Source organism: Artibeus jamaicensis, unplaced genomic scaffold, assembly GCF_021234435.1.
Source record: "Artibeus jamaicensis isolate MK-2021 breed Jamaican fruit bat unplaced genomic scaffold, CSHL_Jam_final contig_519, whole genome shotgun sequence".
NCBI classification, from domain to species: Eukaryota; Metazoa; Chordata; class Mammalia; order Chiroptera; family Phyllostomidae; genus Artibeus; species Artibeus jamaicensis.
In genome coordinates this window covers 31,297,030-31,585,387 of record NW_026521871.1, presented here as the reverse complement: position 1 = coordinate 31,585,387, position 288,358 = coordinate 31,297,030, and the positions used below count along the sequence as shown (strand labels likewise).

The 288,358-nt window shown below is 43.2% G+C and overlaps 4 protein-coding genes across 6 annotated transcripts in view; 3 read left to right on the top strand and 1 right to left on the bottom strand.

Moving 5' to 3' along the window:
- SH3BP5 (SH3 domain binding protein 5) overlaps positions 1 to 61,839 on the top strand; it is a 62,570-nt gene extending 731 nt beyond the window's left edge. The window contains exons 2-9 of the mRNA XM_037143933.2: positions 1,270 to 1,332; positions 25,852 to 25,980; positions 53,784 to 53,948; positions 56,416 to 56,546; positions 56,961 to 57,003; positions 57,712 to 57,931; positions 59,638 to 59,898; positions 60,367 to 61,839. Of these exons, the coding sequence (XP_036999828.1) occupies positions 1,270 to 1,332; positions 25,852 to 25,980; positions 53,784 to 53,948; positions 56,416 to 56,546; positions 56,961 to 57,003; positions 57,712 to 57,931; positions 59,638 to 59,898; positions 60,367 to 60,581 (1,227 nt within the window). The 3' untranslated portion in view covers positions 60,582 to 61,839. The remainder of the gene's footprint in view (positions 1 to 1,269; positions 1,333 to 25,851; positions 25,981 to 53,783; positions 53,949 to 56,415; positions 56,547 to 56,960; positions 57,004 to 57,711; positions 57,932 to 59,637; positions 59,899 to 60,366) is intronic.
- A 1,295-nt stretch (positions 61,840 to 63,134) lies between these two features.
- CAPN7 (calpain 7) lies at positions 63,135 to 99,729 on the bottom strand. Of its 3 annotated transcripts, XM_037143930.2 has the most exons (21): positions 99,267 to 99,726; positions 96,751 to 96,859; positions 93,076 to 93,233; positions 92,192 to 92,259; positions 89,887 to 90,087; positions 87,878 to 87,964; positions 84,911 to 85,037; positions 84,069 to 84,154; positions 82,794 to 82,887; positions 81,838 to 81,984; positions 80,396 to 80,502; positions 79,415 to 79,535; positions 73,664 to 73,808; positions 73,426 to 73,525; positions 71,586 to 71,721; positions 70,932 to 71,007; positions 67,006 to 67,151; positions 66,192 to 66,254; positions 65,526 to 65,656; positions 63,950 to 64,042; positions 63,135 to 63,856 (listed from the first exon to the last, which is right to left on the bottom strand). In XM_037143930.2, exons 1-21 carry the CDS (start codon positions 99,366 to 99,368, stop codon positions 63,712 to 63,714), a joined length of 2,442 nt encoding a protein of 813 aa, XP_036999825.1. In that variant the 5' UTR covers positions 99,369 to 99,726; the 3' UTR covers positions 63,135 to 63,711. The 3 variants fall into 3 exon arrangements, with proteins under 3 accessions (XP_036999825.1, XP_036999826.1, XP_036999827.2); XM_037143931.2 differs by lacking the exon at positions 81,838 to 81,984 and having other exon boundaries at positions 99,267 to 99,728; XM_037143932.2 differs by lacking the exons at positions 67,006 to 67,151; positions 71,586 to 71,721 and having other exon boundaries at positions 99,267 to 99,729.
- A 27,931-nt stretch (positions 99,730 to 127,660) lies between these two features.
- Positions 127,661 to 239,689, top strand: LOC119048301 (collagen alpha-4(VI) chain-like). The gene is made up of 38 exons (XM_053669551.1): positions 127,661 to 127,823; positions 130,114 to 130,177; positions 146,291 to 146,379; positions 152,859 to 153,470; positions 155,871 to 156,458; positions 157,113 to 157,724; positions 160,726 to 161,355; positions 164,582 to 165,127; positions 165,509 to 166,063; positions 172,185 to 172,519; positions 173,538 to 173,616; positions 175,533 to 175,678; positions 175,812 to 175,904; positions 177,479 to 177,532; positions 187,425 to 187,496; positions 188,560 to 188,586; positions 188,830 to 188,874; positions 191,309 to 191,362; positions 196,534 to 196,596; positions 196,942 to 197,007; positions 202,969 to 203,022; positions 203,141 to 203,176; positions 207,692 to 207,754; positions 209,547 to 209,609; positions 210,671 to 210,733; positions 211,528 to 211,590; positions 213,924 to 213,974; positions 216,357 to 216,392; positions 216,497 to 216,559; positions 217,862 to 217,924; positions 219,045 to 219,080; positions 220,059 to 220,095; positions 222,251 to 222,262; positions 222,346 to 222,839; positions 234,920 to 235,010; positions 236,553 to 237,236; positions 238,904 to 239,000; positions 239,488 to 239,689. The coding sequence occupies exons 2-38, from the start codon at positions 130,170 to 130,172 to the stop codon at positions 239,687 to 239,689; spliced, it is 6,882 nt and encodes a 2,293-aa protein (XP_053525526.1). The 5' UTR covers positions 127,661 to 127,823; positions 130,114 to 130,169.
- Positions 239,690 to 276,738: 37,049 nt separating this feature from the next.
- Positions 276,739 to 288,358, top strand: part of COL6A5 (collagen type VI alpha 5 chain) — a 117,033-nt gene continuing 105,413 nt past the window's right edge. The window contains exon 1 of the mRNA XM_037143925.2: positions 276,739 to 277,101. The gene's annotated coding sequence lies outside the window, so the exon portion shown is untranslated. The remainder of the gene's footprint in view (positions 277,102 to 288,358) is intronic.

Here is a 288,358-nt window from a genome sequence, read left to right as displayed (position 1 = left end):
CTGCAGCGCGGGCTGGCACCGGTGCCTGGGTTCCGAGTATTCACCTGGCGCAGGTGCCCGGCCTGAGCCATCTTCCTCCTCTGATTCATTGTTACCAAACTGAAGGGTTTATTGTCACTACTGGCTCAACCCTGCACTTGGCCTCAAATGGTTTAAAACTCAGTGTTTCCTTGTTATGAGGTTGGGTATGAACAGAAATCGGGAATAACCGATGACCAAAGCTGAACGGGGAGAAGGCGAGGGGATTGGCCTGGCCCTCCGTGCCTCCATTTCTAAGGGAGGTGATTAAAAAACAATTTCCAAGCTGAGATCTAGTAGTGACCGTTTAACCTCTTCACCCTCCAAGCAAAAAGCACAGCAAATTCCTTTTCTAAGACCCATTTTCCTACCCTTTCCATAAATCGTTTCATATATATATAATACATATTACATATGATATATCATATATAATATATTGCTTTTAAGTATGTTTTGCCATTCCTGGAGTGCAAATTGGTTTTTCAGTGAGCAGATCAATTAAAAGCTGATTTAACTTAGTTGTTTCGATTTAAATGAATTGTTTTGGCAGATTAGCAAGCTAAAGATCCGGTGGGAAATGTTTGCATTAGAAATTTTATTAAAATCATCAGTTTCAGTGGTAAGGAATTCTGTTAACAAGATCCTTTGTTTGCAGAGTGAAATGAGTTAACTTCATGTTGGGTACTTTTCACAGGATTTCATTTTGTAAATATTTATTTAAAGGTGGGTTTTTTAAAAAGCTGTTTTAAAAAATATCTATGGAGAATGAATAATTGGCAGTTTGAAAATAAAAGATTTTCATCTTTACAGAAAAATACTCAACTACCAGTGCGTTAACCAGAATTCTGCCCTTGAATTAAAACATTTCACTGAGTTTATGCTTTTGGCTTGGCCTTGTTTATTTCTTTTATTGTCTTTTCTGCAAAGTTCTTGCTGTAAGGCAGAAGCTGTTGTTTTGATTTGTAACAAGTGGTTTTACCTGAAGGCACAAACCTGGAGTAACTATTTGACCTCAGAAAAGACAAATTCCTAGGACCTTTTGACATTTCAAATCAAGAAAAAGTTTTTAGGAATCTGGACATTCATTTGCTCTTCCAGCCCAGGCTCAGCTGTTTTCCCTGGGAATTCATACCAACTCCTCCCTCAACCCACAAATTGTGCTGGAGTACTTTTGCAGGTAATGGGGCTGAGTCATACAGAAACAAAAGACAATCCCTTCAATCTTTTTTTTCTTCCTCTTTTCTTCTTCAGGGAGAACTGGAGAAGTTAAACCAATCCACGGATGACATCAACAGACGGGAGACTGAACTGGAGGTACGGAAAACGGGGTCCCTGTCCCTGCGAAAGTGGTGTGGGCCCCACGTACCCCAGAATGGTTAATTTTGCTTTAGGAGCTGGAGGGAGATTGCTGGCGTCCCCTCCTCAAGGTTGAGCAACAGCCTGCTGACTGACAGAGTAAAGTGCACCACAGCACATGTGGATCCAATTTCACAGGCTGTGTTTCATCATGGAATCTCCATGGGGCCAAAACTGAGCTGTACCCAAGTTCATGCGCCTGTGGAAGAGCTAAAGAGCCAAGGGGAAAGTGAGCTGAACTCGTTAATGGAGAAGAATCATAAAAATCTCTTAAAAATCTCTTCAGTATTTTGGGGTGCTTCCTTATATTGTACTTGGAAATGTATGTTTTCTCAGATTGAAACCTTTTTTTTTTTTTTTACTTCCCCGCTCTAATAACTCACCCCCGTCTACTTCCCTGCTCAGTTCTTTAATGTCTGCTTGTGTGTAGAATATAATTATCTTAATGGTAAGGAAAAGCTGTTTGGACTGGGGAAGGGCTTTCCTGCTGGGAGAGAGGAGAACTTGATTTGAATTTCATGAACATCTTCCAACCTGAGTGTAAACAGATTAGCGTTCTTTACAGCTACCAATTAGTCCCCATCCCTTTTCAGTGGTGGTTGGTTTTACCATCCATCAGCAGATGTGAACAACCCCCACGTGTATCCGAGGGCCTGCGAATGACTGGCAGCGCTGAAGGAATGCAGGGAGCTGTCGGGAGGACCTGTTTGTGTAGCAGGGAAGGTCAGCGGAGAGGGCAGGAGACATCTGGTCCCTGAGAGTGAGGGTGCGGGAGACAGGAGTGTCCTCCACCAGCCTTCCACTGGCAGCCCTGGTTTCTGACTGCCTACTGTGCGGCGGCCCTGAAGGTACCAAGTCTGGACGTGGGAGTGGGGATGGAGAGCTTGTTTTCTGAGCCGCCTGTGAAGTGGTTAACCCCTCTGTTGCGATTACAGTTATCTGTGGGCACTGGTTGCCCTTCTCCCCCAAGGGGAGTAAAACCTGAGCGTTGATTTAAATTCCTTTTCACTGAGGATGAATGGCGTCTTGGTGTTGGGTAATTGAAATCTCTCAGCATCTTAGATTTGTAATACCTTAAACAGCAACAATAGCCCCAACATTTCTATAGGGGCTTACAAAGTGTCTTACAAGATGTCTCTCATTCCATCCTGTCACAACAGCCTCAAGTCGTGCTGTCCCCTATGGCCATAGGTGGCTACTTGAATTTCGATGAACCTAATTATAATTAAATAAAATAAAAAATTCAGCTCCTCAGTCCCAGTTGCCACATTTTTAAGAGCTCGGTAGCTACTGTGTTGGGCAGAGAACACCTCCCCCATCATAGAAAGTTCTAGTGGGTGACACCAGCCTGGAAAGCAGGGGAGGTGATGACTACCTCTTCAGGTGAGGACACCAGAGGCACAGAGTCCTCACAGGTCAGTGACATTGCCGAGCCAGGTCATTTTCCACGTCCCCTCCAGCTCTCATATTCTACCATCCCATGTACTAACGACAAGTTGGAAATAGTGTTGTTTTTTACCCCGTGCAAAGGGCCCATTGATTTATTCATTCAACAAGTATTTGTACGCCAGCCACTGCTCTCTGGTAGTGCGTATTTAATTAACCTTCTGAGGGTAACATTATTTCACCTGTTAAACTCTTTTTAGCCCCGATTTCCAAATCTGTTTTCTGAGCGCCCTCAGCTGTGTGCGTGTCACAGGAAGCACAGGACAGGTGTTTCCTCGCCTGCTCTGGGGTGCACTTGGCAGCAGCCACGAGGGTTGGTCGAGCTGTCCTGTGCGCTGGCTGACCTTTCCACGGTATTATTATTGTAAGTGAGAGGGACTCAAATATAGAGCAAGCTTGGTAAGCAATGAAAACTTTCCTAGTATAGCCACAGTAAAACGTAAAATGAAACAAGTGGAAATCATTTCAACCTACTTCATTTAACCCAGAATGTTTGAGATAGTATAATTTTAACATGGAATCGATATTAAAAGTCCTTGAGATATTTTATAGATATTTTTATGCGAACTCTTCAAACTCTTGCGCATAGTTTACGCAGCGATCACCAAGAGGCCTCTGGTGTCATTGTGGGTCTGTGGCGGGCTGTCTTCCGTCAGTCCAGCCCTGGGCACTGGCCTTGTGTCAGGAATTTTTGGGGGGGCGGGTGCTACTGCAGACACGTAGGTGAACAAGGCATGTTTGCATTTTGGTTGGGGGTGCACAGTGGAGGGGGCGCTGATAATTGCTGCTGGTAATAACTGCAGTGAAAGAGGGACGGGACGGGCTGGGAGGGAGGACTCACCGGCATCAGAGCAGGAGCCTGCGAAGCGCGAGTCCTTGTGCAGAGGAGCAGGTGGCGCGAGCAGTGGGGTTGTCCAGCGGGCAGTGTGCCCAGGCACGTGGGAGCGGAGGCAAGAGATTTAATACACGGTGGGTTCTCGTTCTTTGCGGTACGTGTTTTCTCTAAATTGACTGTGAATGTGGACTTAGTGGGTCCTGAGCCGTGGCTCCCAGAGGGGAAATGTTGTGACCTGAGACCCTAACCCCGTGTCAGGGTCCTGTGAGCCTCTAGGCACGATTTTGTCACCGGGTCCATACCTAACCTTGTTTCGTGCATGTTTCTGTGTAAAGACACCATACTTAGTGTATGTTATTGACTCAGTAATGCGGACTCACAGGCAGCAGCTCAGAGACTGGCGCCTCAACGAAGCCCGTGCAACACACGCGTGAGTTCTCTGTAAGACCATTACAGCCTTCCTGGGCTCAGGCCCACCGGGCAGCGCCTCAGCACTGGGCCTGGAGGCCATTTGAAACGGCAGCATCACCAAGAGAAAGCACAAATGTGCAAAAGCCTATGGTACTTAATGGGCCGTGTAAGGGACACTTGTTTACAGTATGCGAGCTGACACCAGAAGGCAGGGGACACGTTCACTGGGTAACTCTGTTTTTCTGCCACTCCGTGTATGTCCACAGATAACTGTAGAAGCACCACAGGTATTGATTTGGAGTGATGAGTAAATTTTGGTTTGGAATTGACAAATAATGAAGATTGACTGAAATACTGTCAAAGCCTCCAGATGAGGGTCTCACGTGGTCCACATTCCTTTTTCCTGTACTTTTTGATTATGATCTGGAGGGCCGAGCACTCCCTCCTGACTCTTTCTGACTCGGATTACAGCAAACTGGTGCCCGCCTTTGTGATGGCTGCTACTTCGCTCACAGAAAGTGGCTTAGTCAGCTCTGGGCAGCTGTAGGCCAAGGTGCGGGCCTGGGTTCACCTTGATCTTCCCATTGTGCATCTCGGTTCTTTAGACTGGCGATCACCAGGAGGCCTCTGGATGTCAGCCACCTGCATGTCGTCGGTTGGACATTTGCCTCTTTCTGCAGCCTCGCTTTGCCTCTGACCTTGTTTGAACGGTGCCACGTCCCCTTTGTGCTCTGATTGCTGGCGGGAGGGCCAGCCTTTACAAGCTGTTGAAAGGAGCAACCTTTTAACCAGAGAGGCCCAGAAATGTACTTCCTGGTTAAAAATGTGTTTTTTTGAATAAAAAATACATTTTCTTTCAAATTAAGGAAGCAAAGGTGTTTTCCAAGTGTTACTGAGCACCAACTATGTGCTAAGGACAGTTTTAGGTGATGGGGAGAGAGCAGTGAAGAGCGTGGAAAGAACTCACGCCTTATGGAGAGGGAGGGAATGCAGTGAACACTGTGCCTGGCAGTTGAGACATGGTGATGTGTGCTAACGAGGAAAACAAGTCAGGGAGGGGCCTTGGCCCGTGGTAGTTGTGGGAGAGGGGAGGGAGGAGGGTAGGAAAGACTTCCCTGAAAGAAGGTCTGGAGAGAGTGAGCTTCTGGGCCATGGGTGGGTGGGGAGAGCATTCCAGCCAGAGGGAAGGGCCCATGCTAAGCTGAAGATGAGGCCTGGCTGAGGATCACGGAAGGAGGAACCAGTGGGGGCTGGGGGCAGGGGTGAGTGATGGAGAGGAGAGGAGGAGGGATTCAGAGAGAGAGATGGGTCGTTCCGATGAGGCCACGCAGGGAAGTGCGCTGATGTAATTTTGCAATGCACATTATATTGAGCTCTCTTTTTTCACATGTTTGTTAAAACAAGATGCAGTACAGAGAGTTTCAGCTTTTTGTCGTAATCCAGATTTGCAATATTTCATGCCAGTTCTGTTAACCACAATGTATAGTGTTTTTGTTATTTCCCTTGCTTGCTCTGAAGGCAGGCTATTCTAGCCAGAGAGGAGGAAGAGGAGGAGGAGGAAGGACGCAGCCTGGCCTAGTTACCCACATACAGCTTTTCTGGCTCCCAGAAATCAGAAGCCGCCTTTTGCAGCCTGCCCTTCCCCACGGAGGGAAAGCGGTTGTGAAGGTCTGTGCTCTGTCCCCACTGCTCGGGCGGGGCGGTGTCTGGGCAGACTTGTAGCACGGTTGGAAAAAGCATTTGATTTTGCACATCTGTGGTCTCCAAACTTGCATAAAGCCCACACTCAGAATCAGCCTTTCCCCTTTCCAGAAACCAGCAAACATTATCTCTGAAAAGTAAATTTGAACTTGGAAACTCAGGAGTGGGAGAGGGGAGGTAGGGGCGAACTGGAAGCAGCTTGGCCGCTAATGAATCATTAACACAAGTCGGGGGGAGAGAGAACTTCTTTCCTGAAAGGATGATAGTGTTGTCCCGTCTTAGCACTCTGTCCTTCAAGACCAGTGTGCGTGGTGAGTGAGTGGGTGTGCTCTGGGGGAAGGCCCTGCAAGACTTCAAGTTGTGTTTTGAAGAAAGTACTAGAAAATGTTGGACATGATAAATGGATAAAGAGAAGTGAGGAATAATTGTTCCTGGAAACTGGCACCAAATTCCTGGCCCGGTGGCAGGCTGCCCAGCCCGGGCCGGGAGGGGCCCTGACCTCTCTGTCCTCAGGTGAGATCATCAGGTAAACACTGGCCTAGAAGCATTCATGTCGCAAACACAGTGCGTCCCGTGGGCTGAGCGGTCCCTCAACTAAACCTCAGACACAGCTCCTGCCCTGGAGGAGTGTGCCCAGCCCTGGACTCGAGCCTGTAGTTATGGACTGAGAGGGATGTGCAGGGCCCTTCGGGGAGCCCGGGGGGTGGGGAACAGGGGGCCCAGAATTGAGGCTTGAGGACCCAAGTCATTTGAGGGGATCTGTTAACATCCTGAGAAGCCCTGAAGTGGAGGAGGGAGAGAGCTGACAGTAGGCACCTGCAGCTCGGTCAGCGTGGGGGCAGCAGGGGGAGCGGTGTTGCTGGGACTCCAGCCATGCCTGGTGGTGAAGACTAACACACTGGGTGCCTCTGGTGACCGGAGCCTGGCCTGCTGCTGCGGTCCCCACAGCTCTGACTTGAAGTTCAGTGTCAGAAAGATAGGACTTCAGGCTTCCTGCTTCCAGGACAGTGCCCTTTGCAGCCCTGCTGCATTGTCGGGGGACAGCAACTTTTGACCCACCAATTGCACTTGGAAGAATTTATCCTAAGGGTGTACCTGGGTGAGGATAAAGGCCTGATTATGTTCACTGCAGCATTGTTTAAAAATGGGGGGGGGGATTGGTTGAATATATGAGTGCAATGCACATGCAGCGGTTGATAGAACCTGGGCCTTAAAATGACGATGCAGCCTGTCGTTACTGTAGAAAGACATCTGAATGGGAAAAAGCAGATTCCAGAAGAGCACGTCATGTGGTGCTGCTCTTTAAAATATGTCCCCCGTGCATAAAAATGCCTGGGGCAGACTACATACCAGTTATACCCGGGAGGTGAGATTAGTCATATTGATTGTCTGTTTTTTTATATTTTTTAAATTATTTGCATAGAGTTTGTATACTCTGTAGTCAGGGGCAGGGAGACAAAACCCAAAGCCATGGGGAAGGGGTGGGTGGGTGGAGGGTCTTGGCATCGGGTGACATAGATTAGAATCTGAGGTCTGCTGACTTAGGGGCGCTTGGCCCCTTAGAGCCTGAGTTTTGTCCTATAGGAGAGGGGTGGTCGTGATTCTTGCCCCGTCCTGGGTGGCCTGGAAGACAAGAGGGGATGCGGTGTGCAGGGGCACTCTGCTAGTTGCAGGCCTGGGTGAAGGGGAGGGCTGCTGTGTGGGGGGCTGGCAGGGAGCACCTAGGCCCGCTGGGCGCCAGATGCAGGAAAGGCGCCGATGGGATGGCCCCTGCAGCCTGGCCACTGTGACGTCTGGTGATGGCTCTGCTGTCCTCCAGGCCCAGCCGTAACTTTTCTTTTTTTGGTCAGTGACAGGCACTGGGCAAGGGGCCAGAGCGAGGGCCTGTGCAGCCAGTGTCATGGGGACACAGACTTGACGGTCACTGGAGCAACAGGGCCTTGGTCTGTGGCTGGTCTGCTGGGATGTAGAAATCGGTTTGTTTCCAGGGAGACCTGCTTTGTTAGGTCTGTCTTCTCCTGGGACTTGCCTGGCACATACTAGGTGCTCAACAGAGATTTGAGTGGGTGAAGAGTAGTAACACGTTTCCCCTTCCCGGCTGTGTGACCGTGGTCCATTACTCCATGTCTCCTGGCCTCGGCTTCTTCATCTCAACGGTGGTGCGTAATAAACTGTCAACTGTTGTGGCCATCACTGGGGCAGGGCGGTAAGAGCTGCAGCGTGGTGGGCGCTTGAAGAAGGGCTTCGTGTCCCTCCTGGAACGTCGGTCCTGCCTGTTTTTGACTCCTGGCTGCCCTTCAGCAGTGGTGACCGCTGGTGGTGCTAGTGAGCACCTACTGTGTACCAGGCCATTTTCCAAGCACTTTGCATGCAGAGACCCATCGAGTCTTTAGAATACCTTTATGAAATAAAGATTTATGATCCCCATTATGCTAATAACACTGAGGTGTAGAGTTCAAGTGTCTTGTTCTACAGCAGTTGTTCAACTTTAGCTCTTGGACATTGAGGGCCGGGTGATTCTTTGTGTTGGGGGGGCTGTCCTGTGTAGCGCAGGAAGTTTAGCGGCATCTGCCCCCTAGATGTCGATGACAGCACTGCCTCTTCCTGGTTGTGACGGTCCCGCATGTCTCCAGACTTGTAGGTGTCCCCGGGGTGCAACATTGCCCTGGTTGTGAATCACCACTTGAGAGCAGTGCCCTTGAAGTGTGGTCCTTGCACCAGCAGCCTCAGTGTGACAGGAACTTGTTAGAATTACAGCATCCTGGGCCCCATCCGGACCTACTGAATCAGAATCTCTGGGGCTGGGGGCCCAGAGGCTGTCCCACCCGCACCCCTGTCCCCTGTACTTCCTAGCACCCTTACCCCCTCTACTGTGTGTGTGTTCAGCAGGCTGTAGTCTGGTCATTCGTTTACTTGTCTGACGCCCCCACAACATGTGGCCCCTGGAGGGAGGGGCTGGGCCTCCCCATCTTTTTGTTCCTGGCATCTCATGCAGTGTCTGCACATGGGTATGATGGATGTTGGAATGAATGGATGTGCGTTTTTGCTTAGAATCAAGGGCCCTTGTGGACTCTTGGCACAGTGTCCTGAAAAACAGACGGGTCCCTCTTCTTTGGTGTCAGTTCTGAAAGTGCATTTGTGCCCAGGCTATTGTTAGGCGGGGCCACCCCTGGGCACAGTTGCGACATTCAGAAAGTATCACCTCTGTCCTTCCCCTCCCCAAAGTCCCCCACTTACAGAGGTCTCAGCTCATGAGGATCCAAGATTCTGCCCTGCTTGGAGAAGTTGGCATTTTGAGAGTGGCCTTTCACTTAAAAAAGGATGACGTGTGTGAACGAGGACAAATCGCCCTGATCTATTTAGTGGAAGAAAGGTTGGGTAATAAAAGCTCACGTAAAACTGTGTAGAGTGTACATAAAACCAAAAAACGTGTGCAAACAAGAGAAAAGTCTGAAGCAGTGATTCATAGTGTGGTCCATACTACGGACCGCTTGTCACCAATGCAGGTGAAGTAAATACAGAAATTGAAAGTAAGACTCTAGGAATTTAAAAGACAAACAATATTTCCGGCTGATCCAAGTGGCATTTCACTCTTCTGCTTTGTTTTTGTTGTATTCTACAGAGGTGTTGATTCACAGTGGGCCAGGGGTGGGGAAGGGGCCCTGAGTTCCACATAGACTGAGAAGCTTGGCTCTAGAAAAATGTACCCTCGGGTGTGACCAGTGGTTACTGCTAGCTGCTAAGAATGCTAATGGTTTTTATTTTTCATTTCTTGACATTTTTTTGAATTATTTACAGTGACCATGTTTTATTATTTTTCACAGGGAATGGGGGTGGAGAGAATGGAGCATTATTATAAAGAGATGTCTTTATGAGTCCAAGGCATGAATTTCTGCGAAAGGAATTTCAGGAACTATGAAGGCTGGTGGGAAAAAATGTTCAGATCGGTAGTCCCTGCCTTAACTGTACATGAATCCTGGCGTTGGTGGGCTCACTGAGTGAATGGCCGATTGTTCAGCGCTCATTGTGGTAATTCACGGAGGGGTGAGAAGTGCCTTTAAAGGCCTTTTAGGATCGTCTGCTGCCAAGAAACCCTCATTTATGAAATACAAAACATCACCAAGATGTAATAGCGCAAAGCATTTCAAGTATTAAGAGTATTTAGATACTCGAACTGAGCCACTGTGTGAATTTGAGTATTTGCATCATTTCTAAGTGGATAGACTTGCGGGCACATACAGACCCCTCTTGCCCAATCTCATTCACTTGTAGCAACATTAGCAAAATGTTATTAGTATGGGCTGTTGACTGGAACGTGGAAACTGCTCTCTAATATCTACTATCGACTCTGTTGCCTTAAAAAAATCCGTGTGTCTTCCTTTTAAGCTATAAAGGCCCATGAGAGAGCGCCCCGACTCTCCTGGCCCCTCAGCTGGGACCTGTCATGGCAGGTGGGTGCTTGTTGTTACGGTAAAGCAGCCTTTGGGGCAGGGACATGACTGTGACCCCAGGTTTACCCCAGACACCTTGCCTCCCACTGAGGTGTCCTTGGGTGTCCGCACGTCAGACCGCGGTTGGCTGTGGGGCTGGTGGGTTTGCCGCTCTCCCAGGGGACGATCGTGTCTTCAAATTTCCTGGGCAGCAGAGAGCTGTGGACCCTGTGGACTGGAGCCTTTTCATGTTGAGCTCTTTTTTTTCTTTTCTTTTTAAAACATTTTATTGAGTGAATTGGGGTGACATTGGTTAATAAAATTATCTAGGTTTCAGGTTTACACTTCTGTAATAGGTCATCTGTACACTGTATTGCATGTTCACTGCCCAAAGTCAAATCCCCTTCAGTCACCATTTATCCCCCTCTTCCCTCTTCTACCGCCCCTCCCCCTTTCCCTCAGGTAATCACCATCCTATTGTCTGTGTCTGTGAGTTTTTTCTTTTCTCTTCTGATTAACCCCTTCACCTTTTTCACCCAGCCCCCAGCCCTCTCCCCTCTAAGAGCTGTCAGCCTGTTCTCTCTCTGAATCTGTTTCTATTTTGTTTGTTTGTTTTGTTCATTAGATTCCACAAATAAGTGAAATCATATGGTACTTGTCTTTCTCTGACTGGCTTATTTCACTTAGCGTAATACTCTCTAGGTCCATCCATTCTCCATGTTGTTGCAAAAGATAAGAGTTCTTTTTTTTTTTTTTTAATAAGCTAGTAGTATTTCATTGTGTAAATGTACCACAGCTTTTTTATCCACTCATCTACTGATGGGCACCTGGCACTGCTTGAACTGTTATTTTTTTCCTTTTGAGCATTTATGGTAGGGACCTTTGTGTAGTTGTGTGTGTGTGTGTGTGTGTGTGTTGGCTGAATTAAACATCTGTTGACCCTCATCCTTCGGCAGGCCTCCCGGTTATCTTTGCCCAGCCCCCCTCCTTGGGAGTTACTTAATCTGCCTATGGCCACATGGGTGTTCACCAGTAAAGACTGTTGATTTTATGCGAAGCATCTTAACCAAGGGTCTCACGATCATTTGCAAAGCAGCTCTGAGAGAGCTCAGAGAAGCAGCCTCTTTCGTTTCCTTAAAGGAAGGTGGAAAAAAAAATTCCGTTCTATTCTTGCCTGATTTTTCCTTTGCAGTGTTTTGCTGGATTATGTGAGAGATATTATTTATGTTTGTTGGGACAGAAACTGCTGGCGGGGAGACAATGGGAGGAACATCCGCTGTTTATTGCAGCCACAGCCAAGCCCCCTCAGGACCAGCTCTGGCATTGTCTGTCATCAGACTCAGCCGGAGCGTGATGCGTGGGGTTTGGTTGTCTTCATCCACCCACCCTCCTGTTGCCAGCACTGCAGGAGGGTTCAGCTTCATCCCAATAGATCTGCAGTCTGCAGATCTGCTGTTTTCTTTCCTCCCCAGTTTTTGATTTTTAGTGGAAGAAGAGGTGAAATGGATGTTTTCCTTCCTTATTGTCCTGGTTACTATTTCTACTTAACAGATTACACCAAAACGTTATAGCTTAAAACTGCTGCCTCATTTTGCCCGTGATTTGTGGGGCAGGAATTTGGAGAGGGCTCAGCTGGATGCTTCTTGCTCGAGGGGTCTCTGATGGGGTCAGGTGTCAGCCGGGGCTACGGGCATCTGAAGCCTTGAGTGGACAGGACCTTCGAGGAGACCCATGTCAGCATCTGGCAGTGGGTGCTGGCTCTTCTTGGCTGCGAGCTCAGCTGGGGCTGTCAACCCGAGGTCTTAACCTTTGACCTTTCTTTTTTTTTTTTTACCTTTTTTTTTTACCTTTGACCTTTCTAGCACGGAGGTGAGCCTCTGAGATGACCAGGGTGCATCTCGGCCTTTTCAGTCTGAGCCCTGAAAGTCGCGTGGGACACCTCTGTCATAGTCAGTTGGTCTGAGCATCGAGCTCACCCAGATTCACAAGGAGGGGACACTGACTCCATCTCTCGATGGCAGTAATGCCAAAGCACTTTGAGCCACCTTTGAGAGCTGCCACACTCACGGCGGTGATGCGGGCACGGTGCTTCATCCTGAGGCCTGCGGGACGTCTGTTTTCACTCACTCCATACACCGCCACATTGCACAGCGCCTTCTCGGGTTGCTTTAATGGTTAACCAGCCTGCAAAGCAAGGACTTTGGTTAGTGCCTCCAGTGACCCTTAAACAAACCACCAACAGAGAGGGGGAGGGAGCAGCGTTGAGCAGAGCTGTGGATCGTGGGATGGAAAATCCCTTGCCCCTTTGCCCACTTCTTAAAAGTGTTGTCAGAGAGAAAATGATGACGTGGCTTTAACATATTAGAAGTTAGCGAAACCTAGAGCTGAAATACGGTACCCAGGCGGAGGCTTTATGGATTCAGCGGGGAGGTCCTAAAGCTCTTTGGGCAGCTCTTGCCACGCTGCTTTCTCTGCCTGCCACTGGGTTGCTAGCCTCTCCACTGGGGCAACAGCACCTTGGCATTGCATGTGTTTGCTGGAAATTGGATCTACTCCCCAGGTTGGAACTTGTGACAGCAAACCAGACTTTAATGCTATGAAATGTGGGATCAAAAAACAAACAAAACAGGAAAGTGTTTTTTGGAGCCAATGAGGCTTACACTACAAAGCATGTGATGTTAGAAATCATGGGCTTTGGGGTTGAGGAGAGCTGGGGTTGAACTCTCCCGAGTCAGCTGTGCAGTCTTAGCAAGGAGCCTACGTTTTTTGGCTTTTAATTGCTTTCTCTGTAAAGCGGGAAGGACAATGAGTATGTATCTTGCAGGGCCATTAAGGATTAAATAGGGAGATGTTTGTAAATAAGGTACAGTACCTAGCATAGACTGTTCAACTGATCTTGGTTCTTTTCCTTACTGCCCTTTATTGAATAATGGCTTCTACATAAAATCACCACTTTGTATTGAAAACTTCTTACATGCTAAGCATTTTGCTAAGTTCTCACAACAGCTGTTGAGGACGCTGACAAGAAACGGAGGCACTGAAAGATTGAGTCAGTTCTCCCAGGTCACATGACTAAGTGGGTGGGGAGCCAAAATTTGAATTCAGGATTCTGGAGCCCATGCCCTGAGGTAGTTTTGGGATGCATGCCCCTTCTGAGGTCCCCTCCGAGGCTGGTGAGCTGGAAGAATGCTGGTCTAGGACTTGGGGGACCAGGTTTTCAATCTTTGCCCTGAAACTCCCCAGGTATACATCCTTGGGAGAGGGGCTTCGCCTCCTAAGGTTTCAGTTACTTGCTGTGTGGAATGGGAACATCTGAACTAAGTGAGGGGCAAAGTCGTTTCCAGCCCTGGTATTGTATAACTGAGATTTTGATTTTAATCCAGCCACACACTGAATGAACTATGAATCACACCCTCAGTCTTGATGATATGGAAAATACAAAAGGTCGTTGGTCAATCTGTGCTGCCGTGACTTAAAATTTTATTTTTAGTGAAGCGATGCTTGCACGTAGTCTTTTTGGGGGGAAGCCTGGGAGAAGTCTTAATGAGAAAGGAAAGTTCTCTGCCTAATTTCTTCCCATCCATAGTTTTACTCTGGGAAGCAGCCACTTTTAATGTTTTTAGCTGTTCCTTTTGGTCATTTTCTTTCTTGTCTCTAAACTTTTAGCAGTGGATTTCGACTTGGGTTCTTTTGCATCCTGGGCCCTCCTTTCTTTCCATTCTGCTTAGCTGCAGTCAGGAAGGAGGTTATCCAAAAGCCGGAGGAAACCGGACAGCTGGCTTGCCCGGAATGCTGTGGGCGGATGCGTGCTTCCAGCAGAGGCTGCAGAAGTGATCTCTGGAGCTTTCCAAGGCTGGGCCGCACTCACCATGGTGCCTCGATTCGGAACTGTCATGTATTGAGTGTAAAATGGACTTTGGACTGCGTAACAGCCAGGGTGGGGGTTGAAACACTACCCCGATAAATGCGAATCAATTGTAGACTCCATTTAAAATCAAATGTTTAGGAATTTGGGGGGAAAAGAGGGTCTTGGAGTTGAGGAAATACGTTATGCTTCTTGGTGTAAACATGGGAATTGTTTGCTGGTGGTGGAACTCAGTAAAAAGCCCTGGTTTCAGCAGTTTTGCCTATTCTTACCCAAAGTAGCCTGTGGCTTTAAAACCATGTGTGGCCATGAATGAGAAAGCGTCCAGTCCCCTCAGTCTTTCTGGCTGTGTGTGTGTGTGTGTGTGTGTGTGTGTTTATGTAACTGGACTCCTTCCTCCAGGGCCTCTTAGGACTGACTGTTGTGGCTGAAGGTTTTAAGGGTTTATGGGTCTTTCATGGTGCTTTGGACCTTTGTGTACTTAAAAAATATTATATATAGCTATACATTGGTTAAATTCAGTGCTGGTGGCTTATTCTTATGTAACATCAACATCAGCAACAGCCAACAGTTGACAATGAGGCTTTTCCAACTTGACAGGCATTGTACAAAATAACTGGCTCATATTATTCAAAAGTGTCAAGGCCACGAAAGACAAGCCGGGACTAACGACCTGCCTGCTCCCAGGGGAGACGAGAGATGGATGACAGCCAAATGCGAGGCGCAGGTCCTGGGTGGGGTGCCTGGGCAACTTTCCCCCCTTTATTAAAAAAGACATTAGTGGGAGAGTTGATCATTTAAATAAAGTCATAGCTCAGATTGATAGCCTTGTATCCGTGTTAATGGATTTTGGTTCTTGTACTCTGGTCACATAGGAGGAGGTCATCTTTGGGAAATGTGTGCTGAAGTAGTTCAGGGTAAGAGGGCATCATACCTGCATCTTAACCCACATTTTCCCCCCAAGTCTGAAATAATTTTAAATTAAAAAATTTAAAGTCTTTTCCCCATTCGCAGATCTGCCCACTGCCTTAACTTAGCCTCCAAATGGCCGTGCCTGCCCTTGGTCATGGAATCTCGGCCTTGGCCTTTGGGTCAGAGGAGGCGGTGCGGTCCAGCCTGGCAGGACAGCTGTGGCGGGCTGTGATGTTCTGGGGGACGGGGCTGGGCGCATGCACGGTTGTTGGGAAACAGTCTACAGTAGAATCAGTGTTCTACACCAGAGACCCTTCTGCCTAGGAGGAACTCAGTTCCACTTAGGCCTAAAAAAGACAGGTCCAAGACCTTTGTTAACCTCAGAAGAGAGAGGTTTCTCTCCTGTTGGAAGGAACCCCTTCTTGGGTCCCAGCCAAGCTGGGGTCGGGGTGAGCGGGTGGTGGTGCTGTGGACAGAGAAAACAGGGTCTGGCATTGGCACCAAGGCTGGTGAGCTGCATAGGGCCGGCTCCTGGGTCTGCAGCTGGGGTTGGAACCCCCAGTACCTTGCCCTCCCCCACTGAAGCAGTTTAACTAAAAGTGGGGATTTTATGAGAGGTTAGAGGTGGCTTTCCTGGAACCCAAGGGAGGGAAGCATTGCTGGGCCTTAAGCATGAGGGGACCACACGTCCCGGGCACTGTGACAGTCTTGGTGGAAGCCTGTCGTCCCAGCATAATTATTAATAGGGCCCGTCTTCACTCTGGAAAGTGCTTTGGTTTGATTGGTAAATTACACGGCTGTGTGATTTCGGGATCAGAGTCAGAAACCCAGGTAATGTCCCCTCCTCTGCTGCCTCCTGGTGCTCTCTCCTTTGCTGGCGCCTCTGTCACCCGCTCCTTGGGGTTCCGCTGTTCCCTGACAGAGTGTCTTGTATTAGACACATGGCTGTGAGGTTCTGCCTGACGTGTGGAGGGCGGTCCCCACAGAAAGAAGGGGAGGAAGCGGTGTCTTTGGCAAACACCCCAAGAGGCCTCTGTTACTGGACTTGGGGCTTGAGGTAGAAAAACAGGAGTCAGAATAGAGGGGACGTAGGCGCCTGGTCTCCAGCCATGACCCTGACTTCTCCTAACATGAAGGGCCTGGTATTTTCTCCCCCCTTTTTTCTTCTCCATAAATATTTCCAGGCCTTCGGGGAGGTTTGAACCAGGGTCCTCTGGCTGGGTGACAGTTGCTGATGTGGCATCGGGCTGGCGGTGGTCGGGCCTGGCGGGGTGCTCGGGGGCTGGCTCCAGCTCCCCGGGGTCTCCTGTCCTGCCCTTCCCCGCCTCTGCTTCCGCCTGGCGTCGCTGCTCTGGCTCGGCTCACTGGCCCTGACTCTAACCTGGCACATTCTTTCCTGTTCTGCCTCCGCTGCAAAATTCCTGAAGGTGAAAACGGATCGGCCTGGCTCCCCTTCGTACAGACTGGGAAAGGCACGCAGTGGGAGCGGGGGCTGAGGGAGGAAACCGGGCAGAGGCAGGGAGAGAAGGCAGCTGGAGGCTCCACGGGGCAGGGAGGGACCTCGGTGTGGAGAAGCAAAGTGAAATCCAGGGCCTGGGAGCGAGAACTGTGCAGTCTAACACAGCAACCACTAGCCACATGTGGCTGTTTCAGTTTAATTTAAAAAGTTAAAATTCAATAGAAAATTTTGTTACTTGCATTAGCCACTTTTCAAGTTTTCCCGTAACCACCGTGGCTGGTGGCCTCTGTGCCGGGCAGTGCGGATGGAGAGCACCTGCGTTCTCGGTCTGGCACACCGCACCGGAGGCCCTGCCTGCCTTTTCACCCGGCACTGTTGGAGGTGGTTTCTTTGTGCCTTCTAGAAGCTGCTGCAAGCGCTTTTAAGGAATAAACTGGATGGGTGAGAAGAAAACATGGTTTGTAGTAAACTTCAAAACATTGCAGGCACTCTGTAACAGGCCAGTAAGTTAGAATGTTTCCTCCAGTGGTGCCTTTTATCATACAATTTCTAGAATGCTCCTCTCTCAGGCTTTACAGTCCCAACTAGTTGCTGTCCTGCTGCTGTCATAATTTTTGCCTTATCTTTTTCTGTCTGTCCTATTTATTCTGTATTTTCCTTTAAATTGACTAACATTGTTACTTCAGTTTGAAAAGAATTTGTCACAGAAAGTGGAAAACCATGAAAGAGAAATGCATTTTTAAAGCAAGAGTTTTATTGAAGGTGTACATGAATGGAAGTGCCCAACGCATCATGGTGCAGTTTAGTGCCCATTGAAGCAATGCTGTTAGTTTCCTGTGGATTTTTTGTTTGCTTATCAAATTGTAGCAGTTCCCTCCTCTGTGGAAGGCTCTGAGGCTGGACTAGCCAGCCGCCTGCTTTTTAAAAGGAAGCTGAGCAAAGCAAATGCCAAGAAGTGTGGGAAGTGCTATGAAGACAAGGTAGCCCCACTGCAGGTTTCAGAGAAGGACAGCTGCCTCACCGTTATTGTAAATGTGTAGGTGCTCCTTGTCCGAGAAGGGGCTTTGCAGGGCAGGCCCGTGGGGTGGGGGTGCCCCAGTGCCAGCCAGCAGAGACGATGCTTTTTGGCCTCAGGTCCCCTTTCCCACTCCTGTCCTCATTGAGCACCTCCAAGAGCTTTTGCTTTTGAGGGTAATACCTATAATATTTGCCACGTTAGAAATTAAAACTAAGGAGTTTAAAAAACCTGCATTCATTAAAAAAAAACCTAAACCGATGACATGTTAACATAAATCATTTATTTTATCAAAATAACCATTTCCTCAAATGAAAAAAGCCTGTGACAAGAACGTCATTGTGATTTTTGCATGTCCTTCCCTCTGGGCAATAGAAGAGGTGAATTTTCACGTCTGCCTCTGTGTCCCGTCTCTTATGGTGTCCTGTGTCAGGTAGTCTCTGGAAAACCACTGGACACGCACAAGAGAAGGAAGGGGGAAAAAGAGGCAAATAAGTCTTGCTTGATTATGAAAACAGATTCCCAGAGAAGGTCTCAGGGACACACCACCCTCCCTCCATGGTCCCCTGGACCACACTTTGAGAACCAGTGGGGAGGCCAAAGGCACACTGCACTAGAAGACTAAAGGTCTGCGCGTTTGCCCGAAGGCTGACATTTGCCTGTGGCTTCAGGCCAAGCCGTTCTTCTCCCCCAGGCTCCAGCTCTCCCTGCAGACCATGCAGACGGGGAAGGGTCATTCCTGCTGAGCCAGTCCTGCAGGTTGTGGTGAGGCTCAGGTAATGCCCAGGAGATCTGGCCCCACCCACGGAAAGCCGAGTGTTTATAAATGGCATTACTCAGGGTCTGTTGAAGTATGGTGTCATCTTTAATTTGTAGGACAGTTATTTTTAAACACTGGCATCCCGTCTTAATCGCACTTGGTTTTTGGGGAGGCTTTTGTGAAGTGGGAAGGCTGCCATTTTCTGCTTGTGGGTGAGATATTGAAGCTTCCGTGAGTGGGCTGGCCAGAAAACAGGGACTCTGTCCTGTGTGTGGTGACACTTGGCCTCCTGTATCCAAGGCGCACTGGTGCTGGCCGGCTTGGACAAGCTGGAGTTGTTATCTGACACGGGGCTATATTTGGTGACACACTGACACATTCACAGGGGAGGCTGTGCCACCCTCGGCAGTTCTGGGCTTGGCTACATCGCCCTCAGTCTGAGTCACCTGGTGGAGGTGACAGGGTTTTCAGATTTGAAGATCTGAGTCCTCCTGCAAACAGAGGGAACCTGTTTGGGACTCTTCAAATGCTGATCTAAAAAACAAAAACAAAAGCCCTCCAGTAAACAGCCCTGGAGACTAAATGGCTTGTTCCCCCCCCCCCCATTTATTTATGCATTTATTGGTTGATTCTTTTTTTTGTTTTTTTTATTTCTTTTATTTATTTTTTATTGATTATGCCATTACAGTTGTTCTATTCCCCCCTTCATTCCCCTCCACCCTACCCCCCCATCCCCACTATTACCCCCCCCTTTAGTTTATGACCACGTGTCTCAAGTCCTTTAGATTCTATATTTCCCATATTATTCTTGCCCCCCCCATCAATTTTCTGTCTACTGTCTATGCTACTTATTTTCTGTACCTTCTCCCCCCTTCTCCTCCTCCCACTCCCCTATTGCTAACCCTCCTTGAGATCTTCATTTCTATGTTTCCATTCCTGACCTAGCTGTCCTTTTAGTTTGCTTTTGTTTTAGGTGTGGTTGTTGATAACTGTGAGTTTGCTGTCCTTTCACTTTTCATGTTTTTTTAACTTTTTTTTCTTAGATAAGTCCCTTTAACATTTCATATAATAAGGGCTTGGTGATGACGAATTCCTTGAATTTGATCTTATCTGAGAAGCACTTTATCTGCCTTTCTATTCTAAATGAAAGTTTTGTTGGCTGGAGCAATCTTGGTTGTAGGTCTTTGGATTTCATGACTTGGAATACCTCTTTCCAGCCCCTTCTTGCTTGTAAGGTCTCTTCTGAGAAATCAGCTGACAGTCTGATGGGAAGTTCTTTGTAGGTGACTGTCCCCTTAGCTCTTGCTGCTTCTAGGATTCTCTCCTTCATTTGAATCTTGGCTAATGTAATTATGATGTGCCTTGGTGTGTTTCTTCTTGGGTCCACCTTCTTTGGGACTCTCTGAGCTTCCTGGATTTCCTGGAAGTCTATTTCCTTTTCCAGAATGGGGAAATTCTCCTTTATTATTTGTTCAAATAAGTTTTCCACTGGTGGCTGTTCCTTTCCCCCTTCTGGTACCTTTATAATTCGGATGTTGGAGCGTTTAAAGATGTCCTGGAGGTTCCTAAGACTCTCCTCATTTTTTTGAATTCTTGCTTCTTCACTGTTTTCTGTTTGGCCATTATTTGCTTTCTTCTGGTCCACTCCATTGATTTGAGTCCCAGTTTCCTTTTCATCGCTATTGGTTTCCTGTGCAATTCCATTCATTTCAATTAGTTTCGCCTTCATATGTTTGTTTAATTTGTGGCTATAATCAACCAGTTCTGTGAGGATCCTGATCACCAGTGTTTTAAACTGTGTGTCTGAGAGTTTTGCTGTTTCTTCATCGCTTGGATTTATCGGCTCTGGGCTTTGAGATCTTCTTGAGCCATTTTTGGTCTGTTCTTGCCCGTTAAGTGTGAGGAGCGGAGCCTTGGACTCTCAGGTCGCTGGGTTGTGACGCTATATATGGGGGCGTGGTCAGAGCGGGGAAATGGTGACCTCTTCTGCTGTTCCTCGCCGCTGGGTGAGGAGCAGAACCTTAGGTGGTTCACCAGGGCCGGGCCACTCAGGTCGCTGGGTTATGACGCTGTATGTGGAGGCGGGGTCAGAGCTGGGAGATGGCGGCGCCCTCCGCCGCCTGCTGCTGGCGCTGCTGGCTCTGTCCAATCACCCACTCCCTCGCTTGTCTATCCGCACGAATGCGCGACCACAGTCAACCCGCAGCCCTGCTCTCTCGCTGTTTCCCCGCGGTCGCCCGCTGAGTCACTTACTAGGTCCAACCCTGCGCCTGGGTTCCGCGCGCCCGAGTCCGTCTGACCGAGTTTTCCTGTGCTACCTCGCTCCGACAGCTGCTGGTTTCGACCCTCTTACTGGTCAGGCTGAAGAATTTGTTGTTATCAGACTTCCGAAAAGTTCAATTTTCCGTGTTCTGGCTGTGTTTTCTGTTGCTAATATTTAATTGTCTCTAAACTTGGTTGTGAGGGAAGGCACAGCGTCTCCACCTATGCCTCCATCTTGGCGGAAGTCCTAAATGGCTTGTTTTTCTTGACTGGTAAGGTCTGTCTGCTGGTTCTCAGAGGTGAGCAGACCTTCCGACTGCTCCCCCGCCCCAGCAGATCCTTCCCCGGAGGGAAAACAGGTGGCTTCCTCTCCTCCCTGGACGTTCCTGGGAGCAGCCTCCCCTCTGGTCTTGGGAGACACGCTTGCCTGTGATTGTAGGGGAGGAAGGGCCACGGTCAAGCCTTTTCTCGAACTGGGGAATAAGGCAAAAGGCACAAGTTCAGTGGAGGCAAACTGACACTGAACTAGATTTAAAGAAAAGTTTTGTTCAAGTTAGATTGAGTTAACTCCCCCAGGCTCTGCTCTTTATAAACATGGCTTTATTGGCAGGGCAGAAGTTAACCCTGTTTAAATACAGTGCTTTGCCATGGCCCAGACTGTCGGCTGAGGCTCCCCTCCCTGTCTGTATAAATATGACTACCCTGAGGCCGATTTTTAAGTCATTTCTTTTAAGACTTAATTTGATTGCATGTGACAGAAATACAGTTTCAGCTAGCTTAAACATAACATGAAGCAGTGGTGACAGTTGCGGATGTGTCTGCTAGGTTGGCTCTGGGGAAGGTGGCATGCAGGGTTAGACTGTAAAGCATTATTAGGTCCAGAAGCTCAAAGTGCCATTAGGACTTGCTGCCTCCTGCCCTCAGACTCCCCCTCATGGTGCCAAAGTGGTTGCCATCTGCTGCAGGCTTTTGTTCCAGTCCATTCAGGCTTCTGGGGGTGGCGGTAGGGGTGGGGAGGCGGGGAGTTTCTGTTTCTGACCATTTCAGAAAAGTCCCAGAATGAAGTCTCCTCGGTACTGATGGATAATTGGTTCTAATGTCCTTTTTCATCAATCACCGAGGCTGGGAGTATCCACCACTGATTGGCCAGGCCTGGGTCACATGACCACTCCTGGGACCAGGGGGAGGTCCAAGGAAATCAGGACTGTTACGTTGGACTGGCAGGAAAGGTTTGGGTTTGTGGGTTCCCAAACCCCAGTATTTGTGGAGAATTGTTACGCAAGTAGCTCTGAGCCTCAGTGGAATGGTAAAAGATCTGGGTCCACTGTATCTCATCAGGGAGAAGCTGGCTTTGTGTTTAGCTTTCAACACGTCTTGGATGAATGGGTCTGGTGGTGATTGGATGTCGGCCAGTCATGCATCATTGTCTTAGGTGACACAGCCTGTTTGCAGAGGGAAATGCTGATCTGCAATCAAGTCTCTTGGATTCAGTACCCTCTGATGGTAACATACTTGACCGGCCTGGTGGTCCCTGAATATGCCCACCAAAATCATCTGAGTGTGAATCATGCACACTTTTGTAAAACCCAGATCTGATCAGATCATGCCTCTGCTTGAAAGTCCACTGTGGCATTTTGACACCATAACAAACAACAACAAAACAAGGCCGACGAACAAAGAACCCCACTAGTATTCCATCCTCCCACCCCGGCCCCATTTTCTTCTCCCTTAGAGGCAGTTCTGTAGATTAACACATTTGAGCTGATTATTTAGGTGTTTACTTCTGTGACTGTTAATAGTAGGCTTTGTATGGCTACTTCTTGATTTCTCAGTGTCAGTTATCATCTGCCCGCATGCCGCTGCGGAGGATGAGATTTCAGACTCTCTCCTCCCCTTGTCCCCACCGCACACCCACCTTTCCCATCCGCTTCCTCCCAGCGGAATTATTGCGTAGCCAGCACCCGGTGTTTGCATGACTGTGGCTACGTGTGCGCTGTTGGTACCAGGCTGTCTGGTAAAGTACAACCACTCTTACTTTTTGTGGTAGCGTGGACTCTTCTGTCATTTCTGCCAAAGGTACATGGAAAGTGAGTGGAGACTTGCTTTAAAAAGCCTACTGTTTCCCCGTTGTGCACGGGATAAAGTTCAGGTGCTTTAATGGCACACATGCCCTTCCTTGCTTCAAACGCCATCCAACCTCCCACCTGCTCTTCTTTGTTCATGTGCATCCCTCTGTCCCCCCCGGGTGAAATCCCCCTTTCTTCAAGGTCTGACTTAGACGACACTTTCGTGGGTGGCCTGCCCAGTTCTGTGTCTGTTGCACGGGGCATATACCAAGGTCTTCGTGCTTATCACACCACATGGTGCTTGAGTTTAAATCTTGGTTCTGCCATCTCCCAGCTGTGTGACTTTGGGCAAGTTACCCGCCATCTCTGTGCCTCAGTTTCCCTCTTTGTAAAATGTGAGTGACAAGAATAGCACCTGCCTGATAAAGTTGTTAGTGATTACACAAGTCGATGGAATTGGGCATTTATCATGGTGTCTGTCACTTAGTAAATTGTCCATCTGTGCTGCGTATCCTTCTCATGAAGACAGAGTTGGTGGTTGTGTTCATTAGTGACCAGAATAGCTCTTGGCAAATCAGAAGTCTCCAGGAGCTGGCAGGGAACCTGAGTGAGTGAAGCAGCCCAGGTGTGACTCAGGCACAGGTGGGGACTGGAAAGGGCAGGCTCTCCCCAAGGGGACATCTTCTCCTCTGCTTCCAGCCAGTGCTTTTGAGGTAGGAATAGGGGCCCAGTGTTCTCAGATGACTTGATTTTGTTAATGAGAAGTTTAAGAATCCACAGTTTAAAAAAATATGGATTTTCCTGACATTTGGTACCCAGCACACGGGCCAGAGGCCCGTAAGCCCAGAGCGATGGTGTGACCTGCTCTGGGTCCCACGCTGACTGCTCGGGTGCTCAGTTTTCTCACTCGTGGTCTGGATGTGGGTAGAACTGCTGCTGATTCCCAGCAGGGTGGTGACAGCTAGGACTCAGTCAGGCATGTGAGCACATTTGCAAAGCAGCTGCCTACACAGTGTATCAGGTCACTGGGTCTCCATGTCAGCCACCTCTGGCCCAGCGAGGCCCCCTTGGTGTTCTTTAATAGGATCGTGGGTCTCTTTCATGCTGGGGAGAAATCGTGTGCATTTATGGAATACCTACTGTGTGCCCTGGAACTGTTAGGTGTTTTACACCTGCCCTCTCCTTTATTCCTTCTAGCAGCCCTCCCTATGACAAGGGAAGTAACTGTTTATCAGCAGTAAAAATGATATGTAAAGAACTTAACTGATTAGGGCTGCTCAGACAGAGGTTTAACCAGAATTGGGTGCATCTGATAAATATCCCAGGCGTTAGGCAACATGCTCCCTCTCATGTACCGGACTGATGTCAAGTACAACAGAACCTCGGCGGGGGTGGGGGTGGGGTGGGGTGGGGGGTGGCGTTGCTGGGCCCCGGGCTGCCCTTGTGCATTGCCAGCGCTTCCTCCGGGACACAAGCCTCGTCTTGTTCCCTGTCTTCAGAAAAGCTGTAGTAGGTGACTACAGACCTGGTCAGGTAGGAGAGAGGCAGAGAAAATCTTGGCGTTGACCCAGGACGGGGAGAAGGGACCAGGGTCTGTGTCTGAGTGTCTGGCACGACACAACTGAGGGGAATGAAGTGCAAAGTGATCAGAGCTTCTTCGACCTCCATGAGCCACCCAGTGGCCCAAGGGGCCCTACTCCTTGATGTTTAGAAATAATTTTCAGATGGTTACTTGCAAGACAGGAACCTCATGTAAAATTTTGCTGCCAATGGAACCTCATGTAAAATTTTACCAGCAGAGTGGCTGTGTGGTTTTGGGACAGCCCCAGGGCTGGTGATCACATGTTGTTCCTTCTCTGAGTACCCATTTCCCCTTTCTCAGACTTGCACCCCCGCCCCCGGCCCCAGGGTGTGGCTGCATCAGGCAGACACTCAAGGGAAAGGAGTAGAGAGGGTCTGCGAGATACTGACCTGCCTGACCCTCCAGTATGCCCTGGACACAGTAGTAAATTTCTTCACATCTTTTTTCCTTGTGGTGTCCACAGCTCTGGTTTCTTGACTTTCATGATGTAATTAAGACCGGCATGGCCCTCCTGCCTGTTCCTCCTTTTTAAACTCTCTTTCTTTCTCTTTTTTATATTCTCACCTGAGGGTGAGTTTATTGTTTTTAGAGACAGAGAGATGGGGTGCTGTGTGGAGAGAGAGAGAAACACAGAGGCTTCTCATACGTGCCCTGACTGGGGATCAAACCCTAAACCTAGGTACATGCCCTGACTGGGAATCGAACCCTCCACTTGTTGGTGTTCGGGACAGCGCTCCAACCAGCTGGACCACCTGGGCAGCCTGCTCCCTTGCAAACTCTTATCTAGGCCCAGGTTGATAGTGGGTGTCTCCAGGACGGTTGGCCACTTATCTCTTGCCATTCTCCACATTCCAGACTTCAGCTTGCTTGCCTCTCCTTGAAAACACCACGTTCTCCCTCTCCCCTCAATGCTGGCTGAGCCGCCTGCTGGGGACTCAGTAGTTCTTCGCCCCCCTCCCCCCACAAGTGCCCATTCATACTTCAGGCTTCTGTGTAGACGTTCCCCCTCCGGAAGTTTTCTACGAATCTCCCAATCTACTGCTGTCTCACCTGGCCTAGGGAGGCTCTTCACTGTCGGCCCCCTGGCACCTACACCATGACCATCCCGGCACGGACCTTTCTGGGATGGGCTATGAATGCCGGACCGACCCCCAGACTGGAAGTGCCCTGAAGGCGGGGACCGAGCCCAAGGCCCAGCACAGGGTCTGGCATGTGGGAAATTTGCACCTTGTGTTTCCTGGTGACCACGTCCCGTGGTTGAGGACTTAATGGGGGTGGGGTGGGGGTGGGAAATGGTGCCATCATTATGGACTGGAGCTGCTGGGTGGCCCAGCTGGACATCTTCCCTGGAGGATCTGGACAGAGCTTTATAATCTAACCTGCACTGTCCAATAGAGTAGGCACTGGCCACATTTACTGTTAAAATTTTAATATATTCAGTTAAGATGAAGTAAAGCTCACGTTCTCAGCCTCACTGGCCAGTTTCAAGGGCTCAGTGCCCGGGTGTGGCTAGTGGCCGCCGTACGGGACAGGGCCAGTGCTGGGGCTTCCAGCGACGCAGGAGGAGCCTTCACGTGGGTGGTGCTGCTGTGGACACTGCCTGGCGCAGACACTGACTGAGGGGCTTGGAGGTGGTGTGAAGTCCACCCTTGTGTTTCTGGTCCGGTCAGGCAGATTTCCGCAGACTCCTCCCCAAGCCTGAACTGTGTTTCCTCGCTGTCCCCTGGCTGCAGGATGCACGTCAGAAGTTCCGCTCCGTTCTGGTGGAAGCCACGGTGAAACTGGACGAACTGGTGAAAAAGATCGGCAAAGCTGTGGAAGACTCGAAGCCCTACTGGGAGGCGCGGAGGGTGGCGAGGCAGGTGAGATAGCCCTGCAGGGGTCTCCCGGCTGCTGCCCCCCCCCCCAGGTGTTTGGGTGCACCGTCTGACTTCTCTGTCTCCCCCACGGTTAGAAGTGTGAGTCCTGTGTGATGGAGAATGACCATGACTTTGTAATCCCCTGCATTTGGAGTCGGCCTCTTATCCCCCCACCCCCACAGTCTGCCTTCATTCCAGCTCTTGGTACTCTCACAGAGGGTGGGAGCTGGCATTTAGATGGCCCTGTGAGTGGGCGCCGCTTCGCCACTGGAGTTGGCACTGGGTCCACTTCCCAGGCAGCTGGGCCGGCTCAGGCGGATGAGAGGATGTGTCCTGAACACCAGGCTTATTTCTCTGCCCCTCCTAATGATTGCCTGTCAGGCAGCAGCAATACACCATCCCTCTCATTCTCCTCCCTAGTGTGGGAGGAATTAGCCAGTTGCTTCTCTTGAAACATTAGCTTTTTCTCCTAAGAGTCCAAATAGGCAACTTGAGGCATCGAGACCAGAAAAGAGGCAGCAGAGGGGGGCTGCAGTCAGGTTAGTGCTGGGGTCGCGTGGAAGCCAGGTCTCATTTCAGAGTGAGTCTTCCTTGATGGTCACTGCTGTGCGCCTGTGTCACCTCTCGGCTTCCATGGCCAGGCATGTGAAAGGGGAAGGAACAGGATCCTGGCACTTACTGGTTTGAGCCTGCTGCTCCTTCCTCTCATCTCTTGTCCCTGTTAGTGAGCACAGCGATTATGACAATTACTGAGTCCCTGGGCAAGCCACTGAGTCATCAGGTCTAATCAGATGACGCCCAGACCCTTGGGGGCCTGTGGCTGACTCACTGTCAACTGGCAGAGCTCAAGATGAACGTTGAGGGACTCCTGCCTGGCTTTGTGCCTGCAAACCCTCTCCTTAAACTCCTGCCTTTTTGCAGGTGGAGCAGGAAGAAGGGCAGGGAAGGCTCAGAGTGATCCCCGCCCCTCAACCCCAAGGGACCTTGTTGGTCCATAGCTGAGGAACTGGGAAGATGCTCAAAGGCTGAGGTTGGGCTGGATGTCACCTTTCATGTCAGTGGGTGGGGGCTGTCTGGGCTCGGGCCAGGTGGCCGAGTGTGTCTCTGCACCAGTGTCCTCTGACCTTCCTGATGGTGAAGGGGTGGGGCCCACCGCCAGCTGCTGCCAAGTGGGGCTTCCTGTTTTCTTCCTCTGGCCTTACTCCACCCCCTTCCTTTCTGTATTTACAAACCCCTCTGACTGTGTAGATAGAGCAGGGGTGGTCTCTGAGAGGTGCCTTCAAAGCGGCTCCTTCAAGCGTGTATGGTGGGCATCGCGTTCCCAGAGCCTCTGCGTCCTTGTCCGTGACATGTGTACAGTCTCGGACCAGCCAGGGTGCTTGTGTGAGGTCCTCCATAGGACCTAGTTGAGATTGTGTTTGACCATGGAATCCCTGCATGAGCTTAGGTTTTGGCTTCATTTTAAAAAATTGTAGGAAATATCAAAAATAGACAATAAGAAGAAAAGTCTCATACCTTCTGATTATGCTGTAGTGGTGTTTTATTATATGTTTGGAATGGCCATGTCCATCCATCCAGAGGTTCAGTGAAACAGTGGAGACTTAACCAAGGGAAAAACTTCTTCTACGGCTTGGTTTTCCATAGAGTTTATAAAGATCTGTAGTAGTCTGGCCTGTAGGAATTCTGTCTGCCCCTCAAAATTCGCATTAACTTTATTGTTCCTGATGTCAACTCATTTTCGCACTAATGCGTCAGATCCAAACCTGGGATTTTAAAAGCCCTGTTCAAATTCTGCCCTGAGAAGGTAGAAGATGCCTGCCTTTTCTTTTCTGGGTGAAGGTGGGGGCAGGGAACTGGCTTTGATTTATTTGAGGGTTTTTTCCTTGAGCTGGAGCTTGTTTTTAAGGAGGCTTTGACATATCGCCAGTCCATCTGGCCCTTCAGTGCTGGCGGGGACATTCTGACGAGGGGGCGGAGCCGTGTGACTCCAGAAACCTGAATGGTGCAGTGTTTGTCGTTTGTTTTGTTCCCTGAGTTCTGTCTGGCCTCACAGTGGCCCTGGGCCTGTCATTTTGTCACTCCCAGTCCCTACCCTTGTAATGTTTTCTTTTTTAGGAAAATTGTGGTAAACTATATGTAAGGTTTGCCCTTCTTAAGTGTACAGTTCAGCGGTACTAAGTGCGTTCATACTACCCTGTAACCCTCACCACCATCCATCTGCAGCATCTTTTCACCTTCCCAGATTGACACTCTGTATTTGTTAACTGATAACTTCCTCTTTCTCCTTCCCCTCAGCCATTCTAATTGGCCACCACCATTCTACCCTCTGTCTCCGAGGCTGATGACTCTGGGCTCTCCGTACAAGTGGGCTCATGCGCTTAGTGTTTTCCTGATTGGCTTATTTTACTTAGCATCATGTCTTCAAGGTTTAGCCATGTTGTAGCATATGTTAGAATTTCATTCCTTCTTTGGGCTGAATAATAGCCCACTGGATCTATAGGCTGAATTTTGTGTATTCATTCATCTTTAAATGGACACTGGGGCAACCCTGGCTACTTTTAAATGGTTGGCTGTGCGAGAAGAGAGCAGAGTGCTTAGCAAACCTGGAGGGCGGCATGAATGCAAAATAATGAGGGTTATTCAGTGCTGAGAGTCACCTGTTTGGTGTGTATGGGCCATGTGAGTTCATGTCCTCTACTTAACCTCCCTTGGGGAAGCGAGGGATGGGGAAACATCGGAAACTTGTAGATGACAAGCAGGACAACCAACAAAGCTTCACCTCTGGAGGCAGACTGCCTGTCTGTGAATTCTGACTCACCACTTCATAGCTGTGGACCTCAGCAGGTCGACTAATCTCTCTACCTCAATTTCTTCACCTATCAAGGGGAGCTGTGTATCAGTTCTAGCTTCTGCTATGAAACAAACCACTCCAAACTTAGGGGCTTAAAGCACTTAGTTAGCTCATTCTTTTGCTGGGCAGTTTTCTTGATCTCAGGCATGGCTGAGCTCACCGACATAGAATCAGTTGGTGGGTTGGCTGGAGGCTGGCTGATCTTGGATGGTTTTATTCATCTGGCACTTGGCTGCTTGTCAGCTGAGGCATCAGGGGTTGTCAGCTCACATGTGTCTCACCCCGCAGGCTAGCATGGCTTCTTCACATGGTGTTGGGATTCCAGGAACAAAAGGGCAGGCGCTTTCCAGGACTCTGCTTGCATCACATTTGTCCTGCTGGTAGAGTAAGTCACACGGCCAGTCCAAATTCAAGAGGTGGGAGATAATGAGCTCTGCCTGCAAAGTATTGTCACCATTTTTACAGCTTACCATAGTACTAAAGTAGTACATGTAAAATAGTTTGGATCAAAGAAAAAGGATGTATGTTATTATTCCAGATGTGTTTCCTGTCACATATTGTGTGTCTGTGGTGAGTCTTCTGTGTTAAAGAGAAATGGCACAATAAAAGCCCCTGGGGAGGGGGGAGGAACAGACCTCTGCTGGCTGGGAGGGGACTGGGAAGATGTGGAGCCTGTGAGGACAGAAAGGTGACCCCAGGCAGGGTGAGTGCGGACAGAGTTTCTCGTGAGCATAAAATGTGCCAGAGGATTGAGAATGAGGAGGAGGAGGAGGTAGCCAACCAATCAAAAGCATCCTAAGCCTGAACAGGTCATGGGGTGAGGGCTTCCAGTGGATGGGGAGTCATGCTTCCCATGATACGAAACAGGTCAAGTGCATCAGATGACCCCCCCCCCCGGATTCTTATGTTAATCATAGAGGAAGAGAGTCTTGTAGCTGTCATTAGTTGGGAAATTCTAGACATCAATTTTGTTTGCAGACAACCCTCTGTAAGTGGAGAAATGACAGGGCCAGGTTCTGCAAAGGTGAGTTTTACTCTCTTGTCTAGGTTTTTTTTTCCTTCCGATTTATTTTCTTTCATTCAACAAGTATTTACTGGGTTCCTACTAACGGTCAGTCACAGTTTTAGTCACTTGTCAAGAGCAGGACCAAGACCCTGATTCTGCAGAGGTGATGTTCTCCTCTCACCAGTCTTATAAAAGTGTGTAGGGCCAGGTGTTGTAGGCAAAACGTAGAATCTTTGTCACTGATCTGGTCTGAAGGGTGGGTTTTTTTCCTGCCTCACTGAGAAATGTGGGAGGGTTATAGCACATTAGGGACTGGCAAACACAAGTGCCTGTCAGCGCATTTCCTGAACATCCCCTGTATTGTGGACAACAGTGACATCTACACACATAAGTAAGGCGGATTTAGGGTAAATACCGTCCATGGTCATTATTCATGGTAGTCCCTGAGGTCACTGCCAACACTGAGTGAGAGACGCGTGCCTCCAAGGCGCTGCTCGAGAACAAAGGGTCAGGGTCCTGGGAGCCTCTGGTCACACTTTCATCAACCCAGCTAGCTACACGTAACCTAGTTTTAGGTAGGTTTCTCTTTAAAGAGCACCTTATTTTATATATATATTTCTTATAAATAATTTACAATAAATCAGGAGCCAAGAAGGTTAAACATTTTCCTGACCCTGGGTGATGTGCCCGTGAATTTCTTTGGCTTTGGCCTCACACAGTGATGTCCCCTGCACTTTTGTAATTGGTCATGACCTCTTGGGCGTCGATGCCAAATGGAGTCCGCAGGTTTAGCCACTTCTCCATAGTTTCATGATGTGCTGTAGACTTTATTGTAGCCTTTACTGGAGCGGCCTCCAGTACGGATTTGCAGATTTCCTCTTGCTTTTCCTGGACGCACCGTGTTGTTGATTCATTAACATTGAATTCTCGGCCAACAGCACTGTGACTCACGCCTGAATGGAGTTTATCTGAAATGTGTGTTTTCTCTTGAAGGCACACCACAGCCTTCTCGGGCTTGGGAACACTAGCCGGCACTTCAGCACTCGGCCTGGGGGCCCGTTTAAGTATCTGCTCACCAACAGAAAGCACACAACTGTGGAAAGCGTGGCAGCGGCTAGACTGTGAGATGGACGGCGGTTGGCAGTGTGTGGCAGCCAGAGGAGGGGGGCAGTGTTGCCGCGAGACCTCTGCCAGACACCTGCACGTTGAGTGCCTCAAAGATTTTGCTACTCTGCGTGGGCCTACAAATGACCCTGAATGCGTCATAAGTACTGAGTTTGGGGTTACGAATAAATGTTAGCAAGTAGGCAAATTTGCAAATATGGACTCCAGTCTGTGAGTAATGAGGGCTGATGTCCAAGAGCCCAGTGGGGAGGCTCATTTGTTAGAGACCCGGACCACGTGGCCTGAGTGTAGACGGGCGCCAGCGTAGACGGTGCAGGAAGAAGCCAGTGGAGCGAGCTCACTCTGTGTGTGTGTGTGTGTGTGTGTTAGGGGAGGGGTGTAAAGCCTGGGGATGAGCAGCACACCTGAGCCCTGGAGCACAGGGGAGTGTCTGGGTAGGAAGGGCAGAAGGGCAGAGATCTGAGCGAGAAGGCCCTGTGAGTATAACCCAGGGTGAGGATGTCAGCTTCAGGGCTGTGGACGGGGAGCTTTGGTGGCCTGAGGGACCACACAGGAAGGAGCCGTGTGGCCTGACGCCACAGCACCTGACAGCGTCGGCTGGGCAGAGAAGCCGGGAGGCAGCCATGGTGGGCCCTGGCATGGGGGTGCCTGTGGTGTTGGCGAAGCTGGTGGTTTACTGATGACGAATGTCGAGTCCCGACATTACCAGTGACACCGTCTTTTGAGATCTGTGTGTTAGGCACCATGGGTATGGCCCTGGGTAGGGGATGTCATTTATCTTCCCCCTTTGTCCCCATACTGATGAGGTTACTAACTAGTCTAGGAGCCCAGGGGCCATTACTTGGGTCGGTAGGCAAACCCTTCTGGGGTGTGGGCCCATCTGAGAGCACAGGGAGACTTGGGCAGATTTAGTGGTTAGCCAGCTACCAAGAACGACTCATAGGGAACTTCAGGGTTTGTTTGTTTTGTATCCTCACCTGAAGATATACTTTTGTTGATTTTAGAGATAAGGAGGGAGAGAAACATCTATATTGGGTGCCTCCCATATGTGCCCTGATGGGGGATTGAACCCTCAATCCCGGTCCGTGCCCTGCCTGTAGACTGAGCCCACGGCCAGGGCCACCCCAGGGTTTTGACTTGAGGAGCCAAAACCCTCCTCAGGGAGGATGGTCAGCAGGAAACTGAAAGAGGGTTGGGGTCTCACCCTGGGAGGAGGTGGTGCGTTTGCTCTCCCGAAAGTTAAAATAGTGACCAGGTGCCTGGGTGGGAATCTCAGGGCAAGCTGGAGGTGAGGAGCTGGGAGTCGGCATTGCAGAGGTGGCGGGTAGGAGAGTGTGTGAAGAGAGCTGCCTCTGAGATTAAGGCGGGAGGCGGTAAGGGGAAAAGGAGAGTCATTTCAACACTCCTTGTGTACCAGGCACTTTTCCAAATGCTTTACCTGCATGAGGGAAGTGCTCCCCCCCACACCCAGCAGAAGAGGAAACTGCAATGTAGAGAAGATGAGGTGTTCAAGGGGCTCCCCACATTCTCATTTATTGAGGACCTACTCAGTGCCCGGGCCCGTAGGTCGGTGCCGGGACCTACATATAGGTCCCTTACATATATTGTCTTATCTTGTCCTCACAGCAGCAGGGCGAGGTGGCATTACTGTCACACAGAGGGGGTAATGCCCGAGGCTCAGGGAGGTGAAGTAATGTGCATCACAGACCTCGACAGGAGAGGGCAAAGGTTTGAACCTGCATTTGCCTGATCCTGGCTGCTGCCTGGTACGTGCCGTGGGAGGCATTTAGTGACTGTTGCAGAGCCTGAACTACACGCTGACACCTCTTAGGGGAACAGTAGGAGAAATAATCGACTTCTTGGCTAAAGGGGAATTTTGAGCTTGTCTGTGCAGTTAGCGCCCTGCCTTTTCTGCCCTGGGGTAACTAGGAAGCTCTTGTTCCAAGAACTCGGGCCCTTTGAAACTTCTTCCCGTCAGGAACCTCTGCCTTAGTTCTTCTGGATCAGCGTGACATCATCATGCCTCCCTCCTTCCTGGTCACTTTAATTTCTGCTGAGCCACTTTCCTGCCTGGGTGGCAGCTCTCACTGTGGGACTTGGGTCAGGAGGTTGGGTCAGTGACGTCCATCCCAGTGACCCTGGTCATGTTCCCACTGGGTGGCCACAGGCTAGTTCCTGGGAACTGCATCATCCTAGCTGCCCATGGTAAGGGCAGATAGCTGAGTGACGGGGCACCTGTCCCAAAGCAGAGTGCCTGGTGATTTACGGCAGGAAGGGAGAATGGACCCTTAACTCTCCCTCACTTGCGAGACCATGTGCATCCCGCTTTGCAGGCTTGGTTGAGATTCTGGGGAGGAAGCAGCTGTATTTTGGAGGCCTAGTGTCTCGACTCAAGAGTGGGGGCAATGCTGAGAGTGGCGGCTTCTGACCCAGGCCGCAGGCTTCTGGCGCAGGGTGGGTTTCGAGGATTCAGTCAGAAGGGCCACCCCTCTTTGGGAGTCATTGCATTTCCTGCCTGGCTGGCTCTGCCCCAGTCCTCTGCTGGGGTGGGAGCCGGGAGCCTTGCTGCCCTCGAGGTTTTCCCTCCTGGCGGTGCTGTGGACCACTTGCCCGCTACCTGGCTGGCAGGCGGCAGAAAGCCGGGCACGAGGGACTGGCCACACACAGCTCAATACAGTCAGGCCGTACCGAGCTGGAGATGCTGCCCAGCATCACCTGGTCAGGTGGGAGCTCTGTCAGGGACGGCTCCCTGTTTCTGGTCTGCTGCTTGGTGGGGACACTCGAGATTCCTTGGTTGTGGTTTTTTAATTTCCCTCCCCTGACCTGTCCCCAGTAAATTTATTACATTGACCACAATCACCCTTTTTCCCCTCCCACCTTTGTAAACCACCGGTATTCCCAGGAAAGGTGTGGCAAGGTGACTGATTTCTCAGTTAAAATCAGAGTAGGGGATGTGTTTTTGCTACCAGTTTTGTCAACACGGGTAGGGTTTTTATGTTGCTAGGCAGCACATTTTGATCCCTGGCCAAATGGGGATGTTTCTCTTGAGCGCTTTTGGCTAATCTTTCCATTCCCTTTCCTCACCTTGGGGATCCCCTCTGCCCACCCCGATTTCCTTCTTTTCTCCTCCACTCTCCCCTCTCCAGCCCTCCCCACGTAACTTCATATCTTCCCCTCTTCCCGTCTATGAAAATCTGCCCTTAAGAACCTGATGGACTTGTTCACACTGAGAGGTAGCTGACTGCTCGGAGATTTATGATCTCTCAGAATGTTCAAGTACTTATGCTTTAAAAACCTTCCCGTAGCTTGGGACACTCTGTTTCCATCCTGGTGGGACCACTCATTTCCAGCTCCCAGTTTGTCCCACGGTGGGAGCCTTGATGTGTGTGAAGGAGCCACCCCCACTGCACCGAGGGGGCGATTCCTCGAGGTCTGGGCCATGGGCAGGGTTTTCATTTCTGTGTGGTAGACGTTCTCGTGGAGTTTAAACCAGAGGTAGGGCCTGCAGACGGAGTACAGACCACCCAGTTGATTTGAATTTCAGATAATTTCGTTTTTAGCGTAGCGCTCTCTCGTGCAATATTTGGGATGCACTTAACTAGAAGAAAAAAGTTGTTGTTTACGTGAAATTCAGAGTTAACTGGGAGTCCTGTGTTTTTATCTGCTTAATCCGGTAGCCTGGCAAGGGCAGGATGCTGTGGCGCTGAGCCATCAGCCAGATGGAGAAAGTAGTTTTGGAGTCAGCTGGCCCTTCTCGGGGGTCTCGAATTCACAGCCAGCGGAGCTGTGGGTTCTGGCCCCCGCATTGCCCTTCTTGAGCCTGCAGCCGTGGGCAGGTGCAGGAGAATGCGCATGTAGGGCTGTCCAGTGAACAGAAGAGGACTCAGCATGCCCACACAGCTGTTCCAGGTACGCCTGCGCCTGGCTTTTCTGGGGAGAAACGGGGTTTCTAAGGCAAGTGGCTGAGTCAGAGTTTTTCTGTTCCTCCCTCACCCTCCCTAGCTTGATTGCCGAGAAGCGGTCAGCTCCAGGCAGAATTCTGGAGGGCTCCCTGGGAGGTCACGTCAAGGGGGCCTCTTCTCAAGAATCCTCCAGAATGTGTGTTCCTCAGCTATTTTTCCACTGACTTCTCTAGACGTTGCCCGGCATCTGCCTCCTTCCGGCCTTCTCCTCTGACAGCCCATTCTTGGGTGCCTTTCTCCGTTAATGAGATTGTTTGTTTGTTTATTCCTCTTTCCATTTAAAACTTTCCCAGGCACTGGGAACTTACACTGAGGCCTCTTGGCTTCCGCATAGGCAACCATGGGCTTTGTTTAGGAAACCCATGTACGTTGCCCTTTGAAGACGTGGTTTAAATGGAAGTAGAAAAAAGATACCACGGGCACGTCAGCCTGTGTCCGGCCTCCAGAGCGTCCCCCATCCCTTCGGCAGAGCACCGCACCGCAGGGAAGGTGCTGGGCCTTTCATTGTCTCTAACCACCACGGCGTAATGAAATCTTCTGAGATGGTCTGATACTTTGAATTTAAGGCTCTTAATCTCAGGCTCAGGCCAGCCGAGCAAAGCTTCTCTTTATACAGAGAATACTGGGAGGCCTGTTTTCACAGTGACCTGGGCACTCCAGCTGGTGGGCGGAGGGAGCTGTAGTGGGCACTTTGAGATCCCACGTTGGAAGGCAATATTGAGACAGAAAGCACGGTGCTAGCTTCTGTATGTTCCTTTTCTGTTTGTCTTGTCCCAACATTCAAGGCCCTAAGAAAATATACAAATGAAGTTTTACAGCACAAAGTTCTGAAATTCATGTTGCTGGGAGCACAGAATAATGTCCCCATCTTGTATCAGCCAGGAATTGCATTTGGTTACAAGTAACAGAGGGCTCTACAACAGTGGTCTAAAGGCACCGAGGATTCCTTCTCTCATCTTTGAAAAAAAAAAAAAAAAAAAGACCTGCATTAGGCCGTCTAGGTCGGTGCTGGGACTCCGTGGTCATCTAGGACCCGATGGCCTCTTACTGCTCCATACTGGTATTTGAGTCCCATCCTCAACGTCATGCAAGGCCCAGGCTAGCTCCAGGAGCTCCAGCCCTCACACCTGCATTCCAGGGAAAGAGGAAGGGGAAGGGACATACACTTCTTTGATTTTAAGGAGTCCGTGTGGAATCCGCGTGGAAGTCCCTGCTTCGGCTTCATTGCCAGAGTCTAGTCACAGAGTCGTGGATAACTTTGAGGGAGGCTTGGCTTGGCTGGCTTTCTTTTCCCTTCCCTCCCTCCTTCCCTCCCTTCCTTTTCTTTCCTTTTTCTTTTTTTTTTGGGGGGGGGTAGCCAGTGGGATTGTTTCTAAGGCTAAAGGGGAGAGTGGATGTTGAGACTTAGCCTCACCTGCAGTGGGCTTCATCTGCCTTCTAGAGAGGCTCTGGGTTGGAAAGAGGGGTGGGCATTTGTGCCCCACAGAGCGGGCATAGGACTTCTTGGAGTAGAGAAACAGTAACCCCCAAATCTCTCTGCTGCACCACTTCCCTTTTTATGGGCTGTGGAAACTTCCTTTCCTACACGCTGGGCTGAGGAACTATGAGGAAATGCTGGCTTCCCATAGAGGCGTAAGTGTGTGTGTTTCATCACAGAATCCGCTCCTACTTTCCTTTGACAAATGCTAATTAAATGCCTATTTCCCATTGCCACTTCTTCCGTGCAAACCTTCACGTCTTGCGTGAAGGTTTATTGAAATGGCCTTTCAGTTGGTACTCCTGTTTTCTAGCGCCGCCTCCCTGTCTCTCCCCGCTGCCTCCCAGCTGAGTCTTGCCAAAGGCAGTCTTACTGGTAGTCTTGCTTGAAAACTGTAGTCCATGTTTCTGTGGTCAGCTTGGCTGGGCCACACTGCCCAGGTATGTGGTCAAACATTATTCTGAATGTTTCTGTGAGGGTGTTTATTGGAGGAGATTCACCTTTGGTGGGTTCATGTAAAGCAGATTGCCCCCCATAGTGTGGGTGGGACTCATCCAGTCAGTGGAAGGCCAGAATAGACCGAAAGACTGACCTCCCCTGGGTAAGAGGGAATTCTACCCTACACAGCCTTTGGACTTGAACCATAGCATTAACGCTTCTCTAGGTCTCCAGCCTGCTGACCTCTGCCCCTGCACATTTTAGACTTGTCAACCTCAGTAATCACGTGAGCTGATTTCTTAAAATAAGTCTATTAGTTCTGTTTCTCTGGAGAACCCTGACCAACACAGCACTTGTTCGGTCTTCAGTGTCAAGTTCAGTCTAACCAGCTCCTCTCATTCCTTGGCATCTGCATGTCTCCGTGTCTTGCCCCGGCGCACGCCCTCCCCCCACCCCCACCACACTCAGCATTGCTGGGTACATCTAGCTCCTGCACTCTCTTCCGAGTACATCATGGGGTGTTCTGCATCGTTGAATATTCTGTTCTCTTTGTGAGATTTCCCTCCCCTGGCTGACTAGCTCTGTGATGTTCCGAACTGGAGCCCTCAGTCACGTGTGCCTGCTGGAGTATAAATTGGCACAGTTAAATAAAACTAAAAGTTCCGTTCTTCGGTATCACCAGCCACATTTCACACGCTCGGTAGCCACATGGGGCTGATCTGGGGACAGCACCCAGGGAGGACATTTCTGTCCTTGCCCAAAGTTCTGTCAGACAGCCCTCGGCCTGATTGAAATGAAGACACAGGTTAACGTACCTCCGTCTACTACAGACTCTCTGTCGTCCCCCTCCCTCACTTAGCTTTGCTTCGGTTTTGCTTCTTTGAGAATTTGAACGAAATTATGGATATCATCCTCTGAAAACACACACGTATGCATAGGGGTACATACATTATAATCACGATTTCAACTTATTCATCAACTCCCCTTAAAGGTCACCCAGGTCTGGGGGTTAATAGCCACAAGCTAATACGATACAACGCTTGCTTCTCTAGCATCTGGCACTTCTGTTCTGCTGACCGCGTGCCTGGTTTAAGCCCTTGACCTGTGCGTACTCCTCAAAGCAACCCCATGAGATAGAATCTGTTGTTCTCTTCATTTTGAAGTAAAATAAAGTGCTCGGGTCACCCAGCTACTGAGCGACCTGGACAGCATTGGTCCCAGGCAGCCCAAGTCTGTGCTCTGCCCTCTCCACGGGGGGCTGAGGAGCCCTGCGTGCAGTCTGAGCTCCTGACGACAGAAGTCACATGTCGTCCTTCACCAACCTGCACATGCGCGGTGTGCGGTAAAAGCGAAACGAAGGCTCGAGGAAAGGAGGAAGGCTCGGAATTGGGAGAATTATACATAGGCTCACAGTGTAATTGTCTCAGCCCTGGGATGTTTGGATTCTTCCACGTGGCTCTTTTATCCTTCTCCTTTCGTAGTTCTGTTGGCTGCCATTTGTTCCTGACCCCTCAGAGCAGGGAGAGGCCCAAGTTCTCAGACCTCCTTTGCTTGGCAGTACCAGGTGGGAAGAAGGGGATTCGCCAAGAGCCCTGGCTCCCATGGACAGCCCTTGCCACAGCAACTCCAGCCAACTTTGCCTCTCCAGGCTGGGGGCCCAGCTGCTGCCCGGGCCTCGTCGCATGACCATTCCTGTCTTCTTCAGAGATGCCTTGGCGGCTTCAAGTGGCGCCGGCTCCAGTGGTTGCAGGGGCCCTGGACGTGTGTGCCCTTGGGCCCTGTTACTCTTAGGCCAGAGTCTGCTGGCGTCAGCCTTGTCGACATCTTTGCACTTGCCTTGACCTGGGGCCCTGAGCGTTTTCATCCACTGTGCCAGGCCGGGAGGCACGCTATGCTGACCCTACTTCTGTGGAGCCTTCATTTTCCTCTGTGTCCCCCTGACTTTAAATTCTATTGGAGATCTTGCAGGTGATAGTTAAAATTAAGCCAAGCCAAGCTGACCTGGAAGCCGAAGACGAGTCAGAGGCAGGGGGTGTGGGCATCTCAGTAAATCAGTTGCTCCTCTGGCTGTGTGTAAGTGTACCATGTGACGAGTGATGGGGATGGGGCAGCCAGGACCCTGGCTGAGGACGGGCTTGGAGTAACATGTTTCCAGATGCAGATTCCTCGCTATCCTGGCGGTGGAGGCATGCAGGGGTACAGAATGGGGCCACTGCCTCCAAGGAGTTTGCATCTCGTGGATAAGACCAAGTGGACAAGAAAATAATTTGAGAGACGTGTCATCAGTCGCTGGGCAGTTTTCAAAGTGTTTCCTGCATGTGCTATGGTACAACATGGCAGATGGCCGAAATAAGCACTCAGTCCCGTGAGTTCAGAGAGGGTACGTTTTCACCCGGGAGTGACTCTCCCAAAGGCCCCCGGGAACCTGGGTTATGTATTGCTCAGCGTGGAGGAGGCGAGGGAACGTGGAAGGGGGATTATTTCGATCTGGAATGAATGGCGTCCACACCACATGATCTAGTGTAATAAAATTGGGTTGTTATTCAGGTGAGTTTTCACATCACATAAATGGGCGTTTCCAAGGACAAATGCACCCAGAGAGACATTTGTCTGCTGTGAGCCACAGAAAAAAAATTAATGAGGTACATTAAAATAATTGACCACGGGGAGTTGTTTGTGGCTTATCTTTTGTACTCTAGCTGTGTCTTAATTAAACACATGTTTCTTTGACACCTGCAGCATGACTACTGGCCGCTAGGAGAGGCTTTGGGAATTAAAATTTCAGTAGCACAGTTCCTGCTCTTATAAGGCTCCCAAGGTCGCTAGGAGTGATGCCGCTTTAAAAAGGTCGTAGAGGCCTGGCCAGGTGCTCATGTGGTTGCAGCAGCATCCTGTACACCAAAAAGTTTGCAGGTTCGATCCCCAGTCAGGACGCATACCTAGGTTGTGTGTTCGGTCCCCTGTCGGGGTGCGGGCAGAAGGCAACCAACCAATGTTTCTCTCTCTCTCTCCCTTCCCCACCCCCTCCTCTTTCCTTGCTCCCTCCCTCCCTCTCCCTTCTTTGTCTAAAATCAGTAAGTGTATCCTCAGGTAAGGATTAAAAAGGAAAAGATTATGGAAACTCTCTGTACTATGCAGAAGGGAGAGGCTGTGGCTACTGGACCTTCCCTGCTGTAGCACTGACTCGGAGGGTCCTGGGCCGCTTGGGGGACTGACCCAGTGTCTCTTGTCGTCTGGCACCTGTTGGTGGCCCTGTTGGCCCTACTGTTCCTTCTCCTCCTTGGTCTCTTTTTACGCCCCCTTGTGGGTGTCTCCCAGGCTCCGGGGCCACAGGTAGACAGCCTTGAGAACTCTTTTCCCAGCCATCCCGTCCATGTGGCAGAGTGAGGTAGTGTAACTGCATTTTGTCTAGGTCGCCGGTGTCCTCTGCCGCTGGTAACGGCAGCCTCTCGGGAGTGCAGCTGTGCGAGGCGCTGGCTGGCGGAGACTGGTCCCGGCCAATCTAAGAAAGCTCTCCGATGGAGCAGCTCCTTCTGTGGACCCCAGCCTGGCAGAGACGCCCCGCCATCATTTCTCCTGCTATTTCTTGTCTCAAGAGGCATGAGGAATGTTAATGGCTTTGAACCCACTTGTTTTAATCACGGAGACCAGCGGAGCCTAGGATTAGCTCGTGCAAGTTTTGCATGAGGCACGTCCTGCTGAGCAGGCAGGTGGGGAGGGCGAGTGGGTGCTCCAGCTGCCCCCTCTGATACTGGCTGTCCTCATGACCCTCGGTGAGCTTCTCAATGCTCTGAGTGGGGTGTGAAGGAGTTGCGGCCATCACTGTTTGGGCGGTGCTGGCTGGCTCGTGGCCCCACCCCCCGTAGACTGTTCATTAGTCCTCCTGTGTCAGCAGAGCATGATCGGGGCCTTTCTCAGCAAAATGGTGTATAGGAGCCGGGGATGGAGAAGGTAACCGAGTGCCTGGGAGAGCGGCCTTTGGGGGGGATGTGTGTTCATCTGCTTGCCGGGTGTCGTGGGTGAGAAAGTATAAACTGTGGTTCCTGCCCTTCAGAAGCTTTCATTCCACAGCCTGTCTGCTGCTTAACTGCTGTTGGGCAGTGTAAGCGCTGGGAAGTGTGTCGGTGTAAGTTCAGAAAAGGGGGAAGCCTGTAAGCCCAAGAAGAACAGGAGTGTTCATGCCAAAGAAGAGGCTGAGGGGTGACGAGAACTTATTTCTTGGCCTATGAGGTGTCATAAGAAAGAAGGTCTGATCGTTCAACAGTGGAGTCCAACATGCTGTGTAGAAAAAGAATTTGGGGTATTTGAGAAGGGTTTGCAAGGCTGAGTAGGAGTTCGCCAGGGGGAGAGGAGGAAGAAGCGTGTGAGTTGCTGGCAGAGGGAATGGTATGTGCAAGGGTGAGGAAGGTTGAAGGGATGGTGAGTGGTGGGGCCTCGCCGGGTGTGTGGGAAGTGTGAGCCTGGGCTGCGGCTGTTCTGTTGGGGACAGGGGAAGTGTCAGGTAGAGGAGTGACATCAGAACTGCACCTTAGGAAGATTACCAGGTGTCCCAAATGCAATCGTGTGAGACGGAATTATGCCGTGTGGAGTTTAAATTGGCCACTTGAGTTTGGCAGCCGAGAGACCAGTTAGAAAGCTTTTCAAATAGTCCAGGTTAGAACTGATGCTGGAAAATCTGCTGAGGTTTCCTTACAGGTGGGGGTGCTGACAGATTGGGCAGGGTTTGTCAAGCCTTTGAACGCTGTGCAGGGAGAATGTCTTGGCCAGAGGTCTTTGCAAACTGGGTGTGCAGATTCTGCTTTGGAGGGACCTCATAGAACTGAGGGTGCCTGGGGGACTCTGTGGCTCTCACCAGGGTCTAGAGACTTAGTCCTGCAGTGTGGCCATTGGAGAAGTGGTAGATAATAACACAGCATCCTGTGCTGCCTCGTTTTCTCTCTAGATCACTAGAGCTGAGGGGTCTGGGTCTGAGCTTCATACCCTTGTACTGGCTTCTCAGCCTCAGCTTCTTTGGGTGCCCAGTGGACGCAACTCACCAGCAAGGCTGTATGTAGGCTGGATTCCATAGGTGAATTTTGGTGCACAGTAGGAATTTAATAAACACCCCTGCCCTGGTTCCCTTTCACACCCCCCCCTTCCTCAGTGCAGTAGAAGTGGGGTGCGGAGAGGGGAAGAGCTCACCCCAGGGCCTGCAGTTTGGTTTGTGCCCTCCTGGAAAGTGCTTTGTGGTGATAACAATGTACTCTGTCATTGTGAGCGGGTGTATGTTTTCTCTTTGTCTCTGTCAGAGATGGGAGAAAGATCCAAGGGCTTTAAATCACAGAGGAAGAGACAGAGGTCACAGAGGAGAACTTGTGGACAGCTGCAGTGGTCTGGCCACAAACAGGGTTTTGGGTCCAGTGTCAGATGCCCCACATTTTGGATGTGCCTTGTTTAAAGATGGCTTGCGGACAAGGTGGGCTTTGGGGGCAGGGGGCCCTGGCAGGCTTGTAAACATGTCTCTTGCCTGGCTAATATTTGACTCTTTAATTCCCCTTTATTTCCTCTCAAAGGCAAGACTACAGGTTTCAGTTTGGTTTTGATTGATTTATTTAGTTAAAATTTTGCCTTTGGGGAGGGCCACCTGTGACAAGTATTTCTGGTCTCCTTCATCTCATAGTGAGTGGCATTTTCTTGAGAGTTCTGAGATTATGTGGCAGATAACTAGCAAGAATGGTAACATAAACAGAAGGTGTTTGTTTACCACTTATGGTGGAATGTTTCAAGGACACACAAAGGTACAGAGAGTAATCAGGGAGCCTATCACCAGCTCAGCTGTTGTTAACATCCTGCCAATCATGTTTTATCTAAACTATCCCCCTCGCCCTCCCCACCCCCTCCCCGCCCTATTGTTTGTTATTTTAAAGCTATTCCCTGATGTCATATCAGTGCACCCATAAATACTTAAGTATTTCTCTCTAACTGATAAGAACCTTTAAAAGGTCACATTTTGACAAATAACAAAATTCCTAGTTCTTTTAATATCCTCTAGTAACCAGCCTTTTCTCAAATTTCTCCAGTTGTTTAAAAAAATGTGTTTGCTTATGATTGGTTTAAAGCATTTGATTGGAAACTGCTGTTCTGCTTTGAGTTGCTACATAGTGCAGACCTCCCCTCATCCCTCGTGGTGCCTGGTCGGTTGCTCAGCCTGGTGAATAGTTTAAGGAAACAGCTATGTGGTAGATAAATAGCAAAGGGACAGCTGATTAAAAAGTGCATCAAGGAGGAATTTTGTAAGCTTTCATTATGGGAACTCTGCAGAGATATCCAACAGTAAAGATGATAGTGAAAGCAGTGATCTTTATGGATGGACCGTTTGCACACGCTGAAGCCGGACCCTGCCTTCCAGGATGTGGCCCTGTGAGACCTGCTGTAATTATCTGCCTTCCAGCTGGAGCCGAGGCTTCCTGGGGGTTGGCAGAGGCCTTGGCATTCCAGTCTGAGCAGTCCAGTGTCTTAGTCAGGGGTGCAGATCTGAGTCAGTGGTCGTTGTCGGCGCCAGGAATACACCCAGTCCTTCGGGTGCTGTGTGCTGCCTCCCAGTGGCCAGCTGCCCTGGTCAGTCGATGCCGGCTCCCTGCAGGGCACTGGCCTCTTTTGTTGGCTCTGTGGTATGTGAAGAGCTAGGGTCCTTGATCGTCCATGTGGTCCTGGTGGGGCCATCTCTCTGGAAATGCTGGCAGCTCTGCTCACAATCCCCAGGTGCCCACAGAGCCAGGGCCAGGGTAAGGGCCCCCCGGGCACCTAGGACCACCTGGGCACCTGGCTCTGCCCCTAGAGAGGAGGGAGAGAAGTGGGCAGTGAGAACAGGGGGTCCCAGCTTCGCCAGGGGCATCCCATGCCTTCAGGTCTTTGACTGCCCGGCTGAGGCTGGGAGGAGGGAGATGCTATTTCCAGCTCTGGCATCCCAGTTTTTTATACGCCCACCTCTCTGCTCCCGTGTTCCATCCTTCCTGTGGGAAACCAGCAGCTACTCATTAGCTGCGAGGCTGTCAGGAGGCAGAATTACAGAGCACGTGGATTCTTCCCACTCTCTTCCCTGCCCTTGCATAAAGGGCCCCTCTCTGTTCCCTAAAATGTCAGGTCATGGTGGGCCACCTCTCATGACCAAGGTCTGCATTGCATACCTCAGGGAAGGATGAAATGGCTTCCCTGATTGGGGGTGGGGGAGATGGTGTGTGTGTGTGTCTTTCTGACCTTGAGACAGGCAGACGCTGACTTCCTGCACCCTGGGAATGGCAGTGCGGGGCGATGGAGGCAGCGGGAGGCAGTGTGAACGGCTTGCAGAGGGGAAGGTGCGGCTCTGCTGGACTGAGGTGGAGTGTGTGGCCTGTGTTGGGGACAGAGAGAGCGAGAGGGGTCTGCCGCTGAGGGGGATGTGTGGCCTGCAGGGCATAAGGGAAAGTGGCCTGGATTGGGGTTGGTAGGTAGCCAGGGTTGTCCCTTTAGCAGGCCGTTTGGCTTGTTAGGTTCTAGAATTTTCATCTGCATAATAAGATGCTTGGTTTACATTGTTTGCATCTCCTTGAGCCCAGATACTCTGTGATTCGATTCTGTGGGAGTTGACCTTGGCTGCTGCTGTCCCTGCCTCAGGCCTCTGCCTTAAGCCTGGCTGCAGGTGCTTCCCAGTGTGTCCCCGCAGCCGGTGGACTGATGCTCTGGGCCTGGCCAGCCTGAGCGTGAGAGCGGGAGGGAGCCCACAGAGGAATGTGGATGTTGCCCTTCTGGCCCAGGTGGGCGGGAGAAGGCTGGGCATCTGCTGTGTCCCTGCAGCAACAGCAGGGATTAGACTTGGGGGCCCCATGGGATGTGCTGCTCCCAGCAACACCCCTGTGTGTGCCTGTCGGGCTGCATAAGCCTCCAGTAATTGTGAAGGGCGTAGCAGTGTGCGAAGGGGTCAGGGGCGGCAGCTGGTTTACCAACCTTGACTTATGTTGATTCGGGCTGAGTAGCCCTCTGTGCCCTGGGCAAGTGCAAGGCCCAGGACCCCCTCTCACCAGCACCTGTTGGCTGAATGAGGAGATTCTGTAGGGAGACAAATGGTACCAACTGTGGCAGAGGGACAAGTGCCATGGATAGAGCGGGAAGCCCTTTGGTGTGGTAGAAAGTGCATGCTTGTGCCCAGAGGTGAGTTGCAGGCCAGCGGCTGGCACAAAGGAGCAGTGGACTTGATCCTGGAGGAACCGCCCCCCGGAAGTCCCCAGTTGAAGCCCTCGAGTCACCTGGCTGGGATGCACCTGCATCCCAGCTGAAGCCCTGGATGACCAGGGGGACTGAGGGTCATCCTGCCAGAAACCAGGTCACACACCCTGTTGGGTAGCCACACCCAAGGTCTCACTACGTGGTGCCTTTCAGGTCCCTTTATGTGGGCTTTTAAATGCAGGGCTGTGTATGATATAAAGCTGGAAGGGGGATGCTGTTCTGATGCACACAGATTACGGGTAACGGCAGAGACCTGTCAGCAGCCTGCGTTTTAGTGTTGGCGGCCCGATACCCAGGTCAGCCGTGTCCCGTAGGGCTGCCCATGGGTTCGGGTGTTGCATATCCGCCTGGTAGGGGAGCCGCCAGCCGCATGTGGCTGTGGAGCACTCGAAATGTTGAGCACGTTCTGGTGTGACTGAGAAACTGAATTTTAACGTATTTAATTCTAATTAATTTAAACGTGAGTCACTGTGTATAGCTCATGGGCACTGTAATTCAACAGTGCTGTCCTGGAGACTCATAAGAAGGTAACGGCAAATGATCATAGTTTTTCTCTTTTTTTACTTTTTATTAGAAAACATTTGCACTTTATATCAAACAGAGGGGGTGTACAATGGAGCCCCACGGCCCCCTCGTCCAGCCCCTCCACTTCCCACCCTGAGCCGGTCTTAGCAACTCCCTCCTCCTGCTGCCCCCTGCCCCACTCCCCCTTCTCACCGTAGCTGTATTCTTCGGAAGCAGATAATAGCTTTTTAATTTTTGTTTTTAAACAGCTCATCTTCAATCCCAGGACAGAGCAAAACTATTTGACCTTGACCTTGTTTTCCCCCCCCTAATCCCTGGAGGCTCTTTGGACATTATAATACATTAAAGAACTTTGTGGCCTGTCAACTGAAACAACTGGCGTCCCCATATTGGATCTGGTAGAACTGCTCAGAGTTTTCTAATATTTCTCTAAGGAGGACTATGCACCGTGGGTCTTTTAGTTCATATTTTACATCATTTAGTATGTCTTATACAGTTTAATATTAACTGCTAATGGCTCGAACTGTGCATGGAAACATTTGGGACTGACTAAAAATTGATGTCCCATCTGTTCAACAGTTTTTAGATCTGTGACAAATTGATCCAGGAAAATTGAGTTTAATAGAAATAATTTAAAAAACGCCATGGCACAAGCTCTAATTAGTAAAGTTTGATGTGGACAAAACTGTTTAATGGCTCAAACTGATTTGGAGTAGAGAAGAACTGATCCTCATGAGAATAATTTTGACTAGTTAAAATGGGGGAAAAAACGAGGGGCCTGCAGGGCATAAGGGAAAGTGGCCTGGATTGGGGTTGGTAGGTAGCCAGGCTTGTCTCTTTAGCAGGCCATTTAGCTTGTTAGGTTCTAGAATTTTCATCTGCATAATAAGATGCTTGGTTTACATTGTTTGCATCATCTTGAGCCCAAATACTCTGTGATTCGATTCTGTGGGAGTTGACCTTGGCGGCTGCTGTCCCTGCCTCAGGCCTCTGCCTTAAGCCTGGCGTCAGGTGCTTCCCAGTGTGTCCCCGCAGCCGGTGGACTGATGCTCTGGGCCTGGCCAGCCTGAGCGTGAGAGCGGGAGGGAGCCCACAGAGCAATGTGGATGTTGCCCTTCTGGCCCGGGTGGGCGGGAGAAGGCTGGGCATCTGCTGTGTCCCTGCAGCAACAGCAGGGGTTAGACTTGGGGGCCCCATGGGATGTGCTGCTCCCAGCAACACCCCTGGACAGAAAGCATGACTGAGGAACTGAATGGGCTCAGTGGAGCCTTCTCTAGGAAATGCTTCTGATGGAAGTATTTGTGTTGCAGACATTCTCAGGGGCAAATGGCCAGCACCTCTCTGCGGCCCCCCTTCCGTTAGCCTCACTTCGCAGGTCGAAGGGGGCGTGGAAGAAGAAGTCGTCTGCAGTACTGAGTGTCTTAGACCACGTGGCAACTGCTGATCGCGAGGGTTGTTCTGAACGCAGGCAGAGAACGGAGCTGGACTGAAACCGGGAACAGCTGCCCTGGGTGGTGTTCACTTTGATGTTCATCCTGGACATCCATCCCTCCCTCGCCGAGGCCAGCAGGGGTTTTTGATCCTGCTTTCAAAGGTTTTTGATCTTCGGGTGGCTTGGGAAGGAATCTGGGACTTTTGCTCCCTGAGCTGCTAGCTGGGGGAGGGGTTCTGCACAGCAGCACATGCAACATTCGCCGTAAAGAGGCAAGGACAGAATTGCATCTTTTTATTTTTTTAAATGAATCGAGGATGGGGGCTTCCCATGCATGGCTGCCCTATGCAGCAGGGACCATGTCCTGTCTCCGTGGGGACAGGGCCATTGCAGCCAAAGTTCTTAACCTGCTGGAGGAGCCAGGCAGGCCTTCCTGTGTTTTCGAGAATCTACCTTTTCCTCGGTGCTGCGCTGCCCCACGTGGAGTGAATGTGGACAGAAGGGCCATGGCTGACCATACTCGGGGCAACCCCCACTCCCCCCAGGCTGCTGACTTCCAGTCCTCTTTACAAGGAGTGGGGTATTCCGTCTTCCATTTCATGATCGAGTGTCTGGGGGTTTCCGGAAGCCTCTTCTGGCTCCATGTTGTTCCCGTCATACACTGGGAGGTGCACGCAAACTGAGCCCACTCATTCCTAAGTCAGCCAGAGCCACGACTGGGTTGCAGGTGCTGGCTGCAGTTAGAAGGGAGCGGGGAAAGCCATCTGCCGGGGCTGTGCCCTGAATGGGTGTGTGGTTTTGGCAGCTGGAGGAACTTTGACCCTTGCTTCCCTGCATCTCATCCAGCCTCCTCACCCGATGTGAGAAGGGCCCCCTGATCCCAAGAGCAGGTAGGAAACAGCGTTGGGGTGCAGGAGAGGTTATGCTCGGAGCATTCAGGATCAGATCCTGGACCCCTCTCTGTGGTCCCCTGGCTCCTGACCTAGTGAGCCCGGCTGTCAGGGCAGCCCCTGCCCCCCCCCCCTGTGCTCTGTGCTCTGTGGAGGGAGCCCCCGTGTTGTCCTTGGTGGCTGGCTTTTCTCCCCGCATACCCACCTACCCCTCTGATGTATTTAGCAGTGGCCAGTGTGGCCTTTCTTAGGCCAAGAAGTGAGACCTGACATAGCCTCTTTGTCAGGAGTTTGTCGCCCCAGCAGGTGGTAATTAATAGAAGTTTGGCATCAAAACTCTGGGTCAGGGATTGACTATTGGCCCCACCCTTGGTAGCTGTGTGGTCTTGGGCAATGTATTTCACCTTTCGGAGCCTTGGTCTCCCTTGTAAAGTAGGGATGATAATTGGACTGACCTCATAGGGTCATTTTGAGATTTAAATGAGGTACCGTGCTTAGAACACCTTATATACATTATCTGACTCAGCATAAATACATGCTCAAGCAGTAACTCTTGTAATTGTCTTCATAGAATCACCTGTAGCCACATGTACCGGTTGGTGTGGTCAGGCACTAAATCTGGCTTGTCTCCTGGGCTCTCTCTGGGACTTGGGGCCACCCCAGCTAGAGCACGGCTTTGGGCAACCAAGTGACAGGACCCCTTCTCAGTTTCTGCAGCTAACTAGCTGCTGTGTTAGTGGCCCCGAGTGCGGCTTAGGTGACACCTCCATGAGTCTCAGGTGGCAGGCTGCAGTCCTGTCCCCAGTTTGAATCCCCATCTTGTCTCTGGCCCCGTGGCTGTTCCCGTGCTATGCGTGAGTGATGGGTAGACTGTCCACTTGTCCTCCGATTATGTCATTGCCAAGTTACCCAGCTTGGCTGACACTGTGGTGGAGCAGAAACAGCCCCACCAGGGGTCGGGCTCTGGTTTCCTGGCTCTGGTCAGTCACCACATAGCTGTGTGACACCCAGCAAGCTGCCTTGCTTCGTTAGGTCCTCCTTTAAAAAATGGAGGGATCGACAAAAAGTTGTGGCACATATACACAATGGAATTCTGTGCAGCAGAGAGAAAGAAGGAGCTACTACCCTTTGCAACAACATGGATGGAACTGGAAAGCGTTATGCTGAGTGAAATAGGCCAGGTGTTGAAAGACAAATACCATATGATCTCACCTTTAACAGGAAGCTAAACAACAAAAACAAGCAAGCAGAATAAAAACAAAGACACTGAAATAGAGAACAAGGGGACAGTGACCAGAGGGGAGAGGGGAGGGAAGTTAAGAGGAAAAAGGGGGAGGGATTTGGAGGAACAAATAGGAAGGACACAGGGACGAGAACTAAGGGGGGTGGAAATGGGAGGGAGGTGGGGAGCACGGGGTGGGGGCGGCTGGGATGGGAGAAATAGACAAAAAACTGTACTTGAAAAATAACTAAATAAAAATAAAATTAAATAAAATTAAATCATAAACAGCTGAAGTTGTAAAAGGAAAAAAAATGGAGGGATCGAACTAGATGGTGTGTAGACCTCCTTCTATGCTGAACCTTTGCTGCAACCAACACAAATGTCCAGATGCTCTTGTTCCTTCCTGAGACCGATTGTGGGGAAGAGTGGAAGTTGAGTCATGGCCATGACTGTGTCCAGTCCCATCTGGCAGCCTGGACAAAGGCAGACCTCTCTACCCACCCCCACACCCCCGTTGACGACACTGTGGAACACCCACGTGTTTCCAAGTGCTTCACGGCCACAGCTGGCCCGGGCCAGTGTCTAGTAAAGGTCACTTATCAAATTCATTCATGAGCAGCCTCTTAAAATTCTCTCCATAGAGCTGTTTCCATGAAAGCCATTTGCATCTATGAGTCAGGAAGATATTTGACATTTTCCCTTGGTGGCATCTTATAGTGCAGAGCTCTGTGGGGCACTTCCAAGCAGAGCCTCCACGTTGCTAACCAGGCTTCTCTGCTGTGAGTGAATTAATTGCCAGGATGCCTGTGAGTGTAGGGCCTTTATTCAAATAACGTGTTCTTGCTAGGGCCTGGGTCCTTTGTTAAAGTTTGAAGGTACAATCTCACTGGTTGCACCAAAGGTTTCTAGGTGGCATCTTTCACATAATGGGGAGAACCCGAGTGCCAGCTCCTTTGCAGATGGAGTTGGCTTCTGATTTCTAAGGTTGTGTGTCCTATTACGACCCTGGGAGGCGATTTGGGGGTTGAGCCCTCTCAGTCGGATGTGTGTGTAAACTCTTGGATGCCGCCTGAGTTTCTGTGGCTGAGCCTGATGGCAGCACCGGGCAGCCTCTGACTCTCTGGCACCTCTCCTTTGAGGAATCTTCCCTAGGAGAGCTTCAATGTCACGCTGTCTCTCTTACATTCCCACAGCGCTTTCCACCTGTCGCTTGGCGCCACAGGTCTTGTGTAGGAGTTTGTGATGAATGTGTCTGTTTTGCCAACTAGACTGGACCCCTGATTTTGGTGTGAGCCTCTCCCCACTGGAGTTCAGCCTCCAGAAGGCACCTCACGGGTGCTGAACCAACTGCGTCTGGTGAGCATGGGTGTGATAAATGCTCCCTCCTTGTGTGCACCTGCCTGGTTCCTCCTCATGTATGTAGTTTTAGAAAATGTTTTACAAAATGCCTCACAACAAGGCCATGAGTGTTGGGGTTCTTAGGAAACCCACAAAGTTTGATTCCTTGGGCTTAATGATAGTAAAATAGGCTTGTGAACAGCCAGAATGAACATTCATTAGTCAAGGGGGGTTTGGCCAGTCTACACTGGTTGCTATTGTCACTCCCGTCATGTTTGCAGAATAGCCCAGCTGTGTGGAGAGGATGATGTGTTATCATTTAGGTTTAAATGTTGCCTCATGTGACAGAAACCCCCCAAACTACACTGGCTCAAACATGAAACTATTTTTTCTGTTATGTAGAAAGTCAGGAGGTAGGCAGTCCAGGGCAAAGACTTAACTGTTTTCCATCTTTAAGAGAGTTACCTCATGATCCAAAATAGCTGTTGAAGCACCAGCCATTGTATTCATATCCCCGATGAAAAGACCACCTGGAACTCCCACTCAATATCCATTCATATCTCAGTAGCTGAAAGTAACAGGGGCACTAGCTATAGTGACAGCTGGCAATAGGGTCTTTATGTCTCAGTTTGAGACATAAAGGCTCCATTACCAAGGACGGTGGAGAGAATAGACAGTGGTGCAGGAACAGATGCCTAACACTTACTTGAACGAATAAATATAGAAGGATGGAGATGCCATCTGGTTTCTGTGGGTTAAGTGTAGAACAAACCCTCATGTTAGTAGTATTCAGGATACAACAAGGCAAGCACATTTCTTTCTTTTTTTTTTTATTGTCATCCGAGGACATGCTTATTGATCTTGGAGGGGAAGAGAGGGAGAGAGAGAAAGAAACATCGATGTGAGAAGCATCCATGGTTGCCTCTCATATGTGCCCCGACAGGGGACTGAACCCGCAACCCAGGCATGTGCCCTGATGGGAATGAAACCCATGATCTTGTGGTTTGTGGGATGACATCCAACCAGCTGAGCCCCACTGGCTGGGGCCACGCACATTCTGATACCACCATGTAGGAGGGGAGGAACCTTCGGAAACTCAGCAGGAACTTGACAGGGTGCTTGTTCTGCAAGGCCCCTTTAGCTGGGCCCTCTCTTTGTAGAGACCTGGCTGCGGGGGAGGGGGGCGGGGAGGGAGGAGGCGCTGGCCTGGGTACCACAGCCATGGTTCTTTTTTTTTTAAGGAAAGAAGAGCTTCAGATTCAAGTAGGGAGACCCCAGGAAGAGAGTCTACCCTTAAACGTTGCTGAACTGAAATACTAAAATTTCCTTCAAAACACATGCAAATCCCTTCTTAGAAAATGTTGGCATCCTTTGGGATTCATGATTGTGGGCTGGGGTTGGTTGAGGCCTGTAGGTGGCCTGCGCTGGTCCTGGTGCAGGGTGGGGGCAGCTTTTAAGTGACCTGGCCTGAGCTTCCTCCCTCCCCTACATCTCACCCACGTGGGTGGAGAGTCCCAGGTGGGCTGCCCTTGCCTGGGAGAGTCTGGGGTGGCTAGTTGTGTTGCAAGAGCACGTTGTGCTATCTTGTCACCTCTCAGAGGGTTGGCCAGTTCTGTGGGGGCAGGCCTCCCCGCCCCCCACCCCTTGTAGCTGAGACCCACGGTGGGGGCACACAGTCATCCACGACAGGCAGGTCCCTACACCACTGTTTGAAGCTTTATCTTGGCATTCTTTCGAGGCTGTTACTCTTGATTTTGTTTTGAGGTGGGTCTTCTTCAAGTCTCCTGCAGATACTATATTGCATAACACTGTTCCCCGCTGCCCACTCCCCACCCTGTTTTCAGATCACCCTCATCTTTAGTTCTCTGTCCAGGACCCTGCTCCTGTAGGAAGCTGCCCTCCAGTCCCTCTACTGGAGATGCTTGCTCCTCACGCCCCCTACTGGGCGTGCTCCCTCCCTCCTGTGCCGCTGTCGTTCAGGCTTGTATTCCGACCTCGGGTGTCCCTTCCAGGCCCGTATCAGCTTCCTGACCATGCAGTTATGGGGTGGGGGGCGCGGGGAGGGCGTAGTGCCCAGTCCGCACTCACTGAAGGGTGGAGAGCAGCACAGAACTGTCCTTGGGCTGTTGGGCTCCAAGTCCGATTTCATTCTCCTCTTTGAAAAGTTTCCTCCGCCCGTGGGTTCTGAGGACTTCCTGTGAGTCACGTGAGATGCGCTCTGGAGGCGAGGTCGTTCCCCTCCCCAGTCCCAGGGGCTGCCCCATGCGTGTCCCTGAGTTTGTGTGACCGACATGAGGATCTGGTTCACTGAGCGGCTGGCATGTGGCAGTGGCTTGCCTGTGTTCGGGCAGGGTTCACGGTGGGCCCTCAAGTGTAGTGACCGGGGGCTTTGTCATCGGTTTCCGATGCGATCACGTGGTCCGCCCTTGAAAGAGGTGTGTCTACAGAAGAAGCAGAATGCGCCTCAGCCATGTCATTTTGTACTTTCTAGTGCCCCCAGGAAAACAGTACAAAGAGACAAATAAAATTCATCTTTATTTTATTGAACCTGGTATATTCAAAACATGGCCATTTCATCATGTAATCTGTACAGACATTATTAAGGCAAAAGTTATTTTTTATTATTCTTTTTTTTTACTAAATCTTGAAAATTTGGTGTGTTTTATGCTCCGTTTGGATTAATGACACTTCAAATGCTTGAGAGCCACACGTGGCTGGTGGTAGTAGAACGCGGTCAGCATTGTGTTTGTTGGTACTCCCACTCGAGTTCCCTGAGGGTGGGTGGGAGTTGCAGGGCCCGGAGACTGAGCGCAGCTCTGCTTCTTGCCAGCTGTGTGCGCTTTGGCACGGACCCTCCATGCCATCGTTCCCGCCTGTGAGCCGTTGGAGTGTGATCCCCGGGGCCTTTCTGCTCCTGACTTGCTACAAACTGAACCACGGCTCTGGGCAGGGATGGTGTTGGGGACCCCACTGTGTCCACCTTGGCATCATTAGCGAATGAGAACTAGTCTCTGAACGACGGCGGTTGGCCGTACCTGCCACACAAGGAGCTGATTTGCCGTCTCTGACTCTGATTGACAGGTGGTGAGTTTATCTGGTCTGCTGGGTGCAGGGCTGTGAAAATTGTCCCTTCACTTACTCATCCAGCCTTTACAAGGGCCTGCAGGTGCCAGGCCTGTTCCCAGAGTGGACAGGGCATGTACCGGCCTTTGGGACACTCTTCTTTTGGAGGGTGTGGTGGGTCATCAGCAGCAGCCCCTGCCATTTCCGGAGGCCTCACGCCTGTCTTTCTCATGCAGGCCCAGCTGGAAGCTCAGAGAGCCACGCAGGACTTCCAGAGGGCCACGGAGGTGCTCCGTGCCGCCAAGGAGACCATCTCCCTGGCCGAGCAGCGGCTGCTGGAGGACGACAAGCGGCAGTTCGACTCTGCCTGGCAGGAGATGCTGAATCACGCCACCCAGAGGGTATGAGTCATCGTTGTGTGCGTCTGTGGGAGGGTGCAGCTGGGTGTGCGCACACGCATTGTGTCTGCCAGTGTCGGTGTGCGTGTGGCTGTCCACATCAGGGGGGCCTGCACGCCCGTGGGTGGGGTGGGAGCGACCTTCACAGGAGCTCTTGTCTGTCTGATCCAGACTGCCCCTGGTTCTGGTGAGCTCCGAGGGCGCCGTTTTCCCTGAGCAGAGGACGCAGACTCCCAGGCACGTGGCCCAGAATCGCTCTGAAAGTCATAGGGCAGGAATAGAAAAGTCAGGAGTTCATGCCAGCAGCCTCTCCCTTTTTAATGTCACTTGTCACAGTGGTTCAAGTCCTGGGGGACCTGGTAATTAATGGTGGCCTTGTGCTTCCTTAAATAGAAAGCCTGGCACACGATGATTTGACTTAGGAGTGACATTGGCTGGCCTGTTGACTCTGAACTACCTCCTGCTGCCTGCCCCTGGCTGGGCGTGTGTGGCCTTGGGCCTCCTGCCCCCTAGTGGACACATGCCCAGAGGCAAACTCGGGCTGGAACAGCTTTCCTGGGTCAGCTGATGAAAATACAAGGCAGCGGTTAGAAGTCTTGGGAAATTACCAGCTGCACAGGCTGAAAGACGTGAAAAGGACACACACGCACGTGCACATTTAGAGTAGCTCCTTCCAAGAAACTCGCTGAAGGTTGCCTTTCCTGTTTGTCCTCCCTCCACCCCAATCAAAGATCCAAACTAGCCAGCAAGAAACCATTTCAGAAATCATTTGATGTGCTCTTTGAAAAAGAACAAAACATTTTCCCATGTTTCTGCCTTTTTTTTTTTATTCTCCCCTGAGGACATGCTTATTGATTTTAGAGAGGGGATTTCCAGGGTAATCAGTAATCCAATGCACCTGCACTGGGACACAGTCCATCTTCCTTTCCAGGACTCAGTATCTGTTGTACTACTCCCAGTTTTCTACAACTCCCAGGCTGTGAAATAGCTCCAGGACGATGAAAGCCAGAGGTGACCTGGGAGGACAAGCTAGACAGGATGCCCAGGAATCGTTAGTGCTCATTTCAGTCTTCCATGATTTTCCCTGACACTTAGACAAAAAGCCCTTACTGTACATAAGTGTGTGAACTACCCGTTCCGGGCTGACTGTGGCTGCTGACGGGACGGATGCCGGGACATGGCGGGCCTGTTTTAGCCTTGAGTTAAGGGTGTGGTGATGCCTTCCCACAGCTGTCCTGCTGGGTTTGAGAACCGGTGACCCGAGGGCCCCCTGGGCTCCTCTCTGTTGCTCTTGAGGGAAAACAAACAGCAGCCCACTAACCTCACTCCCATCTGTCCAGTTCTTTCTGTGACACTTGTGTGAGTTGTAAGAAGAAGATGGGAAAGAAATTTCGAGCTGCTCATGTGGTTGGAACTGTATATATTCCTTCATCGTCTCTCTCTGAGGCTGGCTTTGTTCTAAACCTTTTCTTTAGGTGCGGGGAGAGGACCTCCATGGTCCATGTGCCGGGATGTGCCTTTGAGCTGCCGTGCTTTTGGCCATTGAGGGCTTGTGACTTTTTTTAGGAGGTTTTTCTTTAAACATTTTATGTATATTATTTTTAGGGAGGGGAGGAGAAGGAGAAAGAGAGGGAGAGAAACATCTGTGGTTGCCTCTTACACTGCCCCCCCAAACTGGGGACCCAGCCTGCAACCCAGCCATGTGCCCTGACTGGGAATTGAACTGGTGACCCCTTTGGTTCGCAGCTCGAGCTCAGTCCAGTGAGCTATACCAGCTACACCAGCCAGAGCAGTTTTGCTTTTTTAAAAAACTCATTTTAATCAACAGGCTTAACAGAATATTCCCACCAGAATTTCCTGTCAGCATGCTCACTGGTTTCCTGGTCATAAATTTTTGTGAACCTCAAAATCTGATATGAGTGATTTGATGCTATTTAAATGTAAAGCTAGTCCTTTCCAGATCTTGGATTCTCGTGTGTCCACTGGGTAATGCTGGGTATTTGGGAAAGAAAAGAAGGGGCCAGACTGCAGAGATCCATTGCCTGTTGTCCCAGTGCCAGCATGGTTTTGCTCGGTGTCCCTGATCCCTGATGTCTGGGTCCCCATGGTGCTGTTTGCCCATCACCTGCCCCTCAGTTCCTGCCCTGGGGCAGAAGGAGGAGGAGCCCAAGGTGGCTACTTAGAGCCAGGAGGCCCGAGCCGAAGAAAGTGACTGCATCAGAGAATGCTTCCTATTTTTCTCTGATTTTTGTTTTTCCTTGTTTTCTTCCCTGGTCACTGCCACAGCCAATTTGGCTATTTAGTCCTATCTGACAAAATTTTTCCAAAACAGAAAAATAGGAAGAAGTAATCCTAATCTATATGGAAGTTAGTATAATCTTAGTTAACTTGCTGATTTACTTAGAGGATATTTTTAAAAAATAATACAAGTTCTGGGCTTGGCCGGGTTGACCTCTGCTGTCATTTGAAGGTCATGGAGGCAGAGCAGACCAAGACGAGGAGTGAGCTGGTGCACAAGGAGACGGCGGCCAGGTACAACGCGGCCATGGGCCGCATGCGGCAGCTGGAGAAGAAACTCAAGAGAGCCATCAACAAATCCAAGTGAGTCTGGCCCTGTGGTCATCCTCTTCCGAATCTTCTCCGTCTTTTATGTGCCTTGTACTCAGCGGCCTGCCTCTCCAGAGACCCCTGCCCAGGCTTCCCCTCTCCTTCAAAATTCTCTACCCTAGAGGGACAAGGTGCTGAGTGGTAGGGTGACTCCTGGGAAAGAGAACACGGAATTTCAGAAGCAGACCATTCCGTGGCCCGTTGGCGGGGCCTGTTTACCTGTCAGTGGTGAAGATGAGCCGTGTGCACAGCGTATGTTCTCTGTGGACCACGAGCTGATGAAACGGTGCAAGACCGGTTTTAATGGAGGTGTTCCCCGAGCTCTTCTCACCACCACTCCTGTGCATTTTTAGGCAGTCATGACTTGCAGAAAATGCATACTCTTATGTTTTCTTCTGTCTTTCACAGGCCTTATTTTGAACTCAAGGCAAAGTACTATGTGCAGCTCGAGGTAGGTGCGGCCTTTGGCTCTGTTGCTTATGGGTCTTTTCTGCAAAGCCCCACTTTCTGTGACAGACTTTCACGGAGCACATTTGCTGTCAGAGGAGAGCAGAGAGACTTTCTTTATTGAGTTTTCAGGCCTCAAGATGGTCTTGGCTGGGTCTCGAGTGGTCCCTGAAGTTCTCTGTTATCAGTCACTTTCTATATCGTACTAGACTGTGGCTCTCAGTGTGCTGCGCGGCTCAGCAGCATCAGCATCACTTGGGAACTGGTTGGAAGTGCGCGTTCCTGGGCCCCCGACCCTAGAGCGACGGAATCGGAAACTAGGTGGAGTCTAGCCATCCGAGCTTTAACAAGAGCTCCAGGTGATTCTGATGCAAGCTCAAGTGTGAGAACCACAGTGTTGGGGACCAAATGGCTAGAATGTGGGACTTCTGTGTGCTTGACACCCATTATTTCATCCCTGGTGGGGCTTATTCTGCCAGTGGTAGTTTCTGGATGATGGAGCTTTAGTTTGTCACCCCGATGGGAGTTGGGGGTGGTGGCTGCTTTTGTATCTGGTGCAGCTTTGATAAAAGTCATCGGGTCCTCAGTCATGATGGAGAGTCTTTGGAGTAGAGCGATGGGCGGAAAACACGCTTGAACTTGTCAATCAAAAGCATCACGTGGCCAGTAGGGGCAGCCTTCACTCACAGGGGCCTCCTGTTCTCTTGACCAGCAACTGAAGAAGACTGTAGACGACCTACAGGCCAAACTGGCCCTGGCGAAAGGCGAGTACAAGACGGCCCTGAAGAACCTGGAGATGATCTCAGACGAGATCCACGAGCGGCGGCGCAGCAGCGCCATGGGGCCTCGGGGCTGCGGCGTTGGGGCCGAGGGCAGCAGCACGTCTGCGGAGGACCTGTCGGGGAGCAAACCCGAGCCAGACGCCGTTTCTGGTGAGTTAGGGGCTCATGTACGGCGAGGAGATGACACAGGTTGTGTGACTGGTGCCCAGGGCTGTCTCACCATCATGGAAGGGCCTCAGAGTCGCGTGGGACCGAGGGCTGTTTTTGGCAGCTTCCCACATTTTGTGGGACACTGTGCTCATCGAGATGTTATAAGGGTTCCTCAAAATCGGGATTCTTTGGTCAACTAAGGTTAGAAAACAAAGTTCGTTTGCTCCTCTCTGAGGTTCAAAGTAGGCACTAGAACACACAAGGGTCTGAGAAGTCCTGCAGGAAAGAAGGGTGGTCTGGGAGAGGGGCTTTGGAATTAGCTTTGATTCGAATCCTGGCCTTCCCATCATGACTAGTCCATCACGCAGGCAAGAGTTTAACTCACGTCTTCGTTGCTTCACCTGCACAATGGGGAGTGGGATGGCACCTACCGTCTACTGTAGCGTGCTGGTTAGGACGGAATGAAATGACGCCGGCACCCAGTAAGTACTCCACGAAGGTGGTCTCACTGGCGTCTGGCCACGGGGAGCCTTTTTCCAGGGCCACCTCCTGGGAAACAGGTGACAGAGGTTTGGCGCAGCTCCCTGTGCGTTAACCACGGAAGCCCGGCCAGCACTGTCCTGGCACGCCTCCGCTTCCGTGCAGTGGTCCCCGCTGGCTCTTTCCCAGGCTCCTTTCTCAGGTGTTCTTTAATTCAGTCAGCAAACATTTCAGTGCCAGTGCAAGGTCAACTGGCACAGAGGAAACTGTTTTGAGCAACAATGCGAGGACTTCAAGATACATCATCTCATAAACCCTGTGTGTGCAGAGGAACATGAAGCTCGGAGAGGTCGAGTAACTTGTAGTGGAAGCAGGACTGGAATTCAGCTTCGAGCCCCCTTTCTGTTCCCAACATTTCAGTATTTCTCATTTATGGCAGTCCTCTAGGCGATGCGACAAGGCTGTTTTTAAAGATGAGGGAGGAAGAAAGGGGAGAAGAGGAAGCATCTAACAAGCAGGGTTATGTCCAGGGGGAAACAGGTAAAGGCTGGAGGGGCTTTCAAAGCACGAGAACGGCCCGTCTCTGGGCCTCGGCTACTCTGGTCTACAAAGCAAGCGAGGCCCAAGTTACGGAGCCCTGGAAAGGAGTTTTCTTTTGCAGCAGATCATGACGTAGGTAGGTTCTGAGCGTGTCTTTGAGGTCAGAAGATGCCTGAAAGAGAACAAAGGTCCCCACAGGTGTTCCGTGCGGGGCTGTTTCTCGCAGCCGCTCCTGCTTCCCTTTGCAGCGGAAGAAAGGCCTGATGTCTGACCAGCTTAGGTGGAGATCTGTTACCGAGGGCCTGCCCTCTTCCTGTGCACCTGCCACTCTTTGGAGACCGGGGCAGAGAAAAGCCCCAGTCTGTGGTGAATTCACCTTCTGCCTTTAGGCAGTGTCTGGTGACACTGACTTCTGGGGCGCGCACTGGCTAGGAAGTTACTGTAAGGATGCTGACTGTCCCTGGGGTCCAGCCGCCAGCAGCTCCTCTTCGAGTTGCACTGCAGTCTGGGCACCCCTGCGCAGGGGGTCACGTTCCCTTTCTGCTAGGCACCCAGCGGTGGCAGGGATTCTGCAGCCCCCAGGCCGTGTCTAGCAGTCTGCCAGCAATGAACACTTCTGGCGGTATCTACGGACCTAGGCTGCTGTCCGCCAGACCCTGTGTGACTGGTGTTCTCTCTCATCCTAGTGGCTTCTGAGGCCTTCGAAGATGACAACTGCAGCAACTTCGTGTCTGAGGACGACTCAGAAACCCAGTCCCTGTCCAGCTTCAGTTCAGGACCAATGAGCCCGTCCGAGCCGGCCGACCAGTTCTCTGCGGTTGTGAGGCCCGGCAGCCTGGACCTGCCCAGCCCTGTGTCCCTGTCGGAGTTTGGGATGATGTTCCCGGTGTTAGGCCCTCGCAGCGAATGCAGCGGGGCCTCCTCCCCGGAGTGCGAGGTGGAACGAGGTGAGTTGCAGCCCCGTCACTAGTAGTGCTGTCCTGGCTGCCTTGCCGCATTGGCAGCCAGACCTCTGCACCGGGCTAGACCCTCGCCAGGTCCTGGAGCCCCCAGCGCTGTGGCGGTGGGTCTGTGTGAGTGTGCTGTCGGGCTGAGCACCGAGATAGTCTCCAAGTCTTGGCACCACAGCTTCAGTCTGTGTCTCTCACAGCCGTAGTTCTCTGGACAAGCACATGCGAGGGAGGTCTGTGTCTCCCAGCTAGTAAATGCGTATGACCACTTTCACCTCTGAAGATAAGTTGAGTGTGTAAAACGCCTTGAGAGTAAAAGCAGTAAGCAGTTCTGTGGAGAACCCTCTGTGACATGCACGGTCGGGCAAAGCTGGGGGATTCTAGAGGGCCGCGTTGGCCGACTGGCTGGGGCCTAAGTGACTCTTGGAGTTGCCATTACTCACTTTATCTCTAACGTTTCTGTAGGAGACAGAGCAGAAGGGGCGGAGAATAAAACAAGCGACAAAGCCAACAACAATCGGGGTCTTCGCAGCAGCGGCAGCAGTGATGGCGGCAAGAGCCAAAGTGGCACCTCCCCCGAGGGCCAGGCCTTGGCGAACCGCATGAAGCAGCTCTCCCTCCGCTGTGCAAAGGGGAGAGAGGGGCTTATCGCTGACATAAAAGTGGTGCAGATCGGCTGATCCGCCCAGGCTCCCGGCCCCAGTGCGTATCACTATTTATACATGAACACTGTACGGAGAACGTTGTGCCAACACTCATTTAACACATGCCAAATCGTAAGCGTTTACTCTGAACTGCACTAATGGAGTTTTGGTGATCTCGAGGGTGGAAGAGTTTTCTTCTGGGGAAGAGCTCTGGAGCTGGTGGGTGCGTTTCCCAGAGCGGAGCTGTTGCGGGGGCCCTGCGGGCGGTACAAGGTCTTGGTGGGGCAGTAGCTGTGCCGGTGTTATGGAAGCAATAAGTAGTTCCTACACGAGAACCCGAGCCAGGAAAGGGGCCGGCAAGCTGAGCCCCGCCGCGGTCAGCAGCTTGCTTCTCTTTCCCTTCTCTTGTCCTCAGTTTGGGAAAACACAGATCTTCTCCTTTGTATCTTAGGGGATCTAAATGGAAACCAATGAATGCAAGACAAAACTCAAATATTCAGAACGTACCTTTTTGACCCAGTGAAAGCTTCGACAACCCAAGAACATAATTCATTTTGATCACCTCTGGTGTTCAGAAGGGGCTTTAAAGAAAGTGTATGTTGGGACACCCATTAAAACCATTTTCTATAAAGGTTACTACGAACTGCACTTTTTGGGGCGGGAAAGGGGAATGCCAGTGTGGGGAGGGGGCGGGGTGGGGAGAACGAAGGTGGCAAGGACGTGTCACAGAATGGGGTTTGCGGCCGTGGGAAAGAAGGTGCTGTACGTCCTGCCTTCTCCCACCAGCCACGGGACTTACTCTAAGAGAAGTGCATGTGAAGAATGGTTGCCATTGTTATTCTAGACTGACAAGGTGTTAATTTCTCTGTAGGGTGTAACTTTAAAAATAAAAATGTAAGGGTTATGCTACTAGTATTCCTTAGGGGAAACTGATTCTTAAAGCTAGCAAAGGCAGCAGGCATGTGTTGGCAATGGCTGTTACACAGACGCAATGGAATCTGTCCTAATACTAATAGTAGTATGTGTTACGACTGCTTTTCTTTCCTGTTTTCATGGTTACACATATTTAAGAGCACTGTATTTTATTTGTTAAAACTTGGCATTTCTAAAAGGAAAAAAGCAACCCCACTTCAAGTCGTTTGTTAATTCTGTCAAAACTGGTATATTTTAGTCATTTGTAAATCTCTTCATACTGCAGTGTTTTCTCCTTTTTTAATGATCCAGTATCTTAATTATGAGGTTATTTTGTACTTGTCTTAATACCTTGAGTGTAATAAAAACCACTTAAAATGTCTTTCTATTGGTTCACAAGAGAAATCCTGATGTTGCCTCAATCTTCTGTTCCAGCAACTCCCTTGCCATAGGCAGAGTATGGGATGCAGTGAAAGTCGTGGGTCCTAATAATTTAGGCCCTGATGACCAAGGTTTGAATCAGAATTCTACTTCTGTGGCTACAAAGCTGAGCAATAAGGAGACGGTGGAGGGAGAATAAAGACAAGCTGGTTACACTGGAGAGTGGTTCTCAACATCTGCGCAGCGGGGTCTCCTAGGAAGCTTAATAAGTGCTGCTGTCAGCTTGGAGTCCTGGAGACTGATTTGATTGATGTGGGGTGTGCTTGGGCGTTGGCCTTTTAGAAGCTCCACAGCCGATTTTATTCTCTTTCCATAGTGGTCTAGCCAAAATAACCTGCCTTCCGTGTACATCTGCGGCACTGTGTCTGGAGCTCTACTGTGGAACCCAACGTCATGACGTAAGAAATCGCTCGGGCACAGGTCTCCTCCATTTCTGAGGGCAGGGTTAGCTCTCAATTCAGCTTGTCTGCTGTAAGGAGAACTTTAACACAGGGGGTTCAAGTCTCCTGTGTTTGTGATAAATGTAACTCTAATGGCTTATATTTTCCTTAAAAGGGCCAAAGAAAGTTAATCTATCTAGAATTAGTTTCTAAAATTGAAAGCACTAAATATTTACCCAAGTGAAATCTCACCAGTATAATAATCTACCACTATCCCGAATATTAAAGAATAGAATTTTCTGAAGTGTGAATTTACAAGCAAATAATGAGTTCCCTTTTAGAGGGAACATACAAGATGATTCCTTTACGAATGAATTTCTCTAGGTTAAACTATGCAGTTTCCATTAAGTATAAACATTTTATTTCAATTCAAGGTAGCATAAATACAAAAGTTTTGATTATAAATTATAAAGTAGAGATGATGAAAAATACCACCTGTTTTCAGATCTTTAAATCTTGAGTATTCTGCTTTGCTAGATTCTTATGTAAACAACTGGGAATTTACACACAACAGTAGTACCTTTGCAAGTTTTCCAAGTGCAGCTTCAGTTACAATATATTAAACTCTCAACTGTATTTTCTTCTGAGTGCTGTTACCGGGAGAGCACTGCACTACACAGTAGCTGAAAACAGAACGTCCCAACGAAGCAGCGGTGTCTTCAGTGTCGCAGACTGCCACCGCCCCGATGGCAGATGACCGCGCAGTGAGTGTACACCTCAGTCCTTGTCACGCCAGTCAGTGGCACGCAGGCATCTGGCTTCAACAACCTTCGCTCTTAAAGCATGAGCATCTCCATGCTAAGTCACTAGTATTTCTTAAAACTATTCTTTCAGAACATCTGGGCAACAAACATTTAAAGTCACGAATGATGCAGACTTAAAATCTGTTATGTGACATACTTCGTTTGGTAACTGGTTACCCCAGATGTACAGCAGAGTTGCAACACAGCAGGTTCACTCCGACATGCTCTGCCAGGAAGACAATGGACATTGTTCAGACTATCTCGGCCCGCCATTCCGCGCACAGTCCCTGTCCCTCATCTGGTCTCAGTTCCCTCTTAGCAAAGGCGCATCACAGTGCTGAGGATAAACTTGAATCATCTGTACTTTTTCTTTTGCAAGCCAACAGTGCAAGCCAATTCCACATACACACACAACCATGTAAATGGTACCTCTAAATAATTTAGGGTAATTTTGACTATGTACAATTCTCATTAAACATCCTGACTCCTGACTTGAGCACCAGATTCCACTGTAACATTTTTTTGGGGGAATTCTGTTCTGATCGTCATGTTTACTGTCCTAGAGATTTGCATCCTCATTTGAAGAGCTGACTGTTAAGTTTAAAATCCAGTAATCACTGAGATTTCCCATCACTGGAGTTGTGTTGTTTTGATGGGGATAATGCTATTGAAGTCCAAGAAAAAGGGTCCTTCTTGTTTAGGCAAAAAAGTACTAGGAATGATATTGTAAATCCCAGCAGGTATGTTTTCTAATTCCAGGTAGCAAAACCCACACCTATATTCAGGGAAGATAAAAACAAGGTTTAGAGAAGATGGCACCACAAAACGCAAAATATAACATCATTTACAATAAAAATGCCGACCTTACCTGTAGTCACCACTAGATTTCCTCTGAAAGCCATGGGGCCCGGGGTCCCCCACCACAGACACTGCTACAACTTCAAAGCCAACACTGTACTGCCTGGCAGTAAAGAGGAACAGAATTACTGCTAAGTGGTCTCAGATACACATGTACCTAAAGGGCAGGCGCACCATTAAAACCAAGTATCTGCCTTCTGAAAAGCGTCAGTAGGAGAAACAAGCCTCTGAAACACATGCTATTTCTACCCTGAATTATAAAACACACCACACCATGTATATTTTTAAATTGAAGACATATAGATTAATATTAAACTTCTTTTAGAAGAGACTATGTTTTTACTATACGCTCCCAGATAACATTAGATTTAAATGACAAAATATTGTCTCTGTACTAGGCAGAGAAAGTGGGACAGAAGATGAAATCCTGAGAAAAAACTGAAGAAAGTACTAACACGTGGCAGACTCCAAATCAGTAGGGAAAGGAAGGGTTATTTAGGTGGCGGTAAGGTGGCAAAAACTTAGGAAAAAATTGTTAAACTGTATCTTACACCAAATATAAAAACATATTCCATACAGAGTAAAATGTAGAATGTGAAAAAAATGAAAACATAAAAGAAGTAGGGGAAATATGGTGAAAATTTACTACTGGGGTGATAGCTCCTGTCCACAGCAACAGAAAGCAGAAAAGACTGACCACTTTAAATGGTGACGGGGACAATGTTTTAGAAATATGTGAAGGAGTCACATTCTTACCGGCAGACCCTTATTCATACTTATAATTATGAAAAACATGACAATGCCAACAGAAAAATGAGCAGAAGACATGAATTAGGCAATACAGGAAAAAATACACATTGTCAAGTGCTTTCACATGTTCCATCTATCTAGAAATGAAATACAAAATGGCAATGAGATTCCTGTGTCACCTGGTAGGCTGGTGAAGCTTATAAAAGTGACTATGAAACAGTAGCTTAGTCATTCATATCTGAATGAGGACTATGAGTTTCTTTTGAAGCAGTATGTAAGGCAGGCACAATGAAGCCTAGTTTTCTTACTAATGTAGCACATGTAAAAGTCTTTTTATTAAGATATCTGTTATATAGCAATCTACCGGGAATTGACTTTGAGATTTGATACGAGACGGGGGCCTAGTTACTTTGTTGGTACATGGATACTCAATTATTCCAACACTATTTACTGAACAGACTACCCTTTTCCTGCTATTATGCAATACCATCTTTTTCATAAATCAAGCATCCCATATATGCATAGGTGCGTTTCAAAACCCCATTCTGTTCCACTAAACTCATTTTCATTTTTATTTATTTATTTAATTTTATTTATTTATTTTCAAAGAGGGGAAGGGAAGGAGAGAGGGAGAGAAACATCAATGTGTGGTTGCCTCTCATGTGTCCCCCACTGGGAACTGGCCTGCAACCCAGGCATGTGCCCTGACTGGGAATCGAACTGCGATCCTTTGCTTCACTGGCCCGTGCTCAATCCACTGAGCTACACCAGCCAGGGCCCACTAAGCTCATTTTTAATACAACGTTATTAATTTAAGCAAGTTACTCATCACAAACCTTGGTCCTCTTAGCTCAATCAGCAATGGCCCAGTCTTTTCTACATGGAATTGGTAAATGGGGTTGTTTTTATGAGTCTCTTGGAAATTTCCGCAGCCTCCAGCACTCTGACCACTCCACTTTCCATTAATCTATTAAGACAAAGCTTTTGTGTTAACAGAACTTCACATTTTCCAATTCTGTGTTAAATCCCAGCCCCCAAAGAAGGCCACTCCCCGCCCTGGCCCCACCCTCTCCCCCCAGTTTTATTGCCACGGACAGTCAGTCTACCCTTCACTTCAGCCAGGTTACTCTGCTGTACACTGAGCCTATCTCCATCTCTCAGCCTTCCATCTGGTCGCTCTCCCTGCCAACAGCTCTCCCGCAAATCCTCCACACACCTGCCCCCCCTGCAGAGTCCACCTCAGGTGCCACAGAGGTGCACCCACACGGCATTCCCGGATGACCAAGGTCTCCATGGGTCTTTCTCTGAACTTCTTATTTCTGCCCACAGAGTCACTTAGGGCTGCTCACTGACAGTCTTGTTACATTTCCCTTTTTCAACTCTACAATACTTTGTTTTGTAAAACATTGTTAAATGTGTAGAATGGAAAGAGAAAAGGAGAAAAAGGAAAGGGAATGCTAGGATTTCTCTGCGATTGTGACCCAGAGACAGAATTTTCTTACCTGTTTTGATACGGTGTAAGGTGAAGGAATCTTTGAAAAGGTAAAGCTGCACACTGAATATACCTAGATTAAAAGAAATATTGTCCCGATAAAGCCTATACTTATAAAAACACCAAAGTGATAAAAGAACACACTGGAAGACTAAAACATTAGTTGGCATATATAGAAGCCACTATGCTGGAGGCAGTGAGGTATCAAGTCAGATTTAATGAAACCAGGGAACTGGGGTTTGCTTTCTCTGCACCGTGTGCGACTGGGGACAAACCCCGATCTCCGCAGGCCATGGCTTCTGCATCGAAGGAATGACAGTGTGAAGGCAGCTCCCAATGTCCCTCTCATCACTAAAAATCTATTCAAACTGAACTTCTGTACTGATCCGAGGGAAACAGATCTATGCAGAACAAAATTACGGTGGCCCTCCCAACTCGGGACGGCAATGTTTACAGGCAATCGGTACCCTCTCACCAAGGTCAGAGCCTTCTTTTTCAAGTTAACGAAGAAAGTATTATGTAGGCTAGAGAAATTTTTATGGCTTGCTCTGTGCATTTATCAGCCCAACATACCACATTACCTCAGGACTAAACTATTACTCTAAAAACAAACGCTCATTAAAAATGTTACTAAAAAAAGAAGATTACTTTTCAAAGGCATTGTTTTCTGCAGGAAGCACCCTAATAATTTAATATTGAACTGATATAAACACATACACATAAAAATACACAGGTAGTTTTCAGAAATAAACTCTTTCTGTAGATAACCCCACTTCCAAAGCGGAGCCCGGGGCGTACGTCCTGTCGGATGTTGGTTTACTTACCCGGACCGTGTAATGGATTGTATTCTGTTTCTCGTACTGAGAAACCACCAATGTAAAAGTATGGGTCCCAGGTGTGGTCAGCTTTATCTTAGTCAAATAATGAGGGCTGTTGATTCGAATCCCATCAATGTATGGGGGCGGGTCAGCTGCAAATAAACCAGGAGGTTTACAGAGAAGATTTTAGTTTTTGAATTTAAGTTTCATGATTGATGGTAGGAAAAATAATTAAATGGACATCCCCTTGATTTATTCTATCTTTAAATATAATGTCACTAAAGAGTTACAACTTAAATGATAAACTGTACAATTAAAAATTCTCAAACTTTAAACAGTGTCTAATAAGCAAAAGCTTTTATAATCTTTCAGAATGCGTTCAGTGAGGTACAGGGTAATCCCTGCTATTTCCCCATGTTGCCTTTTGCTCCAGAAGATTTTAAAGTCAAGATTAGATTTTTTCTTCTGAGAAAGCTTTTAAAAAGACACAGAGTAATGAAAAATATTTAAGCCCCCCACCACTCAGTTTTTTTGGGGGGACTCTATTAGCTTCTTTACAAAACAAAGTCCCTTTAAACTGCCCCCCACAGCCTCGCTGCGTCCCCCCCTGACAGCCTCTACGGCGTCTCGTCGGACCTGGGCACACACATCCCGAAAGAAGAACGAGGGGGTACATGTTGCTTCTGTGAGCACATATCTAAAAAAGGGTTATGTGTGTCTTGTTTCATATCATTTACTTTTCACTCAACATGTTTCTGAAATCCATATTGTTCTACACAGATATGACTTATTCTTTTTAAAACTGCCCATATGATATTCTATTGTATGAGTATAGCGCATTTTGTCTATACCCCCATCTAGTTACCCGATCTAAACTCTCAGATTTTTACCAGTATTCTGCCATTACAAACATGCTGCCCGATACATACTGTCAGTCTCGTCGATCAGAGCTGACATCGTAAAGTCACTTCCTGTACGTGGACCGCCAGGTCATTTCAGGTCAGTGCTATGTCACCTGGTTCACTGAGGAACACTTACTATTCATAATGTAATCTATTAGAAAACTAAACATTTAAGAATCTCAAACAGGTAATAAGTCTCTAACGCCTCCAGGCACACTTCTAAGTGTGTGATCTAGAGTTAGGAGATAAGAATGGGCACATCCGTGGTAGGTTTCTAACCTTTCTATTGGGTTGGCCAAAGTCTGTTTAGAGTTTTCTGTAAAAGACACATTTTTCATTTTTACCAATAACTTCACTGACTTGGATATTTTGAGTATGTCAGCTTGCTCCCACTATTGGCTTCTAGTGGGTAGAGGCCAGGGGTGATGCTAACCATCTTCCAGTGCATAAGACAACCCCACAGCAAAGAATGATTTGGCCAAAACATCAATAGTACCAAGAAACTTCACAAACTACTTTTGACACATTCGCTCAGTCACAGAACCCTGTGCATATTCTGCACAAATCTTTTTTTGAAATAATAAAGCATAATACACAGAAAATGTTGCATATTTTCTTAAACCTCAGCATTAAAATGGCTGCACAAAAAATCACCAATTTAAAAAAATGCAAGCTGATATGACAACCGTCGCAATACAATCCAACAAAATTGTTTTGAATGAAATTAAAAGCAACTAATTATACTAGAGCTATCCTGTGGAACAAACAAAATGAACTTTTTGGCCAAGCCAGTACATCTCAGTTTACTCTTCTGTCAAATGGGGAGTAAGACCTGCCCCAGTTATCTCCGAGTGCTCCGGTGAAAGTAACACTACAAACCAGAAAGTAAAGGCCAAGGCAAAAATCACTATGGGTTAAAGAGGGAGGATAGTTAAAAAAAGATCCAAGTGAAAAGGGTGACACATATTTGAATTCAAAAGCTGTATAACATCTTAATGCTAGGAATATATGAGCATTCACAATGCCCGAGCCTTTGTGGCTGTGCAATGGCCAACACGTGAACATGGAAAATGTGGCAGCTTTACCCAGACATTTACCGCTGGGCCCGCTATGTTTCCACGCCCATTGCAGAATCTCTAGGGATACTGACTGTTAATATCAGTGCCAGCCCTCAACACTGTGTGATGGGGAAGATGCCATGTTGTCCTATGATTAAGCCCAACAAAACCGCCTTTGATCCCACCTCCCCTTTCTTTGAGCAGCCTTCTTGAAATAACCGCTTCGCAGCCTCCCCTCAAACCACTCCAGCTGGGCTCCGAGCCCACTCTCCTCCCACCATGTCCCTGCCAGGATCAACAGTGACTGCCGGATGTTAAGTCCAGTGGCCTCTTCTCTAACCCAATTTCACTTCACCTCTAAAATAGCAACTGATGTAGTCGTCCGCTCTGTCCCTTGTGAAATATTTTCTTCTCTTGGGTTATATGAAATCTTACTGCTCCATCAGGTTCTCTGCTCAAATTCTTTCCTGGTGACTTTTCCTCTGCTTAACCTTCAGAGGTCAGAGTTCAAGGTCAGGTCCTGGGTGTTCATCTAACTACAGCTCCACAGGTGGTTTCTACGGCGCGCTCCTCCGATGCTGTCTGTGACCGTTACTGCTCAATCTGTACCTACAGTCCCAACCTCATCCCACAACTCCACGCCGCACTCCAACTGCCTGCTCCAGACGAAGGGGCTCCCTCCCACCCACCAACACCCACCACCTCAGTAACTGCGACATCGCTGTACTGCTCAGGCCAACAAAGATAAGAATCATCCTTGATAACTCTTTGTCTCTACAGCGAGTCAAGCTCTGACAATCCTACCGAAACACAAATCTGTCCACCCCTCCTACCACCCAAAGTTCAAACCATCATTTCTCACTAAACTGCCTAATTGGTTTTTCTACTTCTATTTTTTGTCTCCACCAATAAATATACTGTAGAAAGAACGTTCTTTTAAAAAAGTCACCTTGGGACCAAATCGAAACCATCTGCTGTGGCTTGCAGACCCCAGGTGATCTGAGCCTGTACACCTCTCTGACCACTTCTGAGACCACACCTCCCATCTTTCTCTCATTTTACAGTCATAGCACCTGCTGTTCCCTCTGCTTGTAATGCTTTTTCTCTCTATTTCTTTCCATAATTGATTTATTTTTGTCCTTCAGAGTTCCTCTTACCCCTTCTCAAAGACCACTTCCATAGTGGCTTCCACTTCCAAAGGCCCAACCAAAGCAAGTAACCAGTCACTAACACATCACCCTATTTGTTTCTATACACACCTATCTCATTAATTTTCTTTCTCTACTTATCTGTCTTCCTGAGTACAACATAAACTAACAGTTTCCATAACTTAGTGATAACATTTTTGACTATGAAAACAGTACATTAAATGCCTCGGAAGCCCTGTGGAAGGGAAGGTTCACTTTGCCGGGTAGGTGGCCATCAAGGAGGAAACAACATATAAGCTGGGTCTCAACGGGGTTCATGATGCAGAATAGGGAACGAGGACGTCTGAGGGCAGAGGGCTGGGAGGAGAGAGATTCCCGGCAGGAGGAACTGTGAGGAGAGACGGGCAGCAGGGTGCGAAGTGTTCAGGAGCGGTCAGTGCCCTGCCGAGGGCGCTGTGAGAAGAGGGTGTGTCAGGCAGAGGGGCAGGAAGGCCACGGCCAGAAGGACATGCCATGGTAAAGAGCTTGGATGTTCTCCAAGAGTTCACGGAAAAGCACAGAATTTTGGATGAGGGGAAAAGGTATGACTTAAATTTTAGACATACAACTCAATGTGAACTCCTAAATTCCTGAGGATTTTATTAAAAACAAATCGAAACACAAGTACCATAAATACCTACCCATCTTCTTTGTGTGGTTTCCATTAGTCTATAAGCATAATTATTAATTTCTCCATGTTATTGACATAAAAACCTATCATTTTATACTTAATTATATAAATAAAATTGTAGTGTTTGGTTTGAATGTTTGCCTACTAAACATACCTGGGTAATACACCTTTTTCCCGTCGGTCTTGTAGACAACCATTGTGATAAATTCTCGATTATTTGCAAAGTCATCCTAAAAGCACAAAGAATCCACTGTGGTTAAGAAAATGGGCTCAAATGCTCTTAAGTGGGAAAAAAAGAACAATTCTAATTTTAAGAGAATTTATTTCGGCTCCTTAGTGCTATTAATAACATTGTTTTTCTAGATTAAAATTAAACTGCCATTTCAATAGATTGACCATATTGTATAAAGACATATTAAAAAAAGACTCTGAAGCTATTACAATGATGGTTACCCTTTACAGAATCAAGACTAATGATTCAAAATTTCCAGCTCCCCCCTTAACATATTTTAATGTTAACATTCTTAAGACCTAAATTAGCTTATACAATCAACACAAAAACCCTCCCTAAAAGTATAAACGCCCCATGTTTTTTTTCAGAGATGACTTTTGACTAAAACTTATGAGAGTATGATTACAAATGATAAATTTCCTTAGAGGAAAATATTCATTTATTTAAGAAAATGCCATTTGTAAGCCACCAATATAAATAAAACATGCTGGTGATCAAATTACATGTCTTGTCCACAACAGTCTAATTATATTTTTAAAAATTCCTGTACAGAATATCATAAAAGGGTGCCAATACCTTGTCTGTTATGTGTCTACTGAGCAAAACCCAAACTGCAGCGCCCCCTTGTGGACACTGCACCTCCAGTTTGTACTGGGGATTGTTGGCCAGGCTATAGGCGTCTTTCACAGGTCCTTGCTTAGCATCCCAAGTACTAAAACATGAAGTCAACAAGGAAGGAAGGAATTAATATTCTCATATAGCTAAAAATTATTAATATTTTAAAAAGTGTTGTGTTTCAGATATAATTAAGTTATCAGGTTTTCTTGTTTTTACAATTTTTAGCATGATCAAGAAGCATATAAAGAAAATACCTATTACATGGTACTGGTATAATAAGAACAGGCACACAGACCAATGGAACAGAACAGAGAGTCCAGAAATAAACCCATGTTAATATGGTTAATTAATATTTGACAAAGGGGGCAGGAGCATAAAATGGAGGAAAACTAGTCTCTTCAACAAATGGTGTTGGGAGAGCTGGACAGCTAACATACAACTTGACCACCAACTTGCACCATACAGAAAAATAAATTCAAGGTGGATAAAAGACTTAAATGTAAGTTGTGACACCATAAAAGTCGAAGAGGAGAACTTAGGCAGGAAAGTCTCAGGTATTCCACTCAGCACTATTTTCACCGATATGTCCCCTAGAGCAAGGGACATAAAGGAAAGAATAAACAAATGGGATGTGTTATCAAAACAAAAAGTTTCTGCACGGCTAAAGAAAAGATCAGCAAAATAAAAAGGGAACCAACCATATGGGAAAATGTATTTGCCAATAATACCTCACACAAGGGTTTGATCTCCAAAATATATAAAGAACTCACACAACTCCACTCTAGGAAGACAAACAATCCAATTAAAAAATGGGCAAAGAACCTGAACAGACAGTTCTCCAAAGTGGACACACGGAAGGTCCAGAGACACAAGGAAGGATGCTCAACATCACTAGCCATCAGAGAGATGCAAAATAAAACCACAGTGAGATACCTCTTCACACTGATCAGAATGGCCATCATTAATAAATCAAACAAGTGTTGGAGACGATGTGGAGAAAAGGGAACCCTAGTGCACTGTTGGTGGGAATGCAGACTGGTGCAGCCGCTGTGGAAAACAGCATAGAATTTCCTCAAAAAACTAAAAATGGAACAGCCTTTTGATCTGGCAATTCCACTGCTGGGATTATGCCCTAAGAATCCTGAAACACCAATTCAAAAGAACCCATGCACCCCAATGCTCATAGCAGCACAATTTACAATATCAAGTACTGGAAACAGCCTAGTGCCCATCAATAAATAAGTGGTTCAAAAAACTGTGGTACATTTACACAGTGGAATAATACACAGCAGATAGAAAGAACTCCTACCCTTCACGACAGCATGGATGGAACTGGAGAGTATTATGCTAAGTGGAGCCAGACGGTGAAAGATAAATACCATATGATCTCACCTGTAATTGGAACCTAATCAACAAACCAAACAACCGAACTAAACAGAACCAGAAACATGGAAATAAAGAACAAACTGACAGTAACCAGAGGGGATGGGGGAGGGGATAACGGGAAAGAAGGGGAAGGGTCAAGTCGAGGAACATGTGTAACGGACCCTGGGCAGAGACAACAGGGGAAGGACTGAGTGTGGGAGGCGGGGGTGGGGGGGTTGGGGGAGGGTAAAAGGGGGAAATGGGGACAGTGGTAATTGAACAACAATTTAAAAAAGAAAATAACTACTACATGAATCATCTGTAGGCATGACAAAAAGAGAAAATACTAGTGTTCCTAAATTAGTCATTTCATTTTAAACAGAGAAAGTGGAGACTACTATAAAGCATATTCTGAAATATGCAAAGAAGTTACCTGTGGATACATGTTGACTCTTTAAAAAGACCTGGATTCCAACTCAAATAAATCACATCATAATACTGGCAGAGATCATCCCATGAAATCCAAAATATTCCTAAAAATTAGATATCTTTATCAATCTAAAAAATGTCTTAATGATAAGCAACTTAGGTCAGTCATACACATTTCATGTTGCTAAACATGCTATTTATTGAAAGATCACAGTATTAAAATTACAAAAAGATATATTTACCATTGTCTATTTTTTGAGCTGTTCGAGGATCAAAGTTTAAGTATTTTTGCAACTCTGGGGTCCAGTTTTTTACATCATTTTCACTATACCTTCCTTTCCAACGTAAATGACTCCAAGGATTTTTCAACTGAATAAATCGCAGCCCCTATTGAAAACAAACAGGAGATAACAAAGTTGCAAAACAGTTTTTTAGCATATTTTTATTAGTTATATCATTCTTTAAGGCAGGATACACTTTGAATACTTACAAATTTTTTTCTCTCCAAATCAATTTGCAATTATTATTCTTTAACACTTTCACCACATCACACATCTGATCAAAAACTGTAAATGGCTCTCAATCACTAGATCTATGCTGTTTGTATGGCTGTCATTAACCACATGGGATTAATTAAAATAAAATGGAATAGAATTTAAAAATCAGTTCTTCAGTAACATGAGGCACATTTCAAGTATTCAAGGGCCACGTGCAGTGGCAGCTAATGTGTTGTAGGGCACAAAGGATGTTTCCATAATGACAGGAAGTCCTCCTGCTGGGCGGTGCTGCCTCAGAGCACCAGGGATTTCCTGTTGTTTCAGAGCCTGTTCTACGCTGGCCCCACTGTGTTTGCAGCCCACACACCTTCGGCTCTAGTACAGTCCTTCCTCTCACAAGCCCATCGATAATTCCTACTCAGTTCCACCTCTGAGGCATTTGTTCATACTGTTTGCCGTTCCTGGAAGGCCCTCTCTGATCCCTCTTAGTGACCCTCCCTTTCAGATCCTCTTTAGCTTCTTCCTCCCTCATCTCTCTCTGTGATGCTGAAACAGTGAAGAAAGAGAGGAGGTGAACTTTGAAGTCAGAATGACGCGGGACTGAATCCCAGCTTTACTACCCATCAGCTCTAGCGGTCTTGCTTTGGTCATTCATTCTCTTTGACACTTGTTTCCTCATATGTCATAAAATGAGGATGAAAATACCTCCTAGAAGGCTGTTGTGAAGATCAGATGAAGTAATATATGCAAAATAGCTAGCACTTCATTTCCTTCTTTTAGTAGTTGCCTCTCCTCTGTAAACTTTATAGCACTAACAACCTGTTTTACATTAATTTAAAACAAGTAATACCCTATCTTAATATTATTTCCTACTGGTGGAAATGCAGCAGTCTTGTCTCTCCAATGAGATGGTAAATTCCTTGTAACAGTAACATGATTACCTTTTTCCTAAGTCTCCCCTGAACATGCCTGTTTAAGTTTATTGTAAGTGCTTAACAAATACCGGGTGTGTCTACAGAACTGATAACACTGATTCAGAAAAACAAGAGCTTATAAATCTAAGAGTATTTATCTTATTTCAAGCAGTCAACTTAAGAAATTGTATTCTTTTTCTTAATGATATCATAAATATAACTGTTTGGGGAACTTAAAAAAACCCACACATTCCTTTGCTATTTTAAATGTGGCAACTTGTGGCCTGGGATAGATGTGAATTCTGGACATAAGTAAGACTTGTTTGTCTTGGGCTACATTCTCTAGAATCTTCATTAATACAATTTCTTTTCTCAATTTACTCTATATCATTTGGGCCTCACCCCTGCATCTGCCACCCATCAGCTAACAGACACTGTACTACAATTCTTTCTTTTCATAAAACCTAGTTCTACATGAGCAGGGAGTCTGCCCTACTTCAGGACTCTTTCTTTCCTTCTTTAAAAAGGACATAAAATTATTGCTAAGCTTTTCAGAGGCAGGTCCCAGGCATCGCTGACATTCAAGAACACTAAGATTTGGCTGTAGGTTTTGCCTGGATCGAGAACCGGCAATTCAGACAGACTTGAATAGGAAAACATGTGCTAGAAAATGAAAAGAATCCGGTCTGTTATGAAACATCCCATTCCCAAAGTTATTTCCAAGTGCCAGTAAAGGAAAAGTCCAGGGGAGGTTCAGAAATCCACTGTTAAGCCATGTCTGGTCTTGAAACTGGGATATACCTTCACCATAGACTATGGAACATCACCTTGAGGAGGAGGCAAAAAATAAATGACCCAAAGGAGGATCATGAAGACTAAAATATGCAAAAGATTAGAAGCAAACAGAAGACTTCCGGCCAAGATGGAGGCATAGGTAGATATGCTTTGCCTCCTCCCACAACCAAAAGGACAACAACAATTTAAAAATAAAAAACAACCAGAACTGCCAGAAAATAGAACTTTATGGAAGTCTGACAACCAAGGAATTAAAGAAACACTCATTCAGACTGGTAGGAGGGGCAGAGATATTCAACTGGGGCAGAGAAGACTTGTGGCGAGGTGGTTGGAACACACAGCAGGCAAGGTGGCAGAGGGTGGTCCCACATTTGTAAGCAGATAAACTGGGAGGAACAACTGGGGAACAAGACAGACTGCGCAATCCAGGGTTCCAATGTGGGGAAATAAAACCTCAAAAACCTCTGACTGAAAAAACCTGTGGGGGCTGAGGCAGCAGGAGAAACTCCTACCCTCACAGGAAGTTTGTTGGAGGGGCCCATGAGGTACTAGAACGTACACAAACTCACTCACCAGGAATCAGCACCAGAAGGGCCCAATTTGCTTGTGGGGAGTGGGGGAAGTGACTGAAAACCAGCTGAGAGCTGAGCAAGTGGCACTGTTCCCTCTCTGACCCCTCCCCAACATACAGTGCCACAACACAGTGATATGGGTGGCCCTGACCTAAAGAATAACTAAGGCTCCATTCCTTAGAACATACAGGTGCCCCAAGACAAAGAAATATGGCCCAAATGAAAGAACAGATCAAAACTCCAGAAAAAGAACTAAGTACTAAGGAAGTAGCCAACCTTTCAGATACAGAGTTTAAAACACTGGTAATTAAGATGCTCACAGAAATGACTATAGTCACAAAATAGAGGAAAAAGTGAAGAGTAAGCAAATAAAGGAAAATGTGAAATAAAGAAAAATCTACAGGAACCAACAATGAAGGGAAGGAAACCAGGACTCAAATCAATGGTTTAGAGAAGGAAGAAAGAAACATTCGACCAGAACAGACTGAAGAAATAAGAACTCAGAAAAATTAGGAGAGGCTTAGGAAACTCTGGGACAACTTTAAATGTTCCAACATCTGAATGATAGAGGTGCCAGAAGGAGAAGAAGAAGTGCAAGGAATTGAAAACTTGGAGAACTTCCCAAATCTGGCAAAGGAAATAGACTTTCAGGAAGTCCAAGAAGCTCAGAGAGTCCCAAAGAAGTTGGACCCAAGGAAGCACACACCAAGGCACATCATAATTACATTACTCAAGATTACAGATAAGGAGTGAATCTTAAAAGCAACAAGAGAAAAGGAGACAAGTTACCTACAAAGGAGTTCCCATAAGACTATAAGCTGATTTCTCAAAAACCTTGCAGGCAAGAGGGGCTAGAAAAAAGTATTCCAAGTCATGAAAGGCAAGGACCTACATCCAAGATTACTTTATTTAACAAAGCCATAATTTAGAATGGGAGAGCAGAAAAAGTGATTTCCAGATAAGGTCAAGTTAAAGGAGTTCATCATCACCCAGACCTTATTATATGAAATGTTAAAGGGATTTACCTAAGAAAAAGAATATCAAAACTATGAACAGTAAAATGCCGACAAACTTACAACTATCAACAACTGGACCTAAAACAAAAACAACTAGAACAGGAACAGAAGCGTAGAAATGGAGATCACATGGAGGGTTATGGGTGAAGATGGGGAGTATGGGGGAAAAGGTGCGAGGAATAAGCAGCATAAATGGTAGGTACAAAATAGACAAGGGGAGGTTAAGGACAGTACAGGAAAAGGAGAAGCCAAAGAAGTTATATGTATGACCCATGGACATGAACTGGGTTGGGGGGGCAGAATGTTGATGGGGGCGTTGTAGGGCAGAGGGGAATAAAGGGGAAAAAATGAGAGAACTGCAATAGCACAATCGATAAAAGCAAATGGGAAAATACTTTCACTCAAGTATCAATAAAATCTTGTAAGTGAGGAAAGTGATGGATGACAGAGGATTGGGGGCAGCTGCAGTCAAAGATGAGTTCTATCTTCACAAAAGAGGTTCTAGAGATAAAAGCCTGAATGAGATCAATGTGGAAATATTTTTAAATGGAAGTCAGAACTAAGGAAGTGTCTCGGACAAGAAAAACAACACAAAACTAATGAATATAATACACCCAATCAAAGACATTGGAGAAAAGTCACATAAATGTTAACACACATGAAGAAGCCTTTTGGTAAAGATCAACTATGACTACAAAGAGTTCACATAAACAAACGGAAACTATGGTCAACTTCGCTCTGTGAGCTGTCTGCTCAGGCCGGGTAACTTTCACAGAACTGCATGTGAACTTGAGAGTGTCATCACAGCGAGGAAAGCTGCTGCCAGGCCACAGCTCACTCCACCCACGCATGGTCTAAAGTGCCTACTCTCTACAGAATAATGTCCATGGGTACAAAACACCACTGAATTTAACTAATAAGCCTGTTATTTGAAATTCTTACTTTCTGGCAATCAGCAATTTTTAATGCTTTATTTTCAAGTCAAATGATGGGTGCCTATTTTTCTCATAAACATGTTATTTGTCTAGTTTCCTTTGGTCATTCAGAGCAAATAGTCTTATTATTCAAAGTAAATGATATATCACAGAACTTTCCTCAAACTCAAGTTTACTTTCATACAACTTTTTTATCATTTAAATTTAAATCTTTTGCCACTACTTCAATATTGGTCTCTGATTACACCTAATGTCAAAGAATGTTCTAACAATAATATATTCATAGTACTAAGTAATAGTGACTTTTATTCTCCATATTTTGAGTGTTTATGGCAAATTACATTCTAAAATACACCTCCCAGCTTACTTAATTCATATGCATTTTTATGTTTTTTGCTTTAAGTAAATGTTTATGCCAATTTTAAAGGAAGACACAATTCCACACAATATGGCTGAAGGTGCCACAATGACTTGCTCATTTAGAGAGCCTGAGACTATAAACTTTTAAATGTAGCAGCAGGTCCCTGCTGTCTTCGAAAATTCATATAATTACATGATTTACATAAGAAAATTAGTCCAATTAATACACAGGTGCACACTGTTATTACTGATTAAGCACTAATGCTTTCTATAAATATAGGCAGTGGGAACTGAAAGTTAAAGTTCCCAGTGACTAGGCAGCTCAGGTACGACATCATCAGGGGGAGAGTCCTCAACAATCTCCGTACTTTCTAACCCTGAGAGGTAGGGAGGTCAGCACTCCAGCACCTTAGCACCGAGAAAGGGTCCAGAAGGCCTGGCAGCACGCAAGGGCGACTAGGAGGACCACGTGCAAACCCGCTGGCGTGTTTCCCATTCTCAGGTATCTAATTTTCTGTGTCCTTTCACGAGTGTGTACTCGAATCACGCGTGTGAATGTCTCCTATGTTCCAGAGTCTAACGCTATGACTGACTCTGACACCAACACGCCGCCCGGAACCTCGAAAGCGTCTATTCAGCTGGACTCTGCTGCTTTTATGGAAGAGAGAGGCACACAGCATTTCTGTTCTGTCATCGGTATCTATGCCGTCACTGTCATTACATTTCCCGTCTTTTTATTTCCTGATTCCCAATAACAGGCCAAGCTGTTTAATGTAACAGGTGGAATGATTTTAAAACTTCACCTGAACCTTGATTTGTCAGTATTCGAAAGTCTGCAATGGGATTGCTTCTAATGTCTTATTAACACACAAGGAAAACAAGAGAAAAAAAATTCAGGTAAAACCTTGAATTCTCTGATGTCCAAAACAGCATATGCATGAGTGGGAACCAGCCCCCACTTGTCCCCCTCGGCCTCGGTCATCATTCCAGTTGACGCAGTGATGAGGACGTCCCCCTTGTGGAACCTGCCATCACCCCAACAGACAAAGAGTTGAAGCAAAACACATTTACGGTCTCAGACCACACCATCTTTCCCTCAGTCTGAGGGTTCACACGGAAATTTCCACAAGTTTGAAATCTTTTTAAAAATACGCTATTCCTAATACCCCCCTGAAGGACTTTAGCCAAGAGTTACATTTCTGTTTCACAGCATATCAAATAAACTGTCACATCCCCCACGCTATCAGTGTTGGACAACTTAATTCTTAGGTGGAAAGGGATCAGTAAGGGAAGGAAGCAAATGCTAAATTTTCAAATGATTTACAAATAAAGATGACATGAAATGTCAAAAGCACTCCTTTCAAAATGATTATTTTTCAAACCACCGAGTTTCCTAGTTTCACTAAGGAATGAGTATCATCATACAGACAATTTTCCAGTCTCTGTATGTTAAAAACACTTTTTTGAAGTAAAGGCGGCTGTATCCACCGGTTGCCCTAGAATCTATGAAACACACTCAGAGCACCAGCCATCCCCCCGTATGTGAACCATCCACAAGCCACCTTCCTCTTTGTTTTCAGCTTCCCTTCCCATCATCCCTCAAACTGGTAAGTACTAAGGAAGTGCAAAATAATTCCTATATTAGGTATTCCAGATTCAAATGTTTCACATTATTAATAATTTGGATTAACTGTACCTCCTGTATATCTATTGGTGCGGATAACTGAGGGTGGGCTGTAGCAAGTACATAAAGTGAAGTTTTTAAAAACACTTTCCCTACTAACAGAAAACGGCAGCCTGTGTCATATCTACCCTACATAAGGCATGAAGTTTCCACACAGCCTCTTTCACTGTGAACACAGAAGAGAAGGAGAACAGCGTGTACCTCTGATAAAGCATTCGGAAACAACTGTCCTTGCTGAAAGCCTGGCTGTCCGAGTGCATAGCGATCCTCTCCGGGATCCACCCCGTCAGCGCATGGAGGTCAATGTTCTGCAACATGAGCACATTTCAGGACGGTCAACAGTGCTTTCAAGCTCTAAGTATATCCCCGGGGTAGCTGTTACATTTCATCGATTTGATGTAATGATTTTGATAGGAATAAACAAGAACACAGTAAGTTGTTTTCTGTTAGTAAGTTTCTTATTGAACTCCAATTCCTACCTGGATTTAAGCACAAATTTATCTTTTCCCTATAATCTTTGCTGCTTTTCCTGAATACATAATATGAAAACTCAAAACATATAACAAAAAATGGTTTAATAATAATGATGATAATCACCATTTAGTAAGTTCTTACAATAGTATAGTTACTTTTCTAATGTTTTATGTAATTATCATTCTCTCTCTAAGGTGCACTGGGTAAATTAACAGGCAATGGATTAGAAAGCTAAACTAAGAATATCTGAAGGATAGAGCAATTGACTGTGTAGGTGAGGAAGGAATTTTAATATCCTTCTGCATTTACCTATGACCTATTCATTCTTTGACTAGCATTATAAGAACCAGAAGAATGGAGGGGACTGGGTACTAGGTGAGGAAATCCAGGTACGGATGATGGGTGCTGTGCATATACTTTATCATTCAATCTTTACAGCTCTGAGAGAGGTGGGCATTATTCTCACATTACAGACAAGAAAAGGTTACGAAAGATTAAATACATTTCCTAAGGCTACAGGCTGGTTAGTGCTATAATTCAGCGTCGTGCTGATCTAGTTTCTGGCGCAAGCCCAGCAGTTTCCCTTGCACAGCTAAAGAACGCTGGCACAAGCCTCAATTTCACATGCTGTGTTAAGGTTGGAAGAAGCTAACAAGCAAAACACTCCTTGAACCTGAATTCACAAATCAAAAAAATATCTACCAGGACAACACTGTGGCACATCCCTCTGATCCGAGGTGGCCATGTTGAAAACACTCTGTATTTAATGGGCCCTGCATCCCAACCTAACGGCAGACACTTGCTTTTAGGCTTTCCTGAATACCGAATCTACACGGCAGCCCCCTGAACAATGCCATTCTGGCATAATGTTCATGAGGTGATGCAGGAACCTGACTCTTGTTTCTATCAGTCTCTGATAAAACTGGTTGCATTATACATCATTGTGCTTGAAGCTACAGAACCTAGGGACGACATCGAGCACTTACTGTCCAATGTGCTCACCTTACAAAAGAAACTATGTACTCCCATAATAAAATGACTGATCAGCATGTTTCACAGGTTGATAATCTGTTTCGTCTCCTTTCAACAAAAATAGCAGCTACACTCTCAAATTGAAGGCAGTTGCATAAGATAGCAGAAGTCTGTGTCTGGACCATCCCATCACTTACAGAGTTGGATCCTGGGAAATCGTATCCCCCCATGACTTTCATATACGCTTTCTCAATGAGAGACACCCACAATTCACTTTTGTTGTTAGAGTAAGAACAGAGCAATTCTCCCTTATGATCGACAGGTAACTGATCATCGATTATCACCTGGGGAAAGATAACATTAATTTCCTTAGTTGGTAAAAATATCTTAAGATCTTTTCTATGAAAAAACTATCTTTCATACTGATAAACTAAAAGGCATGATGATATGTCTATTATTAAGGTAATGACAGTTTCCTACTTCTACGATCTGATCAATTTTTAAATGTTACATAATGTCTTTATTCAAGTTTACAAGCTAACATCTCTGTCAGGTAATAACCTTTAGCCAATTAGATGTTAAATATTATGAATCCACCAACAAAATTACTAGGAATTTTAGAAATGTACATATCTAAAATAATTACCTTTTGAAATTTTCTATAAAATTTTCCAAAATCATTAAAAAAAAACCTTTATACTTGCCATGATTTTAAATTTTTATTAATAAATTTTTTAAATTTATTTTTATTTTTTAGAGAGAGAGGAAGGAAGAGAGAAGGAGAGGGAGAGAAATACTCATGTGAGAAATATCAATTGGTTGCCTCCTGTACTGATACATGACCTAACTGGGGACCGAACCTGCAACAGAGGCATGTGCCCTGACTGGGAGTCAAACTGGCGACCTGTCCCTTTAAGGGATGATGCCCAAGCAACTGAGCCACACCAGTCATGGCATGATTTTTATTTTTAATTATTAACGTATGTTACTGATAGCTACATGTGTAATATCACAGATTCAAAACCAATGAAATGTTCAATGTTTACATGCTTTTAAAATGTGTACATAAGTAACATTTCTTAACAATTACACTCACTATTCAAAGGTGGGGAAGGGAGAGACAGAGCGGTTGAGTTGGAGAGACATTACCCACCTTTCTCGGGACCCCGTTGAGGTGAAGTTTTACCATGTACTTTCCACACGGATTGTACTCTGGCTCCCCATCCTTATTCTGGGGGTAGATTATGCTTTCGTAAGGAAAATAAATATTGAAATAGCAACATTAACATTCAACATAACTATTATGCAGAACATTATACTTAGACATGCTATTATCTTAGCAATTTAATAAAAATAAGCATGAGAATCTTTATAGTAGGCCTAGAAGAATTTCACTGTAATCAAAGTGCTATTCTAATGTAAATAAATACATAAATTTCACAATATTATGAAAAATGCTCAGTGTTACATTAAATGGGTATGTTTTAAGCCAACCTTAAAACACATGTTTAAAACAACTAGTGTTGGCCCCACTTCAGTTAACCACAACTAAGGCAGAGAGATAAAGTTCAAAGAACTCCGATAAAAGTCACATAAAGTTACCCAATACGATACTTGTAAAAACAATCAGTATCAGTTTCCTTTCACACACTGCATATTATGTACTTATGTGACTTTTATCCAAGACGGTGAACAGCTTGAAACTACGGTCTGTGTGTAATTCACCTTTGCACTTTCTGGACTTAACACATAAAAACCACTCAGGGAAAGCTGTATGAAAAGATTATGAAGCTTAACTTTTGTAATGAACAATTTTAAGCTAATAAAACTTTTAAAAACTCAAAGAAAAACAATTTCAGTAACATTTCTGTACCTTCTAAAGCAGTTCCAGCCAGAAGAAATGTTATTTCTTATTACATATATTTTACATTTTTATACTAAAAGTTAAGGGTAAGATTAAATTTAATATATTTTATTTAACCCAACATCCCCCAAATATTATAATTTTGTGGGATAAAAATTTGAGATACTTTGCCAATTTCACATTGGTGTGTGCAAAGTGCTCAGATTCTGGAACACTACACTCACAACCCATCTCGGTTCAGACCAGCCTTCGGGTGCTCAGCACCCACACATGGCTAGTGGCCACCATGCAGTGCATTGCAACGATCAAAATGACGTGATTTTTACTCAGACTAATTTCATTTATTCCAAGGAATATTATTCTACATATATTAACTGCACGTATATATGTTCTTACACTGTGTTAGCAAATCTGTTCACATTCTCAAATCCTCTGCGGAACACACAAGGGCCACAACATTCTGAGTTGTATGCTCTTCACTTTCTGCACCAGGAAGGCCTAACTTCTAAAATTCTCGTTAAGAGACAATGATAAAGGACTAAAGGAACAAATATAAAATTTTACCTGGTAATCAGCTTCTTATTAAACCGTCTTTCGTAAGCTGCACTAATAGCCAGTGATGCAACAAAGGAACAATCTGACACTATCGTCTGTTAATAAGAATTGTTAATATATTTCATTCATTCACGTAATTTCAACATTTCTGCAATATTTAAGCATTGCACTTAGCACCTGACTTTTTATACTAAATATCCGACTACTGCTTGAGTATGAAATAAATAGAAATGCCATACTACCAACTCACACATATTTTGTTCAAATAAATCCTTGAAAAACCAAAGTACTTCACTAAAGTTAATTTAGAATATCTAAATATAGATACATTCCTTACATGAATACAAGCATACTTACTGAATCGCACTGTTTCTAACAACACAAAGATTAAAGGCATTTTTAAAGTTGGCTTATGACCAATTAAAATGAATGTGCATACAGAAAGATTCTTGAATCATAGTATTTCAGGATCATATTTTACACTGATGTGGAAGACACCCGTGACTTCAATGCAAAACTTAACTGAAGTTTGCAATAAAGCCATAATGTTTAACCACTGCAGTGTTTTAAATAAGCTCAATTTCCTTCTACCTCTTGTATCTATTCATATCAAAGGTGAAATTCACATTCTCAACTTTCTCATCTGTAAGCATGGATCAATAATTAGGGTCTGTAGAGAAATCTGTGATTGCTCAAAACAGTTATTCATGCTTTTATTACTTCAGTGTGTCTAAGTCCAAGGGTCATGCATCTGAATATATACCAGGAATCTAAGGGAAAAAGTCAAACCTATATTTGAATTATTTGAAAATGTTAGCTTTCAGATGAAGTTACAGAAAACAAATGTTCACCTGCTTGATGCTGAAACTGGACACGGTGTAGATCATTGTGGGGTTGTTGGTGAGTTCCTCTGGGCGCACCCACTTGGAGAACATAGCTTTCTGTTTAGGTGATAGCGGTAGCTTGCCCAGTCTGTCGCTAAGGTAATAACAATAAAATTAATCTTAAATGACTCAATACCGAAATTAAATTTTCTTTTTTTTGGGGTATAGTAATTATAGCTATATTTATGTCACCTGAAAACGATCATCTGGTCCAATCTGGCTCTTTCCACTAAACTATGAATCCAATCAATGTGATCATCTTCCCCAATTTAAAACAAAAAAACAAAAAACCCACAAACCAGGTAACTGAAAACAGAAGAGCAACTTAAATTCATTAATACTTATTTAAAAATATAATTAAAAAAAAGATTTTATTTATTTTTAGAGAGAGGGGAACGGAAGGAGAGAGGGAAAGAAACATCAATGTGCGGTTGCCTCTCACACGCCCCCTACTGGGGACCTGACCCTCAACCCAGGCATGTGCCCTGACTGGGAATCGAACCAGTGACCCTGTGCTTCACAGGCAGGTGCTCAATCCACTTAGCCACACCAGCCAGGGCTAAAAATATAATTTTAAAATTTAATATAACATGGTTATATTGAAGCAATTCAGTTTTGATGAAATGGAGTCATTAACGATATAAGCTGATTCATTCAAATTACCTAGGAAACTACAGATCTTTATGTTGGCTCTTGATAAACTCTTCTCTGCAAGGCTAATAATGAGAGTAGCTGAGTTAATAGTGATATATGATTATTAACCGATATACCAGTTAATATTGGTATATGGTTGTTACTGAGTTAACAGCCATATACCAGGCATGATGCTAAGGTATTTTATATACATTATTCATGGAATCCTCAAAACAATTGTATTAAACTATATTTTTGAAAAAGGCTTTGTGTGATTAAATAACTTGCCAAGGTCAAACAGCTAAGAGGTAGCAGAACTGGTGTTTGAACCCAGGTCTCTGGTACCAAATCCACCATTCTTATCTGTGGAGGCCGGTGTCAAAGGACAGGTTAAGTGTTTGGCAAAGCCACACTTGACTGCTTGCATCTGCAAAGCAGAGCAAGCCAGCAGCTGACGACAGCCAGAACCCGCAGGGGTATACAAGGAAACAGACCACCAGACCACCGTAAGCTTCAGCTGAATGCAACTGTAACCTTTGCAGAAGACATAGTTATCATTCAGATAGCCTGGGAACAGAACAATCTCTGCCTGCAGCATTTCCCTAAGTCGGCAAAAATTCCTTGAGCTTTATGTAACCAACCCTATGAAATAAACATGAGGACCATGTTCAGGGTCATTGTCTCTCCATCTGAGGACAGTGCTCTACCTGGCCCCGCTTTTCCTTAACCTGTGTTTTTTTCAATCTCCTGTTGCCCCCACTCAGGTACCTGCACCCTGCACTGGCTGAGGCACTTACCCATTACCCTCTACTCACTGTGTGGGTTGGCAAAATATGTTGTTTCTCTAAAACTGATGTATAGGGCAAAATTGAAAACATCTGCCTTTCCCTCAATCCTCTTCTAGAGCGAGGGCAACAAATCTTTGGGTTTCAAAAGATTTGTAGGATAGTACACAGTATATGATGTGCAAATTAAAACAACTGTAACATTCCTTTTTTAAAAGAATGTTCACAGATATTAGGAGAAGGGTTTTGTGGTTACAGGAGATGTGCAAACTCCTGCTGAAGTGCTGGTTTTTGCACTTGGAGGACATCTCTAAACTTTTAAGAAGCCAGTGTTTATTGCAAATCTCTTAAAGTACAATGGAGTATGGTGCATAGCGTTTCTCCAACTTTTCTGATAATCATCTCATATAGCTTACAGAACTGTTAGTGGTCTGGGTAACATTCTGGTACCTGTGTAGTATCAAAAGGTGACTGCAAACAGAAAGTGAGCTGAGGGAATTCAGAAGAATTTAAAGACAGCCAGCACAAAATTCTGAGGGAAAAGAATAAGGCTAACTCAAATGCATAGTCTAGTTACTTGGTATTACTACCCTACCATGTGAGCCATAATACAGAGTAAATGCAATGCTCCTTAATATTTGTTTTCAAAAGTCACCACCAAATACCAATTTAAATGTTTTTTCCTTATAAATTTAAAGATATTAAAAATATTTCATAGGTATAATTTTTTGTAATACGTGATCAGGACTGAAAATAAAAAAAGATCAATCGTTCTACCAAAGAGTCATAAATTGTGTGGTCTTTTCTCATCACTGTTATCTTTGAATTTAAAAATGTTTTATGTTGCTTTTCTTCTGCTTATTCTCACCATAAAATAATGTAGAAAATGAGAAAGGAAAACATCTTGCCAGTTAGGGGAGTCGATTTTATATTTATTCTTGATTTCCCTCCAAGTTTAATGAATTCAGTAAGAATTTACTGAGAACCTACAATACTGCATGCCAGGCCTTGTGCTAGGCACAGGAGTGCATCTTAATTAAAATAGACATGTTTTCTGTCCTTAACGCAGCTAATTACAATCTAGTGTGACCTACAGAGCAAGTAATCACACACGAAAATGTGTAATTTCAACTGTGACAAGGGCTATGACTAAACTAGGGAAGTTTGTACAGTACTATATTTTACTATTTCAATTACAGTGTAAGCACTTTCTCATGCTATTTGATTCTTAGAAACATGTTTGTTTGTGGCTGTATAATATTCTCCTATGGCTACTCTGTTGTATGAGCACTAAAAATAAAATGATTACCTTAACTTACTGCACAAAGACTGGCATTACAAGTTTACATGTCTATTGGAATATAACTATTTATATTTCTCCCCGCCAGGGAGAGAGGCCAGCAGTTACTTTGCGTGCTGGCTTAACCCTGATTAAATTTAATTAGACTTCAGAATATGGAGAAAGTACTGAAAAATTAAAATCTTAGAAGAAAAAACTATGATAGTTCTTACTCACCAGAAAGGCATTGGATAGGCAAAGCGTTCCCTCAAGTCAATATTCATGAAAGGAACATATTCTATACCATTTATTTTTGATGTTGTCCTATAAAACACAAGAAAAAAATCTAAAGTAAGTGTTCAAATCACCAAACTTCTTAAGTCCTTAGAAATTTAAATGATAATGTATGGTACTGTTATAATATTAAACCAACAATCTCATGTTGATATCTTTATTTGGACAAAATTTTCACAAAACAGTTAAATACCAGAAAATAACTAAGTCAATTAAATTTTGGAGAGTTATTTTTTAAGACTAATATCCCTCATGACAAAATGACAGTCTCAGGCCAGAGGCCCTGAAAGTGTCCTCGCCACCAGGGCACAGCGCACGTTCTGTCCGAAACCACAGGGACAAAGCAACTGCCTACTTGTTCTGAGACTTAAAACCATGACATTTATAATTCTCAAAATATGCTCTTCCTGTTTTCTGGGTATCAGAACATGGAATGGACAGTGATAAAAGGAAGTGTCGTAAATAACACCGATAGCCTCTAGATAAGTTAAAGAGATGTGGTTTGGAGTAGCTTTGCATATTTTCTTCTTGTTTTGCATATTATTTGCATATATTAACTATTTTCTTCTTCTGTTTCTTTTCCTCATTTTATTTAGAAGTAAGTGCAGGGTAGCCTCACATCTTAGTCTCCAGATACCAATACTCGGGGAGACTGACTGAATTTAAGAAACAATCAAATTCAATGGATACAATGACTGCGTGTATACTTATTTTGAAAGGATGAGAGCTTTTTACCTGCATAAAGGATAGCTGCATTTTGTTAGGCAGAAAAATACAGTTGTTTTATCGTAGTATGGCATGTCATCTGTGTACAGAAGAGAGCTTTTGGAGGCTGAGTAGCCTGAGTGTTGGACTGTTATTAATTTATTATCTCTCAATTCCCAAATCACCCTTTGGTTACCTTTCTCTGTGTTGTGTTGGTTCACATGCAATCTGCTGGGCAAAGAGAGCCAGACTAGTAGGAGTAGAATTAAAATTTACAACAGGAAAAGAAAGAAAAATGCCCTCAGGAAGCTGCTGGATATAAAGGAGCCCTTTCAGCTCAGTTGTAGGAAGTTAACAACGAGCTTCACTTCCACAGCGCTCGTAGGCTGGGTCCTACAGCCACACTGGCTCAGAGATTCATCCCATTTATGCTCAGAGTGCAATCAAGAATCTCCACATCACTGTTGTTCCGCATTTTTAACACCCTGCAGTGGTGTCCAACCTTTTGGCGTCTCTGGGCCACATGGGAAGAAGAGTTGTCTTGGGCAACATGTTAAATATACAAACACCAATGAAAACAAAAACATCTCATAATGTTTTAAGTAAATTTATGATTTTTTTGTTGGGCCGTATTCAGAGCCACCCTGGGCCATGGCTGGGACACCCCTGCCCGAAAAGGCTCTTACGGACACTGAGCTGGCTTCCCAGGTCAGGGGCTGGCACACGTTTCCTGTAAAGGACCAGACAGACCATAGTTTTGGCTTTGTGATGAGGCCTCTGTCACAGTTTTCTGTTTTTTTTTTTTTCCTTCAGTTTTTTTGCAGCTCTTTAAAGAAATACAAAAACCATTTACAACTTAAGGCTGCTGAAACCCCAGCCTAGTCTGCTATTTCAGGGTAACAATTTATTTCTCCCATTAGGGCTCTAGTTACAACGTTGCACAGATGACTGACTGGCCTGCCATAGCTTCATTTTGCTCCCTAACCTTTAGTGCTCAATTTTGAAGAATGCTGGGATTTTCAGGAAAACATGTCTAGTAGAAATGTTAACACTAAAATATATTCGAACAGATTTTAAGTATTTCAGGTTGTGACTATATGATAACATAAGTTATAATTATATAATAATAGCATTATAGACTATATTCAAGATGTGACTATGACTCAGCAAACCTAATGAGAATAAAATTACCTGTGCTGATCATATGAACAAAATTGTTCATTACAATGAATCACGAACTAACTTACCTGAGAACTTCTATTTCTTCTGCTGTGTATCTCTGTCCTTGTGAATCACAAGACTGTGGACTTATAAACGGCTGAGGTCTTTCAAGGAAGGGATTAGTTCCTAGTGGAAAATGTGTTCTTGATGGAGGTGGCTTTGGTTTACTATTGGTTGACTTGACTTTGCACAATGGCTTCGTTAAAGGCTCACTCAATGCTTCTGCTCTATTAATAGAAAGGTACAGAAAAATTGTTGCAGTTTTTCTTCTCACACTGCTTTCCACAAAACAAAATTTACTTCAAGAACCACTCATGCATTCCTAATGTAAAATTAGCACATGAAATTCTTACATGCTAATCAAAGGTTCACCACTAAAGCTACTCCTAAAGGTATCTTTGCAAACAAGATTCTATTAACATTGAGTACTTATTGCATGTCAGATGCTATGCAAGGAGGACACAAGAATGTATCTAATAGCCCTGGCTGGTGTGCCTCAGTGGATTGAGTATTGGTCTGTGAACCAAAAGGTCACTAGTTCAATTCCCAGTCAGAGGCACATGCCTGGGTTGCAGGCCCGCTCCCTGGTGGGGGATGTGCAAGAGGCAACCACACACTGATGTTTCGCTCTTCTCTCTCCCTCCCTCCCCCTCTGCCTAAAATTAATTAAATAAATTAATTTAAAAAAAAAGAATGTATCAAATACAACCCCTACTCTTAAGGTGCCCATAGTTTTGTGGGGAAAGAAAACGATATCAAAAGTGATAGATGCTAAGGTAAAGTATTACAGGCAAGTGAATGCACGGCAGAAGGTATTAATGAGCTGAGGAGAGGGTAAATCAGGGAATGTTCTTTCTGAATTGATGTTTGAGCTGCAGAGAGGTCCACGTGGGGAGTGAGGAAGCACTGTAAGTAGAGAGAATAGCATATGCAAATGTGTAGAAGTATGAAACAGCACAGTGAGTTCAAATAATTTCAGAAGAGTGGATGCAATCTCTGTGAATAGTTCAAATGAAAGGCAGCAAGAGACGAGACCAGTGGCAGGGGCTGGACTACAGGCCTCACATGATATTCAACGAAATTTTGACTTTGCTCTGTCAAAGAACTAACAAGTTAAAAAGTAAAAGCTCTTAACTTGAGGTTCGTAGATGAGCCTCAGGAGTCTTGTGAATACTCCAAAATTATATGCCAAAACATGGTATGTGCGCTGTTCTCAGAGAATGGATCCTCAGAGGCGCCCGTGACTGGCCCACCCCACCGCACATGGGAAGCACTCAGAGACACTAGATGGGTTGTCTCCACGGGTAATAAAGGCCGTCTATGACTCTGACTGATGACAGAAGTCGAAATGGAGAAGATAACGACAGGTCAAGTAGCCCTATCTTCAAGAACTGGGAGAAACAAACTAAAGGTTAGGTGATAGTTAATGAGAAGATGACTGTTTTACATCAACAAACAAAAGAAGGGCACCGGGGGTGCCACCTGGGCAGAGCCTCAAAAGGAGGCAATTTTATGCACTACAGCTAAAGAGCAATTTCTACCCTTTTCCTTTGTCAAGAGGTCTAATTCTACTGTGCAAATCCATTCACTCTCGTAACAAATGCCTGCTGAGCACATACTGTATGTCCAGCACTCTGCAATGAGCTTGGTTATAACAATGAACAAAACGTACACAATTTTCTGTACTCACAGAGCTTGCGTTGAGGTGATGAGGGTTGGAAGGGACACACATTAATAACAAACATGATAAATGGTCAATTTCATATGTCTTTAAGGTTGGAAAGAGTGGAAAGTGATAAGAGTTATGAAAAAGAATATTAGAATTGAGCAGGCAGAATAAAAGTACTGAAGGGAGGTTCCATTTTATATTTTTAGGGCAGGCTTTATTAAGAGGTGACATTTAGAGCAAAGAGCCGAAGGAGCCGCCCACATTTGCGTATGTGTATGGCTGTAAACTGGGTCACTCTCAATTTCTCATTTTGACTATTAGCTCTGGAAGGCTCTCTGGAAGTTCTCTTCTTTGGAATTCTTGTATTATAAAACAGAAGGGAAGCCTTCCGTTTACAAATATCACAATCATTTTGTTCCACACGCAGAAAAAGCTGAAGAAAACATTTCCTGATGGTATTTTCTGAATTTAAAGCAGGGGACTAGAGAGAAATACATTCGCTCAGAGAAAGAAGGAGATTTGCTCTAGATCTCCGGTGAGAGACGGAGATGTGTTACAGGCCCTAACACATGTAGACAAATCTGTCACATCTCCGTGACACAATACACTGCCATCCATGGGTAAGAACTCGAGTGACCAGAACTCGAGTGACCAGAACTCACCTATCTAGTGCCTGCCGAGCCAACTGTTTCAGTTTATTTTGCAGAGTTTTATCAGCAGTTTCAGAGGACTTAAGAGAAAGAGAGACAGACATTCTGAAGCGTGATTATTTTTTTAATTCCCTTAATCCATATTTCTAAGCAAAAAAATTAACCATGCATATGATACTTCTTGAAATGATGAGAGGATAAACCAAGACGAGGTATCACTCAAAACAGTGTTGAGAACTTGTCACTGAGGTAAGTTTTAAGGCCACTCAATGCCACGGAAGGCTGAGCGCGGGGACCTCAGAAGACCGGCACTTATATCCTGTCTCAGGAACCCAGAGAAATCAGGCTAGATGGTTGTCCTGAACAAAACACCCTGGACAAAAAGCCAGAGCTTTACACAATACTGTAAAGCACACCCTCCTGTCGAATGCCCTGCTCTTATGCACTAGACGCCCCTTAAAGCTGACAGTCCCACCCAGCGCTCCTCAGAGAGCAGCACGCATCACTCGGCACGGAGACTTTAACACTGCGAGTTAATAAAGCGCTCTCAAACCACTTCCTTAGTTTTTAGTGCATGAAATTGAAAAAAAAAGTTTACTCTAAATTCATGATGGTAGATTCTTCCTGTTAATATGTTAATTGTAGTTATATGTAAAAAGGTTAAAAAAGACTACATGTAATTTAGAAAACAACTGCCTAACAACTCAATCCTAATGCTGCTAAATTTTAACAAGATGTTAGAACCCATTATTAATATTCTGCTCTTCATAATCTTTTCATGAACTTACATTTATAACGACAGCAATTTTTTCTTCAAGAAATTAAGTAAAATTCACTAGTAAAGAGAGGAATTTCTTAGCACAATTCCACCAAACTGAACTCGCAGCTACACATACAGTTTTGAGACAGAGGTCTACGGCTTCCGTGTACAATTCTATAGCATCTTCGACGTTGCCCTTCTCATCCTCATCGAAGGCTTGTGTCACAAGGAAATGGGCGCGCTCCAAGTCCAACTGGTGTTTTGATTTCAAAGGACCAGCACTCTTTGACTGAACTAGGACAGAAAAAAGCCACAGAAGAAATATTACCTATATATCTATCCAGGAAACAACATACCAGTTTAATACATTTAAGACATTCTTGACCAAAACTCTATAATCGTTCATTTAAATTAAGTTTTTAAGGTAGAGTTATGCTAAAACCACCAAACTGTATACTATAAAAAAGTGAATTTCATGGTATGTGAATTTATTGGTGTAGAATATTGGTGTAGAATTGGTTTAAAAAAAGCTTTACATTTTGTCTATTAAAGGTACATGATGATTTTTAAAGCTTCAACTCTCAGTAGTACCTTTCTGAAGTATGTATTAGTGTCATTTATAAAATGAAGATACCAAAACTAAAAATGTAACACCTCTAGCTTAGGATTTCTCTGCCTCGGCACCACTAACATTTCCCACTGGGTAATACTTTGCCGTGGACTGTCCTATACCTGGTAGAATTTTTCTAAAAATCTCTGGCTTCTACCAAACTAGATGACAGAAGCCTATCCCCCACCTCCTCCTAGTGTAAACCCCCACTTTTGCCTGATGCTGATGCCTGAACTTTTTAGTGGCCTCCTGCCTACCAGGGGGTGCCCCACTCCTGCTGCCCTAACACCTCAGAACTTTGGAGTCACTGACATCAGATACCACTCTGCTGTCCATAGTCCTGTAGGTGGTGGTCTTTTGGATGGACTGCATGGCCTTGTTATTGTTCAGAGTATCACAAAGATCAAAGTCCTCCCCTTCTTTTAATGGGTAGTAATCTCAGCCTCTAGCTTGGCCTTGATGTTCAGCAGGGTCTTGTATATTCTTGGATCTGGCACAGCCCCTCTGCCCAGGTCTGAGCCAGCTCTGACTCCAGGCATAGCAGAATCCTGTTGGGCTGTTCCATCTGCCTGGCATAGTGAGTCAATCTCCATCTTCCTCAGGCTGTTCTCCAAATGGGCCTTCTGATTTCTCATCGAATCCAGAGGACTGTATGCCTCAGCTCCATGAATGTCATCTCAGAAGTGCCTATCTCAGTGGCCTGAGAGGTGACCACTGTGGTGCTCTGTTTAATCTGCTGGGACCAGTACCTGTCTAGCTCCTCTCCATTCTTCCAAGCCAGCTCATCATACTGGGCCCCGATGCCTACCTGCCATGATCTTGCCTGAGATCTGGGGGCAACCAACTCTACAGTCAACCCAGAATTGGAGCTATGATTTTGTAGACCATTTATTACCTCCCCTCCTTGTGGTTCTTCTTCAAGAAGAGCAGCTCCTCCTTGATCCTCATCTCAGCTACAGCTGGGTATTATCAGCATCATCAATGACCTTTTGGAGCTCACTGACGCCACTCTCCACAGACTGGTGCATGGCCAGCTCTGTTTCATACTCGACTCTGACGTCAAGCAGCAAGATAGTCATTATCAATATGCAGGACAATGTGGGCATTGTCCACAGAGCTTGCAAAGATCTGAGCCCTCAAGTCCTCAATGGTCTTGAAGGAATGCCCCATCTCTGACCCGAGGTCCCCCTTTCTCCAGGTCTTCCTGGATTTTGCTCTCTAGTCTCTGATTATCAGCCTCCAGGCTCTCTGCCGTCTTCAGGTAGGAGGCCAGGCCATCATTCAGGCGCTGCATAGTGTCCTCCTTGCTCTGGACACCCCCTGTGCCAGCCAGACTCCTGGCCATCCCTGCAGCCGGGCCTCTGGACCACCAGCAGCCCAGTCCCCCAGTATCTGCACAGATGCTGGCCATGCTGCTGGCTGGCTGGACCTGGTGGCTGGGTGACTGCTGAGCCCAGGGTCTGGTAGTTGGTGGAGAAGCTGGAGTGAGTGCTGAAGTTCACATTGTTCGGGAAGGAAGTGGAGAGGCCAAGAACCAGGTTCAAGTTGCCGCAACTGAGATCTTTAATGCCAAGCCTGAAGCTCTTTATTCTACACTGGTGAATTTCCTACCCAAAAAGCAACTCATCTCTCAAAAGTCCCTTCACTAACAGCAGATTTTATGTGTTTTAAAAACTGGGTTTCCGAACAAGATTTTTATTTGATAAATAACTCTTCTGTTTAAAATAATTAAGGAAGCCATTTAATTCTCTACAGACTACATTTCTTTTGTCAAATAAAATGGATCACGAAGCTGGCAAAAGAACTAAGGTACATTATACTTTAGAACCCTTTTGAACTTTACTTGTTTCCGTGGCAAGTCTTTATTCTTTCAGGAGACAAGGGTTGCCTCGTTCTGTGCCTCACTGTCACGTTTATAAACTTAAGAACTTCATTTACTAGGTTGGGAAAATAAAGTTCCTTTGATTCATGTCAATGTACCTTTTTATCAAGTGGGGCCCTGACACACAGGAAGTCCGTATTTTAATAGATACAGTTTCTGGGGCCTGTCTTAAAGTAAACCACCTTTCTAAAAGGGGACTGTCGTAACGAGAAATCCAATCATCAAAACTACTTTATCCTAACTCTGTGCCTGTAATGACTGCTCCTGTCTATTCAGAATGCATGGTTTTGGAATGTGGTACAAAGTCTATCAGGTAATGCTGAATAAGTAAAGATTCCTCTAAGCCGGTGACTTTCAACTGGCGTGCTATAAGAATTTTCATGACAGGAAATACCTATTGAGTTAAGGGCACTGCCCTCTTTTCCCTTAGACTGTGAAATAAAAAAATGACAATAGCCAACACAAAAATAGCCATCTGGTATGAATGAATCAAAATTATACCTATTTTTTGTCAGGCTGACAAAAAAATATATTTTGTATGTGCCACAGAATTTTAGTAATTAGCTTATGTGTGCCACGAGAGGAAAAGGTTGCAAATCGCTGCTCTGCTAAGTTGCTTGTGGCTTTATTACACAGCCACAGTCAAAAGGGTTAAAAACATGAATGAATTTCTGAAACGAAATGTCAGTAGATGATTATTTTCTTTCCTACCCATGTGAACAGCAGATTTTGCAGAAACCCCTCACCTCTAATAAAACTCTGGTCACTAAGCCTATGTATACTTGTTTTACAGCATCTGCCATGCTGTTTATGAACAAAAATACAAGCTGTGCCAGGTCTCTGCTTATATGTCACTTTTCCAAGGTATGGTTTAAAAAAAGAGTGTAGCTAAGGTCTTGAGGTTGATGATACTGATGTATAGTAGGAGAGACTGTGAACCTCCTGCTGAAGTCTTTGAACCCTAAGGAGGAGGAGTCATTTAATTTCAGTATCAGGAGAGGGAATGTGGCAGATTTTAACAGAGTCCTAATCCTGACTCTGACAACGATACAGTCAAAATGTAAATAATTCACCACCTGGATACCTCTGGAAAATTAGGAGACTGGACTGTATTATCTCTGAGATTCTTCTTCACAGATACATCACTTATTCACACATGATGACTTTTAAAGCTGTGATTCCCCAAAGAGGAATGAGCAGCAAGAGATTGAGGATCAATAGCCAAACACAAAAAGGAAAGAGAGAAACATAGGGGGCAAGTAAGATGTGCTGGAAGAGAAGAAAAAATACGGTGACAAGTGTAGTCGTCTTTTACTAACCTGCTGAATGTAGGGCCTGAACTCTTTCCAGATACTCATTTATTTTTTCTTGAATGCGTTCTAGGCTTGATCCTGCCATCTCAGCATAAATTAATGCTTGTGCAGCTTCCTAAAAATAAGAATTCAAAGGGATTTAATAGATAAATTACAATTTAAATTTCTTTACCACTTTCTAACTCACTATTGGTTTCTATGAATGACAAAACAAGAATGTCCTTAGGATATTAGTAATTTTTTTCATAAAGTAAATGAGTCATATAATTTTCCAATACTTCTTTCCTCAGTTCTCAATGCTCCAAACTTTCTCATATTGTTGAAAATTCACAAACTTAACCAGGAGAGACAGATCATAAACATTTTCTTAGAACAGCTGTGCTTTACGTTTTCTATTCTCCTTTTCCTTTATGCAATAGGCCAGACTTAAAATATTGTCAAAGGGTGACAAATTTAACAGTAGACTTCAGTTATATGAAGTCAACTTATTTTAATTTAGAAAACCTAAAGTCATCTTCAGTTTTTCATTCTATTACTTCCACAACGAGCTATGCTGTGGCTAGTGAGAAAGAGCCTCCATTCTCATCATCATTTCGGGAAGGTTACCCGTTGATGCTATCACTGTGAAGGGCTAGCACATGGTTTCTCCAAATAGCAACGCCTTCTTTGCGGTAACCTAGGCAGGTACACTTCATGAAGCCTCATGGCTAATTGTCTGGATCCAAAGAACATCACTTTTTAAACCAAGTTCTTGGAACAAGAGTTGTTCCACTGTACCTAACAAAATTAATAACAAGAGTACAGTTTTGATCCAAATGGAAATTCAGTCTAAAGGGTATGTGGGTAGAGAAGCTGTGATTTCCTCACATTCTGTAAATCAGATATTTCAGGGGAGGAAAAATAGTGTAACTTTACATGAAAACATTAAACAATTGTATCTTACATACCATCATTATCTAAATGCATTATAGTTACACTTAATTTCAATAAACTGATGTAATATATATATGTGTAAATGTATATTTTACCCTTTAAATTATCTTGCATGTTAATATTGATATTCAAATTATTTTGCTTAAAAGAAAGAAAGCCAATTTTTAAAATTGCTGGTATCAATTTTGTTTTACTTGTTTCTATTTGAGAGTGACTGGTAACTAAGGAGTGCCTGACAGAATAGTATTAAGACAGTAAATACTAAATATTTCATAAAGTTTATATAAATAGTTCCTAGAAGCAAAGCATTTCTGACTTTCTCAAGGATAAAAAATTCTTAATGACATGCATATAACTCAATAGCAAAACAAGAGGCACTGCACAGTAATTTCTTTTGCTTTAGAAAAACTATTTTATATGGCTTATTATTTTAATCTATGAATATTTACTAGTTACTTCACAAAACTAAAAGACACAGAACTGTACTTTTTAAGAAATATCACCTTCATGAAATTCTCCAAAACAAGTCCAGAAGAAATGGTTCTGAAACAAATTGTATATGTCTCTAAATGTGGGCTATTAATAAAATATTAATCTGATAAAAGCACACCACACATTACTGACAACATATCTGTTCTTGAAAAAAAATCACTACTATTTGTATTATCAAAGGCTGACATTCTTTCTAAAAGAAAAGTGACAGTATGATAACTGCCACCTCCACAAGGAGGGAGAGGGCATGGACACAGCTGGAGGGGTGTGTTTGCAAATCCTCAGGATTGGAGAGCAGAGGGTGGATTATGGAAGCTCAAACTCTGATTTGATAAGTCTGCCCTGAGTAATTTATACAACAGAAATATCAAAGATATGTGTAAAGCACTAGTTACGCGGATATTAATCGAACCATTACTTATCATGATGCTAAAAAACCAGAATGAACCTAAACGTGCCACAGAGGTTGTATATAAATTTCAGTACATCCACATAATGGAATGCTATACATCTATTATTAAGATACTGCGGAAGTAAATTAACGATTTGAAAAAGTTCAAGTGAAAAGAACAGGTTATGAATAGTGTAAACAGTACCATCCAAGTTTGTTCTAAAAGATGGGGTGCACACACGAGTAAAAACACAAGCACAAAGATACACAGCAAATGCTAGGATAAGAGAAGTTTTCTCCGTTTTTAAATTTACTTTTTATTTTCTTCAACGAACATGTATTATTTGAGGGAGGATTACAGACCACTTCCCAGTAGCTAGCTAATTCTGTCACCCAGAACCAAGTGACAGGATTAGTTAGCTACTAACTACCCATACCTAACTACTGCCGCCATAAGCAGTTCAAAGGCGGGCGTTGTGAATCAAGACCGCAACCAGAGAAGTGGTCATTCCAAAGCTACAACCAGACTTCTCACTAGTGGCAGAAGCCCGGGTGGGCGTGGGGGTGCCTAGCTGGTCTCTATACCCGGGTCGCCTCTCCCCTGAAAAGGAGAGTAGGGAGAAGGATAAAAGCAAAGTCCAGTGGGCCTGGACGCCTCGGAAGCTGGACCCCCTCCCCTCGGACAGAATCCACGCTTCCGGCTTACCTTGTAGTAAAACACCGCCTCGGAATAGCGACCTTCGTGGTCGCGCTGCACTGCCAGCCGGGCGAACTGCACGGCGTCCCGCTCCAGCGCCGACGAGTCCATGGTGCCGAGGCCCCGCACGGAGGGAGTGAAGACCTACCGCAGAGGGTACTCGCCCACTCGCTGCGCCCCAGCAAGCCGAGGCAAGGACTTCTGATCGCCTTGGAAGGACCCTCCAAGTTTACTTTCCGCAGCCGAGAAAGAAGAGTGAGCCTTCCCAGCAAAGGCCGCTGCAACGCTGTGCCACCACAACGTGACTCTGACATCTGCCCGTGGGGCGGCCCCACTTCTGGGGGTCTCCACGTCTCCTGCCCCGCCCACCGGCCTCACTGCGCAAGCGCAGTTTCACCTTGGGGGAGGTTGTACTGGGCTGGGCGGTGGAACCCTGGCTCCTCGCGGGATTACGGAGGAGGTGGGCGAGGCCTGGGCAGTTCGGGTTTGCGCGGCCCGTGACGTGTGACCGTCACAGCGCCGGGGATTGTGCGGGCGGAAGCAGGACTACTTCCGAGTCTCGAGTCTCGGTCATCTTCGCCATCTGCTCAGTGGTGGCGCTGTCGACGGAGGCTGTTGCTGGCAAGAAGGTGGCAGAGAGATGCACGCTTCTTACAAACCATTTTTTTATGAAGGCAACATTGAATCAGCCAACGGAAAGCACTTCTCAACACATCTGGACTGAGATTTTAAAGATTAGGAAAGAAAAAGGACATTCTTAGGACATCTAGGATTCGTTTAGGCTACCCTTAATAACGTTTATTTTTCACAAACTCAATCATGATAAAATATATAGCATCCCCAGTGGATACCGTAAGTATTGATTGAATTGTCAACAATATCTTCACTTGTACTTATCCCTAAATTAATTTAAAGTTGTTGTAATGCAACAATTAGGTAATTTTTTGATTGTCTTCTCTCCCTTAAAAGTCTGGATTTAGCAATAATAAAAATAGAACCAGCGGTAGGCCTCGCAATATGGATGAAACCCAAAATTTGTGCTGAGTCAAAGAAGCAAGATGCAAGAGTAGGTACTGCATGGTTCCGTTGATAAGAAATAAGTGTAATCAATAAGGCTAGAAATCAGATCAATTGGGAAGAAAACGTTTGGGGCAATGGAACTATCTCGATGGCGGGGTGCCAGAATGTATACATTTGTCAAAACTCACCACACTGTACATTTTAATGTCTTCTTTTAATTTTTTTCTTAATTATACTTCAGTAAATTTTAGTTGGTCTGTGTAAAAAAAGGAATTAATTTCTTAATATTTTCATTCTTCATATTTGGAGAAGTTAATAATAATGACTATTTAATCATCCTATTGTAAAGAAGACAGGTGAAGAGAATTTGCTTGTGTCTGGCACAAAGATGGTTCTCAACCAACAGTTTTATAACTAACCAAAGCAGGGATGTTTTCTGGCCTTACCAGTTTTGTCCCAGTGTTGAGCATAAACCTTGGTCCAGAGAAGATGCTCAATAAATATTTTTAAATATTGAGTCAGTGAACTCCCTACTAAATATATTCAATATGCCCTCCCCCATCTTGATTCTGAAGAATAAAACAGAAATTCCTTGTTCTGGGCAGGTGGCTCAGTTGGAAAGAGGATCGACTTGTGCACCCAAAATCTGTAGGTTCTATCCCAGCCAGGGTACATACCTAGGTTGCCGGATTGATCCTCCATTGGGGAGATAGGAGAAGCAACTGATCGATGTTTCTTTCTCTGTGAAATCAATAAACATATTCTCAAGTGAGTATTAGAAGAATAAAAGTATAAATTCCTTAGCACAGAGTAGAAGGTCCTTTAGAACATGTGTTCAGACCACATTCTCCAGGTGTTTGCAGTCAGTCTTGAGCAAATTGACCCCCAAATTACAGTCAATGAATGCAGTTTCACTCACTCAAAACCGGACTTCTATGTCTAATGCTCCTTCTCTAGTCACAGCTTACAGAACTGCTAGAACTCCCAGCTCACTAATTCCCTCCTTGAACTTACTTATTACTTATACACTTAATCTTTATTCTTTGTTCATTTATTCAGTGAACACTGAACACCTACATTGTACTGGGCACACAGCCATACACCGAAGACACAAAGACGAGAGTGAGATAAAGCAAGTTAAAAGCAACTTGAAGCTTCAAAATGTCTGTCTTAAAATTGAGTCTTCTAGTCCACGGGCACTGTGAACCTCTTCATTTATCCAAGACTTCTTTAACGTCTCAGCAATGTTTTATAGTGCACAAGTCTTACACATCTGATAATTTTTATCTCTAAACATTTCATATTTTTAATGCTGTTTTAAATGGTACTGCTTATTTAGTTTCAATCTCCAATTGTTTTTGTTAGCATACAGAAATAGAAATGAATATATATATATATGATATAAACATTGTATTCCACAGTCATGAATTATTCAGAAAACCCTGAGGCTTTGCTGGTGCCATCACCCGCTGCCTCTGTGGAATGTCTACCAGGATGTCCAACAGCATCTCCACCTTAGCCAGGTCTGTGACACTGACCACAGTGGACAGAACTTGTCCAGTGTTAAGGACTCAGTGCTGCTTGGTCATGGTGCCCTCATTCTGCAGTGGGGAGCCCACCCACAGGGAGAGCTGGGAGAGACCCAAGAGAGAGGTGAGCTTGAGAAGACACTGGTCAGCACACAGGCCCAGCTCGGGAACCCCATGCTGTTGACTGTTGATTCCTTGGTTCTTTTCTATATACAGCGTCAGAGTCAGAAGCAGCAAAACCAAGTTTTGAAATTCAGACTCCTAAGGGGCTTATAGAAGTGGTCTGGGACTCTGTAGGTAGAAAAGAGAGTATTATTAGTAGTAGCAGTATTACTCTTTTAAAAGCTGCCAGCCCCGTATGGTCACTTACTACATCTGTCATCATATTAAGGAGTCTGAAGAATTGGAAAGAATTAAGAAAGGTAAAAATAAGAGCAAAGTAGAGAGGGAGAGAGGGATGCTTCAGGCCCTGCTACAGGCAGGAGCACTGGGCCCAGTGTATTGGCAGGATTAGTCTGGCTGGCGGGAGAGCCACGGAATGAGAATTTAGAGGGGAGCTTCTCACACATTGGCTGAACCGGGATCACGTGGGCTGGTTCACACCCTGCCTGCTGGCTCCACCCCCAAGGTTTCTGATTCAGTAGGTCTGGGTGGGGCCCTGGCATTTGCATTCTGACAGGTTTCCAGGTGATGCCGATGCTACTGGTGCAGACCCTCTCCCTGCTTTTTCTTTTACATTTCTAACTTTGAAATTAATTTTTCATGTAATATAACTTTAGTAGCTTTTTAAAGTATGATATACATAAAGAAGAAAATACTAAAGATAATCTAATTGTCATGAAGCGAAAAACAAAACACATGCGAACACTTTCCAGATGAAAAACGAGAACATTACCCACGCTCCAGGGGCCCCCTCACGCCCACTCCATTTACTATTTCCACTTTCCTTCCTAAAAGTAATTTCTACTGAGATGTCTAAAACCAAAGTTCTTTTTACCTGATTTGGAACTTCACATACATTGAATCATGCAGTATGTTATCTTTCCATCTAACTTGTTTATGAAGGAGCCACACCCCCCTCATTCCATTACTGAGTAAATTTGAAGAACCAATTGGCTTTATTAAGTGATTCATGAATCAGCACCTGCTTAGCAGTTTGAAGGGGGATCTGGGACTGGAGGTACGACCCACCCTGATTCCAGGAGACTATGAACAGTTCCGCCTTTGTGCTCTAGGGGGATTGCAAGCACTCAAGACTGTATGTGAGCCGTTGTGTTCCAGGGTGAGATGCACAGCACCCAGGACACAGATGAAGAATCGCTGGTCAACAGATGAGAGAATGCTGCAGCTGCTTATCTGATTAACCTTTCCCCTGAATTCTATACCTCTTAGCTACTGTTTCCTTCTCTTTATAAAAAAGGTCAGTTTGAAATGGAACACAAGATGGTTTATTAGGGTACATAACTCACCATCTTCGCGGATTGCTGGCCATCTGAATAAAGTGCCCCTAAAGATTAAAAAGAAAACTTGTTTGTGAGATTTATCTAGGATACTAATTTATATTATTGATATACTATGCACAATTTATTGATCTATTTTACTACTGAGGAATATTTGGGAATTTTTCTTTGGCTGTATTGTTAACGCAGAGACCACACTTTGAGAACCACTGTTCTAGAGAAAAACAGAGGCCTGGGAAGCTCAAGGCCTGTTCTCAGCTGGCTCTTGACTGGCTCTGTGGCCTTGAAATTCCAGGGAGAGAGGACATCGTGCTAAAGGCACCAGCACAGACTGAGTGAGTCTGTGTTCTGGGACTGTCCTCTCCTTTCCTCCTCCCCTCCCCCCCTCCCCTCCTCCCCTCCCCTTCCCTCCCTCCCCTCCCCTCCCTCCCCTCCCCTCCCTCCCCTCCCTCCCCTCCCCTCCCTCCCCTCCCTTCCAATTGTTTCTTCTATGACCCTTCAGGACACTTTGCTTTCCATCCTGCACAGCTTTCCTAGCCTCCACCACCTCACACGTCTTACAAGGAGATGAAGTTTTCTGTGTGCATGTGGGTTTTCTGCGTGCATGTGGATGATCCTGATGTGCACCTAGATAACCCATAAAGGAATGGGTTGTGTGCATACACCTTCCCCCTCCAGACTCCATCCCTGATGCTTCAGTCCCTGGCTTCTTATAGAAACAGCCATCTTCCAGTGACCCCCTTTCCATCCCACGTGATGGGAAAATGGAATAATTTCCCTCCCTGCAAACACCACCCTGTGACTTCCCTCACAGAAAGAGCAAAAATAACTGTCGGTCCTTGGTTATCTTGGGTCACCCACTCTGATAAGAGACCAATTTTTCATGTGATTGAAAGATGGAGGATGGATTATCCACATAGGAATAATGTCCTCTGTAATTCTGCCTGGTGACAGGTAGAAATGGGGAGGACAACAATGTGTCAGGTTCCATCTCTTCATGAATTTGAGGACACAAACTAAAGTTTGGAATATGATAATGATGAAAAGGAGGGTGTTATATCTTTTTTTGAATTTATTTATTTATTAGATTTTAGAGGCATAGGGAAGGAGAAAGAGAGGGAGAAAAACATTGATGTGAGTCAGAAACATCTGTTGAGTGAGAAACATCGATTGGTTGCCTCATACATTCACCAAGCCCACAACTCAGGCATGTGCCCCTACTGGGAATCAAACTGGCAACCTTTTGCTTTGCAGGGCAATGGCCAACCAACTGAGCCACACCTGTCAGGGCAGGAGGGTATTATATGTTAATAAAAAAGCCAAAAAGAGAAGGGCTGGTTTGGTGCAGCTACCTCACTGGTACCTCACGAGGAGACAGCCAATGTATTAATTGTATGAATTCATGCTATATATTGAAATGCAATTCCTATCCTTTGTCCACAACACCCCTTAGTTTCTCTGTTTTTAGCAGACCTCCCTCTCCTCTTTGGAAGCCCTTGAAATGTGGCTGGCCCAAATTGAGATGCACTGGAAGTATAAAATTTATACCAGATCCCAAAGACTTAGTACAAAAGGGAATGTAAAAATATATCATTATTTTTATATTGATTGCATGTCAAAATAATACTATTTTAAATTTATCATATTAAGTAAAATATATTTAAAAATAAGTTTCACCTGTTTCCTCGTTTACGCGTTTACTGGAAAGTTCAGAATTACACATCTGGCTAACATTCCATTTCTTTTGTCTGCCTTTTTCTTAGACATTCCATCAGGGCACTTACTTCATGCTGTAACGTGAGCTTTTCAAGCAACATCTTCCTGGTATTCTAGTCACGTGGCACATGTTGGTGAATCAGAGGCTGAGCTGGATAAAGAGGAGTCTCGTTGGGAACATTTGTGAAAGGAAGTGGGAGACAAAAAGATTGGCGCGAGGGGGACTGTCAGCCCACCACACAGACCTGACAGAGTCTCTTCTGGTGACTGGGGAAGCCCCAGAGCAAATACTGTTCTTTTGAGGCGCCCTCTTTCTTTACAGATACGCAGGCCCTTGCATGGTTGCCTTGCTCAGTTATTGGTCAGGGGCTGTTCTAAGAAGAGCGTACTTTCCCCTGAAAGCTGAAGCTGGCATGACTGTCAGCTAAACCCTTCTCAGCCGGGCAGGGAGTTCTTTCTGGAAGGGGGTCCTAAGTAGAACAGAGCCCATAGATGTGCAAAGTTGGCTCATGATATTTAGAAATAATTATTAGAATTAGTTGTCATTGAAAAATCAGATTTTCATACCCACACTTGAACTTTTGGCTTCTCTTGGAGAAAAAGTACTAGGCCCACAGAGTAGGCTCCAAGACTTTCTTGGAGCGACTGTCTAGAGCTGAGCAGTGGCCGCTGGAGTGTGGAACGAACTCTCCAGCTCACTTCCCCCCGCAGCCTGCTTCAAACACGTTGACAGTGTTTGCCTGGGGGCGCTTTCACGCACCCGGAGATGTCCCAGAGAATCTTCAGACTGGAAACCTCTGAGCTCTGAATCTCTCTCGGCACAAAATTTATAGCAGGTGTGAAGTCAATGTTTATTACAGGGATGAGGGAATGACGGAAGTCCCTTCTAAGGCAACACAATACTCACATGTAGTTCTCCAACAAGACACAAGGTGGGGGTGTGCGCTCAGAAATCCACCCACATTCACATGCACCCACAAAAGACAAATATTCTAATTTTCTTGTCATTGGGATGTAAAATACAGGGTGGGGAATATAGTCAGTAATGTTGTAATAACTCTACATGATGCCAGATGGGTACCAGACTTATCAGGGTGATCACTTCATAAATTATATATATATACATATATGTATATATATATATATATATATATAATTGTTCATAGTTTTTTTTCTGATTTGACATGTAAAATTTTATTTTATTTTACTTTTTTAAAACTTTTTTATTGATTATGCCATTACATTTGTTCTATTTCCCCTCCTCTGTTCCCCTCCACCCTGCACACCCCTCCCCCACCATTTCCCCCTTTAGTTCATGAACACATGTCTCAAATTCTTTAGATTCTGTATTTCCCCTACTATTCTTACCCTCCCCCTATATATTTTCTATCTACTGTCTATGCTACTTATTTTCTGCAGCCTTCTCCCCCCCTTCTCCTTCTCCCACTCCCCTGTTGCTAACCCTCCATGTGATCTTCATTTCTATGGTTCTGTTCCTGATCTAGCTGTCCTCTTAGTTTGCTTTTGTTTTAGGTGTGGTTGTTAATAACTGTGAGTTTGCTGTCCTTTCACTGTTCATCTTTTTTATCTTCTTTTTCTTAGATAAGTCCCTTTAACATTTCATATAATAAGGGCTTGGTGATGATGAACTCCTTGAATTTGGTCTTATCTGAGAAGCACTTTATCTATCCTTCCATTCTAAATGAAAACTTTGCTGGGTAGAGCAATCTTGGCTGTAGGTCTTTGGTTTTCATGACTTGGAATACTTCTTTCCAGCCCCTTCTTGCCTGTAAGGTCTCTTTTGAGAAATCCGCTGACAGTCTGATGGGAACTCCTTTGTAGGTGACTGTCCCCTTAGCTCTTGCTGCTTCTAGGATTCTCTCCTTCATTTGAATCTTGGCTAATGTAATGATGATGTGCCTTGGCGTGTTTCTTCTTGGGTCCAACTTCTTTGGGACTCTGAGCTTCCTGGATTTCCTGGAAGTCTATTTCCTCTGCCAGAATGGGGAAGTTCTCTTTTATTATTTGTTCAAATAATACTGTGACTCTTCCCCTTCTGGTACCCCTATAATTCGAATGTTGGAACGATTAAAGATGTCCTGGAGGTTTCTAAGCCTCTCCTCATTTTTTTGAATTCTTGTTTCTTCATTCTTTTCTGTTTGATCATTTTTTTCTTCCTTCTAGTCCACTCCATTGATTTGAGTCCCAATCTCCTTTCCATTACTATTGATTTCCTTTGTATTACCATTCATTTCAATTAGTTTAGCTTTCATATGTTTCTCTAATTTGTGACTAAAACCAACCAGTTCTGTGAGGATCCTGATAACCAGTGTTTTGAACTGTGCATCTGAAAGATTGGCTATTTCTTCATCGCTCAGATTTATCGGCTCTGGGGCTCTGAGTTGTTCTTGAGCCATTTTTGGTCTGTTCGCACCGTTAAGTAAGAGGAGTGAAGCCTTAGTTGTTTACCAGGGCGGGGCCATCCCGGTCGCTGGTTTGTGACGCATGTGTGTGGGCGGGGTCAGAGAGGGAGCAATGGCGGTCCTCACCGCTAGCCCAGTTCGTCCCGTCCTACCACTCGCCCCAGCCTGTTTATCTGATTGGAATTGTGGAGCCTGCTGCCCCGTGCCGTGGGGTCTCAATGCTCGCCTCTTCACTGGTTTATCTGCACGCAGATGCACGACCGACCACAGACAGCCAGCCGTGCCTCTTCCCTGTGTGCTCCCGTAGCTAGCCCGCTATCCGCCTTCGGCTGCTTGCGCACCACCAGGTCAGGGATCTTTTTGGTCAACCTGCTCTGCTGCTGGCTTCGCCCCTCTTACCAGTTTAGTTGAGCATTTCGTGTTTTTTTTCGGACTCTGTATTGTCGATTTTCTGTGTGGTTTGGTTGTGTTTATAGTTATTAAAAATAGTTGTTCTTAGATTTGGTTGTGTATCGAAGCAAGGTGTTTCCACCTATGCCTCCATCTTGGCGGAAGTCCTCCATAAATTATATTGATGTCTAATCATTATGTCAGGTGTTTTGTTGCACACCTGAAATGAGTATGTTGTATGTCAGCTGTGATTGAAAAAATGAAAAATCCTGATTTTATTTTATTTATTTATTTAAATCCTGATTTTATTTACAGGTGTGACTTTATTGGATATGAATATGCATAAGTAATTTCTAATATATTGTACACATATCCTAATGAGTATATCTATCTATACACACACACACAGCTATAATAAAATATTTAAAATGAGAAGATACATAATTAGGACATATAAATATAACATATGTAATTAGGATATATATGATATGGATAAATAGAATTACAATATATAAGAGAATCTATATGTATATATAGTTATATATATTTAAATTTAGATATATAATTAAGTTATACATATGTAGTTAATGCATAACAAAATATATATGCAATTAGGATATATATATGAAATTAGGGTAAGTAATCAAATATAACATTTATAAACAGTTAGGATGTGTATGATCATATTGAACCATATAAAATGACCATTGTTACCTTCAAAAACAGCAATTTTATATAGTTGAACCTAATGTTTCAAATGGGCCAAAGTTACATTATACCTGTTCAGAAATGAAGCATATCTTGTGTTCTCTTTCACTAGAATCTTCTGTTCTCAGGTTCTAATGCCAATGTCCCCAATCTGTCAATGACATGAAAAATTGGTCCCTTAGGGTAAGTGAGCCAGCGTAACTGAGAAACCAAGGACCAACAGTTATTTTCGCTCTTCCTGTGAGGGAAGTCACAGGGTGGTGTTTTCGGGGAGGGAAATTATTCCATTTTCCCATCACGTGGGATGGAAAGGGGGTCACTGGAAGATGGCTGTTTCTGTAAGAAGCCAGGGACTGAAGCATCAGGGATGGAGTCTGGAGGGGGAAGGTGTACGCACACAACCCATTCCTTTATGGGTTATCTAGGTGCGTGTCAGGATCGTCCACGTGCATGCAGAAAACCCACAGAACTTTATCTCCTTGTAAGACGTGTGAGGTTAGGAGGCTAGGAAAGCTGTGCAGGATGGAAAGCAAAGTGTCCTGAAGGGTCATAGAAGAAACAATTGGAAGGAAGGAAGGAAGCAAGGAAGGAAGATCTGAGAACATGGACCCACACAGCAGCGATGGGACCACAGGGAAGGAACTCACTCACCCTGTGTTGGCATCTTTACCATGATGCTCTTTCCCTGAGCGCTGGAATTTCAAGGCCAGGAATCCATGGTCAAGAGTCTTGGCTGGGAACAGGCCTTGAGGTTCCCAGGGCTCTTTTCATTTAGAACAGTGGTTCTCAAAATGCGGTCTCTGCACCAGCAGCATCGGCATCACCTGGACACTTGTCAGAATGCAAATGCCAGGGCCCCACCCAGACCTACTGAATCAGAAACCTTGGGGGTGGAGCCCAGCAGGCAAGGTGCGAACCAGCCCATGTGATCCTGGTCCAGCCAAGGTATGAGAGGCTCCCCCCTAAACTCTCATTCCTTTGATTTCCTAGAGCCAGGCCCAGTGAATCCTAATCTTGCCAATACACTGGGCCCAGTGCTCCTGCCTGTAGCAGGGCCTGAAGCATCCCTCCCTCCCTCTCTGCTGTGCTCTTATTCTGCCCTTGGGACTCAATTCCAGCATTCCTTCCTCTGGGACAAGGTGTGAGATTTTCCAGGATGACTTAGATGCTGCCTCTCTGGTCCCCCAGCCCCTGACTTACCCGTCACTTAGCAAATACCAAATGGTGTCTGAACAATGGGTGCGAGTCTTTCTCTTTTACAAGGTGAACTCCTTTTTTCATTTGTTTTAACCCCCAGTGCCTGGTCCGTGGAATTTAAAACACTTGTTGAATGAAATAATAAATGACCATCACTTGGCTGGCAGCTTTACAAAGAGGAATAATAATCATCTTGGCCTGTGTGGCTCAATTGGTTGGAGTCTTGTCTTGTACACCAGAAGGTTAGGGGTTCAATTCCTGATCAGGGCACACACCTAGGTTGTGGGTTTGATCCCCCCTCGGGGAACGTGTGGGAGGCAACCAGTCAATGTTTCTCAGTGATGTTTCTTTCCCTTTCCCTCTCCCTTCCTCCCTCTCTAACATCAATAAGCATTTTAAAAATAATAAAAAGAGTAATAATAATCACAATAATATGAATAAGAAGTATTTACTCAGTTCTTTTTTTACAAATTAAAAACAGCCTTATTTAGGCACAAGGTACAAATAACAAAATGCACGTTCTAAGTGTACAGTTTCGTGGCGTTTTGACAAGCTGACACACGCCATGTAAACACTCTCACTGCAGAGCTTTCTCCATGCCCCTTCTCAGCCAGTCTCCAGACCACCGCTGGCCTGCTTGCTGTCGTTAGGTCTTAGTTTTGTCTTTCCTGGAGTTCTAGAGACCCGGAGTCCGTCTGTGTTCCTCTGTGCCTGACTTCCTTTGTTCAGGATGCTCTTTGAGATCCATCCGTGTTGTCGTGTCCACCAGTGACAGATTCCACTTTTACTGCCGAGTGGCATCCCGTTGTATGGATCTAGCACGATTGGTTTATCCCTTCACTTGTTTTTAGGCATCATTTCTGGGTTTGGCCTTTGAGAATGATGCTGCTGAAGCTAACATAATACTGTATGTCAACTGTATTTGAAAAAAGTTATTTAAAAAAAAAGAATAAGGGTGCTATGAACATTTGTGACCAGGGTTTGGGTAGAAATCCCCTGAGGTTTTTTAGGTCGTTTCACTCATGTATTCTCTGAGCTTCACAAAATGTGGGAGATTTGTCAGGTGAGAGTCTGGAACATGTGAATCTCAGCTGTTCCATGGGTGGATAAATATCCAAATGTATCACGACCCATTTGAAAGATGAGAACATGTCACCAATCAGTGCTCACCAGTTCAGTGGCTTTTCAAACCACATGGTGAGTGTGTGGTGGGTCTTCTAAGACTAGGGACTCAGGGAGGGGAGGGTAAGATGGAATGAAAGCGCTGGGCCAAATGCTTTGGAGAGATGGGGTGGGGACTGTAGGCAGGGGGCGGGGCAGCACGCCAGGGCACGCCTAGCTGGTGCAGGCAAGGTGGGAGGCCCTGTATTGGCACCTTCCAGGGCTGCTTGCCACAGCCTCTCAGGCTGTGCACTGCCCAATTCCAGGGTGTGCCGTTCATGGGCATTATGACCTTGGTACCCATGGTGCGGTCCCAGGACCAGCAGCACCGCAGAGCTTGTTAGAAATACAAACTTGTCGGCCCCACCCAGGCCTACTGAATCACAGTTGGCACTTAACAAGAACTCCAGGTGATTCTTGTATATGCAGTATGACAGGAAACGTGCTTCCTGGAGTCGTGCAAGGTGTGGTCCTGGTCCCTAAGTGCGGGGACAATGGGGATGGGATCAGGCTTATTTTCTCCCTGGTCCTGTCACGTCACTCTCCAGAATGAAAGATGCCTGTGTGTGTGTTGTGTATGCAGTCGTGTGTGTGTGATCTGCGTACACAGTGTGAACTTCCCTACAGTTCACAAGTGTTTAGGAAAAGCATGGCTCGGGAGCCCCATACTCTGGTGGAGGCTGAGAAGCTGAAATGCCAAGGGGGTTGAGGAGGAGGGCAGCCTGAGGCTCTCCCTCCCATCTACCAGGGAGGATTCCCCAAGTAGTGGTATTTCCACGAGCCCCTTGCGAGCCTGGATTTCAAAACTTGGTTTTGCTGCTTCTGATTATGAAGCTATGGGTAGAAAGGAACCAAGGAATCAACAGTCAACAGCATGGGGTTCCCGAGCTGGGTGTGTGCTGACCAGTGTCTTCTCAAGCTCACCTCTCTCTTGGGTCTCTCCCAGCTCTCCCTGTGGGTGGGCTCCCAGTGGGGGCGGTGAGCTTGAGAAGGATGCCCTCATCCCTCCTCGGATGAGGGCACCGTGACCAAGCGGCACTGAGTCCTTAACACAGTGCTGTGGTAAATGTCACAGACAAGTTCTGTCCACTGTGGTAAATGTCACAGTCCTGGCTAAGGTGGAGATGCCGTTGGACATCCTGGTAGACATTCCACAGAGGTGGCCTGTCATGGGGCTTCACCAGCCGAGCCTCAGGGTTTTACGGAGAATTCATGAATTAGTGAATCCATGTTTTTTTTTGGTGCCTGGTCAGAATGCCCACCCTGGCTCTGCTACCAGCTGCCAGTTACCGGCTAAAATATCCCCCCACAAATGTGCAAATAAAATCCATTACAAGTTCTGGAGTCTCCCCATATTTTATAGGTTGTGTTTCTGCTTTTGTTTCTTTACCCATTTTACCAACTGACTAATGTATGAATAAAAAGGATTTACATGTGAAACAACTAAATAGCATGCAGAATCACTATCTATATGTATGAATTATTTTTGACGTATTTAAGTGCCCTTGGAAGATATCCAAGATATATTGCTAAGTAAAAATAAAACAAAACACTCAGGGTAACGCTAATAGTATAATTTAATATGTGTAAATTTAAAATAGATGTTTATGTATATATAAACATGTATTTGTATGAATGTGTATGCACAAGTATGCATGTACATACATGGATGCACACAGAGGAGACTGGAAGGACACGTACAAAGTATCTGGAATGGCTAATCCTGGGGAGGGCGTAGGGGAAGTGCGGGGAGTGTTTATGAAGGACGACTTTCCCAGAGTGCTCAGTCCCCCCATGCTGTCTGAACGGTAAGTGTCTTAGTCTCGGTGGCTGGGAGGCAGGCTCCGATGCTGTGGGGAAGGGCCAGCCCAGGGAGCAGGAGGCCTGAGGGATGCTGCCTGTGAGGCAGGGAAGGAGGGCGTCCTGAACAGAGATGCTATTGAATTGGCTGTTTTGTTTAATATCCTGAAACCCCTCCGCCAGGAACTGTCCAAACTGCTCAGTCTCGGGGCTGCCCCAGGTGGTGGAGGAATTCGGGCCAGAACTCCTTCCTCCTCCCACTGGCCTATGGGGAGTTGGTTCTTCTGGAACTTCCGGCTGCCTGAGTGAGGGTGCTGAGTAGGTTTCTGGGGTGGAGTCACAGGAAGCCAGGGCAGCAGGGGGGAGGTGTGTCGCCCGGGCTGGAGGAGAGACACTGTGGGCCATGCCAGTGTGCGGGGTCCAAATCCACAGAGGACTGGGAGGCAGCTGCACTGAGAGACTGGCAAGGCCACCAGTGCCAGGAACAGCGCCTAGGAGTTGTCTGCTATGTTGTACAAGAAGGGGGTCTTTGTGCCTTCCATACATATGTAAAACCACTGAAAAGTTAATTTTGCAAAGGATAAAAGTGTTGAAAATGTGGTCTGTAGAAGATACTTAAACTTCCCGCTTCTCGGTTAAACTCACCAACGCACCATTTACCACTACTCTGCCTCGCCTTGGTCCTACTACGCCGGGTAGAGCGTCTTCATTGCAAAGTTGTTAGCAGTGCTCCCTGCATCATGAGATCACAGTGAAGAATAAGTTAGAATAACAAAGCATAAAGAGTAACCCTAGCATATAGTGCACCTCAAATGTGTGTGTAAACTGTTGCTCTCTGATTGTTTTACACAACAGACCGCCCCTTTGTTACGTTCGCAGAGTCTGTGGGTGGGGAATTCGGAGAGGGCACAGCAGGAGCAGCTGGTCCGGGCTCGCCTGCGTCTGTGGCCTCAGCAGAGGAGACCCGAAGGCTGGGGGCCCGACGGCGGGAGGTGGGCAGACTCACCCGAGGCTCTTTTTCCCACATGGATTGTGCAGCGCTGGGGGGCCCTCCAAGAGCAAGGTCACTTACAGGAGCACCCACACCTAGCGTGTCCCTGTGATTGGGCCTCCTCACAGCCAGGAAGCTCAGGGCAGGCTTGTTACATGGTGGCCTAGGGCTCCAGGTGCCAGCGCCCAGAGCAAAGGCAGAAGCCATGGAGTCTGTTGTGATCCAGCCGTGGAAGGGCCACAGTGGTGCTTCCCCACATTCTACTGGTTGTAAGTTAAAGGGGAGGGATGAGAACGCCACCCCTTGACAGGGGAGAGGCAGGGCAGAAGAGCATGTGGGGAGGACACGTGGCTGCAGCCCTCTTTGCAAAATCAAAGCTACCCACACTATTATTCTTGTTCATTCTTACAGGGGCGCGAAGCTCGTAAATTTCCAGAAGACCAATATATTTAGGTGTTTTCACTTTTTCCTTTTTTTTTGTGACTAGACTCTTCCAGGAAACTAGCTTCTAATAAACCATTTCAGACACTTCATTCCAGGAAAGGATGACATATTTCACCTTGCAGAGAATTGATTTTGTGTTCGCTTTGTACTAAAGAGTCACTTTACGAAAAGAAAAAAAAATATATATATATATTGGCATCAGGGGATCGCAGGAAAGCTCAAGTCCTTTGTATTTTTCAGTTTCTCTTTTTCTGTTTACTGAGTGGCATATCTATTTTTTAACTTTCTTTTCATCTTGTCCTGTTTATCCAAAGAAGAAAAAGGGAAAGGGAAAGATTCAGGAGAGTATTTTTAAAAATTTATTCTTTTGAGCAAGTAATTCCTATGTGGGCGGAAAAGGTTAAAAATTACAGTGGTTTTCAGTTAGTGTAGACACGCTGAAATATTTAATGACCAAATACAGTCATGCGAACTTTGGCATCGTTTGTTAGTGAGTTAACTCAATCTATTTAACACACATTTATTGAGTGTTTACTGCAAGTCGTGCCCTGGATTCAACACAGTGGACTCAAAGGAAAGACACCTCTCTTGCATGTAAGGCGCCTTCACTTGGGTGGCCAGCGGGCACACAGGTTCGCCGCGGAGATTATCCTGAGTGGTTCATTCTTGGAGATGCTGGTTGGGTTTAGTTTTAGCTGCACTGCTTTCCTTATCATATGACAAGATTGGAGCTTATGAGCCGGGATATTCATCTGGGAGGCAGCAGTGACTGAGGGTCTGGCTTTTTTGGCTCGGGGTGTGGGGAGGAGGAAGGTTGTTAAGATGCATTAGGCAGACGCAGGATTCGCACGCATGCCTGCCCACGTGTGAGGCTGACTTCAACGTGCATCACCAAAAGATAGGTGGGAAGTGGCTATACACCCCTCAAACCTCACACTCTCTCTTTAAATGCTTGGTGGGAAAATCTGCCAGTGAACGAGATCCTAATAAAACATTCCTCCTTTTGTGAAGCATTGATCTGGTGTGGGCTAGCCTTGTTCAGAGGCTATCTTCTCAGGGAAGAGAAGGTTTTCAGGGACCCCCATCTATGTAGGAAAACCTGAGTCTCAAACCGTTCATGTGGTATGCACTTCCCCTGTGATCTGATCCCAGCTGGTTTATCTTACTCCACAGCGCCCTCTAGCCTTTTGCACGCTGGATTGCAGCCGGGGCCAGTCCTGGGAAGCTATCTATGTATTTGGTCATTTCTAGGAGTTTACCCACGCCGTCCCTGCTACTGCAGTGCTTGTTGTAGCTTCTTCCCAATCACACGTGACTAGCTGCTCTTTCTTTGGGCTACCTCCTTCAGGAAGTCTTCCTTGAGCACTCCTCATCTCTGAATGGATCGGGCTCTCCTCACCTTCTCTAGTTATGGAACCGATTACCTTTCCTTGTAATTTCCTCTCGGCCTCTCAGTCTCCCCCACCACGCAGGACATTTTTAGAGAGAAAGGTCTGCAATCTTATTTGCCATTATTTCCCTAGGGCCTGGTAGTTCTTGCTAAAGTACCTACTGGATGAAAGAAGAAAATTATTTGTAAGGTCTTTATAGTTTAGTCATTGTTTTTATAATTTATTACTAACATAATCAGGGATAAAACCAAGTTTGTCTCAAGAGAATGAAAAGATAAGCCACAGACTGGGATAAAATATTTGCAACAGGCTTATCTGATAAGGGACTGTTTCCCAAACTATACAAAGAACTCTTAAAATCCAACAATAAGAACATGAATAACCCGGTTAAAAAGTGGACAAAAAAGCTGAACAGATGCCCCATCAAAGAAGACATATGAGTGGCACATAAGCTTGTGAAAAGATGCTCCACATCATATGCCATTAGGGAAATGCAAATCGAGCCACGAGATTCCACTACATCTGTGAGAATGGTGAAACTCTGCCATGGAGTTCATTTAATGTTCACAGTGTCTTTGCGAGGCTGAGGCAGATTGCAGAAATCTCATAGTGCAGCTGAGAAAACTAAGGCCCACAGAGAATAAACCAATTGCCCACGGTTTGTCTCAGCCTTAATTCCCTGAGAAGACGGCATGAGACAGGGGCTTGTGTGCAGGTAGTTTATTTTAGCACTGGCATTTTCAGGGGCCATAAAAGAAAGGAGGAAAAACTAATACGAGGTAGATTTTCCTGAACTGGTTATCACTTTGGGCAATGGGACGTCCTAGTACTTTCTCCTGGAGTCTTCTGAGGTACTAGGCAGAATGTTCCTCTGGATTGTCTGCCTGAGAGAGAAAAGTGAAAATTTTGTTACGGGCTCTAGACCCCTGTGGGTAAGGTTGCTATAGGGGTGTGTATACCTGTGTGGAGAATGTAGATTCCCACAGTTGTCCCAAGCTTCCTCTACCTTAGAGAAGCCTCGGGGAACAGAAAAGAGGTACTGAGTGAAGCCAAGGCAAGCTGCCATCACTTTACAGCTGAAGCTGGTGAGCTAGGAAGATGTGAAGCCAGACACAAAATGTAGGCTTGGCTTTTAGGTGATGGAGCAGAGACTTAAACCAGGTCTGCCGAATTCCAGAGTCCATGTTCTTCCTGCTTTTTAAAGCAGCCAAGGAAGGACACAGAAAACTCTCCCGTTCTATTTGACGGAAAAATTAAATTCAAACTGTTAGCTGTTCCCAAAGTTCCATTTCTTATTTGCTACTGTTGCTAGACTTCTCACGTTCTGACACCCACAAAGTACTACCAAAGTCTTGCTTTGCACTTAGCCAGTGCTCACAGTGGCCACAAGGTGGCGCTCCATGCCCTCCGTTGTTTTGAGGTGGCAAAGGTGTGTGGGCTGTTAAACAAGTCAGAGTGGAGGATGCAATTTGGCAACCATCAAGTTCTATATTAACAGAGTAAGTAACATTTATGAACCCTCAATAAATAGAATTCTAAAATAACCTTTAGAACATCATGCTAAAATAAATAGCAGATTTCCATTTCCCACTCCCGTCTTTCTATAAAGATGTTCTCTGATGTTCCCTCCATTAAAATAACCTGCTGTCATCAGCTTTTGCAAACAGGGTAGATTTGGGGAGTTTGCAAGTCGACTTGAAGGCCTCCAGAGAAGTCTTTCTTGACGTGTGGACTAAGGCATGAGGATCTCGTTGGGTGTTCGCTGAAACACAGATTCCTGGAATTTTCCCCAGACCTGTTGTGCCAGGGTCACTGGGTAATCTGCATTTTTACTCACACGCCAGGGCATTTTATGCAGTCTAACTTCTGACTCTAGATTACATCTCTGGTCTTGCTCTGAAGGGCCAGCTCATCAGGAATCTACCCAAGTCATCCTGTTTGTCTAATTGGCACTACCACCCTCTGAAATGAATCACATGTGCTAAATGTACATGGCTGCAGTTTGGAGTCTGCTCCTCATGAGGTTGATTGGCAGCTTGTCTGTCCGTCCATCCACCTGATTCTTGTGCTTAGACCCTCTCCAAGCTGGAGCAGGGCAGCTCCCCCTCAGGCAAAGCTGACTTCTGGCCACACAGGGAGTGAGTGTTAGCTGCCCCGGTGTCCTGGTGGATTTGTAGTTCTGACTCTTCTAAGTTAAAGCTACTTTCCCAGAGTTTCCTCTCCCACATAGTTTTCATCTAGCATTGGACCCATGAGGCCTTCTGTGTGAAACGTGGAGGGTAGGACTGCATTAGCAACTATGTTGTCTCTAAGGCTGGGAAGGTTGGTGGGGTGCACTGGTCACTGTGGCTGCTCATCGCTGGCTCCTCTGGTTGGTGCCGGGGCAGCAAGGGGCCCGCAGCTCTTCTGCTTCTGCCCAGTCTCCTCAATGGCCTCTTCACATCCTGGGCCAGGTGTGTGTTTACTTCTACGATAAAGGACGCCTTCACCTGCGGGCACAGGTCTCCTGCATCACTGAAGATGGAGGCTGGGAAGCCATGAGAGACTGACAGGGTCCCGTGGCATCTTGTGTTTCCTTGCACATCCCGGCTAGTCCTGCTCGTTCGTTCTCTCACATCACAACTCTCTTGACTTCTGCCAGCCAGCGCTGCTGACTCAGCCCCCAACACCAGATGTGGAAACAACAGCTCGACATAAACAGCTTAACCAGCTCTCACAATTGCATCAGTTCAAATCCCTTTAATAAAGCCTTTATCATTTAGATTTTGCCTAGTGGTTCTGCTTTTTCTGACCCAGCCCTGACTGATACCAGGTGTGGGGGGAAGAAACACAATCATGCAAATTCAATACCCACTGATTTCTTATGAGTAAAATTGTTTCCTGAATTTACCATGGCCATCATATGTTGCACCAGCATCATAACAGATAAAAAAGACCTTCCAATACTTACCTTGTTTAATGACTCGATTTGCTTAATCCACATTGCTTCAGCACCTGTCCTGTCCCGGGTGCTGTGGAAGACATGCTGGATTAGTTCATTAATTCTCACCTGAGGACATTCTTTCAGTGCTTTTAGGGAGGGAAGAAAGAGAGAAACACTGATGCAAGAGAGAAGCGTGGATTGTTTGCCTCCTGTACGTGTGCAGAGTTTGTATCGAAACCCCAACCTAGGTATGTGTCCCGACTGCAGATCGAACCTGCAACCTGATGGTTACAGGATGATGTTCCAACCAACTGAGTCACAAGGGCCAGGGCTGAGATGCTGAATTTGAAGAGGTGTGAGGCCTTGGTCTGGAACTTGTAGGGAAACAGTGGAGCGAGGGTTTTGGAGGACATATGTAATAGACCGCCTGGCTTTGCTCTGTCAGCTTTGCTCTCTGTTTTCTGGTTTCCGGGAGGTCCCAGGAAAAGTCTGGGCCTGAGACTGTAGCTGCCAAAGCCAGTGTGTTGGCCAGGCACTGGCTCTGCAGAACCAGCCGAGTCTGGAGGGTCTGCTCAGGGGGTCTGTAGTTCCCTGCATGCTAAAAGCCAGGGGGCGGGGCTGAGCAGGCTGGATGCCAACCCCTCTGCATCCCCGCCCCTTTCCCCTGGTTGGGCAGGGCTGCTCAGGAGCTGCTCTCCCTACCACCGTCCCCCCCACCGCACCCATAGTCCAGGATTCCATGAACTCGGGCATTCTTTTCAGATACCCTTGCCAACAAAGGTGATCAGAACTTTTGTGTAGCTATAAATCATTCCCTAAGGTTCTTAAGATGGGACTTTTTTTCCCCCTTTTTGGTTGGTTTGTCTTTATTCTATTGAAGAGCCAAGATAATACAATTTGGGATAAACTATGAGATATTTTGCTTTTTGTCACAGTTGGAATTGACTGTATTAGAATTTACAATAAAGTAAAAAGAATATTTCTATAGACTAACCAGTCAGAAAACAGTTATTTTGGACTGAACGCTGAATCGGTCACAGGGCTTTAACTTTGAGAGGGGTCTCTCAGTGGGTTGCAGGGGAGTTTAACCTTTTGGCGTCTCTGGGCCACACTGCAAGAAGAAGAGTTGTCTTGGACCATGAATGAAATACACTGTGACATGTAATCACAAAAAAGTAATTCCATAATGTTTTAAGTAAATTTCCGATCTTGTGTTGGGCTGAGTTCACAGAGATCCTGAGCAGCAGGTGGCCTGCAGGGCCACAGGCTGGACACCCCTGGTGCAGCTTTCTCAGGACGTGTTATTCTCAACTGTCCCTTCCAGATAGAGACTTAGATAAGTGAATGAATACAAACTCACGGAGCTTCCTTTCAGGCCCGGGGAGGGGATGAAGCATCCCTCCCTCGAAGCCTTTCTGATGTAGGTGATCCCCGGGAAGTTCTGTCTTTTCTATTTTTCTCCTGCCAGACATCATCCCTACCACACGTTGAATTCTTACTATGAACTGGGAACTATGCTAAGCATTTAAAGTACCTCGTCTAAGTTCTTTACAAGAGTCCTCTGAGGTAATGTTATTGCAGATCAAGAACCTGAGGCACAGAGAAGTCAAGTAACTTGCCCCTGTCCAAAAGATGGCCATGCTCTTTCTTCCACACCGGCCATCCTTGTGCTGTTGTCCCCAGATGGCAGCAGCTTCCCCTTCGGACTTGTCAGAAATGCAGATTCTTGGGCCTCATCCCAGACCTGATGAATTGGAAACCCTGGGAACGAAGCCCAGCAATCTGTTCAAAACCTTCCTGGTGATTCTCATGCACACCGCCGTCCGCGGGCCACTGGACTGGGGAGTTTACGTGATCACAGAAAACCAGCCGTTAGGTCGGATCCTGAAGGTCCTGGGTGACACAGGCCACTGTGGAAGGGAGAGGTGTAACGGGCTGGGGTTCTACAGGAAGGTTCCTGGAGGAGATGGGTCTAGAGGTAGGTCCAGAAATACAGGTGGAGGAGAGCAGAGAGAACCTCAGGGGAGCGGAATAGCTCACGCAAATCATGGGAAAGGAAATGGATTGGGTTAGGTATGTGCAGAAGTGTCTGGGACTGGAGTCCGTGGAAAAGAAAGAAGGAAAATTGGGAGAGCAATACTTCGTAAGTTTTCTTTACAAGTACTTTTTAATTTTTTCACGGAAGAAGTTTGGATTTTCTGAAATAAGCAATATAGACCAGCTGGACATGTGTGTGCAGGAGAGTGATCCATTTAGCCTGAGAAACTAGGAAAAGAGTTTGTAAAGATGGAGAATTTTCTGTGTGTTTATAGTTCAGTGAAAAAAGCAGGGGTGAACTTTAGTGCAAGGACTCTGTGTGTGTGTGTGTGTGTGTGTGTGTGTGTGTGTGTGTGAGAGAGAGAGAGAGAGAGAGAGAGAGAAGTATTGGGACCCGCCAGCCCCTTCTGTGGATGGGCCAGCTTCCTCTAATGACCTTGTGAGGAATCAGGACTTGGCGAGGATGCTGGCTAATTTCCTGGCAAAACGTTTGCTTATTATCTATGCCTAGTCCTTGTTTTGGGCAATAAAAGGCCATTACTGATCCATCTTGACCTCTAATCTTCTCAAATCATCCAGCTGTTCTTGCACAATGCAGGCCAGGGTAGAAAAGATAAGAAACCGCTTAGATTCCACTTCTAGGACATTCATAAGAAGCTATGAAACTGACACTCGTTCTAGTTGCACACTAAGAATAATTTCCATCTCTAAGGAAATGTTCCGTACAAACATCAGTCTCCTAGTCTTTCTTCTTCAAAGAATCGTATGGAATCATTGTTATGGGTTAACTTCTTCCAACAGGCAACAACTTGTACTGAAATAGTCTCTTATGTTGTGCGGTGGTTTGGAAATGGAGAGAGGCTAGAGATTCTCACATAAAAGCGTATAACTTTAAGGACTGACTCATGCTTCTATGAGTTGGAGATTAGAATGCAGAGTCTTGTGGGATTAAATTGGGATTCTTAGGTGTCCCTACTTAACCAGTACTGCCTTGGGCAAGTCACATCTTTCCAACCCCCCAGAGAAAGAGAAATAATTAACCTTAGAGAGTTGTAAAAAGTTTAGAAATAATGGATATAAAGCAGGTAGTGTGCTGGGCACATAGGAAGCCAAGTAATGTAATATATTTAATGATTTTGTGATGTCCATAAATGAGGAAAATTCCCCCATCTTTTTATTTTTAGTGGAAATTCTGGTCCTGCCTCTTCAACACTCCTGAAATATTGAAGATGACTTGTAGTGATTTGAGTTTGCACATTTGTAAGATAAACTCAGAGAAGTGGGATTGCTCAGCCTCAGACTACATGCATTTATAATTTTGATAAATGTTTTCAAATCGGTTTCTGCAGGGCTTGTGCCAATTTATCGTCCACCAGAAAAGTCCATGAGGTAGGCAGATGTTTTTGAACACTGCCAGATGACTTCTCTGTGGACGTTTTACAACACATTATACATTCTCTGATGCCCCTTCACTGAGAGGTGGGGGTCTGCGTCTCCTCCCTCTGGGTGGGCTGTGGCTGCTTTGACAAGCAGTTGTGGCAGAAGCGATGGCACATGATTTCTGAGGCTGTGTCACACCAGCCAGGCAGCTTCCGCCTGGCTGGTTCTTTTGGGATGCTCATGTGATGGGAAGCAACCACTATGAAGGGGGCCCGACCACCATGAGACCACCAAAGTGGAGGGGACATGTGTAGGTGCTCTGACAGACAGCCCAGCTGAGCTCCTGGCTACTGGAAGGACTTGTTGGCCAGGTGAGGGAGGGAGACATCGTGGACATTCAGGAGAGCCTTCAAATGACCACAGCCCCAGATGGTATCTAACTGCAACTGACCCCAAGAGAGAAGACTGCCGGCCAAGTCCTTCCTGAATTCCTGACCCATAGAACTGTGAGCAAAATGGAATAGTTGCTTCAAGCATTTGAGGGTCGGGGTGGTTGGTTGTGCAGCACTGGCAATGTGGACGCTTCTGTACAGTGGTTCGTGAACTTCATTTCCAGCCTCCCCAGAAAACCTTTCAGATGAAGCTCCTACAGGTTAACCAGGGCAGACGCAGTGTCCAGCTCACTAGGTCAACTCCAGTTCTCTCTGGCCTAAGAGAGCGTGAGAGGAAACGAGTAAGAATGACATTGTTATAGGGCTAACCTTGAATTAGCACTAACTTAACATTTAAAAAGTTATTTGTTAGTTAACAGGAATACTTTAGCTATTATCTAGGAGGCAGTGCAAGAATGTATGAGCCCTTCTTCGGGTCTGAGAGAGCTTGGTGTGCGAATTTGGGAAAGATATTTCATACCGTCTGAGTCTCAGTTTCTTTATCTGTATTGACAGCACTTAGCTCATGGAGTTCTCGATAAATTAAATAACATAATATAGGAAAAATGCATAATAGTCCTTGTGTTAATTAACACATAGTAGTTAGCCGAAATAGGATGAAGTAGACTTTCTTACAACTGCTGCCCGGTAAGCCTATAGGTCTCTCAGGGCTGGGTACCTGTAGGCTTATTACTGGAAGCCACTCCCTGCCGTAATACATCTAAAAGCTAATATTTACAGCCTCCAAAATGGTTGCCCTGCTTCCACCTCTGCCCTTGTAGGTACAGTGAGCCTAGAGTTGGCTCATGTCACTTCTCTGTCCAGAGCCCTTGGACGGCTCCCATTCCACCCACTGTAAAAGCCAGAGTCTTTACTATAACTTATGAAACTTTCCCCATTTACCTCATGACCTTCACCTTATGCACTGGGCTCCAGCCACTTAGACCTTCTCGCTGTTCCTTGAGCCCTCCCAGGGCCACCACAATCTGTTGGGTGGCTTGTGCCCTGTAGGAAGTACCCAGCTGAGGGGGCAAAAGGAGCTGAAATCCATCCGAGGCTGCACTCACCATGCCGTGCTCCTGGCATGACGGACATCAAGGTGTCTTCTTGCCTGACCCAGCCCTGACGTCCCAAGCTGTGCTCCTGCCCTAGGGCCTTGGCACTTGCTGTCTTTTGCTTTAGACTCTCTCCCTCTAGAATACCTGCCTCACTCATTGACTTCCTTCAGGCCTTCCCTCAAATGCTACCTTAGTAGAGAAATCTTCTCTGATGCCTATGGAAATAATAACCCTCACCCTCCCTTGCCCTCTGTTTTTCTGCATATCACTAATTGCCATGTGATATATATAATTTGTACTTACCTCTGCTTTCCCCACTGTAGACAATGATTCTGGAAGAGTAGTCCTTGTACCCAAAGCATTAACCTCACCTGGGAACTTGTTAGGAGTGTGACTTACCTGGCCCCACCCAACACCGTCTGAATCAGAAACCCCAGCAGGGGTGTCAAACTCATTTTCACTGGAGGCCCCATCAGCCTTGCGGTTGCCTTCAAAGGGCCGAATGTAATTTTAGGACTGTATAAACCTAACTACTCCTTAACAGTTAAGTGAGAGCTCAGTGCTGCCTCTGGGTAGAAACAAGGTGCCGGTCGGATAAAACAAGGTAGGGGGCTGCATTCAACCTGCATACCTTCTGTTTGCCGCCTCTGCTAGAGGTAAGGCCTGTGAACCTGTGTTTTAATAAGGTAATTCTGGTGGCCACTCACGTTTGAGAATCCTTGGTCTAGGAAATGAGAGAGGATTCTTTGTTCATTTGCTGTTGTATTCTCAGAACTTAGAACAGCATCTAAGATAAAGTAGATGCTCCATAAGTATTTGTTGAATGAATTTGAGTGCTTTCCAAGAACAGGGTTGCCTCTTAAGTGCTTTACAAATATTAATTTATTTAATCCTTAATTGGTGCTATGATTCAGGTACTATGATTATCACATTTCACAGCTGAGGCACTGAAAGACTAGGTAACTAGCTCAAGGTCAAACAAGCTAGGAAGTGGGGAAGCCAGGAACTTGGAGCTCAAGTGTTTAATCACAGATACGTATACTGGCTCTCAACAGCCTAAGGGTGCCCAGCAGAAGTGCCAGGCTGCCGGGTAGGGGGAAGCTTTTTATGAGAGAGGAACAGAAAGAAGATCTCCGTGTAGTCCTGTCTAGAGGGTACTGGGGGATGACAGAGCACTGGTGAGGAGCAGGAGACTCAGGTTCAGTCCTTGTCTCCCACTTTCCATTCAAACACTCTGAGCCTCAGTTGTCCCTCTGCGAAATGTGCCTGAAACTGGGGGTCTGGAAATTTGGAACAGGTTTGGGGCTGCAGCCAGCTCATACTGTCTTGAAGCGGGCCCTGCTGACACCCCAAGTCACACCCCTGAGTCCATCTCTGCCTGCAGAGGCAGCTGTGGTGGGGAGCTGTGGAAGCCCAGAACGCCCTCATCCTGATGACTGGCTCCTCCAGTGTGTCCCTGTGTCTTCCCTCCCCCTAACCCAGGGCTTTCTCTAATGGGAAGGGGGTCCACTGGGCCTCCCAGGAATATGGACCTGAAGCTGATGCCCTTGGAGCAACCCTCAGCTAATGGGGAGCAGAAACCAGCAGATGCTTGTGCCGGTCTCCCGTCTTTGGGGTGGACAATTCTCAGGGGCATTTGGTACATTTCTCGGGGGTGGCAGCAGGATGAGTCCTCCCCCACTCCTGGCTTACAGCAGCAGCAGTCTCAGCAACACAGCCTTCTATCCACCTTTCCTCCCTCCCTGTCTCACTCTCTGCCTCTTCCCTACTCCTGCTTCCTGGGCGCACCTTCCAAATAAATCACCTGCCTGCAAGTGCAGAATCTCAGGCTCTGTCTTAACGAAGAGACCTATCTTTCTCAAGATTAGGATAAAAGAAACTGCTCAGGGAGAATGAGGCCCAGCAGGCCTCTTGGCCAGGAGCATGGCTGGATCAGTGTCCCTGGGCTTTAAACATGCCCAGTAGCCTGGGTTCTGGCCCAAGCTGTGATCAGATAGATGGGGAAAGAGAATCTTTCCTCGTTTCCTCGGGCAGTCAGCTCATTCATTCCATTTTTTGAATGAGCTTTACACAGGGACAGATATCTCTAGCGTTTGTGTTCAGAAGCTGGGGCCAGAGGCTAAAATTTGTTGAAAATTCAGCTTTTATTCTTTGGATTCAAAAAAGACCTGCTAAGAAAACCCTGCCCGTGGCCTGCCCCATGCAGATCACAGAGACGAGCTCAGTTGCCAGTGGTCATGTGGTCATTCCGTGGCTTCATCTCTGCTCCCTGGGTGGGAGTTCTTTTCTTTCTGTCCGAGGCACCTGGCTCATTTTGCACCATTTCCAAACACAGTAGGAGGGAAAACAACCTTCAAAGAGCAAAGCAAGGTATACTTACCTTCTTAAAAGGGACCCTTGAACTTATTCCTGGGTGATTCTTTTTCCTCTAAGTTTACTTGTATTTTTAAAATTTTATATTCATACCCTGGAATATACACCTATATATATATTCTATCTATCTATCTATCTATCTATCTATCTATCTATCTATCATCATCATCATCATCTCAACATGGAAAGTTAACAAATAAATTCAGTTGCACAAATAATTTGTGAAATACATGAATCATCATAACAGCTAGATACAGAGAGGAATTTTACATATATTTATATTCTTAATTCACTCCTCAGTTAAGTCAAATTCCCGCATACTTGGTCCAAATCTTTCTACCAACACCAACTCCCAACACTGGCCCCACAGTAGCTTTGTAGAAACAAGCTTTAACGTTAGGAACTCAACTTTCTGCAGAAGAACAAAGAAACAGTGAGAAGGGAAGTCCTTTTGCCATAGGCAACATTGCTCTTCAGTACACAGTCATCAGTGTGCCTGCAAATGGGTCGGGAGTGACTTTTAGTTCACAGCATTTGAGGTTTGGAATAATGCTCATAGGAAACATCTATGTAGCAGTTACTATGTGCCAGGCACATGGCTGATGTTTGCCTATGTTGACTTATTCAGACTTCTCAATGACCTTATGTGATTGGAACTATTAAATTATTTTCATTGTGTGATGAGGAAACTGAGGTACAGACAGACTAAGGAACTGGCCTGAAGTCACACAGCTAATAAGAGGCAGGGTCAGAATTTAAACCCAGAACTGTCTGGCCCCAGAGTCCCTTCTCTCAATGATTACACTAAATTTCCTCTCTGTACTTTTTTCTCTCAATGGGACAGCCTCTTCCAAAGATCTTTGGTAGGTAGGAAAGAAATTCAACTTCAGACTCCATTAGTGTTCTCTTCTTGTCTGTACGAGGTCAGATAAGAATCCTCAGCTTGGAGAAAGGAGGGGGTTAGGAGTCCATTGTGCACCCACCTGTGGCCTCCTGGTTCCATTCTGATGGCCACACTCAACAGCTGGTTCTCCCATCTGGCTCTTGGCAAACCTGAGAAGCATAGGGCTGTATTGTGTTGAAGATTTGCTCTCATTAGGAACTCCCCTCTCCCCTGGACCCCCCATCTATAGGGACTCAGTGAGCACTCAGGGCCTAAGCTGTGTCCTGTGGGGAGACCCTACACCCCACCCAAGGGTGTGGTCTCGGGACATTTCTGGCTCCCTTCTCAGCCCAAGTAACAGCCTCTGTCGCCTCTTCCTGCAAACACCCAGCTGAATCCTCAGTTGTGATGAAACAAAAGATTTTTACTTAGTTCCTGAGATTGATTGGAGGAGGAGGCTGATTCCTCCTACCAGGGTGCGGGGTAAGGCAGGACAGACTAATGGCACATATATGTTGGTAAATCACTTATCTTACTGCAGATTCCCATGAACCAGCGTGCAAATTAAGGGACTCAGGAGTGCAGGGAAGCAGAGGTGGGAGAACTTAATGGACTCAGAGGGTGGGATGCAAGAATCACTTGAGGATGATTGTTCAGACCACTCGAACCCCATGCCAAGTTTATGGAATCTGAATTCCACAGAAGACTTCTTAACAACAGTATTTTATCTTACAGTTGATTTTGGGCTAAGTGAGTTTTCTGGAAAGCCAGAGTTTCCTGTAATAGCCAAAAGTTTACTTAATGAAAGATCATCGAAAGGAACTTTGAGACTATTACTTTGTGGTATGAGGAACTACATTTGTTAGAATGTTTATCGCAGAGAGCAGTGTTTGTCACTTAAAGTTGTAAACTGTATTTGCTACTGGAGGTTAAATTTATGGCCAGCCTCGAGATCACTGACCCCTGGCTACAACCTCTTGATCTTGTTGTAATTAATTATTCATTGTATGAAAATCAAGCTTTTTTTTTTTTGAGGACATAATGTCATTTCTCCTTGCAGAAATTCTATCCAAGTCAACTTTAGCAGATAAAGACACAAGGCAAATTCTCTTTCATCCACAAAGGGTTTAAACCAGTTTCTCCACAGCCCGTGGAAATGATACGGCAGAGTTACTGATCATTCTGGATACAGTTCTGAAAATGATGCTCTCATGCAAATGACCAAAATGACCAGGCTTTAACTGTACAAAGGTTAGTATTTTTTTTGTTTATGTTTGGTTTCTCAATTCCTTCTTGTCTGCTTTTCATCATGGGTGTAGCTATCTTGTCTCTCTAAAACCCATAGTTTGAGGGATTAGTCTTGCATTCCAAGAGACCAGTGGGGTGCCGCCCCCACTGGGAGTACTCAGCCAGCATTCGTTGGTGATAACAGGGCCTCCTCATCTTGTCAAGGATCCAGCTTGTGTGTGAGGATGGAGCGAGGATCCTTTAAAATCTTTGATGCCTTCCTCCCTGAGCCAAAATGAGGAGGTCCTTTACGTTTCTGTGTCTATAGGGGATGGGGATGGGGAACTAGACGACAGTCCTAGGTATCTCTCACCCACCAAGGGCATATGAGGGGTGGCTTATATTCAAGATTCATCTATAGTCTGGCTTTTATGCAGATCTGATTGAATACACTGAATTACAACTTTGTAGCTAGCATCATTTCATTTATTCTATTAAGTATAAGTAAGTGTCTTTAAGTTTTTAAGGCACTGTAACTATAACCATGATTTAGGAATTTCTGAGTTTAGCACCAAGTCTTTTCACACCAGCCTTAAAAATCCCCATCCCTGGTTCCTCAATAATCCTTTGCTCTTCTGAAGTCACTATAAATTCCATATTTTGTGTAAACTTTAGGGCTTTTGCAAGATCTGAACAGTATTAATTCCTTCGTTAAATCCCATTATCTTTGCCCCTGTTTCTCCCTGCTTTCTGGGGATTATCCTCTCATTTCTCCAGCTGCCCTCCCATATGTGAAGATGAAAATGGAGACACTCTTATCTGAGGCAGTTTTCAAATGAAAGAACAGAAAATATAAGAGAGTGACTGGTTATTGTCAGTTGCCCAAGAAAATGACTATCCGTTGCTTACGTGTCCTACTTGGACCTCAAGTTTTCTTGGGAAAATGAGGTTTGAGTAGACGACTCATATGATCTTTCTAGGGCTAATTCCTCTGAATGTACAAACATTTGCTGCAGCTGGATGTTGTGTTTGGCTCTAGGATTCCTGGTAGCAAAAGCAAATAGGAAACGATGTCGAATTATATGGTGTTCATCATCTGACAAAAAGTAGAGCAGACTCGGACCTGTAGAGATGGAATAACACTCAGCTATAAAAGTGTGCTATAGCAATGACTCTAAGTTACAAGTGACCAAAATTCACACTGAGATCACATGAGCACACTCACACACTCACACACTCACTATGGACAGGCAGGTACTAGAATGTCTGCAGGATTTCATCTCTGCTTTCCTCTGCGTCTTGGGATCAGGCAGGTCGGTTTTACCAAGCTGACACCATGGCATCAGGCAAATTCACCTTCATAACTTCATAACTAGAAACATTGGGAAAAAAACATCTGAGGAAAGCTTTTGACTGGCCAGGTTGAGTCCCACGCCAGCTCCTAAAACTGCCAGGATGTGGGCACTGCCGCTCTTTCCCTCACAGCTGAGGGTGAAATGGAATTTCCCCATAAGGTGGGTGGTTTTCATTCCAGGTAGGCAAAAAAGAAATGACAGTCTCACTAGGTCATGGTTGCTCCCTTTACCCCTTCTACTCGTGGTCCAGGTCTACCATACAACTTCGCCCTCCTCAAAAGTCTACTGTTCTCTCAAAACCCGTAGGTCTTTTAAAAAGTTGTGACTTGGCTCCTGACTGAAGCTTTCCTGTCCAGTCTTCTCAGGGTCTGTCTCTAAGTGCTTTTCATGGTGGCGGCTAGCCACCTTGATAAATTAATCTGTGCTGCAAACGAATGAGCTAGAGGTGATTAGGGACCACCAAGGACACACTTGCCATCCGATAAAGTGGGGTTAACTGACTGAGCAAAGGGACCACGTACCAGGGGCATGATGAGGCACTTCACCAGACAAAGGAAGGCACAGACTTGCCATAGTATTGGAAAAAGGGATGGGGTTTTGGTAAAATTTCACCAAAGCAGAACTGTGCTTGCTGAAAGCGAGGCAAGGACGTGTATGAAGGAGGAGACGTCAGGCCTGGGCTGAGCGAGATGAGAAAACTCAGGATCCTGTTTTCTCGGGAACTACACAGTTAAGATAAACATGGAATGTCATGTGCAAGATCCTTGTCTGAAGCTCTGCACTGAGATTGAAAATTGAGACTCTTCCTGTTAAAATGACTTAGATCCCTCGGGCTAGAATGAGGTGTTCCATTCTCACTGAATGTGGTTTCAAACAGCCACGTTTCTGACAGTCTATGGTTTTAGAGAACAAATTTTCTCAGGTTCTTTTGTTAATTAACAAAAGCATTTCCCCCACAGTTTCACAGAAGAAATTCTTCCCCCTGAACTCATCTTACAGGAAGGGGCAAACATAGATGTACAGGTATGAGTACATGAAACACAGAGTTTATTCTTGTATCATTGTTGATTAATTATTATACTATTTTCCATATGAACAACTATCCACCCACTTTCACCCCACCCTGCAGATACACTTGATCCGGTTCTCCCTTGAAATAACAGCATGGCTTTCATGGTCAAACATCGGGGAATGAGGTAAAGTGGAAATGTTACAACCACTACAGGGAGAAGTCAGAGGTCTTTTGGAGTTTAGGTATGTTATTGAGGTGATTATTTGTTGAGTTCTTACTATTTGCCACTCCTTGTAAAGGAGATAGAGTTTCTACCCTTGAGCATCTTGCAATATAGTGAGGGGAATATGGTGGAAGGAGACAAGCCCAGAACTCCACGGTGAGAGCAATAGTGGATTTTGGCATAAATGTTTGTGAGAACGAAGAGGAAGGAATTGTGAGCTCTAATCTGAGGCATTTGGTCCCCTCAAGGTAAGAAGAATCAGTGGGAGGGAGAATCTGAGGTGTTAAGGTGAGAAGATTCCACTTCGAAGACGTTGGAAAGTGTAGCAGACATTGCTGATCCTGTGCCTGCCTGTGCTCAGCACAGCCCTGAGCTCAACTGCAGCAGGTGGGCAGTTCCTGCACGGCCTCCCACTGTGGAGTTTCCAGCTTCTCCTGAGGGCTTTCTTCATTGCCAAGTCAGTTCACAGGGCAGCTTCGAAGTGTCAAGGATTTAGTTCTTCCTCTCCTCAAAGGGCGACCTTCAATCACTGAGGAATGGCATTCATTGACTAGATCCCAGCTTTCTTTCACTGGGACGTTTCTGAGGGTCATTTGTAGTATCTCAGAGGTTCCCCAGCAGGACAGAACTCCAGTTGTCTACAGAGCTAATACACACATTAAGGCACACTTTTTGTCTTTTATTCCTTCAGGTCTTACCTCCTTTGTTCCCTGTCTTGCTTCGCTGAATTCCTGTCCAAATAAATTGCCTACACCCAAGTCTTTATCTCAGGTTCTGCTTTTTGGGGAACCCAAACTAAGATAGCAAGCTTCTCCCCTGTAGGAGAATAGCACACAAGGAGGAGGGGCAGATGGCCTGAAGGTCAAGGAGAGGGTGCAGAGTAGAGAAAGGCAGTGAATGCTTCGCAGTTACCAAAGAAGTAAGGGCCTTACTACTTATCTAGGATCAGTATTAGAGTTCAACCCTATGAGCCTAAAGGCATCTTGGGGTCCAAGCTACTGCCTTGGGGTATGAAAGGGAGACTAGAGGAGGGGGGATGCTGTTGAGCAGGGGAGTCGGAGGGAGGACATGGCTTTCTGAGCAGAAGGAGGGAACGGAAGACTGAAAATACTGGTTGGCATTCGGTATCTGAGCTTCACTGTTTTTGCTGAAGAATTTTCCATGTGATAGCTTGATTATTTCCCCGAGAGAATCAGAACATTGGATCCCCACTTACTGCCTCAGCTATATGCGAAGTGACTGTTTCTGAGTAGAACACAACTTTGCCCTGTTACACCCACTTCATGAATAATGAAGGGACAAATTTATCGATAGAGTGAAGTAGTCTATTATTTCAGAAGTTTTCCTCCATGTAGAAAGCTCTTTAGGTTTTATGATCAATTTAACAACCTTGGAAAAACATGGAGAAGTTTGAATTTAACTTTGTTAGTGGTATACTGTCCTCATGGTGGTTTATTTCAGGAAAATTTATGTGACTCCCTTTCCTTGAACACTCAGGCCAGAAACATAACAAACATTCCATTCCAGGAATGGTTCTTCAGACTTTGAAACATTGTATACACAATGTGATGGAAATGGTAGCTGACCACCCTGGCCAGGGTGGCTCAGCTATTTGAAAGCAGGTCTGCAAAGCCAAAGGTTGCCTGTTCCATTCCTGGTCAGGGCACATGCCTGGGTTGTGAGCCTGGTGCCCAAGTTGGCTTGCATGCAAGAGACAACCAATCCATGTTTCTCTCTGTCTCTTTCTTCCTCCCTGCCCCTCTCTCCAAAATGAATTAATAAACACGTATGGCTGTGTGACTAAGCTCAGACCAATGGAATGTGGTGGAAGGAATGTGAGCAACTTCTGCTTTGCTGTTATAGGAGGAAGTCTCTAAGTTTAGCTCTTTCCCCCTTCTTACTGGCTACCCCAGTGGTACTTGCAGAAACTTCAGATGGCAGGTGTCGAATCTCATCCTGGGTCCCTGAATGAATGGAGGTAAGCCTCTCGTTGACCTGGAATACCCAACTTGGACTGATTAGGTGAGAGGGAAATGACCTTCATTGTTCTGTAAGCCACATTATTGTCAGGTCCCTCATATAGCACCTTAACTCTTACTTTATCTCATGTATAAACCTGCATATATACTTACACCATGTATTTCCTTTGACTCCATCCTGATCTGGTTGTTGTGAGCTAGTTTAGAACATTCAAGGAGAATGAGGACACTTGAGCTTTACCTGCCTGGGGCAGGTTATCAAGGAAGGGTGTGTTTGTCATTGTTCAGTTCATTAATTTATCCATCCATTCATCCATTCTTCCACCTGCCATGTACGTATTCATCCCAACATTTATTACACATACTGTTTTGAGACCTAATTTGTCCAAGACTCTTTGCTAGGGGATATCCAGGGGATATCAGTGACACAAAGATGAATGATACTCAGTGCTGCTCTCAATGAGTTTATTGTCTAGAGACTTTAGGTGGAGACTAAATTCTTAAAATAGGCTCAATTTTTATTCTAGGAGCGCTTAATTAAATTTGAAAAATGCTAGTTAATTTATATATTGTTGTTGTTGCTGGTGGTATTGCTATTATTTTGAGAATGCTTTCCCTGGTTAGTTTTTGTCTTCACTTTGAAGACCAGTGTTTACAGAGTGAAGGACCATTTTTATTTAATGGCAATAAACTGTGTGAGCACAAGCAATGTGTCACTTACCACAGACACAGTATTTGCTCCTCCTCTTGCCCCTCCTTTCTTCCCCCAGGACAAAAGCTGATGTACATCCTTGAGCCTTCCAGTCCTCTAGGCTCAAACAGCTTCTTAGGGGATGAAGATAAGAAGGAGAAATTGAAAGGACCAGCCCAAAAAGCTTTGCCAGGTAGGAGGAAATTTCTTAGGGATAATTTCTTATTGGGCACTCTAGTTTGTTTCCCTTTATTTTTACAAATGCACTGCTACTTTTTCACTTCTAGGCGGAGAGAGAGAGACAAAATGATATAGACGAAGGAGAAAGAGACAGAGGCTGAAAGAGATGGAGAACTAGTGAGGCAGGGAGAAAGATGCAGAGGAACCCCTGCCCCCCAAGAACATGTTAGATAGACAGAGAAGGAGGAACCTCTAAATGAGAACCATGCCAGAAGGGATCTGCCCCTCTCTGAACTTTCACTGAGCAGGGATATGGGAAATACTTTGCGACTGCACCCAGAATGTATGGTCGATGTGGACAAGGGAAACTGACTCAGGGGACTCACACAGGTTGCACAAATTATTTCATTGATGTACATCTTCCGGAGATTTTGAAAATGGAGATTAATGTTTGCATGTACGGCCAAAAGAAGAATAAAACAGTAAAAATTTAATGAATACAAAGACTTACTAGAGACATAAAACTCAGGTCAAAATGACTTCCCCTCTTAGAGCATTCTCTGGGCCAAGGAGGGCCATTTTGAGTTAGCAATAAAAGTTTTTGTCCATCTAGTTTACAAGGATTCATACAATTTGAATACTATTTTCCTTTCCATTCGACTATCATACACAATTTCAACCAGTAAGTTAAATGATTATTCACATTTTTATGAAAAAATTCAAACACACAGCAAAATTTAAAAATTCAAAGAATACATGTATACCCAACACTTAGGTTCATAATTAACATTTTAATATGGTTGTCTTCCTCATATCTATCCCTTTATTCATCCCTTAATCCATCTTATTATTTTATGAATTTTTAAGTAAATTATAGACATCAGAATACTTCTCCCTAAATATGTCAGCATGCACATAATTTACTAGAGCTCAAGGAAATGATTACTTTGTAAAGAAATGCAGAAAAAGTTAGGTGAAATCAATCTGTTTTAGATTTTTGTATGCAGTTTTTAGATAACTGGGGCTGATATTTCTACATTTACATTCAGAGAACAAACATAAGGATGGTGATGACCAGTAAGGATGACTTTTGTGGGATGAAAGTATCAAAAATATTGGCTGAAAATTATTCCACAGGCTCTACAGGAGAAAAATCTATTGCCTTTTTGTTTCTTTTGTATTGATCTTCAAAATCTAAGAAATAGGTCCTGGGACTACCCAATACAGCAGGGTCCTTTTCTATTTCAGCCCCTGAGTGTGTAACCCACAGGCTTCTGAAAGTAGTCTGCAATCACATAGTTCTGTCTGGTAGTTTCTGACTCATAGGGTTGGGCTTTGAAAGGTCTGAGGATGTGTTTATCTGGACATTGACTAAGAGTAACCAACCCCTGTTTATATTTTTGCACAAACAGAAAATATGGTGAGTTACAGAGTCACTAGGAAGTAAAATGATAGATGTTATCTCCCTGATATTTTGGCCTGAAATATTCTGAACCTAAAAACACAATGACTCCTTTAAAAAAGATCGTACAGATGACTGTTTTGCTCAAACATTCCAACCTAATCTTGTGTCTTATGTTGGGGCAACTCACTAGCTAAGTGAATTTTTGGGCTGTGAGTTTTAGAGCATTCACCCTTCTGTCTTCATCTCTCCCATACCCCTTTGGATGTGGGCTTCAGTCACAGACTGGCTTAATTTCAGACTTCTCAGGGATCTGGAGCAAAGTCCATTCTGACTCTATGCCCATGATCTGGATTTACCCATTCTACAATCTTGCCAAATGTTTAGTTGTATACTGTTTGTTCTTATTATGCTTTTAATACAAATGAATTAAAATAGAACTGTAATTAAAATGTGAAAGTAAACCCAGTTGGCATTGAGTCCTTCATTTACCAAAATATAAGGGCCCAGGGGCTACCAGTCTTCCCAAGAGTGCCTCTAAATCTTTGTATAGAACAGTCTATCTCAAGAACAGGAAGTCATTTATTTTTTCCAAGCAAATGAATTTATGCAACAAAAATTTGCAGAACACCTAGAATGTGCCAGGCCCTGGGGACAGATCATGGAGAATAAAAGATTCCTCATAGAGCTTATATTCTGTCTAAAAGTGAGGGTATAATAATGTTTAATTAATAAAAATCACGATGAGTATTATATAGCATGTTAGGAGGTGATAAGAACTGTGGGAAAAGAGGAAAAGCAGAGTAGAGTCAGGGGTGGGTGGGTGTGCTGGGAGAACAAGGGTGGGCAGAGATTCGAAGTAGAATGGCTAGGGTGGACCTACGTACAGAGGTGACAGCAGAGCAAAGATTTGATAGCTATGTAGATTTGGGGGCGTATGGCGGAGAGTGCTAGAGGCGGAGGAAAGAGCATGTGCAATGATCCTACCAGGGGATGTGACTGGCTATTTGAAGAACATCCAAGGTGATCGGAGTGTAATGAGTGAGAGTGAGAGATGTTTCAGAGGGAAAACTGTGGCCCAGAGCACACAGGGCCTTGTAACCTACTTTGTCTCTTTTACAGTGAGCAAAACGAGCATTCATTAAAAGGCTCCGAGCAGAGCTGACTTAGGTTTTAAAGGATTTTCCTGGATATGTACTGAGGCTAGACTTCAGGGAGAAAGGTTAGAAGCAGAGAGAGCCAAGGAGGTTTCGGTAGTCATCATCAAGCAAGAGAGGGGATGGTGGCTCAAGACAGGCTGTTTGCCGTAAAAGTGGGGGGAGAGAATCCATTTCTGGATATACAGCTTTAGTGGAGAGCCAGCAGGATTTCCTGGCAGGTTAAATGTAGGGTGTGTGTGAGCCAGACGGGTTCATAGAGTTGGGTTTGTGCCATGAGAAGGTTGCTGTTGACAAGAATTGAAGGAAATGAAGGAGGGAGAAAAAAATAAAAGAGCAAAGAAGGGAACTGTTCTAGGTGCTGAGCATACATAAATGATGGAGGCACAGTCTTAAAAAGCCCAATTATTCACTGAAATAAGTGCACAAGGTTCAGAGGAAGAACAGGAGGGAGGTGACGTCTGAGCTGGGTTTTGGAAGGAGCCTGCCAGGTGTGAGTGTGTGTGGGGGTGCGTGTGCACAGATGCACATGTTTTGGGATCTGTGGAATGGAGATCCCAAAGGAATGAAGTGCATCATTTTAGGCAGAGGGAAGGAATAAGTGACACATTGCAAATCTGCGAAGTCTGAATGAACTTTGCAAAACACACTTATCTTACAATTATGTGACCTTCAGAAAGTTAGCCATTTACAACCTCTAAAGACATATCTTCAATTTTCTCAGGGCCCGATAGGTTTGTGTTGGTGCTTTTAATGGGTATTTTTTTCTATTTGTCTTAAAAATATATCATACACTAGTTAAGATATTTTTTAATGATACAAAAATTAGTTTAATGGCACTTTTTTTATTTCAAGCTGAAGTCATGGGGACAAAAGTGAAAGATTCAGCTCAAAGAACACAGGCAGCTAGTTTCAAAGAGCTGTGTCACCCAGGTGACAAGATGGCCACCAGGTTGGTGTCATGCTACGTATCCTACACCTTTGATTTAGGGAGTCTTCTCTCACTGCTGTGAAAAGGCTGTTATAACCCCAAATCTCACTTTCATCATACTGTGGTTATTCCCTAGACTCCAGGAAGCAAAAATGCCATCTCGGCTCTTTGATTCAAGCAAAGCATTTCTCTTGGAATAAAAAAATGCGGAAGCTTGGTTGTGTCAAAGAGGAAGGACTAACATTTTGGGACTTTGTTCCATAGACTATTGTTTGGCAAAGGTAATGGTAACCTCTCAAGTTTTGTAGATTTTTCTAAGTCCTTCCTCCCCAATTAGCTCATGCCATCCGGCCAAGTGGTGATGGCAGGGTGTCATTGCCTCTACTTGACGCTGACAGAGCAGAGGCTTAGAGGGTTCAAGAGATTCCAACAAGTCACATAACAAGAGTGTTGCAGGGGTGACACATGAACCAGAAAACTCAGAGTCGGATTCTGTGTCTATTTTACTGCTCCACACTATACTTTCTCTCCAGCATCTGGAAACACCATCTTCTTAAAGGACATAAAAGAAACAAAGGACCATGTATGTGACATGAGACTAGATCATCGCAGAGAGCCATCTTGCCCTTATTCACTGTCATGACCTGCTCTTCCTGTGTTTAATGGTGACAGGAAGTACCGAGTGGCAGAGTGCCCTGACGCACCTAGGGCCTTTGGAGAGAGGCCTGATCTGCTTAATGCATTCTAGGCATCTTCCCTGAATGAAATGTCTCAGAAAGATAAGGTAGTTATTACCATTTATCTGGTGACATAGAGCTCAAGAAATGCTGGGGTGACTGCATTTCTAAGCCACACATAAGCTGAAAGAGTTTGAGTAAATACTTTTTTCATTGGATGAAAACACTGAGCAGATTAACCATTTATATAAAATCATAAAAGGAAAGATCAATTAGTTAGCAGCAATGTAGCCAGTCATATCATGATTTCTCAGACCAAGTCTCCATCCTCTACATGTCCACAGCCCTGTGAGGCAGATAAGCAATTAAGCAGGCAGTGACAATGCAATATGGCAAATGATGTAACTGATGTATAAACCAGGCGTTATAGGAAACTAGATGAATCAGGATATGAAGAGGGTCTAAGATGCTTTAAGAATGCCTAGCTGCTGAGATTTTGTTCAGTTCCAAAATTTTAAACACTGTATAGCTGAACTGTGTTGCTGCTCTTGTGACAACCACAGCTGATGGGAGTCTCATGGCCACAGCACCCATTTATTGCTCTGCCGAGCTCTGGCTATTGTCAACTTTGTCCCTGCCTGGGGGCGTGCTCCAAGACCCTGCATCTTGCTGTATTTTTCTTTTGGAGCCTAATGACACATTTTCATTAAAATATTTGACATGACTTTCCTCGAATATTTTGCAGCAAAGTTGTATATATAGCCAAGCAGTCATAAGACTTGTGAATGGGTGCAGAGAGCAAATGTTAATGTTTATTCAGTTGCTTAAGGCTAACCTTTAGTTTCTTTTAACTGTCAGACATGTTGTGTGGTTTTTAAAGTGCTGTATAAAGAAAAATCTGTTTATGTCCCTCAACTGTTTGCCTCCTGGAGCTTCCTGTTGCCCAGATGTGGTAGGCTGCATATCTTCTTAGAAAGCCAAATCAAAGGGGTTTAAAATACTCTAATTGGCCAGAAAGAGAGAGAGAGGGAGAGACAGAGAAGGAGAGAGAATGAACATAACTCTGAATTTCATAGTAAAGTATAATTAGAAAGAAAAATGTTAAATGTGTTAATTTTGCATATTTGCGTTGGACCTTTCATCCAAATATATTGCAGCTTCTGCTTACCTTTTAGTCACACAGAAGACATTTTTAAATTGATCATCTCTTCCCTTTCACCATTTAGTTAATAGACACTTGATTTTCTCCATGTGGAGCTAGAGATGCTGTTGAAGACATCTGTCTGGGAAGGAGCCATTGCATGCTCAGTGCATGGAAGAATGGTTTTCAAAGTGTGGTCCCCTGGACCAGCTCGGCATGCAAATTCTCACACCTTACTGCAGACCTCTTGAATCAGAAACTCTTGAGTTAGGGCCCAGGAGGCTGGGTTTTAACTGGTCTTCTGGGTGATTCTAACGCATTGTTCAAGTTTGAGAGCCGCCATCATAGAATGTTAGAGATGGCTGATTTACTCTTATGGTTGAGGGGGGTGCCCACAGAGAGAGAACAGAAACCCTGAAGGAGACTGGTATGTAAACACTGCTAATGTAATTCAATGGAGCTTAGTTGGTTTTTTTTTTTGTTAAATATTTTATTATTTATTTATCTTTAGAGGGGAAGGGGGGAAAGGAGAGAGGGAGAGAAACATCAATGTATGGTTGCCTTTTGTGCGTCCCCTGCTGGGAACTGGCCTGCAGGGAACCGGCCTGCAACCCAGGCATGTGCCCTGACTGGGAATCGAACCGCAATCGTGTGGTTTGCAGGCCCGCGCTCAGTCCACTGAGCTACACCAGCCAGGGCGAGCTTAGTTGGTTTATTGTTGAAATTTGAGAAGTTCTGCCCAGTTCCTCTCTCCTATCCTACCTTCTCATTTCAGGTATTTCAGAAAACCAAAGGTCCCCATACTACTTATGTCTTAAGAGCTTGTATAGTACAGGCACTCCAAGGAGGTTTACCCAAGTTCCCGCCACTCCAAGCCTTAGCTCCCAAGGCCACGGATGAGCTCCATTTGGGGTGTCTAGACCTCTCCTGTGTCTTTGCACATGCTGTCCTTCTGCCTGAAGGACACTTGTCCACTTGCAACTTTCTACTTACCCTTCAAGTTTCAACTCTGGTGACACTGGCTCTGAAGACTTCACCCAAGTGAAGGGATGCGCTCACCCACTGTGCTCCTTGGCACCTTGTATGGATTCCTATAGTATTTTCCTCACCCCATGGAACTGCAATTTATCCATCTATGTCTATAGTAGAGTTCCAAGTTCTCTTAGAGGAAGAACTATTTCTTTAATCTGTTATTTCTAGAACCAATATCTGGAGCAACCTTCTTCTTAAAGGATATAAGAGAAACAGAAAGCATGTATGTGACATGAGACTAGATAATCGCAGAGGGCCATCTTGCCCTTATTCACTATCATGACCTGCTCTTCCTGTGTTTCCTGGTGACAGGAAGTATGGAGTGGCAGAGTGCCCTGACCTACCCAGGGCCTTTGGAGAGAGGCCTGATCTGCTTAGTGGATTGTAGGCATCCTTCCTGAATGAAATGCCTCAGGAAAAATAGGCTAGTTATTTCCATTTCCCTGGTGAGGCCAAGCTCATGAAATGCTGGAGTGATGGAGCTTATAAGCCTCAAGAAAAAAGTTTCAAGAGCATTGCATGCTTCTTTCCCTCCTTCCTTTCCTCTCTCTCTCCCTCTCTCTATCTTTTTCCCCACTTTTTCCTCCCCCTACTTATTTCTGTCCCTTCCTGAATCATAATATGCTGAACATTTGAGAATAAATAGCTGGTCTTAAGACCCCTTGCTCCATAACATATTGTGTGTAGTTCTTAATAGTAAGGATGTTCTCTTAGATGACTACAACACAATGGTCAAAATCAGGAAATTTAACATCGAAACAGAATTATAATATTCAGTCCACATTAAAACTTTCTCTCTTGTCCTACTTAATGTCCTTCATAACACTATTTTTGTTGCAATCCAAGATTATGTATTGCCTTTAGCTGTCACATCTCCTTGGACATTTTTTTTAAGCAGGTTTTTTTTTTTAAGATTTTATTTATTTATCTTTAGAGAGGAAGGGAAGGAGAGAAGGAGAGAAATATCAATGTATGGTTGCCTCTCGTGAGTCCCCTGCTGGGAACTAGCCTGCAACCCAGGTATGTGCCCTGACTGGGAATCAAACCTCAATCTTTTGGTTCATAGGCCTGAGCTCAATCCACTGAGCTACACTAGCCAGGGCCTCCTTGGACTGTTTTAATCTCAGTTAGTTCTTCAGTTTCTCCTTGTCTCTCAGCACATTACTATTTTGGAGGAGCACAGGCCAGTTGCTTTTCAGACTGCCCCAAGTTTTGGTTTATATGCTTATTTCCTCATTATTGGATTTAGGTCATGGATTTTTGAGGCGGGCTACCACGTAAGTGATGTTGAATGCTCTCATGCACAACATCAGGAGGTACTTGATGTTGGTTTATCCTATTATTGTTGATATTAATATTGATCACTTGTTTAAGTTGTGTCCACCATGTTTGCCCATACTTTTTTGCCCTTTGTGTTTATAAGTAATTTGTGAGGGGATACTTTGAGACTGTGTTAAAATCCTGTTTTCCAACACAATTTCACCCAATGGGTTTAGCATCTCTTAATGATTTTTCCATGAATCAATTATTGCTATAGTGGGTACAAGGTAATTGTTTTAACTGAACAAATTAATCCTAAAAAAATAGATTGTCCTAATGAGCTAAGTATTTAAGCAGCATACTTTGAGAGAAGTCTCTCTCTACCCCAAACCCATTAGAATTGTTTCCAGAAAGAACTGATTTTCTATGTTATCCCACCTAATCGCACCTCATTTAGCGGCTTCAATTTTTTTGCCTCCATGATGGGTCCTACACGTTCAAATGCAAAACCCCTTTAGCAGCTTAAATTCAATATAAACACCTTCATGAAATAGTACACATAATGTAGATAGTAAGTCCTTGATATATAGACATTTTCCTCTTTGTTGATATAACACACACATATGAACAGCTGTACAATGTTTATAAACTTTTAACTTTCCCACTAGATTTCCATAAACAGCTCTGGAGCTTTATTTACAACTAACTAAAAATACTAATTTCTTATGGGTTATTATATTATACTAATAATTAAGACATAATGGAATATAAAAATGTAAATATTCTATTTTTATATTTCATCTAATTTTATTAACCCAAGTATTTAAAATATTGAAGTATGGTATTTTATTGTAATAATCACAATGTACAAATTTATTTTGGATTATTCTTTCTGGCACTATCAAACTCTCAACCTCTCTCCTCTCATACTGTCCTTAATCCATTAGAATGTTCTATTCTTTAAGATTTGTGCATTTGTTTACTTGCATTTAGATGAAAGTTTGTTGGGGAATAAGATATTTATAATCTTAAATTATCTTTCCTTAAATTACTGTGTACCTCTTTGAGGCAGCATTAAAGGGAAGTTGATGTAGAAACCGAGGAACAGAGAAATCCAATGATATCACACTATGTTTTGGCAAATCACTGGACCGATACCTTGGGAATGATTACAATATAGTGGACAATAGAATACACATCTCAAATCAGCATCAAGCCCTCTGGAGTCATCATATAAACCTTGAAGGGTGAACCGGCTTGCTCAAGTTCCCACAGAGCAAATGGTCAAGCTGAAACCAGAATCAAGGCCTATGGGCTTCCTCTGAAGTCATGACATCTCTAAGTATTTTCTGTTGGCAGAAAATAAAAATAGATGTGTATCCTTAAGTCACTCTTAAGGAGTAGATTAAGCAGACGCTGTAGACATGTGTCCGCAGGGAAGCTGGGCGACTACACTGACACGTTCTGGAAAGAGGATCTCAGTTGTTGGGTGAATGCTATTTCTGTGCATCAAAAAGTCATTTCCATAAAATATCCAACTTAAAAGGCCCAAGACTGAAAAGTGACTTGAACACTTGCTTTAACTCTTTGATAAGTGTAAAGAATGATTCTTAAAGTTTCCTGAATTTCTTATTGTTTCTGGCATGTAAAATTTCTCTCTCAAAAGAGAGTGTTTAGTTCTCTAAACACGAAAGTGAAGTTTGTGACTGCATTCTCTGGAGCACCAAATAATAGTGTTTTAGACATAAAACTGCTCTTTGAAGACCCACTTGGTGGATAAAGGAACTTAGGTCTTAAGGTCACATTACATTTTAACCTGGGGGGAAATTGCTCACAAGTCTTTATTTTACAGAAAGTGGACTCTGGGGAGTTTAATGACAATCTGGACTTAAAATCTTTCATTGAAGGGTTTGAAGCAGATGTTTGAGGTCCAGCGCCTTGGACCTGGAGTCAGGTTACTTGGGACACACCCTGACAGTGCAGGCTCTGTAGTTGTCATATGCTGCTTTACTTTGGGGACCTGATTTCTTCATTTCTGTCAATGAAATGAGCAGGGTAAGGTTTGCTCTGCTGGTCTTTCCCAGGTCTGAGGTGAGAAACATGGAGATATGAGTATAGTAACTTACAAAGCAGCAACCAATTAGAAGTGAAAATTAAGTGAATTAAATAAAGAATATGAATCAAAATACACAAAACAAACTGCTTTATTAATACACTATGCAAAGTATTAGTGTTCCCCTACTTCTGAAGACTCTAAGTTTCAAATCAGAGGACGTACTTTTTTACTTTTACATAGTGTGTTTGCAAGAAGACGTTTTCTATTTAACAAACACTTAAAGAGTGCTTTCTGCATGCTAGGCGTGGGTAAAGTGCTTTACGATAATGAACTCAATCCTGATGATCAGATTCTGAGGTACAAGCTATAAATGCCCCATTTAAAAAATGAAGAAATGGAGACATGGAGAAGTGAAGCGACTTGCTCAAGATTAGCTCTTAAGCAGCGGATCTTGGACTCAAATCCTGGTCACCTATCCCCAAGAATACTTCCTCTTACGCTTATACTCTTCTGAAGATGGCTGTGAGGAGCAGGTCGCCTGGCTGTGAAGATGAAGAGGAGGTTCCCCGTCCCTGTTGAAACACCTCATTCAGTGTGATAGCCATGTTGTTCTCACTGTTAAGCACATAGACTTCCTTAAAGTAAAAAAAACTAGAAACAAAATTGGGAGTGGATATCTTTCTTAGGGGTCTTTGGAAAGGGACTCATGTGTAGGAGAGGGAAATCTGAAGCTCTGCTTCTTCTGGGAACATATAAAAAATTTTGGGGGGCTGGCTAGACTTTATCAGGCAGATGTGCTCCTGAGAGATTTGAATATTTCTTCATGTCACAGATGTTTATCAGCCCATCGGATGCTTGTATAAAAATACCAGCAAAATCCTCTGGAAATGTTGATGTCCTAGTAAATAAATTCACTGTGGGAAACAGTAGTTCTGCCAGACTCTATAGGCTTTCTCATTTCATTGCCTTATCTGGACAACTTTAAACAGGAAAGTCTGAGTTATCCACTCTGGGTGTTTACAAAATTCTTTGTGAGTTGGACCAGCAAAATCATTTTTCATGAAATAATGTGGCAACATGTCCTCCTTTATTTTTATAAAACTTCCATCTGGGAAAAGACATAGTTGGGCTTTTTTAAAAACAACTTTTTTGATGTATAATTAATATACAATACAATGTACTCAAGTGTTTGAGGACATAATTTTTTAATTTCAATTTTTATTTTTGTATGCTGTTACAGTTGTTTCCACTTTTTTTCTCCCTTTCTGCACCTCCACCTAGCCCCACGCCAATCCCCATATTGTTGTCTGGGTCCATGGGTTGTGCATCAATATTCTTTGGTTAAACCCTTCACCATCTCTCATCTCATCCTGTCCTTTCCCGCTCCAACTTTCCAGCAGCTGTTTGTCTTTTTTATGTATTTAAGCTTCTGTTACTTTTTTGTTGTTTGGTTTATTGCGTTCATTAGATTCCACATATAAGTGAGATCATATGGTATTTGTCTTCTACTGACTGGCTCAATTCACTTAGCATAATTAAGGTCCTTCCATGCCGTTGCAAAATGTAAGGGTTTTTCTTGTTTATTCTGGCACAGTATTCCATTGTGTAAATGTATCACAGCTTTTTTGTCCATTCATCTACTGACAGGCACTTAGGCTGTTTCCAAATCTTCGGTATTGTAAATAGTGCCGCTATAAACATAGGGATGCATGTATTTTTTGTATTAATGTTTCAGAATCCTTTGTTTGTTTGTTTGTTTATTTTTTAGAATTTTATTTATTTATTTTTCAAGTACAGTTTTTTGTCTAGTTCTCCCATCCCAGCCCACCCACCCTGTGCTCCCCACCTCCCTCCCATTTCCACCCCCCTTAGTTCTCGTCCCTGTGTCCTTCCTATTTGTTCCTCCAAATCCCTCCCCTTTTTTCCTCTTAAATTCCCTTCCCTCTCCCCTCTGGTCACTGTCCCCTTGTTCTCTATTTCAGTGTCTTTGTTTTTATTCAGCTTGCTTGTTTGTTTTGTTGTTTAGCTTCCTGTTAAAGGTGAGATCATATGGTATTTGTCTTTCAACACCTGGACTATTTCACTCAGCATAATGCTTTCCAGTTCCATCCATGTTGTTGCAAAGGGTAGTAGCTTCTTCTTTCTCTCTGCTGCATAGAATTCCATTGTGTATATGTACCACAATTTTTTGATCCATTAATTTACTGATGGGCACCTAGGTTGCTTCCATCTCTTGGCTATTGTAAATTGTGCTGCTATGAACATTGTGGTACATAGGTCCTCTGAAATTGATGTTTTAGGATTCTTAGGATCTAATCCTAGCAGTGGAATTGCTGGGTCAAAAGGCAGGTCGATTTTTATTTTTCTGAGAAAATTTTATACTGTTTTCTGTAAGGGTTGTACCAGTCTGCAATCCCACCAACAGTGAACTAAGGACCCCTTTTCCCCACAACCTCTCCAACATTTGTTGTTTGTTTATGATAGCCATTCTGACTGGTGTAAAGTGGTATCTCATTGTGGTTTTAATTTGCATCTCTCTGATGGCTAACGATATCGAGCATCTCTTCATGTGTCTCTGGATCTTCTGTATGTCCTCCTTGGAGAAGTGTCTGTTCAAGTCCTTTTCCCATTTTTTAATTGGGTTGGTTGTCTTCTTAGAGTGGAGTTGTGTAAGTTCTTTGTATATTTTGGAGATTAAACCTTTGTCTGAGGTATCATGGGCAAATATGTTTTCCCATACAGTTGGTTGTCTTTTTAATTTAATACTGTTTTCTTTAGCCATGCAGAAGCTATTTATTTTGATGAGATTCCATTTGTTTATTCTTTCCTTTATATTCCTTGCTCTAGGGGACATATCAGTAAAAATGTTGCTGCGTGAAATACATGAGATTTTCTTGCCGATGTTCTCCTCTAGAACTTTAATGGTGTCACGGCTTATATTTAAGTCTTTTATCCACCTTGAATTTATTTTGGTGTATGGTGTAAGTTGGTGCTCAAGTTTTGGTACAGTCTCAGAAGTGGAATTGCTAGGTCAAAAGGGAGTTACATTTTTAATTTTTTAAGGCTACTCCATACTGTTTTCCACAGTGGCTGCACCAGTCTGCATATCCACCAACAGTGCACTAGGGAACCCTTTTCTCCACATCCTTACCAACACTTGCTTGTTGATTTATTGATGGTAGCCATTCTGACAGGTGTACAGTGATATCTCATTGAGGTTGTAATTTGCCTTTCTCTGGTGATTAGTGATGTTGAACATTTTTTATATGTCTATGGGCCCTCTGTTTATCCTCTTTGGATAAGTATCTATTCAAGTCTTTTGCCTATTTCTTAATTGGCTTGTTTGTCTTCCTGGCATGGATAATTTTAATCATGAGGTTTCTTTTTCTCTCTAGGTACATATCTAGAATGGAGACTTGGAAGACATTTTGGAAGATCATCTTCTTTGCAGCTAGCTTTGGCTTCGTCAAGTCACAGAGAACTGGTAATGCATCAGATTCCTAAGCCAAAAGTGATGACCATGCCAGAAACCCAGTGGCAGTGACAATCTTAAAGGGGCTTCACAATTAACAAAATGGAAATGGTTCTTCAAAAAATAACTTAGAATTTGGAAGCTTATAATCAATAGTGCCCCCCCTCTTTTTTCAAAGCTTAACCTCAAGTGACAAAAAAAAAGATATTAAAAAATATGGTATTTCTGAATATATTACCAGGCTTTCATATGCTTTTGTAAACATGGGCCTGGTTTACTGATTCTGCATTTTGTTCTGTTTCCTTTGGCAGAACTACTCCCAGGGGGTAATTGTCATCACAAGATGAATAACTTCCCCAAATGCTGGTGACACCTCTGAAATTTTTTGCAGTCATTTTAACAGATTGTTGGGACTTTTCAAGATGAAAGTCTCATCAAGAGAAGAATAGTCAAGTAGCCTGAAGCCCCACTGAGACAGTATTGAGATTTAAATATTCATATGTAATTACACAGACTGTTATTTGTTGGGAAGAAGACATGATGCTCTCCAAATTTCCCCTTTGGCTCTGACTCTCCTCTCTCGTGAACAGAGACTGTGACAGTCAGCCTTTTCATGCTTCAAACACCTTCTCAAATGACAAAAAGCCAGTGGTGGATTTAAGGAAGTAGCACTGCATGAAAATGTAATACAAGACTCAAGTCGCATACGATGGAAGCAATACTTATTTGCCCAAAAAGTATTCTGCAGCTGTGAGCTTTCTCCTGACTTGGGAAGATTAGAAAAACACTTCATGTCTGTGTCTGATCTCTCCTGAAAGAGATGTTAAGAGGACAAACCTGTTAGTCATCCTTGGAGCACTCACTGAATTCTCTCCTCCTTAACAGGGATGCATTGGGGAGGGGTAATGGGAAAGAAAGCTTAAAGGGCTTTAGGCTCATATATCATCTGCCTTTTCAGTAGTTATGATTGTACTTGGCTTTCTGACCAACATTAGGCAAAATTCCAAGAGGTGTTGGCATTCAGGACGCTAGAAGTGACAAATGAATTTAGTGTCTAGAGAGCACAGCAACCTCCTCAGCCCTTCTCTCTCTCTTTTTTTATTGTTGTTCAGGTACAGTTGTCTCCATTTTTCCTCCACTGCTCCCCCCTACCCCTTCTCTATCTCAACTCTCATGTGATCTTTGCCTTTCTGTAACGTGGACTTTTAATTTAATCTTCCTTATGGCGTCTGCGTTAACGACTGGTTTCCAATACTGGCTCTTTGAATGGATTTACAAGTTCCTTTGCCTTTGTAGGTCTTATTTTCTTTATATGTAAGATAGATGAATTGGATTCATTGTTTTATACTTGAACTGTTCAATTCAGTGACTGCTAGACACACGTGACTATTTTTTTTAAATTTATTTTTTTATTGATTATGCCATTACAGTTGTTCTATTCCCCCCTTCATTCCCTTCCACCCTATCCCCCTGTCCCCACCATTACCCTCCCTTTAGTTTATGACCATGTGTCTCAAGTTCTTTAGATTCTATATTTCCCCTACTATTCTTGCCCCCCATCAATTTTCTATCTACTGTCTATGCTACTTATTTTCTGTACCTTCTCCCCACTTCTCCTCCTCCCACTCCCCTGTTGCTAATCCTCCTTGAGATCTTCATTTCTATGTTTCCATTCCTGATCTAGCTGTTCTTTTAGTTTGCTTTTGTTTTAGGTGTGGTTGTTAATAACTGTGAGTTTGCTCTCCTTTCACTGTTCATGTTTTTTTAACTTCTTTTTCTTGGATAAGTCCCTTTAGCATTTCATATAATAAGGGCTTGGTGATGATGAACTCCTTGAATTTGATCTTATCTGTGAAGCACTTTATCTGTCCTTCCATTCTAAATGAAAGTTTTGCTGGATAGAGCAATCTTGGTTGTAGGTCTTTGGATTTCATGACTTGGAATACCTCTTTCCAGCCCCTTCTTGTCCAGAAGGTCTCTCTTGAGAAATCTTCTGACAGTCTGATGGGAACTCCTTTGTAAGTGACTGTCCCCTTATCTCTTGCTGCTTCTAGGATTCTCTCCTTCATTTGAATCTTGGCTAATGTAATGATGATGTGCCTTGGTGTGTTTCTTCTTGGGTCCAACTTCTTTGGGACTCTCTGAGCTTCCTGGATTTCCTGGAAGTCTATTTCCTTTGCCAGATTGGGGGAATTCTCCTTTATTATTTGTTCAAAGAAGTTTTCCACTGGTGGCTGTTCCTTTCCCCCTTCTGGTACCCTTATAATTCGGATGTTGGAGCGTTTAAAGATGTCCTGGAGGTTCCTAAGACTCTCCTCATTTTTTTGAATTCTTGCTTCTTCACTCTTTTCTGTTTGGCCATTATTTGCTTTCTTCTGGTCCACTCCATTGATTTGAGTCCCAGTTTCCTTTTCATCACTATTGGTTTCCTGTGCAATTCCATTCATTTCAATTAGTTTCGCCTTCATATGTTTGTTTAATTTGTGGCTATAATCAACCAGTTCTGTGAGGATCCTGATCACCAGTGTTTTAAACTGTGTGTCTGAAAGTTTTGCTATCTCTTCATCGCTTGGATTTATCGGCTCTGGGGCTTTGAGATCTTCATGAGCCATTTTTGGTCTGTTCTTGCCCGTTAAGTGTGAGGAGCGGAGCCTTGGACTCTCAGGTCGCTGGGTTGTGACGCTATATATGGGGGCGTGGTCAGAGCGGGGAAATGGGACCTCTTCTGCTGTTTCCGGGGGGCGGGCCACTCGGGGCGCTGTCGCACCTCTGCTGCTGGGGCCTGCTGGCTCCCGTCCAATCGCCCACTCCCTCGCTTGTCTATCCACACATGAATGCGTGACCACAGTCAACCTGCAGCCCTGCTCCCTCGCTGTTTCCCCGCGGTCGCTCGCTGGGTCACCCACCAGGTCCAACCCTGCACCTGGATTCCGCACGCCTAAGTCCGTCTGACCGAGTTTTTCTGTGCAACCCTGCTCTGCCAGCTGCTGGTTTCACCCCTCTTACTGGTCAGGCTGAAGAATTTGTTATTATCAGACTTCCGAAAAGTTCAATTTTCTGTGTTCTGGCTGTGTTTTCTGTTGCTAATATTTAGTTGTCTCTAAACTTGGTTGTGTGAGAAAGCACGGCGTCTCCACTTATGCCTCCATCTTGGCAGAAGTCCACACATGACTATTTAAGTTAAAATTCGATAATAAAATTTAAAATTTAATTTCTAAGCTGTACTAGCTACATTTCAGGTGCTCAGTAGGCACATGTACCTAGTGACTACAGTATGGCATTGCATAATCTCATAGAATCATTTCTAATTCTAAAATTTTCTGATTCCCTTAGTTGGTTTCATTATTGTTCAATATGTCTTCTTTCTATCTTTGGATGACTACTGCATGCTAGACACGCAAGTGGTGGACCAACAAAAAACATGGTGCCTATTTCCATGGAGCTCACAATCTAGTCAGTGAGATTGCCATTAACTGAATAAATATACTCATGAATTAGTTACATTACAAACTGAGATAAAAGAATATGATTCTGTGGGGATTTACCAGATGAGAAAAGAAGAAGGATGAAAGGCAGAAGAAAAAGTCAGCAGGGCCAAGTGGGAAGCATGCAAAGTTTGAGAATCTGGACTAAGGAGCCCAGAACTCAGGGAACAAAGTGGAGTGGTCAGAGAAATAAAGCTGGAGAGACAACCCAGGGCCAGCCCAGGCCAGTGTTTTAACACTCCTGGCACAAAATCAAATGCAAGATGTGTTTAAGTCTGAGATCATTATCCCTTGGTTTTTCAGCCACTTTAAACCATCTTTAGCTGGTTTCCGCTTTTGTTTCTCCTGCCATCACTAATTTATGTGTTCTTTCATCATCACAGATAATGAACTTGTGAAGTATTGAGGGGAAGGGAGAAGTCGTGTGGTTACTGAGAATTAGGTAGATCATAGTCATCTATCCTTCTGATCTGCACAAGCACTGTACTTAATCCACATTTTACTTCTTGTCACAGGAAAGCAAATTTGGAATTGGAAGAGACCAGGTCATCTGGTCAATCTTTTATTCTAGAGAAACACAATCTGAGAAAGAGAGAGGGTAGCTATTTGCTCAAGTCCTGCAGCCACCTGGTTGGTGTCAGATCCCTCTCATGCTGGAGACCAGGATGGGCTCAGCTGGAGCACCATTTGGTTGGATCACTGTTGGGGGCGTAGTTCCCAGAATTAGAGCTGGGTTTGGGAGAAAACAAATGTGCAATTTGGCCTTGAGTTCAGGGAGCCAAAGGACAAATGTGAGCCATTTATGGTAGTGCCACCCGTCAAACTAAAAGGGGCTAGTGGCAGCTACGGAGTGCTAGAGGTCATAGCTGGAAAACTGATGTCTTAGGTCAAGTTCTCTAGAAACAGAGCCTTGAGCAGAGATTTGGTGAACCTGTTACTTGGAGGAAGTACCCTTTAGGACAAATCTGTAAGGCAGTGAGAGAGGTTGAGACAGCCTCATGGGAAAAGAAATGAAGCAAGGACGCAGCCTCAGGCAAAACCCAGCCTTGGCCTGAGTAAATAGCACCATGAACTGTTTCAGTTAGGACAAGGGAATCAGGGATTTGTATCCCCAGCTGTTGGAACACTGGTCACCCAGGCTGGTGGAGTTGATGTATCTTTCTAGTTGTTTCGTACGAGGCTGGTCCTTTCAGCCAGGGGCAGGTCTCTGGACAAAGTCCCAGACAGGAGCTGTTAACTGTTGTACTTTAAGCAACTTGGCCATAAGTGTGTTTGCTGGCAAAGAAGGTTTCGGTGGGGTATCAGTGGCATTTTCTACTGGTAGAAAGCTGGTTTCTTTTTCTTTTTAAAATATTTATTGTCATGCCTAGCTGGCATGGCTCAGTGGATTGAATGCCAGCCTGAGAATTGAAAGGTTGCTGGTTCTATTCCTGGTTGGGGCACAGCCCTGGGTTGCCAGCCAGGTCCCCCGTTGGGGTTGTGTGAGAGGCAACCAGTCCATGAATCTCTCACACTTTGGTGATTCTCTCCCTCCCTTTCTCCCTCCCTTCCCTTCTCTCTAAAAATAAATACTTAAAATTTTTTATTATCATAGTTGACATAAAATATTATATTAGTTTCAGGTGTACAGCATAGTAATTACACATTTATATAACTTATAAAGTGGTCACCCTGATATGTCTAGTACCTATCTAAAACCATACCTAGTTATTACAATATTGTTGACTAGAGTTTCTATGCTGTAATTTGCATACCCTTGATTGTTTTTATAATTGGCAATTTGTACACCTTAAGCCCTTTTCTCTTTTCACCCATCCCCCTACCCCCTCTCATCTGGCAACCATCCAATTGTTTTTTGTATCTATGAGTTTGTTTCTGGTTTTGTTTATTTTTTAAAGACTCCACATATGAGTGAGATTATGTGGTGTTTATTTTCCTGTGTCTGACATTTCCCTTCACATAATATCCTCTAGCTCCTTCAGTGTTGCTGCAAATGCTAAGATTTCATTCTTTTTTTTATGTCTGAGTAATATTCTATTAAATATAAGTACCACATCTTCTTTATTCCTTTGTCTATCAATACATAGGTTATTTCCACAGCTTGGCTATTTGAAATAATGCTGCAGTGAACATAGTTGTGAATGTGTATTTTGAATTAATAGTTTAGATTTCTCCAGTTAAATACCCAGAGAACAAAAAGGTGGAATTGCTTGGTCATGTGTAGTTCTGTTTTTAATTTTTTGAGGAGCCTGCATGCTGAGACTGTACCAATTTACAGTCCCCCCAAGAGCGCATGAGAAGCCCCTTTTATCCGCATCTCACCAACGCTAGTTACTTATTGGTTTATTGACAACAGCCATTTTGACAGGTGTGACGTGATATGTCATTGTGATTTTAATTTGCATTTCCTCATTATTTAGTGACACTGAGCAGTTTTTCATAGGTCTGTTGGCCATCTTTATGTCCTCTTTGGAGAAATGTCTATTCAGATCGTCTACCCATGTTTAAATCAGATTGTTTGGGGTTTTTTTTGTGTATGTGTGTCACGTTGTAGGCGTTCCTTACATATTTTTGGATGCTAACCCCTTATTGTATGCATCATGGGTGAATATATTCTCCCATTCAGTAGGTTGCCTTTTTGTTTTGTTGATGGTTTCCTTTGCTGCGCAAAAACTGTTTGGTTCGATGTTGTCCCATTTGTTTACTTTTTCTTGTTTCCCTGGTTTCTGTTATTAAGAGATGAATGGGCGGCCATGATCAGGGTTCTAACTGAAGGGTTGAATGTGTGTTACAGTGGAACAGAGGGTGGCAGGTGAACCAGGGTAGATGGTCGCCATGAGAAAGCAAAGGTGGTCACGCGTTTAGACGGCGTGCACATTAGCGATCCTCAAAGAGCAGTGTGGGCAGACCTGTGGGTTGTAAATGCAGTGATTTGGGAGGGGTGTATTTACAACCAGTAGCTGTCAATTTTATAATGTTTTCTCTCAAATCGACTCTCTTCCCTAGGCTGCAGAGAGGCCTATGCGGGAGACGTCGTATTTCTAGTGGACACCAACAACGACCCCCAAAGTATCAGCAACATGCGGCGCTTGTTGTATAACATGGTGAATAGCTTCAATGTCAGCAGAGAGACGATCCGCGTGGGGCTGACCCAGTACAGCGACGTGCCCCATTCCGAGTTCCTACTTTCCACATACCGCCACAAAAGCGATGTGCTGAATCACATTCGGAGGTTGCCATTGAAATCTGGGGGCTCTGGGGGCAAAAAGATGGGCCTGGCCCTGCAGTACCTTCTAGATCACCACTTCCAGGAAAGAGCGGGGAGCCGAGCGAGCCAGAGAGTGCCTCGGGTCGCCGTGGTGATCAGCAGCAGCCCAGCTGAGGACCCGGTGCAGGAACCTGCTGAGGCACTTTGGAGGGCGGGCGTCCTGCTTTACGCCATTGGCCTCAGAGGTACATCTAAGGCAGAGCTAGGGAAGATTGCCAGCAGTCCTGTGGAGAAGTTTGTCTTTTTTGTCCCAGACTACTCTACTTTGGGCAGCCTCACCCAGAAGCTGCAGAAGGAGCTCTGCGATACTTTGGCAAAGGCAGCACAACCGGTTGAACCAGTCTCTCCAGGTACAATGGCTTTTCCCTTTTTATTTCTGATCTAGATGTCACAGAACTCAAGGCTTTATCTCTTATTCACTCCATCCACTGTCCTTATTTTTCCCATGTGTGCATGATCGATTTTGATATTAAAATCTCATTAAATCAACGGTGCTATATGCTCTTTTCTAATCATCGACCCAAACTTATCTACTCCTGCAGGTTTTATGTCAGTTCTATATAGGCATGTAGGATAAGTCCATTTTTGATGAAAGAAATATCTGTCCCTGTGGTATTATTTTTTCTAGATTAATTTACCCATATTGCCTGGATGGGGGGCTGAGAGAGGGGAAGTGGGGTTTAGGTCCCCCAGGAGGCTGGCTTATTTTACTACTAGTGTGTTGCTCTAATCTACTGGTTAAGAGGACAAATTTAGGAAAAAGAAAGGTCTGAGTTCAAATCCTGATTCTCTACTTTCTGACTGTGAGATCTTAGACATGTTATGTTATCTCTCTGGATCTATAATTTTTCTTTCTAGGATAATAGTACCTGCCTCAAAGACTTGTTGAAAACATTAAATAAAATTATGCAAGTAAAGAGCTTATCACGATGCTTAGTCCATCAGAGATGCCCATACGCATTAGGTCATTGCCTGTGATGAGCTACTTGCTATCAGTTTTGTACCTCTCTTGGTGGTGGTGGTGGGGCCTAAACTGGTGAAAAAAAGTTTTTTTGCTTCTCACCTGAGGACATGCTTATTGATTTTAGATTGGGGGAAAAGGAGAGAGAGGGGGAGATAAACACCAATGTGTGAGAGACACAATGATCAGTCGCCTCTTGCACATGCCCCGAACCAGGGACCAAACTCGCCACCAAGGTGTGTACCCTGACTGGGAATAGAACCCATGACCTTTTGGTTTATGGGAGGATGCTCCAATCAACTGAGCCACACTAGCCAGGGCTGAAAATGCTTTATAAATTAATCACTAAACTCTATAAAAAAGTACCACATTTTAAAAAGCGAAAGAGGAGATTTCTTGTGGGTTCCATCAAAATCCACAAGAGAATAGATGTTTTATTGCTTAGTCTTTATTTTGGTATTTCTACATGGGTTAGGTGAATTGGAAGAAGTGCTAAAACTTTTGCACCATGGGTGTGTGGTGGTAATATTGCATTTGTACAGCTGAATAATATAGCTTTCTTTTGTATAGTGCTTCCATGTGTACAGATATGTTTTACATACATAGTAATACCTGGTTTGCTTGGTGCTATGCAGTTTTCAAAGCCTGTTTGCATTGCCTATCTTACTGATAGATACACAATGCTTTATTTTTGTTAAATACATAGGACAATTAGTATTTATTTTTACATGGATGCATAAGGCAGTTAGTATTATTTGCATCTTTTATGTGAGGAAACTGAGGCCAAAGTAACATACCTGGATGGCAGAGCTAGGATTTGATCCCAAGTCTTTCAGAGCAGGTCCATTTCCATAGAAAAGTGTCTTAGGTTGTATTCCCCGGGAAGAGAGCCTGAGGTAAGGATGTAGATGCACATCACTGGTTATGGAAGAGCTTCCCAAGGAGGCTGGTAAGGATGCAGGGGATGTAGGATGGAGAAGAAGAGGAAAGAAAGGAAGGGTGTGCTCTCAGGCAAAGGTTCTTCTACCAAGGATAGTTTTAGCTTGATCCTACAGCAGAGCTCAGGATTGTCTTGACCCAAGGCAAGGAGCTAGGTTTTCATAGATTGTAGGCAAAGCAGCTCCAGTACATGAAGAGAAGTCCTCCGAAGAGAATTCCTCCAATGAATGGTGTATAGAAATAATAAAAAGGAATCCAGAAGGACCTGGGCAGAGCACCGATATTGTCTGCTACAGTAGATTATCTTATTTTATCCTCAAGACAATCCTGTGAGGTTGTGAGGGCTGGTATAAAAATTTCAGTGCTACAGAAGAGGATTTGGTCCTATAGAGATGAGTGATAAATAGCTCAAAGGCCTACTAAGTGGTAGAGATATAATGAGATATATCATAAAACCTGGGATATTTTCCAGCTTTCTGAGCTGTTGGTGTGAGCACACTCCTAGAGATTCCCACTAGACAGAGTGCAGCCCCTTTCTCACCATGCTTGCTGCATTTATAGAAGTGTTTTTCTCTTAATGAGAATTAAGGAATTGCCCAAGCGGATTGCCAGGTTGAAGGTATCAGCAGAGCATGTCAGAATTCTCAGAAGGTGATGGAGTGGAGGGAAGAAAAGGCACAAGGGATGCTGCTACTTTTCTGAGCACAGCATCCTTTGGGGCATCTGAGGACCACTGAGCATAGTACGCCTGGTAATGCTGTGCCTTCCTGTACACCATTTGGCTCCATTGGTTCTAAGCCTTTTGAATGACGGTTGACAGACTCTATCCCTTTTGTCCTCTCTGTTGCAGCTTGCAGAGAAGAGGTCCTGGCAGATATTGTCTTTCTGGTAGACAGCTCAACCAGCATTGGACCCCAGAACTTCCAGAAAGTGAAGAACTTCCTTCACTCTGTCATCCTGGGGCTTGACATTGGCAGGGACCAGGTCCGAGTGGGACTCGCTCAGTATAATGACAACATCTACCCAGCCTTTCAGTTGAACCAGTACTCTCAGAAGAGTGTGCTCCTGGAGCATATTCAGAATCTGCCCTACCGTACAGGAGGCACAAACACAGGGGCTGCCCTGGAGTTTATCAGGACCAAGTACTTGACTGAGGCAGCTGGAAGCCGGGCCAAGGAGGGGGTTCCTCAGATGGTTATCCTGGTGACAGATGGGGAGTCAAATGATGAAGTCCAGGAGGCAGCTGACAGGTTGAAAGAAGATGGAGTTGTGGTATATGTGGTAGGCATCAATGTCCAGGATGTCCAGGAGCTGCAAAAAATAGCCAGTGAGCCCTTTGAGGAGTTTCTCTTTAACACTGAAAACTTCAATATCCTGCAGGATGTCGCGGGAGGCATTCTTCAGACACTGTGTTTAGCGGTGGAGGGTAAAATGAAAGGTAAGAAGCTGTGTCAAATCCAGCATTACAACCAGGGTGTCTAATTGCACTATGAGCCAGGATACACTGAGTGCAGTGGAAGGTGGGAGAAGGACCTCTCCGCCATCCCTGGGGAGAACCTGGGGAGGCTTCTTAAATGAAGGAACATCTGATCTGGGGATTTAAGGGTGAATGGCATTCTCATGGGTAAAAAAAAACCCACGCTGCCGTGTTGGTAAGATGGAATAGCATGGGTTTTTGAAGTCCAGAAGACATGTTTAATTTTTAAATCCTGCCTTTGCTACTTTCTAGTTCTGCGAGCATGGATAAGAAGTTAAACTTCACTTCAGTTTTTTCATCTGCACAATGAAGATAATAATACTTGCCTACCAGGATAGTTTATGAGAATTAAGTCAGATAAAGTATATGAAACTCTAGCACAAAGTAACTGCTCAGTATATGTTAACTTCCCTGATCTCCTTCATTGGTAGGAGAATAATCAAAAGATACTTTAGTCTAGTGAAGCAGACAATACAGGCAGTGGGGCATAAGAGGAGGAGAGCCTGTGACAGTCTTATGTCCCCAACACTAAACTACCGTTGTATTCAGTTTCCATGAGATCTTGATTTGATTTACTTTCTCCTCTTTGTTTTTCCTCCCCATTTCTCTCTTCAGATCCAGAATTCACCCAGGCCTATGGAGATGTGGTCTTTCTTGCCGACACCTCACAGAACACATCACAGGCCAGTTTCCAGTTGATGAAGAATTTCATCTCCAGAGTGATTGGCACACTAGACATTGGCAGGAACAAGTACCAGGTTGGGCTGGCTCAGTATGGTGGCCAAGGCCACACTGAATTTTTGCTCAATACCTACCAGAGCCAGGAGGAGATGATTGCTCATGTCCGTGAACGCTTCGTGCTCCGGGGTGGCTCCAGGAAGACGGGCAAAGCTCTGCGATACCTCTACCAGACCTTCTTCCAGGAGGCAGCGGGAAGCCGGTTTCTCCAGGGCATCCCCCAGTATGTAGTGGTCATTACTTCCGGCCAACCTGAGGATGAGGTCCTGGAAACCACACAGATGTTGAAGAAGAAAGGCGTGCAGGTCATGTCTGTGGGCATACAGGACTTTGACAGAAGAGAACTGGAGGGGATGGGGACCCCATCCCTTGTATATGAGATGCAAGGACCAGATGGAGTCAGACTGGTGACACAAAATGTGCACGAGGTGATCCATGGGATGGAGCAGCCTGAGTCCAGAATAGCCCTTGAGGAAGAGATTACAGAGGGTAAGGCTTGGTCTCTAGGCATGTGAGCCACTGAGAAGTCAGCATAACAGGGAAGCCTGGGGAAAGAGCAGAGAATGGGGGCATCCTGGATTCCTCAGCACTAGGACACTAATACTGGTGGACGGGGAAGAGACAGGGGCATGGAGTTGTTTCAGGTGTACACACTGTGTTAATTAACTATAGTCACAAGGACGCTGAGTAAAATGTCATCCAAAAAGCCAGTGACTGAAAATAATTATTTATTTTCACAGGTCTGCTGGGTGTGTGTGTGGGGGGGGTGGTTAGCTGATCATCTTTGGCTTCAACTGAATAGCTTTGCTAATTTTGCCTGGGCTCATTCACAGATTTGGGATTTGGCTGAGGGTTGCCTGATTTCCACTGGCTATGTTCCGTAGCTTTCTCTCATCTTCCTCCTGAGATCATTAGGCTAGTCTAGGCATATTCTTCCCATGGAAATTGTAGAAGTTCAGGAGAGAAATCCCAGCTGCATAAGCAGTCTTTAGACCTCTGCTTCATCATCTGCTAACATTCCGTTAGCCAAAATAATTCATGTGGCCATGTCATCATCAATGGGGCAAGAAAGTATATTTCTACCATGGAAGTGAGGTGTAGGGAGTAAATATTTCTGAACAGTAATGCATGTTACCATAGGCCTTTTTGAGAAGGAGCATTCAGGCTTCTCCCCAGAGATTAAATAAAGGCCTTTCATAGGCTATCGTTCAAAACTCTCAAGGGAGATGCTTTAGCATGTTGGGTGAAACAATTCATAGTGTAGGATTGTCCTTTGCACTGCTAGAGGTTTGACAGCCCTCATCCCTGCTAGTAGCATCCCTGAAGGTTATGACAATTCAAAACACCACTATATATTTCCAAATGTGCGCTGGGGTGGGTACCACTGTCGGTTGAGAACCACTGAATATTATCTCCTGCTAAGTTCTTTTATACATTTTAACCACTGGACAAGCTGAACTACCCACCATTTGCTGTATATGTGTCATGCTTTCCCACCTTTGTCTCTGCCCTGAATACACTATACCATCAGCCTGGAATGCCCACAGTCAAAACTTCATCCTTCAGTTCTTAAGTGACCTTCCTGATGGAGCAGCCCCGTGACTCAAAGCTTGGTGTGGCTTCTAGTTGATCCTCAAAACTAGAAACTATCAATCCCTACTTTCTATGAGCTAACATAGTCCTGCCCAGACCTCTCAATATCTACACCTTGAGGATCCTTGTAAGTTTATAGGCAGAAAAGACAAACATATGTGAGACAGAAGAGGAAATCCAAGTAGTGATAATAAGGAACTAAGAAGCACCTTGTGGTCACTATATTAAGTAGAAATAGAACAAAAGGAGGACCTAGCAAAGAACCCTGGAGGAATTGTTTTGGGCCCTTAATAATGGGTGTGATTTGGGGGATGAGGGTTCTATTGGTAAGGGGAAGACATAAGTAAGGGTGTGGAAGTGGGAATGGGCTGGATGCATATGGAATAAGGTGGGGGAAAAGGAGCCAACCGGGATTGGGGGAGGGTTTAGAAGTAGTGAGGGATGAGATGCGATTAGGTAGGATGAACCCTGATTATGGGGTCCCACAGACACTGGGATGTAACAGTAGGCTTTTAAGCAGGAAAAGTGACATAATCAAAATGGGCTTTAAGGAAACCTTCAGTGTGCAGGCTAGACTCCATATGACATCCCTGACTCAGAAGCAGTTTAAAGCTGAGCTGTCATTGGTCTGTTTAGGGAGGATGCTTAGCTTAGGTCTAGCCAATGGTGGCTCTGGTGAGGAAAGGGGATTAATCCAGGTGACAACTTGAAAGAAGAGTAATAAATAGCACTTGGTACCAGCAGGTGAAGGAAGGGGGAAGCCACAGATGCTTGGGGTTTCTAGAGAAGGTGTTTTAGATGTGGCAAAATGAGAGCAACATCCTTTTTTTTTTTTAAATCTAGGATCAATTTTTGGTTCTTTATTAAAAAGGACCAAGGGGGAAATTTTAGGATACCAAAAAAAAAAAAAACCCATGAAAGATAAGTCAAAAGATTATTCTGATGCCCCTATAGTCTCTTTTCCAAACTTTGTTTCCCAGTATTGTGTTGTCCACATACTGCTGAGCACTGATTTCAGCCCCCTGTTCATGTGGTTCCCTGCTGGGGGAGTTCACTTTTTTCCTACATCAAAGCAGATTTGGATCCTTTTTGGTATGTGGATAGAGTTTGGTTGTTTTCTTTTTCCCCCACACTAAGGACTGCTTTAAATTGTGAGAGTGGTGTTTAGATTCCTCTTAGGAGGGAATTTAGTGCAGTTATAACTCCAATAGCCCATTTAAGGCAAGTTAAACGGAGGATTCTTAGCAAAATAAAACAGGCAGTAAGCCCAACATCTGGACAAAGACTTTTCATGGGAATTTGCAGTATTTCATCTTGCCTCTGTTGAAATAACATGGAACTCACAGAAAAAGGTACACAAGTTAATACGCACAATTTACTATTTGTGTCTTTTATCAGAGCAGAAGGAAAGTTATTAAATCCAGGTTTTAGGCCTATAAAAAGAGAATTTGACACAGGGTTTCTTGAAACTAGAAAAATAAAGAAAAAAACTAGTTAAGCGAGGCTCGGATGTTTCTAATAGACTTTGATGAATTGAAAAAAGGACCTTAAAGCACTTCCTTGTGGATATCCATGTATTTACATGTTTTGCAAGTGATATTAATACTCTTCATGTAAAAAATTTTGGGGATAGGTATGAGCCCTGTTATGATCTTCGACCATCATGCTAAATGATGGTCATAAAGACTTCTACTAAGTTCTGAAATGTATTAATATACATTCGCATAACATTATTACAGTTTGTGATACTAAATATTACAGTATATAAAAATAAATAAATATATACTTATTATGGTCTACTAAACTGTAGCATAACCTTCCTATACAAAATGTGTGTTGTCTTTATTGTTCTGTGCTCATGCTAAAATAAAGCCCTTCCTTTTTTTTTTGTTTATAGCATGTCCAACTGCGATCCCTGCTGACTTAGTATTCCTCATCGAGGAATTTAGCAGGGGCAGGCAACTGAATTTCCAACAAGTTGTCAGTTTCTTAAAGACCACCATTAGCTCTCTAAGCATTCATCCCGATCTTGTGCGAATCGGCTTGGTTTTTTACCATGAGGAACCACAACTCGAGTTTTCACTGGATGCATTTCAGACTCCAGCTAAAATCTTGGAGCATTTGGGCAAATTAACCTACCAGGAAAAAAGAGGAAGGGCCAAGACTGGTGCTGCTTTGGATTTCCTAAGGAATGAGGTTTTCGTGCAGGAGAGGGGTGGCCGGGCCAAGCCAGGTGTGCGGCAGATAGCTGTGGTCCTCACGGAAGGCTTCTCTCAAGACAATGTGTCCAGACCAGCCTCTCTCCTCCGAAGGACAGGGGTTACCATCTATGCAGTGGGCACGCAACTTGCCTCAGAGAGTGGGGACCTGGAGAAGATAGCATCGTATCCTCCTGGGAAGCATGCCATCCCTCTGGAATCCTTTTTGCAACTCTCCACTGTGGGAAGCATGATTAAGAACCAGCTCTGCCCTGAGTCTGTGGGCCAAACAGTTTCCGTTACTAAGATGGACAATGCTCCACAAAAAGGTAGGAGGACCTTTCCCAAATTAGATCTGTTTTTTTTTTTTAAATCTTTACTCTGCTTTCTCCATATATCCATTTACCCTACCTCTCCCCTGCCCCATCCAAGAAAAGATTTTGGAGTGAATTTATTAAGAAACTGAAACACAAAGCTTATACATCTAAAATAATTTTGCCTTGATTCTAAACAGTGCAGAAGAATGTGAAGTAAATACTGAATGTTACTCCCTCTTTCTATCTTACCCCTCATCCATTTTAATAATTAGATGAAAATATATGTATATTTACAGTAGAAGCCCTGGGATCTGAATACAGCTTGACCAAATCTTAAGTCATATAAAGCAGAAAATCATTTTTTAAAAGATATAAACATTCTTGACATTAAAATTTTTTGACTTAATAAATGAACATCAGTTTTTTTAATCTTTCATGTAGGGCCAACACTTCTTTGAATATGAGCTTTCCTGATTGGAATTTTGTATATTTTCTTTATCAATCACCCAGTAGTGTATTTTCTATAGTTTCCAGTTTTTTTGAAATGGGAAGATAACTTAACCACTTTTGAAACAATCTGAGGACAGAAATGCTTATTGATTTTTATGATCTCAAAAATTCAGTCTTTTACAGTGCTATCTAGTACACCAGCAATTTCTCCAATAACAACTTGACTTTACTGGCCTTTCTAAGCAGTTAACCTGGTTTTTGTCGATGTAAGAAACCTCTTTTATTCATACCCATATCCTGTTGATTTTGCACCATGTTTGATTTGTTGTGTAATTATAATAACAAATCTGCCATGAACAGACTGAGGATAAACGTGCATTGCTCCTGGTAGGCTTATTTTTCCACTGAGCAAGGCAAGAACTCTGTAGTGTTCAACTGAGAAGCCTCGGGGGGAAGGCACTCAGTGTATTGTGGGAGTATTGCTCATGTGTTACAGAGGGAAGGGAGAATGTTGATTAATTGAGGAGCCACTTATCTGGGGAGCCACTCACAGGAGATTGATTAAGAAGCCTCCTATTGTATGTGTAGTTAAAAAGAAAACTGGAAAACAAAACAAAACAAAACATAACAGTAAAGTATGTGCACCGTGGGGTCAAATTACATGAATTTTAAATCCAAACTTTGCCACTTACTGGCTGTTATAACTATCTTTGTGTCTGTCAGTCTGCTTGTCTATTTTTGTCCACCCATGCTAGTATTTCTTAGATTCAAATCAGAATTATAGAAGGAAAATAACTTGAAATGTTGATAATGAACTCAAAACTTCAAGGCTTGTGATTACTGTGTTTTTATGACCATAAGGCACACCTAGGTTTTAGAGGAGGAAAATAGGAAAAAAATTTTTGAAGCAAAAAAAAATGTGGTAAAATATTTAATAACATAAATGACATAATATTTTACCAATGTAAATGTAAACAAAACTCAACAGTAGCATTAACAACCATTATTCCTCCCAAATTTTAGGGGGGAAAGGTGTGTCTTATAGTCCAAAAAATATAGTATATCTTCAGGGAGAAATGACTATGCTTTTATTTTTTTTTAAACAATCACCACGGGTTCTTGTGATTTTTTTTTTTGACTACTTTGTACTGAGGTCTAGGGATTTAAAATAAATAAATCCCCATTTTTTTCTTTGGTCCCTTTCTGAGTCCTGGGAATGAGGAACAAAATCATTAAACATGAATTTCATTTCCCTGTGTGCCCCTTGCCTCTGATTGGCAGGAAAGGAGAGAAGGCTCCTTTTCTCTCCTAATTCACAAACAGCATCAAAATGTGAGAGCCGTTTTCTTTCCCAGATGGCAGAGCAGCTAAAACAAAACTCGAAATGAAAAAGATCAGTCCAAAGTATGGAGGATTTGGGGTTGGGGGTAGCTTAGAGGTAAATAATCTGTCCTGGCTGATTCTAATGTCTATAATACCTACCATTTATTGGTTACCTGCTATGTTGTCAGCCACTCTGCTAGGCACTTTGTGTATGTAACAGATGTGGATGCTTAGCAGCAGCCAGAGTGTAAGAAATACCTTTCTCCACTCACTCCCCATCCACGGCCTCCAAATCTTCTCCTGCTGAGCAGGCAGTACTCAGGTCTCTGGGCTCCTCTGGACTGTGCAAAGGCCCTGGGCTACCGTGGCCCTTTTCTCAGACTTGGGCTAGCTATCTACCTGTCACCAGTGGGTACTGGGTTCCAGCAAAGTCTGAGTTTCTGTCTCTTTTAATCATAATTTTCCCTTCAGTCTCTAAGCATTCAGCAAATACTGTAGTGGCAGATGACTACTCCCTACTCCCTTCTAAGCCACACCCCTTACAATGCCTGCTCCTGTAGGGTGAGGATGCCCAGTGAAATTTGTAATTCATTCAGATAAACAGGAAATACTTGCTTTTTTGATGCATACGTCTCACATATTGGCTGGATCAAGGTCCTCCCAAATGAAGGCAACTCCCTTCTCATACAACTTCCCTTTCGCCCAGGAAACATTAAGAAGCTCTTGGTTCCTCCCTGGGTTAAGGAAATCCAGGCACGAATAACTCAAGGCTGGGCTGCCCTTCCTGAAAGGTGTGAGGAGAAAGTTGTGTTTCATTCTTTCTTAGGAATCTGCTAGGTGACAAACAAAACACTGAGTGACCTTCACCATGAATTTTTAATACTCACCTCTTCTAAGTTTCTATAATCTCATTGAATCCTTACAATAAACTCACTGAGCAGATGTTAAGATTCTTGTTTGACAGATTAGGAAACTGAGGCTCAAAGGGGCAAGCCTGCTACTGAGTGGTGGAGACAGAGCCTGAAACGGAGTTTTAAATTCATTTAAATAAATTAAATTAAATTCTTGAAAGTGCCCATGTATTTAAAAAATGTGACTTTCATGGGAAGCAGGAATATTGGATACTGAGACAATTCACTTCTTCAAATATGCTCTGATATTTTATTTTTAGCTTTTCTCACCTTCCCCCTTTGACGACTGTCAAATAATGTGTACTTCATTTCTTGAGTGGGGTTCACCAGAAACAGAATCTGAGACAAGGATCTAGTTGCAAGTGGTTTGTCTGGGTGTGGTTTATCTGACTCCAGGGCACACTGGTAGGGGAATGGCGATGGAAGAAGGGAAGAGGAGGCAGCCAGTCCAGGCTGTGTTGCTGAGCTGCTGAACTGCTGAGTAGGCAGCTGGGGCTCAGCTCATGCTGTCTTACCTCTCTTCTAATGAGTTGCTCCTTCTTCTTGTTGCCTAGGCTGTGTGAACATTGAGGAGGCCGATATTTACTTCCTTATTGATGGGTCTGGCAGCATTGGACAAGATGATTTTCTTCAAATGAAGGCGTTCATGAAGGAGGTGATAAAGATGTTCCATATCGGGCCTGACAGAGTACAGTTTGGAGTCGTTCAGTACTCAGACCAGATTCATAGTGAATTCGTCCTCAGCCAGTATCCCAGTGTGACCCAGCTGAAGGTCGCCATTGATGGCATCCAGCAGGATGGAGGTGGCACCAGGACAGGTCAGGCCTTGAGAAACATGGCTCAGGTCTTTGCAGACACTGCTCGCAGCAACACACCTCAGTATCTCATAGTCATCACCGATGGACAATCTCAGGACCCGGTGGCCCTGGCTGCAAAGGCACTGAAGAGCAACAGAGTCAACATTTATGCTATTGGGGTCAGAGACGCTGACACCACTGAGCTTAAGGAGATAGCTGAAGACAAGGTGTTTTTCGTGCATGAGTTTGATTCACTGAAGGCCATCCAGCAGGAAGTGGTAAAAGACATCTGCTTCTCAGAGAGTAAGAATTTTTCTTCCATCTCTTTCTCTCTCTCTCTTGCCCCCTCCCCCTACCACAACATATGTGTCTGATCTATGTGAATAGGCTTCATTCTTGAAATGTGGATTCCCTAGTCCACAAGTGAGTATTGGACACAGAGTGACCATGACCTAGAATGAACTAAACTGGTCAAATTTTATGTCTGTATTATACAGCTGTGTCTATTTTGAGACTGGTTAATGGTGGATCATAGAAAATTTATTCCATTGACTTCCTCTCCCCCAACCCCTTTAAAAATATTTTCATGTTGTATATATGCCACCTCAGACTGTCTCTGAGGACTCGTGATTAATCTCAGGCTCTGAGCAAACGTTCTGTTATGCTCCTTCCCACCCCCTCCAGCCTGTAAGAAGAGGAAAGCCGACATTATCTTTCTGATAGATGGTTCAGAATCCATCTCCCCAAAGAACTTTGAAAAGATGAAGGAATTCATGAAGAGGATGGTGAATCAATCTAATATCGGTGCCGATGAAATTCGGATTGGCCTTTTGCAATTCAGCTCGAGCCCTCAGGAAGAATTCAAGCTCAACCACTTCTTCCTCAAGGAGGAAATTCACAAAGCCATCTCAAAAGTTCAGCAGATGAATGATGGCACCCGCACTGGGAAAGCCCTGAACTTCACTCTACCTTTTTTTGACAGTTCAAGAGGAGGGAGGCCCAGTCTTCCTCAGTATTTGATTGTGATCACTGATGGGGTGGCCCAGGACAATGTAGCCATGCCAGCCAAGGCCCTCAGGGACAGAAACATAATTATTTTTGCCATTGGTGTAGGAGAGGCTGCAAAGTCTCAGCTTTTGCAGATTACTAATGACCCTGACAAAGTGTACTATCAAGACAATTTTGAGTCCCTGCAGAATCTGGAGAAGGAAATTCTTTACAAGGTCTGCATTCCACAAGGTGAGTGCCAGAGGGTTTGCCATTTGATCCACAAGCCCATCATGAGTGTCAGGGACCCTGTTGGTTCTCTTAATAAAACTGATCCTTCTAGCTGGGGGAGGGGGAGTAAGATCACCCTGGGGGGAGGGCAAGTGGACTGCACTCCTACTGCGGTTCTTCGCCTTCCCCTGGGGATCCTTTAAATCATTCCCTGGCTGTCACCACTCTGGCATCCAGAGGCCTGAACTTTCTCAGAACTCTGTCTCTGGAAAGTCCTCACAACTCTTCCCTTTATCCCTTCTGGATAGATGAAACCAGACTGGAATGTGTAAACACAGCTCACTGAAGATTGGGATGTATTGAAAGAAATAGGAGCAGAGAATAATAACATCAGTTAGATGGTGGTTCATATGAAATAGAACACACTCTTTTCTAGGGACTCTGGACAGGGGTCTCTCTGCTTTGTTGCTAATCTGCTTCCACATGGCTAAGGTCATCCTTCCATTTTATTGTGGAGGAAACTTTGCCCGCAAGCCACCCCCCCACTGTCTGCCACGAATGAAAATAAAACTACCAAGACGTGATCTGCCTGGGGAGGAGAGGTGGTCAATCTCTCAAAGGAGAAGGACCAAGAACCCCTTCTTCAATGGCTTTTATTAGGTTCATAATACACAGGAATACAGGTAAAGCTCATCAATCAATGTCAGGCAGCAAGGATCAAACAATAGATAGCATTTCAAAGAAATCTGAGTGCGTAATCTGAGTCAGTGTCTGTCAGGTAAGGGGGTTGCAAAAACTTTGGGAGATGTACTCATTTCCTGCTCGGACCCTTATCACACGAATGAAAACACTCTTAGCAAAGCAGGCTTCACAGGACTTTAGGAATTCTTTCTTATGCCCTATCACCCTGGTTCCTGCTCTAGCCAGCAAGGGGCTGCACCCCCTCCCCCATCATAGGTTTTTAGGCTTAAGTGGATTAGAGTCAGGTAGCGCTTCTCTGAAATGGAAGTGGGGACTCAGGCTATGTCAGAATAGCTGGGGAGCGAGGGTTCATTACCCCCTCTTTGCTTCAGCCCCGAGTCCTTCCTTGAGGGCCTCCCAAGTAATCATGTCTGGCTTAGGTTGCCCCTCCTCTGAGGGGTCTTACTCATCATTGACTAACCGTCATCGACTAACCGTCATTGACTAACTGACCAAGCATTGGGGGCCAGAGATGGATGAAGTAGAAGCAGTGTTCCTGCCAGGGAGATAAGCTTTGTCTCCTTAGAGGCTCACAGTCCGAAGGTCGCTCACTCAGCCTTATCCATGGGGGGTGATTACAACTCCTGAAACCAGGCAGAGCAATTCCCAACATTTTATCTCCTCAAGCTTTTATCCAAAACAGCAGGGCCCAGAGACTAAGGTTCCTCTTCCCAACAGTCTGGGTCTATTCTTCTGATATTTTGTCAAGCCTTGCCTTTCAGTGGGTGATGGACCCAGAGAATGTCTTCATGGATGACTCTACCTCCTTCCCACAGGAAGTGAGATTCTACAGCACAACCACATCATAATCAGAAGAGCCAAGCTTTAGATGGTGCTTTATGTTTGTGCCAGCGGCTCTCCCGAGGGCTTCCCTATATTCAACTATTAAATCTTCACATGAACCTATTGAACAGATACTGTTTTACTGATGAGGAAACCAAGGCACAGCAAAATCAGGTTATTTGGTTATTTGGCCCTCAGCAAAGCTGAGATTTGGACTTGAGTAAGTCTAGTTCTAGAGTTTGTGTACTAAATACTGTTTTATATTGCTTTTTGGTATATGTAGTAGAGCAGAGCCTAACAGGGCCTTCTGCATGTTCAAACTTCAACATGCATTTGAATCAAGTTCTGGATAGGATTCCGTTACTAACAAGCTCCCAGGTGATGCTGATTCTGCTGTTTCTCAAATCATGCTTTTAGTACAAGGCTAGTACGGCATGGCATAATGAAATAGAGTGTAATGTCGAAGAGTATTACATAGTATGATAGAGACACAGTCACATGTCACTTAACTATGAGGATACCCTCTTTTTAAAAAAATCTTTTTTTTAATCTTTCAGTTACAGATGAAATACATTATATTAGTTTCAGGTGTCTACCCCGGTGATTAGACATTATATAAGTTACGACGTGGTCATCCGGGTAAGTCTCATACCCACTGACACCGTACATGGTTATTAAAATATCATTCCCTGTGCTGTACTTTACATCCCCATGACTATTCTGTAACAACCAATTTGCACCACGAGGATACCTTGTGAGGCAACTTCATTGTTCTGTGGGCATCACAGGGTGCACTTACACAGACCCAGATGGCACTTCCTGCTGCTGTAATGGTAGGTGCTGCACTTTCACAGGACTGATGGCACAGCAGGTTTGTTTACACCAGTATCACCACAAACATGTGAGTGATTGGAGTGTAAGCTCTGAGTGTGGGCTTCTCTTTTCGTAAAGGAAGTGTCTGATTTGAGCTTCCATTGCCAAGGAATCCATTTCAAAGGGACATCTGCTTCAGAGAAGCCTGGAATAAACACAGCCCCGCCTCCTTGATAGATGGAGAGTTAGGCCACCTCCCCCACGGAGGCTCCTTTGTTTGAGAGATCTCGGTTGATTTTGATAACTGAGCACGAGGGCCACTTGTTTTTCTTGTGCTTTAAATTCACCCTCGTATGTTTTAAATTAACCAATAATGAGTGAACTGCAAAACAGTCCCTCCTCCCTGACGCTAGACTCTAATAACAGCAGATCCCCAGGCCTCTGTACTCTTCTCCACCTGTAAATCTTGCTGTGTCCCCCTGCTGTGCCTGTGTACCCCAGGGCCTGTAAGTAATAAACTTTTTGTTTCAAAGTTTTCTAATGGTTATTGCTGAAGGGTGTCTTGGAATGTAATAAGAACCAAAGGTTTGGTCCAGTTACAACATAGGTTTTGAAAGAGATGTCTGTGGAAATCTGCCCAGGCGAATGCCCCTGGCATTTTTAGCAATCATGTTACTATCCACAGACTGAGGCAGCCACAAACAATAATACATTGCACTGTGACCTACATGGTTACAGCATCACTAGGCAACAGGAATTTTTGGCTCCATCATAATCTTCTGGGACCACAGATGTATATATGTCTGTCAGTGACTGAAATGCCATTTTTAGGCTCATGATAGTGTAGTATAGAATAGTGTAGAATGTCGTCAAATGGTATGATATGGTATAGTGATGTATAGGACAGTATAGTAAAGTACAGTGTAGTATAGAATCATAGGAAAGGGTATATGATGGAACCCATAAGTCCAATATTCCTACATCAACCCCATGTGAAGCAGATGCTATTATTATGATACCCAGTTTCCAGTATCAGCATGAGAAACCCAAGACAGATTAAGAAGCGTAGAAGGGTAGATAATGGAGGCAGAGTTGGCCTTCCCAGCAGCTGGTGTCAAAAGCTGGAGCCAGTTTCCAGAGTATTAAGTTAATATTTTTGTTTACAGTGTCTAAAGAATATCACTACTTTGCAGTGTCCTTTCACGAACTCAGAAATCAACTGAGAAGAGTGCAAGTATAACATGTTTTAAGTAAGCATGGACTATGGGACGTCCTGCATTAAGCAGTTCAGATTCTTCGGAAATTCAAGTCCTATTTTTGTGTTCATATGCATCCGGGTATTATCCAGGAGAGGAAAAGAAATATAGGATTCTGGCTTCTCTCTTCAGTTCATTTTGCACCATGCAGTAAATTGGGATTTATATTTATCTTCAGTTTTGTCTTTCAACTTTCTGGATACAATTAGCTGGAAATTTTAATAGCTGGATTTTAATTCATTCTAGAATTCTAGGGTCATAAAGATAAATCATAAAGACCTTGGAGGTTATCTGATGAGGTTCAAACCCCCTCTATGAACAGAGAAAAAAATGCTCCTTGTGTTACAGAATAAAGCCAGCTGAGATGTCCCTGGGGAAAATGTAAATTGGGTGTTGAAATAATATAATACCATAGTGCAAAAGGGAAATTTCTTTTTTTTTTCTTTCTGAAAACAGATCTGATATAAAAATGGGATTCACATCTGTGGAAACTGTTTTTGGTGAATTTCAACGAGAGATTTAAAAATTAAAACAAAGCCAAGATGTTTTATGTAAGCATTGCGGTTCCTTATATAGGAAATCAAGGGAGGAAGTCATTTTGTTTTGGCAACTCCAGAAACGCACTAGGCCAGGTAGCCTGAAGTATAATATTTAGGGGATGGAAAATATCATGGCCCTCCCCTTGATCTCAGACCCCTGAGAAACTTTAAGCCACTGTTTGTAACCCTTTCACTGCTGAAGGGTCCAGTATTTATTTATTTTTCTCAAAATTGCCCCTGCCCCACCCCCTGGCAACCATGTTCAGTTGTGTTTTTATTGATTCTGAGCAGAATTCTCCAATGTGTGCTGGCCTTCGGAGAAGATGTCCATGCTTGCCCTGGACCCATGCCTTGCCTTACCCATGCATGCCCTGGCTTGCCCTGGGCACTGCCAAGTTTTGTCTGATGTCCAGAAGTAATTAATAATAGCGACCTTTTTATGGCCAATAAGTTACATACTGACATTCATTCAGATTCTAATCCAGGTGCATCTGTGACCATCAGCTCTTACCTCTTCAGTAGTATTTTGCAGATGATTTTGTTTACCTGTGAGTGGGTGGGTGTAGATTGAAAGTGAAACTGGAAGAGTCGGCATTCATGCTACCCGTCACTACCAGAATCAATAAGCACAGACAGGGATTGAATCTTTATGGGCGCTTTATTCAGATGGCTGGCCATCTGAGAAGACGGCAAGTTTGTACCCTAACAGACGGTCTTACATTTCCTTTTAAGCCAAGATTTTTATAAGGAGGAAAAAGTGTAAGTAAGGGATTTGGGTCAGGAAAGAGGTTAGTCAGATGAAAGCTGCGGTCTGATAATTTCCCTTTCAGTCTTTCATCTGTTGACTGGTGATTTTCTATCTGAGTCCTGAGTCCTGTGTCCTGTGTCTGGGGTGATTTTCTTTATCTCTGTCCTGGGCAGTGAGGTGTCTCTCCCTGGAATAGGAGGGCTCAGATACCAACCTGATTGCTATTCTTCTGGGGCACAAAGGTTGACTTGCTTGTGGTCTCCTGGAGTCAGGGTGGGCCATGACTTCAGTTCTGAAACAAGAGCTTTTTGCATGAGTTAACCATTAAACTTATTAACTATTATCTAAATCTAAAAATTTCTAACTCTTGAGTTCCCCCCTCAACAGATCAATGGACCTTCAAATTCTACTTATATTCTTCTGGAAGGGCTTAAAAATTTTGAGGTAGAGGTAATAGGAAATTGGGAATGATTGTCAGTCCTGATCTTTTGTAATATGCTCCCCCGAAACAAGGTATATGCATGGGTGGTGAATGAGAAAGAAAACTTCCAGGGGAAAAGGATGTAGTATAGCTTGTGCTGGAAGAAGGCTCATTTATATTCCTGTCTTCATCTGTCAAACAATGAGCATCTGTCTGTATTGGGCCCTGGGAAAGTAAGATGACACAGTCCTGCTCTCCAGGAATCCTTATTGAGTGGTAGAGAGTGTCCGGCAAAGTAAATTGAGGGAATTTGGTAATTCAACATGAAGAGCTAGGGACAGGAGTCAGAAAGAACTTCAGGGAGGTGGCTATTTAAACTGCTATTTGAAAGGTCACTTAAACTGCCACTTGAAAGACATGAATGAGTTAACAAGACCTAGATTGAGGGGATGGAAAAGGATACCAGGTAGGGGGAATAGAAGGTGTAGAGGTATAAAACAGTGTAACATATTTTGCTGTGTATAATATGCACTTTTTTGCCCAAATTTTTTAGGGAAAAATAAGGATGTGTTATACATGGGTACAATGATTACATACTGTGGATATAATCCCTGTATAATGCACACGAAAACATGGGTGTGCATTATACACAGTAAAATAAGGTATATCAGTGAGCTTTTGCTGTGTAACGAACTATCCCCTAAATTAAACAACAGCCTTATACTTTTGTGGGTGGGTGGTCTGGGATTTTTTTTTCAGGGCAGACTTGGCTGCTATCTTCTGGGCTTGGTCATGCATCTCTAGATGACTAATTTGATTCTTTTCTCCTTTACCTTCAAAGAATGCAACATAGATTTGTCTGTAGGAATTGACCTCTCTACTCCCACAAGGCAAGATTGGGAGAAGCTTCAAGAGTTACTGCCAGAGCTGATGCAACAGTTGGCCGTGCTTTCTAACATCAGCTGTAGCATTTCTGGTCAGATCAACACAAACTTTCGCTACTTGGTTCCTGACTCCAGTGGTGGGCTCGTCTTTGACTCAGGCTTTGACAAATACAGTAATGAAATCATTCAGAAGTTCTTGATTCATCAGGCTGCCGAGATCAACCATATGGATGTGGCCTTTTTGCTCTCCTTGGGAGATAATGCTATCCAGTCCTCTTATGCTAAAGTGAAGGTAATAAGTGCTGAGGACACATGTTATGGAGCAGGGCCTGGGTGGGAGGAAGTCAGGGTAAGGTTTTGTAACTGAGGCCAACAACCCTGTTGCTCCTGGGCGATCCTGCATAAAGGAAAACCATAGTCTTACCCAGTAAAAACCAACAGGAAATGCACTTTGACAGTCAACAATTTACTAAGGCTCTAGTTGAATAATGCCTGTAGGGATGAAAGGATAAAGTCCCTTCCCTCAAGTTGTCCACACTTTAGTGATGTAGATTCTTCCATGGAATAATCCATTCCAAAGACCACTGGGAGATATTTTGAGACTCCTTCGCTCCTGAAGGTCACCGGTTGCCATGGAGAGTAGGGCCCGTCACTTCCGCAGTGAGCATGCTGAGCTGTCTTCAGTGGCAACTGGTGGCTCTCCAGTGTGGCCCGCCTCTCCTTGCTCAGGGCCCTGAAGCTTTACACCCACAGAAGTTCCCAGGGACTGCAAGATCCCATGTGACATTTATTAGGAATAAATAAATTTGACATCTCCAAGCTTTAGAAGTTACATTTATTTTTCCAATAAATTTATTTCTTGACTGGTATAAATCATTTATTTTTAATTAAAAATTCCTATGAGTAAAGGTAACACATTTTAATTGTAGAAAATGCAATATTTTTTTGTATTTTTTACATTGATAAATAATGATGAATATTGTAAGATGATTTTTTGGAAGGCATTTTTAAGTGAACATATTAAGCTGGTCCAAAATTTTTTTTGGTAGGGAGAACTTGGGGGAAATTGAAGTAAAAATGAATGTGTGATAAAATGAAAAATAAATGGGTAAAAAGGAACGGGGTGAAAGTCTGGATACAACCAGAAAAGCTAACCTTATTCTTGCATTTTAAAGTAATGTGCGATTTATAGCATCCGTCTTTTCCATTTTCTTTCCCTTCTCCCCTCCCCTCCCGCCCCATCTCCCTCCCTCTCTTCTCTCCCTCCACACTTCTTCCAATCCCCTCACCCACCCCCCACCAAACAACAGGTCCTTTTAGTGTTTACAGATGGACTGGACAGCGACTTAAAGAGACTGAAGGAAACATCCATGCTTCTCCGTGGCAAAGGCAAGTGCACAGAGTTGCCCGGCCTGGGCCTTACTCCTCTCACAGGGCCCGAGATGCACTGGACTCTGTGAAGCCTCCTGCATGCTGACCCAGGTGATGGGAGCTCAGTGCCCACCAGGCTGATACCATCTCCCTCTTTGTAAGAAGCAGGGGGCTATTCAGGGCTGAGAGACCCTGCAGTGGCCCCATCCCTGACCCTGACCAAGGGCCTCTCTGAGACAAGGCTGAACCAGCCTGGCATCTGCTTTCGAGGGCAGGGACGGGGGTGAAGGTGCGACTCCAGCTCCATGCTGAGTGGGAGCCGGTTGCTCTTTTAGGCTACTTCAGGGCACATATGTGTCTTTTTCCTAAACTCTGGAATCAGCCTGAGTCTGGGCTTTGATCTTTCAACTGCCGTTCCTCGCTTGTTTGCTCCCCAATTCTCCCTCCTTCTCCATTTCCAAGGGCTACTGCTAGTTTATATGGCATCTTTGTGAAATTAGAAAAAGATGCTCAGTGCCCTGGTGGGTGCGGTCCTGTGCCTGGCCACCTGGCTTGGTGAGTCATGTCCTGGCTGCGTTTCAGCACCCACCAGCTCCCTAGCTGGGTGTCCCTGGGCAGTACCTTCTGTACAACTATGGCTGGTTACTCTGGCTATTCCCAGTTTGTGCTACATAAGGCACAAGCCAACTCAGGGTAAACAACCAGCAACATGATTTGTTCGAACTCCCTTCACCCTTCTCCTTCCTCTGTGGGATGTGTTCAACATGTTCTTGGAATGATGTTTTCCCTTGGTTAACAATGTGTTGGAATGTTTTTTATGACAGTTTGTTCCCAACTAAATTTACCAAGTACATTGCTACTGGAAGTTTAAATTGTTGCAACTTTTCTGGAAGAAGTTTGGGAGTCTATGACAAAAGACTGCAGTCTTTGTCTACATGCTAGTCCCAGGAATTTATTTTCAGGAATAATTAAGAATATGTATAACAGCCTTTAACCAAAAGATTGTTAAGCAGCTTTTTTCTTTCCAATAGCAGAAAGCTGATGTGTGTGTGTGTGTGTGACTTTATTGTTCAAAATATCAACACTAACGGTTGTTCTGAAATTCTAGAAACAGTAATTCCTCGCCAGCTGGGAGGTATCCTTGCTCATTTGTTCTTTGTGTGGACAAATCCAGATGATCTGATACTTCCAAATTCAGTAGAATTGTCCAGGTTAGGCTGCAATTGCAAACAATCTCTGCATCTCAGTGGCTTATAGAAGCAAGAATGCATTACTCATTTTATGCCCCATGTGTACATGTATATGGTGCATGCCCATCACTCAAGGACCCGGGCTGAAAGAGGGGTTTATTCCTGTGGCAGAGGAAAAGAAATTAGGCAGATTCTTCCCTACTCTTAAAATTTCTCTGAGGGAGAGACACATAGCATGCTCTACACATTGCATTGGTCAGAGCAAACTGGATAGACAGTTCTAACTTTCATGAGGTAGGTCATATTTTCCCAGGGAAGGCACTGAGGCTTAAGGAGAGTCTACAACCTTCCCAAAGAAGCAAAATCTTAACATGTGTCCTTATGGGGAGCAACCAGAGTATTTGTGAGCAGTTCCAATGATTCTGCAGTTTCTAAGAGCAAACCAGAAATCTCCATCAGGAATGGGTTTAAAAGGATGTAATGACACAATAATGGGCAAAACTCATTTATGAACTAAAAAAGTAGGGACTGCAAAAGAATTATGAGAGTCCTTTTTGGTTCTGCCTAACTGCTTAACTTTCCGCTGGTGGGATTGAAGACCAATTCTTCAAGACAGGATGCCATGAGCTAGTTTTGCTTTTAACACAAATAGGAAGGGTGGGGTGGTGGTTGAATATCTGGGGCCAAAACAAAGACCACACAAAAGACATACAAGTAAGTTGCCCACCTGCTGGTATCTCGAAGGATTCTCTGCGCTCCTCATGGTTGGCCTGGAAGGTGTACACAAATTGGAAGAGCTTCAGGAGCTGGAATTTGGCAGAGGATTTGCATATAATCAGCCTCTGAGCGTCACACTGCAATCCCTCCCAAGCATCTTACTGAAGCAACTTGTAAGTACATTCTTAAATACCATCCACAGGGTTTGAAAAACCTGAGGGAATGAATTTTGTCTCCTTAGTGTGTAACAGGATATAGGTTAATGGATGAAAAAAGTAATTATGTGATATGGGTTCTGTCTTTCAGGACACAATCATGGAAAGAACATGCTGCAATACATATGCAAAGTGTTTTGGAGAAAAGGGGCACAGAGGTGATTTGGGGAGCCCAGGGAGGAAGGTGAGGATTTCCTGGGTGTGGATGGGAGAGGGAAAGAGATGACATTTTAAGTAGGTGACTGTCGGTGACTACATACCAGGCTCTGTGTTATGTCTTTAACACAGTTTTTCTAATTCTACCCTCTTAATAAACCTTTGAAGTAACTGTTATTTAATGGGTTTGAAACTGGGGCTCAGAGATGGAACATCATTTTCCAAAAGCTGCACAGTTATGGAGAGGCATTTTAGAATTTAAGCCCTTGTCTACCTGACTTATATTTTTTCCACTCTGTTATGCTGCCTACTGACATTTATTTGACAAATACTTTCATAGATTCTCTCGTTACACAGAAGTTTTTACTTGTTTCCAAAATTGTCACTTCTCCACCATCAGCTTTCTTTGCAGTAGTCAACGCCCTTCGGTCTAATCTCTCATTCGACAGCATGAAATGCTGAAGAAGGAAGCAATTGCTGTTTACATCTGTTAACTCTGGGTTAAGTGATAGGGAAATTACTACTGCACACTTTTGAGGGAGAATATTTCTTTAGAGATGGCCCTCAGACACCCACGGACACAAGCCTCCATTGTCATAGGGACTAAAGCTTCATTCATGTTGGGGGAATAGTCACAAATCCACATGTAAGGATGAGTCAGACCCCTTGGCTTTGCCCATCTTTTTACCTACTCTCTTTGTAAGGTTTCCCATGAGGTTGTTGCAATGAGCTCTTACTGACTTTGGGGATGCATTTTCGTTTAGAATAGGATAAAGTGTGTAATTATTTTTTGAAAAACAAATTGTAGTTACCACTTAGCACTAGATTATCACTGCCCCCCCCATCATATTCTTAAACATCAGATGGGAGAATTGGGAAATCAAGCTCGGGAATCTCTTGACATGTTTTGTTTTGCTTTCGACTGCCACAGAGGTCATAGATGAGAGTGTTTTTAAGTTTTGACTTCTCTGCTCCTTCTGTTTGTTAAAAACTGATGGTTGGTTGAATTGACTTTCATTATCTTTGTTGTTCACAAATATACCATGGCTCCCATGTCTTATTGACCAGGTTTTAGACTAAATGAACACAGTGGGCTATAAAACAGCAAGCCAAACTCTCTTGAAAAGAAATAGTTTGTGTTTTTAGGTATAAGAAAAAGTAAAAAAAAAAAAAAAAAGGAAGGATAAATAGCTGAGTCACACAGAAATAAGTAATACGGTAGTAACATTTTTGTTTATTGATGTTTTGTCAAACGAGGTCAAAGCCCTCTTTAAAAATAACAGTTTCCCTTAAACATTTTACTAGAACTACTTTTGGTTTAGATTTTCACAATACAATGGCTTAAAAAGTTATTTTAGAAGAAGAAAATAGGTTGCTGTACCAATTATATTAAACCGAACAGGTATTGAAGTTTTCACTGTGGGATAGATTGTGTCTGTTTCCACATGTCTCTGCATATCGTGCTCAACATTTAATAGATTCTCAATAAAATGTCCACCCAATGACACATCACTCAATTAGTAACAACTTTTATTTCCTGTAGATTTGAGAAATGAAGAATTTAGAGTCCAAGCGATTTATTTTGATTTCCTTTCCTCTTAGGGAGAAAAGGGGCCTGATGGATTACCTGGTTATCCCGGTGAAGAAGGTGGACACGTTAGTACTGAATCTTATTTTTTTCTTTGATAGAATGTGGTAAAATGAGTCAAATATTAGCAATACGTAATGGCACTTACACCGTGAAAGTTTTTCTCATCTATGCTATGTAAAACGGGTTCAGAAAATAAAATAGTTTAAAAATATTTATGTAAAAATAATGATTTAGTGTATCAAATGTCAGGTGGACACATTGTGTAAAGATAAATAGTCTCCAGAAGGTGTTTAGTGAGGAAGTATGGTCCTTTTGGGTTTTGTTAATGAGAGAATTTGTGGTAACTGAAATGAATTTGTGGTAACTGACCTCTACTTAATAGAGTAGTGCATGCATGGAATAGGAGTTGTTAATCATGAACTAATTTGCTGGTTATTTATTGGTATGAATGACATAGCCACGTTCGTAAGTGTTTTAACAAAATAAATTCAAGAGAATCAAAGCCGTTCTTATAACATGATCACTCAGATGCCGTCCCGAGTGGCTGAGAAGATGATGGGGTTTTAGTTACCCACCGATGGTTTGCAGAGAACCCTGGACACATTCTTGGAAAGGGAAAGTTATCTATTATGTGATTGGCTGACGAGGAAAATGTACGTCTTACAGAGAATTGTTAGCTAGAGGACTGAAATGTGGTAGGGATCATCTTTCTTATATCATAGAAATACGAAAAGGATTTTAAAGCCCCATTGTTGTCAGTGAGTTTTAAATTACGGAAAACCACTTTGCCACAGGTGTCTGTTTTAAAGTTAATTTGCATATACCACTGGTTCTCAAGCTTTTTGGTCTCAAGATAAACCTTTACAGTCTTAAAGGTTACTGAGGACCTCAAAAAACTTTTGTTGATGTGGTTTCTATCATTATTTACCAAATTAGAAATTAAAACAAAATTTTAAATGATCTATTTGATTCCAAAAGAACAAAAATAAAACCCTTAACATGCATGACATATTTCATTACGATAAATGATATTGTCCAAAACAAAATATATTGATGAGGAGAGTGGCATTTTTTAAACATATTTTCAAATATCATTAAGGTCTAGCTTATTCTGCTAGATTTCATCTATGTGCTTCTTTATTCAGTCTGTTGTTATATCACTTGCTATGTGTCTCTTTAAAACCGCTACTGTATACTTGAGAGAACATAAGAATAAAAAAAGAAAAGAACATTTTCGTGTAATTGGGGAAAATAATTTAACTCTGTGAGCATGCCCTCCCAAAGGGTCTTAGGGACCTGAGGGGTCCTTGGACCAAATTTTCAAACTGCTGGTATACATAAGCATTTGAGCCCCCATTGCTCCACTCAGAGTGGCACATCTTTTTATTATTCTGAACATTTCAGTAGCCTGAACTTTGCAAATAAGCAGGAGCTAGAGAAGAATGCAGTTGCTTAGACCCAGGTAGTGCATCTGTTTCTTTGATTACATTTATGGGAGAATTGCTCCACATCTATTTTGCCTCTGCATGCCTAGGCTAGATGTTAGAAATGCGTTCAGAAAGGTGAATTGTGGATTTTTTTCTATTTTGTTTAGGAGTAGTAAAAATATTCCTTCCCATGTTTATGATGTTTTAAAATGTCCTTAAGTGTTATTTTTGTTTTTCTGCTTGGCCTGTGAGTCAATGCACCTTGCCCAAGTTCAGAGAGAATGCTAGGTTCTGACCCATCCATGAAGATCATGGATGCCAATTTCAGACAAACGGGGTAAACAAGCCCTGTCTGTCCAGGGTGGGGGATGAGTTTTGTCCCCTTTTCTTCGGTCTTAATATCCTAAAACCAAGATATTTTATAAGAACCCGTTAGTACACAGCAAGATACATGATGTGAATGACATACAGTCATGTGCTTTTATCAGCCACCATGTCCCTTTCTGAGATTTCAGTTACATATAGTCAATCACTGTTCCAAATATTAAGTGGAAGATTCCAGAAATAAACAATTGTTACATTTTAAACCCTGCACTGTTCTTAGCAATGTGTTGACATCTCATGCTGTCCCTTGTGAGAGAGGAATCGTCCTGTTGTCCGGCATCTCCATGTTGTGAATGTTCCCTGCTGGTTAGTCCTTTAGTAGCCACCTGGGTTATCAGACTTTCTCGATATTGTAGTGCTTATGTTCAGATAACCCTTATTTTAGTTGGGAATGGCCCCCGAATTTAAGAGTCATGATGCTGGCGATTCATGATGCTTGCCAAAGACAAGCCATAATGTGCTTCCTTTAAGTGAAAAAGCAGAAGTTCTTGACTTACTAAGGACAGAGAAATATCACATGCTAAAGTTGTTTAGATCTGTGGTGAGAATGAACCTTCTGTGAAATTGTGAAGAAGAAAATAGAAATTTATGCTAGTTTTGCTGTCAAACCTCAAAGTGCAAGTGCGTCTCATCTGGTAGGCCCTACATCATCTCACATCATTGTAAGAAGGCAGTGAGTACAGTGCAATGATGTATTTGGAGAGAGACCACCTGCACTCATAGCTTTTATTATAGTGCATCGTCATCCTTCTTCTAGTTTATTATTAGTCATTATTAATCTCTTATTGTTCCTAACTTATAAATTGAACTTCATCGTAGATATGAATGTATGTATAGTGTTGAGGGCTCTCTGTGGTTTCAGGCATCCAGTGGGGGGGGTCTTAGAACATACCCCCTGGGGGATGAGAGCTGCTGTCTATGATTTTATATAATTTAAAATTTTATTGTAGAATCCCAAAGAACGTAGAAAGAAACAGGTGAAGTTGGTTTTAATAATACATTTTATTTAACCCAGTATATCCAAAATATAATTATTTAAACATGTAATTAATAATTACTACAAAAACTGATAAAATATCTTACTTTTTAAATATATTGTCTTTGCAGTCCAGTGTGTATTTTATAATGACAGCACATCTCAATGTGGACAAGCCATGTGTGGCTCGTGCCTACTGTATCCGACAGCGTAGCTCTAGTAGGTCTTGTTTGCTTTTGCTGCATTTCTCACAAGAGAGGAGAACTTCAAAATATGTTGTCTTCTGGGGAGCTTTTAATGTCATTTCCCCGCAAAACAGATCAGATTGGGTTGTCCATGGCAGAGACATCGCTGCAGATGGACAGGTTTCATAACGGGGTTCTTAATTTGTATTGGGTTGCTCAAAAAGTTTGTTTAGTTTTTCCCATAAAATAAAAGACACATTTTTCACTTCCACCAATAATTTTATTGACTTGACTATTTTAAGTATGTCAGCTATCTCCTGCGTGATATGACGTTGGTTGTTCCCCATGTCTCGATTTGATCGCTATCAACTTCAGCTGGTCTACCCAACCTTGGGGCATTGTCCAGCAAAAAATCTCCAGCACAAAATTTGCGAACCGTGTTTGACATGTTTGACCAGTCACAGCATCTTTTCCATGCACTGCACAAATCTTTTTTTGCATTTCAGTAGCGTTTTTACCTTTCTTGAAATAATAAGATGTAATATGCTGAAAATGTTGCATATTTTTTGTATCTTCAATATTAAAATAGCTACACAAAAATTCACCAATTTTGATAAATTTTTTAAAAATGCATGCTGATATACGTGTCACAACATAATCTAACATAATTGTTTTGAATGAAGTTAAAGACAACTAAGTGCTACTTGAGCCACATTACAGAAAAAACAACGAACTTTTTGGCTAACTCAGTAGGTTCAAATTGAAAGTTTATAAGGACAAATAACTACCCCACCCCCAAAGAAAAACCCTCAGTGGTATAAAACGACCATCACTTTTATTAAGTTCTTGGACTTCGTGGGTGAGGGAAGTGAAAAGAGAACAGTAGGGGCATTGCCAATGGGTGTCTGAAGCTGGGCCGACTAGGCCGTCTGGGGCTAGAGGGCCCACTGTGAGAGTGGCATCCTCTCTCATCTGTGGTCCTCTGCTGGGATGGCTGGCCTGGCTGGCATCGCAGAAGGTCGAGGTGGAAGTACATGCCATATAGCAGCTGGGTCTAAGAGTCAGCATCCAACAGGGTGCATCTGTCTTGTGAGGGAGCGTTCCAGGAGACTGAGGCTGGAGGTGCAAAGCTTCCAAGCAGGCCTCAGAAATTAGACGGTAACTTGTCTGTCACATTCTGTTGGGTACAAACAAGTCACTAAATCCAGACCAGAATCAAGGGTCGGGGTGGGGGCATTAGACTCCTCCTTTTGATGGGGGTGCGGCAGGGTCACAGAACAGAAGAGGGTGGATATTTGGTTGTGGGCATGTTTGGAAAATATAGTCTGCCAGACTCATGAATTCTATATATTTTCAAAATTTACCTATTATGAGATGGTGGTTTAAATATGCATTAATCACACATCAAACAGTTATACATCAAATTAATCAGATTATCTAAGGCCACAGAAATAGTTACAGAACTTCAGTAGTAACAAAAATAGTTAATATTTGTTCACACCTTACTCTGTGCCAGATATACAACTAAACATTTTGTTTGCATTTTCTCATTTCATCTATAAAATAAGATATTATTATTGCTATTCTCATTTCTCATAAAGTAACTTGCACCAGTACAGCATTTGAGAAGCTGTTGGTGAGGTTCTTCTTTCCATTAAATCCTGGCTGTAATTGATAGCGTTAAGCAATTTGTGAGCAAAGAGGAGACCAGTTTTTGAACATGACAGTGCTTGATATTTGAATGAGAAACACAGTAGGCCCAAATTTTGTTCTCAAGACAATTTAACATGTGTTCATTCTAAGGCAATTCTGTGGCTGATAGCCTTTGCATCCCTGTTCGGACGCCAGAGTTTCCCCTTTTCTCATGGCAACATCCAAAAAATGCTTTTGCCCTCTTATAATACATGGACTCTTAGGGATATAGATGGACTAGACAAATGTCCACTTTTAATATTTAACTTATTCAGTTACACACAAATGTTTAAATGTCTTTTATTATGTAAAATATTTTAAGTTAGAAATTCTTTTTTTCTCTCTAATATTGTATCACCAATTTAATTACAAATGATTCCCACATAGTTTCTATATCAGTGTCTTTCACTTTTTTCTTTTTTTAAATATATTTTTTTATTTTATTGATTATGCCATTACATTTATTCTATTTCCCCCCTTCATTCCCCTCCACCCTGCATACCCCTCCCCCACCATCCCCCCTCTAGTTCATGAACACATGTCTCAAGTTCTTTAGATTCTATATTTCCCCTACTATTCTTACCCTCCCCCTACCTATTTTCTATCTATTGTTTATGCTACTTATTTTCTGTACCTTCTCTCCGCTTCTCCTTCTCCCACTCCCCTGTTGCTAACCCTCCATGTGATCTTCATTTCTATGGTTCACTCCTGATCTAGCTGTCCTCTTAGTTTGCTTTTGTTTTAGGTGTGGTTGTTAATAACTGTGAGTTTGCTGTCCTTTCACTGTTCATCTTTTTTATCTTCTTTTTCTTAGGTGAGTCCCTTTAACATTTTATATAATAAGGGCTTGGTGATGATGAACTCCTTGAATTTGATCTTATCTGAGAAGCACTTTATCTGCCCTTTCATTCTAAATGAAAACTTTGCTGGATAGAGCAATCTTGGTTGTAGGTCTCTGGTTTTCATGACTTGGAATACTTCTTTCCAGCCCCTTCTTGCCTGTATGGTCTCTTTTGAGACATCAGCTGACAGTCTGATGGGAAGTCCTTTGTAGGTGATTGTCCCCTTATCTCTTGCTGCTTCTAGGATTCTCTCCTTCATTTGAATCTTGGCTAATATAATGATGATGTGCCTTGGTGTGTTCCTTCTTGGGTCCACCTTCTTTGGGACTCTCTGAGCTTCCTGGATTTCCTGGAAGTCTATTTCCTTTGCCAGATTGGGGGAATTCTCCTTTATTATTTGTTCAAATAAATTTTCCACTCATGGCTGTTCCTCTTCCCTTTCTGGTACTCCTATAATTTGGATGCTGGAACGTTTAAAGATGTCCTGAAGGTTCCTAAGCCTCTCCTCCTTTTTTTGAATTCTTGTTTCTTCATCCTTTTCTGTTTGGTCATTTTTTCCTCCTTCTGGTCCACTCCTTTGATTTGAGTCCCAATTTCCTTTCCATTACTATTGGTTTCCTGTGTATTTCCCTTCATTTCACTTAGTTTAGCCTTCATATGTTCCTCTAATTTGTGACTAAAATCAACCAGTTCTGTGAGCATCCTGATCACCAGTGTTTTGAACTGTGCATCTGAAAGTTTTGCTATTTTTTCATTGCTTAGATTTATTGGCTCTGGGGCTCTGAGTTGTTCTTGAGCCATGTTTTGATCTGTTTGTGCCTGTTACATATGAGGAGAGGCGCCTTAAGTCTTCACCAGGGTGGGGCCACCCGGGTAGCAGTTAGTGACGCTGTATGTGGGGACGGGGTCAGAGAGGGAGCAATGGTGGTCCTCTCTGCTCTCCCAGTCTGCCTCACTGCTCGCCCCAGCCTGTTTATCTGAGCGCAAATGTGGAAGCCCACTGCCCTGTGCCGGGGCCTGCACGGTCGGTTGTTCTCAATGCTTGTCTCTTCACTGGTTACTGCGTGTGAATGCATGACCGCAGACAGCCAGCAGCACCTTCCCTGGGTCCACCCGTAGCTACCCCACACCTGGGATCCTCACCCTCAGCTGCCTGCGTGCTGCCTGGGTCGGGGGATCTTTTTTGGCTGACCCGCTCTGCTGCTGGCTTCACCCCTCTCATGGTTTAGCTGAACCGTTTGTTGTTTTTGGACTCTGTATTGTTCGATTTTCTGTGGTTTGGTTGCGTTTATTGTTGTTAAAACTTTATTGTTTTTAGATTTGGTTTTGCAAGAAGGTAAAGTATTTCCACCTACGCCTCCATCTTGGCGGAAGTCCCCTGTCTTCAGCTTTATTGGAGCCACTTTTTAGAAACATCTCACCCAGTTTTCTAGAGCATATTGTGTCCACTTCTGTCTAAGTTGTTTAAACTAGATCACTTTTGAGCCTGTTTATGAAGGCTGTCATTACAAATTTTACTTCCAGCTTCTAAACTCATTGCTTCATTTCTTGTAAGAATATTTTTATGGTCTCCACAATATAATCACAAATTCTAATGTTTATAGAAATGATTTTTTAAAAATTTTATTTATTTCTCTTTAGAGGGGAAGGGAAGGAGAGAGGGAGAGAAATCTCGATGTTGCCTCTCATGTGTCCCCTGCTGGGAACTGACCTGCAACCCAGGCATGTGCCCTGACTGGGAATCGAACTGCGATACTCTGGTTCACAGGCCTGTGCTCAATCCACTGAGCTACACCAGCCAGGGCTGTTTATAGAAATGATTTTTAAAGTTCTTATTTGCATACCATCCAATATTTGAAATTGTGAGGTCTTACCCTCAAATATAATAAATAATAATTTCTTTACTATCTTTTTAAAAATGGGTCTGGTAGTTGACCTCCATAAGCACCCCAAAAATATGTCAAATAAACAATGACTGTTTATATTATGTTGCTCAAAATTAAATAAAGAGGACAGTTAAATAAAGAGAGTGCTCTGAAATATGAGAAACTTTGTGAGGAATCAGATTTAAGAATACTCCCCACCAATGGACTAATTTGAGGAAAACACATACCCAGCTATGGACATATATTGCAGCAACTGAAACGTTAGAAACTGGAAATAGAAGTCATAAGAGTGGGATTTTTTTCTTCACAAATTTCTTTTTAATTAAAAAATATTTTAAATTGTGGTAGAACACGCAGATGTAAAATTTACTGTCTTAACCATTTTTAAGTGTATAGTCCAGTGGTTTTAAGGATATTCACACTGATGCACAACTGTCACCACCATCCATCTCCAGAGTCCCTTTCACCTTGCAAAACTGGAACTGTGCCCGTTAAACACCGACTCCCCACCCCTCTCTCCCACCACCCCCTGCAAGCCACCACTCTACTTTCCATCTCTGTGAATTTGATTTCTCTAGCTGCTGCATTAAGTAGAATCAAGCAGTATGTGTCTTTTGGGATATTTCACTTAGCATCATGTTCTCAAGGTTTATCCTTGTGGTGGTATGTCAGAATCTCCTTCCTTTTTCAGGCTGAATAGCACCATTGTGCATATATGCCCCTTTTGTTTACCCATTCATCTGTCCATGGACACTCGGTTGCATCTACCTTTTGGTTATTGCAAACACTGCTGCCGTGCATATGACTGTGTAAATATCTCTGTGAGACCGAGCTTCTAATTCTTTGGGGTACACATCCAGAAGTAGATTGTTGGGTCATATGGTAATTCCATTTTCACTTTTTTAAGAAACTACCATACTGTTTTCAAGAGCAACTACACTGGAATACTCTCATTAGAAGTGTATGATGGTTCCAATGTCTTCACATCCTCACCAACACGTTTTTTGTTTTTTTTTATGATAGCCATTCTAAGAGTGGGTTTATTTTTAATGTTTTGTTAAACATAAAACTAATAATTTTTCCTCGGGGTCTCTGCTTTATCAGGGAGACTTGTTTTATATATAACAACTGTTTTCTAATTGAGACAATGACCTATTGTTCATGACTGATAGCACTGCATAGTGCAATGTAGTACAATAACTACGTTAGAGTTGAATTTTCCAGATGAACCTTAAACACCACACATTGTACCAACTTGAGGATACATACAGACTAGGAAGAAGTGGGGAAGCAGACATTTATTTGACATCTATTGTATGTTAGGCCCTGCATTAGGCATTTTGAATGCATGATGACATTTAATTTTCATCACAACCTTACTGATTTGTGTTGATCTTTCATTTTATCGATGCAGAAGTAGAAACTCTGGAGAAAGTAAGTGGTTTATGAAGGTCAGACAGAGAGGATTGGAGATGCACTCAAACCCACATCTGTCTGATGCCAGAACTTGTGCTTTTCTCATTATCTCTTGCTGTCTACTATGTATAAAACCCCTCATTTGTTCAAGTCGTGTGATTTATGAAGTACTTTCAGCACAGTATCTCATGCATTCAATACAATGATCTTTAAATGGTTAGAATCAATATTATCCAGACCCACAGTTTACAAATGGAGGGAATTGTAATTCAGAGTTGTGTGCTTGTCCAAGTTTACAAAACAGGCTGGAAACAGAACTTGGGCTCAAACCCAGGTCCTTTCATTCTAGACCCAGAGTGCTGCTCGCTTCACCATGTTCCCTTTCGCTGTCCAGGGTGGCTTAGCTAGGGAAGTTGCCCAACATCATTAAGTAGAAGTTAGATGTTATACTGGCAGACGCTGTCTTGCTGAAAGCTCATGTTGTATGTAGTACTTTCTAATTTATATTTGATCAATTTGGCACAAGGCATGATACTAGATCAAAAGCTTATACTCAGTATAATTTAGGAAGTAATTCTTTAAATCCCAATTGGATGCCTGCTGTACACCAAACACTGTGCTGAGGGCTGGAAACCCACAGATAAATGAAACATCCTTGTCACTAAGAAGCTCACAACATGGCAGAAAACAGTAAGACACAAAAACAATAATCCACACTATATCTTCTCAGAAGAGGAAGTGACAACTGATCTATACCTTAGGAATGGTCAGGATTTCATTTAGAAGAGAAAAAGTTAAATAGTGGTTTATTCTTTGTGGGACTACAAGGGAACCACCCAGTTTTAGCTGCCTGAGGAAATGTTTAGACGCACCTATCTTTTGTTTGAATGCTGATGTTTTGCCCATGTGGCTTGACTGAATTGGTCAAAAACGTAGATAATTTGGATTTCCAAGATTTGGGGACATCAATACTGGTAGCTGATGGATAAGCATTCTGATTGCATTGCAGATGATCCAATCAGGTCCCTGAGGATGTAGAAGTAATTGTAAGGACCGTGCCAGAGTTTAGTCATTCTTGCTGGTTTGAGTCAGTTGGGTGCTGACAGAGATAGTTGATTGATGGTCTCCATGTGCATCTTTATTTTACAGGGAGAAAGAGGTCCCCAAGGTCTTCCTGGACCCCGAGGTGAGGAAGGATGCCCAGGTGCAAGAGGACCCAAGGTGGGTTTGACCTTGGGCTGTGGCATTCTTCCCATATTTCTGTTTCATCCCTTGAGTCTGTGGAAAACCTTAATTCTTCAACATAGGTATAATATCTTGGTTTTTCCTGAGAAGGAGGGTTTCCCAGAAGTTGAGCCTGAGAAAAGGATTAAATGTAAATAGTTTACTGGGAGCAAAATTCAGTAAACACATGCAGGGAGTAGAGAAATTAGACATGGATAGAAGGTAGCCTAAAAAGGGTGCATTATCAGTTAGATTACTACAATGGTAGACAGAGCTTAATCCTGCTGAGGAACTCTGGAGGCCAGTGTTGAACATGCACCTCAATGTTATCCCACTCAAGGGGCGAGGGAGCTGGGGTATTCATGCACCAGGTCCTGTCAGGCATCAGGTGAGGGCTGCTCCTAGAGGTCGGTGATTCCCCAACACTTCTGGACTGTTCTAGTACCAGGAAAAAACCCCTCAGGAGGAAAAGAGTCACAGTGCTGGCAGCTGGAAGGTGGGCTTGAGAACACTGAAATGTTCAAAACTAAAGGGAATAATTGGTGGAACATCTTTTTGAGTGGCTGCATTCAATGTCTTTTAATCTTCCGGGTTTAGAGAATTTCCTTTAATAAAGCTGGAGGAAAAAAGTTCTACAACCTCAGAGGTCTATACATAGTTTTTCTGACCACAATGACCACATTGTGAGTATTTTAACAAGTTATTCTCTCAATTAATTTGTGCTGTTGTTCTAGAAGCCCTTTCCTGCTTGCTAGTCAGTGTATTGTCATTTTTGTTTAAAAATGATTGTTATAATAATGAATGGTGGGTCACTGCCGTTTCCTGCTCACCCTACTATGTGAGGAGTTGCAAGGTTAGATTCTCCCCCCTAGTCCCAAGCACAGGGAAGTGGTAGCAGGCAGAGTCTGTGATGTCTATGACAGTCGCTGGAGAAGAAATCTTCACTTTGGTCTAATCATTGCATTTTCTTGAAACCAGAGAACGTATGGTTTCTTAAATGAAATGATATTTTTAAAATCTAATTCAAGCTCAACTCTTTATATTTTTTTCCAAATTCTAGGGAGTACGAGGATTTTTGGGAGAGAAGGTAAGTGACTTTCCTTGCTCTTCTTACACTGAAGAGTAGCTTCTTTGGGAAAAAAAAATTACTGAGTTCAGTTGTTTTTCCTTTGCTTGAGCGAGGTGGGGCTTAAAACTTTGAGGTGAAGGGATGTGTCAGATGGTATTAAGAGCAAAACTGAAAGAAAACATTAGTATGGAAATGAACTTCAAAGCAACAATCACGTACACTGTGGTCCTGTTGTCTCCAACCTCATTGTTTGCTCCACAGGGCAACCCTGGTGAGGACGGTGTTGATGGCTGGGATGGAGAACAGGTTTGGAAAGCTTCTCATTCTGTGTTCCCCCCTCTGCTACTCTGGCATTTATACTCTCTATTTATACATTTCACAATTAGTCTAGACATTTTCACATGCTCAACAGTGTCTAAAGTTAATTTAGATATTTGCCCTTGTCTTCAAAATAGAAGGACCCTAGAAATTTAGCTTTAACTGGCTGCCTTTTGTATTACATACTGTTGTCCAATATTTTATTTCCATTTTTTGGTTAGGTTCTACCAATTAGACAGTTATTTTTCTGTTCTGTAGTCAGTGCTTATCTAGCTTTACCCTCATATTTATTATGACTATTGGTGCCTTCAAAGGAACATGAAAAGGTCATGCTTCTTTTGCCTATGGTAGGACTTTTAGAATTTCCTTTGATGAAATTCATAAATTCCCTTGGCTTTTGTTTTTCTGAAATTCTCTTTATTTTATCCATTTTCTTGAAAGCTAGTTCTTGGGTAAACATTTGTTTTCAGCACTTTGAAATGTAATTTCATAGTTTTCTGGCTTCTGTTATCTCTTTCATTATTGCTGTTAAGAAGTTATCCATCAAACTAATTGTTATTCCTTGGTCATCAATCTTAAAAAGATAATATATCAGGCTGCCTTAAAATTTCCCCTTTGTTTCTAGCTTTCTGCAGTTTCAATATGATATGTCCAGGTGTAGATTTGTTTTTCTTTACTCTGCTTGAGACGTATTAGGCTTTTGAATCTGAGTATATGTGCCTTCTATAAGTTTTAGAAAAATTTTTTTATTTTTTAAATTTTATTTAGTTATTTTTCAAATGCAGTTTTTTGTCTGTTTCTCCCATCCCAGCCTCCCCTGCCTCGTGCTCCCCACCTCCCTCCCATTTCCACCCCCCTTAGTTCTCGTCCCTGTGTCCTTCCTATTTGTTCCTCCAAATCCCTCCCCAGTTTTAGAAAATTCTTAGCAAATTATCATTTTGACATTTTAATCTTTTTCATTTTTCTCTATTGTCTCTTTATAGGAGTCTAATTAAAAATTTCTGAGAACTTTTCATTTTATTCTTGGTGATTTAAAAAAAATTATGTATTTATTATTTATTTTTAGAGAGAAGGAGAAAGAATGGGAGAGAAACATCAATGTGTGGTTGCCTCTCATGTGTCCCCTACTGGGGACCTGGCATGCAACCCAGGCATGTGCCCTGACTGGGAATGAAACTAACAACCCTTTGCTTTACAGGCCCATGCTCAATCCACTGAACTACACCAGCCAGGGCTTATTCCCAGTGACTTTTAACTTCTTTCCTATCTCCTTGTCTTTCTGTGCTGCATTCTGAATAATTTATTCACTTTCTAATTCACTAATCCTTACATCACTCTGTTTAATATGCCTTTTCACCTGTCAGTTAGATTTTTAATTTCAATTAGTATAATTTTCACTTCAAAAAGTTCTTCGATTCTTTCTCAAATCTGCTTAGTCTTTTAAAAATAGTTGACTGTTATTTTAAACAAATTATTTTAAACAAATTCATTAAATATACTTACTTTATATTCAATATGTGGTCATTCCAATATCTATAGTCATTGCACGTCTGATTTTGTTATCTGTCATTTCTGCTGGTCCCCCTCTCCTGGTGTCCCCCTCATATGTGTAGTGACTTTTGATTTAAACTCAGTTTTTAATTTAAATTTATCTGTGGTACATCATTAAGGCCTGAGCTGAAGGTTGTTTGCTTCTGCCATGTACTTGGTGGCGCTACCTCCCAGGACCACTTAAAATAAGTGCTCAGGCTATATTCCCAGAAGTGGGATCCCTGGGTTAAATGGCAGTTCCATTTGGACCTGGAGATTATTATGTCAAGTGAAATAAACCAGTGAGAATGACCAGTACCTTATGATCTCTCTTATATGTAAATGAAATAAACCAATGAACCAAATAAAACCTGAGGCATGGATACATAACTCTAAGAGAATATATGCATGGCCCATGGGGACATAGACAACAATGCGGTGAAGGGCGGGGGTGCAGGGTGAGGGGGTGAGGTCTGGGTGGAGGGAGAAAATGGGGGGCATCTCCAATAGTGTCAACAATAAAAAATCAAAAAGAAAAACGTTAAAAACAAACAAAAATAAAATAAAATAAATGATCAACTTGTGGGTTTTTACACTACAGTCACACTGAGTGATCAGAGTCCTTTGGGCAGCCAGTACCTATTACTTCTGTTGATTCTTGCTTTCTCTTTATTTTGAACTCTAAAGATTTCTCTTTTTCTTTATTAGCTCATTAATGTATGTAAAATATTTTAAAGTTTTCAAAGGGATGATTGTTCAGGGCATCTAGTCTGCCACATACTCAGAAATCAAATGGTAAAGAAACTTTATCCGTTGGCTAGACTGTGAAACTATGTGAAAAAATTTGATGTGACTACTATAACAAAGTGTGTTGGTATATTTATTTTTTTAGGGTGATCATGGCATCCCAGGATCATTTGGAGAAAAAGGAGACAGGGGAAATCGGGTAAAATAAAAGGATATTTTTCTTTCATATTTCTACTGATTACACTGACCTTGGCAATTTATTTATTTTTATTATTTTTAAATATATTTTATTGATTATGCCATTATAGTTGTCCCATTTCTCCCCCTTCATTCCCCTCCACCCTGCACACCCTCTCCCACCCACTTTCTCCCCATTTAGTTCATGTCCATGTGTTATAAGTTCTTCAGCTTCTACATTTCCCACACTACTCTTGCCCTCCCCTGTCTATTTTCTACCATCTATGCTACTTATTCTCTGTAACTTCTCCCCCTCTCTCCTCCTCCCACTCCCCTGTTGCTAACCCTCCATGTGGTCTCCATTTCTGTGGTTCTGTTCCTGTTCTAGTTGTTTGCTTAGTTTGCTTTTGTTTTAGATGTGTTTGCTAATAATTGTGAGTTTGCTGTCTTTTTACTGTTCATGTTTTTTATCTTTTTTTCTTAGATAAGTCCCTTTAACATTTCATATAATAAGGGCTTGGTGATGATGAACTCCTTTAACTTGACCTTATCTGAGAAGTGCTTTATCTGCCCTTCTATTAGAAATGAAAGCTTTGCTGGATAGAGCAATCTTGGATGTAGGTCTTTGGATTTTATTACTTGGAATACTTCTTTCCAGCCCCTTCTTGCCTGTAAGGTCTCTTTTGAAAAATCCACTGACAGTCTGATGGGAAGTCCTTTGTAGGTGACTGTCCCCTTGTCTCTTGCTGCTTCTAGAATTCTCTCCTTCATTTGAATCTTGGCTAATGTAATGATGATGTGCCTTGGTGTGTTCCTTCTTGGGTCCAACTTCTTTGGGACTCTCTGAGCTTCCTGGACTTCCTGGAAGTCTATTTCCTTTGCCAGATTGGGGAAATTCTCTTTTATTATTTGTTCAAATAAATCTTCCACTTGTTGTTCTTCCTCTTCCCTTTCTGGTACTCCTATAATTTGGATGCTGGAACATTTAAAGATGTCCTGCAGGTTCCTAAGGCTCTCCTCATTTTCTTTTGAATTCTTGTTTCTTCATTCTTTTCTGTTTGGTCATTTTTTTTTCTTCCTTCTGGTCCACTCCATTGATTTGAGTCCCAGTTTTCTTCCCATCACTGTTGGTTCCCTGTGCATTTTCCTTCATTTCACTTGGTGTAGCCTTCATTTTTTAATCTAATTTGTGACCAAATTCAACCAATTCTGTGAGCATCCCAATCACTAGTTCTTTGAACTGTGCATCGGATAGGTTGGCTATCTCTTGGTTGCTTAGTTGTATTTGCTCTGGAGCTTTAATCTGTTCTTTCATTTGGGCCATTTTTTTTTTTGTTTTGTCATACCTGTTACATATGAGGGGTGGAGCCTTAGAGGTTCACCAGGGTGGGGCAACCCAGTGTCTGGGTTGTGACACTGTATGTGGGGCAGGGGTCTGAGAGGGAACAATGATACTTGCTCTGTTCTCTCTCTAATTTCAGTCTCTTCCGAGCTTCCCCCAAGCAAACTGAGCCCTTCTGGTGCTGATTCCCATGTGAGTGGGTTGGTGTACATTCTAGGACTCTGTGGGTCCCTCCAACAAACTCTCCTTTGAGGCTGGGAGTTTCTCCCGGCACCGCAACCTCCCACAGGTGTTTTCAATCAGTGTTCTGAGGCTTTATTTAAATGTTTCAGGAGCCTGGGTCGCTTGGTCTGTCTCCCTCCCCAGTTTTGCCTGGTTTATCTGCTCATGAATATAAGACTGCCTGGTCAGCCAGCTGCCTTGTGGGCCGTGCCTGGCTTCACAATCACCACCTCACTGGGTCTGCCTGTTGCCACCTTGAGCCCAGGGTCTGCCCACTGCCAATTTGTGCGCCTGGTGCCACTACTTATTTTTTTAATTATTTTTTTTATTTTTGCTGTAACCCCTCTCTGCTTGGCTGCCTAACTCCATCACTCCCACTGGTCTGGATGAATGGGTCTATTTTAACTCCTCGGTTGTCAGACTTCCATACAGTTCCATTTTCTGTCAGTTCTGTTTGTTACTTTGTTTCTAAATTGTTGTTCTCCTTATTTTGGTTGTGAGAGGAGCTACAGTGTGTCTGTCTATGCCTTCATCTTGGCCAGAAGTCTGGCAGTTTATTTTAAGTTTGAGGAAAGAATCACTTAGTGGCTTAACAACTAGATTGGGAGTTAAAGGGCAATAAATATTAGATGACTATTTGGAACCTGTTCCTTAAGGCCCAACTCTGCTGATAGTGAAATGAATAATGTCAACCTAGTTTTACATTACTCTTTTATTTTTTATGCTTTAGAACTGTAATTGTTATTCCCTTTCTCACAAACTTTTATGTATCCCTGTTGCCAATGATTTAGTCTTATATCCAAGGCCTTTCAACCACATTCTTCACTAATCTTGGTTAAGAAATGTCCTTCCCAGGATTAAGACATACAAATGGGCAGTTATAAAATAGTACAGAGATGTAAAATATAGTAAAGGGCATGCAGTCAATAATATTGTAGTAACTCTATATACTATCAGATTGATACTTGATTTATCAGGGTGATCATTTTGTAAGTTATGTATACCTGAAACCAATATAATATTGTATGTCAACTGTAACTGAAAAATAATAAAAAGAGAAGTATCCTTCCCAGTCAAATTATACTACTTAATGTCCCCTGAAGATTTGTTACGCATGCCTACCTCTGCATCTTGGTTCATGCAAGGTACCCCATCCTGGAATGCCTTTTCCCTGCCTCTGTCTTCAGTGCTTATTTGAATATCACTTTTTCTTTAATTTCCAGCTCCTGTCTTCCCTCCTCATGATGCCCTTGACCTCACCAACCGTGTTAGTCTGCAGAGCTTTCCCCCTTCTCTATATCCTTCCAGTGTACTTTGTATTATATGCTTGACAGTGACTATGTATTGCCTCATGCTGGGACTTATATTTCTATGTAAGGGAAGTCATATGTACTCAACTCTCCCTTCCTGTGCCATGGCAGACATTACTAATCAATTATATAGCCCAAAGTATCTGTCTCAGTACAGTACTATAATCAGCTTTTGTTGATTGAATTAGATAAGGGGATGAACTTTATTTATTTGTGTTTTTTTTTATACCCCACATGGAATTAGAGTAATGCTTTACCACCAGGTGTGGATTGGTTTCCTGATAAGTGAAACAGGAAATCACAAGAAATGGCTCTTTACTGAGGTTGAATTTCCAGCCTGGAGTTTGGGGATCAGATTTTGGAGAACCACACTTTTTCAAGACTGGAAAGACTTCAGTTTCCATTGAACTTAGTGAAATTAGATAAACACCTGTCAAGTTTTTTCTACCTGTAGGGCATTTGCTAGACACAAAGAAGAGTTCAAAGATAAATAAGTCTCAGTTATGACCAAGAAAGAGCTTATTAACTGGTGCAGGAGATAAGATTTATATAGGAGGTACTATAATACAAGATACGGTAAGATAAAGCATGTAACAGTGGTGCAAATAAAGAATGAATGGGAACACAGTGACTTGGAGAGGAATCTAAAAGAGTGGTGTTTCTTCATCTGATCAATCATCAGGATTTATTGAGCATCTGTTGTAATTCAGGCATGACTGTAGAATAGGGAACAAAACAGGCATGCGTTCTGTATCTCAGAACTGGCCTCTGTAGAAGAGGGATAACTGTTAATGACATAAACATGGAAAGAGATGTAAGAATACTGGTAAGATAAGTGCATGGAGAGGTAAGTGACAGGGGCATCTGATCCAGCCTGTGTGGTGAGGAAGGCTTCACTGAGGGAGTAAAGATGGAATGAAATTTGAAGGATGAATAACAACCAGATGATGAGGGAGGAAAGAAGTGGGCAAGAGATCACCCTTCCACACTAAGGTCTGTGGCATTTGAGGATGGTGCTGAAGGGTGGAGAAAACTGTGGCATTCCAGGGCACATGGGAGATCAAGACATCTTTTACCCAGACCTCCATGAGAGAGGCATCTGTATTCCAGATGAAGAAAAAGGAAAGGCTGAGAGTTAGAAGAACTCAAAGTGGGCTCAGGCAAACAAGGATTCCAATTCAACAGGAGTGGAAGGTGAGATAAAAAGGATAATGTGTGGGAGGAAAGTCTGGAGTCAATTTAATGCCATATTTAGTTTTTTTTTTTCTACTGCATAGCAAGGTGCTATCAAAAATTTCTAGGCAAGGAAGACACATTCAAAACTACAGGTTTGCAAGATTACTCTGGAAGCCAGTGTCTGGGTCAGAAAAAGAAGGGACTAAAAGTTGGACAAATCATAATAAGAATCATATACCAGGCTCTGTACTCAGCATTTTAGTTTATCTTTCTACTTAATCCCTATAACAACTCTATAAAATAGGTACATTTGTTTCACAAATGAGAAAATTGTCTTAGAAAAGTCAAAGAAATTTGCCTAGCAAGTAAACTAAGCAGCAGAAAGAGAATTTGGAATCAACTAACTTTCTACTATTATATTGGGCCAGGAAAGTAGTCAGGAGGAGTCTCAAGTCATTAGACTAGCTTCTTTTGGAGCCTAGAAAACATTCTATTCCTTGTATGTTTGAGAGCCAGATCTCAGAGAAGAATTCTCTCCAGAGCCATGTACATATCATCTGAGGGAGGTTCTGTGGCTCTGTTGAACCTGCTACACAGATATGGTACCACTAAAGGTTGGTTTTAAGAGAAGCAGTCATTTGCTTATCATGTCATAGTGTTTTGGCAAGTTGCTTTCCCTCTCTGGTTCTATGTTTACAACAGTCAGGAACTCTGGGAGTGCTTTTCTTTCTTTTTTTCCTATTTTTATGATATCTTGCTCTGCTAATGCTTTCCACATTCATGATGGAGAGAGCCTTTCTGTTTTTCTTACATGTGTTTCTGTGTGGGAGTATCAGGGAGGAGTGGAAAGATCAAGGGGTTCGGTAGTTGGGACACCTGGGTTCCACTTCCCTGAGCCTCAGCTCCTGAGTTGTTAAGGTTAAATGAAGTCATGCACACTTAGGGTCAAGCATGTTGCAGATTTTCAGTAAAAGTATGTTCTTTTCTGTGTCCTAACCTCACGTCTTTGGCAGTAAATGCTTAAAATTTCAAGTACTAAATTGCTCTTTTAATTTGAGTCATTTTTCCCTCTTAATGTTTTCTCTCCTTTAGGTAATAGATGATTTCCAACAGTGACACATTCTTTTTTCTTTGTCATTCAAGGGCTTGCCAGGACCACCTGGACAACCTGGAGAGCATGGAGAGACTGGGTTAAGGGGTGATCCTGTGAGTGGTGGTTAAGGGGTTTCCACTGTGTTATCCAGGGACTTGTAAACTGTTTGGGCACAAAGGCACAGAACAATGAGTTATTCATTAACGAGTCATCATTCAGCCTATCTTGGTATTGCAACAAATAAGAGATTTGTGAGGAAACCCATGTTATAGAACTTTTGGGTTCTCAAAGAGTTTGAAATTTTAATTGAATTGCTTATTTGGGATTATTGAGTAGGTCTAGACAATGAAAATGAGTCTCCTTTAGTGTCTTTCTTTTTATAAGAAAAGATCGTGCTACCTATAATTTTTCCCTGTCTTTCCTATCCATTTGAGCTAAATAACCTTTTATTTTTCCAGGGGGATCCCGGAATTGATAGTTACAGCCAAGGCCCTAAGGGAGAAACAGGAAGGCGTGGACAGCAGGTAAGATTGTCTCTGCTTGTTTGGGGATACAGATACACACGGGAAAGGTTACCAGCTGGTGCAGAAGACTTGGTTCAGCATAGAAAACCAGAGAGCAAACCTGTAGGACTCTATTGTCCATGGAGACAGAGCTCTGAACGTTAATCCCTGCTTATGTCCTTGTCCTTGCACCCTTGTCTCGTGTGTGTGTGTGTGTGTGTGTGTATTTTTGGTGGAAATCTTATCACCCACCATGCTAGTAATGCATGCTTCTTTACTTTTTTTTTGGTTTCTTCATATCCACAATGAAAGCATCAGACTCAGTAATCTAAGATCTTTCCAGTTTTAAAATCCTCCAATTTTATAACGATGTGTTGATTTTAAGCAAACAACTAAACAGGAACAGAATCAGAGAAATGAAGATCATATGGAGGGTTATCAGTGGGGAGGAAGAGGGGAAGAATGAGGGGAGAAGGTACAGGGAATAAGAAGCATAATAGGCAAGCACAAAATAGACAGGGGGAGACTAAGAATAGTATAGGAAATGGAGAAGCCAAAGAAGTTATATGCACAACTCACAGACATGAACCAAGGGGGTGGTGGGAATGTTGGAAGTTGGGAGCAGTGCAGGGTGGAGGGGGGATAAAGGGGAGAAAAAATGAGACAACTGAAATAGCATAATCAATAAAATATACTTTAAGAACAGATGCTCAGGCTCACTACACTGCTGGCTTGCTTTCCGTCACTGCCATTGTTGATTGATGTGAACAGAGAACTAGCTGCTTTAAAAGATAGATTCCTGTTTAATTCTGAAGACTAATAGCATCATGACAGAAGACATCACATAAGGAAAAAGACTTGTTAACTTGACAGACGCTTACTTGTTGGAAGCTGTTTTTAGATTTTTATGTCCTAGACATTAAAATGCATGACTCTGAAAAATGACCAAAATAACCCAAGTGTCTAGTCCTCAGATCACATTATCCCTGATTTCCAGGAATGGGGTCTGCATACCAACATGTTTACAACTGTAGAGCAGCCCCTATTTGCTTTAAACTCCAGCTTATATCCTTTGACAAAACCTTAGGATGCCAATTCTCTTCCCTGGATTGTGCCTAGTTTCCACCCTTTTTATGTATGTCCTGGTCCCAAATAAAATCCAGTTGTTAACAAGATCCTTACGATGTAGCTAAGTGAGAAAACTGGCACAACTCACTGCAAGATTTTCTCATTCTGTTGTTAATTACAGTTATTTGCACAAACTCCACTGAGAGGGTTCTCTTGGGTGAGCTGAGATTAGAGAGCCCTGTGAATATCCACTCAACAATAATAACCCATTTAGTGATGGGACTGAGCTAAGAGATTAGCAGAGCAGCAACCCTTAAATCATCTGGGCTTCAGTTTTGCCGTCTGCAAAGTGGGTAGATTGTAAACCATTTCAGTGTTTCCATCTGTTAGTGGTTATCATGGGAAGAAAGGTCAGGATCTACGCATAAATTGGGCTTTGGTTCCATGACTTGCTCATCGTTTTACAGTTGGGGAGGAACTCAGTCTAGCCGACCATGGGAAGAGCCTCGTGCACACAGCTTTCAGAGGTCTCCATCACTGACTTTAGCTAAGGGTTAACCTTGAACTTCAGATCACTGAACTGTGCATACAAACAAAAACTGTCACCCTCTGAGGTGGTGCCATGTCATTTTGCATTTGTATTCCCCACAGTTTCTACTACCAGGATGAGTTTAGAGAAGGGTGCTCTAAGAAACTTAAAGAAGAGAGCCCTCTAGGGGGCACTCTTCCATTAGTATTAGTTTTGAGTTTGACCTGAAAGCTGATTAGCAGTTGCAATTCCTTTAGAGAAGATGCCCTGAGGAAGCAGTCTTTCAAACCAAACTGAGAAACCTAGTATTGGGGAAAGTGTGAAAAAACCAGTCATGCCTTTGCACTTCTGGGGAGGAGGAAAATCAATTCAGCTGTTTTGGAAGGTGGTCAGGCATCATACATCAGTTAGGACTGCTGACTTTTGTTTGTTTCTCAATATAGAAGTGACAGAGAACTGGACTGGCAGGGTTTACCTAATACTCACGTTTGATAATCCAAGAATAGGAGATCCCAGGTTTGGTGCACGAGCTCAGTGCCACCAAAACCCAGGGTTGTCATCAGGGCCCCTGGCCCTTTCTTTCCACAGTGCCATCTTCACTGTGGTCCTGGGGCTTGGCAGACCAAGAATTTTACCTTTGCTTTTATATAAAATGCCGACAGGAAAAGGACTTTTCTTTCACCAGAGCACTGCCAGCAATATTCTCTTTACAGCTCACTCAGCTCATTGTCTGGGTCCAGTGCTCTCCGCCTGCCCTCTTGCCCCATTTTAAGAGCTAGAGAATGCAAATCTCTAACAAAGGAAATGAGATTTCCATGATTGGCTTGTCATAATTTGTCCCTTGGAGCTGGACAAGTCATTGCTCTAAACAAAACTGAGATTTTCTTAGCAAGGAAGAAAGGGGAGGGAGTGTCGCGTAGCTATCAACTGTGTCCACCAGGGCTTAATATATACATGTACGTTGATCCGGTCTTTCCAGTTACAGAAGTTTTTCCAGAAGTTAAGCATGACTCAATCTAAAGATTCAGATCTGGGGATGATCAGTGTAATAATTTTTAATCCCTACAATGCTTAAAGGTCCAATGACAAGGGATCTTTCATAAAACAATGGCAAATCCACATGATAGAATATTATTAAGCCATAAAAATAATTTAGAAGACTACTTCATTATAAGTAAAACATTCATGATGTAGTATTAGAAGAAAAAAAAACAGATCATAAAACTCTGCAGTCAACAAGAGTCCTAACTGGTTGAATATATCTATATTTCTTGGGGATAAACACCCAGAAATGATGCATTTCATTTTCTTAATAATTGTTAAGAAATTGTCATTTCTTTTTTTTAAAAGGTTTTATTTATCTTTAGAGGGGAAGGAGAGAGGGAGAGAAACATCAATGTATGGTTGCCTCTAGTGCGTCCCCTGCTGGGAACTGGCCTGCAGGGAACTGGCCTGCAACCCAGGCATGGTCCCTGACTGGGAATCGAACCGCAATCCTCTGGTTCGCAGGCCTGTGCTCAATCCATTGAGCTACACCAGCCAGGGCAAGAAATTGTCATTTCTTAATAACAATTATCCAAATTGTTGAAAGATTCCATGTTGAGCCTGTATAACTTTTGCCCTGGTTTTTATTTTGAAAAAATTTAAATCTATAGAAAAATTTGTAGTTGCCACATTTGCTTTATGTCTCTCTATGCAAATACATAGTTAATGTGTGTATATAATTTGCTGAGCCATTTGAGGATTAATTAAAGATATCATGACATTTTGCTTTTAAATATTCAATTAATAGCTTTCAAAAACAAGAATCTTGTCCTATATAAGCACAATGCAATCATCACACTCAAGACATTTAATATTGGTGCAACATCATGTCTACTATACAGTCCATACTTAGATTTCCAAAGTTGTGCCAATAGTGCCTGTTATGGTTATTTTTTAAATTTATTTAATTATTGTTCAAGTATAGTTTTTTGTTTTTTACTCCCATCCCAGCCTACCCCCTCAGTGCTCCCCACCTCCCTCCCATTTCCACCTTCTTTAGTTGATGTCCATGTGTCCTTTATACTAGTTCCTGTAAATCCTTTTCCTTTTTCCCCTGAAATTCCCTCCCTTCTCCCCTCTGGTCACTGTCCCCCTGTTCTCTATTTCAGTGTCTTTGTTTTTATTTTGCTTTTTTGTTTGTTTCGTTGTTTAGCTTCCTGTTAAAGGTGAGATCATATGGTATTTGTCTTTCAACACTGGCTTATTTCACTCAGCATAATACTTTCCAGTTCCATCCATGCTGTTGCAAAGGGTAGGAGCTTCTTCTTTCTGTTGCATAGAATTCCATTGTGTATATGTATCATAATTTTTTGATCCATTCATTTATTGACGGGCACCTAGATTGCTTCCAGCTCTTGGCTATTGTAAATTGTGCTGCTATGAACATTGGGGTGCATAGGTTCTTTTGAAGTGACATTTTAGGGTTCTTAGGATATAATCCCAGCAGTGGAATTGCTGGATCTAAAGGCTGTTATGCTTGTTTTTATCGTTGTCATTGTTCTGGGTTCCAGTCAAGGACTATGTAATGCATGTGGTTGTTTTGTCTCTGCTGTGTCTCTTACTCACAACTGTGTCCCTTCATTCCTTAGTTTATGTGACATTGATATTCTAGGCCAGTTTCTTTTGCTTAACATCTCTCAGTTAGGATTTGTTTGGTTGTTTCTTCCTGACTACATTTATGTTAATCAATTTTAGTAGGAGATTAAGAAATGTACCCTTCTTAGTCACCAAGAGGGACATTAGGTCAGTCTATCTCATTATTGATACATTAATTTAGTCACTTGATTAATCTATTGTGAACATACTTTGACCCACTTTCTAATAATTAAATACTTTGGATAATGATAGTCTGAGATGGTAAATTTTTTGTTTCCAAACATTCTTTTACCCAGTGGTACCCGTATTGGCTCAAATAACCCCTTTATTATCTTGGCTGCAAATAAATAAATAAATAAATAAACAAATAAATCAACCACTTACTATTGAAATGAGAAAATAATAAACATTTTAAGAAAAAAATCTTTATTATATCTAGACCAATTATGAGAATGCTATATCTAAAGCCTTCTCCCTGATATGAACTACTTTATTTAAACAATTCCCATTATAATAGTAACATTTACAGTAAGTATTTGAGGATGCAGAAAAATAAAATGTAGAGAAAAAAATTAATAGTTCCAGTAGCTAAGAAAACCATGACTTTACTAACTTCCCTAATTTTTTTTGTGGCAAAGTTACTCTCCCTGAGAAAGTCAGATGAGGATCTCAAGGACTTATTAAAAACTGTTCCAGTGTAATATAATAAATGAGGAATCATCATTTTGTCTTTCGTTGTATTTGGGTTAAATTATTCTTTCACAGAATTTAGCGTACTTGGAAAGAACAACATTATAGCACAATTTTTCTACTTAATGAACTTTTGATAGATATTTTTAATTATACTATTTCAATAAGCATTTCTACAATGATTTAATTAACACTTTCTTCATATTGTGGAATATATAAATCACTTCAGCATTTAGTCTGTTATAAATAACAGAAGAACACATGGCACAAAATGTTTTTGTTTCCGCATTTTACATTCATTCCTAATTTATGCATTCTCGTTGACTTAGCATCTGACTTCACTGAATAATATCCTAAGATATCCCTATTTGCAATCAGGTGGTTTCCATTTCTCCTGAAAAATGAACTCATTCTTTTTCTGGATACTACACATTTTCCCACTTCTGATCTTAAAGAACTTGAGAGCACTAGATGGTTTCCCCATTGTGACTGTGTATGACCTCTCCCTCCCTTATCATCTGTATATATTGATCTCTCCATGTGCTCAGAGACACACTCTTCTACCTTCTCTTTCTATTTGCCATTCTCTGTAGGATGCAGGTAGAAAAGGAAGTGCTAGTATTTTTCAAATATCAAGCATGGCTTGTTGGAGAATATCTGTGACTACTGTCCCAACGTGTTGAACCCTAAGGAGTTGTCAAATGAACAGTCTTTGGGGAAAGATGCCCACAACGTGAATGTTTTAAAACACCAGAATTAAATCAGCACTCTGAAGGAGTACTGACCAATAGAATGTTCTGAGATCAGGGGAATATTCTCTATCTGTGATGTTTAAAGTGGTCGTCACTAGCCACATGAACTTACTGAACACTTGAAGTGTGCCTAGTATAACTGAGGAACTAAATTTTCAGTTAAATTTGCTTTAAATTAATTTGAACTTCATAGTCACATGTGGCTACAGGCTTCTGTATTGGATAGTCCACGCCTAGAGAAGATATGCAAACATATGTGTGTAGATATCTAAACTGGTCTTCCCTTTCCCTTTTACTTTTCAGGGAAGTTCTGGTTACAGTGGACCTCAGGGGGTAACTGGAAATGTTGGTCCTCAGGTAGGTGTAACTGCTTATGGAGTGTACGTTTCACCTGCTTTTGTGGGAAAGAGAGGTTGGGTGGGATGAAAATTGGCTGTTTTCTTCTCTAAGGTTCACATTTCCCTTCTATTTTTAGGGGTCAAGAGGAAGACAAGGTCTGCCAGGATTGAAGGTCAGTGCTTTCTGGAAGAGGTGCCCCTTGTTGCACATCTATGACACTTTAGATAGTTCTGTCTGAGGTCAAGGGCAGTGCTGGTTGGGCTGTCTGAGGTTCCCTGAGGATCACTGGGAAATTTCCCTGGGGATCTTTTTTCATGAAGGAGGGAGGGTTTATATGGGTCCTCTCTGCACCATATTCAGCTGGCTATATATAACATTTCATTTAGATGGAAAAAAAGTTAATAGCTTTACCTCCAAAATAATGATTTTTCCACTTAAAGAAGACTTCCTAAGGGTGCATAAGGGAATGTCGTAGTTACTAACTGAAGGGAAAAGTTTGAGTTTTACTATTTCCAAAGGGGGAATGACATGATTTGAGGGCGGGACGGGGTGATATCTGTGGTGAAAATCGTATTTTACTGAGCATTTATCTAGCACCAGTCACTGTGTTAGACTTTTACTTACATCTTATATAACCCTTTCGACAGCCCTTGGAGTTATGAGCACCCTGGGTTGCTTTTTATGGATAGGAGAGGAAATAGAGGTTTAGCAAAATGAAGTTTCTTGTCAGAGGCCACATAACTAATAATTGGTGGAGATAGGATTCAGATCCAAAGTTCAGAATGCTCTTGGAAATAAGAGTTAGATTTATTGAGAAGACTTATCTCTAACATAGTCTGGTCACACTCTGCTAGTGTTATTTTTTCTAGTATTCTCATGATTTTAGGATGGAAGAGTCAGAGATCAACTTATGTCATCTCTGAGCCTGGAGATGAGTGAATGGGAGTGTGCGTGTGTTGGCCCAGGAGCTATGCACAAAGAGAAAATGGAATTTATGGGTCTCCAAACCAACAATGTTGAAAAAGCATGGCTATGGAGAAATCCCAAGTCTCAAAAATCCAGACAAGTTTTGTTGGTATCAAGTAAAATGTTATTTCTTAAAACCAAAAAATGTTGAAAAATCACAGCTATGGAGAAACCCTAAGTTTCAAAAATCTAAAACAAGTTTTGCCAGCGCCAAGTAAAATATCATTTCTTAAACAATGTTAAGATTCGAAGTAAATTTTTAGATAATTTTTGTGCTATTAATTCTTCACACTGGTAAAATAAATAAGGTCTTGAAATATCATTTTACCTGCCTTTACTTGTGTGGCTCAGTGGGTTGGGTGTTGGCCCAGCGATCAATTCCCTTTCAGGGCAGAAGCCAGAGCTGGGGGCCAGGTCCCCAGTTGGGGGTACACAAGAGGAAAACGATCCATATTCCTCTCATATTGATGTTTCTTTCCCTCTCTTCCTCCCTCCCTTCCCCTCTCTCTAAATAAATAAATAAATAAATAACTACAATCTTTAAAAAAAATATATCATTTTATCCCACTGTTTTTATCCCCTGAAAGGTAGAAAAGAATAAACTACAATTGACCAAGCCAAGTTTTAGAGAAATTTAGTGGCTTTAGGCAGTGGAGTGAATTTTCTACGCTTGAATTATTTAATTCTTTTGTAATACTATGTGCAGTTTATCTGCACGCCCATGAACAGTGGGTCCTCTGCTCTGTTGTCCTTGGTTACTCCCTGTGTTACTCCATCTCCTAGGTCTTTCTTTTTATTTAATTTACATCAGAGCCAAGCCTGTGCATAAGTTTAAAGTCCATTTGCACTTTCAAGCTAAGAATGAAAAATATTTCCTTGCCCATTCCTTGTTCTGGGTGTCCCTGCATCCCAGAACTTCAGGAGAACCTGCTCTCATGTCTGTGGGCTTTTCCTTATGGTATTACTGCCCTTTCCCTAAATGACATGCTTACTTTTCTTTTTCTAGGTTTTCAGTTTTGGATGTTTTTCTGTTGATTGGTTTCTTTCTTTTTTTCTCTGTTGATTTGAGTTTGGACCTGGATTCACCCAGTGCATCCCTGAATCATAACATATTCCCCTCCAGGCTCTTACTGTGTGTTCATTTGTGGTGTATAGTCTATCTAATTTTCACAGCTAGACCCTGACCAAGAATTCTGTAAGCCCTTAAAGTTTTTATATTCAAGAATAAAGAAAATTTTGGTTTTTTTAACCTGCTTCCTCTAGTTCTGTATATTTTAACTTAAACAAATGTACTGTTATGAAACATTTATTACAGAATAAATACACTGGGTTTGTAGCATATGGCCATGGGCCAGTTCCTAACCCAGGTTCCTGTTCAGGCTGCGCTTTAGGTTATCATGTACTGTGAACCTGCACTTTCTTGTTGATGGAGCCTTCTGAACCATTTTTTCCCTCTACTTTGATATGATAAAGCTTGCTTGGTACAAGATTAGTTCTAAAATGCTTTCCTTTTCTCTTTTTTCATTGGTTTTCAATATTTTTCATCACCTTTTCTGCCCATCTCTCTACCCCCGATCCCTCGGGCAACCGTCAGTTAGTTCTCTGTTTCTAAAGGTCTGTTTTGCTTTGTTTTGTTTTTTTTGTTTTGTTTTGTTTGATTTCCCACTATGGGGGAATAAAGATTTTTCTTAACCTGTCCATCTCCTTCTTCATACACTGTCCCCAAACTCCTGTTTGCAGTAAACTTCCTCTACTTTTGGGTCAGTTCAGTTCCTTGTTTCCAGGATAACTAGATAAGTGCTATTTACAGCTGTAAAAACACAATTGTCCTGAGTCGCCCTTTCTCTTCAAAGTCTCCCTTGCTTTGCGTTCTATGAGCGTATTATTAGTTAATCACGAAACTCTTTCACAAGACTGCTAACCTCCCAATATATTCAGACATGTCGGGTCTATTTTTCTTGGATGGCTTCTACCTGGGCCCTCTCTGTGTTGTCCTGCTCCAGTCCATACAGCTTGCTCTCTGGACCTCTGTTCTGATGTCTCACTGGGACTGATGCAGAGCAGCAACCTCTCATTCTGGAAGCAGAGAAAAACGTGTCCAAACTGCTGTTCTGATAGGAAGCCTCTCCCTTTGATACATTGTAATCTTGTTGAGTCCCTGTAGTTGTTTGCTCTTTCCTATTAAAGATTTGACTTTTTTTTTTTTTTAACAAGAAGGAGTTGTAGACTCCGGGGTGAACTGGGTTTATTCACCATGTCAGTAGTTTTCTAGATAACCCCATGCTGGAGCATCGGTCCAGTAGACCCATTTATGTTTTTGAGACTATAACCTGCTTAAGGTGAGCCAATACTATTGGAAGAACGTAGCTCACAGAGGTGCTGAACTCTAAATGACATTTCTCGGGCCTTGGAACATGTGGCTCATAACTCTCTATAAAATGAGATATTCTGGCTTTTGCAAGATGCCTAACAAAATGGACATCGAAATGAGATTGTATCTATGGAAAAGATTGTATTATGGCAAACAAATCAATGCATAGATTATTTTGGCAATAATCTGTGTTTCCTTTACTTATATATATAATTATCATAATGTATATACTATTTTATATTCTGCTTATTTTATATTCTGCTCTTCTCTGTTTCCAAATCTTCCTGTTACCATTTTAATACATCATGCCTTTTTCTGTTAAAGAACAATGATTTACTAAGCAATTTGGTAATTTCTGTTTTGTTACCTATCATGTCAGTGATGTAAAGAGCAAGCATATTTTGAGTTTTTTTGCATTGTTCTTGTTGTGGCTTTGCTTCAATGATTTCCTGATATCACTGTGCAGGCAATGGGATCATAATGAGAGCGCCCCAGCTTTGCTGTGTGGAGCCACATGTTTTTCCAAAACATTGCATTGGGAATGTCACTCGTGTAATGTGCAAGTTAGGCAACATTCCACAGGCTGTTTTGAAATTTCTAGCTCCCCACCTTTTAAAACATGGTTTGTATTTATAAATTTAGAAACCAGCTCTTGGAGAATAGAGTAATAGAATAGTATGATTAGTAGAAGTGCTTCCCATTTATCAGAACAGTTTAAAAAACGTAAGAAGCACATGTAATTGACCCACATATTGATTCATTCTGAGTTTAAGACTTTTTTCTTTTCTGTAACTCTGAATCATTAATCAATAGCCTGGTCAACATGAGAAAGAAGACAGAATAATTCACAAAATGGGCATTAGCCGGTTTTCTGCTATTTCTCTACGTGCTTTGTTTCTCTGTGGGCCTTTGTTCTTATATCACAGTTGTCGCTGTGCTCAACCTCTGAGTTTCTTCACATGGGATAAGGGTCCCTAAGAGCAGTCAGAATTTGGCCCACATTCCTTCAAAGTTGTGGATGGGCTTTTAGTAACCAGTCACTATGTTAAATGGGCGTGGGAGTAATTTAAACAAAGTGTTTTGCTTCCGTCACTAGCTGAGACATTGGAAGGTGATGCGCAAAGACTAGGAAAGACAGTAAGAATCTGGTCTTGCATTTTCCCCACATGAGTGGAACTCCCGCCCCCATTCCTCTCCTGCTCCATGTCTTAAAGAGGACTGGGCACAGGCAGTGAAATGTTTTTTGGCTTTCTTTTGTGGCTTTCAGGCTACGTCTTGTAGAGAAGGCTGCCTTCAGTAGGAACACTAAAGGTGCTCGGAGAACTCACTAAATCTTACTCTTTTTGACAGGGTGTGCGTGGAGAATCTGGTGAACGCGGTTACCAAGGAGAACCTGGGTATCCAGGCTCACAGGTTGTATCAGTGAACTTGCTTCTAGGCTAAAGGATATTTGTTTAAAATTTCAACTTAGGTTCTGTGATAGGGATTTAACATATATCAGAATGACCTTGGCTACCTCCCTTCCAGGGCCTCCCAAAGCAAATTATATAACTCTCTTCTGGGCAGGTTAAACCCCAATAGCAATATTTAGTGAACTCTTACTATGTCCTAGATATGGCCCTAAGCACTTGTAATAACTCATTAAATTTTTCAGGGGTGAGGTTGTTATCCCCATTTTACAGGGGAGATATGGGGTGAAAGAGAAGTTAGGTAAATTGGCCAAGCTCACACAGCTGGTAAGTACGTGATAAAGATGGAATTCTGACTCAGACGGCATAGTTATAAATCTTTGCTCTTAATTACTTCCCATTCGAATTACTCAAATCATATTTAATTCGTCAAAATTGTATTCAGTTTGGCAGGAAAAAATGTGCAACCTGTTTATGAAGTACCTATCATACACAGGGCATTTTGCCAACGGGCCTGGGACACTCAGACCACCAAGGCGAGGATATTGCCCTCAGGGAGTTCAGTCCAGTAGAGTAATGTAAGCTATTTTGTGGTAACTGGACACTTAAACTTCCAGTCGGTTCTTTCGGATTCTTCTAAGTGTAACCCAAACCTGTCATTCTGGAATACATTCTACATCTTTTTTCTAAAAGCCAAATTGTTTTAAAGTCTCCTCAAATGGAAGAACTTTAAAACAACCAATTTTATTAGCACATTGACTCGCACTCCTTAACTTTGAAGATCCTATGAGTGTCAGGAGATAATTCGAGAAGATTTCTGCTATTTTCCTCTTGACAAAGATACTAAAGACAGACATGGGTAATCAATGTGTAATAACAGATTTTATTTACTTTGTGATAAAAAGAGTACCCGAACATAGGGGGAAAAAACCAAGAGATGCATTTTTTTTGCCTTTTCTTTCAATCCCTGGCTTAATTCAGATTTGGATGCCCCGCTGCTGTGGGGTGCTGGCCTTCTCCTTTACATTCACCTTGCTGCCCTGCTGAGTGCGAGGGGAGCAGGCTGTGTGGTGAGCCATGAGCAAGATAATCGATAAAACCTCTCCTTAATTTTCACTCCCCACTGACATGTGGGTGTGATTCAGTACCCACACAGATGATTCAATATCTCACACGGGAGTCCAGAAGCTATAATCAATGCTCCTAATAGGAAAGCATTTCTCAGTAAAGCTGGAAAAAATTAAAGTGTCAGAAATCAGTAAAGCAAAATAGATCAGGGAGAAGACAAACAACTTTGCAGCAAAGTGCCCAGTGAGATTAGGCCCCTTAAGTGTACCTTTGCTTCTTGATGAAGTCAGAACACAATTTCTTGTTTAGCTCTTGTATATATAAGGAAAAGGTTGATTTTTTTTCTCCAGAAAAAACCACTCACTATCCTTGCAGCTTCTCTTATTCCCCTCTTAATGTCTAAACTGCCTTGGGTGAATTGAAATATAACAGCAGTGTTCTCAAACTTTAGTGCTTATCAGATTCAGCTGAAGAGATGGTTAAAAATATAGATGCTGAGGACTCACATCCTGCGCTTCAGATGGAAAGAGTTTGCAGTGAGTGTGCTGGGGGAGCTTCAGGGTGCAGATGCTGCTCGACTGACATGTAATAACTGAGACCGTGTTGGGCCAGGCACCTTAATTTGGGCTTCCATCAGCATCCAAGATGATTTTGTGGGTATGTGAAAAATACTATACTTATGTATCTCTACAAAAATTGGTTGAAGTGTAATTTTATTTTTGGACCAGGGACCAAGAGGAAGGCAAGGACCACCAGGAACCTCTGGACCGAAGGGCTTGCTGGGTGCTCAGGTAGGCATGGAAAACTAGAAGCTGCAACACAGCTGCTCGTTAACAATGGCCAGTTCACGCACCTGGGTGTTCCCAGACGAATAACGTAAAGCCTCCCTGTTTTTTTCTGGGATCTGTGGGTGTCAGGAGTTTCTAGAAATAACTGATTTGATGAAGTGGATACCAATCATCAGGTACATGCCCCCTTCTACTCTAAGTATATCGTGGGACTAGAGTGATCAGTGAGATGGGGATCGTAACACAGGTTACGAGGGGGACTGCGTAAGACAAGCTCATACTTAACTGTGGAACAAGAAAAAATAGTGTAAAAAGGACTGAGTGGTTAATTTACCCCTCACAAACACGTAAAGAAGGATTTCTATCCCAATTTTATAGACGAGGAAACTGAGGCCCAAAGGGCTTAAATTACTTGTCATCTGTAAAGTCAAGGCTAAACTGGCCTCTAACATGGGTCTTTCCAGTGCCTGTTCTACAACTCATCCAACATCCTGGTGGTGCAGAGAAGGTTCAGACCAGATTGAGGCAGATGACTGGAGTGGCTTCCTCAGGAAGGGAGCGTTGGCGATACCTTAAACCTGAGAAGCATGATTTAAGTTGGGGATGAGAATATCTATAGACTCAAAATAGCAGCTCCAGGATGGCCTAAGCCCTCGATCTGTCCACATTCTCTCATGGTCATGAGATTTCTGGCCTCTGAACTGATCGTATTATTTTTATTCTCACTTGATGATATTTTTTGTTTGGGAAGGGTGAAAGTCCAGTTGTTTGTCTTCCTGACCTCTTAACTCAAATCAAACATCCCCTCGAGTAGCCAGATGATTCCTTCAATTCTTGGTGTGTGGGAGACATGGCCTCTGGCACAGAACGCCTTACTCCCTCACTCCATCCCCCAGCCCAGATGTTAAATGTGTTCATTATGTATTTTCTATGTTGGAAGATAAAATTAATTGTATCTTGTGATTCATGAGCATGCTGCCAGTTCGAGACCATTTCAATAATAACAAGAGTCAGATGGTTAACTTTGTGGCCCTTTAGGTGATTTTGGGCATGGTCTTTTTCAGGGAAATCCTGGGCCTCCAGGGCCAAGTGGTTCAAGAGGAAAAGCTGGACTGAGAGGAATGAAGGTAGATGTCAGAGGATTCACTCCTCCTTGATTCTTGGGTCTTCCTATATGAACCTCTCCTGCGTGATCATTTCCAGCATGAGTTTCTGATACAGTTGGTGATGATGCTGACTCTCTATTACCTTATAGCTGGATAGCTGGATACAGAGTAGAAAAGACATATAAATAGACACATAGAAAGATAAATAGATGGCCACATGTATTAATAGACAAAGATATATCAATAGATAGATAAACATATGCATTCACCGTAAATGTGGATTCACACACTCACATCTAGAAAAAGTTATAGCAATATAAAATTCTATAACTGGTGCTGCATACTTGGTTTTGATAATTTTCAATACCAAAATTTAACATATATTTTTAGTTTAAAAATTTTTTTAATTTAATTGTTGTTCAAGTATAGTTTTCTGCCTTTTACTCCCAACCCAGCCCACCCCCCGGTGCTCCCCACCTCCCTCCCATTTCCACCCCCCTTAGTTGTTGTCCATTTGTCCTTTATATTAGTTCCTGCAAATCCTTCCCCTTTTTCCCCTGAAATTCCCTCCCCTCTCCCCTCTGGTCACTGTCCCCCTATTCTCTATTTCAGTGTCTTTGTTTTATTTTGCTTGCTTATTTATTTTGTTGCTAGCTTCCTTAACAAAAGTCTAGAGGAAGGTATTTATCCTAGATTGTAGGATGATGCCAATGGGACTTGAAAAGAGTGACTGTAAATTTCCTAAGAAAAATGATATAAAATTGTATGAACTCATAGGAGAAAATTAATTTCATCTTTATCATTTATTATAAAAGGGAGAGCATGGTGTTGAAGGACAGAGAGGCCCACGGGGTCAACAAGGACCAAGAGGGCAACCTGTAAGTCTAGCTTCTCTGTTTTGGACTCCTGATTGAATTTCTTATTTATTACTTGTTCTTATTTCACATAAAATTCTAATATTCACCGTGAATATTTGGGGTAACAAAAATGACATCATCACTAGAGCTGCTGTGAATCTCAACAATCAAAGATCCTTAAACTTCTTATCTCAATAAAGAATCCAAACATGTCTCAGAATTTAATTTGCTTTTTTACATGTTATTGAAGAGGGAAGTGCCAGTTAGCCTCTTCTGTTTGACAAAGGTGTTTTACAAGCATGAGAGTCTTTTAGGTATACAGAGATGCTCAGTGAAACTTTTTTTCCTAGGAAAACAAATAAGATGACCAATCAGGTGCACATTTTTAAAAAAGATTTTATTTATGTATTTTTAGACAGAGGGCAAGGGAGGGAGAGAGGGAGAGAAACATCAGTGTGTGGTTGCCTCTCGTGTGTCCCCTGCTGGGAACCTGGCCTGAAACCCAGGCATGTGCCTTGACTGGGAATCAAGCCAGTGACCCTTTGGTTCATAGGTCAGCACTCAATCCACACCAGCCAGGGCCCAGCTGCAAAATTTTCAGGACATGGATTTGATTATCCAGAGCAAAGAAATAATCTTTGAAGACTAAGGATCATAAAAGGTTTACTTCAACAGATAACACTTCCAGAGACAGGGCTATGCATTTTTACCTTAATCATTGCTTTGAACTCAAGAGCACATCAGTTTCTTATGACTATTTTCAATTCAACACCTTATTGGAATGAGCTTTATGATACAGGGTAATGTTGTCTTTCCTGCAACTCATATTTCTGAGATTTCTCTCATCAGCAGTAGAAAGGACCTGCATCTATTTTACGCTCAGCACTGAAATTGCAGTTGTTTGTCAGGAGAGAAAATAAAAGCAGTCCTAAGGAGCTTAAATGTAAATGCAGCAAGGGGAAAAACAGAACAAGATTACTGTCAAATGAAATGGAGGGCAAATAATGTTTTGCATCTACATTCAGTTCAGGTGATGAAGTTAACACTGTTTGACCTTATTAAAATATCCTAATTAAAAAGAAGGCAAAGCTTGTTCCTATTGACCTCTTTTTGACAAAGACAGAGCCGGGGAGCAATGCCTTTCTTGAGCGTATTGTTACAGGAAGGTTGGAGGATGTAGGGCATCTCCAAACTACACAGTGTGAGTCTCTGGGGCTCCAGATGCTGAAGGCTCTGCATGTCTTCCAGCAGACAGAAGCTGCAGTGACAGCAAACGAACCTTATGTGCATCCTTTTTTGGCAATCTTCGTCTTATTTTCTAATATTTTAAACTTTACTGCTTAGCCATAAAAATGATCTTTGTGGCTTAAAATTTTAAATTTTCTTCTCAGATGATGTAATTGAGTTCTTAAGGTGTAGTCTTTGTTCATTCAGCTTGAAGTACCTGAAAGGTTCTGAATTCACTCTTTATCAGGAAGCTCATTGTCTGTATGTACAGATGCTGAGATCCCTGTAGTATCATCAACATTTTCCTAATTATTATCATCAGCACCACCTCCATTGCCACCACCACTACCCCCACCACCATCATTACCACAACCACTATCACCACCACGATCATCACCGTCACAACCACTCTCTTGCCAACATCATCATTACTACCACTGTCAGCAGCAGAATAATGACCCCTTACCAAGTGCTTTCTCTGTGCCTGGCATTGTGCTAAGGACTTCCCATGCACAATCTCATTTACTCTTCCAACCATGCTAGATAGATGATATTATTATTCCCATTTAACAGATGAGGAAACTGAAGCTTAGAGAAGTTGAGTAACTTGCCTAAGGTCACTCATACAACCAATGTTAAAGTGGAATAAAAATTCAGCTCTGTTTGGATTTATAGCCTATAAACTTATTTACTAAACTACATTGCCTCTATCCCATTCTTTTTCCCAAAAATCCATCTAGAGATTTACCAATTCTGGAATTTCTTCCATCGTTCCTTTATCCTACAAGGAAAGCAAGTTTGCCCAAGGAAAACTTTGTACAGTGAGTGGGCTTCCTAAACCCATGGTATCTTGCTGAGGTACAGAATCTTGCTGAAGAGCAGGCTAAAAATTAAGAACACCCAAAACTTACTTGTATCATGGTCTTTAAAAACCTTAAACCCTATTCCCTCCTTATCCTATGAAGGTAGTCTAATGTTTATCCCATGAAGTTGGGATAAATCTCCATCAATCCCCCTTCTGCCTTCCCACCTCCTTCCACGGCTGACTTTTCCAAGGGTTCAGATAATATTATCAACCAAGTGATGATCTGGGTGACTCTACAATTCATCCTGTGTCATTTGTTTAGGGTTTTTCTGGTCCCAATGGATATGGACATCCAGGAAGAACAGGAAGAAAGGTAAGGTTTACCTTATGGAGTATTCTGAATTCAAGACTATAGCTTTTATTTTATTTTACTAGAATAAGAGTTACTGCTAAAGTGGCATGCCAGGAATGGTTCCTACATGCTGTTTACAACATATTGTAGCTGTCAGAGTTCCCTCCTTAAAAAATAAAAGCCAATTTTGTCACTCCGTTATTTAAAAATCAAACTCCTTACCTCACCTTCTTCCTGCCCAGCTATTCCCACCCCAGCCCTGGGCATCCAGGCTCTTTCCCAACTCCTTGCCTTTGCAAATGCTCTTGCCTCTATTTAGGATGTCCTTCCCCATCTCCCTCCTTTGGACAGTTTTTCCTCATTTTCTGCTAACTCAGATAGCAACTACTCTTTGTGGAAGACAGAATTTGTTTTGTCCTGTATTCTGTGTTCCCAAAGCACCTTGCTCATATATATATCTACAGTAGACCCTTTCCATTGATGTCATATTTAATTTATTCCTGTGTATTTGTCTACCTCCAGTTTGTGAACTTGATAGCAGGATTGCATCTCACTCATTTGGTATAGCTGGAACACAACCTGGCACAGTGTAGGTTCTTAATAAGTATATTTAAGTATTTCCACTCCCATAGGGTGCTAGCATTTTAACGTGTAGTTAATACATTACTGACCAGATTTGAAGTGTAGAAGTCACATAAACCTTGTTGAGCTAATCAAGTGTCAGTAGCTGCAGTTACTCTTCATGCTTCAGCTTGCAATTTACATCTTTTGTTTCACAAAAAAAGAAATTAGTGGGATGTTTGGTGATGTGCAGCTACTTAACTATGTCAGAGCTCTGGGCTGGCTTCTCTGCAGTTCTCTTGTTTCTCTTTGTGGCTCTAGACAATACCACTGCCATTTTATTGAGCAGGAAAATGCCTAAAACACAGTGATCCCTTAGTAGATATATCTGTGGAATGATGAACTGTGTGGGCCCACAGTGATCATCTAGCTTAGCCTTCTTGATTCACAGATAAGAAAGTGGAGACCCAGAGACATGCTGTAACTTGCTTGTGGTCACAGACATGGTTAGAGACAGGGCTGAGTGTGGAAGCTTGTTCATGAAAGTCTCATCTGGCAAATTAAGTCTTTCTCCTCTAGGGGAGAGTTTGTGTGGCAAAAAATTCTGCGTAGAATTCAAATGTGCATGTTTTGAGCCACATTACCCAACACCCTCACCCCCCAACCTAAATACAAGGGCAGTCTATGCTTATTGTGATATACTTAGTGCTGTGGAACACGCAGATTCACTCCACATTTGCATGAATTTTTTCTAGCAAGTCATAATGGTCTCACTTTAAATGGCCCTTACTGCTGCTTGGCCAGCAGACTATGTTTTCCTAGTCTGTTCACTCTCCTCTTCTCTGAGTGATGTGTCCATGCCGTCCCCTCTCCATAGATTATTCCCAGTGTAAAACGACTTAGGAATATCTCTCATCTAAAAAAAAAAACAACACCCAAACCAACAACAAAACCCTGACTTAACTACATACTTTCATTGCCCCATTTCTCTCTGGCAACTCTTGGAAAAAGTAGGTCCATACATATGGTTCTTACTCAGGGGTGATTTTACCCTCTAGGAGACATTCGGCAATGCCTGGAGGTATTTTGGTTGTCACAGCTGGGGAAGGGGATGATGCAGTGTTTTTTCTTTCTTTTTTTAAACATGTTCTCTCTCTGCCTGGAATGTTCTTCTCCTAGATATCTGCTTGCCTTGCTTCCTCAATTCATGCTGGACTTTGCCCAAATATACCCCCATCCATTGTGTCTTTCTTTATCCCTTAATCCCCTCTCTGGAACAGCTTTTATCTCTTCCTAACTTATTATACATCTCTTCCTCATTAGCGGGTAAGTCCCGTGATAGCAGATTGCAACGGTCTTCATTCTGTTCACTGCTTAACTCCCAGTGCTTAGAAAAGTGCCCAACACATAGTAAGTGCTAAATAAATATTTGTTGAATGGATCATTGCTTTGTAGTGTGCCTTTGATCTGACCCTGAGGACCTGCTTTCCAATAGTCAATTTGGTGCCTGCTCCCCTGGTGTCCATGGGATCAGACCTCTGGCTATTTAAACTGATAGGTAAAAATGCTTAAGAAAGCAGTTTCATTACACAATATGTCAAGGAGGGGTGGGAATTTAGAAAAATCATTTGCAAGTTGTTTCACAATGAATTATAGAAATAAAAAATGGACAGTTGGGAGTAGCTCAAGATAACTTTTGATATAGTTGTTTTTTCTGGCACCTGTTTTTAATTTTTTTTCTCAAGTTACTGTTTCTTCTTTTTTCTTCTGAGGAATACCAAAAAAGAGAAAAGACTTAATCACATGGAGTTAAACCAGCTCTTCTCTCATTTCTGACACTAGGGTGAACCTGGATTTCCCGGCTATCCTGGCACAAAAGTAAGAAGATATCTTTCTGGGCCCGGCAGCTGGTATGCAGCATGTGTCATTTGTTTGTACTCGTTTTTCTTTACATTCAAGATTTTGCTTTTGATTCTCTTAAGGGAGAAGCTGGTGACCCAGGCCACCGAGGAGAGAAGGGGGCGAAGGGAATCAGAGGGAAGAGGGTAAGAATGAAAGGGATTTCCCAAGACCTACGAAGGCTCACATCATGACACGCTGCTCACGGGAGCCCATTTCCATGGGGTTGATGGACCTGTGAGCAGGACGCCCTTCCCCTCCTCAGGCAGGCACATTTCACACCCTCCTAAGGCTACCTCACTCCCCACTAGTTCCATTCTCATTCATCTGAGTGCAAACACAGCTCGCCAAACCATAACGACAGAAAATCCAAGCTAGAATATCAGCTGAGTAATATCAATCTTAAAGAAAAAAGTTTGGAGCCACCGCTGTCTTTGGTAAACCTAGATATCATTTGGAAGGGTATTGTTTTAGATGCAGAGCAAATATTGCTGTTTCTCTGAGCTTTTTCTAAGCCTTACCTTTCTCTTAGCTTCCACTACATACTCAAGAATGTGGCCGTTATCTCGGTAGACTTTGAGTCCTATTTTCTGTACTTTATAGAGACTACCATTAAAAATCTATTTCTTCAGGTTTTGAAGATTCAATCTTGAAGGGCCACAATCACCAGAAGCTCTTTTTAAAAAGAGTAACCCCATGTATATCTAAAACCTTGGTAGATATTGGTAGGTATAAAAGAGGTAGATAAAACCTCTTTTAGCTGGTAGGGAACAAGACCTTTTGGGAAAAAGACATGAATCAGAGTTCAGTGAAAAAAAGAGGAAAGGAAAGTGAATATATATTTTCTAGGAGCTCAATAATTGGTATTTCCATACACTGGCAAGGACATAAAGAAAATTTTGATCTGTGCCTCACTTGGCTTCCTGCTGGCTGATATTGCCCTGCTCAGCTAAACTTATCTCTCTGGTTTCAAATTTAAAGAAAAGATAAAACATCAGTTACATGCAGATGATGGTGAGCAGTGAATCCATGATTAGCATATACCTTTTCTCACACACTGAAGACCAGAAGGGGGCGGAGGAGCTTTATTTTTCTCTTGATGCCAGGGGCTCAATGCACACTTTATGCATTCATTTAATCACGTGACCTGGAGGGTCAACCGAATATGACATCCTTTAAGACCATTTGGAAGTGTGTGTTTGTGTGCATGTACACATGTGGGCTGGAATTAGGTATATGGGGAAAATTTAGATAGTTCCCATAAAGAGGACCCTTCTCTTTCTAGTCTCTGTGTGATCTAGTCCATGGCTCACAGTTCACAGACTGACCACTCTATGGAAGACTCACTCTACCTTAGATATAATGACAACTTGATATGTCAGAGTGATGGCTTTAATTGAGTTATATTCAAGGGGGGAAACTTATTCTTTTGGTCTGGTGATTTTTAGGGTAATGCTGGCCTTCCAGGATTTGTTGGAACTCCAGGTGAGCAAGGCCCACCAGGACCACAGGTAACATGGACTCTACTCCTTTCTCTTATTTTTCAACTTTTGTGTAAAAATGCATAAAGATCTGATAAGATGCATCTCTAAGAAGAAATGAACACTTGGGACACACAAGAGCATCTATATAGGGAATAGATCAAATTTGCTTCACATTCGCTTCACGTCCTTACAGAGTATATTTCTTCAACATACATGTTTTACTTGAAGATTTAGAGTGGATGGAAATGTATAAGTCTGTCTAAATACATTAAATAATACACAATACTCCTTGGAGATTGAGTTTATGTCCAATGTAAACAAGGTAAGCAACAACATTTATGCCCAAACTAGAAAGAAATCCTAAGAAAATAGGACATTTTTATCATCTTAACTGAATTGACAATGTGGCAAGCCCACATATATTTTTTAAATTCTCTGGAAGGTTATTTGATGTGAAAGGAAAGAGTGGAGTTATTGTCACTTTGTCCCGCAGCACATGCTAGGAGGCTAGCAGTCATTTCATGAGGGATGGCACAGTGGGTCAGCTGGGGGTTGAACCTGGTGGTTCCACGGCAGTGTTGGGCTTACTGGAGAAGTACAACAAAGTCAGAGAATCAAAAATCCTAGAAGGACCACTCATGCTCATTTTGCAGGTGAGAAAACAAGATTGAGAAGATTATAGTGACCTGCTGAAGGTCACAAATTACTGTCTTGTGGAGTCTAAATAAGGCATCTCTATTCTGAAGGATCCAGGAGAAATTTCTTCAGGTCTAGGGCTTAGATATGGTGGTGGTGGGTGGACAGAGGAGAAAGGAATGGGAAGGACTGGGTTCTGCTTTAGAACTGCCTACAAATGGCTTTGAGATTCTTGAATAGCCTTTTCCTGAATTTTATCTTAAACTATGGCTTTGTCTCAAAATGACTTGGTCTTCTAAAAGTTACAGACCATCTACCTAGGCATCCTGGACTCCAAGGTCTGGCACACACCTCCTAGGTACTCCGACCTCCTTCCTTAAGGGGTCAGACAGAACTCCAGGAGGTGGTCCATGAACTGTGGTGAACTTTATCAGAACTTCACGCCAGTTCAGGATAGTAATGTATTGGACCTCAGAACTTTGCCTTTTAAACCTGTTTCTGTTCTTTGCAGGGCATCAAGGGCCCCAAAGGCTTGGCAGATATGACGGTAGGTGAAGGTTTGAATTCTAAACCTCACTCTTTTTGGAACACAGAGCTTTCCACTTTGACAAAACAGAAATCTATAAAGATTCTTTAGTTTTGCCTCTTACAAATTTTGTTGGTGCCTTAAGCTTGTAGAATAGACTTTACTTTGAAAGGTTATAACCAAATCAAATAAAAAGAGTAGAGTAATATTTTATTCTATTTGTGGAGGAAATCTGTATGTATCTGAGCAGTACTAGTTGACACGAAAGGAAAGATTGCGATCACTCCCCTATGCAATATGCCTTTTTTGTAAGGTTCAAAAATATGCTTATAAAGTATTTATAAGCCAACATACAGGACACAGTCCAGGCCTTTGTGTCTCATGGCACATGTGAAAACAATCTCAAAAGTTATGATGGTTTTTCATCTTCCAAGTACAAAAATACTATTGTGGGCTGGGGGAAGGAAGTGGGGACAATTGAGGAGCAAGAAGTGGTGGGTGGAGGGAAAAACAGAACAGAGAAAGGAACAAAACAGAATTCTAGGGGAGGTGTTAGGAGTACTGTCTTGGCAGCCATTCTAAAGAAGTGTACTAGGATTTGCTGATATAGAGATCCAAAAAGTGAAGGCACTTCTCTGCCTTCTGTGCCGAGATTCCTGGATTTAAACTTCTTCAAAATCATATTTGATTTCTTTGCCTTGTGAGGCAGATAAAACAGATAAAAGAATTCTGCTTATCTATCTAGCTCTAACAATATGGGCATTATATTGTATGTAAAATATTTTAAATGTTCTAAAATAGCCACTGGATCCATAAATGTAATTGCTGGATAGTTTTATTTACTGTTACAATTTTTAGGTTTTCTGATATAGCTTCAAACGTTTCAGATAGGCTCTGATAATATCCATATGGTATTTCTAAATCACCAGAGTGAGGAGGAATGTACTTCAAATTAAATATTTTTCCCTTTTTTTCTATCTCTCTCCATCTTCCCAACAGCCTTGTGACATCATCGATTTCACACGAAAAAACTGCCGTAAGTTGTTTGGAAAGGGCTCAGAGGGAGCCAGTGGTGTGACAAGGGGATGCATCATGGACTGGGGACATAAGTCACCATGGATTTCACTGAGGTTTGGGAGGTGCCATTGTCCATCATAAAAGGATCCTGTAAATGAATATGTGTAGTTCAGTCCCCCCTTGGGTAAGTAGCCTTCCTCAAAGTGGTCTTAGAAATGAAACGGCCTCAGCATCTCAATGGTGGAGGAAAACTCCAGTGTGCAATAAGACACCCCATGAAAGGCAGTGGTTAATTGCACTCCCTCACATCTGCATCCTGTTCTCACCACAAAATAGGCAAAAAGAAGCTTTGTTCTTTTGATCTCATCCATTTAAACAGGAGGGATCAACAGTGAGCTTAAAGTAAGAAACATGCCCTGTTTTATTTATATTTAGGTTTTAAAGGTGGAATTTTGAATCATCAAATTTTAAGTTCTTACATTCTCAGATTTTAATTTATTTACTGTCTTCAGTGTATTTCAGGATATTTGCATCCTCTAATAAACACATTTATTTCTCCACTTACTGGCAACAGGGAGAGAACACTGATTTGGCAAATTGCTTTATTTGGGATCATGGTTTTCTTCACAATCATCCCCCGCTCTTACTCTGTCTAACTCTTCCATATTCTGTTCATTCCCATCTAGTTGCTGCTCAGGGAGTGTATGGAATCCTACTTCTGAGAAATCATGAAGAATAATACCATCATCTTGACCACAAAAGAAAAGAATGTAGTTGGCCTTATAAAAAGTGAAAACCCCTTTACATTAAAAAGCAAACAGAAAAATGAAAAAAAATACATACAATAAAAGCAATGGATCCAAGCAAAGGTTCAAACTTGCTTACTCTATCATGTCAAAATATATAAAATTGCTGCTCTTCAATCATTTTCACCAAATGATTTATATAAATACAGATATTTTATATTTGCTAAACATAAATGTAAAAATCTCTTTTAGACTGAAAGTGGGTGAAAGACACAAATGGACGATTCAGAGAAGAAAACCTGCAAATGAGCAACAAACCTGTGAAAATGTTTGACCTCACAAGAAGTCAAAGAATACAAACCCAAAAGAGATATTCTTTTTGTTTCTCAAATTAGAGATATATTTTTTAAATGGCAAAAAAAAAAATACCACCTTCCAAATTGGGGAAATGTGTAAAAATACTCATTGCTGGGAGGACCGCTAATTGGTACAACCTATCTGAAGTGCAATTAGACAATGCGTATCAAAAGCCATAATGACGGAGATTTAGGTGGGGTTACCATATGATGGACAAATATGCTCATCATAATGGGATACTGGCAGTGGAAGTCGTGAGATGTCTGTGTAGTAGAATGGGTGATATTTCTCTAAACAAATAAATGTCCATCATACACTGAGTGAAAAAATGATTCCGAACAGAACATATCCTACATTTCAAGTTATGGAATTAAGATGCATTAAGAGTAGTTTAAATTTTTTGTCCTCTAATTTTTTCCATAAGATATATTACTTGCACGCACACATATAACACATCCATAGTTTATTATATATATGGCTCCAGAATAGCTCAATATTAATTTCATTTAAGTTCAGTACATGTGACCTCAGTGCTCAATAGCAGTGACACAAATATGTTTCTCAAATCAAAACCCAGAAGAAGCCAGTATAGGGTTAAAATGGTGCTCCAAGGTGTGCAAGGGTGCTCTTTACATTTTCTTGCTCTGCCATTGGAAAGAGGGTGCTCTGTTTTCCAAATTACTTCATAGTCTGAGATGTACATGATTCTTCAATGGGCAAGCAGAAGCAAGGAAAGGAAAAGTATACTTCTTTGAAGTTGTACCTGCCATTTTTCTTACTCTGTAATGTAGAATTTACTAATAGGGCTACTCCACTGGGTAGGGCAGTCTGTTCCAGGAAAGCCATTTTCACTCAGACACTGGAACTCTCTTACTGTAGAGAAAAGGGAGCATGAATAGAGAGAAGCAAATAGAGGTCCCTGCCACAGGCAGGCAGGAGTTGGAGGAAGCCACTGACTCAATTTGCCAGACGAGATGGTTTTCTATCTTGAAGCACTCACGTGGAAAACATACCACTGCTCATGCAAACTAACAAATGTCTTCTTTTCTCTCCAAATAATTTTCCTTCCAGCTTGTTCAACAGGTAAATAATATTTCTTCTTACTCAAATCTTTACTTGTTGGAGGCACTGCAGAAAATCTTAAATCCGTGTATCCATGTTCCCAGGGGTTTCCAAATGCCCAGTGTTCCCCACCGAAGTGGTCTTTGCCTTGGATATGTCCAGTGACATCTCTGAGTTGGTGTTTGAGAGGATGAAAGACATTTTATTGTCTCTGTTGATGAAGATGGAAATAAGTGACAGTAACTGCCCAAAGGGTGCCCGAGTGGCCATCGTTGCATACAACAACAAAATAGATTACCTGATTCGCTTCTCGGACTACAAAAGGAAGCCTGCACTCCTTCAGGCAGTCCGGAAAATCCCCCTGAAGAGGTCATCTGGCAGCAGAAACCTTGGGGACGCCATGAAGTTTGTGGCCAGACACATATTCAAACGTGTGCGATTGGGCCTTCTCACGAGGAAAGTGGCTGTGTTCTTCCAGGCGGGCTGGGCCCACGATGCCGATGCCATCAGCACTGCCACCCTGGAGCTCAGTGCGCTGGACATCATCCCTGCAGTCATCACCTTCACGGAGGACCACAACCTCCCAGATGCCCTGGTGGTATGTGGGGGAGCTCCTGGGGGACAGGGGAACTGGGGTGGTTAGTGCATCGTCCTTACCCTCCATCGAGGACCACAGGAGGTATGAGAGCCGTTCAGGGAAAGAATTTCCTAGGAATTAATGTGTGTGCTTGAGAAGTGGGGTGTTTCCTTATGGACTCTACTACTAGTGCTGACTGGTCGTCTTGATCACTTATTGTGTGCTATGTGCCTCATCAACATGACCTTATTTACTTATCCCCCAAATTCTGTAAGGTAGGTTTATTGTATATCTCCATTTCAGAAACAAGAAAACAGGCTTAGAAAGGTTAAGTCTATCATCCAAAGTCAAGTGGCAGCCTGCTATTATCTGCCTTCAGAGCCTGTGCTTAATCACTTTTCTGAATTGTATCATGGGGTTCATAGAAGGTAATCTTCTTTTTTCACTTGGGGTGAAAATATATATCCATAGAAAAAAAACAGGTGATGTGCCCCAACTTTAAATGTAGAGCTGGTTGGGTTTTTATATATGATTAAAACCCCAAAACATGTTTCAAGGTACTGAACATTTTCAGCATCCTGTAAGTTTTTCTTATGTTCCATCCCATACTCCCAGAGTCACTGCTTTTCTGGCTGCTATCACAATCAACTAGTCTGACCTGCTCTGGACTTTCATATAAATTGAATCCTATGGTATTGCTCTTTTGTTACTGGCTTTTTTCACTCATCCATGTTGTATTATATAGGTAACTCTTTTTTACTGCTATTTCTGAGTTATTCAGAAATAGCAGTAAAAACTTGAGCATCCTTATAACCATTTTTCTGAACGTTATATCTAATGAGTTGCCTGTCTCCATTTTATTAGCTCTTTTTCTGGAGGTTTCTCCTGCTCTTTCATTTGAGGCATGTTTCTTTGCTTCCTCATTTTGGCTGCCTCCTTGTGTTTGTTTCTATGTCTTAGGTAGATCTGCTATGACTCCCAGTCTTGGTAGGATGGGCTTATATAGTAGGTGTCCCATGGGACCCAGTGGCACAATCTCCTTGATCACCTGAGCCTGCTGCTCCAGGAATTTTCCTTGTGTGAGTTACATGAACCCTCTTGTTGTAATTGAGTTTTGATTGCTATTGGTCTGTTTGTGTGTGGGGTTGACTAACAGGCTGGCTGACTGCGAGGATCAACCTGGACCACCAGCTTCTGTGCCAGTGCGGGCTATATGAAGCAAGATTTACCTCTGCAGGGTCTGGTGCCTGCCAAGATCTTTCTTTGGATATGCTGCTTATAAGGCTAACTGGATCCTGCTCTGATGTTGTCTGAAGTTGGCCACTGAGTATGTTGGTTCGGGGCCTTTGGGGAGGGACTCTGGTACAGACCAATATTAGATGCTGCTTGTGACTGACCCTTGGCAATTTGTTTGGAGCTATAAAGCTATCCACAGTTTATGGCTGCCTCTGCTGGGCTTGGGTGTGCATGGGAAGGACCAAGCTACACACCAAGTCTAGCTTTTACCACTACTGGGGCCAGGGGCAGGTCAGCAAATGCCCCAAGGCATCCCAAAGTTCACTTCTACCTTCTACTTGCTAAGCTCAGTCACTGAAAGAGCCTCTGGCAGTACTTGAGTTGTATGAGGTAGGTTCTCAGTGAGACACCAGGTGAGGGCGAGTGCTGTTCACCAGATTGATAGAAGTTCAAACTTGGTGCCAGTGCTGGGTCTGAGACCACTCAGCAAATGTCCCATGGTATACTAAGTCTAGCTGCCACCTGATGGGTGCTTACACACCATTGTGGTCAGGCGAGGTCTCAGGGAGTCATCGGGGTGAGGCCAGCAGAGTTTATCAGGCCCAAACAGCCCAGGATTTAGATCTATGAAGGATAAGCTCTGCACTGGTTGGGCATGTGAGGGGAAAATGGCCCTGTCCTAGAGCCACAAAACTTAGTCCATCCCAGATTCAGACCCGAGCTTGATCTCAGCAAGGTGGAGCCACAGAGAGTCAGGAGGATGGGGTTAAGGGATCTTCTGTGATGAGGAGGTGCTGGTCAGGCTTAGGGAGTGGAGGGCAGTGGCCTCTTCTCCAATGCCACAGAACTAAGTCTGTCCAGGATTCTTCCCAGACCACAGCAGGGCAGAGCCACCAGGAGTTGGGAGGGTGGGGCTAGCTGACTTCCCTGAGGGAAAAAGCACCATACAGGTTTGTAGGAAAGTGGGGGAAATTATAACCACCTCAAAGCTACACAACTCAGTCACTGACACCCCCTGGGTTTGCCCAGATCTCTTATACCCTGACTCTTCAACTGGCCATAAGCTCCACAGGGTGGAGCTATTGCATTCCCCCAGGCAGATGCCATATAAAGGGAAGTGCTCCACCAAATAAGGATGGTGTTTATGGTGTGAGAGAGCAACTCAACACAGGAATCTTGGCCACTGTACTGTTAGCTCTCTCACCAGAACCACAAACCCTAGTCTCTCCTCACATGACTCTAGTCTGCCCTACCCTCCCTCCTTCAGAGCCCAGGGTGAGTGGCTGTAAACAAGATTTTGTGTGTTGGTTTTAACAGGGTGCCTATGTCTCTAGCTGACTCCAGCATCTCCCTGGCAGACAGAGTCCCTGCTGATTTTCATAGTCATATGTTTGTGTGGGCTTCTCTGGTGCTCTGGAATGGGTAGCTTTGCTTGGGATTAAGACCCCACACTTCTCGGAGGAAACCTTTGCAGCTAATATAATCCTCTGGAATCTCAGCCACAGCCCATGGGAACGAGGCCAGCCATTTTTGCATCTCTGCCCTTCCTACCAGTCTCAATGTGGCTTCTTCTATAAATTCTTGGTTATAAGACTTCTCTTCAGCTAATCCTCAGTTGGTTATTCAGGTTGATTGCTCTATTTTTGAGATGTAATTCCAATTTTGTCATGGGAGGACATGAGTGTATCATCTAACCTACTCATTGCTCACCCTGGCCCCCACCATCTTGGATCTAGATTGCTATTCTCAGTGTAAAAGATTCCAGGATGCTTATGAGTGTCATGTTGAACCACGTGACATCACCAATATTCAACTCCTTTTTGACCAGCAAAAGTGGAATTGTCATATGGTTCACCCTAATATCTTAGGATTTTAGCTGGGCTAGGCCACTAAATTTTCTTTGAATGTCGATGGTGCAACATCAGCAGTGCAACACAGAAGTGCCACTAAATTTTCTTTGAATGTTGATGGTACAACACAGAAGTGCCAGTGAGAGATTTTGTGGACACAGCTGTGAATGTGTTTCTAAGAATCAATAGATAAAATTGTGAGAGCTTGCAAACGTTGGGAAGGATGGACAAAATATTTTGGGCTTTGAGGAACAATATTAAAATGCAGTGGGTGAATTCCTTGTTCAGGTTACATTCCTCTTGGTTAGCAGAATGTCTAGATAGGGATGGGTTAGTGGGTGTGAGAGCTCTCAGTAACCTCCTGGATGGATTAATAAAGACAGAGTATAAAAAAAATAATGGTTTAAATTAGAGATGTAGCTTTTGTCTTCAGCTCTTCCATCAATAATGGGTTGCCTTTTGAAAAGCCTCTTCATCTTCCTCTCATTTTGCTCAGCTCTAAAATGGAGAGGGTCACAAATAGACATTATCTAGGCTTATCGCCTGGTGTGATTATCTAACAATTGGAGACTGATACCCAGGGTAAAGTTCCATCCCCCCCAGTGCTCATCAGTGCTGCTGTCTGAGAGGGCGTCGGGCAGACCGTGTTTGGATCCGAAGTGGAGGTGATCCTTTGCCAAGAGGTTCTTGCCCTCTTTGTTGCTTTAGGTTTCCAGTAAAAGGATGTAATGGTATGTGGGAAAAAAACCTCACTAGCTTATTTCCACCTAAACCTCAGTTCTGTCATTTCTATCTGCTTTCCTCTCCATTTTTCAGATGTATTCTTGCCCCAGGATGCTGGGAGATGACCCTGTTTCTTAAATCGAACAATTTAGAAAGGGTGTTAAATGGTACTTGCCAGCTCAAATGTAATAAATGACCTAATTTCTGGTGACATTAGCAAGGAGGAAAACTGTAAAAATGACAACCCTTTTCAGGGCCTTTCAGAAAAATCTTCATTTCTTCACAATTGGGCATGTTGCAGCCTTTAACCTCCCCTACTCTGTGCTCTATCTTTAGGGGGATCCAGTTAGGAGAGTGTGAGTATTCTGTGACTTTTCTCCTGAATTATCACCCTGAAGGCTTTCTTCGACTGTGGAGATTTTTGTCTTTCCCCTCTATGTTATTTTATTTTTTAGAACAACATCCAGCTGCTTCTGGAAAATGATGGTTATTTAATTTGAAACAATTATATAAACAAACACCCTGACTTCTCTTTTCATTTAAACATGCTTGGAGGCTGTGGGCATATTGAAAAGATTTTTCAAGCCATCCATTGAGTCCTCTAAGCCCTAAATAAAATAGTGTTATAGCATTTGGACTACTTGTGCCTAATCCCATTGTCAAGAACTCTCCGATTGCCTTGTGTCTCAAAACATAACTTTATTCACCCAATATTTTAAAAGTTTAAAAACCACAGGATTACAGAAAAAATGCAGTTTGTGTGACAGATTTCAAATTTAATTTTTCTTTATAAAAAGTCTACTATGTGCTCCCTTGAAACAGTACCCAAGCGGATAGCTCATGTTTATTGAGCCAGGCTCTGTTCTAAGATCTTCCCACTTATTGAGTCACTTAATCTTTACAGCAACCCAGTGAGATAACTCTGAATAAGCATTTATTTTTCAGGTGGTGAAGCTGAGACAGAAAAGTTGAACAACTTGCTTAGGGCTTGGAATTCCCATTAGCAATGGGATTTTAATTCAGAAGTCAAAAACAGGAAGAGAGTTTAGAAGTTCAAAATTCTTTCCATGAATTAATTTGTATTATCTTTTCAAAAATGCGATGAGATAGATCTATGAATTGGCCCTATATTTATTTCTGCATATTGCTCTTTGAAAAGCAATCCAAAGAATGGGTTTGGATTTCTGACTATGAAGTCAGAAGACTTTGGATTTGTCATGAAGACAAAAAGTAAAATCAGCTTTAGAAGATGAAAATACAGGGGTGAGCAAAAGTAAGTTTACAATTGTGAGAACATGAAACATTTATTCTTGCATTACTTATTATATTATTTATTTGTATTACAACTCTAAACCTGCTTTTGCTCACTCAATATGAATTAAGAAGAAGGCCAAAGAAATTTTTAAAAATTTTTTGATATAATTTCAGAACTCAGAAAAGTTGCAGGAGGACATTGATTTTGTTGTTGTTGTTTGCTTGCTTGTTTTGTCTTTTTAAAGAAAATATTGGGTGGCCCAGATAGGCCCTTTCAGAGGTGGTGGACAGCACTGGGTCAAGACCTTGGGGGCAGCCGTTTTCTGTTAGACCATTATTCCCCTAAAGTCAGGATTAGCAACTGAAGATGGAATTAGGCAATGAGGCTTCAAATTCTGACTTTGTCCCTTATGTCATCTGTAGATGTTATTTGGCACTGGAATCTCAATTTATTCACCCAGTTCATAGAACAATTTCACTCAGTTTGTGAAACAGGGACACACTCCCAGGTTTGTTGTGGGAATTATGAGAGATAGTGCTTGCAGGGACATCTGATATTTTGTATGTGCATGTTCACCTTCTAAGATTGCACTTTTGCCCAGTAACTGTATTAAAGTGTATAGTTTCCATAGAGTACACACCTGTTAAGTTCTAACTACCATGCTACATGCTTGTCATGCCTTGTCACCCTAACTCCTCACCACTCAAAATGTGGTCCTGGGACCAGCCACCTCATCAGCACCCAGGTTTGTCAGAAATGCCTCATCTCACCCCGGCTGGTGTAGCTCAGTGGATTGAACACGGGTTGCACACCAAAGGGTTGTCGATTTTATTCTAAGTCAGGGTACAAGCCTGGGTTGCAGGCCAGATCCCTCAGTAGGGGGCATGCGAGAGACAACCACACATTGATATTTCTCTCCCTCTCTTTCTTCTTCCCTTCTTTTCTCCTTAAAAATAAATAAATGAAATCTTTTTTTAAAAAAGTAATGCCACATCTCAAGCTCCACCCCCAATCTTGTTAGTCGGGTTCTGCATTTTTAACAAGATCCCGATGGTTTGCATGAATGTTAAAGTTTGAGGAGTGTTGGTATGATTCAACTATCCTACAAGTTAGTAACAAAAATCTGCATTTCCAAAGGAGGTAAGGGAAGGTCAGAGGTGAAATGACTTGTTCTAAACCACATTGTCCTGGCATTGGCTTTCTCATACATCTGGCTCCCTAGTCCCACTCTGCCATCCAACACCCTCAATCCAGTGTCAACTCCTAATATTTGCAGAGGAGTCCAGGAAGAGTCCACTGCTTCATGGCAGTCTTGGTGAGATCATGCCAACTGGCAAAAGCCAAAACTGGACTCAAGCTCCTGGGGTTAGTCACAAGTTATGTGACTCTTCCCTATTTTCCCTCCTGTTCCCTGAGCTCTTACCTCAACTGGATGCCAGATTGTTTACAACTCTCCCTCTTTAGGGTCCAGTTAGCTTTTCCTCTGTCCAAGGCAAATCCTCCTCCACAGCGCTTGCTTCCTATCCCTCTCCTCCCATCCCTCTAAGCCAAGAGCCTCCTCCAGCTCAGTTCCAGGAACAAACATTGTCCTGTGGCTCCTGGCAGCTTAACATAGCAGCTGAGACCCTATGGGTCTCTAGCTCTGGGCCCGTGAAGAGATTGTTAATAGTGAGTGCTGAGGTGTGAGGATTGTCTATATCCTTTCAGGAAATGTCTTTCTGTCTATTGATGATATAGATCCCTAAGGTGTATCCCCTCACCCCTACCTCCTGTCTGTAGTGTACAACTTATCCCTAAAACTACAATTGGACATTTAGGAATGAACTTGGTTGAGAGAATGACCATAGGTGCTGAATCAAAGTGTAGTAAAGCTTTAAACCTCAAGTGGATCACTTGGTTTGTGTTTAAGGCACTCTATTGTTTGAGACTTCCCTCTCTGGGGTTGATGGGAGTTTGCAGAAGGAATCGTAGAGCCTGATTTCTCTTCTCACACTGGGACCCCTCCCAAAACTATGTCTCTGCTTGAGGTTTCTCAGGAATTACCTTGTCTACTTTATCAATGACAAGGATCATGCTGGCAACTCCAAAGTCCAAGTAACTAAATGTTAATTAATAACAACCATGTACAGATGAATCTATATTGAATCATAGTTCCCTGTGGACTTCCACTGTGGTTTTTGTATATTTGTTCCCACAATTTTATTTTTGTGGGAGCAGGAAAAATGTTAAGCATGATCACAAAATTACTCTTCCTAAAAAAAGTTTTTTGGAAAGATGCCTGTTTTTTTTTTTTTAGCTATTCCAATTCATTTGAATTTAGTCATTTTCCAACCAATAGCCCAAACAGATGGACAAGCGTATCCTCTCAGCTGCTCAGAGGCGGAAAGGTCACAGAGTGTCCTGAACAGGAGGCAGATACAGAAAACAGCAAATGAGGACCAGGCTGTGTTGCAACAGGAAGAAAGCTGAGCAGTACTGATTCTGACCTGAAACTCTACTGCTGGAGAAACTGAGACCAGAGCTTGTCCCCGGTCACATGGGCAGTAATGGTTGATCATGGGCTAGGACCTGAGTTCATGACTCCTAATCCATTTGTGCTGCATACACTTTTTCCATGAGTCATTTCTTTCTACAAACTTGGGGAAATATTTGGATTTGTTTGAAGTCTTTCATACAACCTTAAAAATTCATCCAAATTCTGCATTTTACAACACCCTTCACTCTGTTTCCTGTCATTTGAGAATAATGTATCCTAGCATTTCCTCATGACCCTTGGAGTAAAAATTGATGCTCGTAGGGTTAGCCTAGCTTCCTCATATCTCCTGAAACCCAGCCAGGGGGTCCTGATTTTGGAAGCCTTCCAACTTGCCTCATGTGATTTCCAGTGAAGCTTTTAATTGGTCAAATGTGTGGCTATGCTGTTTTCTGTAATCTTTGATGATTAATTAGGTCCATTTGGTTTGCTCAGTACACAGAACTGATAATCATGTGGAATAGATCTGAATGAATGTTGAAAGTTGGCAACTCTGCACTCATCTTTCATGTCAGCCTCCTCCCTCCGGCAAGAAGGAGTTTCAGGCTTTCAGATGTGCTGTGTAGCTACCCATTGGAGGTGGGTGTTCTGTAATCTCGGCAGTGGGAGCATTGAGGAGAATTCCAAAGATAACCGGCCTCCCTCTGGGCCTTTGTACATGCCGTTCCTCCACACTGTTATGCTTTTTCCTGCTTCTCTGCCAGGCAAATGTCCTATTCTTTCAAAAGTGCCAGATGCTATTATCTTCATCAGATTCTCTCTACCCCTTCTACTTTAAATTTGTGTCCCCTTTTCCGTGTTCCTAAAACATAGATCACTTTCTTGAAAATAGTCTGTCTTTCCACTTAAACTTTTTTTTTAACTATTTACTTTTTTTTTATTGATTATGCTGTTACAGTTGTTCTATTCCCCCTTTATTCCCCTCCACCCTACCCCCCATCCCCACCATCACCCCCCCTTTAGTTTATGACCATGTGTCTCAAGTTCTTTAGATTCTATATTTCCCATGCTATTCTTGCCCCCCCCCCATCTATTTTCTATCTACTGTCTATGCTACTTATTTTCTGTACCTTCTCCCCCCTTCTCCTCCTCCCACTCCCCTGTTGCTAACCCTCCTTGAGATCTTCATTTCTATGTTTCCACTCCTGATCTAGCTGTCCTTTTAGTTTGCTTTCGTTTTAGGTGTGGTTGTTAATAACTGTGAGTTTGTTGTCCTTTCACTGTTCATGTTTCTTTAACTTCTTTTTCTTAGATAAGTCCCTTTAACATTTCATATAATAAGGGCTTGGTGATGATGAACTCCTTGAATTTGATCTTATCTGAGAAGCACCTTATCTGTCCTTCCATTTTAAATGAAAGTTTTGCTGGATAGAGCAATCTTGGTTGTAGGTCTTTGGATTTCATGACTTGGAATACCTCTTTCCAGCCCCTTCTTGCCTGTAAGGTCTCTTTTGAGAAATCCGCTGACAGTCTGATGGGAACTCCTTTGTAGGTGACTGTCCCCTTAGCTCTTGCTGCTTCTAGGATTCTCTCCTTCATTTTAATCTTGGCTAATGTAATTATGATGTGCCTTGGTGTGTTCCTTCTTGGGTCCAACTTCTTTGGTACTCTCTGAGCTTCCTGGATTTCCTGGAAGTCTATTTCCTTTGCCAGATTGGGGAAATTCTCCTTTATTATTTGTTCAAATAAGTTTTCCACTGGTGGCTGTGCCTTTCCCCCTTCTGGTACCCCTATAATTCGGATGTTGGAGCGTTTAAAGATGTCCTGGAGGTTCCTAAGACTCTCCTCATTTCTTTGAATTCTTGCTTCTTGACTCTTTTCTGTTTGGCCATTATTTGCTTTCTTCTGGTCCACTCCATTGATTTGAGTCCCAGTTTCCTTTTCATTGCTATTGGTGTCCTGTGCAATTCCATTCATTTCAATGAGTTTCGCCTTCATATATTTGTCTAATTTGTGGCTATAATCAACCAGTTCTGTGAGGATCCTGATCACCAATTTTTTAAACTGTGCGTCTGTGAGTTTTGCTATTTCTTCATCGCTTAGATTTATTTCTGGGGCTCTGAGATCCTCCTGCGCCATTCTTGGTCTGTTCGGGCCCTTTAAGTGTGAGAAGCGGTGGCTTGGATTCCCAGGTGGCTGGGTTGTGACGCTGTATGTGGGGGCGTGGCCAGAGCAGGGAAATGGCGACCCCTCTGCCGCTTCTCACAGCTGGGTGCGGAGGAGCAGTGCCTTAGGTGGTTCACCTGGGCCTGGCCACTCAGAGTCGCTGGGTTATGACGCTGTATGTGGAGGTGGGGTCAGAGCAGGGAAATGACGGCGCCCTCCACTGCCGCTTGCCGTGGGGACCTGCCGGCCTGGTCCAACCACCCACTTCCTCGCCTGTCCACCCTCGCACAAATGTGCGACCTCAGTCAACACGCAGCCCCGGCCCGGCTGTCTCCCCCGAGGTCGCTCGCCTGGTTGCTCGCTGGGTCGCTCACTAGGTCTGACCCTGCGTCTGGATTCCCCGGGCCTGAGTGTGTCTGGCCGAGTCCTCCTGTGCAACCCCGCTCCGCCAGCCGCTGATTTCGCCCCTTACCGGTCAGGCTGAAGAATTTGTTGTTAACGGACTTCCGAAAAGTTCAATTTTCCGTGTTCTGGCTGTGTTTTCTGTTGCTAATATTTAGTTTTCTCTAATCTTGGTTGTGGGAGAAGGCACGGCACATCCACCTATGCCTCCATCTTGGCGGAAGTCTTCCACTTAAACTTTTTGAAGGTGTGGCTGTGTCATTTTTGTAGCTCCACCTGGCTTGTTAACACTTTTATGTTATAGCTGTTTGATCAGTCTGGTTGATTTAAATTTCTAAGTCAAGAAGAAGCATAATTTAGGTTGCTTTTGCCATATGAAGAGCAAGAGAGGATGTGTTTCATCTTCTCAGGAGACTTAGAAAAGTTCTCATGTTTGGGTCTTCTTTTTTTGGTATGATGTTAGCATAAACAAAAGTCTAACTATATTTCTTTCCCGACAAGGGCTTTTCCTTTAAGTAAGCTCACTCTGAGAGAATATTTGGGATATGCTACAGTCCTAAACAGAAAAAGAAAAGAGCTCTTTATGGAGTATATGCTGTAGAAAGTTCTTTTGCAAAGTAATCCCTGCCCATCTGAGGGCTAGCATGACATCTTTATATGCCTGGCACCTTGCAGCCAGAAGGGGGCCAGAGCTCGCTTGGTCCAGGCCTCAGGTTGAAGGAGGAACTGATCTTCAGTGGAGCTCTGTCCTATATGATTTGACAGAGAGTGGACAAAAAGACTGGACATGACTGGGCTTAGAGATTCACCTTTTTGCAAACCACGCCTCAATTCCTGAGAGACATAATTTGAAAGCATTTCTAATTTCATCATGAGGTGCAAATAGTCTGTATTAGTCAGGGCAGGTTAACTGTGAAATCATTCATGCCCAAGTCTCAGTGGCTTAATACAATCAAGTATTATTTCTGCCACCTATCACAAATGCATGTGGGACCTTGGGTATGCGTGTGGAGGGAAGAGCAGGTTCACTGCGTGTAGTCATTTCAGGACCTGGGCTCCTCCTATCAGTGGCCCTCATTATACCCTTTGACCTCAAAGCCTTTTTCTGGAACCTCTACATCTGGCTGGCAGATGATGGCCAAGGGATCAATGGAGTATACCGTATGCACTAGAAATGGCATACATCACTCCCACCTTCATACCGTTGGTGAGCCCCCAATCATATGGTCCCAATTAACTGCAGAAGAGGGTGGGAAATGTTGTGTTGTTGTGGCCCTAGGAAGAAGAGAGAATGGGTTTGTTGATTATCTAACCACTTGGCACATAGACCTTCTTGGATTTATTATTATTATTAATAATTTGCTTTTCAACCTTGATACTGGTTATTAAATAATCCTAATTGGGAAGGTTAAGTGAAGGAGATAAACAGATTTACCATCTCTACAGAGCCTTCCCTGATTTCTCCTCACATCTGCCTTCTGGTTTCGATATGTTTCAACTCTGAATACCAGGAATACTCTGGAAAGGCCTCCCTTTGGTCTCTGCCTCTTTCCAATCTAATGGTATATGACTCATATGACCACCTCTGTAAAGGGAGGCAGTGTTCATGTTGATAACCCCCACCACATTGTGCCCTGCATACCTCCGGCAATCACTGAAGATTATGGAATCTACAAATGATCGAACCCTGAACTCCCTCACCCTCATTCCAACACAACATGGCATTGGACAAGTTTTATACACATTGGGAGTGTGAGGACCCACAGCTCCTGTATCCACAACAAGGACAGTCCGACCTTCAGAGTAGAACCAGAGAACTTAATGAATCTAAATAACCGTAATGGACAATGCCAAATTACATACGCACAGAAGTTCATATAATTATACATTCTTTTCAAAAAGCATCATATCAATGTTTTTCTGATCTGAATTGGAAAAATCATGTCCCGAAGTTTAATTCAGTAAATGGCAAATTTTGTGTATGTGTTTGGATTAGATGGATGTGACCAATAGATTCCACCTATTCACCTGGGAGACCAAGAGCCAGGAGGACGTGGAGCACGTGGCCCGCTGTATTCTCTGCTACGGTACGTCCACACCACAGTTCTGGCCAGACTGATGTTTCTAGAGCAGATAAATTATTTGGTGGCCACAGGCCAGATCTGTTCTACAGATGTGTATTTTCTTGGTATGTGTAGAGTTTTAGAATCCGGGGATTTCCTACTAATTCTGGATGACCGGTTTTCTTTAGGAAGTCAGACCGGTCTGGAGAATCAAGGTGCTGGGTTCCCCTGTGGCCACAGTCAGCCAGAGCTGAGCAGTGCCTACTCCCCTTTTGTGGGGCAAGTGTCTGCTAGTGACCCACATTTGCTTCCCCTCCCTATTGCCTTACCTCTGGTCTTCTCTGCTTACTCACCTGTCCTACCAAGTTCTTGTAGATGGCTGGGCTCATGTTCCATCCTTAGTGGCACCTTAGTGTGAAGGGCAGACCACTGAACCAAGCATTAAGAGTGCTGGTTTAGGCCTGGATTTACCATTGACCACCTGTGGGATATTGGCAAGTCATTCAATGTCTCTGTGTCTTCAGTCTCAACCACTCTATGCCACACCTCATACTAGCCTGAGCCCGAGAGAACTTTGTGCTGAAACCCATGCCTGCCCATGTGTGGAGGGCTCTCATCCATCCCCACGTCACACCGGGCTAGAGCGAGTCCTACTGGTGAAATCACAAGGGGATTTAATTGTGCCCCCTTTTTGATCCACACAAAGACCTAACACTGCCCTGAGAGATTTGGTCCTGAGAACTTGCCCAGGTCACATGCAGTAATTGCCACTTGCAGAGTATATTTTAATTGATGAACTGATTTCACATCCATCATTTCATTTGACACATTGTCTCTCTGGGCTCCAGTTCCCTCTCCTGTAGAAGCATAGACCTAGCTGGTATTTACTGAGCTTGAGCTTCTCTTGAACTGGACATTATTCTGAACAGTTACATATATTAATTCATTTTTTAAATTTAAACCTCACAAGGTAGGTACTGTTATTATCATCATTGTCTCTGTTTGACAGATGAGGAAACTGAGGCAGGGGGAAGGCTGAGTAATTTTCCCAAGGTCACATACCCAGTAAGAGGTAGGACGTGGGCTGAACCAGGCAGATGTCTATGAACCTAAAGATTAAGAACATTAAAAACATTAAGTGTTTTGCCCTGGCTGATCTGGTTCAATGGATTGATCATGGGCCTGCAAACCAAAGGGTTCACAGTTTGATTCCCAGTCAGGGCACATACCTGGGTTACTGGCCAGGTCTCCAGCAGGGGGCATGAGAGAGGCAACCACACATTGATGTTTCTGTTCCTCTCTTTCTCCCTCCCCATCCGTAATAAAAATAAATAAATTAAATTTAAAAAAACCTTAAGAAAAGCCCAAAACATTAAGTGTGAAATCAGATCACCTCAATTTTTTCTTCTGAAAAATGGGCATTTACTTATAGCACACATCTGCTGGCTTAGTCAGTACAATGCAAATAGCACACAGCAGAGGCGATTCTTATTGAGAATCTGGAAATGTGTTTGCACAGAGAGTGATGCCTGGTAATTCTGACCTCTCCTCACCCTTCCTCCCCAGACAAGTGCCAACCAGCCCTGGAGTGCAGGTCAGGCATGCCTGGCCCCCTGGCAATGGACATGGACGTGGCATTCGTGGTGGATAGTTCCCACAGCGTCGGACTTGATGTGTACCATGCCGCACTGAGTCTAGTGGATGCCACACTCAACAACCTGGAGGTGGCTGCACAGCCGAATGCATCCCCCTACGGGGTGCGTGTGGCTCTGGTGACGCACACAACTCCAGGCTTCTGGCCGGGAGCGGGACGCCCGCCTGTACTTGAGGGTTTTCTTTTGACCTCCTATGGCCACCGGGCACAGATGCAGAGACACATCCATGAGGTCTCGGGCCACCCACTACAGGGAGCCCCAGCTCTGGGTCATGCCCTTGAATGGACACTAGAGAAGGTGCTCTTGGCAGCCCCCCTGCCCAGGAGGGCACAGGTTCTCTTCGCCATCGTGGCCAGTGAGACCAGCAGCTGGGACCGAGAGAAGCTTAAGACTTTGTCCTTGGAGGCCAAGTGCAAGGGGATCACCCTATTTGTGCTGGCCTTGGGCCCTGGCATGGGAACCCATGAGCTGGCTGAGCTGGCTCAAGTGGCCAGCACCCCCTCTGAGCAGCACCTGTTGCGCCTGGAGGGGATCTCAGACCCAGAGATGGACTACGCCCAGGGCTTCACGCGGGCCTTCCTGAACCTCCTAAAAAGTGAGCAGTTCCTGAGCACTGGGGATGCCCTGTGTGGGCTGGGGTAGGGAGAAATACTTACACAGCCTGGCATTTGGGCAAACCCACTGAACCTTCAACCTTGCTGGGGTACATGCAGCCCCACAGCCTCTGGGGGGCCTCTAGAGAGCACCCCATTTCCAAAAAACACTGAGCTCTCAATTACTGTGCCATGTCCTGTGCTGCTTTCTCAATCAGCTCGTAGTTGGGAGGCCTTAGGTTTCCACCTAATGTCTCAATTTGCTCATTTCCCAAAACAAGAATTACAGTCTCTTATCTGCGAAGCCTACATTTAAATATGTGCATGGAGGGCCTTTGAAAGCACCAATGATGTGAAAATACGAGGCACAGTTATTGCTATTACTATTTCCCATAATCCAGACTTGAGAATCCAGTAGTGTATAACAGCACTTCTCAAACATGCACAGGCACCTCCTGGGGATCTTGTTAAAATGTGGATTCTGTTTCAGTAGGTCTGAGCTGGGGCCTGAGATTCTGCATTTTTAACAAGCACCCAGGTGATGCTGATGCTGCTAGTGCATGGACCACACCTTGAGTAGTAAGAGTTTATGACATTTATTTTTCAGGGACTCGCCAAGAAGTGAGATAGGAGTCCAGGGTCTCCCACCTCAGACTGGGTGGATGAAGCCAGCAGTGGAGGTTAAGGGGCACACTGATGGTGCAGTCTTGTCTTAGTGCCCTCACCACCAATCAGAACTAGTTGAAATGAGTTCCTGCACAATCAGTACCAGAGCTGAATCCTCGCATGATCACGGAAATTGTGGGGATTCAGGAGTGGGTATTGTCCTGGTCACATTTCCAGGAATTTGTCTTGGGCTTTGTCCAAAACAAGTCATGTGCGGGGTGCCTCGTTGTGACCTGTGAGGCCTTCCTGCCCTTTTTGCTGGGAGACATGAGTTTCTCTGTTTGTAAGTGGGTGTGACATCCTGTCAGAAGCCTTGAGGGACATCTGACCCTTATTAGTGAAGGAATAAAAGGGAGTTTGATGGACATCTTAGAAGTCCTGACACAGCATTTGTGCTTCTCCATTTCCGGAGGTACAAAGATCAGTGATTTAGTTCTCCTCCTTGTTTGGCTACTGCTGAACTGTGTGATCCTAGAACTTTAGATTCCTTATGGGGTAGCAGATGGAGGAGAGATTTGGGATGTAAGGCTGATGGCTTAGTGATTCTTCGAGGGAGGAGAAGGCTGAATGATTCACTTTTCTAGCCTGTTTTAATTTCATTTTACTTTATTTTTTGTTTTATTATGTTAGGTTGAATTTATGTTTTGTTATATTCTTTTATGTTGTGATTTTACTTATATAATAGGATGCATTTTATGCTTCTTATTTTTTATTTGCTTTTATTTTCATATTTATTTCATGCTTTGCTTGAATTTCTTTTACATCTTTTTGATCAATGGAAATTTTGTTTTATGTTTTGTTTTATTTTTATTTTGCTTTGCTTATTTTTGCTTTATTATATATTTAATTTTATGCTTTATTTGATTATATTTTATGTCTTGAGGTTTTTTTTTGTGTTAATGGATAGTATTTTGGTTTTATGCCTTATTTTATTTTATGCTTACTTATATTTGTCTTACATTATTTTATTAAATTTGGTTTGATTTTTACATTTTATTTTTAGGTGGAACAAATCAGTACCCACCCCCTGAGCTCAGTGAAGAATGTGGGGGCCCCAGCCGAGGGGACACTCGGCTGCAATCACATAGGCTTATCAAAAGGTAGGCTGAAGGCAGAGCTGAGGTTGTCACATAGCTCTGTCCGCAGCAGGAGACTGTCCTGTCTCCCTAAAGAAAGGTCACAGGCAATGCCAGTCCTTGACCTTACCCAAACTATTGGGACTTGGATGCTCCTGTCTTTGACAATTTTGATATGGTTTGGTTTTTCATTCTCAGAGAGTAGCACAGGACCAATAGAAAACACTCAAAGAGCATATAAGTATATAAAGGTAAAATGAAAAAATGTCTATTCTACCCCATTCTTCATTTTCTAATCCCATGTCCAAAGAAGTAAAATCAATAACGGTAAACATGTTACTGTTACCTTTGTCCAAACACCTCTGCAAGCCTAAGAAGGTAGCCAATGTGGTAACAAAGCCATTAGGAAATGACCAAACCTAAAGCTTACTGAGCCCAGAAATATTGGAAATGGAACCTCTCAGTTCTCGTGGTTCGGTTGTGCAGTCGGACATGGATTGTTTCTACACAGGTGGCGCAGGCACGGGAGCGGTGTATCTGGCTTTGCTGCTGATTCGGAAGCACTTGAAGCAACAGACTTTGTTCCAGAGGAGAACAGAACAGCCACAATGACATCTGTAACTCAGCGAGCACTTGAAAATTATGAAAAGAACAAATATGCCACTGAGGAAAATGAGCAAGAAATGTCTGCCAAACAAAAGAAAAATGGTTGAGTTCACTTTTTAAAGTCTTTATTTTGAAAAAACTCCCATGAACTGTGTTAATATGCAAATTTTAGCTCTATATACTTCCCTTCCAAGTGCACAAATTCTTGTATGCCGCTCAAGAAATTAATGTAAGAACACATGCAAAGGCTAGCTTTCACTTGAATGTAGAACTGGAGCCGAATGGAAGCTATTTTAAGGAGTATGGTGGGGGCACACCCTGTGAATTGTCTGTATTAAGTTGTGGAGATGCAATGATCTATTGCAGAAGTGGCAACATCCTCCCGACCTTGAGGGAAAATACACTGGCCTGTAGAAGGGCCCTCATCTATGGGTGGCCACGGAGGTTCTGACCAAGTTTCAGAAAGGTTTGGGTCCACCATACCTGGAGCATTGATTTGGGATTGTAGCATGTTGTAATGCCAATGCTGTGTGACTTCTCACATGGGTTCAACAAAATGAGCAAAATATTGACCGCTTTCGAAACAGCTTTGGAGGGACTGGACTCTGAAGTTTTTAAAATGTAGGGGAAAGGTGGCCAGAAGAGTTCCTAGTGAGTGATGTGGTCAGTCCTGCTTTGGTTAAATTGCCCAGAGGTATTTTATTTTATTCTAGTTTATTTTTATTGTTTAAATTGATTTGAGAGAGAGAAAGAAAGGGATCCATTTTTGTTGTTTCACTTATTTATGCATTCATTGGTTGATTCTTGTATGTGCCCTGACCAGGGATCAAGCCCATAATCAGGAGGTTCAGTGTGTCAGGAGGACGTGCTAAGCAACTGAGCTACCCAGCCAGGGCCTTGCCCAGAGGTTTTGAATGTGCCTAGATGGTTCTCTATCTGGGGCTGCTAGTGAAGTGGCCATGGGAAAGTTATTTCACTCTCTGTGGCTCAGTTTTATGGTCTGTAAAGTGGGGATTGTGTGAATACCTATCTCATAGGGTTGTTTTGAGAACGAGGTTTATTAATCTATGTTTTTGTTGCAGAGTAAGCATACAGTCGAAGCTAGCTATTAAGATGCTGATATGTTCTACCTCTTAGATTCCAAAGCAAACAAATAATAAAACCAGGCAGAGGAATGGGCACTCTCAGGAGGGACAGTAACATTTTACTCTTTAGCCTAAAAATTAAGCATTGAAGAACTTATCTTGATGATTGTTCTATTTTCAGTATAAAATATTCACAGATAATCTTACCAAGGCAGTGATTTTTAGTCTTCGCTGTAGATTAGAAATCCCTAGGAATAGTTCAAAATTCCCAGTGCCTTGACCTCATCCCAGACCAATTCAACAAGCATCACTGGGTGGGGGACTTGCCCAGTAATTCCACTGACCAATCAAGAGTGAGGACCACTGCTCTAAGGCACTCCTTCCCTCAAATTCAAGGTGGAAAAGGTGGAGGAGAGCTTACCGGTCATCTAATCCAGTTCTATTCACAGATAAAGGGGTCTGGAGGTCCCCTAAAATCTCCCACCTGCTCTGTAGCTTGGCTCCGACCAGTCCCTCTCCCATTGCATTCCAAGGCTATTCTAAATCTTCACCACCTCCTCCAGCTCCTTCCTGCTTGTCTCTTTTCTCTAGCTGGTGCCCTTATTTTTTGCTTTTAACAGAAAGAAAAGAGGCCAGGTGCAACTTCCTTTATTGGTGTATACCCTGTCTACCTGCCCTCCAGTCAGGAAAAACAGCGGCCATTGTCTTCAACTGTTCCCAACCCCCACGGGGCTCTTTCAGAACTCAGGAGCTAGAGCTCCTTGGGATGAAGCCACTGTTGGCTGTTACCTTCTTCTCAATCCCTCCCCTCTTTTGGCTTCGGAGATATTCTTATCCTGTTCTACTGCTGATCGGCCCATCTTTGTGAGCTCCTCTTTCCAGGTCCATCCCCACAGAGAGATCCAGATTTTATGGAACTTGATATTTATACTATTTAGGGCCCTCCTTAAGAAAAGAATATGAAATTTTGAATTTGTTAAAATTAAATTAAAAGGGAATATTTAGAAGGGATTTATGCAAGTGGGGGGCCCTCAACCTGCAATGCCTTCCCCAAGGTTCTGTCTTCCATTCTCTAAGGATGTTACGGACCACTGGGGCAAGCTTTCCTACTGTGACTGCAACTGGCCCCTCTGTTCTGATGACTCCAAATTCTTAGCTTCCATCCTTAACTCTCCTGGGCTGCAGACCAGTATATTCAATCAACTACCTTGCAGCTGGCACTATCGAACATGCCTGCAGTCATCTCAGACAAACTCAGCTGAACAAACTGGACTCATCCTTCCCATTCAAACCTTTTCCTCCTTTATTCCTTTACTGGAATGAACCCCCACTGGCTCATTATTGGAAAGCCAAACCCACACATCACCAGTTGTCTCCTCTCCTCACCTCCTACCTCCAACTGGTGACCATGTCTTGGTGTGACTTCCTCCTCAGTGTCTCTCAGATCCATCCACTTTCCCACAATCTTCCCTCTTAATACCTTGGCTTTCACCTCAAGTGTAATTGCAGTGCTCACAGGTTTCATTTCTTCCAATTTGTTCTCCTTTCAGTTCCATTCTAAACACCAAATTAATTCTTCTACAATGGAAACCTGGTTATGTCATTTCTTTTCTTCTTTATTTCCCAATGGTTTATAAGATAATGTTCAGATGACTGGATGAGGCACACAGGTCTCTGCGGTTAGTCCCTGCTGTGTCCTCTGGGGCCTGCTGGCTTCCACTTCCCTACATCTACCTCTTGTGTTCTCTGCAATTGCCCCTTATGCCCTGTTCTTTATTCCAAGTCTTCAAGTCATTGCTCATGCTCATCTGTCCATTTGCATCCTCTGCACAGTGTCCACCTGGATTATATCTACTCATCTTTTAATACTTAGGTCAAGTTTCACTTCTACCTAAGAATCCTTTCTGGCCCCCACATAGTCTTAAATTTTCATGGTCTCCTTTGTGCCCCTGTATCTTAAATCAAATTCTGCCATAGTGCCTGCAACCTTTCATTGCACCTACTCATAAAGAATTAAATGTTATTTCTTGTCATGGAAGCCAGGGTGATCTTGGTATGAGTTTCAATTTCAGTGTTATTGCCAAAGTACATAGATTGATTTTTTTTTTTTTTTGCTTTTTCTTCCAAGTAGAGCTACATCATGAGACATCTATACCAGGAGAGAGAACCAGCCCAGGCACATTGCGGTTTCACTGTAGCTGTTCTTCATGCCTATCCAGCTCTCTCCTTTCTCTTCCCCTTTTCTTCATTCCTGGATTCCATGGGCTTGTTTCAGTAAAACTGATGACTGCTGCAGAATTCTTTTAAGAAGGCAAAAGTTAACACTCATGGCAAAAATAATGCAATTGTAAAAATTGGGGGCTAACAGTAATTACTTGGGTAAAAACTTGCTCACTCCCCAATGCCATATTATGCTGGCAAAAGAAAACTTAAGACTCTGAGACTTCCTGAGGTTGCAAAGAATGTCTTAGAGATAAGTAGTTTAAAGCATTTAGGATTTACTTACCTCTAGTTCTGCTGACCAACTACTGGCCACATCAGCTATTTAAGTATAAAATAATTTGAAATTAAACAAAACTGAAAATTCAGTTCCTCGGTTGCAATAGCCATATTTGAGATACCTGATAGCCACATAGGCATTGGCTACTGTATTGGGCAGTGCAGACACAGGACACTTCCTTCACTGCAGAAATTCTGCTGGACAGTGCTGCTCTAGAAAAATAATCTAGGAGAAGCAGCCCCTGTTTGATTGTCTCCCCGATTAAAGGCAAGGGTGGAGCTTCTAAAGACAAAAGCCACAAAATGTCACTGGGAAAAATAATGATTTACACAAGTCCTTGGCTTGGCAGTTTAGGATCAGTTTGTAATGGTACAGGTGGGTGCCAGCTAATTGCCGAGCCCCAAATTGACTTGTTGAGCCTACAGAGTATGGTTAAAAGCTCACCAATGGACTGTTTTTCTGTTGACTCAAATTTTGGGAGGAGCTCCTTCTCCTGGGCCCTCACTGCTGGCTCTCTTACCCCGGCCCCCTGCCCCAGCATCGGAGTCATGCAGAAGGCCAATTCAAACAGGCCTGTTCAAAGCGCAGGGCAATTCTTTACCTCACTGAGTGGATCTCACCCTTGTGGGCCCAGTGCATCTGGTCCTTCCTTCAAGAAAACTAGTCTGTGCTGATTATACTAACAGGAGGTGAGCAGGCAGCTTTCCAGGAACAGACCGCAAGTGTCAACTGGTGCTTTCTGAAGACAGTGTCTTCCTTATTTGGAAGGGATTGGAAGACCCAGGGGGAAGCTGTTTGGAGGCTACCACTGTGCTGCAGGGCAGGCCTGAAACAAGAACACTTGGAAAAATTAATGCCTCATTTAAAATCCCATGTGTGCCAGAGTTTGCTCTGTTGTAACTTGTTGATTCTCAGTGCTTTTTTCATTTTCCAGGACCATCATGTTTTTCTTGTAACAGTTATATTAACTTCTTGGGCAAGTGTCAAGGTACGATAAATAATAAATTGGATTTGCTCAGGCTATTAGAAGGCCTTGAGATTAGGCAAGGGATTAAGATAGTTTTAAAATAGAGGGAAATAGCATAATAAGCAACTAAGGAGTTCTCAGCCTCAGAAAGATTTATTCATTCACTCACTCACTCAATACATTGTTTGGTGTATCTGCCCTGTGTTAGGTACTCTGCAAAATAATAGCTGTAACTGTGTTACACCTTTCACCTCTGTTCTGGGACACCTTACAACAAATGTGTGATGAAGGTTTTTTTTTAAATGTTTCTTCAATGGTTTAGGAAACTGAGGCTCAGAAAGGTGAAGTTACTTGCTCAAGGTCACCCAGCCAGTGAGTAGTGAGGCTCGGATTCATTTCACCATTGCTCCTTTCCTGTCATTCTATACACAAAATCCAACTCTCTGCGTTTGTTTCATGGCAGGTCCTTGTTTTATGGATCCAATGGAAGGCGAGTGCCAGGACTACATCCTGAAATGGTACTATAGCAAGAAGGAGCGGGCTTGCCAACTGTTCTGGTATAGCAGCTGTGGGGGGAATGCCAACCGGTTCGAAACCAAGGAAGAATGTGAGGTTCAGTGTGTCCCAGCACCTCTGTAGAGCCAGGCAGAGCCTCAGGACTGTTGGTAAGAGCTGATGAACCCGACATTGCCTTTCCTGAGACAGCGCCACATCGCTCATGAATAACGAAGCCCACTCTTTACTCCAGAGGTTGATTCCTAACCCCCTGAATTTTTTTCTTGCCAGTGCAAGCTTGATCTGTGATTTGAGAAGGATGGTGTTCTAGTAGTTTAAAAAGTGACAAAAACTTTCCTGAAAGTTATTTGAATGATTTAGAACTGAATGGAAAAAAAAACTTGAACTTGACATAACATTAATTTTTTTGGCTATGTAGCAAAAGAAAAATCAATGTAAGCAGTGAGTCCAAACTAATTTAAAAGTGAGTTGAAACTTTTTTTTAAACCACTAGAAGACCTGGAAGCATTCATCAAAGCAGGGGTTTGAAAAATGGACATTTATTGTGAACTTTCACCTTGACTACCTAGTGTGAAAATAAAGGCATTCTCGATAAATCATTTGATGTGATGCCGTGTGTGATACCTGCTTGCTGCAATCTGCTGTACTGTGACATAGCACTTGATGGAGAGGAAACAGAAATGACTTTGTCCTGGGACCAAGGCTTTGTTATCAACTGCAGTGATTCTTGCCCTTTAAAACTTGGTAACGCAACAATTAAGGCTGACATTGCCAATGCAAATGTCTGGGTTCACCCTACAGGAAACATTGTGCAATATGGATACTGAGGATAATTGTGGTTTTGTGAGATCTTCTGGCTCACAGCTCGATCTTCAGGCCTCTGACCTTGGGCTCAGGTTTGGGGCAGAACTAGGCACTGCCTGCAATTCTAGAGCTGCTGGATACCGAGGGTACCTGGCACAGGGCCTCCAAATATTTCTGTATGAATTAGTCTGTTTGGGTTGCCATAATGAAATACTACAGGCTGCAGGGCTTAAATGACAGGAATTTACTTCTCACAGTTGTGGAGACTGGGAGTCCCAGATCAAGGTGCCCACTGATTTGGTTTCTGGTGAGAGCTCTCTTCCTGGCCAGAGCTCTCTTCCTGTCTTTCAGACAGCTGTCTTCTTGTTATGTCCTCAGGTGGCCTGTCCTCTGTGGACAGAGAAAAAAGAGAGGAAGGGAGAGTGAGAATGAGACTGACAGAGGAGGGAGGAAGAAACAGGAGAGAGGGTTCCCTGGTTTCTCCCCTTAATGACACTAACCTTTAGGATTAGGGCCCCATCCTTATGACCTTATTTAAACTTAGTTATCTCCAAAAGGTCATATCTCCAAATTTAGTCACATTAGGGGTTAGGGCTTCCATTTATGACTTTGGGGGCAGGCGACCCACAAGCATTCAGTCTCTAACAGATTATAGGCAGCTGGCGGCTGTGCTCAGGGACCCAGAGTGGAGTTGGCTCTCTGGCAAGTTTCTGTTCAGTAATGAAAGTTGTGATTTTTAGAATTCTTTTTGTTCTTCTGGTCAAGCCCCGTGACACCGCAGATGGGATAGGAAGGCAGCTTTATATAAAATCATAGAAACATTAAAATTTTCATTCTATTTTATGACTATTTTTATGTGATCACAAAAGGATAACTGTGTTCATGGTAGCAACTTTGAAATTTAAATTTATGAATTTGTAGAAATGCACATAGAAGAAATAAAGTTCACTTATAATCTTTTCTCCCAAAGATAATCATTTTAGTATAATTCAGGTTTTTTTCCCCAATGCCTGGAATACTATGTTTTTCTCTCTTAACACACTACATTATAACCAATTTTTGGCTAAAGATGGGCATGAAATGGCAGATGCTCCACCCTGTTTGACAGAGCTGCTCATCCCACAGGTGTGTGTCTGCATATATTTCTGAGACATAACCTCAGCTGCCTGGGCATCTGGGGCCCAGCTTGTCTATACTGAGGATGGTATATGATTTGAGCTGTGATCCATTTTCTACTTCTTTTTTCCGATGCTGACCTTCCCACACCTACGAGTTGGGAACACAAAGGCAAAGACAAGGTGCCAGTATAACCTTCCCATGGTTCAGCTCTGACTCTGGCAGAAAGTTTACTTCAAAAACCCTGAGGTTCTGAGACAATCTGATCAAGGGGCAGAAACAATGTTATTGTTTTAGGTAGCATCCACCCCCACTCTGCATACACAGTTTGTGAAGCACTTTCCCATGTTGTCTCGTGTATTTGCCTACTCCCTCTACTAACCCTCTGATGGCATTGTTCTTTCCAACTTTTCCCATTGCTCTTCCCATTCTCAGAGAAGTGAAGTGGCTTGACCCAGACACATAACAGAAACTGGCCTTGAACAGCTTTTGATCCCAGCTCTAGGGCTCCTTTTGATTTATTTTGTCGGTTCCAAAACATGAGCTGTCACCAGCAAGGAAGATGGATGTGCAGAAATGGAAGAAAGGAATTTCCTGACTGATATAAACAAGCTTAACCTTGATGTCTGCTTCAGATGCTTTCCTCGCCTGGCCGATTTCCCCAGCCCCCTGCCTGGGTGGTGCTGCTGGTCTGGCCATAGGTCTGGGAAGAAACAGGAATGCACCGAAAGAGAAGTTGAACTGTGATGCAGCACAATCCTAAAGACAGCCTTGGCCAACCCCACAGGGAACTTTGGAACTAAAAGGGTTTGTCAAAGTTGCCCCAGGGTGGGCCAAGATGGCTGGGCCTGTATCTCTGCCTTGGATGGGGGCTGCTCTGGGAAAGGCTGGCTCTTCGGTGAGGTAGCTCTCCAGCTGTGGCAGACCCTGAAGGGGCCCAGCTGAAGGCTGTCTATTAACAGTGCTCCCAGCAACTGGCACAGAAAGTCCTTCAACTGAGACGGGGGTTGGATCTGGGGAGCACATCTTTCTGCCCATCATAGTGCCTTTACCTAGAATACCCTTTTGCATTGTTGCCGAACATCCATAGTGTCCCAGATCAAACAGGACACACACAAAAGCATTAGTATGGCAGGCGGAGACCTGGATTTAGCATCCATCTCTAGCCTCACTAGTGGTGGTCATTGTGCTGTCCCTCCAAATTTTCACTGGACAATACTAAATATACCACTTACTAGTTTTGGAAATTCCATTATTCAGTTCACTAATACTGTTTTCCATCGTGATAATTCTGTGGGTAATGCCTTTTTAATTCATTTGTTTGAAAAATATTTAATAGGCATCTGCTATCTACCAGATCCATAATCTGTGTAAAATCCAGCTCAGCTCTCATTGCCTCTGTGAAAACTTCTATGATCTTTCTCTTTTGAGAAAGAATTGGTTCTGATGCCCTGTAGGCCACCTTGTGCACACTTTGTTGTTTTTTTTGTCATATCATTTTATTTTATTTTTTTAAATTTTTTTATTATGCTGTTACAGTTGTTCTATTCCCCCTTTCATTCCCCTCCACCCTACCCCCCCATCCCCACCATTACCCCCCTTTAGTTTATGACCATGTGTCTCAAGTCCTTTAGATTCTATATTTCCCATGCTATTCTTGTCCCCCCCCCATCTATTTTCTATCTACTGTCTATGCTACTTATTTTCTGTACCTTCTCCCCCTTCTCCTCCCACTCCCCTGTTGCTAACCCTCCTTGAGATCTTCATTTCTATGTTTCCACTCCTGATCTAGCTGTCCTTTTAGTTTGCTTTTGTTTTAGGTGTGGTTGTTAATAACTGTGAGTTTGCTGTCCTTTCACTGTTCATGTTTCTTTAACTTCTTTTTCTTAGATAAGTCCCTTTAACATTTCATATAATAAGGGCTTGGTGATGATGAACTCCTTGAATTTGATCTTATCTGAGAAGCACTTTATCTGTCCTTCCATTCTAAATGAAAGCTTTGCTGGATAGAGCAATCTTGGTTGTAGGTCTTTGGATTTCATGACTTGGAATACCTCTTTCCAGCCCCTTCTTGCCTGTAAGGTCTCTTCTGAGAAATCAGCTGACAGTCTGATGGGAACTCCTTTGTAGGTGACTGTCCCCTTATCTCTTGCTGCTTCTAGGATTCTCTCCTTCATTTGAATTTTGGCTAATGTAATGATGATGTGCCTTGGTGTGTTCCTTCTTGGGTCCAACTTCTTTGGTACTCTCTGAGCTTCCTGGATTTCCTGGAAGTCTATTTCCTTTGCCAGATTGGGGAAATTCTCCTTCATTATTTGTTCAAATAAGTTTTCCACTGGTGGCTGTGCCTTTCCCCCTTCTGGTACCCCTATAATTCGGATGTTGGAGCATTTAAAGATGTCCTGGAGGTTCCTAAGACTCTCCTCATTTTTTTGAATTCTTGCTTCTTGACTCTTTTCTGTTTGGCCATTATTTGCTTTCTTCTGGTCTACTCCATTGATTTGAGTCCCAGTTTCCTTTTCATTGCTATTGGTGCCCTGTGCCATTCCATTCATTTCAATTAGTTTTGCCTTCATATATTTGTCTAATTTGTGGCTATAATCAACCAGTTCTGTGAGGATCCTGATGACCAGTGTTTTAAACTGTGCGTCTGAGAGTTTTGCTATTTCTTCATCACTTAGATCTATAGGCTCTGGGGCTTTGAGATCTTCTTGAGCCATTTTTGGTTTGTTCGCACCCTTTAAGTGCGAGAAGCGGCGCCTTGGACTCCCAGGTCACTGGGTTGTGACGCTGTATGTGGGGGCGTGGTCAGAGTGGGGAAATGGCGACCCCCTCTGCTGTTTCTTGCCGCTGGGTGAGGAGCAGAGCCTTAGGTGGTTCACCTGGGCCGGGCCACTCAGAGTCGCTGGGTTATGACGCTGTATGTGGAGGTGGGGGTCAGAGCAGGGAAATGGCGGTGCTCTCCCTGCCACATGCTGCGGGGACCCACTGGGTCCCGGTCCAATCGCCCACTCCCTCGCCTGTCCACCCACGCACAAATGCGCAACCACAGTCAACACGCAGCCCCGTTCCCCCGCTGTCTCCTCCGCAGTCGCTCGCCTGGTCGCTCACCAGGTCCAACCCTGCGCCTGGATTCCGCATGCCTGAGTCCGTCTGACCAAGTCCTCCTGTGCAACCCCGCTTCACCAGCTGCTGGTTTTGCCCCTTACCGGTCAGGCTGAAGAATTTGTTGTTAACGGACTTCGGAAAAGTTCAATTTTCCGTGTTCTGGCTATGTTTTCTGTTGCTAATATTTAGTTGTCTCTAAACTTGGTTGTGTGAGAAGGCACGGCACATCCACCTATGCCTCCATTTTGGCGGAAGTCCCACACTTTGCTTTTTGTCCTTTTCCCAACATACAGGGTGGAGCAAACAGTTATGAGCATGCAAAACACTGATTTTATCCTTGTAGTATCATTTTTAATTATTGTGTTATTTTCCATATGAACAACTGTAAACCTACTTTTGCCCACTTTTGTATTTACACCAATTGCCCCTAAATTGTGTCAGACTGTGAGTCTTTTACCCTTGGAATTGCCTGCCCTCTGCAGGGCATGACACGCTTCCTTTTGGTTCTTATTGTTTTTAACTTTCTGCCTGTTTTCAAAGACTTAGAAATGTCCCCCCCAAATGGCTGATGCTTTTTTTCTCTACTGTATCTCTTGCTCTAGGAAAACTTTGTTTTGTAGATACTTTGCATTGGTTTCAGACACCAGGGTGTCAGCCATGTGGAAAAAGGTTTGTGTGATTTTAATTCTTCCATTAGACCTGTTATCTCATTAATTATCACTATGCACTGCTCTGGGGAATATACATTTTTCTGATGAAGGAATTAAGATGCAGAAAGGTCAAGTGACATCAAATCTCATTCAACAAATCAATGGGTAGCCTAAAATTAGAATTAAAATGTATTTGGAACTGATTTGACATCTGCTTGGTTCACTGCAATGTTTAAGTATTTTAATCATTGTGTGAATTGAATACTTTATACTTTTAAATATATAGTGGATTTTACTGATTCTAGGAAATTGGAGAGTTTGGGAATGCAAGGCTAAGAATTTGGCTCCTAGCTATATATCAAAACGTGTCAATAAATCAATCCAAGGATTTGTCCAACTCTCCTGAGTGGCGCTCATGTTAACCAGCAATTTCCTAGGGTTTCTCTTTTGTTAATGCAGCTGGGGACTCACTGTTGGAATATGGTGTTATGGAAAATACCAAGTCCAGTGCACCTGAATTCAGCAGTTCAGCATCTGGTTCCTTCCTTTGACATCCATGGTGACCTTACTTGTTACTTTATTTCTCCAGGGTCTCTCTCTCTGTTTTTTTTTTTTTTTCTGGCTGAGGAGACTGGACATGAAAAAAGCATCTCTTGCCTATCTATATTCTCCTCAAATTCTGCATGCAAACTAAATTGTTCTTTTTTTTTTTTTAAAGCTCATTTCCTATCTTAGGCAGCTAAAAGGAGCAAGCCAGTCAGGACAATAGAACCATCCAACACAAACTGCTGACACAGAGAATAATGAACCAAACAAATGGCTGTTTTGAACACTAAGTTTGGGGGTGATTATTATGTGACACAAGTTGTGGCTGGGCTGTCTCATGTGTCCACAGCTATCAGTCTGTTGGTCAGTTGGCTGACCTAGAGTCACTTCCTATTGGTTAAAAAAATTATATACTTGTATGCAACTAACAATATAACCTCAAAATATATAAAATGCCAATGCAGTTGGATTAGAGAACACATTTAGAATCAGGAGAATTGGAAAAAAGGAAGTAATATAATCTCTACTTATGGATGGCGTGCATGCACACACACACACACACACACACACACACACACACATACACACATAAACAAAAAGTTCTAAAAGAGCAGGAAGGTTTTAGATAGAGCCTGCTCCATCAGCCTGGATCCTGCAGTGATCAGGAAACAGCTTACTGGGGTGAACATGAAATTGATTGAGAAATGCCCTTTGTTGCAAGCCACCGAGATTTGGAGGTCTTCATTGTAGTGTTACCAAGCCTATTCCTGGTGATACAAACAGAGAGCAATGGAGACTCTCAAATGCGGCTCTTGGAAATGAAAATTAGAAAGCATCTTGGTATTTTTTTACTAAAATTGAAAATACAGATGCCCTGAACCAGCAATTTTACTTCTAAATGCATGCCCTGGAAACTCGTGAGCATGATCACCAGGGCACATACACATTCATGGGCAGTTTTTACAGTGGCATTTTTAAAACCCTGAAGTCATCAGCAACCTACATGCCCATTAGTAGTGAAATGGGTGAATATGCTGTGGTGTATTAAACCAATGTGTACCACAGTGGAAATGAATGAATTAAGCTGGGTTAAGATTCAGCAACATGGCTGAATCTTAAAAATAGTTTTGAGAAAAAGACAGAAAGATGTGGACAGTAGGATTCCATTCACGTGAGCTTCAAAAACAGGCAATAATAAATTATATTGTTATCCCTATGCAGTAAAACTAGAGAAAAAAAGCAAAGATGCAATTACTATTGAAGCCAAGATGGCAGTGTGGTGGGAAAGGGGATGAGTTGCCCACACTCGCTTCAGGAGTGAAGAACTTGTTCCTCCAGCTGCTGCGAGTAAAGCTGGAAGATGACCTTCTGAGGTCAGCCTTCATCAGAGATTTCCTCGACTGAAGAGAAACCCACGTTCTTCCATCGGCAGATGTGATGCAGATCCTGGCCAGCAGGGTCCATGTGTATTGTGGCTGCTCTGAACAAATACACACAGACAACAGAAGTCCTGTGGACGAAAATGGACAGCATGGCCACTCTCTGGTAGAGAGCATGAGAGGGTGAGAGACCCTGGCCCCTGCCTGGACAGGCTTTTATTGTTACTCTGGGTACATCATATGGAGGATAGTCCTCATTTACTATGCACAGGTTCACTGCAGGGGACTACCTTTTATAAATAGTAAAGGAAAGAATGCTGCTAATTACTTCAAAGAGAAGGATGTTGCAGACCAAGGGGAAAAGTGGTTGAACTGGTCACATTCCATACTTGGGAGGTTTAGCACAAACTTTAAGAAATTACAGTAAGCACTTTGTGCGTCAATTCAGGGTGAGGGAGTTTAGCAAAAGCAATTCTCATAGCAGTCTAGGTACAATGCAGGCTGATTCCCCATGGGAAAACCTCTTCTTGGGCATGGTCCTATGTGCCAACTCACTTCCCACTGATTTTCCACGTGGGTACTGAGCTACATTTTCACGCCATGCGAAATGATTCCTTATACAGATATATCCAGTGACTGACAGATATTGAGTTATAAAGGTCCAGTCCCTCAGTTTGGGCCAACTCTTAAAGGATTCCAGATCCATTAGCTGAGACCTTGGTTGGAACCTCTTTCTTTGTCTAATTCAACTTTCTTCTCTTCCCTCCACCGAGGTTGATGTTAAGGGCATTCTCTTATCAATATCCTACATGTGAATCTGTTTCAGAGAGTGCATTTGGGGTCCCCAGCCTGTAGTCCTTTTGAAGATGAAGGTGCTTGGGACTGGGAAGCAGAACATGATATTTTCTTCTTCTATCAGCGTTGTATTTTCCCAGGTACTTACTTTACATGTACTTGTTAAAGTTTACATTTATGTTTTACACAGTTGGTTTATGTTTTATGCATCATAGTAATCCAGAACATGTGTGCTGATGTTATCTTCATAGGACCCTTGATTCAAGAAAGTAAAACATATTCTATGTTGGCCTGAATTAACTTCCTTCTTTGGAAGTGACAGCAAATTCTTCATTGTGAATTTATGAATGAACATGTTTAAAAGCATGACTTTTCTTCATTCATCAAAACACGGCAATTTTATCAGAATTTCTTCTGTTAGGAAAAGAAAAAACTCAGACTGGGTGCTGGTCTTGATTTCCTAATCACTTTCCCCAGGGGGAACTAAAGGGTGAAGTGAGAATGTTTAGCCTTATTTGAATCTCCTGGTCCTTTAGAGATATCTTAGTTTCAACCCTTAGAACTGAATAGGGGTTTAGAGAGGATCTTACAAAGAAAGATGTAAGAAGCAATAGCTATCCATTCAAAAATATTTACTGAGTACTTATTGAGTTCTTATATGCTAAGAGCTCTTCTACTAGTTTGGGATATGTCAGTGAGGAATAAAGAAAAAAATCCTTGCTTTCATCTGCTCACATAGTTTTTTGGGGGGTTTTTTGGTGCATGGTAGAAGCACCTGAAATCTGCCCTCATAGCAAATTTCCAGGATACAGCATAGTATTATTATTAATGAGCATCATCATGCTGTACCTTATTCTCCATATTTATTCATCCTACATAACTGACTTTGAACCCTTTGACCAGCATCTCCCCATTTTCTCCACCTTGCCCTTGGTAACCACCACTCTACTCTCTTTCATATAAGTGAGATCATGCAAATTTTTTATTTCCACATCAGGCTTATTTTACTGCTGTGATATCTCTCCAGTTTCATCCATGTTGTTGAAAATGGCAGGATATTCATTTTTTTAAGGCTGAATAATATTCTCTATGTGTGTGTGCACACACCATAATTTCTTTTTTCATTTATCTACTGATGGACTTAGTTCATTTACACATCTTGACTATTGTGAATAATTTTCCTTGAACATGGGAACACAGATATTTTTTAAACACTCTAAGTTTAATTCTTTGGGATATATACCCAAAAATAGGATGGCTGGATCATACAGTAGTTGTATTTTAATTTTTTGAGGAACTTTCATACTATTTTCCATAATGAGTGTGCACAAGGGTTCCATTTTCTCTATATCCTCACTAATCAGTTATTATCTCTTGCCTTTTTTATAAGAATCATCCTAATAGGCATGAGGTGATATCTCATTGTGGTTTGGAGTTCCCTGGTGATTAGTGTTCATCAACTTTTCATGTACTTTTTGGCCATTTGTATGTCTTCTTTGAAAAAAGTGCCTATTCGGGTCCTTTACTTGTTTTTCAGTCCTTTTTTTTTTTTTTTTGCTATTGAGTTGTATGAGTTCCTTATATATTTTAGATATTAACTCCTTATTGGGTATAAGGTTTCAAAATATTTTCTCCCCTTTAATTTTGCTAATTATTTACTTTGCTGCACAGAAGTCTTTTAGTTTGATGTAGTTCCACTTGTTTATTTTTGTTTTGATTTTTTTGCCTGAGTTTTTGGTGTCATATTAAAAAAAAGCATTGCCAGTCAGCAGGATGGCGGAGTAAGAGATTCCAGTCTTCATCTCCGCACCAAAAACAATTAGAGAGTTATTTATGAATGAAAGTAATCCCAGGAGGTCTTAAGAGTGTTGGAGGAGGTAATTGAGAAGATATGGCTACCATTTGACCCTTTAAGAACTGGATCCTCCCCCTCTCCCCTGTGCTTGGAATATAGGGTCTCCCCACAGTTCCCACAGTGGAAGTCATTTTCAAGGACATAGCCTTGAGAGAGCAAGGTGCTGTTGAGACCATGTGGACATGCTACATGACTGAACCCATTTAAGGCCTCTGTATAAACTTTTAAGATTGGGCAGGCAGGTGTGGAGATCTACTCATCTTGTGGGCACTTAACAAGTCAGTATGTTCCCTGGTTATTAAAACCATCACCTACCAACTTGGAGTGGTGTGCCTTGTTCTTCATTCTCTCCTTCCCTTCTGTGTACAGGGACCAGTTTGGGAGACAGCACAGATTCTAATTAAGAACCTCCACTAACAGAGTGGAGTAAAAAGTGGAGAACAACTGTACAGAAAAGATCGGGAGTGATTGCCTTAGCTGAGATGTCAGGATACTAGGAACAAATGAGAAGGGCAGGGACTACCAGGATCAACTATGCAGCAGGTGCTATCTGCTGCCATCTCTCTGATGACCTTTTTCCACTGAGGACCTCACAGTTTTCACAGCAAAAGAACCTCATCATGTTTGTGGGCATGGACTCTAGCAGCTGGCTCTACAGAGGGTACCAATAGCTTTTGCCATAGAGGTACCAGCAGCCACAGCCACCAGGGATCCCTAGATGGGAGACCCTCCAGAAGGAGCTGCTGTCATGCTGCCTTGGGAATAGGACTTCCAACCCCCCTAGACCCACACATGCCCCAGATCCCAGAGCTGGGGCTTCTCCACATGTGCCTGACCTTCAGATCCTGTGCTGTGTGCACCTGCATTCCAGACGCTGGCCCCATGGTTGCTCTGAATCATGAAGAATTGGAAATCTGAACAGATCAATAAGGAGTAAGAAGATTGAATTAGTGATTAAAAACCTCCTAACAAAGCAAAGCCCAGGTCTTGTGTTGGTCTCAGCTTATCCACAGCCATCTAGAAATGTCTGGGGGCACCCACCTGGGCCAGGACTACCTGGGCACAGCCTGGGGGGCTGTGCTAAGCCCCTCACAGGCATTTCTCTGAGTGGAACCAATGTTGTGGCTGGACTAGCTTTTGTGGTTCTTATTATGATTGCAAGACAGACCTCAGCAACGGCTATCAGACAATTTAGAAAAACAAATGTTTTACTCCCAATCCTGGAGGCACACAGTATGCCTGGGGCCACACAGTGAGGTTACAGGGGTGGGGAGAGTGGAGGGAGCCTGTGGTTCAGCCTTCATTGGGGTTGAAAGTGGGGTGCCTAAGGTTTCACAGGTTCATTCTGTATTGGTGAATTTAAAACATAAGAGTGGAATTTAAATCACAAGGTAGAAAATGCAGAGTCACACAAATGGTCAGTTATCTAGGTCACCCAGCATTTTGCAAAAAGGACACTTCATGGGTGAGGCAGCCTCACTTTTATCTAGTTATACAACTGGCAGTGTGTTTATTTGAGATGGATGTCTTTGATGTGAATGCCTCAGCAATCAAAAGCTTAAAGTCAGGCCCTTATATTACAATAAAAAAGCTCATTGTCAGTACCACACTATAGAGATGTCTTCAGTGATGAATTCATTTAAAGAATTCATTTAAAGACTTAAAGAATTAACACAATCCATCTTAACCTCTTCCAAAAACTTGATGAGGAGGGAACAATTCCAAATGCAATTAAATCATTTTCTGAGGCCAGCATTACCCTGTTATCAAAGGACACTAAAGAAAAGAAAACTATAGACCATATCCCTGATAAATACAGAGGTAAAAATCTTCAACACAATGCTAGCAAACCATGAAATGGATCATACACCATGATCAAGTGGAATTTATCCCTGGGATGCAAGGATGATTCAACATAAACAAATCAATCAATGTGATACACCACATTAATAGAATGAAGAATAAAAAAATCATATGAAGAAAACCATTCGATAAAATTTAACATCCTTTCATGATAAATACTCTCAACAAATTGGTTATAGAAGGAACATACCTCAAGACACTAAGGCCCTATATGACAAGCCCACAGTTAACATAATACTCAATGGTGAAAGGCTGAGAACTTTTCTGCTAAGATCGAGAAAAAGACATGAATACCCAATCTCTCCACTACTTTTCAACATAGTACTGAAAATTCTGGCCAGAGCAATTCAATGGTATCCAAATCAGAAAGGAAAAAGTAAAAATGCCACTGCTTGCAGATGACATGATCTCATATGTAGAAAACCCTGAAAATCAGAACTAATAAACAAATTCAGTAAAGAATTTGCAGGATGCAGAGTCAACACACAGACATCAATTGCATTCTATTCACCAACAAGTTATTTGAAAGACAAATTTAGGTAGCAACCCCATTTATAGTAGCATCAAAAAGAATAAAATACTTAGGAAAAATTTAACCAAGGAGGGGAAAGACCTGTGCACTGGAAATTGTAAGACATTGATTAAAGAAATTGAGGATGACACAAATAAATGGAAACATATCACATATTCTTGGATTGGAAGACCTTAATCTGCTTAACTAGTCTTCTCTGGATAGATGAATTAGTAATTTCCAGTTTTTTTATCAGCACATAAAAGTTTTAGACATATTGAAGAGGCTATTAAAGGGGCACGTACCAAATAGATGGACACCAGCAGAGGGCCATGCCAGTATACAGTGGCTGGATATCAGCTTTGATTGCATTGTGTCTTGTCCAATGTTGATAAATAAGTTAACTGATATCAGTGAGATTAATGCAGCATTTTAAAATTTGATGGCTCTTGCAAAATAGCCCTTCAGATGGTGTCACTAATTTAAACTCCCTCCTGTAGTATGAGAGAGTCCTCTTGTTCATACATTTATCAGCATTGGTTTTGTCAAATTTCAAAATTTTTGACAAATATGATATATTAAAATGGTAACTTATCTTTGGTAGTTCTTTAATTATAAATAGGAGAATCACCTTTTGGGGAGGGCTATTTTGGTTTCTTTTTTTAAAATATATAAACTGTCTGTTTACAACCTTTAAGTCAATTTTCTATTAAATTGATTATCTTTTTCTTAATAGTTTTAGGATCTCACTGCAAAAAAAGAAATTTTTTGTCATGTGTATAATTTTTCAGTTTTCCATTAGATTTTGGACAGAGAAAGGGGGCAGAGGGAGGGAGAAAGAGAGGTTTCAAATTTTACGTACTCAGTTTACCAATCATGTCCTTCATGGATTCTCTTTGTCTGTGTACTTTTTGTGTCTTTTCTCCTGTATTTCAAAAGTTACAAAACCCCAAAGTTACATGAATGATATTTGCAACTATTATTTCCCTTAACAGCAAGGGATCCTTCCCAATCTGTAGCTCCCCCAGAAGTCTTCAAAATTGGCAGCGGGAAGAGACCCTCCCAGCTGGGTTCATGACTAACAAGCAGACCAAACTCTGTCCCTTGAGGTTTTTTTTTTAATCTTGTTATTGTTATTTTTATTTTTTATTGTTGCTCAAGTACAGTTTTCTGCCTTTTCCCCCCACTCCTCTCCTCCCCACCACCCCAGCTCTCCCACCTCCCTCCCCTATTTCCACCCCCCCCATGTTATTGTCCATATGTCTTTTATAATTGTTCCTGTAAACCCTTCACCCTTTTCCCCCATTATCCCCTCCCCTCTCCCTCTGGTCACTGTCAGCCTGTTCTCAATTTCAATGTCTTTGGCTATATTTTGCTCGCTTGTTTGTTGTGTTGATTAGGTTCCTGTTAATGGTGAGATCATATGGTATTTGTCTTTCACTGCCTGGCTTATTTCACTTAGCATAATGCTCTCCAGTTCCAGCCATGCTGTCCCAAAGGGTAGGAGCTCCTTCTTTCTTTCTGCTGCGTAGAATTCCATTGTGTAAATGTACCATAGTTTTCAGATCCATTTATTTACTGATGGGTACTTAGGTTGCTTCCAGCACTTTGCTATTGTAAATTGTGCTGCTATTAACATTGGGGTACATAGGACATAAAGTAAAGAATAAACAAATGGATTATCATCAAAATAAAAAGCTTTTGCATGGCTAAAGAAAACTATTAAAATGAAAACAGAACCAACTGTATGGGAAAACATATTTGCCAATAATACCTCAGACAAGGGTTTGATCTCCAAAATATATAAAGAACTCACATGACTCCACTCTAAAAAGATAAGCAACCCAATTAAAAAATGGGCAAAGGACTTGAACAGACACTTCTCCAAGGAGGACATACAGAGTGTCCAGAGACATATGAAAAGATGCTCAGTATAGCTAGTCATCACAACGATGCAAATTAAAACCACAATGAGATACCACTTCACACCAGTCAGAATGGCCATCATAAACAAAGCAATAATCAACAAGTGTTGGAGAGGTTGTGGAGAAAAGGGGACCCTAGCTCACTGTTGGTGGGATTGCAGACTGGTACAACCACTATGGAAAACAGTATGGAATTTCCTCAGGAAACTAAAAATGGAACTGCCTTTTGACCCAGCAATTCCACTGCTAGGATTATATCCTGAGAACCCTGAAACACCAATCCAAAAGAATCTATGTCCCTTGAGTGTTGACTTCCCTTCTTCCTGCTTCTTTTCCTCACTTCCACTACCACATTGTCTCTTCGGGTTTCCACTTTGTCAACCCTACTCTACTGTGTAGCCTGAGAAGCTGAAAGTTCATTTTCCCAGACTCGCATGTAGCCAGGGAGACCACACACCTCAGTTACGGCTGATGAGAAGTATGTGGGAGCCTGCTGGTACTGCCTCTTCAGCTTCCTTACTTTTTTCACCTAGAATGTGGATATGATGCAGAAGCCTTGGCTAAGGATAAAAAAGTTGTAAAATTGGAAAAAGTCTGGATTCTTCATGGTACAGACCTTGGCCCTAACTACCCTGGACTGCCTGGCCTGGACTTCTTGTCATGTGAGACAAATTCCTTGTTTGTTTGAGCTATTGTTTATCAGACTTTCTGGAACCAACAACCAAACAAGACTCTAACTGATACATAGGTATTGAAAACTCTTCCTTTAAATCTCTAGCTCAAAAGTGTAAACAAATCCCTTGTCTCTTATACTTTAGTCAAGACTCTAGGATATAAGTGTCAGAAGTAAACTCAAAACAATTAGTAAAGACAATAAGAAGAATTAATTGGCTCATGTATCCCTTTGAAGGAATCCATATAGCTGGGTTTCTGGAAGCAGAGATTCAAACACAACTGAGCTCCATATTTCTAACTTTAAGACTATTTCCTTTTGTGGGTCAGTCCCAGTTTTTCAGGCCAGTTCTTCCTAGGAGCTTCGAACCATCATCCTAACAATTCCTTGGTTACATCTTACCTGCTGAGCTACCAGAAAGTAATGATCGTTTATTCTGTTTTGTGATATTGGCACATGTGCCACAGAGTTCTGGGGACTTCCTCAGTCTCAGGTCTCCTTCACTTGGTGAGTGCCATCCATAATCTACCACTACCTCTAGGAAACCTCCTCTTCGATACTCTGTCTCTAAGTGATCAAAATCAGAGTCTCCCTGCACGCTACAGTACTTTGGTAGGCCATTCTCAGTCTGAATTTCCTGTCTAACAGACTTTTCATCTCTAGTTGACATATATAGGAGAGTAGCTTTTATTCTGAAACATTATCAGCATATTTTAATAAAATATAAGCATCCCTATAACTATAACTGCATAGATAACAAATAGGAGGAAAGGAGAAAAGCATGTTGTTTTACCATAGCCCTCACCAGCCATACTCCTGCTCCACATCATGTGAGAATGTACTTTTCTAAGAAAAGCACAAAAGAAACCTCAAACCATTATCCATAAATTAACTAAGGTTCAAGGGGACCAACTGGCAATAGTTGTATGACTCACAATTTGGTTTTTGGATTGAAGATGGATTCAGGATAACAAAAAAGTAGTGGTTTTTAAGGATTTCTTCACCATTGATATATATATATATACAGAATGAAGCCCAAGTAGAAAGACAGAAAGGAATGCTTCACTACAAATTAATTACAATTTATGAAATAAGTAGATTTATGCAAAAGGAGTTGGTAATCTTAACTTCCAACTTTCCAAGAATTGAGTAAACAAACCATATATTTTTCTCTGGAATGAAAGAAAGCCAGAAAAGAGATCAGAAGAGAAAAAAATCCCAAGCCACAGTCAATAAAGTATAGTCATTAAATGCAGTGAAATGTAGACAGTTCTATTTTAAATTTCCACCTGTTGATTCCCTGCCACTCCTGGGAGGCCACCGTACTGATGCTGAACTTAGTGTGGACACATGATTGGCATAGCGCACTGCAGCCCAGAACCCCTGGGCTCAAGCAGTCAATTCTTTTGCCTCAGCCTCCCAAGTGGCTGGGACTACAGGCGTGCACCACTGTACCTGGCTTAGAAGTTTAACTAAGAAGAAGCATTGCCACATTTGGTCATATTCCATTGGCCAATATATGTCAGAAGGCTAAGCCCAAAATAAATTGAGTGGGAAAAATATACTTTTCTTGCAGTGCACCTAGAAGGTGTGGAAGGAAAGAAGGAAAGATCATAAACAAATATTGCACTCTACCATTCCAAAGAAAGTCTCCCAAAAGAGACATCATCTGAATTCTATGTTAAAGAAAAAGTGTTCATAGAATAGCAGAATGGAGGGACTAAGCTTTTCAGGCAGGAAAAACAATGTAAGTGAAGGTACAGTTATTGAATTCTCCACAGCACGTTCAGAAAATAATTAGAAGACAAGTTTATCTGAACCAGAACATTCACATTTCTAAAAAGTCAATAAATGTTGCAACTCCAATAGCAGCCATGTGGGTGGAGGCAGGAGGGTAGTCAAAAGCAAACAATTTTATTTGTCTTGATTCATGATTTAACTTAGTCTGTTATCTTACTGATTAGAAACCAGAAGATTCCTGAAAACTGCAAGCACCATGTAGCAAGAAAGCAAATCAGTTACCTGAGTATTCGACATCACATAATCATGATAAGTGAGCATTTTCTAACATGTAGCTTTCCTCTGCAGAGATGTTATCGGCACAGCTAAAATGACCTTGAGTTTCTCACTGCATGGCCACTGCGTAAGTAGAATCAGGTGTCCCTTTCTTTAAGTAAAAACCTTCTTATTTTGTGGGAGTGGGGGTCAAGGTGTACCTGACCCACAGAGAATTCTGTTCTCTAGTCAGTAGTATAAAACAGTATTCCAGAATTGTCTTCCTGTGCTGTTGCAAATTAAATTAAATTCTAGAGGACTTCACCTGTTTGGAAATGTAAAATCGAAACCTTGACCTTGAAGAAAATATATTTTCTTCCTATTTATAAATTCTCTACCATGTTTCTTGTGTAGGGATATGGGTTACAGTCTTAGCCATGTAAGATGGTACATTTCAGATGGTAAGGGTATAAATTTCATTTTTGTTATATTTATTACACAAAGCTTTGGGAAGCATTTGGAATCCTTCTGTAAAATCCCTTTTAATCGCAACAGAAAAAAAAAAAAAAGGCCCTAATCATTGGACTGAAAACATTTTGCAGACTTATATGATGGCCAGAACACCAAGATTCGTTTACTTGTACACACGTCCCCTTTTAATTGTTCCTTGCCTCTATCGGTTTAATAATTTTTTTTAGAGAACTCATGTAGCAAAGGGCAGAAATTCCAAGTGTATGCAGCTGGAATAATCACAGTGAGCACCAATTCAGGATACCCTGCCAATGTATGACTTGGTACTTGAATATTTACTAATATTGAGGATTTGAAACATTCTTCAGAGACATGTTTATAGAATTATCAAGCTTATGCTTGCCAGATGTTTGGTGGTTCAGTAATGAATAATTAAGAATTCAAATATGTAAACACAATTTGATTTAGTGAATCAGACACCAAGTTTACCAGGAAAATAAAGTAAAATGAACAGAAAAGAACCCAGAACATTTGCCATGTCTTGTAAGTGTTATCCTTGATTTCCCTTAGGTCTGGTTTGGTTTCCTGAGATTCTTGCTATCCAGACCAGTATTTATTTGAGAGGTGGCAATAACAATAAAAACTTGGCACATTTTCAAAGGTAGAAGTGTCAGTTATAGGATTCACTAATGGAAGCCATTTTAAGATGGTGGAATGAGCTTGTGCTGCAATATGTTTCACATAAAAGCCCTTATATAATAATAGAATACTGAATAAATCAATAGATAAATGCATACATTTGCAAATAGAAATGGAAATTATTGAAGGACCAGAGGCTGTGAAAGTTTTCCTAAAGAAAGAAATGAGATATCCTAAGGAGGAAAGCCACAGCCCTGTTGATTTGTGGGAAAATATTACAATATATTGTGAAAGACCAATCCATGCTTAGGGAGTGAGAGTAGAAGCTATAAGCAGAAAAAGGCTCAGGAATAAATAACATGGTGATGAGGTGGGTGATAGGGGTAAATATAGGGAGAAATACACCTGCAATTCTTCTGTCTTGGGCCAGGCAACAACAAAGGGGAACTTCACTGCTCTAGGTAGAAGTGGAGTATGGAAGCTTATATTTCAGAGACAGGGTCCTGAGTCATAGGCAATTACTCTACAAAAGCTCTTAGAAGATCAGCCCCTGAAGCATGACACAGAGGAATGCTCCAGTGTGGTGGACCAGCAAAGGCAGCGGCTCCTGCTTATTCTTCCCCTGTAGGTGGACCACAAAGCAGGACATCTCAACTGCAAAGATGACCATACAATCAAAAGTAACCAAACATTTAAGTAAATCCAATATATTTTAGGAGAGATCAAACACAATGAAAGGAAGAATTTACTCCGATGAAAATGAAGTCATTAGAGAAATAAGAAGTCATGTAGGCTTTGTTGGGACTCTGATTTTGTGCAATTCCCCCAGCAATCCCTTTTTTGTCTTCAGACTAACTTTTGTCATAGAAGCAAAATGACCGCAGAAATTTCAGGCCTCATATCTACATACCACACCATATAGAGCAAGAGAATATCTGTACTCCAAATTACCAGCAAATACTACAGAGAGGCTAACTGCCTGGACCACTTGTGAACCAATTCAAGTGTTCAGAGGAATGTCAGACACTGACTGAATTAACCCGGGATTACCTGAATCAATATGGTGACAAAGGAGAGATTACACTCTAAACCAATCAAGGCTTCTTTCTGGACTTAGAGGCAAGGTCAGTTTCACCCAAGTCTTATAACTCCTACACAGTGAGGAATAGATGCTGGGGAGACAACAAAAATGTCACTACAATGACAGAAGCGATCTTGATAAATTCTAAAATGCTCATATCAAACAGGACATGCTGAATGATTCCATTTTATAAAACTATGAAATATACAGCAAAAAGGGGAAAACACTTTGGTGTAATGCAGGGTACAAAGGAAATTTAAATGGAAGTTAAAAAATACTGAGAAGGAGGAGATGATGGGGGAAAGGGGAGGAGAGATTTCAGAAACAGCTGCAAAGGACACATGGACATAATCAAGGGGGGTGGAATCAGGGGAGGGGGAGGGAGATGGCTGGGATGGGGGGAATGCAGACAACTGTACTTGAACAACAATACTTTTTAAAAAAATTAATGAAAATAGGAAGACTGCACAAAAAGCTTTGTTGTTGCAACTGAAGCAGTAGTCGGAGGAAATGTTTGTAGCCTGAGATAGATTCATTTTTAAAAGATGGGAACAATATGTGTTAAGAAACTGAAAACAGTGAAATAAAAATGATAAAGCTAAGGCAGAAATTGTGAACAAATAAAAATTACATTTGATCACTACATCATATCTATTTCTTTAAAAATACTAATAAACAGATATTTCTAAAAGTAGAGAAGAAAAGCATGAGAAGGCACAAATACATAAGCAATATGTGCAAAGGTGCTTCTAACAATGAGCATATAAATATTAGCTACTATTATTGCTGTATAGATATAGAGGACATTAGTGAGAATGTTTTTTAAATGTTATGGCAATTATTCTAAAAAGTGGACTAAAGTTAAAAGTTTCTAGAAACATATAAAACATCCTAAAAAGTAAGAAAACTTAGAAAGAAGTAAACGATCCAATCACCATTCCTAAATAAAATCTCCCCATGTCTGCCTAGTTTTACAAGAATGTTCTACCAAGCATTTAGGGAATCAGTTATTACCATTTGATATCATATATTTCAGAACATAGAAAAAGATTATAAACTATCTAACATATTTTATTCAGGTAAGATAACACTGATACCAAATATAAGAGTAAAACAAAAAGAGCATGTAAAAATATAAAAGAATAATGTAATCTGACCAAATAATGTTTACCCAGGAATGCAAGGATAGTTCAACATTAGAGAATAAGGATACTTTATTGACTAAAGGAACAAAAGAGTATTGTTAGTGACTTTTAACTTAACTTTAGTGGGTTCAGAGGAAAAACTTTGGATGACTTGAACCATTAGAAATGTATTGAGATTTGTTTAATGGCCCACAATATGATCTACCTTGGTAAATGTTCTGAATGCGCTTAACCAAAAAAAAAAGTGAAATTGGCTTTTGTTTTACATATACAGGAAGTTACTGAACTATCTACTTATATATCAGATCCTCTACCAGACTACAGGCAACCCATGACATATGGCTCTTACATTAAAAGGTAATCTGTAGTTTAGTCATCTGTAGAGGAATGGTAGATTTGGACTATTGTTCTTTTCTCTCTCTGTATCCATGCCCTTTGCCATGAGACTCACTAAGCCCTTTCACTAGAGTGGGAAGAATATATTTCTCCACTTCATTAATAGGTTGGTCCATGTGACTAGGTGACAATTGGTCCAAAGAGAATATGGAGACATGTAAAAGACCTAAAACCTGCCCAAAGCCTGGAGTCAAGTCCACCTTACTCAAGAGATACTTAGACAATCCAGGGAGCTGTGCACAAGAAAATTAAAGGCTTCATGTTATAAGCCTCTGGGTTTTAGAGTGGTTTGTTATACATAATTATTGCAGTGATAGATGAATAAATGATGAGGCATAGAAGTAGAAATGAGCCTGTGAACTGGATAGATGTTTCAAATCAAACTCCCAAAGAGGAATCACCTGGATGTGAAAGATTGGTAGATGAAGTAAAAATGTGAATGGCTAATTATATAGCAGCTTTTGTAAACAGAGGAAATCTTTAAATTTCTCTAAATTTTACTTTTAAAAGGGTTTATCAAGTACTGCCTGACCTGGGAAATTCTCTGGGTTCCTGGGGACATAGCAATGAATGAGAGAAACACAGCCCTTGACCTGGGCACTTGCTCACCTGAGCGGTGGCTGTTAAACCTGACATGTGACTCCACCCCCTGTGTCAATCCCGCTGAGTGGGATTTGAGATATTCTGAAGTTCCTGGGGGTTAGCTCTTTATTTCAAATGGAGACAGAGAACATAACTATTTATTTATCCAATTGTGGTGCTTTATGACATTTTTAAGTTACTTCAGGACATTTCTGAGATACTAAAAGGAATAACAGATGACTTCAGTAATCAAAGCAACCAAGATTTAAATTGATGAAATAGTCATTATATTAGCCAGGCTTCTTTTATAAAGTGAAATACAATGAACTAGTTTAGGCCAAGAAGGGTTATTTCCTGGCCAATGTGCAAAGCTTGTGGAAAGCACAGTCTTAGAGATGATTGGGACTGGAATTCAAACACTCCTACAAAGCTCTCGATCTCTCCTCTCTGTAAGTCAACTTTAATCTTTCAACAGTCTTTCATGATGAGTGTAGTGTGGCTTCCATCAGCCTTAACTTCTCACATATATCTTCTGAGGAGTGAAAATCCAGCCTCTCTGAATACAAAATCTGGGGTTAAGTGGCCAAATTTGGGAGGTGGGGCCCTGAAGAAATGGCAGATCTCTTTGGAAACGTTTAAGCAGGATCAATATTTCCCAGGAGAAGGGAGGGTTCTTCTAAGAATTTGAAACAATAGATGTCCAGTAGAGACATGAAAGTTAATTGTTACAATTATTATATTGTGATTTATCTATAGCTATATATATATATTGATCTATTCTGTCTATCTGTACATAGTGCTACAGAGACTGGAACAGCTAACACGGAGTGAGGTGATGATGAGGAAGAGGCTTTACAGAGGAGGTCACATCTGAGTAAGTCTTTAAGGATCTCTAGAATTTTACTTGATGGGCAGATGGGAAGAGCATTTGCAAATCTATAAAGGTATGGTATGTGTGGGCAACAGCAAGACTGCTTAGACTTTGGTGTAAGTTACAAAAGGAGACTGCATTTACTCACAAAAGAACTTTTATCACTTGCTGTAAGTTTAATTTCATCCTGTAGGTTTTAAGAAGTTTCATGGGTTTCCAGGTCCAATTTCAACCTGGGTGTTGGAACACCAAGCAATTCTCAGTCACCAGCAGGGTGTCAGAGAATTCAACTCAGTTCTGACACTGTCCAGAGATACCATCAGATTCCACAAATTGAGAGCTCAGTCCTACAAGATACTTCTTCCTACCCAACTTCAGGCACCAGGTGCAAGCCCAGGTGGCTACAGATTGGATGTTCCAATGACTCTCTCCAACTCAGGATTCCAATCACAAATTCATGCTGTTACCTGTACTTCTGACTGGACTGACTGGCTATAAATCCGAGATTCCCACAACCCCCTCCTCAGGTTTGATTAATTTGCTAGAGTGATTCACAGAACTAAAGAGAAGCATTTTACTTACTAGATTAAGGGTTTACTATAAAAAGTATCTGTTTATAGTAAACACCCTGTATCTTTTTATAGTAAGGGGGTGTTGCTCAGTGGATTGAGCGCTGCCTGTGAACCAAAGGGTTGATGGTTTGATTCCCAGTCAGAGTACATCTGGGCTGTGAGCCAGGTCCCCAGTAGGAGGTGCATGAGAGGCAACCACACATTGATGTTTCTCTCCCTCTCGTTCTCACTCCCTTCCCCTTTGTCTAAAAAATAAATACAATCTTTAAAACAAAAAAAATTATAAAAAGATACAAAACGGACAGCCAAATTGAAGAGCTGCATAGGGCAAGTTATGGGAAAAGGGACCCAGAGGTTCCACACCCTCTCCGGACACACTATTAGCCTCAGATTTCCAGGTGTTCACCAACCTGGAAGCTCTTTGAAGGCTCTTCTTGTAAGTTTTTTTTTTTTTGAGGCTTCATTGCATATGCATGATTGATGAAATCATTCATTGGTGATTGACTTGGCCTTCACCCTCTCCCCACAGGGAGGTTGGTGTGAGGGATACTGAAAGTTTCCACCCTCTAATCTGCTGGTTGATGCCCCAGCAAGCCAGGCTTCAGGCCAAGGTTACCTAAGGACTCTCCAAAAGTCATCTTGCTAGCATAATAAGGCACCCTTATCATTCTTATCATAGGAAATTCAAGGGTTTTGGGACTTCTGAGCCTGGGATAGAGGGACATAGACCGAAGTATTTGGTCTATTAAGTATTTCTTATAAGAAATAAGTATTTCTTATAATGAACCACACTATCACAGGGAGTATTTCTTATAATGAACCACATTATCACAAGGAGCCACTGAGTTCTTTCTCTAGGTGAATTTATAATCAGATTTCCATTACAGGAAGATTGGTAAGCAGCCCTGAAGTTCAGGCTTCACTCTATGAACTTGAAGTTGGCCTGCTGCTCTAATCATCCTCCTCAACCCCAGGGACACTTGTAAAGGCGCATAGTTTGTAATAAAGGAGAGGGATACTTTATCCTCCCGAAGATTCCCCTGTTTGACTCTACCAGAGGTCAGCGGCTCTGACCTTCTACAGCACCAGAGCGAATACTGGGGATGGGGTATTAAGGCAGGCCTGGGACACAGATGCTGGCTATGGAACATCTAAGACGAAACTGCAACCATATCAGTAGATGGTCTGGGTTTGCCTTAGTACTTTCCTTGACTTTTATATCAAGTACCTGGGCTTATATTTCTTTCATTGGCCTTTGAAAACCTGACAGATTGTGAAACTGTTGGGGTGAAAACTCTCCTTCTTGTCCATGTCAAATCAGGCACAAAAATTCATAAGTGTAAAGCTGTATTTTCTATGTTTCAACCCTCCCCCTTGCTTCCACTATTATTCCATTGCAGAAAAAGAATACTACATGTGAAACAACATATATATAAGAAACACTGCTTTCTCCCCTGCAGCAGCTGTAGCTGAAGATGCTGGGTCACAGCTCCAGTGAGTGACAGAGCTCACCTGCCTCCCAGTGTTTGCATTACAAGTGATGAGAAAGTGTCTAACCGTGGTGTGTCCTTTCTATCTGGGCTCATCTGCAACCCGGCTGGGGCTGGGGTGCATGTGCTGTCACTTCCTGCAGGATGCTGTCTTCAATCCTTGCAGTTTCTCTGTCCATAACTTCTTGTCCTGAACACTCTTGGCAAAGGCAAAGAAAACTGCAGCCTAGAATTTTGCCATGTCTGAAGAATCGTGTTCTCTCCCATACAGAAATGCTTTGCTAAAAAGATCTTATGTATGATTTGGTGTGGAATAATTAATTACTGCATTCCATGTCTTTTGTGAAATGAGCCATTTCTGCCAAGTAGGAAACAAAATAGTGTACTGAAAGATTTTTAGGACTAGATTTCAGATGAGCAAAGGGGAAGAAAGTATGTGTTCGGTGTCTACCAAATGCTGCACGCTGCTGTATTAGACATAGGCCACATATCTAGTCTCCAGGACGACCTGTAGCATAAATATCACCATGATTAGTAGATGGGGAATCTGCAACTTAGAGACTAAGTAACTTGCCCAAATCACACAGCCAATAAAAAACAGAGCTGGGTTTCAAACCTAGGTTGATTACGTTCCAAAGATTATGTTCTCAGCCACAATGTTAAAGCACAGAAATATTGTATTTCTTTTTTTCTAATCCTCACCTGAGGATGTTTTTAAATTGCCTTTAGAAAGAGAGGAAGGGAGAGAAAGAGAGGGAAGGAGAAACATTGATGTGAAAGAGAAACATCAATTTGGTTGCCTTCCCGTACATGCCCTGACAGGGGAATCAAACCCGTAACCCGAGTATGTGCCCTGGCTGGGAATCGAACCTGCCACACCAGCTAGGGCTTATGACATTGTTGTGTGGCAAATACAATTTTTCTCCACTCCTTTAAGTCATCAAAATTCATATTATGGTTCAGATGATGTTGCATCAACAGAGGTAGCACTTTCCCCTCAATGGCTTTGAAATATGTAGTGCAATTGTTATTCATGGTCTAGTTGGGCTTTAAAAAGATATTTTACCATGCTTTTAATACCTTTACGGTCAAGGCAGAGAAACAAAACTGAAATTAATGTTGGGCTGTTAGAAAGGCTCAGAGCTATTACCCATGCAGGATAAATCAAGGGAACTCCTGTCTGTGGTTTTGGGCTTCAGCCCACCCTGGGGACCCTCTTGTTATCTTCAGACTCACCTTCCCATCCAGGATACATAATGTTTTTTCTGATATTTTTTGCATATCTGAGCTTTTCTTAGGAAGGTGGTGGGTGGGGAGGTGAGTTGCCATTTATTTTCACCAGGAACTCTTGGGATTTCCCCTTCTGTTATTCTTGGAGGCAGAATGTCTCTCCTAATGAGAGGTGGCTCCCCAGTGTCCCAGAGGTAGGCTCGGGACACCTGAAGACCCAATACTCACACTCTTCTTAAGCTTTTATTGGTTCTACTGCCCTCAACCCTCCCACCCCTGACTGCTGGCTTTGCTTTTCACTGTGATGCAGTAACATGAAACAAACCTTGATTATAGCATGCTTGTCCACTGTTGAGTCCCTCACCCCAAAGACCACCAGAAAAACCTGTTGATGAATCAAAGCAACTTAATCAGATTTATTACAGTAAAGATAAATACCATATTGACTGTCTTAGTAGTGTCTCAGAAGGGAAGTTAGGGTGGAATGTGGATAGTTGTTAGGTCCTGGGCTGGATGAATTGTAGGTGGATTTGCCAACCAGAGAACTTGTTGGGCTTGGCAGAATTTATGGTGTAATAGCTTTGGATTGCTGACCAGTGGGAGTTGAAGGAGTCGAAGTCAGTCTTGTTGAGCAAATTGGTTAGTACTGATAAGTAGGATGTTTTGTTTTGTCACAGCTTTGTCTTTTGGGAGCAACTATTACCTGGAGCAAGTAGCTAAGTCATTTTTGCTTGTTCTCTGTACAGCTAACATGAAGACAGGAAAGTAAAGCAGATTCCAATATTATTTAATACAGGGACAGGAAAATATGTTGGCTTTAGTTAACAATATTCATTTTACTTATTAATTGTTTGACCTACTTCTATACAGGCATGCCATGCATAAGTGAGTTACTTGGTAAGATAAGTGTTTCCTTTCCCCCCCTTCTTTTGATCATTCTGATTGCATCAAGGAGAAAGTCAATCGTGTTCATTCAAATCATCTCCCATCCAAATCATCCTGCATATTTCTGCTAGTATGCATTTTACCTTTTTGAAAATACCATCAGTTTTTCTCAGGGGGAACTAAGGAGTGCAGAGTGGAGCACAATTCAATGTCGCTCACTCTAATGTAGGGACAGTCAACCTTTGTCATCCCATGGCACACGTAAACTAATTACTAAAATTCTGCAGCACACCAAAAAATATATATATTTTTGCCAACCTGACAAAAGATAGGTACAATTTTGATTCATTCACACTGGATAGCTATTGTTGTGTTGGCTATACTCAGTTTTTTTTGACAGGCTAAGGGAAAAGAGGTTGGTGCCCCTGACTAAATAGTCAGGTATTGCAGGTTCTAAGAATTCTTGCAGCAAACCAATTACAAATTGATGCTCTAATGTTACCTCCTTGTTTAAAACAGTTGCAGAAAACCCAGGCTGTAGGAATTGGGCTAGAGAAAAGCAAATATAATTAGTAGTGAATTCTGGGAGAACAAGAGCCATGATTCTGGATTTCTGGATTTAAATTTAAAATTCTGGATTGCTTTTCTTTTATTCAATACCTTTTCCTTTACTAGGAAAAAAAATGGCAAGTGAAGCCAAAGTCAGATAAGTGTCATGAGGTCCAGTCGGGCTATTTTCTGTGTTAGGAAATTGAAAACTTGGTAATTTTAGTGCCTGAATTCCTTCAAATGTTGAGCTTAAAACTGCTACTTTTTGGAACATATTAAATTAGATTAATGAGTCCTTAGTAGAATAAATGCACTTTTCAATAAAGGACAAATTTTACATTATAATATCTTAAGGGAAAAAAAAAACCTGTTTCAAATTTATAAGCAGAAGACAGGAAAAGGAAATATTGAATTCTGTGGAAAAGATAGTAAATTTCCAAAACCACTCTTTTATCATATTATGATTGTGAAACCTAAATTGTAATTGTGTTGCAAGTAAAATTATTTCTAGCATAATGTTTTCCAGAAAAGTTACTCAAAACAGCCAACTTCCATTTGACTCCAATGCTGACTACTGCTTCACTAAATTGTGAGGAAAGAGCCCCACCCTTCTCCCCGAAGTGCTTTGTGTCTCCTTTCTTCTCTTGGAATTTTACTCTTGGTTGGGGAAGAATGTTTCAATTAGTAAATCTTTGCACTGTGGGTATTTGGACACAGTAGGAACAAACTTTCCCCTGAGGCCAGACACAGAAGTGAACTGAAGTTATGGTCTGTGCCCAAGACTCCAGTTTCCTGAACTTCTGGCCGTTGGCATCACTCAGTGTCTCATCTGATGGCCAATGGCACATTCTCTGTGAAAAGCCTGGACAGGAGCTGAGACTCACTGATATAGTACAAGAGGAGTCTTGGGTGGGTGGGAGGGCATCTCAACCAGCGAAACCATTCTTTGGCACCTTGAGTTTTTTTTCAATGTATAAATATATCGTGTTATGTTTATGGGCATCTATCACAAATATATGAATTGTTTCCATTTTTACAATGAAATTCTAATAACAATTCCAACACAGCTGATTTTAGAATTTATATGAAAGAGATAATAGCCAAGATAATTCTTATGGAGAAGAACTTTGTAGAAAGACTCACTTCACCAGATGTCAAGACTTATTATGAAGGTACAGAAACTAAGACAATGGGACATTTGAACTGAATTAGATGAATGAATTGCACACAAATGTGGAAACCCTATTTTTGACAGGGGTGGTATTGCAAATCAATGGAAAATAATGAAAATATTTTTCCCAGGAAAAAAACTGTTCCTGGGAAAATATATGCATGTAGAAGGAAATGGAAAATAGATCCCTATGTCATGCCATATCAAAAATCAAAATACAAATTCTTAAACTTATTAGAAGAAACTAGAGAAGAATATCTTTATTACCCTACAGGTAGGAAAGGAAGCTCTTAAATAAGTTATAAAGGACACAAAACATAGAAAGATTAATACATTTTAATATATAAAAATTCCTAATATTAACCATCAAGTGCATTATTTCTTTCCATTTTCTTCTTTTAACTACCTGATGAATTCTAGGCCATGGTAGGCACTAGGGATTGAATAGTGAAGAAAACAGTGTGGGGAGCAAAAGATACATTTGGCAAGTAAGTTTAAGTACTATAGTGTTAAAGGAGGACTGCAGAGCACCTTAACTCACCTGGAGCACCAGGAAAGGCTTGTGGGTAGAAAGGATTGAGGAGGGAGCTACGGGCACTGAGGTAGGAGGAACAGAATGCACCTGGCCAAGGGGAGAGCAAACTCACAGGTTCAGACAATCTACAACATGGCCAATGAGTTTGAAGTGAGGGAAGCTAAGGGGAGGATGGCACAGGATGAAAGAGAAGTGGCAAGGCCAGATCATGCAGAGACTTGGGGCCATGGCTAACATTTTGAATTTCACTTAAGAACCATGGGAGCCATTTAAAAAAAAATTAGGACAGTGGTGATCAGATCAGCATTGTCAAAGAGCAAACAGAGGAAGCAAGAGTGGGATATGGGCCAAGCCCACATCCCTTTCCCTTAGATGCTATTTCTCAACTGTGTTTTATAAACTAGGGCAGGAAGGACGCTTTAAAAAGAACAACATATCACATAAACAACATAATAGCATTGTTAATGATCAATAATAATAATGAATAATCACAATAATAGTTAATATTTCCAGAATACTTAACCCAGACCAGAAATAGTTCTAAAGACTTTACATATATTAATTCTTTTAACTATTTTATGAAGTGGGTACTATCCTGATTTTTGTTACAGAAGGAAGTTCATTAGCCTGCCCGAGGTTACCCAAGAGCTTGGGATTGAACCTGGGTATTTTGGTTGTAGAGTCCATGCTGTTAAGCACTACACAATTTTAGGCAGAAATTAGGAGAAATAATAGAGCAACTGTTTGTATGCACTCTACTGGAAACTGCTTTCAAACTAAGACAAGTCAGGGTACAGTCAAGGATGCTCCCAAAATCAATGAACAGTCTCGTTAATATACTCAAATAAAACTTGAGGTGCACTTGGAGAGAAGTTCTGTTCATGAGTCTAGATACAACTAAGAAAATCAGATTTATCATCTTTGCCTGACTGTACCAAGTGCTACTCTGGCCCAGAATGTTCCCTATCCACTCCCTTCAGCAACAGAGGTAATGCTGAGATTGTGTGGATGATTTCCATGGCAGCCCTTGTTTAGATGTGAACCCAATTGCACACCTGCAAATTCAGTAGCACCCAGGTGTGCACACATTTACTCACAGAAATGCTCATGCTCCGGTGAACAAGATTGCCCTGTGGCTTGGGAAGAACTTGCCCTTCCGGACTCCTACCACAAGCCACTTCCCAGGAACAGTTACAGTCTGCGTTCACAGCCACTGCCACAGTCTACACACCTGCTGGGCGTCTGCACAGGATCTGTGAGGTTGCAGGACATTAGGAGGGTTCGTTGTGAGGAACTGTAAACCGAGGCGGCTGCAAGAGGAGAAAGCACATTGTAAGTATGGAAGTAGGGGGCACTTGCGGTGGCTGTTGTTTCAACATGTTCCTTGATAGCAATGCTCCCTTTCATTCACTGTCACTTCTACCTTCTCTCTATCCGTCGTCAGCAGGGTTGCAGCCAGGGGTCCTTTCTATGAACTGCCTCTGATTAGCGTTGGCTCAGATGTCCTTCGTTTGTTGAGGTTCCAACTACATGTGATTTCTGATGGGGGGCCAATGGCTTAGACACGGATGGCCAGGAAAAACAGTTACAAAGCACAGTTAGCAACGATGGTTCATTTCCTGTGTGGATCTGTGAGCACACAGGTGTCTCTGCCTTTCTCTGAATGCCCTGCAGTACATATTATGGAAGTGTGACCAGGGCTTCTATTCTGACTAGGACTTTCCGCTTAGCCATTTTACTCAGTCCAATAAGCAGTCATCTCGGCTGTGACAAATAAAGCATCACATTATCACACTGCTTTCCCCAAAAGCCACTGTTTACTCCTAGGAATGAAGAGAGCAAGTCACTGATACCCATTACTAGGTCTCTCACAGCTGAATCGCATCAACAAGAACTCAGTCTGAGAAAGTTTTCTTCTCCAGTAAGGCTCTACTCTAAGCTCGAGCGCTGGGGGGGGGGGGGGGGAGGCACCAGGCACTTACAGGGAGGAACTGAATTGTCTGGCTTCAGACCAAGAGCTGGAGGAACGGCTTTCTCCTAGATAAAAGGCTTGAGTTGTTGATGATGATATGATAATGATCATGCTCTAGAAGCAGCACTAGGTGGTCTTGTACAAAGAGCACAGCCTGCCCCCTCCCCCTATATCATGCTGCTTCCATTGGGTTGTATTTATGTTTCTTATTCCATCTCTTTGGGGACTGTTGAGGGGGGTCATGTTTGACAGTCAGAACCAGCCTGGAGGGTGCTGCCAGGGGCAGTGAATACTCACCTCCCCACACAAAAGAGAAACCTTGTGAGAGGGAAGCCAGGTTTCAGGGCCCTGACTCCCCTGCTTCAGGCCGAGACCACCTCCTGGAACTGAACATAACTGTGTTCTATTCTATGCAGCACATAGAATAGTGGATTCCAGAAGTCCAGGACACTTCAGCTTAGAGCCAATACTGTCTTCCGAGGAAAACCATTTCCCCCTTATTAATTAAAAAAGACACAAAAGAAAGATTTTTTTTACACATTTGTGTGCTCCTTGTGAAAAATAATAATGAAAGGCAGAAGTCCTGACCGTCCTCATGCAACTTCTCTGCATCCTTCCAACCCTATTCCTTCTGAGAGAAACTTGGAAACTTTGTAATTAACTTTGGGAGCAGCCCCTGAATCAAGAGGCTTGGTGCTTCCTTGCTGAGCAAGGGGAGCCCTATCACATTTCTTCTCAGCCTTTTAAGAAACTTTCATCAGTGTAAGTAACTGTAGCTGGTGTCTTCATGGCCAGTCTGATGAAGCCGACAAACTGATTTCAATGGCACAAGCCGGGATAATTTTTACTCCAAACCTTGACTGTGAGACATGCTCATGAGAAACAAGCCAACAAATAAGCCAACAAGCAAACAAAAACCAAGCCATTCATCTAAGAATAGACAATGCTTTCCAAGTGTTTCAATGCGATCTCTGCTAAATCATACGTTTATTTCTGTTGCCTGCTCCATCTCCCAACCCTGTCCATCTTGGAAGCTGCCCAGAGAACTACTGCTGCTCTGAGCAGGGGTGCTCTCTCTCCCTCCAACCCCGCTTTCCCGCTTTCCCCGATCTTGCCCCTGTGGGAATTTTCTCTGGTTCTCTGCAGGCTGGCTCTCAGGAAATCGCCGAGTAAATAGCGAGGCCTCAGCCCGGGCAGCAGCAGTGACCTCAGCTCAGTGTCTGGCAGATAAAGGCTGCCTCCGGTTTCTGAAGAATTCTGCTCTATCAAGTTGTTTTGGCAGCCTGCGCCTCCCCCCAAACCGCTGCAAGCCGCGGTGGACAAAGCCAACAAGGCAGCTGGAGCGTCTCTGGACACTCACTGGAAAACCCGCAAAGGGTTAAAAAGCCCCAGCCCTCAGGGGAGAGCCAGGGCAAGGTCAAGGGTCAGCGCCGGCTTAAAACAGCTGCCCTGCAAAGGCAGCCTGTGCTCAGTACTCACCTGCCGCTGCGCAGCGCAGACTCTGGCTTCCCGCGCGCTCGCTGCTGCCAGCTGCACCCTGGGCGTGGAGAGGTTACAGCGCCCACTCCAGTGGTGCAGCCCTCTGGAGAGCTGGGGGCCGCCTCTGGGGTTCTGAGTATCCCCGGACACTGGGGAGAGTTCGGTGAGTGCCGGGAGGGGTGGGGCTGGGGCCCTCAGGTGAGCGGAGAAGGGCGCTGAGGACAGGTATGCAGGTGTGTCTCTGTCGTATCCCTTTCTGTGATTTTGCACCTGCGTAAAATCCCAGACTGTAGAGAGTTTTGCCAGTTGTGAGACTAGGTTTTTAAAGGATAGACTTCAGTTGGACAGTACCGTAGAGCAGAGCTATTCAAAGTGTGATCCAAGGACTAGAACCATCTCTATCCTCTGGGACCTTGTGAGACAGGCAGATTCCTATGCCCCATCCTAGACACGCTGAAACAGAATCTCTGGGTATGGAGCCCAGGAATGTGTTTTAACGAGCACTCCGGAAGATTCTCCTGCAGCTAAAGTTTGGTAACTGCTGACTTAATCAGAGGCTATTTAGGCTAACACTTGGGCCCTTCCCTCAGCCCATGCAGGAAACCTCAAACAGCAGTGGGTGCACAGACAGTGAGCGAAAGTCATTAGACATTGGGGTCTGTTCAGAGATAATAAAAGCTTAGAGACGCTCATGGCTTGTGGGAATTGCTATTCTGTTTCTAACTATGAACTGTGATTTTGAAATGTCCTCAAAAACAGCACTCATGGCTTCAGCAAGCATATCTGAGTTTCTACTGTGTGGAAGGTTCCAAGTAAGGTTATTTCAAAGTGAAGGAGGGCGTTATGTACTCTTAAATCTCAAAACTAGTGGCATATTTTCTTCTTTAATTAGAATTTTGTAATTTGGTACAGTTAACTCAAAATGTCAGATTTGATATTTTGGAAGAGATGTATTTACTTTGTGAGCTCTGAACAAAATTCCTTAAGAAAAATTCACGTTGGCAAGATAAATATTTCTTATCCTGGTATTGACGTTTACATGATGCATTTTACAAGTATAATAAAAGGGATCTTGAGATTTCTTATTAATCATAGTGACAGAGACAATTTGTCACCTTCCCTGAAGAGTTCACTGCCAGAGTTGAACCTCATACAAACTCTGAGAAGAAATCAGTTGCTACAGACCCAAATTATGCTGTCTGTTCCCTGTTCTCCAAGGTTCTGAACAATCCCTGCAGCTGAGGCAGGCTCTTTACTGCTGGGAGGAACTTACTCATGAAATATTCGATGATGAAGGTTCTATGAATGGTTTCTGCCGGTTGTGTTTTTTTGGGTTATTCTCCTTGGGTAGCTTATCTTAAATATTAAATCTCAAGCCACTGTTGACTCATTCGGAAACTCTGGAGCAAATCTTTGCAGATATTTCTCAGTTTTCTCCTGTCTTCAGTGAGTGGAGGCAGGATGCCTGATTTTGATGTGACACCTGCTAGCATCATTTAAGTTTCTTCCCGAATTCCCCATCTGCTGTATGGTCACAGTGGTGAATCTTTATTAACATGTGAAAGGAGAGAAAATACTTAATAAAGTGATCATCTATTTAATTACGTATGCATGTGTTAAGTTAAAACATCTAAAAGGTTTTGTTCACAGATTTTGAAGGCTAGCTTCTGTTTCAAAACAACTTTGGAAATGTTGGTAAAATTGCCAGGAATGTCATACGCCTTTGAAAATAAAATTTGCCACTGTAAATAGTCCCCATCCTGATTTAGGGCTGCACAGAGATCTTGTTCATGAGCAATGAAAACACATATACTCAGCGTTCTTCTATAGCGAAGTATAACGTTTACAAATATGTCTTGTTTTTTATGGTTATTTTGTGTTGTGTTATGCCTCCTTCAAGTTCAAATCACTTTCCAAATGGAATGATTTTTAACTCTGTAACATTTACCCAGAACTCACTTGCTCTGACAGTGGAGGATGGGAATTCACTGGAGACGTGACCCTTTCTTGGCTTGCAGTTTGCTTTGAGGATGCCCCTGTCAATCTTGTAAGATCTCAGATCCAGTTCCTCTCCAAGCAGGTACAGAATAGGAGGAGGTGGGCACTGGCCAAAGCTGAGACCTAAGATATGATGAAATGCATGCCTACCTTATAAGGAAGTGTTAGCTGATGGGGCATTGGCATTTGCCTGCATTTTTGTCATGTCTGTTAATCCTCAGTACCCTGTGGTGCTACCTCCTTAGATTCCTCTGACCTGTTTCAATTCTGATCCTTCAAGCCACTTTTTGGTAGCTACTGTCATTCAATACTTGGTCTCTGAGAGGCTACTGTAAAATTCCACATTATTTGATGGGCCCAGGTGACACATTGAGACTTCTCCCTTAGCATGGTTAACTAATAATTACCTTGAGAAACTATAAGACACACAAAGAGAGCAGAATAATGGGATGAGAGCTTTATAAGGCAGTAGGACAGTGGAAAGAACATCAATTTTGCAGTAAAGAGCCTGCAAGCTCTTGGGTAAGCTGTACTGCCTCTCTGAGCCTCAGTTACTTCATCAGACATAAAAAGACTTACTTTTTTTTGCTGGGTCATACACCTTCTGAGTATATTTCATGAGCCAACTTTAGCTACAAAGAAGGTTTGAAAATATGTTTTCATAGCTGAGCACATTGCCCCAGCCATCAATATAAACATTCTATTAATTTGAAAAAAAGAGGGAATATTGGGTAATAGATAAGTGACTAGGGAATAGTGGGAAGTCTCTGCAACATGGATGCAGAACAAGAATGGTTCTTTGGAAAAGGAAACTGGGACTCAAATCAATGGAGTGGACCAGAAGAAAGCAAATAATGGCCAAACAGAAAAGAGTCAAGGAGCAAGAATTCGAAGAAATGAGGAGAGTCTAAGGAACCTCCAGGACATCTTTAAACGCTCCAACATCCGAATTATAGGGGTACCAGAAGGGGGAAAGGAACAGTCACCAATGGAAAACTTATTTGAACAAATAATAAAGGAGAATTTCCCCAATCTGGCAAAGGAAATAGACTTCCAAGAAATCCAAGAAGCCCAGAGAGTACCAAAAAAGTTGGACTCAAGAAGAAACACACCAAGGCATATCATAATTACATTAGCCAAAATTAAAATGAAGGAGAGAATCCTAGAAGCAGCAAGAGCTAAGGGGACAATCACCTACAAAGGAGTCCCCATCAGACTGTCAGCAGATTTCTCAAAAGAGACCTTACAGGCAAGAAGGGGCTGGAAAGAAATATTCCAAGTCATGAAATCTAAAGACCTACAACCAAGATTGCTCTATCCAGCAAAACTTTCATTTAGAATGGAAGGACAGATAAGGTGCTTCTCAGATAAGACCAAATTCAAGGAGTTCATCATCACCAAGCCCTTATTCTATGAAATGTTAAAGGGACTTATCTAAGAAAAAGAAGTTAAAGAAACATGAACAGTGAAAGAACAACAAGCTCACAGTTATTAACAACCACACCTAAAACGAAAGCAAACTAAAAGAACAGCTAGATCAGGAGTGGAAATATAGAAATGAAAATCTCAAGGAGGGTTAGCAACAGGGGAGTGGGAGGAGGAGATGGGGGGAGAAGGTACAGAAAATAAGTAGCATAGACAGTAGATAGAAAAGAGATGGGGGGGGGCAAGAATAGCATGGGAAATATAGAACCTAAAGGACTTGAGACACATGGACATAAACTAAAGGGGGGTAATGGTGGGGATGGGGGGGCAGGGTGGAGGGGAATGAAAGGGGGAATAGAACAACTGTAACAGCATAATCAATTTAAAAAAATAAATTAAAAAAAAATAAAAAAATTAAAAAAAAAGAATGGTTCTTTGGAAAATGGTAGGTGACAATGATTGTGGTGGGTACTGGTATGTATGTGTGTATGCATTGGGTAATAGAAAATGTGGCAATCACAAGTTTCTGGGCAACTGGATGGCTTGAGGATGTTCAAGTCAAGCAGATAGACTCCTGAGATAAATAGGTACCTGGCTGTGAAATTGTAGTAATAACTGTGTCTCTATTTAGGTCTTGAAGCACTTTGTATGCATGGTTATATCTAAATCTGACAGTAATTCTGAGAGGTAAAAAAAAAAGATTTGTTTATTGCCACTTCATTGATAAGAAAGTTGAGGCTCAGAATTATTGAACTCTTGCCCAAGAGTACATGCCCAGTTAGTACTGAGCTACCCTAGATCTTAGTTTTCCTGACACCCAGCTGATGGCCTTAATGGATCAGAGGAAGGTTGAAGAAGAAATGGAAGGATAAAGATAACTTCGCATACTTTATCTTAACCATTGCAATAATGTAGGAAACATAATTTGGAAAGAGGGAGATAATAAAATTTTGCAAACTGTATAATGATTTCAGAGCCTGGGTTCACATCAGCATATTATTGCTTACTAGGTTGTGTGAACTTGGGGAAGATACTCAACATTGCTTTTTTCTTCTATGTCATGGGCTAGTAGTACTCACCTCATAGAGACTTTTTTAAAGATAAAGAACAAAGAATAGTGATAGGCATATCATAAGAATTATGGAAGTGCTTGCTGTTTTAGATAGACCATAGCTAAGAGAAACAATTGAAAATTGAGTTGAAACAGCTGACTGCAAAATAAATTCAGAAAAAAACCAATAGCTTTTCTATAAAGTAGTAACAAGCAGCTTAAAGTATAATGGAAAAAAATGTCATTCTCAGTACCAATACAGTACAAAATAGCTAAGAATGATAAATGTGAAATGTGTAGAATCAACTTCTGCTGCATTGCTGTGCCTGAACTTTATTCTCCCCACTGCCCCAAATGCTTGTTCAACAGCTGCACAGAAAACCCAAAGCACCAGTGTAGCTCTTATGCAAAAAAACTTTCAATAAACAGGGAAACATTTGTTGTATACTGGAGATTAAGAATTACTCCAGGAAACAGAAAAAAATTACACTAAATTCTAAAGCATTAGGAAACATAGGTTTTATAAAGCAAGGCTCAGAGAAATGCAAGGGATAATGAAAGGCAAAGCCAGTGAAAACACAAAAGGAAAATAAAGCCTTTACACAATGAAAATCTCAATTAAAAGCAGCTGGATACAAGTCAATCTTATAGAAAATTGAGTTTTGACTTAGAGGACAGCTTTGGGAAAGGTTCCTAGAATGCAGAAAACAAGGACAATGAGACAAAAAATGATTAGGAAGCCCTGGATGGTGTCGCTCAGTGGACACCACTGAGTGCGGGCCTGAGAACCAAAGGATTGCGGTTCAATTCCCAGTCAGGGCACATGCCTGGGTTGCAGGCCAGTTCACAGCAGGGGACCCACAAGAGGCAACCATACATTGATATTTCTCTCTCCTTCCCTCCCCCTCTAAAAATAAATAAATTTTAAAAAGTGATTAGGAACAATAACAGTGATGGAACACAGAAAGGGCGTAGGACTAGGTGGACTCTCTGGGAAAAGAGAAGAACATAAGGAATGAATAACATGGTACTTCTTTGACCTCAAATTATTATTAATTTCAGGATCACACCATTGATTTAAAACTATCTCTTCAGGAATAAAAAGGCATGATAATAAATATTATTTATTATCATAATAAATGATAATGAATGAATATGTCACTTATAAGACATTTCTCAGTTTGAGAAGGATTAGAATATGAAAAAGAAATATTTTAGTGGAAGAAATGTAGAAATAAATGAAAACCTTCCCCAAGTAAGAGAACATCAGAATTGGCAGATCAAAGGTCTCATCATGTTTTAGAAACAAACCCCAAACCAAAAATAAATGAAGAGTAACACAGTGTTATTTAAGAATGAAAGATGAACTATTGAGGCAGAAGAATAAAAAATTAATTAGGCTGGCCATGCACATTATGTCAGTGATAAAGAACTTAGAGGGAAAATGAAAGGAAAGAGCCCCAGTTGGTGTGGCTCAGTGGATTGAGCGCTGGCCTGTGAACCAAAGGGTCGCCAGTTTGATTCCCAGTCAGGACACGTGCCTGGGTGGGGACCAGGTCCTCATGGTTTGGGACACATGAGAGGCAACCACACACTGATGTTTCTCTCCCCCTCTCTCTCCTTTCCCTTCTCTATAAAAATAAATAAATAATATCTTTTAAGGAATTAAAAAGAAAATGAAAGGAACAAGACCCAAGAATTCTATAGCCACATTCTGTTTGGCTTGTGTTATATTTCTGTTAGGCAGCATTGATTCAGATAGCTCTAGATGTCAAGTTGGAAAGTAGCAGAAAGACATTCTGAGTTATGCCAGAGCACAGTAAAAATAGCCTCATCTATTGCCACCTGAGTATTTTCAGAGGACCAACATCTTCTGGGAGCTTGTCAAAGTGCAGAAACTCAGGGCCCATTGCAGAGCAATGTATCAGAGCCTGCATTTTAACAAGATGCCCAGGTAATTTTTGTGCACATTAAAGCTTGAGAAATGCTATCTTAATCCGCCACTTCCTAAAAGTCATCCAGCCCAGGGCTTTCTAACTGTTATATATTTCATGGACTAGAGATGTGCTGAGACATCGACCTCCTTAGACTGAGCTGTAGGGTGGCAGACCTTGGGCTGAGGACCTAAAGAACATTGTCGCTTTCTGTGTGTACACTGATCTATAGTTTTGCTGTGCAATGTGGCAGCCACTTACCACCTGTGGCTATTGAGCAACTAAAATGTGAGGAGTCTGAGTTGAGATGTGCTATAGGGGTAAAATACACAGCAGCTTTTAAGACTTAGTAAGAAAGAAGAATGCAACATGTCTAAATTTTTTAATTGGTTATACATTGATATTATAATATTTTGCATATATTGGGTTAAGTAAAATGTATTACTTAATTTCATCTATTTCTTTGCTAATGTGGCCACTAAAACTTTTCAAATTATGTATGTGTTTCGTATTCTGTTTCTACTGGACAGTGCTGATCTTGTTGCTCTAGATGGCAAAAGAAAGAATGAAAATAAAGAACCCAAGAATGTATATGGACTTATAAGGCACATTAATTCCATAAACTTAAAGAATTCTACAGTTCTTTAAAGTTAGAAATAAAATATAAATAGCTGTGGTATTGTAGTCAAAAAGCAAGAGAAGTGTAATTCTTGAGAAAAAAACGTATAGTATAAAACATGTTTAAAATTTTTTTATCGTAATAGATTGGATTTCCCTTGCCCCTATAAAATGCAAGCAAAAAATTAAAGAAGAGGAATTAAATGTAAGCAAACTAATTTTTTTATCTTTCATAGGTGGGGGTCATAAATACCATTGTTTTATTTCTACAGCTGATGAATTTAGAAATTTAACTTAAAATATTTTATTTATAAATAATTTTAATTAGTTTTCTCTAAGTAAAAATCTGGTATATATTATTTCAAATCAATGATTACTGAAGGGGAAATAAAAATAAAAGAAAGATGACAAACCAAAAAAGTTAAACAAACAAAAAAACAGTAGGGAAAAGTAAAAGATAATAATGTAAAATAAAGATGACACAGGTAAGCCCAAACATATATAACATAAAATAGAGTTTTAATGCTTCTCTTAAAAAAAAGTTACATTTGGCTCAAAAGGCTGAACACAGCCAAATGTTTTATACCAGAGATACATCTAAAATAAAGAAATTTGATAGTTGACCTTAATGATTTGCTATCCAAGAGAAAGCAGAGATCACAATGTCACATCAGATAATGTTGTGATCAATAAAATTTACTAAGTGGAACATTGTGCATGCTTTTGTTGCCTCCTTCTCTTCCTTCCACATTTTTTAACCAATATATTGCATTAGCTATTGACCAGGCACCAGTAGAGGCTGGGGACACAACAGTGACCCAAGGCAGGGGGCCTTCTCTGATGGAGCTTGTGACCCAGAGGTGGCCCAAACTGCAGTCAAAGGTCACGTAATAATGGTAAACGAATGACGAGTATAGTCCATGATGAAGATACAACTGTCATAAATAAACCTTATAAAATAACTGGCATGGTATAAAAATATATAAAGCAAAAACTATAGGAAATAAGGAAGAGTTGATAAGAATACAGTGTAGGGGAAATGTCGATGCACTTAGATTAGTCCTTGAGAGATTTGATAGGTAAAAATAAATACTGATGACCTAATAGATAAATAAATAACTCTGTTATCCATTACAAAAGTATCTCCAAATAATATACTCTTCCCCAGACATCCATTGTGAACGAGCATCTGCTCAGTTGGCAGGAACGTAAGTGGCCTCAGGAATAAGCCAGTGCTGAGAACATTGTTCCTGAACCCTAATACAAGTTGTCCATAATTCTGCTGTTAAAGTTGTAAGAAAAGAATAACAGCTTACAAGTTTGGCATACAGTTTTGGATTTATTCTTGGATTCCCTCATATTTGTACTGTGATGGGACTGTTTGAGCTTTGTCCTCAGTTTTAATGTATTTTAATTTTAATATTCAGACAGTTGGCTAATATGATGATTCATGGGTGCATAGAAAAACTTCTAGAAGAATATATATAAACAAACTGGTATGAGTTTCATCTCTGGGAAGTGGGTCCCATACAGGGTCTGCCACAAACAACATCCATTTTAATTACAAAATCATAAGCATGTAATTCTGTAACATGACAATATCGTACCCAAGCACACCATGCGACATTTTAGGTGAATGTCCATCTCACGTGAGACATTCACATACCCTACTGACCACACCCAAGCAAGCCTTACGTCTGACGGGCACTGTGTATCAGTTGATGTACCAACGTGAAGGTATGGTGGAAGGAGTTCATGCAACTGGGAAGGAATAGACTGTTAATGACATTGATTAGAATTGCTAGTTTACTGGGGTAATACAAAACAGGTCAAGTTGGTTTTATCACTGTGTCTAAAGTCCCCATGCACCTCTTCACACCTATCTCTTATCCATCTGCTCCCACCACCTTCCCTGGTACACCAATCTATGACCACGTAATATATCATTCAAACTGGGTTCTTAAAAATTATACATTTATTGAGGTATAATTTATATGCAATATAATACATCCATTTGAAGTGTACTATTAGAGCCGTTTTGGCAAATGTATACTCTCTACATCCCCCACCAACGTGATGCATTGGTTATAGTTGGTCAACATGCACTGAGATATAATTATTATGCAAAGTCCATTGGGCACATAGGGTTTACTCTCGATGGTATACTTTCTGTGGGTTTGCAAACATGTCATGTGGAATAGTTTCACTACACTAAAATCCTCTGTGCTCCACCTATTCCTCTTCCCCCCAAAACTTTGGTGCTCACTGTTCTCTTTATCGTTTACACAATTTCCTTTGCCAGAATTTCATATCATTGTAATCATACAGTATGTAGCCTTTTCAAATGGGTTTCTTTCCCTTATTAATATGCATTTAAGTTTCCTCCATGATGTCTCATGGCTTGATAGCTCTTTTCTTTTTAGTTCTGAATAATATCCCATGGTCTAGATGTATGACAGTTTATCCATTCACCTACTGGAGGACATCTTGGTTGCTTCAAAGTTTGGTCATTATAAATAAAGTTGCCATAAATATCTGTGTGCAGTTTTTTTTGTTTGTGTGTGTGGACATAAGTTTTCAACTCATTTAGGTACATGATTGCTGGATTGTATGGTAAGAGTATATATTGTTTTGTAAGAAGCTGCCAAACTGTCTTCCCAAATGGCTATACTGTTCTCCATTCCCACCAGCAATGCATGAGAGCTCCTATTGCTTCATATCTTTGCCAGAATTTTGATTGTCAGTGTTTTGGATTTTACCATTCCAGTAGATGTATAGTGGTAGCTCATTGTTTTAATCTGCAATTCCTTGAGAATACATGATGTGGAGTATTTTTTCATATGCTTATTTTCTTTCTCATATATCTTCTTTGATAAGGTATCTATCTAGATTTTTTGCCCATTTTTAAATTGGGTTATTTATTTTCTTATTGTAGAGGGTTTTTTTAAATTACATTTCTTTTTTTTTAAATTTATTTATTTATCTTTAGAGGGGAAGGGAAGGAGAAAGGGAGAGAAACATCAATGTATGGTTGCCCTTTGTGCATCCCCTGCTGGGAACTGGCCTGCAGGGAACCGGTCTGCAACCCAGGCATGTGCCCTGACTGGGAATTGAACCGCAATTGTCTGGTTCACAGGCCCGAGCGCAATCCACTGAGCTACACCAGCCAGGGCTCTTACTGTAGAGTTTTAAGAATTTTTTTACCTCCTTGGTTAGGTTTATTCCCAGATATTTTATTTTTCTTTTTGCTATATCAAATGGGATTTTTCTCTTTATTTCTGCTTCTGCTGATTCACTGTTGGTATACAAAAATGCCTTTGATTTCTGGATATTGACTTTATAACCAGCTGTTTTGCCAAACTCATCAATTAGTTTGAGGAGTTTTTGGGTAGAGTCTATAGGATTTTCCATGTACACTATCATGTCATCTGCAAACAGTGACAGTTTTGTTTCCTCCTTTCCTATTTGGATGCCTTTTATTTCCTTTTCTTGCCTGATCGCTGTGGCTAAAACTTCCAATACTATATTGAATAGAAGTGGTGAAAGTGGACAACAAAACAAACAAGTAAGCAGAAAAAAAAAACCCAAAAAACAAAGACACTGAAATAGAGAACAAGGGGATAGTGACCAGAGGGGAGAAGGAAGGGAAGTTAAGGGGAAAAAGGGGGAGGGATTTGGAGGAACAAATAGGAAGGACACAGGGACGAGAACTAAGGGGGGGGAGGAAATGGGAGGGAGGTGGGGAGCAAGGGGCAGGGGAGGCTGGGATGGGAAAAATAGACAAAAAACTGTACTTGAAAAATAACTAAATAAAATTAAAAAAAAAAGAATTAAACAGGAAGAAGATACACACACAAAAAAAAGAATTTTTTTGGTCTTTTGGATAACAGTTCTTTATCAGGTATATCTTTTGCAAATATTTTTCCCAGACTGTGGCTTGCCCTTTCATTCTATTGACAGTGTCTTTAGCAGAAGAAAAGTTTAAGTTTAATGAAGTACAGTTTATCCATTATTTCTTTTATATACCTTACCTTTGGTGTTATATCTGAAAAGTCATTGTGAAACCCAAGGTTATATAGATTTTCTTCTGTTACCTTCTAAGAGTTTCATAGTTTCACATTTAGGGTTGTGATCCATTTTGATTTAGTTTTAGCAAAAGGGTATAAGATCTGTTTAGATTCATTTTTTTGCATGTTGATGTCAAACTGTTCCAGCAGAATTTGTTGAAAGGACTATTATTTCTCCATTATATTGCCCTTGATCCCTTGTCAAAGATCGGTTGACTATTCGTGTGGGCATACTTTCCTACTCTGTTGCATTGATCTGTTTGCTTACTTTTTACCAGTACTGCACTGTCGTGATTGTTATCGTTTTATAGGAAGTCTTGTAGTCGG

Bases quoted from the DNA above. Each gene is read 5' to 3' on its own strand.
- CAPN7 (XM_037143930.2), bottom strand. From the start codon at position 99,368: ATGGACTCGTCGGCGCTGGAGCGGGACGCCGTGCAGTTCGCCCGGCTG. The intron at 93,234-96,750 runs GTTAGTAAAAGA...TTTCTGTCCTAG, and splicing joins TCAGGCCCTACATTCAGCAG to TTCAGTCAAAGAGTGCTGGT. The intron at 66,255-67,005 runs GTAAGTAAACCA...CTTTTAATCTAG, and splicing joins CAATCCATTACACGGTCCGG to GTATATTCAGTGTGCAGCTT.
- LOC119048301 (XM_053669551.1), top strand. The intron at 216,393-216,496 runs GTAAGAAGATAT...GATTCTCTTAAG, and splicing joins CCGGCTATCCTGGCACAAAA to GGAGAAGCTGGTGACCCAGG. The intron at 239,001-239,487 runs GTAGGCTGAAGG...GTTTCTACACAG, and splicing joins TCACATAGGCTTATCAAAAG to GTGGCGCAGGCACGGGAGCG.